At 46.6% G+C, this 264372-nt stretch overlaps 1 protein-coding gene across 1 annotated transcript; it reads left to right on the top strand.

The window, feature by feature from the left end:
- Positions 1–36305: 36305 nt before the first annotated feature.
- On the top strand, positions 36306–161542 carry ttll9 (tubulin tyrosine ligase-like family, member 9; the record flags this gene model as incomplete). The annotated part of the gene is made up of 12 exons (XM_067977906.1): positions 36306–36398; positions 42606–42717; positions 47584–47769; positions 49019–49087; positions 53322–53412; positions 53656–53696; positions 75609–75696; positions 83315–83373; positions 91656–91852; positions 93530–93643; positions 153129–153247; positions 161394–161542. Coding segments are annotated over 12 exons (1237 nt in total), but the record flags the coding sequence as incomplete, so codon positions are not given.
- Positions 161543–264372: the final 102830 nt, after the last annotated feature.

Below are 264372 nucleotides of genomic sequence, written 5' to 3'. Positions count from 1 at the left end.
TAGTTACTGGGGGGTTAACTGTACATTCCAGTTACTGGGGGATTAACTGTACATTCCTGTTACTGGGGGATTAACTGTACTTTCCAGTTACTGGGGGATTAACTGTACATTCCAGTTACTGGGGGATTAACTGTACATTCCAGTTACTGGGGGATTAACTGTACATTCCTCTTACTGGGGGATTAACTGTACATTCCAGTTACTGGGGGATTAACTGTACATTCCAGTTACTGGGGGTTAACTGTACATTCCAGTTACTGGGGGGTTAACTGTACATTCCAGTTACTGGGGGATTAACTGTACTTTCCAGTAACTGGGGGGTTAACTGTACATTCCAGTTACTGGGGGATTAACTGTACTTTCCAGTTACTGGGGATTAACTGTACATTCCTGTTACCGGGGGATTAACTGTACATTGCAGTTACTGGGGGATTAACTGTACATTCCAGTTACTGGGGGATTAACTGTACATTCTAGTTACCGGGGGATTAACTGTACATTCCAGTTACTGGGGATGAACTGTACATTCCAGTTACTGGGGGATTAACTGTACTTTCCAGTTACTGGGGGATTAACTGTACATTCCAGTTACTGGGGGATTAACTGTACATTCCAGTTACTGGGGGATTAACTGTACATTCCTCTTACTGGGGATTAACTGTACATTCCTGTTACTGGGGGATTAACTGTACATTCCTCTTACTGGGGGATTATCTGTACTTTCCAGTTACTGGGGGATTAACTGTACATTCCAGTTACTGGGGGATTAACTGTACATTCCTCTTACTGGGGGATTATCTGTACTTTCCAGTTACTGGGGGATTAACTGTACATTCCAGTTACTGGGGGATTAACTGTACATTCCTCTTACTGGGGGATTATCTGTACTTTCCAGTTACTGGGGGATTAACTGCACATTCCAGTTACTGGGGGATTAACTGTACATTCCTGTTACCGGGGGATTAACTGTACATTCCAGTTACTGGGGGATGAACTGTACATTCCAGTTACTGGGGGATTAACAGTACATTCCAGTTACTGGGGGATTAACAGTACATTCTTGTTACTGGGGGATTAACTGTACATTCCAGTTACTGGGGGATGAACTGTACATTCCAGTTACTGGGGGATTAACTGTACATTCCAGTTACTGGGGGATTAACTGTACATTCCAGTTACTGGGGGATTAACAGTACATTCTTGTTACTGGGGGATTAACTGTACATTCCAGTTACTGGGGGATGAACTGTACATTCCAGTTACTGGGGGATTAACTGTACATTCCAGTTACTGGGGGATTAACTGTACATTCCAGTTACTGGGGGATGAACTGTACATTCCAGTTACTGGGGGATTAACTGTACATTCCTGTTACCGGGGGATTAACTGTACATTCCAGTTACTGGGGGATTAACTGTACATTCCAGTTACTGGGGGATTAACTGTACATTCCAGTTACTGGGGGATTAACTGTACATTCCAGTTACTGGGGGATTAACTGTACATTCCAGTTACTGGCGGATTAACTGTACATTCCTCTTACTGGGGCATTAACAGTACATTCTTGTTACTGGGGCATTAACTGTACATTCTTGTTACTGGGGAATTAACTCGACATTCCAGTTACTGGGGGATTAACTCTACATTCTTGTTACTGGGGGATTAACTCTGCATTCCAGTTACTGGGGGATTAACTGTACATTCTTGTTACTGGGGAATTAACTGTACATTCTTGTTACTGGGGGATTAACTGTACATTCTTGTTAGGGGGGATTAACTGTACATTCTTGTTACTGGGGGATTAACTGTACATTCTTGTTACTGTGGGATTAACTGTACATTCTTGTTACTGGGGAAATAACTCTACATTCCAGTTACTGTGGGATTAACTGTACATTCTTGTTACTGCGGAATTAACTCTACATTCCAGTTACTGGGGGATTAACTCTACATTCTTGTTACTGGGGGATTAACTGTACATTCTTGTTACTGGGGGATTAACTGTACATTCCTGTTTCTGAGGGATTAACTGTACATTCCAGTTACTGGGGGATTATCTGTACATTCTTGTTACTGGGGGATTAACTCTACATTCCAGTTACTGGGGGATTAACTGCACATTCCAGTTACTGGGGGATTAACTGTACATTCCTGTTACCGGGGGATTAACTGTACATTCCAGTTACTGGGGGATGAACTGTACTTTCCAGTTACTGGGGGATTAACTGTACTTTCCAGTTACTGGGGGATTAACTGTACATTCCAGTTACTGGGGGATTAACTGTACATTCCAGTTACTGGGGGATTAACTGTACATTCCTCTTACTGGGGGATTAACTGTACATTCCTGTTACTGGGGCATTAACTGTACTTTCCAGTAACTGGGGGATTAACTGTACATTCCAGTTACTGGGGGATTAACTGTACATTCCAGTTACTGGGGGATTAACTGTACATTCCTGTTACCGGGGGATTAACTGTACATTCCAGTTACTGGGGGATGAACTGTACATTCCAGTTACTGGGGGATTAACTGCACTTTCCAGTTACTGGGGGATTAACTGTACATTCCAGTTACTGGGGGATTAACTGTACATTCCAGTTACTGGGGGATTAACTGTACATTCCTCTTACTGGGGGATTAACTGTACATTCCAGTTACTGGGGGGTTAACTGTACATTCCAGTTACTGGGGGATTAACTGTACATTCCAGTTACTGGGGGATTAACTCTACATTCCAGTTACTGGGGGATTAACTGTACATTCCAGTGACTGGGGGATTAACTGTACATTCCTGTTACTGGGGGATTAACTGTACATTCCAGTTACTGGGGGATTAACTGTTCATTCCAGTTACTGGGGGATTAACTGTACATTCCTCTTACTGGGGGATTAACTGTACATTCCTGTTACTGGGGGATTAACTTTACTTTCCAGTAACTGGGGGATTAACTGTACATTCCAGTTACTGGGGGAGTAACTGTACATTCCAGTTACTGGGGGATTAACTGTACATTCCTGTTACCGGGGGATTAACTGTACATTGCAGTTACTGGGGGATTAACTGTGCATTCCAGTTACTGGGGGATTAACTGTACATTCCAGTTACTGGGGGATTAACTCTACATTCCAGTTACTGGGGGATTAACTATACATTCCAGTTACTGGGGGATTAACTGTACATTCCAGTTACCGGGGGATTAACTGTACATTCCAGTTACCGGGGGATTAACTGTACATTCCAGTTACTGGGGGATTAACTGTACTTTCCAGTTACTGGGGGATTAACTGTACATTCCAGTTACTGGGGGATTAACTGTACATTCCAGTTACTGGGGATTAACTGTACATTCCTCTTACTGGGGGATTAACTGTACATTCCTGTTACTGGGGGATTAACTGTACTTTCCAGTAACTGGGGGATTAACTGTACATTCCAGTTACTGGGGGATTAACTGTACATTCCTGTTACCGGGGGATTAACTGTACATTCCAGTTACTGGGGGATGAACTGTACATTCCAGTTACTGGGGGATTAACTGTACTTTCCAGTTACTGGGGGATTAACTGTACATTCCAGTTACTGGGGGATTAACTGTACATTCCAGTTACTGGGGGATTAACTGTACATTCCAGTTACTGGGGGATTAACTGTACATTCCTGTTACCGGGGGATTAACTGTACATTCCAGTTACTGGGGGATGAACTGTACATTCCAGTTACTGGGGGATTAACTGTACTTTCCAGTGACTGGGGGATTAACTGTACATTCCAGTTACTGGGGGATTAACTGTACATTCCAGTTACTGGGGGATTAACAGTACATTCTTCTTACTGGGGGATTAACTGTCCATTCCAGTTACTGGGGGATTAACTGTACATTCCAGTTACTGGGGGATTAACTGTACATTCCTGTTACCGGGGGATTAACTGTACATTCCAGTTACTGGGGGATTAACTGTACATTCCAGTTACTGGGGGATTAACTGTACATTCCAGTTACTGGGGGATTAACTGTACATTCCAGTTACTGGGGGATTAACTGTACATTCCAGTTACTGGGGGATTAACTGTACATTCCAGTTACTGGCGGATTAACTGTACATTCCTCTTACTGGGGCATTAACAGTACATTCTTGTTACTGGGGCATTAACTGTACATTCTTGTTACTGGGGAATTAACTCGACATTCCAGTTACTGGGGGATTAACTCTACATTCTTGTTACTGGGGGATTAACTCTGCATTCCAGTTACTGGGGGATTAACTGTACATTCTTGTTACTGGGGAATTAACTGTACATTCTTGTTACTGGGGGATTAACTGTACATTCTTGTTACGGGGGATTAACTGTACATTCTTGTTACTGGGGGATTAACTGTACATTCTTGTTACTGTGGGATTAACTGTACATTGTTGTTACTGGGGAATTAACTCTACATTCCAGTTACTGTGGGAATAACTGTACATTCTTGTTACTGCGGAATTAACTCTACATTCCAGTTACTGGGGGATAAACTCTACATTCTTGTTACTGGGGGATTAACTGTACATTCTTGTTACTGGGGGATTAACTGTACATTCTTGTTACTGGGGGATAACTGTACATTCTTGTTACTTTGGGATTAACTGTACATTCTTGTTACTGCGGAATTAAATCTACATTCTTGTTGCTGGGGGATTAACTCTACATTCTTGTTACTGGGGGATTAACTGTACATTCTTGTTACTGGGGGATTAACTGTACATTCCTGTTACTGGGGGATTAACTGTACATTCCAGGAACTGGGGGATTAACTGTACATTCCAGTTACTGGGGGATTAACTGTACATTCCAGTTACTGGGGGATTAACTGTACATTCCTGTTACCGGGGGATTAACTGTACATTCCAGTTACTGGGGGATGAACTGTACATTCCAGTTACTGGGGGATTAACTGTACTTTCCAGTTACTGGGGGATTAACTGTACATTCCAGTTACTGGGAGTTTAACTGTACATTCCAGTTACTGGGGGATTAACAGTACATTCTTGTTACTGGGGGATTAACTGTACATTCCAGTTACTGGGGGATTAACTGTACATTCCAGTTACTGGGGGATTAACTGTACATTCCTGTGACCGGGGGATTAACTGTACATTCCAGTTACTGGGGGATTAACTGTACATTCCAGTTACTGGGGGATTAACTGTACATTCCAGTTACTGGGGGATTAACTGTACATTCCAGTTACTGGCGGATTAACTGTACATTCCTGTTACTGGGGGATTAACTGTTCATTCCAGTTACTGGGGCATTAACAGTACATTCTTGTTACTGGGGCATTAACTGTACATTCTTGTTACTGGGGAATTAACTCGACATTCCAGTTCCTGGGGGATTAACTCTGCATTCCAGTTACTGGGGGATTAACTGTACATTCTTGTTACTGGGGAATTAACTGTACATTCTTGTTACTGGGGGATTAACTGTACATTCTTGTTACGGGGGATTAACTGTACATTCTTGTTACTGGGGGATTAACTGTACATTCTTGTTACTGTGGGATTAACTGTACATTCTTGTCACTGGGGAAATAACTCTACATTCCAGTTACTCTGGGATTAACTGTACATTCTTGTTACTGCGGAATTAACTCTACATTCCAGTTACTGGGGGATTAACTCTACATTCTTGTTACTGGGGGATTAACTGTACATTCTTGTTACTGGGGGATTAACTGTACATTCCTGTTTCTGAGGGATTAACTGTACATTCTTGTTACTGGGGGATTAACTGTACATTCTTTTTCCTGGGGGATTAACTGTACATTCCTGTTACTGGGGGATTAACTGTACATTCCAGTTACTGGGGGATTAACTGTACATTCCAGTTACTGGGGGATTAACTGTACATTACTGTTACTGGGGGATTAACTGTACATTCTTGTTACTGAGGGATTAACTGTACATTCTTGTTACTGGGGGATTAACTGTACATTCCAGTTACTGGGGGATTAACTGTACATTCTTGTTACTGAGGGATTAACTGTACATTCTTGTTACTGGGGAATTAACTCTCCATTCCAGTTACTGGGGGATTAACTGTACATTCTTGTTACTGGGGGATTAACTCTACATTCTTGTTACTGGGGGATTAACTGTACATTCTTGTTACTGGGGGATTAACTGTACATTCTTGTTACTGGGGGATTAACTGTACATTCTTGTTACTGTGGGATTAACTGTACATTCTTGTTACTGCGGAATTAACTCTACATTCCAGTTACTGGGGGATTAACTCTACATTCTTGTTACTGGGGGATTAACTGTACATTCTTGTTACTGGGGGATTAACTGTACATTCCTGTCACTGGGGGATGAACTGTACATTCCAGTTACTGGGGGATTAACTGTACATTCCAGTTACTGGGGGATTAACTGTACATTCTTGTTACTGAGGGATTAACTGTACATTCTTGTTACTGAGGGATTAACTGTACATTCCAGTTACTAGGGGATTAACTGTACATTCCAGTTACTGGGGGATTAACTGTACATTCTTGTTACTGAGGGATTAACTGTACATTCTTGTTACTGGGGAATTAACTCTCCATTCCAGTTACTGGGGGATTAACTGTACATTCTTGTTACTGGAGGATTAACTGTACATTCTTGTTACTGGGGGATGAACTGTACATTCCAGTTACTGGGGAATTAACTCTACATTCCAGTTACTGGGGAATTAACTCTACATTCCAGTTACTGGGGGATTAACTGTACATTCTTGTTACTGAGGGATTAACTGTACATTCTTGTTACTGAGGGATTAACTGTACATTCCAGTTACTAGGGGATTAACTGTACATTCCAGTTACTGGGGGATTAACTGTACATTCTTGTTACTGAGGGATTAACTGTACATTCTTGTTACTGGGGAATTAACTCTCCATTCCAGTTACTGGGGGATTAACTGTACATTCTTGTTACTGGAGGATTAACTGTACATTCTTGTTACTGGGGGATGAACTGTACATTCCAGTTACTGGGGAATTAACTCTACATTCCAGTTACTGGGGGATTAACTGTACATTCTTGTTACTGGGGGATTAACTGTACATTCTTGTTACTGGGGGATTAACTGTACATTCTTGTTACTGGGGGATTAACTGTACATTCTTGTTACTGGGGGATTAACTATACATTCTTGTTACTGGGGGATTAACTGTACATTCTTACTGGGGAATTAACTCTACATTCCAGTTACTGGGGGATTAACTGTACATTCTTGTTACTGGGGGATTAACTGTACATTCTTGTTACTGGGGGATTAACTGTACATTCTTGTTACTGGGGAATTAACTCTCCATTCCAGTTACTGGGGGATTAACTGTACATTCTTGTTACTGGGGGATTAACTGTACATTCTTGTTACTGGGGGATTAACCGTACATTCTTGTTACTGGGGGTTTAACTGTACATTCTTGTTACTGGGGGATTAACTGTACATTCTTGTTACTGGGGGATTAACTGTACATTCTTACTGGGGAATTAACTCTACATTCCAGTTACTGGGGGATTAACTGTACATTCTTGTTCCTGGGGGATTAACTGTACATTCTTGTTACTGCGGAATTAACTGTACATTCTTGTTCCTGGGGAATTAACTCTGCATTCCAGTTACTGGGGGATTAACTCTACATTCTTGATACTGGGGGATTAACTGTACATTCTTGTTACTGGGGGATTAACTGTACATTCTTGTTATTGGGGGATGAACTGACCATTCTTTTTACTGGGGGATTAACTGTACATTCCTGTTACTGGGGGATTAACTCAACATTCTTGTTGCTGGGGGATTAACTGTACATTCTTGTTCCTGGGGAATTAACTCTACATTCCAGTTACTGGGGGATTAACTCTACATTGTTGTTACTGTGGGATTAACTGTGCATTCTTGTTACTGGGGAATTAACTGTACATTCTTGTTACTGGAGAATTAACTCTACATTCCAGTTATTGGGGGATTAACCATACATTCTTGTCACTGGGGGATTAACTCTACATTCCTGTTACTGGGGAATTAACTCTACATTCTTGTTACTGGGCGATTAACTGTACATTCCAGTTACTGGGGGATTAACTGTACATTCTTGTTACTGAGGGATTAACTGTACATTCTTGTTACTGGGGAATTAACTGTACATTCCAGTTACTGGGGGATTAACTGTACATTCTTGTTACTGAGGGATTAACTGTACATTCTTGTTACTGGGGAATTAACTCTCCATTCCAGTTACTGGGGGATTAACTGTACATTCTAGTTACTGGGGGATTAACTCTACATTCTTGTTGCTGGGGGATTAACTGTACATTCTTGTTGCTGGGGGATTAACTCTACATTCTTGTTACTGGGGGATTAACTGTACATTCTTGTTACTGGGGGATTAACTGTACATTCCTGTTACTGGGGGATTAACTGTACATTCCAGTTACTGGGGGATTCACTGTACATTCCAGTTACTGGGGGATTAACTGTACATTCCAGTTACTGGGGGATTAACTGTACATTGTTGTTACTGAGGGATTAACTGTACATTCTTGTTACTGGGGAATTAACTCTCCATTCCAGTTACTGGGGGATTAACTGTACATTCTTGTTAGTGAGGGATTAACTGTACATTCCAGTTACTAGGGGATTAACTGTACATTCCAGTTACTGGGGGATTAACTGTACATTGTTGTTACTGAGGGATTAACTGTACATTCTTGTTACTGGGGAATTAACTCTCCATTCCAGTTACTGGGGGATTAACTGTACATTCTTGTTACTGGGGGATGAACTGTACATTCCAGTTACTGGGGAATTAACTCTACATTCCAGTTACTGGGGAATTAACTCTACATTCCAGTTACTGGGGGATTAACTGTACATTCTTGTTACTGAGGGATTAACTGTACATTCTTGTTACTGAGGGATTAACTGTACATTCCAGTTACTAGGGGATTAACTGTACATTCCAGTTACTGGGGGATTCACTGTACATTCCAGTTACTGGGGGATTAACTGTACATTCCAGTTACTGGGGGATTAACTGTACATTGTTGTTACTGAGGGATTAACTGTACATTCTTGTTACTGGGGAATTAACTCTCCATTCCAGTTACTGGGGGATTAACTGTACATTCTTGTTAGTGAGGGATTAACTGTACATTCCAGTTACTAGGGGATTAACTGTACATTCCAGTTACTGGGGGATTAACTGTACATTGTTGTTACTGAGGGATTAACTGTACATTCTTGTTACTGGGGAATTAACTCTCCATTCCAGTTACTGGGGGATTAACTGTACATTCTTGTTACTGGAGGATTAACTGTACATTCTTGTTACTGGGGGATGAACTGTACATTCCAGTTACTGGGGAATTAACTCTACATTCCAGTTACTGGGGAATTAACTCTACATTCCAGTTACTGGGGGATTAACTGTACATTCTTGTTACTGAGGGATTAACTGTACATTCTTGTTACTGAGGGATTAACTGTACATTCCAGTTACTAGGGGATTAACTGTACATTCCAGTTACTGGGGGATTAACTGTACATTCTTGTTACTGAGGGATTAACTGTACATTCTTGTTACTGGGGAATTAACTCTCCATTCCAGTTACTGGGGGATTAACTGTACATTCTTGTTACTGGAGGATTAACTGTACATTCTTGTTACTGGGGGATGAACTGTACATTCCAGTTACTGGGGAATTAACTCTACATTCCAGTTACTGGGGGATTAACTGTACATTCTTGTTACTGGGGGATTAACTGTACATTCTTGTTACTGGGGGATTAACTGTACATTCTTGTTACTGGGGGATTAACTGTACATTCTTGTTACTGGGGGATTAACTATACATTCTTGTTACTGGGGGATTAACTGTACATTCTTACTGGGGAATTAACTCTACATTCCAGTTACTGGGGGATTAACTGTACATTCTTGTTACTGGGGGATTAACTGTACATTCTTGTTACTGGGGGATTAACTGTACATTCTTGTTACTGGGGAATTAACTCTCCATTCCAGTTACTGGGGGATTAACTGTACATTCTTGTTACTGGGGGATTAACTGTACATTCTTGTTACTGGGGGATTAACCGTACATTCTTGTTACTGGGGGATTAACTGTACATTCTTGTTACTGGGGGATTAACTGTACATTCTTGTTACTGGGGGATTAACAGTACATTCTTACTGGGGAATTAACTCTACATTCCAGTTACTGGGGGATTAACTGTACATTCTTGTTCCTGGGGGATTAACTGTACATTCTTGTTACTGCGGAATTAACTGTACATTCTTGTTCCTGGGGAATTAACTCTGCATTCCAGTTACTGGGGGATTAACTCTACATTCTTGATACTGGGGGATTAACTGTACATTCTTGTTACTGGGGGATTAACTGTACATTCTTGTTACTGGGGGATTAACTGACCATTCTTTTTACTGGGGGATTAACTGTACATTCCTGTTACTGGGGGATTAACTCAACATTCTTGTTGCTGGGGGATTAACTGTACATTCTTGTTCCTGGGGAATTAACTCTACATTCCAGTTACTGGGGGATTAACTCTACATTGTTGTTACTGTGGGATTAACTGTGCATTCTTGTTACTGGGGAATTAACTGTACATTCTTGTTACTGGAGAATTAACTCTACATTCCAGTTACTGGGGGATTAACCATACATTCTTGTCACTGGGGGATTAACTCTACATTCCTGTTACTGGGGAATTAACTCTACATTCTTGTTACTGGGCGATTAACTGTACATTCCAGTTACTGGGGGATTAACTGTACATTCTTGTTACTGAGGGATTAACTGTACATTCTTGTTACTGGGGAATTAACTGTACATTCCAGTTACTGGGGGATTAACTGTACATTCTTGTCACTGAGGGATTAACTGTACATTCTTGTTACTGGGGAATTAACTCACCATTCCAGTTACTGGGGGATTAACTGTACATTCTAGTTACTGGGGGATTAACTCTACATTCTTGTTGCTGGGGGATTAACTGTACATTCTTGTTACTGGGGGATTAACTCTACATTCTTGTTACTGGGGGATTAACTGTACATTCTTGTTACTGGGGGATTAACTGTACATTCCTGTTACTGGGGGATTAACTGTACATTCCAGTTACTGGGGGATTCACTGTACATTCCAGTTACTGGGGGATTAACTGTACATTCTTGTTAGTGAGGGATTAACTGTACATTCCAGTTACTAGGGGATTAACTGTACATTCCAGTTACTGGGGGATTAACTGTACATTCTTGTTACTGAGGGATTAACTGTACATTCTTGTTACTGGGGAATTAACTCTCCATTCCAGTTACTGGGGGATTAACTGTACATTCTTGTTACTGGGGGATTAACTGTACATTCTTGTTACTGGGGGATTAACTGTACATTCTTGTTACTGGGGAATTAACTCTCCATTCCAGTTACTGGGGGATTAACTGTACATTCTTGTTACTGGGGGATTAACTGTACATTCTTGTTACTGGGGGATTAACTGTACATTCTTGTTACTGGGGGATTAACTGTACATTCTTGTTACTGGGGGATTAACTGTACATTCGTGTTACTGGGGGATTAACTCTACATTCCAGTTACTGGGGGATTAACTGTACATTCTTGTTACTGGGGGATTAACTGTACATTCTTGTTACTGCGGAATTAACTGTACATTCTTGTTCCTGGGGAATTAACTCTACATTCCAGTTACTGGGGGATTAACTCTACATTCTTGTTACTGGGGGATTAACTGTACATTTTTGTTACTGGGGGATAAACTGTACATTCTTGTTACTGGGGGATTAACTGACCATTCTTTTTACTGGGGGATGAACTGTACATTCTTGTTACTGGGGGATTAACTCTACATTCTTGTTGCTGGGGGATTAACTGTACATTCTTGTTCCTGGGGAATTAACTCTACATTCCAGTTACTGGGGGATTAACTCTACATTCTTGTTACTGTGGGATTAACTGTACATTCTTGTTGCTGGGGAATTAACTGTACATTCTTGTTACTGGAGAATTAACTCCACATTCCAGTTACTGGGGGATTAACCATACATTCTTGTCACTGGGGGATTAACTCTACATTCCTGTTACTGGGGAATTAACTCTACATTCTTGTTACTGGGGGATTAACCGTACATTCCAGTTACTGGGGGATTAACTCTACATTCTTGTTACTGGGGCATTAACAGTACATTCTTGTTACTGGGGCATTAACTGTACATTCTTGTTACTGGGCAATTAACTCTACATTCCAGTTACTGGGGGATCAACTCTACATTCTTGTTACTGGGGGATTAATTCTACATTCCAGTTACTGGGGAATTAACTCTACATTCCAGTTACTGGGGGATTAACTCTACATTCCAGTTACTGGGGCATTAACTGACCATTCATGTTACTGGGGCATTAACAGTACATTCTTGTTACTGGGGCATTAACTGTACATTCTTGTTACTGGGGAATTAACTCTACATTCCAGTTACTGGGGGATTAACTGTACATTCCAGTTACTGGGGGATTAACTCTACATTCCAGTTACGGGGGGATTAACTGTACATTCCAGTTACTGGGGGATTAACTGTACATTCCTGTTACCGGGGGATTAACTGTACATTCCAGTTACTGGGGGATGAACTGTACATTCCAGTTACTGGGGGATTAACTGTACTTTCCAGTTACTGGGGGATTAACTGTACATTCCAGTTCCTGGGGGATTAACTGTACATTCCAGTTACTGGGGGATTAACTGTACATTCCTCTTACTGGGGGATTAACTGTACATTCCTGTTACTGGGGGATTAACTGTACTTTCCAGTAACTGGGGGATTAACTGTACATTCCAGTTACTGGGGGATTAACTGTACATTCCAGTTACTGGGGGATTAACTGTACATTCCATTTACCGGGGGATTAACTGTACATTCCAGTTACTGGGGGATTAACTGTACATTCCAGTTACTGGGGGATGAACTGTACATTCCAGTTACTGGGGGATTAACTGTACATTCCAGTTACTGGGGGATTAACTGTACATTCCAGTTACTGGGGGATTAACTGTACATTCCAGTTACTGGGGGATTAACTGTACATTCCTCTTACTGGGGGATTAACTGTACATTCCAGTTACTGGGGGATTAACTGTACATTCCAGTTACTGGGGGATTAACTGTCCATTCCTGTTACCGGGGGATTAACTGTACATTCCAGTTACTGGGGGATTAACTGTACATTCCAGTTACTGGGGGATTAACTGTACATTCCTGTTACTGGGGGATTAACTGTACATTCCAGTTACTGGGGGATTAACTGTACATTCCAGTTACTGGGGGATTAACTGTACATTCCTGTTACTGGGGGATTAACTGTACATTCCAGTTACTGGGGGATTAACTGTACATTCCAGTTACTGGGGGATTAACTGTCCATTCCAGTTACTGGGGGATTAACTGTACATTCCTCTTACTGGGGCATTAACAGTACATTATTGTTACTGGGGCATTAACTGTACATTCTTGTTACTGGGGAATTGACTCGACATTCCAGTTACTGGGGGATGAACTCTACATTCTTGTTACTGGGGGATTAACTCTGCATTCCAGTTACTGGGGGATTAACTGTACATTCTTGTTACTGGGGAATTAACTGTACATTCTTGTTCCTGGGGGATTAACTGTACATTCTTGTTACGGGGGATTAACTGTACATTCTTGTTACTGGGGGATTAACTGTACATTCTTGTTAATGTGGGATTAACTGTACATTCTTGTTACTGCGGAATTAACTCTACATTCCAGTTACTGGGGGATTAACTGTACATTCTTGTTACTGCGGAATTAACTCTACATTCCAGTTACTGGGGGATTAACTCTACATTCTTGTTACTGGGGGATTAACTGTACATTCTTGTTACTGGGGGATTAACTGTACATTCCTGTTACTGAGGGATTAACTGTACATTCCAGTTACTGGGGGATTAACTGTACATTCCAGTTACTGGGGGATTAACTGTACATTCCAGTTACTGGGGGATTAACTGTACATTCTTGTTACTGAGGGATTAACTGTACATTCTTGTTACTGGGGGATTAACTGTACATTCCAGTTACTGGGGGATTAACTGTACATTCTTGTTACTGAGGGATTAACTGTACATTCTTGTTACTGTTGAATTAACTCTCCATTCCAGTTACTGGGGGATTAACTGTACATTCTTGTTACTGGGGGGTTAACTGTACATTCTTGTTACTGGGGGATTAACTGTACATTCTTGTTACTGTGGGATTAACTGTACATTCTTGTTACTGCGGAATTAACTCTACATTCCAGTTACTGGGGGATTAACTCTACATTCTTGTTACTGGGGGATTAACTGTACATTCTTGTTACTGGGGGATTAACTGTACATTCTTGTTACTGGGGAATTAACTCTCCATTCCAGTTACTGGGGGATTAACTGTACATTCTTGTTACTGGGGGATTAACTGTACATTCTTGTTACTGGGGGATTAACTGTACATTCTTGTTACTGGGGGATTAACTGTACATTCTTGTTACTGGGGGATTAACTGTACATTCGTGTTACTGGGGGATTAACTGTACATTCTTGTTACTGGGGGATTAACTGTACATTCGTGTTACTGGGGGATTAACTCTACATTCCAGTTACTGGGGGATTAACTGTACATTCTTGTTACTGGGGGATTAACTGTACATTCTTGTTACTGCGGAATTAACTGTACATTCTTGTTCCTGGGGAATTAACTCTACATTCCAGTTACTGGGGGATTAACTCTACATTCTTGTTACTGGGGGATTAACTGTACATTTTTGTTACTGGGGGATAAACTGTACATTCTTGTTACTGGGGGATTAACTGACCATTCTTTTTACTGGGGGATTAACTGTACATTCTTGTTACTGGGGGATTAACTCTACATTCTTGTTGCTGGGGGATTAACTGTACATTCTTGTTCCTGGGGAATTAACTCTACATTCCAGTTACTGGGGGATTAACTCTACATTCTTGTTACTGTGGGATTAACTGTACATTCTTGTTGCTGGGGAATTAACTGTACATTCTTGTTACTGGAGAATTAACTCCACATTCCAGTTACTGGGGGATTAACCATACATTCTTGTCACTGGGGGATTAACTCTACATTCCTGTTACTGGGGAATTAACTCTACATTCTTGTTACTGGGGGATTAACTGTACATTCCAGTTACTGGGGGATTAACTCTACATTCTTGTTACTGGGGCATTAACAGTACATTCTTGTTACTGGGGCATTAACTGTACATTCTTGTTACTGGGCAATTAACTCTACATTCCAGTTCCTGGGGGATTAACTGTACATTCCAGTTACTGGGGGATTAACTCTACATTCCAGTTACGGGGGGATTAACTGTACATTCCAGTTACTGGGGGATTAACTGTACATTCCTGTTACCGGGGGATTAACTGTACATTCCAGTTACTGGGGGATGAACTGTACATTCCAGTTACTGGGGGATTAACTGTACATTCCAGTTCCTGGGGGATTAACTGTACATTCCAGTTACTGGGGGATTAACTGTACATTCCTCTTACTGGGGGATTAACTGTACATTCCTGTTACTGGGGGATTAACTGTACTTTCCAGTAACTGGGGGATTAACTGTACATTCCAGTTACTGGGGGATTAACTGTACATTCCAGTTACTGGGGGATTAACTGTACATTCCTGTTACCGGGGGATTAACTGTACATTCCAGTTACTGGGGGATGAACTGTACATTCCAGTTACTGGGGGATTAACTGTACTTTCCAGTTACTGGGGGATTAACTGTACATTCCAGTTACTGGGGGATTAACTGTACATTCCTCTTACTGGGGGATTAACTGTACATTCCAGTTACTGGGGGATTAACTGTACATTCCAGTTACTGGGGGATTAACTGTCCATTCCTGTTACCGGGGGATTAACTGTACATTCCAGTTACTGGGGGATTAACTGTACATTCCAGTTACTGGGGGATTAACTGTACATTCCTGTTACTGGGGGATTAACTGTACATTCCAGTTACTGGGGGATTAACTGTACATTCCAGTTACTGGGGGATTATCTGTACATTCCTGTTACTGGGGGATTAACTGTACATTCCAGTTACTGGGGGATTAACTGTACATTCCAGTTACTGGGGGATTAACTGTACATTCCAGTTACTGGGGGATTAACTGTACATTCCTCTTACTGGGGCATTAACAGTACATTATTGTTACTGGGGCATTAACTGTACATTCTTGTTACTGGGGAATTGACTCGACATTCCAGTTACTGGGGGATGAACTCTACATTCTTGTTACTGGGGGATTAACTCTGCATTCCAGTTACTGGGGGATTAACTGTACATTCTTGTTACTGGGGAATTAACTGTACATTCTTGTTACTGGGGGATTAACTGTACATTCTTGTTACGGGGGATTAACTGTACATTCTTGTTACTGGGGGATTAACTGTACATTCTTGTTAATGTGGGATTAACTGTACATTCTTGTTACTGGGGAAATAACTCTACATTCCAGTTACTGTGGGATTAACTGTACATTCTTGTTACTGCGGAATTAACTCTACATTCCAGTTACTGGGGGATTAACTCTACATTCTTGTTACTGGGGGATTAACTGTACATTCTTGTTACTGGGGGATTAACTGTACATTCCTGTTACTGAGGGATTAACTGTACATTCCAGTTACTGGGGGATTAACTGTACATTCCAGTTACTGGGGGATTAACTGTACATTCCAGTTACTGGGGGATTAACTGTACATTCCAGTTACTGGGGGATTAACTGTACATTCTTGTTACTGAGGGATTAACTGTACATTCTTGTTACTGGGGGATTAACTGTACATTCCAGTTACTGGGGGATTAACTGTACATTCTTGTTACTGAGGGATTAACTGTACATTCTTGTTACTGTTGAATTAACTCTCCATTCCAGTTACTGGGGGATTAACTGTACACTCTTGTTACTGGGGGGTTAACTGTACATTCTTGTTACTGGGGGATTAACTGTACATTCTTGTTACTGTGGGATTAACTGTACATTCTTGTTACTGCGGAATTAACTCTACATTCCAGTTACTGGGGGATTAACTCTACATTCTTGTTACTGGGGGATTAACTGTACATTCTTGTTACTGGGGGATTAACTGTACATTCCTGTTACTGGGGGATTAACTGTACATTCCAGTTACTGGGGGATTAACTGTACATTCCAGTTCCTGGGGGATTAACTGTACATTCTTGTTACTGAGGGATTAACTGTACATTCCAGTTACTGGGGGATTAACTGTACATTCTTGTTACTGGGGGATTAACTGTACATTCCAGTTACTGGGGGATTAACTGTACATTCTTGTTACTGAGGGATTAACTGTACATTCTTGTTACTGGGGAATTAACTCTCCATTCCAGTTACTGGGGGATCAACTGTACATTCTTGTTACTGGGGAATTAACTCTCCATTCCAGTTACTGGGGGATCAACTGTCCATTCTTGTTACTGGCGGATTATCTGTACATTCTTGTTACTGGGGGATTAACTGTACCTTCTTGTTACTGGGGAATTATCTCTCCATTCCAGTTACTGGGGGATTAACTGTACATTCTTGTTACTGGGGGATTAACTGTACATTCTTGTTACTGGGGGATTAACTGTACATTCTTGTTACTGGGGGATTAACTGTACATCCTTGTTACTGGGCGATTAACTGTACATTTCTACTGGGGAATTAACTCTACATTCCAGTTACTGGGGGATTAACTGTACATTCTTGTTACTGGGGGATTAACTGTACATTCTTGTTACTGCGGAATTAACTGTACATTCTTGTTCCTGGGGAATTAACTCTACATTCCAGTTACTGGGGGATTAACTCTACATTCTTGTTACTGTGGGATTAACTGTACATTCTTGTTACTGGGGGATTAACTGTACATTCTTGTTACTGGGGGATTAACTGACCATTCTTTTTACTGGGGGATTAACTGTACATTCTTGTTACTGGGGGATGAACTCTACATTCTTGTTGCTGGGGGATTAACTGTACATTCTTGTTCCTGGGGAATTAACTCTACATTCCAGTTACTGGGGGATTAACTCTACATTCTTGTTACTGTGGGATTAACTGTCCATTCTTGTTAATGGGGAATTAACTGTACATTCTTGTTACTGGAGAATTAACTCTACATTCCAGTTACTGGGGGATTAACCATACATTCTTGTCACTGGGGGATTAACTCTACATTCCTGTTACTGGGGAATTAACTCTACATTCTTGTTACTGGGGGATTAACTGTGCATTCCAGTTACTGGGGGATTAACTGTACATTCTTGTTACTGGGGCATTAACAGTACATTCTTGTTACTGGGGCATTAACTGTACATTCTTGTTACTGGGGAATTAACTCTACATTCCAGTTACTGGGGGATCAACTCTACATTCTTGTTACTGGGGGATTAACTCTACATTCCAGTTACTGGGGGATTAACTCTACATTCCAGTTACTGGGGCATTAACTGACCATTCTTGTTCCTGGGGCATTAACAGTACATTCTTGTTCCTGGGGCATTAACTGTACATTCTTCTTACTGGGGAATTAACTCTCCATTCCAGTTACTGGGGGATTAACTCTACATTCTTGTTACTGGGGGATTAACTCTACATTCCAGTTACTGGGGGATTAACTGTACATTCTTGTTACTGGGGGATTAACTGTACATTCTTGTTACTGGGGGATCAACTGTACATTCTTGTGACTGGTGGATTAACTGTACATTCCAGTTACTGGGGAATTAACTCTACATTCTTGTTACTGGGGGATTAACTGTACATTCCTGTTACTGGGGAATTAACTCTACATTCTTGTTACTGGGGGATTAACGGTACATTCTTGTTACTGGGGAATTAACTCTACATTCTTGTTACTGGGGGATTAACTGTACATTCTTGTTACTGGGGGATTAACTGTACATTCTTGTTCCTGGGGGATTAACTGTACATTCTTGTTACTGAGGGATTAACTGTACATTCCAGTTACTGTGGGATTAACTGTACATTCTTGTTACTGGGGAAATAACTCTACATTCCAGTTACTGGGGGATTAACTGTACATTCCAGTTACTGGGGGATTAACTGTACATTCTTGTTACTGGGGGATTAACTGTACATTCTTACTGGGGAATTAACTCTACATTCCAGTTACTGGGGGATTAACTGTACATTCTTGTCACTGGGGGATTAACTGTACATTCTTGTTACTGGGGAACTAACTGTACATTCTTGTTACTGGGGGATTAACTGTACATTCCTGTTTCTGGGGAATTAACTCTACATTCTTGTTACTGGGGGATTAACTCTACATTCTTGTTACTGGGGGATTAACTGTACATTCTTGTTACTGGGGGATTAACTGTACATTCTTGTTACTGGGGGATTAACTGACCATTCTTTTTACTGGGGGATTAACTGTACATTCTTGTTACTGGGGGATTAACTCTACATTCTTGTTACTGGGGGATTAACTGTACATTCTTGTTACTGGGGAATTAACTCTACATTCCAGTTACTGGTGGATTAACTCTACATTCTTGTCACTGGGGGATTAACTCTACATTCCTGTTACTGGGGAATTAAGTCTACATTCTTGTTACTGGGGGATTAACTGTACATTCTTGTTACTGGGGAATTAACTGTACATTCTTGTTACTGGGGAATTAACTCTACATTCCTGTTACTGGGGGATTAACTCTACATTCTTGTCACTGGGGGATTAACTCTACATTCCTGTTACTGGGGAATTAACTGTACATTCCAGTTACTGGGGGATTAACTGTACATTCCAGTTACTGGGCGATTAACTGTACATTCTTGTTACTGGGGGATTAACTGTACATTCTTGTTACTGGGGGATTAACTGTGCATTCTTGTTACTGGGGCATTAACAGTACATTCTTGTTACTGGGGCATTAACTGTACATTCTTGTTACTGGGGAATTAACTCTACATTCCAGTTACTCGGGATTAACTCTACATTCTTGTTACTGGGGGATTAACTCTACATTCCAGTTACTGGGGCATTAACTGACCATTCTTGTGACTGGGGAATTAACTGTACATTCTTGTTACTGGGGGATTAACTGTACATTCTTGTTACGGGGGATTAACTGTACATTCTTGTTACTGGGGTTTAACTGTCTATTCTTGTTACTGGGGGATTAACTGTACATTCTTGTTCCTGGGGGATTAACTGTACACTCTTGTTACTGGGGAATTAACTGTACATTCTTGTTACTGGGTAATTAACTCTACATTCTTGTTACTGGGGGATTAACTGTACATTCTTGTTACTGGGGGATCAACTGTACATTCTTGTTACTGGGGGATTAACTGTACATTCCAGTTACTGGGGAATTAACTCTACATTCTTGTTACTGGGGGATTAACTGTACATTCCTGTTACTGGGGAATTAACTCCACATTCTTGTTACTGGGGGATTAACTGTACATTCTTGTTCCTGGGGAATTAACTCTCCATTCCAGTTACTGGGGGATTAACTCTACATTCTTGTTACTGCGGGATTAACTGTACATTCTTGTTACTGGGGGATTAACTCTACATTCTTGTTACTGGGGGATTAACTGACCATTCTTTTTACTGGGGGATTAACTGTACATTCTTGTTACTGGGGGATTAACTGTACATTCCAGTAACTGGGGGATTAACTGTACATTCTTGTTCCTGGGGAATTAACTCTACATTCCAGTTACTGGGGGATTAACTCTACATTCTTGTTACTGGGGGATTAACTGTACATTCTTGTTCCTGGGGAATTAACTCTACATTCCAGTTACTGGGGGATTAACTCTACATTCTTGTTACTGGGGGATTAACTGTACATTCTTGTTCCTGGGGAATTAACTCGACATTCCAGTTACTGGGGGATTAACTCTACATTCTTGTTACTGGGGGATTAACTGTACATTTTTGTTACTGGGGGATAAACTGTACATTCTTGTTACTGGGGGATTAACTGACCATTCTTTTTACTGGGGGATGAACTGTACATTCTTGTTACTGGGGGATTAACTCTACATTCTTGTTGCTGGGGGATTAACTGTACATTCTTGTTCCTGGGGAATTAACTCTACATTCCAGTTACTGGGGGATTAACTCTACATTCTTGTTACTGTGGGATTAACTGTACATTCTTGTTGCTGGGGAATTAACTGTACATTCTTGTTACTGGAGAATTAACTCCACATTCCAGTTACTGGGGGATTAACCATACATTCTTGTCACTGGGGGATTAACTCTACATTCCTGTTACTGGGGAATTAACTCTACATTCTTGTTACTGGGGGATTAACTGTACATTCCAGTTACTGGGGGATTAACTCTACATTCTTGTTACTGGGGCATTAACAGTACATTCTTGTTACTGGGGCATTAACTGTACATTCTTGTTACTGGGCAATTAACTCTACATTCCAGTTACTGGGGGATCAACTCTACATTCTTGTTACTGGGGGATTAATTCTACATTCCAGTTACTGGGGAATTAACTCTACATTCCAGTTACTGGGGGATTAACTCTACATTCCAGTTACTGGGGCATTAACTGACCATTCATGTTACTGGGGCATTAACAGTACATTCTTGTTACTGGGGCATTAACTGTACATTCTTGTTACTGGGGAATTAACTCTACATTCCAGTTACTGGGGGATTAACTGTACATTCCAGTTACTGGGGGATTAACTCTACATTCCAGTTACGGGGGGATTAACTGTACATTCCAGTTACTGGGGGATTAACTGTACATTCCTGTTACCGGGGGATTAACTGTACATTCCAGTTACTGGGGGATGAACTGTACATTCCAGTTACTGGGGGATTAACTGTACTTTCCAGTTACTGGGGGATTAACTGTACATTCCAGTTCCTGGGGGATTAACTGTACATTCCAGTTACTGGGGGATTAACTGTACATTCCTCTTACTGGGGGATTAACTGTACATTCCTGTTACTGGGGGATTAACTGTACTTTCCAGTAACTGGGGGATTAACTGTACATTCCAGTTACTGGGGGATTAACTGTACATTCCAGTTACTGGGGGATTAACTGTACATTCCATTTACCGGGGGATTAACTGTACATTCCAGTTACTGGGGGATTAACTGTACATTCCAGTTACTGGGGGATGAACTGTACATTCCAGTTACTGGGGGATTAACTGTACATTCCAGTTACTGGGGGATTAACTGTACATTCCAGTTACTGGGGGATTAACTGTACATTCCAGTTACTGGGGGATTAACTGTACATTCCTCTTACTGGGGGATTAACTGTACATTCCAGTTACTGGGGGATTAACTGTACATTCCAGTTACTGGGGGATTAACTGTCCATTCCTGTTACCGGGGGATTAACTGTACATTCCAGTTACTGGGGGATTAACTGTACATTCCAGTTACTGGGGGATTAACTGTACATTCCTGTTACTGGGGGATTAACTGTACATTCCAGTTACTGGGGGATTAACTGTACATTCCAGTTACTGGGGGATTAACTGTACATTCCTGTTACTGGGGGATTAACTGTACATTCCAGTTACTGGGGGATTAACTGTACATTCCAATTACTGGGGGATTAACTGTACATTCCAGTTACTGGGGGATTAACTGTACATTCCAATTACTGGGGGATTAACTGTACATTCCTGTTACTGGGGGATTAACTGTACATTCCAGTTACTGGGGGATTAACTGTACATTCCAATTACTGGGGGATTAACTGTACATTCCAGTTACTGGGGGATTAACTGTACATTCCAGTTACTGGGGGATTAACTGTCCATTCCAGTTACTGGGGGATTAACTGTACATTCCTCTTACTGGGGCATTAACAGTACATTATTGTTACTGGGGCATTAACTGTACATTCTTGTTACTGGGGAATTGACTCGACATTCCAGTTACTGGGGGATGAACTCTACATTCTTGTTACTGGGGGATTAACTCTGCATTCCAGTTACTGGGGGATTAACTGTACATTCTTGTTACTGGGGAATTAACTGTACATTCTTGTTCCTGGGGGATTAACTGTACATTCTTGTTACGGGGGATTAACTGTACATTCTTGTTACTGGGGGATTAACTGTACATTCTTGTTAATGTGGGATTAACTGTACATTCTTGTTACTGCGGAATTAACTCTACATTCCAGTTACTGGGGGATTAACTGTACATTCTTGTTACTGCGGAATTAACTCTACATTCCAGTTACTGGGGGATTAACTCTACATTCTTGTTACTGGGGGATTAACTGTACATTCTTGTTACTGGGGGATTAACTGTACATTCCTGTTACTGAGGGATTAACTGTACATTCCAGTTACTGGGGGATTAACTGTACATTCCAGTTACTGGGGGATTAACTGTACATTCCAGTTACTGGGGGATTAACTGTACATTCTTGTTACTGAGGGATTAACTGTACATTCTTGTTACTGGGGGATTAACTGTACATTCCAGTTACTGGGGGATTAACTGTACATTCTTGTTACTGAGGGATTAACTGTACATTCTTGTTACTGTTGAATTAACTCTCCATTCCAGTTACTGGGGGATTAACTGTACATTCTTGTTACTGGGGGGTTAACTGTACATTCTTGTTACTGGGGGATTAACTGTACATTCTTGTTACTGTGGGATTAACTGTACATTCTTGTTACTGCGGAATTAACTCTACATTCCAGTTACTGGGGGATTAACTCTACATTCTTGTTACTGGGGGATTAACTGTACATTCTTGTTACTGGGGGATTAACTGTACATTCTTGTTACTGGGGAATTAACTCTCCATTCCAGTTACTGGGGGATTAACTGTACATTCTTGTTACTGGGGGATTAACTGTACATTCTTGTTACTGGGGGATTAACTGTACATTCTTGTTACTGGGGGATTAACTGTACATTCTTGTTACTGGGGGATTAACTGTACATTCGTGTTACTGGGGGATTAACTGTACATTCTTGTTACTGGGGGATTAACTGTACATTCGTGTTACTGGGGGATTAACTCTACATTCCAGTTACTGGGGGATTAACTGTACATTCTTGTTACTGGGGGATTAACTGTACATTCTTGTTACTGCGGAATTAACTGTACATTCTTGTTCCTGGGGGATTAACTGTACATTCCAGTTACTGGGGGATTAACTCTACATTCTTGTTACTGGGGCATTAACAGTACATTCTTGTTACTGGGGCATTAACTGTACATTCTTGTTACTGGGCAATTAACTCTACATTCCAGTTCCTGGGGGATTAACTGTACATTCCAGTTACTGGGGGATTAACTCTACATTCCAGTTACGGGGGGATTAACTGTACATTCCAGTTACTGGGGGATTAACTGTACATTCCTGTTACCGGGGGATTAACTGTACATTCCAGTTACTGGGGGATGAACTGTACATTCCAGTTACTGGGGGATTAACTGTACATTCCAGTTCCTGGGGGATTAACTGTACATTCCAGTTACTGGGGGATTAACTGTACATTCCTCTTACTGGGGGATTAACTGTACATTCCTGTTACTGGGGGATTAACTGTACTTTCCAGTAACTGGGGGATTAACTGTACATTCCAGTTACTGGGGGATTAACTGTACATTCCAGTTACTGGGGGATTAACTGTACATTCCTGTTACCGGGGGATTAACTGTACATTCCAGTTACTGGGGGATGAACTGTACATTCCAGTTACTGGGGGATTAACTGTACTTTCCAGTTACTGGGGGATTAACTGTACATTCCAGTTACTGGGGGATTAACTGTACATTCCTCTTACTGGGGGATTAACTGTACATTCCAGTTACTGGGGGATTAACTGTACATTCCAGTTACTGGGGGATTAACTGTCCATTCCTGTTACCGGGGGATTAACTGTACATTCCAGTTACTGGGGGATTAACTGTACATTCCAGTTACTGGGGGATTAACTGTACATTCCTGTTACTGGGGGATTAACTGTACATTCCAGTTACTGGGGGATTAACTGTACATTCCAGTTACTGGGGGATTATCTGTACATTCCTGTTACTGGGGGATTAACTGTACATTCCAGTTACTGGGGGATTAACTGTACATTCCAGTTACTGGGGGATTAACTGTACATTCCAGTTACTGGGGGATTAACTGTACATTCCTCTTACTGGGGCATTAACAGTACATTATTGTTACTGGGGCATTAACTGTACATTCTTGTTACTGGGGAATTGACTCGACATTCCAGATACTGGGGGATGAACTCTACATTCTTGTTACTGGGGGATTAACTCTGCATTCCAGTTACTGGGGGATTAACTGTACATTCTTGTTACTGGGGAATTAACTGTACATTCTTGTTACTGGGGGATTAACTGTACATTCTTGTTACGGGGGATTAACTGTACATTCTTGTTACTGGGGGATTAACTGTACATTCTTGTTAATGTGGGATTAACTGTACATTCTTGTTACTGGGGAAATAACTCTACATTCCAGTTACTGTGGGATTAACTGTACATTCTTGTTACTGCGGAATTAACTCTACATTCCAGTTACTGGGGGATTAACTCTACATTCTTGTTACTGGGGGATTAACTGTACATTCTTGTTACTGGGGGATTAACTGTACATTCCTGTTACTGAGGGATTAACTGTACATTCCAGTTACTGGGGGATTAACTGTACATTCCAGTTACTGGGGGATTAACTGTACATTCCAGTTACTGGGGGATTAACTGTACATTCCAGTTACTGGGGGATTAACTGTACATTCTTGTTACTGAGGGATTAACTGTACATTCTTGTTACTGGGGGATTAACTGTACATTCCAGTTACTGGGGGATTAACTGTACATTCTTGTTACTGAGGGATTAACTGTACATTCTTGTTACTGTTGAATTAACTCTCCATTCCAGTTACTGGGGGATTAACTGTACACTCTTGTTACTGGGGGGTTAACTGTACATTCTTGTTACTGGGGGATTAACTGTACATTCTTGTTACTGTGGGATTAACTGTACATTCTTGTTACTGCGGAATTAACTCTACATTCCAGTTACTGGGGGATTAACTCTACATTCTTGTTACTGGGGGATTAACTGTACATTCTTGTTACTGGGGGATTAACTGTACATTCCTGTTACTGGGGGATTAACTGTACATTCCAGTTACTGGGGGATTAACTGTACATTCCAGTTCCTGGGGGATTAACTGTACATTCTTGTTACTGAGGGATTAACTGTACATTCCAGTTACTGGGGGATTAACTGTACATTCTTGTTACTGGGGGATTAACTGTACATTCCAGTTACTGGGGGATTAACTGTACATTCTTGTTACTGAGGGATTAACTGTACATTCTTGTTACTGGGGAATTAACTCTCCATTCCAGTTACTGGGGGATCAACTGTACATTCTTGTTACTGGGGAATTAACTCTCCATTCCAGTTACTGGGGGATCAACTGTCCATTCTTGTTACTGGCGGATTATCTGTACATTCTTGTTACTGGGGGATTAACTGTACCTTCTTGTTACTGGGGAATTATCTCTCCATTCCAGTTACTGGGGGATTAACTGTACATTCTTGTTACTGGGGGATTAACTGTACATTCTTGTTACTGGGGGATTAACTGTACATTCTTGTTACTGGGGGATTAACTGTACATCCTTGTTACTGGGCGATTAACTGTACATTTCTACTGGGGAATTAACTCTACATTCCAGTTACTGGGGGATTAACTGTACATTCTTGTTACTGGGGGATTAACTGTACATTCTTGTTACTGCGGAATTAACTGTACATTCTTGTTCCTGGGGAATTAACTCTACATTCCAGTTACTGGGGGATTAACTCTACATTCTTGTTACTGTGGGATTAACTGTACATTCTTGTTACTGGGGGATTAACTGTACATTCTTGTTACTGGGGGATTAACTGACCATTCTTTTTACTGGGGGATTAACTGTACATTCTTGTTACTGGGGGATGAACTCTACATTCTTGTTGCTGGGGGATTAACTGTACATTCTTGTTCCTGGGGAATTAACTCTACATTCCAGTTACTGGGGGATTAACTCTACATTCTTGTTACTGTGGGATTAACTGTCCATTCTTGTTAATGGGGAATTAACTGTACATTCTTGTTACTGGAGAATTAACTCTACATTCCAGTTACTGGGGGATTAACCATACATTCTTGTCACTGGGGGATTAACTCTACATTCCTGTTACTGGGGAATTAACTCTACATTCTTGTTACTGGGGGATTAACTGTGCATTCCAGTTACTGGGGGATTAACTGTACATTCTTGTTACTGGGGCATTAACAGTACATTCTTGTTACTGGGGCATTAACTGTACATTCTTGTTACTGGGGAATTAACTCTACATTCCAGTTACTGGGGGATCAACTCTACATTCTTGTTACTGGGGGATTAACTCTACATTCCAGTTACTGGGGAATTAACTCTACATTCCAGTTACTGGGGGATTAACTCTACATTCCAGTTACTGGGGCATTAACTGACCATTCTTGTTCCTGGGGCATTAACAGTACATTCTTGTTCCTGGGGCATTAACTGTACATTCTTCTTACTGGGGAATTAACTCTCCATTCCAGTTACTGGGGGATTAACTCTACATTCTTGTTACTGGGGGATTAACTCTACATTCCAGTTACTGGGGGATTAACTGTACATTCTTGTTACTGGGGGATTAACTGTACATTCTTGTTACTGGGGGATCAACTGTACATTCTTGTGACTGGTGGATTAACTGTACATTCCAGTTACTGGGGAATTAACTCTACATTCTTGTTACTGGGGGATTAACTGTACATTCCTGTTACTGGGGAATTAACTCTACATTCTTGTTACTGGGGGATTAACGGTACATTCTTGTTACTGGGGAATTAACTCTACATTCTTGTTACTGGGGGATTAACTGTACATTCTTGTTACTGGGGGATTAACTGTACATTCTTGTTCCTGGGGGATTAACTGTACATTCTTGTTACTGAGGGATTAACTGTACATTCCAGTTACTGTGGGATTAACTGTACATTCTTGTTACTGGGGAAATAACTCTACATTCCAGTTACTGGGGGATTAACTGTACATTCCAGTTACTGGGGGATTAACTGTACATTCTTGTTACTGGGGGATTAACTGTACATTCTTACTGGGGAATCAACTCTACATTCCAGTTACTGGGGGATTAACTGTACATTCTTGTCACTGGGGGATTAACTGTACATTCTTGTTACTGGGGAACTAACTGTACATTCTTGTTACTGGGGAAATAACTCTACATTCCAGTTACTGGGGGATTAACTGTACATTCTTGTTACTGGGGAAATAACTCTACATTCCAGTTACTGGGGGATTAACTGTACATTCCAGTTACTGGGGGATTAACTGTACATTCTTGTCACTGGGGGATTAACTGTACATTCTTGTTACTGGGGAACTAACTGTACATTCTTGTTACTGGGGGATTAACTGTACATTCCTGTTTCTGGGGAATTAACTCTACATTCTTGTTACTGGGGGATTAACTCTACATTCTTGTTACTGGGGGATTAACTGTACATTCTTGTTACTGGGGGATTAACTGTACATTCTTGTTACTGGGGGATTAACTGACCATTCTTTTTACTGGGGGATTAACTGTACATTCTTGTTACTGGGGGATTAACTCTACATTCTTGTTACTGGGGGATTAACTGTACATTCTTGTTACTGGGGAATTAACTCTACATTCCAGTTACTGGTGGATTAACTCTACATTCTTGTCACTGGGGGATTAACTCTACATTCCTGTTACTGGGGAATTAAGTCTACATTCTTGTTACTGGGGGATTAACTGTACATTCTTGTTACTGGGGAATTAACTGTACATTCTTGTTACTGGGGAATTAACTCTACATTCCTGTTACTGGGGGATTAACTCTACATTCTTGTCACTGGGGGATTAACTCTACATTCCTGTTACTGGGGAATTAACTGTACATTCCAGTTACTGGGGGATTAACTGTACATTCCAGTTACTGGGGGATTAACTGTACATTCTTGTTACTGGGGGATTAACTGTACATTCTTGTTACTGGGGGATTAACTGTACATTCTTGTTACTGGGGCATTAACAGTACATTCTTGTTACTGGGGCATTAACTGTACATTCTTGTTACTGGGGAATTAACTCTACATTCCAGTTACTCGGGATTAACTCTACATTCTTGTTACTGGGGGATTAACTCTACATTCCAGTTACTGGGGCATTAACTGACCATTCTTGTGACTGGGGAATTAACTGTACATTCTTGTTACTGGGGGATTAACTGTACATTCTTGTTACGGGGGATTAACTGTACATTCTTGTTACTGGGGTTTAACTGTCTATTCTTGTTACTGGGGGATTAACTGTACATTCTTGTTCCTGGGGGATTAACTGTACACTCTTGTTACTGGGGAATTAACTGTACATTCTTGTTACTGGGTAATTAACTCTACATTCTTGTTACTGGGGGATTAACTGTACATTCTTGTTACTGGGGGATCAACTGTACATTCTTGTTACTGGGGGATTAACTGTACATTCCAGTTACTGGGGAATTAACTCTACATTCTTGTTACTGGGGGATTAACTGTACATTCCTGTTACTGGGGAATTAACTCCACATTCTTGTTACTGGGGGATTAACTGTACATTCTTGTTCCTGGGGAATTAACTCTCCATTCCAGTTACTGGGGGATTAACTCTACATTCTTGTTACTGCGGGATTAACTGTACATTCTTGTTACTGGGGGATTAACTCTACATTCTTGTTACTGGGGGATTAACTGACCATTCTTTTTACTGGGGGATTAACTGTACATTCTTGTTACTGGGGGATTAACTGTACATTCCAGTAACTGGGGGATTAACTGTACATTCTTGTTCCTGGGGAATTAACTCTACATTCCAGTTACTGGGGGATTAACTCTACATTCTTGTTACTGGGGGATTAACTGTACATTCTTGTTCCTGGGGAATTAACTCTACATTCCAGTTACTGGGGAATTAACTCTACATTCCAGTTACTGGGGGATTAACTCTACATTCCAGTTACTGGGGGATTAACTCTACATTCTTGTTCCTGGGGAATTAACTCGACATTCCAGTTACTGGTGGATTAACTCTACATTTTTGTTACTGGGGGATTAACTGTACATTCCTGTTACTGGGGAATTAACTCTGCATTCCATTTACTGGGGGATTAACCATACATTCTTGTCACTGGGGGATTAACTCGACATTCCTGTTCCTGGGGAATTAACTCTACATTCTTGTTACTGGGGGATTAACTGTACATTCCAGTTACTGGGGGATTAACTGTACATTCTTGTTACTGGGGGATTAACTGTACATTCCAGTTACTGGGGGATTAACTGTACATTCTTCTTACTGGGGCATTAACAGTACATTCTTGTTGCTGGGGCATTAACTGTACATTCTTGTTACTGGGGAATTAACTCTACATTCCAGTTACTGGGGGATTAACTCTACATTCTTGTTACTGGGGGATAAACTCTACATTCCAGTTACTGGGGAATTAACTCTACATTCCAGTTACTGGGGGATTAACTCTACATTCCAGTTACTGGGGCATTAACTGACCATTCTTGTTACTGGGGCATTAACAGTACATTCTTGTTACTGGGGCATTAACTGTACATTCTTGTTACTGGGGAATTAACTCTACATTCCAGTTACTGGGGGATTAACTGTACATTCTTGTTACTGGGGGATTAACTGTACATTCTTGTTACTGGGGGATTAACTGTACATTCCAGTTACTGGGGGATTAACTGTACATTCTTGTTACTGGGGCATTAACAGTACATTCTTGTTACTGGGGCATTAACTGTACATTCTTGTTACTGGGGAATTAACTCTACATTCCAGTTACTGGGGGATTAACTCTGCATTCTTGTTACTGGGGGATTAACTCTACATTCTTGTTACTGGGGGATTAACTCTACATTCCAGTTACTGGGGAATTAACTCTACATTCCAGTTACTGGGGGATTAACTCTACATTCTAGTTACTGGGGCATTAACTGACCATTCTTGTTGCTGGGGCATTAACAGTACATTCTTGTTTCTGTGGCATTAACTGTACATTCTTGTGACTGGGGAATTAACTCTACATTCCAGTTACTGGGGGATTAACTCTACATTCTTGTCACTGGGGGATTAACTCTGCATTCCAGTTACTGGGGGATTAACTGTACATTCTTGTTACTGGGGAATTAACTGTACATTCTTGTTACTGGGGGATTAACTGTACATTCTTGTTACGGGGGATTAACTGTACATTCTTGTTACTGGGGAATTAACTCTACATTCTTGTTACTGGGGGATCAACTGTACATTCTTGTTACTGGGGGATTAACTGTACATTCCAGTTACTGGGGAATTAACTCTACATTCTTGTTACTGGGGGATTAACTGTACATTCCTGTTACTGGGGAATTAACTCTACATTCTTGTTACTGGGGGATTAACTGTACATTCTTGCTACTGGGGGATTAACTGTACATTCTTGTTCCTGGGGAATTAACTCTACATTCCAGTTACTGGGGGATTCACTCTCCATTCTTGTTACTGGTGGATTAACTGCACATTCCTGTTACTGGGGAATTAACTGTACATTCTTGTTACTGGGGAATTAACTCTACATTCCAGTTACTGGGGGATTAACCATACATTCTTGTCACTGGGGGATTAACTCTACATTCCTGTTACTGGGGAATTAACTCTACATTCTTGTTACTGGGGGATCAACTGTACATTCTTGTTACTGGGGGATTAACTGTACATTCCAGTTACTGGGGAATTAACTCTACATTCTTGTTACTGGGGGATTAACTTTACATTCTTGTTCCTGGGGAATTAACTCTACATTCCAGTTACTGGGGGATTAACTCTCCATTCTTGTTACTGGGGGATTAACTGTACATTCTTGTTCCTGGGGAATTAACTCTACATTCCAGTTACTGGGGGATTAACTCTGCATTCTTGTTACTGGTGGATTAACTGCACATTCCTGTTACTGGGGAATTAACTGTACATTCTTGTTACTGGGGAATTAACTCTACATTCCAGTTACTGGGGGATTAACCATACATTCTTGTCACTGGGGGATTAACTCTACATTCCTGTTACTGGGGAATTAACTCTACATTCTTGTTACTGGGGGATTAACTGTACATTCCAGTTATTGGGGGATTAACTGTACATTCTTGTTACTGGAGGATTAACTGTACATTCTTGTTACTGGGGGATTAACTGTACATTCCAGTTACTGTGGGATTAACTGTACATTCTTGTTACTGGGGCATTAACAGTACATTCTTGTTACTGGGGCATTAACTGTACATTCTTGTTACTGGGGAATTAACTCCACATTCCAGTTACTGGGGGATTAACTCTACATTCTTGTCACTGGGGGATTAACTCTACATTCCAGTTACTGGGGGATTAACTCTACATTCCAGTTACTGGGGCATTAACTGACCATTCTTGTTACTGGGGCATTAACAGTACATTCTTGTTACTGGGGCATTAACTGTACATTCTTGTTACTGGGGAATTAACTCTACATTCTTGTCACTGGGGGATTAACTGTACATTCTTGTTACTGGGGGATTAACTGTCCATTCTTGTTCCTGGGGGATTAACTGTCCATTCCAGTTACTGGGGCATTAACTGACCATTCTTGTTACTGGGGCATTAACAGTACATTCTTGTTACTGGGGCATTAACTGTACATTCTTGTTACTGGGGAATTAACTCTACATTCCAGTTGCTGGGTGATTAACTCTACATTCTTGTTACTGGGGGATTAACTCTGCATTCCAGTTACTGGGGGATTAACTGTTCATTCTTGTTACTGGGGAATTAACTGTACATTCTTGTTACTGGGGGATTAACTGTACATTCTTGTTACGGGGGATTAACTGTACATTCTTGTTACTGGGGGATTAACTGTACATTCTTGTTACTGGGGGATTAACTGTACATTCTTGTTACTGGGGAATTAACTCTACATTCCAGTTCCTGGGGCATTAACTGACCATTCTTGTTACTGGGGCATTAACAGTACATTCTTGTTACTGGGGCATTAACTGTACATTCTTGTTACTGGGGAATTAACTCTACATTCCAGTTACTGGGGGATTAACTCTACATTCTTGTTACTGGGGGATTAACTCTGCATTCCAGTTACTGGGGGATTAACTGTACATTCTTGTTACTGGGGAATTAACTGTACATTCTTGTTACTGGGGGATTAACTGTACATTCTTGTTACGGGGGATTAACTGTACATTCTTGTTACTGGGGGATTAACTGTACATTCTTGTTACTGGGGGATTAACTGTACATTCCAGTTACTGTGGGATTAACTGTACATTCTTGTTACTGCGGAATTAACTCTACATTCCAGTTACTGGGGGATTAACTCAACATTCTTGTTACTGGGGGATTAACTGTACATTCTTGTTACTGGGGGATTAACTGTACATTCCTGTTCCTGGGGGATTAACTGTACATTCCAGTTACTGGGGGATTCACTGTACATTCTTGTTCCTGGGGGATTAACTGTACATTCCTGTTACTGGGGGATTAACTGTACATTCCAGTTACTGGGTGATTAACTGTACATTCCAGTTACTGGGGGATTAACTGTACATTCCAGTTACTGGGGTATTAACTGTACATTCTTGTTACTGAGGGATTAACTGTACATTCTTGTTACTGGGGGATTAACTGTACATTCCAGTTACTGGGGGATTATCTGTACATTCTTGTTACTGAGGGATTAACTGTACATTCCAGTTACTGGGGTATTAACTGTACATTCTTGTTACTGAGGGATTAACTGTACATTCTTGTTACTGGGGGATTAACTGTACATTCCAGTTACTGGGGGATTAACTGTACATTCTTGTTACTGGGGAATTAACTCTCCATTCCAGTTACTGGGCGATTAACTGTACATTCTTGTTACTGGGGGATTAACTCTACATTCTTGTTACTGGGGGATTAACTGTACATTCTTGTTACTGGGGGATTAACTGTACATTCTTGTTACTGGGGGATTAACTGTACATTCCTGTTACTGGGGGATTAACTGTACATTCCAGTTACTGGGGGATTAACTGTACATTCCAGTTACTGGGGGATTAACTGTACTTTCCAGTTACTGGGGGATTAACTGTACATTCTTGTTACTGAGGGATTAACTGTACATTCCAGTTACTGGGGGATTAACTGTACATTCCAGTTACTGGGGGATTAACTGTACATTCTTGTTACTGAGGGATTAACTGTACATTCTTGTTACTGGGCAATTAACTCTCCATTCCAGTTACTGGGGGATTAACTGTACATTCTTGTTACTGGGGGATTAACTCTACATTCTTGTTACTGGGGGATTAACTGTACATTCTTGTTACTGGGGGATTAACTGTACATTCTTGTTACTGGGGGATTAACTGTACATTCTTGTTACTGGGGGATTAACTGTACATTCTTGTTACTGGGGGATTAACTGTACATTCTTACTGGGGAATTAACTCTACATTCCAGTTACTGGGGGATTAACTGTACATTCTTGTTACTGGGGGATTAACTGTACATTCTTGTTACTGGGGAATTAACTGTACATTCTTGTTCCTGGGGAATTAACTCTACATTCCAGTTACTGGGGGATTAACTCTACATTCTTGTTACTGGGGGATGAACTGTACATTCCTGTTACTGGGGAATTAACTCTCCATTCTTGTTACTGGGGGATTAACTCTACATTCTTGTTACTGGGGGATTAACTGTACATTCTTGTTACTGGGGGATTAACTGTACATTCTTGTTTCTGGGGGATTAACTGACCATTCTTTTTACTGGGAGATTAACTGTACATTCTTGTTACTGGGGGATTAACTCTACATTCTTGTTACTGGGGGATTAACTGTACATTCTTGTTCCTGGGGAATTAACTCTACATTCCAGTTACTGGGGGATTAACTCTACATTCTTGTTACTGGGGGATTAACTGTACATTCTTGTTACTGGGGAATTAACTGTACATTCTTGTTGCTGGGGAATTAACTCTACATTCCAGTTACTGGGGGATTAACCATACATTCTTGTCACTGGGGCATTAACAGTACATTCTTGTTACTGGGGCATTAACTGTACATTCTTGTTACTGGGGAATTAACTCTACATTCTTGTTACTGGGGGATTAACTCTTCATTCTTGTTACTGGGAGATTAACTCTACATTCTTGTTACTGGGGAATTAACTCTACATTCTTGTTACTGGGGAATTAACTCTACATTCTTGTTCCTGGGGAATTAACTCTACATTCTTGTTACTGGGGAATTAACTCTTCATTCTTATTACTGGGAGATTAACTCTACATTCTTGTTACTGGGGAATTAACTCTACATTCTTGTTACTGGGGAATTAACTCTACATTCTTGTTACTGGGGAATTAACTCTTCATTCTTATTACTGGGAGATTAACTCTACATTCTTGTTACTGGGGAATTAACTCTACATTCTTGTTACTGGGGGATTAACTCTTCATTCTTATTACTGGGAGATTAACTCTACATTCTTGTTACTGGGGGATTAACTCTACATTCTTGTTACTGTGGGATAAACTGCACATTTTTGTCATTGGGGGTTTAACTCTACATTCTTGTTACTGGGGGATTAACTCTTCATTCTTGTTACTGGGAGATTAACTCTCCATTCTTGTTACTGGGAGATTAACTCTACATTCTTGTTACTGGGGAATTAACTCTACATTCTTGTTACTGGGGAATTAACTCTACATTCTTGTTACTGGGGAATTAACTCTACATTCTTGTTACTGGGGAATTAACTCTACATTCTTGTTACTGGGGAATTAACTCTGCATTCTTGTTACTGGGGAATTAACTCTACATTCTTGTTACTGGGGAATTAACTCTTCATTCTTATTACTGGGAGATTAACTCTACATTTTTGTTACTGGGGGATAAACTGCACATTTTTGTCATTGGGGGTTTAACTCTACATTCTTGTTTCTAGGGAGCAACGCAGCTACATCCGCTTCAAATGTGTCTTGACGAACACTATCCTTGATGTTCTTCGGCAGCGTCCTGGATGGGTTGAGGTCAAAGAGTGAGTTCCTCATTATTCACATGTCAGAGTGGGTAGTTGTGTGCAGGAGTGTGCCAACTTTTCGTGCTGCTTAGAAACTTACTAAAGATTACCACTGTGGAACAGACGGGGCCCAGGAACGAAAGTGGAGCATGATATCAGGCTAATTTGAGAGGCTCAGAACGGCTGCCTTGGGAAATAGCAAGAGGGAGACTGGAACATGCTGCTGGGAGAAAGCGGAGGGAGCATTACCTTCTCACAGCAATCTGCAGCCCGAAGGTCATGCAAAGCCCTCAAGCCCTGGAAATCTGGCCCTTGAAGGTTTAGGAACTCAGTAATATTTGTGCCTGCATTTGATATGAATGAAAAGAAAGACACCGATTGACATCGAGCCTTTCCCGACCTCAGGATGTCCCATCGCACTTTACAGCCAGTGAAGTTCTTTTGAAGTGTGATCACTGTTGTAATATTGGATACGCAGCAGCCGATTTGTGCACAGCAAGCTCCCACAACAGTAAACCTGTTTCAGGTGTTGGTTGAGGGATAAATATTGGCCAGGACACTGGGGGGAGCTCCCGTGCTGTTCTTCGAATAGTGCGATGGGATCTTTTATTTCCAGCTGAGAGGGCAGATGGCACCTCTGACAGTGCAGCACTCCCTCAGTACTACCCTGGGGGTGTCAGCCTGGATTATGTGCTCAAGTCTGTGGAGTGGGCTTGAACCCACGACCTTCTGACTCTGAGTTGAGAGTGCTACCCACTGAGTCACGGCTGTCACTTGCTCGCTGCTTGTTTGAATTTTGTGGGCCTGAATTTTGGGAAAGGACTGGTCTCACTGGTGAATAAACCCTAAATCATGAACCCAAAACCCTGTTGAAGAGCGATTTGAGATAGATGCAGATTATTGGGAACTTGGATTTAAAGTTTATAACTGGGCCCAGTCCAGATGCAAAGTGATCCGTGATGTTATTTTATATTCACGGTTCCTGTTTTCAGCCGCTGGTTTTGGCTTGTGTGCTTGTACCCTGCTGGCTGTGTTAATTGTAAACAATTTTACAACACCAAGTTATAGTCCAGCAATTTTATTTTAAATTCACAAGCTTTCGGAGGCTTCCTCCTTCGTCAGGTAAATGTTCAGGAGCTCCTTGAAGCCTACGCATTTATACATCACAGAACAATACATGGTGTTTACAGACTGCCCCTGCAACTGCCCGTTGCCAAGGCAATCACCGTGTTCAGACAGAGAGGTGTCACCTGCAGAACCCCCGAATACACATTCAACAAAAAAACAAACAGGAAAAAAAAACAGAGAGAGGCAGAAACATCCGGAAGGCAGAGAAAGCCAGCAAATGACCCATTATATTAAAAACAGATAACATTTGTTCGCTGGTGGGGTAACGTGTAGCGTGACATGAACCCAAGATCCCGGTTGAGGCCGTCCTCATGGGTGCGGAACTTGGCTATCAATTTCTGCTCGACGATTTTGCGTTGTCGTGTGTCTCGAAGGCCGCCTTGGAGTACGCTTACCCGAAGGTCGGTGGATGAATGTCCATGACTGCTGAAGTGTTCCCCGACTGGGAGGGAACCCTCCTGTTTGGCGATTGTTGCGCGGTGTCCGTTCATCCGTTGTCGCAGCGTCTGCATGGTCTCGCCAATGTACCATGCTCTGGGGCATCCTTTCCTGCAACGTATGAGGTAGACAACGTTGGCCGAGTCACAGGAGTATGAACCATGTACCTGGTGGGTGGTGTCCTCTCGTGTGATGGTGGTATCTGTGTCGATGATCTGGCATGTCTTGCAGAGGTTACCGTGGCAGGGTTGTGTGGTGTCGTGGACGCTGTTCTCTTGAAAGCTAGGTAATTTGCTGCGAACGATGGTCTGTTTGAGGTTGGGTGGCTGTTTAAAGGCGAGTAGTGGAGGTGTGGGGATGGCCATAGCGAGGTGTTTGTCCTCATTGATGACATGTTGAAGGCTGCGGAGAACATGGCGTAGTTTCTCCGCTCCGGGGAAGTACTGGACGACAAAGGGTACTCTGTTGGTTGCGTCCCGTGTTGGTCTCCTGAGGAGGTCTATGCGATTTTTTGCTGTGGCCCGTCGGAACTGTCGATCGATGAGTCGAGCGTCATATCCCGTTCTTACTAGGGCGTCTTTCAGCGTCTGTAGGTGTCCATCGCGGTCCTCCTCGTCTGAGCAGACCCTGTGTATTCGCAGGGCCTGTCCATAGGGGATGGCCTCTTTGACGTGGTTAGGGTGGAAGCTGGAAAAGTGGAGCATCGTGAGGTTGTCCGTGGGCTTGCGGTAGAGTGAGGTGCTGAGGTGCCCGTCTTTGATGGAGATTCGTGTGTCCAAGAAAGAAACTGATTCTGAGGAGTAGTCCATGGTGAGCTTGATGGTGGGATGGAACTTGTTGATGTTATCGTGTAGTCTCTTTAGTGATTCCTTGCCGTGGGTCCATAGAAAGAAAATGTCGTCGATGTATCTGGTGTATCGTGTTGGTTGGAGGTCTTGTGCAGTGAAGAAGTCCCGCTCGAACTTGTGCATGAAAATGTTGGCGTATTGGGGTGCGAATTTGGTCCCCATGGCTGTTCCGTGTGTTTGGGTAAAGAACTGGTTATCGAAGGTGAAGACATTGTGATCCAGGATGAAGCGGATGAGTTGTAGGATGGCTTCCGGAGATTGGCTGTTGTTGGTGTTGAGTATTGATGCTGTCGCAGCGATGCCGTCATCGTGGGGGATACTGGTGTATAGTGCCGAGACGTCCATCGTGGTGAGAAGTGTTCCTGGTTCAACTGGTCCGTGGGTACTGAGTTTTTGTAGGAAGTCTGTAGTGTCGCGACAGAAGCTGGGGGTTCCCTGTACGATGGGTTTCAGGATGCCCTCGATGTATCCAGAGAGGTTCTCACACAGGGTTCCGTTGCCTGATACGATGGGACGTCCGGGTGTGTTGGCTTTGTGTATCTTTGGGAGGCAGTAGAAGTCTCCCACGCGGGGATCACGTGGGATGAGAGTGCATAGGATGCTTTGAAGGTCTGGATCGAAGGTCTTGATCAGTTTGTTGAGCTGGTGGGTGTGTTCTTTGGTCGGATCTGCGGGTAACCGTCTGTAGTGTTCCTGGTTGTCCAGTTGTCGGTATGCTTCTTTGCAATAGTCTGTTCTGTTCTGTATGACTATGGCTCCTCCTTTGTCCGCTGGTTTGATGACTATGTTGCGGTTGGTCTTGAGAGCGTTGATGGCGTTGCGTTGTGCTCGGGTGATATTCTGGACTGTCTTCTGAGTGCGGCTGATGAATCTGGCATTGACGCATTTCCTGACAGCTTGAGCATACATGTCCAGCTGAGGGCAGCGACCCTCCGGAGGAGTCCAGTTTGACTCTTTCCTCTTCGGTTGCTGTACCGCGGATCCCTCTGTCTGCTGTTCCGGATCGTCGATTGTCTCATTGGGTTCGCTGCTGAAATCTTGGGGTTTGTGGTAGAATTCCCGGAGCCTCATTCTCCTGATGAATTCCTCTGTGTCCGCCGCGAGACTAGTGGGATCCATTTTGGTAGTGGGGCAGAAATTGAGCCCTCGGCTGAGAACTTCGATTTCGTCTGCTTGAAGGGTGTGGTCGGATAAATTGACAATAGACTTCCCTGTGGTTGCAACCGTGGTACCAGGGGAAGCTTGGTCGTTGCTGGTGGTGATGCCGAGTTTCTCAAGCTTCCTGCTCTTGGTTTTCATGTAGGCAGCGTAGTTCCGTTGCCTCGTCTGTTTGGCGGTATATCGTAGCTGGTCTGCTGTGTCCTGAGTACAGGTTGAGAGTATGGACTCTATCTTGGTTTCGAGGTTGTGGCGTCTGCTGTAGAGTTGGTGTATGAGATGGTTGCGGAGTGTGCGAGAGGTACGGCGGCAGAGTCTCTCAGCGTAATCCGAGTTGTATGTGGACCTGAGTGGGTTCGTGATCTGGAGTCCTTTCGGGATCTTGTCTGCTTTCTTGCAGCTCTGTAAAAACTTGATGTCTGTGTCTAAATGCGCGATCTTCTTGGATATCCTTTCCACTGTGAGCCGGCAGTTTGTGGTGTCGATGGTAGTCATGATGTGGAGATGCCGGTGATGGACTGGGGTTGACAATTGTAAACAATTTTACAACACCAAGTTATAGTCCAGCAATTTTATTTTAAATTCACAAGCTTTCGGAGGCTTCCTCCTTCGTCCGGGTGTGTTGGCTTTGTGTATCTTCGCCTCCCAAAGATACACAAAGCCAACACACCCGGACGTCCCATCGTATCAGGCAACGGAACCCTGTGTGAGAACCTCTCTGGATACATCGAGGGCATCCTGAAACCCATCGTACAGGGAACCCCCAGCTTCTGTCGCGACACTACAGACTTCCTACAAAAACTCAGTACCCACGGACCAGTTGAACCAGGAACACTTCTCACCACGATGGACGTCTCGGCACTATACACCAGTATCCCCCACGATGACGGCATCGCTGCGACAGCATCAATACTCAACACCAACAACAGCCAATCTCCGGAAGCCATCCTACAACTCATCTGCTTCATCCTGGATCACAATGTCTTCACCTTCGATAACCAGTTCTTTACCCAAACACACGGAACAGCCATGGGGACCAAATTCGCACCCCAATACGCCAACATTTTCATGCACAAGTTCGAGCAGGACTTCTTCACTGCACAAGACCTCCAACCAACACTATACACCAGATACATCGACGACATTTTCTTTCTATGGACCCACGGCAAGGAATCACTAAAGAGACTACACGATAGCATCAACAAGTTCCATCCCACCATCAAGCTCACCATGGACTACTCCTCAGAATCAGTTTCTTTCTTGGACACACGAATCTCCATCAAAGACGGGCACCTCAGCACCTCACTCTACCGCAAGCCCATGGACAACCTCACGATGCTCCACTTTTCCAGCTTCCACCCTAACCACGTCAAAGAGGCCATCCCCTATGGACAGGCCCTGCGAATACACAGGGTCTGCTCAGACGAGGAGGAACGCGATGGACACCTACAGACGCTGAAAGACGCCCTAGTAAGAACGGGATATGACGCTCGACTCATCGATCGACAGTTCCGACGGGCCACAGCAAAAAATCGCATAGACCTCCTCAGGAGACCAACACGGGACGCAACCAACAGAGTACCCTTTGTCGTCCAGTACTTCCCCGGAGCGGAGAAACTACGCCATGTTCTCCGCAGCCTTCAACATGTCATCAATGAGGACAAACACCTCGCTATGGCCATCCCCACACCTCCACTACTCGCCTTTAAACAGCCACCCAACCTCAAACAGACCATCGTTCGCAGCAAATTACCTAGCTTTCAAGAGAACAGCGTCCACGACACCACACAACCCTGCCACGGTAACCTCTGCAAGACATGCCAGATCATCGACACAGATACCACCATCACACGAGAGGACACCACCCACCAGGTGCATGGTTCATACTCCTGTGACTCGGCCAACGTTGTCTACCTCATACGTTGCAGGAAAGGATGCCCCAGAGCATGGTACATTGGCGAGACCATGCAGACGCTGCGACAACGGATGAACGGACACCGCGCAACAATCGCCAAACAGGAGGGTTCCCTCCCAGTCGGGGAACACTTCAGCAGTCATGGACATTCATCCACCGACCTTCGGGTAAGCGTACTCCAAGGCGGCCTTCGAGACACACGACAACGCAAAATCGTCGAGCAGAAATTGATAGCCAAGTTCCGCACCCATGAGGACGGCCTCAACCGGGATCTTGGGTTCATGTCACGCTACACGTTACCCCACCAGCGAACAAATGTTATCTGTTTTTAATATAATGGGTCATTTGCTGGCTTTCTCTGCCTTCCGGATGTTTCTGCCTCTCTCTGTTTTTTTTTCCTGTTTGTTTTTTTGTTGAATGTGTATTCGGGGGTTCTGCAGGTGACACCTCTCTGTCTGAACACGGTGATTGCCTTGGCAACGGGCAGTTGCAGGGGCAGTCTGTAAACACCATGTATTGTTCTGTGATGTATAAATGCGTAGGCTTCAAGGAGCTCCTGAACGTTTACCTGACGAAGGAGGAAGCCTCCGAAAGCTTGTGAATTTAAAATAAAATTGCTGGACTATAACTTGGTGTTGTAAAATTGTTTACAATTGTCAACCCCAGTCCATCACCGGCATCTCCACATCATGGCTGTGTTAATGACCTGCTTCTCACTGCACTCTCCTTTGTTGACAGTGAAGGGGAGTGGGATTTTTACTGGTGTGACATCAGCTGGCTGCGAGAGAACTTCGGCTATACATACATGGATGAGCATGTTCGCATCTCTCACTTTCGCAATCACTACGAGGTATGAAAGTGGAACTCATGGTAAGGTAGAAATGTTCACCGCAAAAAAGAGCTTGTCGGAAGAATCCTGCTTCAAAATAATGGGGTAGAAATTGGTCCGGGCAGCCGGCCCAATATGCGTGCTCACCACGCCCATTGTACAAACTTTACATATAGAAATTACAACAAGGAAATAGGCTGCTTGGTCCATGTTTATCCTCCACAAACAGTCGTCCTAATCCCATCTTCCAACCAGCATCTGGCTCCCATCTGACTGTGGATCCTCCCATTGTGTGTGCCCCACTATTAAAGAAATGTGCCAGGGTGAATTGTTACAGAGCGACAGTCGGCCAATTTGTTAATTGTATGATTTATATCAATGAGTGTTAATTGTATTCACGTGGTGGGTATCAATTGGGAACTCTCTTGCATCCTTTTTATAGGAGAGGGGATCTCGTGTGTGTGTGTAAGGGGAATCTCCGTGAATAAAGGCTTGGAAGCAACTAAAGTCCAGGCTTTAGTAGTCAACCGTCACCACCTGGCTATCCAATTATAACATGGTAGCAGAGAATGGTTGCCTAAAGGTGGAGGTTGGAAACTATGATTTTTTTTTTGGACATAAAAAAACAAAACTTGAAAACCTAGAGGCCATTGTTGAAAATGGCAGAAAACAAGTTTCAATCGTAGCGGTACAATCTCCATCTGATGTTCTCGGAGTTTGAACTGTATGACCAGTGAAAGAATGAGGTTGATATATGGACACGGGTTACTACTCTGCCAAAGAGAAAACAAGGCATGGCCTTGGTGTTGTCGCTTGCTGAACGAAGTAAAATCAGAAGTAAGGTAATTTTCTGAAATGGATGCAGATCTTTTGGATAATGCTGAAGGTTTTACCTTTCTAATAGAATTTCTGGATCAAATCTACAAGAAAGATGACCTGTTAAGTGCCTATGAGGCCTGGTCAGCACTTGATAGATTTTGGAAAAAGGATGGTCATTCATTGGCAGAATATAGCGTGGACTTTGTCAACCTTTGTACAACTTGTTAAAGTTCCATTTGAGAATCCCTGGATCGGCACTAGGGTTTAAATTACTGCCTTGTGCTAAGGTGTCTCATGTGGACAACTGGTCCTAACTGGCGTCCAGTTCTTGGAAAAGGACACTCTCTGTTGGATCAAATGTCTGCTGCCTTAAAGAAATTCCTGGGGAAACAGTCATTCCCTTCAGCCTTCATGGAACAAATGGGGTCTTCCGCTGTGACACAAAGAATAGAAGATTCGATGGTTACCAGGTTTCAAATATTCCAGATACTAAACACAGGCACCAGTCCAGGTTTCAAAATTTTCAAGAGACCTGATGCAGGCGTCAATATGGTAGAAGGATTAAAAACAGCTAGATTCGTGATAAAAGCAGGTACAGCAATTTTTTAAAATATTCGTTCATGGGACGTGGGCGTCGCTGGTAAGGCCAGCATTTATTGCCCATCCCTAATTGCCCTTGAGAAGGTGGTGGTGAGCCGCCTTCTTGAACCGCTGCAGTCCGTGTGGTGAAGCTTCTCCCACAGTGCTGTTAGGTAGGGAGTTCCAGGATTTTGACCCAGCGACAATGAAGGAACGGCAATATATTTCCAAGCCGGGATGGTGTGTGACTTAGAGGGGAACGTGCAGGTGGTGTTGTTCCCATGTGCCTGCTGCTCTTGTCCTTCTAAGTGGTAGAGGTCGTGGGTTTGGGAGGTGCTGTCGAAGAAGCCTTGGCGAGTTGCTGCAGTTATATAAATAGAAGACAAAATTGGGGCAGTAATAATGGGCGAATGAATTCCAGCAATGACCAAGGAAAAATCAGGAGATGCTTTAGATGTGACTCTAAGTATCATTATGAGGTGAATTGCCCAGAGTGAAGATGCAGGGTCTTTGAAATGATGCATAAAGAAAGTCGTTCTGAGGATGAGGATGAAGATAATGATGAAAATATACAGATTATACTGGACACAAGGAGTTTTAATCCTGCGATGAATGCACTCGTCGCGGATTCCTTTAATTGTGCGGTGTTAGATAGTGCATGTACTTCAACTGTATGCGGGATAGATTGGTTAAAATGTTATCTTGATTCACTAACTGTGAGGATCGAATCAAGGTTAAGGAATATAAAAGCTCTACATGTTTTAGGTTTGGAGATGATAACACTTTGAGGTAATTCCATGTAAGATAGCTGGAGTCAGCCATTTTATAAGTATGGAGGCAGTCTGTAGTGAGATACTAGAGTAAACTGCCCATGAAAAACGCAAAAATGAAACTTGACATGGAACACGATGAGGCAATCATTTTTGGGAAATCGATTGATCTGCAGTTTACCTAGTCAGGGCATTATTGTATCCCCTTAATAAAACCTGATGTTTCTCATCAGTATGATAGGCAAGTATTCATGGCATCAGGCGATAAGGATAAGAGAGGAAAAAAACAAATTGTCTTAAAGTTACTTAGACAATTTGCCCATCCTACTTGTCAACATTTAAAAATCCTGCTAAAAGGTGCAGGTGTAGTTGATGAGGAATATACGAGGCTAATAGAAGAGATTAGTGAAAACTGTAAAATCTGTAAGAAATATAGACGGACGCCTCCACATCCTATTGTAAGTGTTCCATTAGCACGTGACTTTAACGAGGTAGTTGCCATGGATCTAAAGGTATGGGACAAAGACAGAAATGTTTTCATCTTACATTTTATTGACCTGGCTACGAGATTTAGTATTTCTACACTAATATATAGTAAGGAGAAGAAGGTTATTATAGGTAAAATTGTGGAAAAATGGATAAGGACTAAACTTTGGACACCAGCAAAGTTTTTGACCGATAATGGAGGTGAATTCGCTAACACGGAGTTCAGAGATATGTGTGAGAATATGAATATAATTGTCATGAATACAGCAGCTGAGAGCCCTTTTAGCAATGGTCTTTGTGAAAGGAATCATGCTGTGATTGATAGCATGGTGCATAGAATTTTGGCTGATTGAACAGAGTGTAAATTGTCAACTGGCCTAGCATGGGCAGTTCATGCAAAGAATTCCCTTCAGATGGTTGGAGGATATAGTCCTTCCCAAATAATCTGTGGGCGCAATCCCAAATTATCTTCTGTTCTTTGCGATAATCCTCCTGCTCTAGAAGGAACTACAATTAGTGCCATTTTTTTCTGAGCATTTAAATGCAGGAAGACAGGCTTTTATCGAGGCTGAGGTATCAGAGAAAATTCGTAGAGCACTGGGGCATCATATTAGTCCATCTGAGACAGAGTTCCATCCAGGAGATTTGGTATATTATAAAAGAGTTAGATAATTGGAAAGAATTTGGAGTTTATTTTGAGGTAACAGATAAGGGTCAACCAGCTTTGTCACATAGATGGGCTTGTACTGAAAAAGTCCCTGCAGATGGGACTATAAGGCTGAAGTGAGGTTGGTAGCAGGGGGTATTGAAGAGAAACTGGGTGATACAGATGTTCGAGTGGATTCTCCCACTGCTGGAAAGGTAATCTTAAAAATCCTTTTGGCTCTTTTGGCAACATATTGATGGGAGTGTAGGTCATTCGACATAAAAGCTGCATTTCTGCAGGGCGATACTTTTCAGAGAGAAGTGTATCTGAAACCGCCTAAAGAGGCAGCAGATGCGAAAGGAAAACTATGGAAACTGAACAAATGCATCTATTGCCTGAATGATGCTTCCAGGGTATGGTATTTTTTGGTGAGATTTGTTTTGCTGAAAATAGGTTGTGTTCAACTAAAAGCAGATCCCGCAGTGTTCTATTGGTACCATAATGGAAAAGTTTCAGGCATCTTCATGATGCATGATGATGATTTCTTATGGGGTGGTAGTACGGAATTTGAGAAATTTGTCATTAATAGATTAGAGTAGAATTTAAAATCGGGACTCAAGCCTGTGGGGCTTCTAAATCTATTGGTTCAGATATTAAGCAGAGTGGGTCTGGTATAATTTTAAATCAACAGTCCTATTTAGAAAGTGTTCCTCCCATCCCGGTTAATCGTACTAGGTCATCACAGAAAGGTGATGTTATAGCTAAAGAGACAGAGCAGTTACGGAGCTTGATTGGTCAGTTGAACTGGTTGTGCACTCAGACTAGACCAGGTGCTAGTTTTGATGTGTTGGAGTTAAGTACTTCAATGAAACACCCCATAGTTGAGAATGTTTTAAGGACAAATAAAAAATTACGAAAATTAAATATAGATGTGTGCTTAATTCCCATCCTTAGGTGACCCAAAGAAAATGAAGCTCGTTATCTTTAGCGATGCTTTATATGCTAATCTTGCTGATGGATATTCTACTGCAGCTGGTTTCATAGTGTATCTTATGGGTGCGAATGGGAAATGTTGTCCTTCAGCTTGGGAAGCTAAGAAAATAAAAAGGGTTCTTAAAAGTACTCTGGCTGCTGAAACACTGGCTCTTGTCAATGCAGTGGATATGGGATTCTATTTGGCAAATATTTTGAGTGACATCCTGTACAATGGGAGTACTGAAGATAATACACCCATTGAATGTTATGTAGGCAATCGTTCACTCTACGAAATAATGTTCACTCGACGAAAAATGTAAGTGAGAAAAGATTGTGGATTGACCTTGCTGGCTTGAAACAAATGCTGGAAAGAACTCTCTTGTATCCATTTATAGGAGAGCTTATCTAGGGTGTGGTGTGTGTGTGAGGGGAATCTCTGTGAATAAAGGCTTGGAAACAACTGAAGACCAGGCTCTAGTATTCTATCCTTCACCACAGGGCTATCCAATTATAACACAATTGGCTCTGGCACTAGACCCTTTTTGTGTATAAATCTACATGTCCAACGCCCAAGGTTTAGATGTTCATACATCTTCTTTCTTTAAATGGAAGCTGACACGGAAAAACTTCATGGTGAAAAACCTGAAGAGGTTTCGCAAGCAGCTGGAGCGTGAGCAGGGGAAGCTGGAGGCGGCCAAATGTGACTTCTTTCCGAGGACCTTCGAGCTGCCCGTTGAGTACCACCTCTTCGTGGAGGAGTTCAAGAGAAACCCGGGAATCACTTGGATTATGAAACCGGTAAGAAAATGCAGACCGCATAGGAGCAAGGGAGGGAGGGCAGTGTACCACACTCACTGCCCGCGTATACCACACTCTGCCCGCCGTGTACCGCACTCACCGCCCGCCGTGTACCGCACTCACCGCCCGCCGTGTACCGCACTCACCGCCCGCCGTGTACCACACTCTGCCCGCCGTGTACCGCACTCACCGCCCGCCGTGTACCGCACTCACCGCCCGCCGTGTACCACACTCTGCCCGCCGTGAACCGCACTCACCGCCCGCCGTGTACCGCACTCACCGCCCGCCGTGAACCGCACTCACCGCCCGCCGTGAACCGCACTCACCGCCTGCCGTGTACCGCACTCACCGCCCGCCGTGTACCGCACTCACCGCCCGCCGTGTGCCATGTACATTGTATGATTTATTTCAATGAGTGTTAATTGTATTCAGGTGGTGGGTACCAATGGGGACTCTCTTGTATCCTTTTTATAGGCGAGCTTATCGAGAGTGTGTGGGTAATGTGGCGCTCTAAGAATAAAGGCTTGGAAGCAACTGAAGTCCAGACTCTGGAATTCTATCTTTCACTACTGGGCTATCCAGCTTATAACATATCGCACTCACCGCCCACTGTGTACCCCACTCACCGCCCACTGTGTACCCCACTCACCACCCACTGTGTACCCCACTCACCGCCCACTGTGTACCCCACTCACCGCCCACTGTGTACCCCACTCACCGCCCACTGTGTACCCCACTCATCGCCCACTGTGTACCCCACTCACCGCCCACTGTGTACCCCACTCACCGCCCACTGTGTACCCCACTCACCGCCCACTGTGTACCCCACTCACCGCCCACTGTGTACCCCACTCACCGCCCACTGTGTACCAGTAGTGTATGACACCTACCGCCCACTGTGATACCAGACTCACTGCCCACAGAATGGAGATTCAATGTTCAACGCTGGGCAGATGTGCAGTGCATTGATGTTGTTTCGTGGTGCAGTAGACAATTGTCCAGCAGAGCGAGTGAAGGTCAGGTCTTGGTGAACAGTGTGACTATCACTGCAGTCCAACGTCACTTCACTGAGTGACCAATCGCACTGTAAGCATCTCAAACTCAAACAACTTTGCGTCAGCCAATGAAGTTTCAGACAGTATAATACGTATTCCATCCTATCTGTGCCCAACCAGGCAAGTGGTAGAGATTTCACATCTCACAGTTCAACGCTGCTTGTTACCTGATAAAGCATTCTTTCTCTTCCTAGGTTGCAAGGTCACAGGGCAAAGGCATTTTTCTTTTCCGAAAACTCAAAGATATCATGGAGTGGAGAAAGGTAACATTCTGCTTCTAATAATAATAGTACTTGCGCATGGAAAGTAGTACTCGCACGAAGAAAATAGTACCCGCGAGTAGAAAGTAGTATCCATGAGTAGAAAGTAATACCCGCCATATAGATAGCAGTACTCACAAGTAGGAAGTAATACTCGCATGTAGCAAGTAATACACACCTGTAGAAAATAGCATTCGCATGTCGAAAGCAGTACTGGCATGTCGAAAGCAGTACTGGCATGTCGAAAGTAATACTGACGTAGAAAGTTTTATTTGCATATCAGAACATAAGAAGTAGGAGGAGGGGTAGGCCATACGGCCCCTCGAGCCTGCTCCGCCATTCGATTGATCATAGCTGATCTTCAACCTCAACTCCACTTTCCCACCCTATCCCCATATCCCTTGATTCCCTTAGTCTCTAAAAATCTATCGATCTCAGCCTTGAATATACTCAACAACTGAGCATCCACAGCCCTCTGGGGTAGAGAATTCCTAAGATTCACAACCCACTGAGTGAAGAAATTTCTCCTCATCTCGGTTCTTAATGGCCGACCACTTGTATTGAGAGTACGACCCCTAGTTCTAGACTTGCCAGTCATGGGAAGCAACCTCTCAGCATCTACCCTGTCATGCCCGCTTAGAATTTTATACATTTCAATGAGATTACCTCTCATTCCTCTAAACTCCAAAGAGTATCGGCCCATTCTACTCAAACATTCCTCATTGGACAACCCTCTCATCCCAGGAATCAATCTAGCAAACCTTCGTTGCACCCTCTCTAAGGCAAGTATATTCTTCCTTAGATGAGGAGACCAAAACTATACACAGTACTCCAGGTGTGGTCTCACTAGATCTCTGTATAATTGCAGCAAGACCTCCTATTCTTATACTCCAACCCCCTTGCAATAAAGGCTAAAATACCATTTGCCTTCCTAATTGCTTGCTGTACCTGCATGTTAACTTTCAATGATTCATCTAATAGGACACCCAGATCCCTCTGAATACCAACATTTCTTAGCCTCTCACCTTTTAAAAAAAATCCTGCTTTTCCATTCTTCCTACCAAAGTGGATAATTTCATATCATCTACCACCTTCTTGCCCACTCACTTAATCTGTCTATATCCCTTTGCAGCCTCTTTGCGTCCCCCTCACAGCTTACTTTCCCACCTACCTTTAGATTGTCAGCAAACTTGGATACATTACACTCTGTCCCTTCATCTAAGTCATTAATGTAGATTGTAAATAGCTGAGGCCCAAGCACTGATCCCTGCGGCACCCCACTAGTTACAGCCTGTCGACCAAAAAATGACCTGTTTATTCCTACTCTCTGTTTTCTGTCTGTTAACTAATCCTCAATCCATGCCCTCAATATTACCCCCAATCCCATGAGCCCTTGTGTAACAACCTCTTGTGTGGCAACTTATCAAAAGCCTTTTGAAAATCCAAATATACTACATCCACTGGTTCCCCCTTATCTCCCCTGCCAGTTAAATCCTCAAAAGACTGTCATCGATTTGTCAAACACGATTTCCCTTTCATAAAACCATTTTGATTCTGCCTAATCATATTATGATTTTCTAAGTGCCCTGTTACTACGTCCTTAATAATAGATTCTAGCATTTTCCCTACTACTGATGTCAGGCTAACTGGCCTGTAGTTCCCTGTTTTTTCTCTCCCTCCTTTCTTGAATAGTGGGGTTAAATTTGTTACCTTCCAATCCGCTGGGACCGTTCTAGAATCTAGGGAATTCTGGAAGATCATAACCAATGCATCCACTATCTCTGCAGCCACCTCTTTTAGAACCCTCGGATGTAGGCCATCAGGTCCGGGAGATTTGGCGGCTTTTAGTCCCATTAATTTCTCCAGTACTTTTTCTCTACTGATATTAATTACTTTAAGTTCCTCACTCTCATTAGCCCCTTGGTTCCCCACTATTTCTGGTATGTTTTTTGTGTCTTCTACTGTGAAGACAGATACAAAATATTTATTTAAGTCTCTGCCATTTCCTTATTCCCCATTATAATTTCTCCTGTCTCAGCCTCTAAGGGACCCACGTTTAATTTTGTTGATCTCTTCCTTTTTACATACTTGTAGAAGCTCTTACAATCTGTTTTTATATTTCTTGCTAATTTACTCTCATATTCAATTTTCTCCCTCTCGATCCCTATTTCTTGGTCATCCTTTGCTGATTTCTAAAACCCTGCCAATCCTCAGGCTTACTACCCTTTTTGGCAACTTTGTAAGCCTCTTCGTTTAATCTGATACTATCCTTAACCTCTCTAGTTAGGCACGGTTGGAACACTTTTCCATGGAGTTTTTATTCTTCAAGGGAATGTATATTCGTTGGGAATTATGAATTATTTCTTTAAATGTTCACCATTGCTTATCTACCATCATATCTTTTCATCTAATTTCCCAATCTACCTTAGCCAACTCGCCTCTCATACCTACATAATTGGCATTGTTTAAATTTATGACCCTAGTTTCGGACTTAACTACGTCACTTTCAGTACTTGCATGTAGAAAGTAGTACTAACATGTAGAAAGCAGCACTCGCCTGTAGAAAGTAATGTTGGCAGGTTAAAAAGTAGCACTTGCATGTAGAAAATAATACTGGCATATAGAAAATAGTATTCATGTGTAGCAGGTAGTACTAAGATGTAGAATGTAGTACTCACCTGTAGCAAGCAGTTTTAAGACATAGAAAGTAATATTCGCACGTAGAAAGTAATACTCGTATATAGAAAGTAGTACTCGCATGTAGAAAGTAATACTCGCATGTGGAATGTAGTACTCACGTAGAAAGTAATACTGCCAAGTAAAATGTAGCACTCGCACGCAGGAAGTAGCACTCGCACGCAGGAAGTGGTACTCACGTAGAAAGTAATACTGCCATGTAAAATGTAGTATTCATATGTAGAAAGTAGTACTCGCAAGTAGACAGCAATACTGGCATGTAGAAAGTAGTACCAGCAGATAGACAGTAGTACTACATATAGAAAATAGTACTCAAGTAGTGCTAAGATGCAGAAAGTAACACTCACAAGTAGAAAGTAGCACTTGCATGTAAAAAGTAATACATTGCTAAATGTAGAAAGTAATACTCGCATGTAGATATAGTACTTATGTGTAGAAAGCAGCACACACATAGAAATAATACTGGAATGTCAAAAGTAGCACTCGTTGTCGAAAGTAATACTGGCATGTAGAAAATAGTACCAGTGTGTAGAAAGTAGCAGTGGCATGTAGAAAGTAATACACCCATATAGATAGCAGTAATCACATATAAAAAATAATACATATGTGTAGAAAATAGGTCACATGTGGAAAGTAATACTGGTCTGGAGAAAATAGCACTGGTGTGTAGAAAGTAGGACTAAAAGTAGAAAGTAGTACACCCCTGGAGAAAGTAGCATTCGTATGTAGAAAGTAATACTGGCATGTAAAAAGTAATACTCGACTATAGAAAGTAGTACTAACGTAGAATGGAGTACTAATGTAAAAAGTAATACGTAGTATTCACATGTAGAAAGTAATACTTGCATGTGGAAATTGATACACGCATGTAGAAAGTAATACTCGTGACTGGGTGCCATAAGGAAATGGGCTTTTTGAGATTTGGCAAGCCACATTTACTGCCAATCCCTAGTTGCCCTGAGAGCATTAAGAAATCAACCATGTAGAGTGGGACTGGAGTTACATGTAGGTCAGATTGGATACAGTGGACAGGTTCTATTACCTGAAGGACATCAATGAACCATTTGGGTTTTTACAACAATCAACAGCTTCATGGTCATTTTATCTGGTGCCAGCTCAAATTCATTCCCAATTTGCTATGGTGGGATTTGAACTCATGACCTCTGGATTGCTCATCCAGCAACAGAAACACTGGGCTACCATACCCTATGTTCCTGCCACCTGGTGCTGCCTGCCCACTCCACGTGGACAGTGGAAGTCACCGGGGAGCACCAGAGGTCGAACTGGTGGGAATTTCTGGCAGTCCCACCTCCTTCAGTGATCTCAGACTCAAAGGGGTAGAGGCAGCAGCTGGTCACCTTGCCCTCCTTGGGTCACCCAGTGCCAATGGATGCCGCCTGAATCCCCAACCCTCATCGTTCCAGTCCCACTGAGCCAGTGACCCTGAGGTAATCCACGATGGGTTTATTCTGAAACACAGTGTATATATTAGGTGACACAGGAGTCTGTATATTCTCGAGTGATTCGCTTTATCTTCTAGGATGGGAATCGTGCAGACGACTCAAAAGATGAAGTTACTGTGGAAAGTTACGTGGTGCAGCGCTACATTGAGAACCCCTGCCTGATCGGAGGTCGTGTACATTTTTGCAAAGAATGGATGAAAGCTTTGTTCTGGCTGGTATAGTGAGAGTGGGTTAGTTGGGCCAGTGCGGGCCCCTGTACACAATGCGGGCCCCTGTACACAATGCGGGCCCCTGTACACAGTCTGTCCCTCTCTCAAACCCCATCTCCTGCTGGAGCAGAAGAACCTTTGAATTTACTAAAGCATAATTTTTTGGACAATTCTTCCTAATGGGATCTGTGGTTATTTACAGGGAGGAAGTTTGATTTGCGAGTCTATGTCCTGGTGATGTCTGTAAGTAAGATTTGTTTCTAAAGTCCCTCTCACCCTGTGTACATCTTAAAGCAGATGCATCACACTTCACTTCAGTGAGTCCGTGTGTCTGTACCTTCAATGTGTCTATGTCTATAACATCGGTGTGCCTGAGTCTGTGTTTATAAGTTTAGTGAGTCTGGGTGTGTCTGTGTCTATAAAATCAGTGAGCCTGGATGAATCTGTGTCTGTAAATTAGTGAGTCTGGGTGTATGTCTGTGTCTGTCACTACAGTGCGCCTACGTGGGTCTGTGTTTAAAGCTTCAGTGAGTCTGGGTGTGTCTATGTCTGTAACTACAGCGAGTCTGGGTGTATGACTGTGTCTGTCTCTACAGTGTGTCTGGGTGTGTCTGTGCCTGTAACTTCAGTGAATCTGGGTGTGTCTGTGTCTCCAACTTCAGAGAGTCTGAGTCTGTCCGTGTTCATAACTTGAGTGAGTCTCGTGTGTCTGTGTCTATAACTTTTGTGTGTCTGTGCCTTTAAGTTCAGTGAATCGGTGTGTGTCTGTCACTACAGTTCGTCTGGGTGTTTCTGTGTCTGTATCTTCTGTGAGGCTGGATGTGTCTGTGTCTAACTTAAGTGAAACCGGGTGTGTCTGTGTCTATAACTTCAGTGCGTCTGGATGTGCCTGTGTCTCTAACTTCACTAAGTTTGGGTGTGTCTGTAACTTCAGTGAGTCTGGGTGTGTCTGTGTCTGTAACTTCACCGAGTCTGGGTGTGTCTGTGTCTGTAACTTCAGTGAGTCTGGGTGTGTCTGTGTCTGTAACTTCACCGAGTCTGGGTGTGTCTGTGTCTGTAACTTCAGTGAGTCTGGGTGTGTCTGTGTTCATAACTTTAGTGAGTCGGGGTGTGTCTGTGTGTGTCACTACGGTTTGCTGGGTGTTTCTGTGTCTGTAGCTTCAATAAGTCTGGGTGTGTCTGTAACTTCAGTTTGTCTGGATGTGCCTGTGTCTGTGCCTTCAGTGAGCCTGGGTGTGTCTGTGCCTTCAGCGAGCCTGGGTGTGTCTGTACCTTCAGTGAGCCTGGGTGTGTCTGTGCCTTCAGCGAGCCTGGGTGTGTCTGTGCCTTCAGCGAGCCTGGGTGTGTCTGTACCTTCAGTGAGCCTGGGTGTGTCTGTGCCTTCAGCGAGCCTGGGTGTGTCTGTACCTTCAGTGAGCCTGGGTGTGTCTGTGCCTTCAGTGAGCCTGGGTGTGTCTGTGCCTTCAGTGAGCCTGGGTGTGTCTGTGCCTTCAGTGAGTCTGGGTGTGTCTGTGCCTTCAGTGAGTCTGGGTGTGTCTGTGCCTTCAGTGAGTCTGGGTGTGTCTGTGCCTTCAGTGAGTCTGGGTGTGTCTGTGCCTTCAGTGAGCCTGGGTGTGTCTGTGTCTGTGCCTTCAGTGAGTCTGGGTGTGTCTGTGCCTTCAGTGAGTCTGGGTGTGTCTGTGTTGATAACTTCACTGAGTCTAGGTTTATGCATGTGTCTGTCGCTACAATTCATCTGGGTGTTTCTGGGTCTGTACCTTCAGTGAGTTTGGGTGTATGTCTATGTCTGTCACTACAGTTCGTCTGGGAGTGTCTGTGTCTATAACTTGAGTGAGTGTGGATGTGTCTGTGTCCAACTTCAGTGAGTCTGTGTGTATGTCTGTGTCTGTCATTACAGTTCGTCTGAGTGTTTTTGTGTCTGTATATTCAGTGAGTCTGGATGCAGCTGTGTCTAACTTCAGTGAGTCTGGGTCTGTCTGTGTCTGTAACTGTGTCTGTAAAACCCAAAAATGTTTTATAAACACATCAAGAGTAAGAGGATAATTAAGGGAAGAGTAGGGTCTATTAGAGACCAAAAAGCTAACTTGTGAGTGGAGGCGGATGATGTGGGTTTGGTTCTTAATGAATGCTTTGCATCTGTCTTCACAAAAGAGAGGAATGATACAGAGATTGTAGTTAAGGAGGAGGAGGAGTGTGAAATATTGGATGGGACAAACATAGTGAGAGGAAGTATTAAGGGGATTAGCATCTTTGAAAGTAGATAAATTACCTGGGCCGGATGAAATGTAACTCAGGCTGTTAAAACAAAGAAACATAGAAACATTGAAAATAGGAGCAGAAGTAGGCCATTCGGCCCTTCGAGTCTTGCTCGGCCATTCAATATGATCATGGCTGATCCTCTATCTCAATACCATATTCCCGCTCTCTCCCCATACCCCTTGATGCCTTTTGTGTCTAGAAATCTATCTAGCTCCTTCTTAAATATATTCAGTGACTTGGCCTCCACAGCCTTCTGTGGTAGAGAATTCCACAGGTTCACCACCCTCTGAGTGAAGAAATTTCTCCTCATCTCAGTCCGAAATGTCCTACCCCGTATCCTGAGACTGTGACCCCTCGTTCTGGACCCCCCAGCCAGGGGAAACATCCTCCCTGCATCCAGTCTGTCTAGCCCTTTCAGAATTTTATATGTTTCAATGAGATCCCCTCTCGTTCTTCTAAACTCGAGTGGATACAGGCCGAGTCGACCCAATCTCTCCTCATATGACAGTCCTGCCATCCCAGGAATCAGTCTGGTGAACCTTCGCTGCACTCCCTCTGTGGCATGTATATCCTTCCTTAGGTAAGGAGACCAAAATTGTACACAATACTCCAGGTGTGGTCTCACCAAGGCCCTGTATAACTACAGTAAGACATCCTTGCTCCTGTACTCAAATCCTCTTGCAATGAAGGCCAACATACCATTTGCCTTCCTAACTGCTTGCTGCACCTGCATGTTTGCTTTCAGTGACTGGTGTACAAGGACACCCAGGTCCCTTTGTACATCAATATTTCCCAATCTATCACCAATTAAATAATACTGTGACTTTCTGTTTTTCCTTCCGAAGTGGATAACTTCACATTTATCCACAATATTCTGCATCTGCCATGTATTTGCCCACTCACTCAACTTGTCTAAATCGCCTTGTAGCCTTTTTGCATCCTCCTCACAACTCACGATCCCACCTAGTTTTGTGTCGTCAGCAAACTTGGAAATATTACATTTGGTTCCCTCATCCAAATCATTGATATATATTGTGAATAGCTGGGGCCCAAGAACTGATCCCTGCGGTACCCCACTAGTCACTGCCTGCCACCCCGAAAAAGACCCATTTATTCCTACTCTCTGTTAACCAATTTTCAATCCATGCCAGTATATTACCACCAATCCCATGTGCTTTAATTTTGCACATTAACCTCTTATGTGGGACTTTATCAAAGGCCTTCTGAAAATCCAAATAAACCACATCCACTGGTTCTCCCTTATCTATTCTACCAGTTACATCCTCAAAAAACTCCAGTAGGTTTGTCAAACATGATTTCCCTTTCATAAATCCATGTTGACTTTGTCTAATCCCATTGATATTTTCTAAGTGTCCTGTTATCACATCCTTTATGATAGACTCTAGCATTTTCCCCACTACTGATGTTAGGCTAACCGGTCTGTAGTTCACTGTTTTCTCTCTCCCTCCTTTTTTAAATAGTGGGGTTACATTTGCCACCCTCCAATCTGCAGGAACTGTTCCATAATCTGTAGAATTTTGGAACATGACAACTAATGCATCCACTATTTCCATGGCTACCTCTTTTAGTACTCTGGGATGCAGATTATCAGGTCCTGGGGATTTATCTGCTTTCCATCCCATTAACTTCTCCAGCACTTTTTTTTTACTAATACTAATTTCCTTTAATTCCTCCTTCTCACTGGTCCCTTGGTTCCCTAGCATTTCTGGGAAGTTATTTGTGTCCTCTTCCGTGAAGACAGAACCAAAGTATTTGTTTAATTTCTCTGCCAGTTCCTTGTTCCCCATTATAAATTCTCCCGTTTCTGACTGTAAGGGACCTACATTTGTCTTCACTAATCTTTTTCTTTTTTCATACTCGTAGAAGCTTTTACAGTCTGCTTTTATGTTCCTTGCAAGTTTACTCTCATACCTATTTTTTCCCTCTTAGTCAATCTCTTGGTCCTTTTTTGCTGAATTCTAAACTGCTCCCAAATCTCAGGCTTGCTACTTTTTCTGGCAACCTTATATGACTCCTCTTTGGATCTAATACTATCCTTAATTTCTTTTGTTAGCCATAGTTGGGCAGCTTTTCCTTTTGTGTTTTTGCGCCAGAAAGGAATGTATAACTATTGCAATTCATGCATTCGTTCCTTAAATGTCAGTCATTGCCTATCTGCCTTCATGCCTTTTAATGAAGCTTCCCATTCTATCATAGCCAACTCACTCCTCATACCTTCATAGTTTCCTTTGTTTAGATTTAGGACCCTAGTTTCAGATTGAACGACTTCACTTTCCATCTTAATAAAGAATTCTATCATGTTATGGTCACTCTTCCCTAAAGGACCCTGCACAACAAGATTATTACTTAACCCCTTCTCATTGCACAATACCCAATCTAGGATAGCCTGTTCCCTGGTTGGCTCCTCAACATACTGGTCGAAAAAAAACATCTCGTACACACTCCAGGAGTTCATCCTCCACAGTATTATTGCTAATTTGGTTTGGCCAGTCTATATGCAGATTAAAGGCACTCATGATTACTGTAGTACCCTTGTTACATGCATCTCTGATTTCCTGTTTGGTGCCATCCCCTACATTACCACGACTGTTTGGAGGCCTATAGACAACTCCCACCAGTGTTTTCTGCCCCTTGGTGCTTCTTAACTCCACCCAGACTGATTCTACATCTTGATTTTCTGAACCAATATCCTCTCTCACTATTGCTCTGATTTCATCCTTTACTAACACCACCCCACCTCCTTTTCCTTTTTGCCTGTCCTTCCGAAACATCGAATACCCTTGGATATTCAGCTCCCAGCCTTGGTCACCCTGCAGCCATGTCTCTGTAATTGCAATTAGATCATATCCGTTTACATCTATTTGCGCTGTTAATTCATCTACCTTATTACGAATGCTTTGTGCATTCAGATACAGTGCCTTTAGATTTGTCTTTTTAACATCTTTAGACGTCTTACCATTTTTTTGTACTGTGGCCCTATTTGTCTTATTACCATTTTTTCTTACCCAGACCCTATTTGTTAGTGCACTCCAAGAAAAGAAGCAAGGGAGGAAATAGCGGAGGCTCTGAGCATTATTTTCCAATCCTCACTGGTTACAGGCATGGTGCCGGAGGATTGGAGGACTGCTAACGTTGTACCATTGTTTAAAAAGGGAGCGAGGGGTAGACCGAGTAATTACAGTCCAGTCAGTCTAACCTCGATGGTGGGCAAATTATTGGATTCAATTCTGAGGGTCAGGATAAACCGTCACTTAGAAAGGCACGGATTAATCAAGGACAGTCAGCATGGATTTGTTAAGGGAAGTTCGCGTCTGACTAACTTGACTGAATTTTTTGAGGAGATAACAAGGAGGGTCAATGAGGGTAGTCTACATCGATTTTAGCAAGGCTTTTGACAAGGTACCATGTGGCAGACTGGTCAAAAAAGTACAAGCCCATGGGATCCAAGGAAGAGTGGCAAATTGGATCCAAAATTGGCTCAGTGGCAGGAAGCAAAGGGTAATGATTGACGTGTGTTTTTGTGACTGGAAGGATGTTTCCAGTGGAGTTCTGCAGGGCTCAGTACTAGGTCTCTTGCTTTTTGTGATATATATTAATGATTTGGACTTAAATGTAGGGGGGGCATGATTAAGAAGTTCGCAGATGATGCAAAAATTGGCCGTGTGGTTGATAGTGAGGAGGAAAGCTGTAGACTGCAGGAAGATATCAATGGACTGGTCAGGTGGGCAGAAAAGTGGCAAATGGAATTCAATCCGGAGAAGTGTGAGGTAATGTATTTGGGGAGGGTAAACAAGGCAAGGGAATACACAATAAATGGGAGGATACTGAGAGGTGTCGAGGAAGTGAGGGACCTTGGAGTGCATGTCCGCAGATCCCTGAAGGTAGCAGGACAGGTAGATAAGGTGGTTAAGAAGGCATATGGAATACTTTCCTTTATTAGCCGAGGCATAGAATGTAAGAGCAGTGAGGCTATGCTAGAACTGTATAAAACACTAGTTAGGCCACAGCTTGAGTACTGTGTGCAGTTCTGGTCACTAAATTACAGGAAAGACGTGATTACACTGGAGAGGGTGCAGAGGAGATTAAGGAGGATGTTGCCAGGACTGGAGAATTTTAGCTATGAGCATAGATTGTTTAGGCAGGGGTTGTTTTTCTTGGAACAGAGGAGGCTGAGGGGAGATTTAATTGAGGTATATAAAATTCTGAGGGGCCCAGATGGAGTGGATAGGAAAGACCTATTTCCCTTCGCAGAGGGGTAATTTTTTTTTATTCGTTCATGGGATGTGGGCATCGCTGGCAAGGCCAGCATTTATTGCCCATCCCTAATTGCCCTTGAGAAGGTGGTGGTGAGCCGTCTTCTTGATACACAATAAATGGGAGGATACTGAGAGGTGCAGTCTGTGTGGTGAAGGTTCTCCCACAGTGCTGTTAGGAAGGGAGTTCCAGGATTTTGACCCAACGACGATGAAGGAACAGGGATATATTTCCAAGTCGGGATGGTGTGTGACTTGGAGGGAAACGTGCAGGTGGTGTTGTTCCTGTGTACCTGCTGCCCTTGTCCTTCGAGGCGGTAGAGATCGTGGGTTTGGGAGGTGCTGTCGAAGAAGCCTTGGCGAGTTGCTGCAGTGCATCCTGTGGATGGTACACACTGCAGCCACAGTGCGCCGGTGGTGAAGGGAGTGAATGTTTAGGGTGGTGGATGGGGTGCCAATCAAGCGGGCTGCTTTGTCCTGGACGGTGTCGAGCTTCTTGAGTGTTGTTGGAGCTGCACTCATCCAGGCAAGTGGAGAGTATTCCCTCACACTCCTGACTTGTGCCTTGTAGATAGTGGAAAGGCTTTGGGGAGTCAGGTGGTGAGTCACTCACCGCAGAATACCCAGCGTCTGACCTGCTGTTGTAGCTACAATATTTATGCGGCTGGTCCAATTTGGTCATTGGTGACCCCCAGGATGTTGATGGTGGGGGATTCGGCGATGGTAATGCCGTTGAATGTCAAGGGGAGGTGGTTAGACTCTCTCTTGTTGGAGATGATCATTGCCTGGCACTTGTCTGGCGCGAATGTTACTTGCCACTTATGAGCCCAAGCCTGGATGTTGTCCAGGTCTTCCTGCATACGGGCTCGGACTGCTTCATTATCTGAGGGGTTGCGAATGGAACTGAACACTGTGCAATCATCAGTGAACATCCCCATTTCTGACCTTATGATGGAGGGAAGGTCATTGATGAAGCAGCTGAAGATGGTTGGGCCGAGGACACTGCCCTGAGGAACTCCTTCAGCAATGTCCTGGGGCGGAGATGATTGGCCCCCAACAGCCACTACCACTAAGTGATCAGGGGGCATAGATTTAAAGTGATTGGTAGAAGGGTTAGAGGGAACTGAGGAAAAATGTTTTCACCCAGAGGGTGGTGGGGGTCTGGAACTCACTGCCTGAAAGGGTGGTAGAGGCAGAAACCCTCAACTCATTTAAAAAGTACTTGGATATGCATCTGAAGTGCTCTGTCCTGTAAGGCTACGGACCAAGTGCTGGAAAGTGGGATTAGGCTGGGTGGCTCATTTTCGGCCGGCGCGGACATGATGGGCCAAATGGCCTCCTTCTGTGCCGTAAATTTTCTATGATTCCAGTGAGTCTGGGTGTGTCTGTGTCTTTAACTTAAATGGGTCTGCGTGTGTCTGTGTTCATAACTTCAGTGAGTCTGGATGTGTGTCTGTGTCTGTCACTACAGTTAATCTGGGTGTGTCTGTGTCTGTCCCTTCAGTGAGTCTGGTTGTGTCTGTGTGCAGACCCTTCCTGAGTCCATGTCTGTAACTTCAGTGAGTCTGGGTGTGTCTCTGTCTAACTTCACTGTATCAGGGTGTGTCTATGTCTAAGTCTTTTATGTGTGGGTGTGTCTTTAATTTCAGAGCGTCTGTGTGTGTCTGTGTCTTTAACTTCAGTGTGTCTGTGTATATAACTTAAATGAGTCTGGGTGGGTCTGTGCCTGTAACCTCTGTGAGTCTGTGTGTGCCCGTGTCTGTACCTTCAGTGAGTCTGGTTGTGTCCGTAACTTCAGTAAGTCTGGGTATGTCTGTGTTTATAACTTGAGTGAGTCTGGACGTGTCTGTTTCTGTAACAACACAAAACTAGGTGGGATCGTGAGTTGTGAGGAGGATGCAAAGTGGCTCCAGGGCAATTTAGACAAGTTGAGTGAGTGGGAAAATACATGGCAGATGCAGAATAATGTGGGTAAATGTGAAGTTCGGAAGGAAAAACAGAAAGGCAGAGCATTATTTAAATGGTGATAGATTGGGGAATGTTGATGTTCAAAGGGACCTGGGTGTCCTTGTACACCAGTCACTGAAAGCAAACATGCAGGTGCAGCAAGCAGTTAGGAAGGCAAATGGTATGTTGGCCTTCATTGCAAGAGGATTTGAGTCCAGGAGCAAGGATGTCTTACTGCAGTTATACAGGGCCTTGGTGAGACCACACCTGGAGTATTGCGTCCAGTTTTGGTCTCCTTACCTAAGAAAGGATATACTTGCCATGGAGGGAGTGCAGCGAAGGTTCACCAGGCTGATCCCTGGGATGGCAGAACTGTCGTATGAGGAGAGATTGGGTCGACTCGGCCTGTATTCACTCGAGTTTAGAAGAATGAGAGGGGATCTCATTGAAACATATAACATTCTGACAGGGCTAGACAGACTGGATGCAGGGAGGATGTATCCCTGGCTGGGGGGTCCAGAACGAGAGGTCACAGTCTCAGGATACGGGGTAGGACATTTAGGACAGAGATGAGGAGAAATTTTTTCACTCAGAGGGTGGTGAACCTGCGGAATTCTCTACCACAGGAGGCTGTGGAGGCCAAGTCACTGAATATATTTAAGAAGGAGCTAGATAGATTTCTTGACACAAAAGGCATCAAGGGGTATGGGGAGAGAGCGGGAATATGGTATTGAGATAGAGGATCAGCCATGATCATATTGAATGGCGGAGCAGGCTCGAAGGGCCGAATGGCCTACTCCTGCTCCTATTTTCTATGTTTCTATGTAAATTCAGTGAGTCTGGGTGTGTGGGTGTCTATCTTAAATGAGTCTGGTTGTGTCTGCAGTTTCAGTGAGTCTGGTTTTGTCTGTAGTTTCAGTGAGTCTGGGTGTGTCTGTGTCTGTCACTACAGTTCGTCTGGGTGTTTCTGTATCTGTACCTTAAGTGAGTCTGGGTGTGTCTGTTCATAACTTCACTGAGTCTGGGTGTATGCCTGTGTCTGTCACTACAGTTTGTCTGGGTGTGTCTGTGTCTGTAACTTCAGTGATTTTGGGTATGTCTATAAGTTTGTGCGTGTGGGTATGTCTGAGTCTGTAACTCCAGTGAGTCTGGGTGTGTCTCGGTCTGTAACTTCAATAAGTCTGGGTGTGTCAATGTCTGTAACTTATGTGCGTCTGGGTATGTCTGCGTTTGTAACTTCACTGAGTCTGGTTGTATGTCTGTGTCTGTCACTACAGTTCGTCTGGGTGTAACTGTGTCTGTACCTTCAGTCAGTCTGGGTGTGTCTGTGTCTATAACATGAGTGACTCTGGGTGTTTCTATGTCTAACTTCAGTGTGTCTGGGTGTGTCTGTACCTTCAGCGGTTCTGGGTGAATGTGAAAGGGAAATCATGTTTGACATTTTATTGGCTTTCTTTGAGGAAGTAACAAGCAACGTGGATAAAGGGGATCCTGTGGATGTGGTGTACTTGGATTTCCGGAAGGCTTTCGACAAGAGGCCACATCAAAGGCTACGACACAAAATAAGAGCTCATGGTGAAGGGGGTAACATATTATCATGGATAAAGGATTGGTTAGCTAACAGGAAACAGAAAGTAGGCATAAATGGGTCATTTTCAGGTTGGCAAGATGTAACGAGTGGAATGCCACAGGGATCAGTGCTGGGGCCTCAACTATTTACAATCTATATCAATGACTTGGATGAAGGGACCGAATGTATGGTTGCTAAATTTGCTGATGACACAAAGGTAGGTAGGAAAGTAAGTTGTGAAGAGGACATAAGGAGTCTGCAAAGGGATATAGATAGGTTAAGTGAGTGGGCAAAAATTTGGCAGATGGAGTCTAATGTGGGAAAATGTGAACTTGTCCACTTTGGCAGGAGGAATAGAAAAGCAGGATATTATTTAAATAGAGAGAGATTGCAGAACTCTGAGGTACAGAGGGATCTGGATGTCCGAGTACATGAATCACAAAAAGTTAGTATGCAGGTACAGCAAGTGATTAGGAAGGCAAATGGAATGATGTCATTTATTGCAAGGGGAATGGAATATAAAAGTAGAGATGTTTTGCTACAGTTGTACAGGGCATTGGTGAGACCACATCTAGAATACTGTGTGCAGTTTTGGTCTCCTTATTTAAGAAAGGATATATTTGCCATAGAGGGAGTTCTTGGTTTAAGGTTCACCAGACTGATTCCTGGGATGGCAGGACTGTCGTATGAAGAGAGATTGGGTCGACTCGGCCTGTATACACTGGAGTTTAGAAGAATGAGAGGGGATCTCATTGAAACATATAAAATTCTGACAGGGCCAGACAGACTGGATGCAGGGAGGATGTTTCCCCTGGCTGGGGGGTCCAGAACGAGGGGTCACAGTCTCAGGATACGGGGTAGGACATTTAGAACTGAGATGAGGAGAATTTTCTTCACTCAGAGAGTGGTGAACCTGTGGAATTCTCTACCACAGAAGGCTGTGGAGGCCAAGTCACTGAATATATTCAAGAAGGAGATCGATAGATTTCTAGACTCAAAAGGCATCAAGGGGTATGGGGAGAGAACGGGAATATGGTATTGAGATAGAGGATCAGCCATGATCATATTGAATGGCGGAGCAGGCTTGAATGATCTACTCCTGCTCCTATTTTTTATCTTTTCTATGTCTGTCACTACAATTTGTCTGGGAGTGAATCTGGATGTGTCTGTGTCTAACTCTAGTGAGTCTTTGTGTTCCTGTGTCTGTACCTTCCCTGAGTCTGTGCTTATAACTTCAGTGAGTCTGGATGTGTCTGTCTATAACCTCAGAGTCTGGGTGAGTCTATAACTTGTTCAACTAACCTGATAGAGTTTTGATGAGGTAACAGAGAGGGTAGATGAGGGCAATGCATTTGATGTGGTGTATATGGACTTTCAAAAGGGATTTGATAAAGTACCGCACAGTAGGCTTATCAAGATTGCGGCCCATGGAATAAAGGGGGCAGTAGCAACTTGGATACAGAATTGGCTAAAGGACAGGAAACAGAGAGTAGTGGTGAACGGTTGTTTTTTGGACTGGAGGGAGGTGTACAGTGGTGTTCCCCAGGGGTCGGTGCTGGAACCACTGCTTTTCTTGATATATATTAATGACTTGGACTTGGGTGTACAGGGAACAATTTCCAAATTTGCAGATGACACAAAACTTGGAAGTGTAGTAAACAGTGAGGAGGATAGTGATAGACTTCAGGAGGATATAGACAGGCTGGTAGAATGGTCTTCAATCATGGCCTTCAAAAGAGAACTGGATAAGTACTTGAAAGGAAAAAAATTGCAGGGCTGCGGGGAAAGTGCGGGGGAGTGGAACTAACTGGATTGCTCTTGCATTGAGCCGGCATGGACTCGATAGGCCGAATGGCCTCCTTCCTTGCTGTAACCTTTCTATGATAACTTCACTGAGTCTGGGGTATGTCTACAGTTCGTCTGGGTGTTTCTCTGTCTGTAACTTCAGTGAGTCTAGGTGTGTCTATTTCTGTAAATGATGTGCATCTGGGTAGGTCTGTGTTCATAACTTCACTGACTCTGCGAATATGTCTGTGTCTGTCACTACAGTTCATCTGGATGTGCCTGTGTCTGTACCTTCAGTGAGTCTGGGTGTATGTCTGAGTCTGTCACTACAGTTCATCTGGGCGTTTCTGTGTCTGGACCTTCAGTGAGTCTTTGTGTGTCGGTCTGTGTCTATAACTTAGAATCATAGAATCATAGAAGTTTACAACATGGAAACAGGCCCTTCGGCCCAACATGTCCATGTCGCCCAGTTTATACCACTAAGTTAGTCCCAATTGCCTGCACTTGGCCCATATCCCTCTATACCCATCTTACCCATGTAACTGTCCAAATGCTTTTTAAAAGACAAAATTGTACCCGCCTCTACTACTGCCTCTTATGTGTGTCTGTGTTTGTAACTTCATTAAGTCTGGGTGTATGTATGTGAATGTCACTACATTCGTCTGGGTGTTTCTGTGTCTGTAACTTCAGTGAGTGTGGAAGTGTCTGTGTCCATAACTTGAGTGATTCTGGATGTGTCTGTGTCTAACTTCAGTGGGTCTAGGTGTGTCTGTGTTCATAACTTCACTGAGACTGGGTGTCTGTCTGTGTCTGTCACTACAGATCGTCTGGGTGTATCTGTGTCTGTAACTTCAGTGAGTCTGGATGTGTCTGATTCTAGAACTAAAGTGAGTCTGGGTGTCTCTGTGTGTGTCTGTCTCTGTGTGTGTGTAACTTCAGTGTGTGTCTGTGTGTAACTTCAGTGTGTGTCTGTGTGTGTGTGTGTGTGTGTGTGTGTGTTACTTCAGTGTGTCTGGGTGTGTCTGTAACTGTAACTTCAATGGGCTTGATTTTCGCACCCGTCATCGGGTGCGCTCGTGGCGGGGGGGCTGCGAAAATTGGGGATTCCCGGGGCGGGTCGGGAGCCCGGCTCCAACCCGCCCACTTCCGGGTTTCCCCACTGATGCGCTGACATGCGCGCGCAGCCCCCGCATGTGGGACTCCCGCCGGCAATTAAAACCGGCGGGGTGCCACTTAAAGTACTTGAACAGGTACTTCAGGTTGTTTACAGACCTGATTGACCTGTCATTTTAGCAGGGATCGGATTTTGCAACTGACTGAGACTGTCTCCTGTACTGGGGGAAACACTCCCAGTTCAAATGGACGTGTTGCAGCCATCAGCCTGTGGCGAGGGTAGTGACAGGTGGGGGGTAGGGTGGGGACCCTCACTCATTGCAGGAGGCCACTCTGTCACTTTGGACAAAGTTTGGCCTCCACCACCCTCCTCCTAACAATAAAATTCACCAACTTGCACACTTACCCCGGTGTCCAGACACATTTACCTACCTTGCGGACCCCCTCAGATGTACATCTTCCGGATGGGGGCCGCCGTAGCTGCAGTCATGACCTCCTCGGAGGGCGAACAACATCACCAGCCTCGCCGGCCACGCCGTCCAACTCTGACACGTGGAGCTCCACAACACAGTGCTGTGACACATCCACCTGCACAGCAGGAGGGAGGGCAACCACAGAGAGAGATGCGTCGCAGAGGGCACTACCCTCGCCACAGGGTCCACAGACCAAGGCTCAGCCTCCTGGACCTCTCTGAGCAGCAGTGCACACGGAGGCTCAGAGTCACTCGACATGTAGTCGTGGACATCTGCAGCCTCCTTCATGCCGAGGTGCTCCCGGCTGGCCCGAGCACCATCTTCTTACCTGTCGCTGTCAAAGTCACCACTGCCCTCAACAACTTCTCCTCCGCATCCTTCCAGGGTGCAACCGGGGACATCGCCGATATCTCTCACTTGTCTGCACAAAAGAGCCCTGCAAATACACCTACACCCACTCTGCAGTGACACAATGGGTGGCATCAGTTGTGGGTCTTCATAGTGATCCTCAGGAGCGGGCATTATTGCACAAACCAGACAAGATTCGCAAAGATGTGGCAGTAGTGGTGACAATATAATATGTAATGTGAGTTGGTCAGAAATTCAATATAAGTAAAAACCATGACAAACCCTCAAACACCCTTGTGCATCCCCTTCATGCTCACGACACATTTGCCTTACGCTTCCTACTCCACATATGTGATGCATGCCCTGTGGCTGCAGCACAGGTGGTGGCAGGTTGAGTGAGGCTGACCGTGAAAGAGATGCACGAGAGGGTGAGTATGAGATAGAGCCATGAGATTGTATGAGGATTGGGTTGAGTGGTAGTGGCGGGATGAGTATTGGCGAGGTGAGTAAGTGCAGGTAAGATGAGGATGAGGTTTGAGTGGGTGTGAGGGGTGATGTGACAGAGTAGTGTTGGCAGTGCAGAAGGAGATGTGGGGTGGGGGCGGTGATGTGGCAGACGGAGTGTAGGGGAATGAGTAAGTGTACTCACTTTAGCTGACCTACTGAGGTCATTGCAGCGCCTCCTGCACTGTATGCAGGTGGGCGATATGTTGGTGGTGCAAGTGACCTCCTCTGCCACCTCGAGCCAGGCCTTCCTGGTAGCAGAGGCAGGCCGCTTCCTCCCGCCCGCCGGGGGGAAGATCTCTGTCCTCCCCCTCCTCCTCACCCCATCCAATGATACCTGGAGTGAGGCATCATTAAACCTGGGAGCAGCCTTCCCCCTGGGCTGCTCCATGCTGTAATTTTTCCTATTTCCTGCAGCATCTGTCAGTGGAGGACTGCCCCTTTAAATAGAGCTCCTCCAGCTGACAGACCTTACTGCACATGTGCAGTCCGCCCGCCGTGCAGCTTAGCAGTGGGGAACCCGGAACAACAGGGAAGTGGATCCAATTAGCCTGCGATTGCACGCGGGGCAGACTGATTTCACCGGGCGCGTTACTCACGCGCCCAATCGACCCCCCACCGCCATGGTAATATCAGGCCCAATGTGTCTGTAACTCCAATGAGACTGGGTGTGTCTATGTCTATAATCTCAGAGAGTCTGGGTATGTCTGTAACTTCAGTGAGTCTTTGTGTGCTGGTGTCTGTACCTTCCCTGAGTCTGTGTTTATAAATTTAGTGAGTCTGCGTACGTCTGTGTCTATAACTTCCGTGAGTCTGGGTGTGTCTGTAGTTGTAACATCAGTGAGTCTGGGTGTGTCTGTGTCTAACTCCAGTGAGTCTGAGTGTGTCTGTGTTTGTACTGTCAGTGAGTCTGGGTGTGTCTATAAGAACATAAGAAATAGGAGCCAGGAGTAGGCCAATCGGCCCCTCGAGCCTGCTCCGCCATTCAATAAGATCATGGCTGATCTGATCCTAACCTCAAATCTAAATTCATGTCCAATTTCCTGCCCGCTCCCCGTAACCCCTAATTCCCTTTACTTCTAGGAAACTGTCGATTTCCGTTTTAAATTTATTTAATGATGTAGCTTCCACAGCTTCCTGGGGCAGCAAATTCCACAGACCTACTACCCTCTGAGTGAAGAAGTTTCTCCTCATCTCAGTTTTGAAAGAGCAGCCCCTCATTCTAAGATTATGCCCCCTAGTTCTAGTTTCACCCATCCTTGGGAACATCCTTACCGCATCCACCCGATCAAGCCCCTTCACAATCTTATATGTTTCAATAAGATCGCCTCTCATTCTTCTGAACTCCAATGAATAGAGTCCCAATCTACTCAACCTCTCCTCATATGTCCGCCCCCTCATCTCCGGGATTAACCGAGTGAACCTTCTTTGTACTGCCTCGAGAGCAAGTATGTCTTTTCTTAAGTATGGAGACCAAAACTGTATGCAGTATTCCAGGTGCGGTCTCACCAATACCTTATATAACTGCAGCAATACCTCCCTGTTTTTATATTCTATCCCCCGAGCAATAAAAGCCAACATTCCGTTGGCCTTCTTGATCACCTGCTGCACCTGCATACCAACTTTTTGATCTTCTTGCACTCGGACCCCCAGATCCCTTTGTACTGCAGTACTTTCCAGTTTCTCGCCTTTAAGATAATAACTTGCTCTCTGATTTTTCCTGCCAAAGTGCATAACCTCACATTTTCCAATATTGTATTGCATCTGCCAAATCTCTGCCCACTCACCCAGCCTGTCTATATCCCCCTGTAGGTTTTTTATGTCCTCCTCACTCTCCACTTTTGTATCATCTGCAAACTTTGATATGTTACACTTGGTCCCCTCCTCCAAATCGTTAATATAGATTGTAAAGAGTTGGGGACCCAGCACCGACCCCTGCGGAACACCACTGGCTACTGGTTGCCAGTCCGAGAATGAACCGTTTATCCCAACTCTCTGCTTCCTGTTAGATAACCAATCCTCTACCCATGCCAGAATATTACCCCCAATCCAGTGATTCTTTATCTTGAGCAATAATCTTTTATGTGGCACCTTGTCGAATGCCTTCTGGAAGTCTAAATACACTACGTCCACTGGTTCCCCTTTATCCACCCTGCATGTTTTGTCCTCAAAGAACTCAAGCAAATTAGTCAGACATGACTTCCCCTTCGTAAAGCCATGCTGACTTTGTCCTATTAAATTATGTTTATCCAAATGTTCCGCTACTGTCTCCTTGATAATAGATTCCAAAATTTTACCCACCACAGATGTTAGGCTAACTGGTCTATAATTTCCAGCCTTCTGCCTACTACCCTTTTTAAATAAGGGTGTTACATTAGCAGTTTTCCAATCTGCCGGGATCTTTGCCGAGTCCAGAGAATTTTGGAAAATTATTACCAAAGCATCCACAATCCCTACTGCCACTTCCCTCAAGACCCTGGGATGTAAGCCATCAGGTCCAGGGGATTTATCCGCCTTGAGTCCCATTATTTTACTGAGTACCAATTTCTTAGTGATTTTAATCGTATTTAGCTCCACCCCCCTCGAGCCCCCTGTTTGTCCAGTGTTGGGGTATTCTTAGTGTCCTCTACCGTAAAGACTGAAACAAAATATTTGTTCAGCATTTTTGCCATTTCCATGTTTCCCACCATTAATTTCCCGGTCTCATCCTCTAAGGGACCTACGTTTGCCTTAGCCACCCTTTCTCTTTTCATATAACTGTGGAAACTCTTGCTATCTGTTTTTATATTTTTTGCTAATTTATTTTCATAATCTATCTTCCCTTTCTTAATCAATTCTTTAGTTACTTTTTGCTGTCTTTTGAAGACTTCCCAATCTTCTATCCTCCCACTATGTTTGGCTACCTTATATGTCCTTGTTTTTAGTCGGATACTGTCCTTAATTTCTTTACTTCGCCACGGATGGCTGTCATTTCTTTCACTCCCTTTTTTCCTCAGTGGAATATATATTTTTTGAAAGTTATAAAATAACTCCTTGAATGAACACCACTGCTCATGTACCGTCTTACCCTTTAATTTATTTTCCCAGTCCACTTTAATCAATTCCGCTCTCATACCATCATAGCCTCCTTTATTCAAGCTCAGTACGCTTGTTTGAGAACCAACCTTCTCACCCTCTAATTGGATATGGAATGTAACCATGTTATGGTCACTCATTCCAAGGGGCTCCTTAACTAGGACATTATTAATTAATCCTGGCTCATTACACAGGACCAGGTCCAAGGTTGCTTGCCCCCTTGTAGGATCAGTTACATACTGCTCAAGAAATCCATCCCTAATACACTCAATAAACTCTTCCTCAAGGCTGCCCTGCCCAATTTGATTTGTCCAGTTAATATGATAGTTAAAATCCCCCATAATTATAGCTGTTCCCTTATTACATGCCCTGACTATTTCCTGATTAATACTTCTTCCAGCAGAGTTGCAACTATTAGGAGGCCTATATACTACGCCCACATGTGTTTTTTCCCGTTATTATTCCTTATCTCTACCCAAACTGTTTCATTATCCTGATCCTTTGTCCCAATATCATTTCTCTGTATTACAGTGATTCCTTCCTTTACTAACATAGCCACCCCACCTCCCCTTCCTTCCTGCCTGTCCTTCCTGCCTGTCCTTCCTGATTGTTAAATAACCTGGCATATTTAATTCCCAGTCGTTGTCACCCTGCAGCCATGTTTCTGTAATGGCCACAAAATCATACCCATACGTAGTTATTTGTGCCATTAACTCGTCCATTTTGTTACGAATGCTACGTGCATTCAGATAAAGAACTCTCAAATATGTTTTGTGACACTTAGTTCCTGCTTTTTCCTTTTTTAACACTTTACCTTTTACTCCATACCTTCTGTCCCTTCCTGGCACGCTTTCCTCTGTCTCCCTGCTCAGGTTCCCAACCCCCTGCCACAGCTTTGATGCTGGGTTAATCGCCTTACGCCTTCTAGTTTTTATTTTTTCTGTTGTGCCTAAAGTACACTTTCTGTGTCTGTGTCTAACTCCAGTGAGCTTCGGTGTGTCTGCGTCTAATTTCAGTGTTCTGGGTTTGTCTGTCTCTATAAATTCAGTAATTCTGGGTGTGTCTGTGTCTCTAACCTCTGAGAGTCTGGGTGTGTCTCTATCTGTACCTTCAGTGAGTCTGGGTTTCCCAGACTCACTGAATTCAGTGTGTAACCAGTGAGGCTACGATCAGAAGCTGCACTACACTCTTAGAATCATAGAATCATAGCAAATTTACGGCATAGAAGGAGGCCATTTGGCCCATCGTGTCCGCGCCGGCCGAAAATGAGCCACCCCGTCTAATCTACTTTCTAGCACTTGGTCCGTAGCCCTGTAGGTTACAGCACTTCAGGTGCACATCCAGGTACTTTTTAAATGAGTTGAGGGTTTCTGCCTCTCCCACCCTTTCAGGCAGTGAGTTTCAGACCGCCACCACCCTCTGGGTGAAAAAAAATGTTCTCATCTCCCCTCTAATCCTTCTACCAATTTCTGAAATCTATGCCCCCTGGTTATTGACCTCTCTGCTAAGGGAAATAGGTCCTTCCTATCCACTCTATCTAGGCCCCTCAGTACACCTCAATCAAATCACCCTTCAGTCTCCTCTGTTCTAAAGAAAACAACCCCAGCCTATCCAATCTTACCACATAGCCAAAATTCTCCAGTCCTGGCATCATCCTCATAATTCTCCTCTGTACCCTCTCTCGTGCAATTACATCCTTCCTGTAATGTGGTGACCAGAATTGTCGGCAGTACTCAAGCTGTGGCCTAACCAATGTTTTATACAGTTCCAGCATAACCTCCCTACTTTTATATTCTAAGCCTCAGCTAATAAAGGAAAGTATTCCATATGCCTTCTTTATCACCTTATCTACCTGTCCTGCTACCTTCAGGATCTGTGGACATGCACTCCAAGGTCCCTCACTTCCTCTACACCTCTCAGTATCCTCCCATTTATTGTGTACTCCCTTGCCTTGTTTGCCCTCCCCAAATGTATTACCTCACACTTCTCCGGATTGAATTCCATTTGACACTTTTCTGCCCACTTGACCAGTCCATTGATATCTTCCTGCAGTCTACAGCTTTCCTCCTCACTATCAATCACACGGCCAATTTTTGCATCATCTGCGAACTTCTTAATCATGCCCCCTACATTTAAGTCCAAATCATTAATATATATCACAAAAAGCAAGGGACCTAGTACTGAGCCCTGTAGAACCCCACTGGAAACAGCCTTCCAGTCACAAAAACACCGTCAACCATGACCCTTTGCTTCCTGCCACTGAGCCAATTTTGGATCTAACTTGCCACTCTCCCTTGGATCCCATGGGCTTGTACTTTTTTGACCAATCTGCCACGTGGGACCTGGTCAAAAGCCTTGCTAAAATCGATGTAGACTGCATCAAACGCGTTACCCTCATCGACCCTCCTTGTTATCTCCTCAAAAAATTCAATCAAGTTAGTCAGACACGACCTTCCCTTAGCAAATCCGTGCTGACTGACCTTGATTAATCCGTGCCTTTCTAAGTGACGGTTTATCCTGTCCCTCAGAATTGATTCCAGTAATTTGCCCACCACCGAGGTTAGATTGACTGGCCTGTAATCACTCAGTCTACCCCTCGCTCCCTTTTTAAACAACGGGTATAACATTAGCAGTCCTCCAATCCTCCGGCACCACACCTGTATCTAGTGAGGATTGGAAAATGATGGTCACAGCCTCCACTATTTCCCCTCTGGCTTCTTTTAACAACCTGGGATACATTTCATCCGGGCCTGGTGATTTATCCACTTTCAAAGATGCTAATCCCCTTAATACTTCCTCTCTCACTATGTTTATCCCATCCAATATTTCACACTCCTCCTCCTTCACTTCAATCTCTGTATCATCCTTCTCTTTTGTGAAGACAGACGCAAAGTGTTCATTAAGAACCAAACCTACATCTTCCGCCTCCACACATAGGTTACCTTTTTGGTCTCTAATCGACCCTACTCTTTCCTTAGTTATCTTCTTGCTCTTTATGTATTTATAAAACATCTTTGGGTTTTCCTTGATTTTACTTGTCAGTATTTTTTCATGCCCTCTCTTTGCTTTCCAAATTTCCTTTTTAATTTTACCCCTGCACTTTCTATACTCCTCTCGGCTTTCTGCAGTATTGAGCTCTCGGTGTCTGACATAAGATTCCCTTTTCTGCCTTATCTTACCCTGTATGCTCCTTGTCATCCAGGGGGCTCTAGATTTGTCAATCCCACCGTTTTTCTTTGTGGGAACATGTTTACTCTGAACCCCTTGAATCTCCCCCTTGAATCCCTCCCACTGCCCTGACACTGATTTACCTTCAAGTAACTGTTTCCAGTCCACTTTTGCTAAATCACTTCTCAGCTTAGTAAAATGGGCCTTTCCCCAATTGAGAACTTTAACTCCTGATCTGTCTTTGTCCTTTTCCATAACTATGCTAAATCTAACTGAACTATGATCACTACCACCAAAATGCTCTCCCACTGATACTCCTTCCACCTGCCCAGCCTCATTTCCTAAAACTAAATCCAGAACTATCCCCTGTTCTTACAACCCTCTGTTCTTACAGCAGTGTGCAATCAGGGACAAATAATTATTTCACTTGCAGTGATCTGATCACTGGATTCACTGTAATCTTGTACTGCACCACCAAACTCCTCAAAATAGTACAAATCACCATACAGACCAGAGGCGGGAAAACAAAACAAGAAATCGATTCATTTATTTACAATTAAGCACATACACATACAGAGTGTGAGTGTCCTGATTGGGCCTATTGCCCTTTGTGGAATGGGCTTGAGATTGGTTTGCTCAGTCTTTCATTCACTGGACTACATTTAGCTGTTTGCACCACTTGCTGCTCGAATCTTTGTGCAGCTTTTCTGAGTACTGCTTGACGATTCAGGCAACTGTTTTTCCAAAGTCCCCCAGAGTCGTTTGAAGCTCTAAAGGTCAGAACCGACAGTTCGATGAATCGTTCTGATGTAGAGATTCCCCGCCAATTTCAGTGATACTCCATACACATTTACAATTGGTAAAAACTGTCACCGGCTCTCACACCTCACAAGCTAAATGGAACAAACCTTCTCCTGCACATCAAAGAACAACTCTGACAATCATATTAAGAAAGCAGCCCCATTTGATCTGTTAATCAAAAGTCACAGTCTGATCTTTAAATGAAATAGGAAAATCAACCAGTCACCCAGGCTTATTATTTGGCTTGGTGTCAAATTGTGTTTGATAACACTCCTGTGAAGCTCTTGTGACAATTTACTACGTTAAAGACGCTATATAAATGCAAGTTGTGTTTGTTGTGTGTGACAGATACCGCCTTTCAACGAACAATGAAAACCATACAAGGTCTCAAATCTATCCTTACCAACCGTGTGACTGATGGGAGTATCTGAGAATTCTTCTTTGAATGATTAATAGTTGGGTCCTTGACCGGAGATCAATGTGGTTTGTCACCCTAACCAGTGGTGGTGTGTGTTTTGCATCCTTGGCGTGGTTTTGTGTGCTAAAGACCACAGTTAGCAACTGGTGTTGGTGTGTAATATTAAATGATCACTGTGTGAAGGTAAAGGTCACTCACGTAAATGATTGATTAAGACACAGACTGAGAAACTCTGCTGTCAGCTCTCTCGGGCCTCATGGCTTTCTCACAATTCTGCCTACGTATTGTACATTTATACATTTAGAGTGCTAACCAACTCACCTGAAGTGCCCTCAGTAAATACAGTCAGCCTGTGGATATTGTTCAGTAATGCGAGCTACATGTTTACTTATTTCCTTTTGCCTGTCTCCCTGTATGCAGTACATCCCTCTGAAAGCCTGGTTATATAGAGATGGCTTTGCTCGATTTTCAAACACCCGTTTTTCCCTGACTAGCATCGATGATCATTGTATCCTTTGTTAAATCTCATTGAAGGGCTCACCTGGGCTTTGAGAAATATTATACAGATTCAAAGTATCATCGCAACCAGTATCTCACAAAGCAACCTCACTGTAACCCAGAGCAACCTCTGTTTAACTCACTGTAACCAAGAGGACCAAGAGATTGATTAAGAGCGGAAAAATAGAGTATGAGAGCAAACTTGCAAGGAACATAAAAGTGGACTGTTAAAGCTTCTACAAGTATGTAAAAAGAAAAAGATCAGTGAAGATAAATGCAGGTCCATTACAGTCTGAAACGGGAGAATTTATAATAGGGATCAAGGAAATGGCAGAGCAATTAAACAAATACTTTGGTTCTGTCTTCACGGAAGAGGACACAAATAACTTCCCAGAAATGCTAGGGAACCAAGGGACCAGTGAGAAGGAGGAATTAAAGGAAATTAGTATTAGTAAAAAAATAGTGCTGGAGAAATTAATGGGACTGAAAGCCGATAAATCCCCAGGGCCTGATAATCTGCATCCCAGAGTACTAAAAGAGGTAGCCATGGAAATAGTGGATGCATTAGTTGTCATCTTCCAAAATTCTGTAGATTATGGAACAGTTCCTGCAGATTGGAGGGTGGCAAATGTAACCTCACTGTAACCCAGAGCAACCTCTGTGTAACTCACTGTAACCAAGAGGACCAAGAGATTGATTAAGAGGGGAAAAAAAAGAAGGGAGAGAGAAAACAGGGAACTACAGACCGGTTAGCCTAACATCAGTAGTGGGGAAAATGCTAGAGTCTATTATAAAGGATGTGATAACAGGACATTTAGAAAATATTAACGGGATTAGACAAAGTCAACATGGATTTATGAAAGGGAAATCATGTTTGACAAACCTACTGGAGTTTTTTGAGGATGTAACTGGTAGAATAGATAAGGGAGAACCAGTGGATGTGGTTTATTTGGATTTTCAGAAGGCCTTTGATAAAGTCCCACATAAGAGGTTAGTGTACAAAATTAAAGCACATGGGATTGGTGGTAATATACTGGCATGGATTGAAAATTGGTTAACAGACAGGAAACAGAGAGTAGGAATAAATGTGTCTTTCTCGGGGTGGCAGGCGGTGACTAGTGGGGTACCACAGGGATCAGTGCTTGGGCCCCAGCTATTCACAATATATATCAATGATTTGGATGAGGGAACCAAATGTAATATTTCCACGTTTGCTGATGACACAAAACTAGGTGGGATCGTGAGTTGTGAGGAGGATGCAAAGAGGCTTCAAGGCGATTTAGACAAGTTGAGTGAGTGGGCAAATACATGGCAGATGCAGAATAATGTGGATAAATGTGAAGTTATCCACTTCGGAAGGAAAAACAGAAAGGAGAGTATTATTTAAATGGTGATAGATTGGGGAATGTTGATGTTCAAAGGGACCTGGGTGTTCTTGTACACCAGTCACTGAAAGCAAACATGCAGGTGCAGCAAGCAGTTAGGAAGGCGAATGGTATGTTGGCCTTCATTGCAAGAGGATTTGAGTACAGGAGCAAGGATGTCTTACTGCAGTTATACAGGACCTTGGTGAGACCACTCCTGGAGTATTGTGTGCAGTTTTGGTCTCCTTACCTAAGAAAGGATATATATGCCACAGAGGGAGTGCAGCGAAGGTTCACCAGACTGATCCCTGGGATGGCAGGACTGTCGTATGAAGAGAGATTGGGTCGACTCGGCCTGTATTCGCTCAAGTTTAGAAGAACGAGAGGGGATCTCATTGAAACATATAAAATTCTGAAAGGGCTAGACAGACTGGAGCAGGGAGGATGTTTCCCCTGGTTGGGGGGTCCAGAACGAGGGGTCACAGTCTCAGAATACAGGGTAGGACATTTAGGACTGAGATGAGGAGAAATTTCTTCACTCAGAGGGTGGTGAACCTGTGGAATTCTCTACCACAGAAGGCTGTAGAGGCCAAGTCACTGAATATATTTAAGAAGGAACTAGATAGATTTCTAGACACAAAAGTCATCAAGGGGATGGGGAGAGAGCAGGAATATGGTATTGAGATAGAGGATCAGCCATGATCATATTGAATGGCGGAGCAGGCTCGAAGGGCCGAATGGCCTACTCCTGCTCCTATTTTCTATGTTTCTATGTAACCCAGAGCAACCTCTGTAACTCACTGTAACCCAGAGCAACCTCTGTAACTCACTGTAACCCTCAGCAACTATGATTCTGAGGGAATGTTGAACTGTCAGAGGTGCCGTCCTTTGGCTGAGACATTAAACGGAACTCCAGTTTGTCTGTTTGGGTTGGTGTTGATAGGAAGGCGATGGGCTGGGTATTCTGGTATTCTGGAAGGATGAGCTGCTGAGCCTATCTTGATCCGTGACTACAGACTGTCTTTCAGCAGGCTACTTAACTGTGAAAGGCATCACAGACAAACTGTACCTAATGTTTACACATGCATGCTTTCCTAGAATTATAGAATTTTACTGCACATAAGGAGGCCATTCAACCCACTGCACCTGTGCTGGCCCTCTGAAAGAGCCTTTTCTTTACTTTTTCAACATTTATCCACTCTCCTTTAAAAGCTATTATCGATTCTCCCTCCCCCACTGTTTCTGGCCGGGCAGTCCGTGGCCTAACAACTGTCTGTAAAAATATTTCTCCTAAACTCTCCCTTGGTTCTTTTGGTGATGCTCTCAATGATACCTTCTAGTTGCTGTTGCACTGACCAGTGGAAATCGTTTCTCCTGATTTGCTTCATCAAAACCTTTTGTAATTTTGAACATTTCTGTTTTCCTGAGTCTCTCCTCATAACTAAAGCCTCTCATCCCTTGGATCATCAGAGTGGACCTCTTCTGTACCCTCTCCATGGCTTTAACATCTGACAGGGAGGAGATAGTGCTTCTGCTATCACATATATATAATAATTCACTAGGAAAGGGAATAGTGCCAGGGGACTGGCGGACAGCTCATTTTATTCCTGTATTTAAAAAGGGAGATAGAACAAGTTCAAGGAACTACAGACAAGTTAGCTTAACGTCGGTGGGAGAAAAGATAATGGAATCTTTAGTCAAAGATGTAATAGAAAAAGATCTAGAAAAAGAAAATATAATAAACAATAGTCAGCATAGATTTCAGAAGGGAAAGTCATGCTTTACCATATAGGGTTTTGGTGAGACCGCACCTGGAGTATTGTGTACAATTTTGGTCTCCTTACCTAAGAGAGGATATACTAGCCATAGAGGGAGTGCAACAAAAGTACACCAGACTGATTTCTGGGATGGCAGGATTGTCGTATGAGGAGAGATTGAGTAGACTAGGCCTGTATTCTCTACAGTTTAGAAGATTGAGAGGGGATCTCATTGAAACAAACAAATTTCTTACAGGGCTCGACAGGGTGGATGTAAGGAGGATGTTTCCCCTGGCTGGGGAGTCTAGAACCCGGGGTCACAGTCTCAGAATAAGGGGTAGGCCATTTAGGACAGAGATGAGGAGAAATTTCTTCACTCAGAGGATGGTGAATCTTTGGAATTCTCTACCCCAGAGGGCTGTGGAGGCTCAGTCATTGAGTACATTCAAAACAGAGAGTGATAGATTTCTAGATATTAAAGGCATCAAGGGATATGGGGATGGTGCAGGAAAATGGCATTGAGGTAGAAGATCAGTCATGATCTCATTGAATGGCGGAGCAGGCTCGAGGGGCCGGATGGCCTACTCCTGCTCCTATTTCTTATGTTCTTATATTCAACCTTATTGAATTCTTTGAAGAAGTAACAGAAAGTGTAGATAAGGTAATGCAGTAAATGTAATATATTTAAATTTTCATTGTAGACTCATGACTAATGTCAGAGCATGTGCAGTCAGGGGACAAGTAGCAGAGTGGAGAGCAAGCTGGCTACAAAACAGAAAATAGAGTGTAAGGGTTAAAGGCGGCTACTCAGGCTGGTAAAAGGATCCACAGGGATCGGTGCTGGGACCACTGTTGTTCACAATTTACATTGACAATTTGGACTCGGGAATTGGAAGTACGATTTCAAAATTTGCGGACGACACCAAATTGGGGAGTATGGTTAATACAAAGGAGGACTGCGACAAAATGAAGGAGGATATTAATAAACTTGCAGAATGAGCATGTAATTGGCAAATTAATTTGAATATAAGAATATAGATAAGTGTGAGGTGGTGCATTTTGGTAGGAAGAATAAGGAGGCTTGGAAAATAAGAGTCTAATTGGGATAGATGAGCAGAGGGATCTAGGGGTACAGGTACAGATACTCAAAACACTAAAAGTAGCAACGCAGCTTAATAAGGCCATAAAAACAGGCAAATCATGCACTAGGATTCATTTCTAGAGGGATAGAATTGAAATGCAAAGATGTTATGTTAAACTTGTATCGAGCATGCTTGGTGCATTGTGTACAGTTCTGGTCTCCATATTATAGAACGTCAACAGTGCTATCAAGCGGCACTAACTCACCAATAACTTGCTCACCGATGCTCAGTTTGGGTTCCACCAGGACCACTCGGCTCCAGACCTCATTATAGCCTTGGTCCAAACATGGACAAAAGAGCTGAATTCCAGAGGTGAGGTGAGAGTGACTGCCCTTGACATCAAGGCAGCATTTGAACGAGTGTGGCACCAAGGAGCCCCAGTAAAATTGAAGTCAATGGGAATCAGGGGGCAAACTCTCCAGTGGCTGGAGTCATACCTAGCACAAAGGAAGATGGTAGTGGTTGTTGGAGGCCAATCATCTCAGACCCAGGACATTGCTGCAGGAGTTCCTCAAGGCAGTGTCCTAGGCCCAACCATCTTCAGCTGCTTCATCAATGACCTTCCCTCCACCATAAGGTCAGAAATGGGGATATTCGCTGATGATTGCACAGTGTTCAGTTCCATTCGCAACCCCTCAAATAATGAAGCAGTCCGAGCCCGCATGCAGCAAGACCTGGACAACATCCAGGCTTGGGCTCATAAGTGGCAAGTAATATTTGCACCAGACAAGTGCCAGGCAATGACCATCTCCCCTTGACATTCAACGGCATTACCATCGCCGAATCCCCCATCAACAACATCCTGGGGGTCACCATTGACCAGAAACTTAACTGGACCAGCCATATAAATACTGTGGCTACAAGAGTAGGTCAGAGACTGGGTATTCTGCGGCAAGTGACTCACCTCCTGACTCCCTGAAGCCTTTCCACCATCTACAAGGCGCAAGTCAGGAGTGTGATGGAATACTCTCCACTTGCCTGGATGAGTGCAGCTCCAACAACACTCAAGAAGCTCGACACCATCCAGGACAAAGCAGCCCGTTTGATTGGCACCCCATCCACCACCCTAAACATTCACTCCCTTCACCACCAGCGCACAGTGGCTGCAGTGTGTACCATCCACAGGATGCACTGCAGCAACTCGCAGAGGCTTCTTCGACAGCACCTCCCAAACCCACGACTTCTACCACCTAGAAGGACAAGAGCAGCAGGCACATGGAAACAACACCACCTGCATGTTCCTCTCCAAGTCACACACCATCCCGACTTGGAAATATATCGCCGTTCCTTCATCGTCGCTGGGTCAAAATCCTGGAACTCCCTTCCTAACAGCACTGTGGGAGAACCGTCACCACACGGACTGCAGCGGTTCAAGAAGGCGGCTCACCACCACCTTCTCAAGGGCAATTAGGGATGGGCAACAAATGCTGGCCTCGCCAGCAACGCCCACATCCCATGAACGAATAAAAAAAATATTATAGAAAAGATGTAGAAGCGTTGGAGAGGGTGCAAAAGAGATTCACAAGGATGATACCACAACTGAGAGGATATCCTTATCAGGAAAGGCTGAACAGGCTCGGGCTCTTTTAAGAGAAGGCTGAGGGATGAACTGGTAGAGGTCTTTAAGATAATTAAAGAGTTTGATAGGAGAGACGCGGAAAAAATGTTCCCACTTGTGGGGGAGGCCAGAACTCGAGGCCATGAATATCAAAAATTCGCTAATAAATCCAATAGGGAATTCAGGAGAAACTTCTTTACCCAAAGAGTGGTTAGAATGTGGAACTCGTTACCACAAGGAGTAGTTGGAGTCAAATAGCATAGATACATTTAAGGGGAAGCTGGATAAACACATGAAGGAGAATGGAATAGAAGGATATGCTGATAGGGTTCGATCAAGTAGGGAGGGAGGAGGCTCATGTGGAACATAAAACGCCGGCATAGACCAGTTGGCTGAATAGCCTGTTTTTGTGCTGTAGTTTCAATGTAACTTGATGTAAGCCATAGCCTTAACATCTGTACTCTCTCCATGGCCTTAACATCTGCACATAAGACTTCATGATTGATCTGTTCTTGGACTCTTTCAAGAACAACTTATTTACAGGTATATTTCATAAACAAGACTTCCTGACAAACTGTTCTCAGAACCTATCGGGAACAGTTTATTGGCAGCTCACCTACTTAACATCCACTCTATACCATGGTTACTTGATCCCTTTACACTAGTCCCTAAAGTTATACCTTAATCACTCATGGTTGATGTCATCTCAAACACTATCTCTTTGAACACATCCCCTGTAGATCGTTATCAGACCTTTGAAGTAGGCCGTATAATCCATCCTTTCTTCTCTCAGTTCCCTTCTGGTTTACTGTTTACCTTAGAAAGCCTGTTGCTTCCATGACCAGTTGTAGTTATACAGGTTAGTTCGATTATTAACCTTTAACTCTCCAACATGTCCAACACACGGTACTGTCCTGATGAGGTGGCTGGCCAATGTGCTGAGGTCCTACCTCCGGCCTCATTAGTTATGTACAGCATGTGCTGCACCAGGATCACTCCCCGATTCAGGTACATTCCAATTTCCAGAGCTCAATATCTTTCCAGGTGAATATTGATCTTACCACACGTTATGGCCTGTAGGTTCTCACATACTGCTGACCTGCTCAACCCTTTCTCCTTTTCCAGCAAGGATCAGTGGTTAGCAATTGCAAGTAGCAGCTTGGGCTGAATTCACCCCTCTCCCCCAGACACTGAGACTAAATGTAGCACCTGACTGTCACCAGCCTGTGATCAGATCACCACACAAAGCGAGGATTGAGGCTGGCACTGCCTTCGAGTGGATCTGGAAACACCACCCAGTGCACTAATCCACCCAACCATCAGCAGTGAGCCGGTTGTGATATTTTCTCAGTTCTGTTGAGAAGACTCTTGGCACGGGCCGAGCACCTCCTGTTCCGGAGTGAGAGGCAGATGGACAGTGTTATCCTGTCCCCTCCATCACACAATACTTAAAAGGGCATTGAGCATGCAGTTCTCCCCACTGGGACTTGGGCTTCCATTCAGTGAAGACAGACCACACCGCGTAGTGAATCAAGCGTTTTATATATCAATGTATTTTTGGTGTAATAAATAATATTCTATATAAGATCTCAAGACAGTTTTGGATAAGGAAGATCATTTGGCCCATCTAGAGAGACCCTAACATCTCCCCGTTGGAGTAGCAGAGTCTTTCTTCAACCATTCTAGGCTCCACAACTCTTTCTGGGAGAGAATTCCACACATTGAGGTCCAGCTAACTGCAGTATTTGATGTACATGAAGCCATTGATATTTGTACAGCTTTCTTCCTTAACTTGTACCTTACATAGTTATACATCTCACAAACGTCGCAGTCCAGAAAACCGCCCCCGACTACGATCCAGAAAAGGTAAGGAGTATTGACCAATGAGATGGGACGTACCAGTGGGAAGGGCATGGGGGGGGTGGTATTTCCTAGGTTCCTTCTGACTGGCCGCTTGACGGGTTGTGTCCATTAGGGTGACTGACTACGCATAACTCATTGATACACAGCGAGTTGTTATGATCTGGAACGCGCTGCCTGAAAGGGCGGTGGAAGCAGATTCAATAATAACTTTCAAAAGGGAATCGGATAAATAATTGAAGGGAAAAATTTACAGGGCTATGGAGAAAGGGCGGGGAATGGGACTAAATGGACAGCTCTTTCAAAGAGCCGGCACAGGCGTGATGGGCTGAAAGGCCTCCTGTGCTGTAACATACTATGATTCCAAGTGATTACACTGTCCTACACTGTGACACACTGTGGTACCCTGTGATACCACTGATACACTGTGACACACTGTCATACACTGACACACTGTGATACCCTGTGATACCACTGATACACTGTGACACACTGTCATACACTGACACACTGTGATACCCTGTGATACCACTGATACACTGTGACACACTGTCATACACTGACACACTGTGATACCCTGTGATACCACTGATACACTGTGACACACTGTCATACACTGACACACTGTGATACCCTGTGATACCACTGATATACTGTGACACACTGTCATACACTGACACACTGTGATACCCTGTGATACCACTGATATACTGTGACACGCTGTCATACACTGATACACTGTGACACGCTGTCATACACTGACACACTGTGATACCCTGTGATACCACTGATATACTGTGACACGCTGTCATACACTGATACACTGTGACACGCTGTCATACACTGATACACTGTGACACGCTGTCATACACTGACACACTGTGGTACCCTGTGATACCACTGATACACTGTGACACGCTGTCATACACTGATACACTGTGACACGCTGTCATACACTGATACACTGTGACACGCTGTCATACACTGACACACTGTGACACGCTGTCATACACTGTGATACACTGTGACACACTGTGATAACCCGTGGTACCCGGTGACACGCTGTGATACCCGGTGACACGCTGTGATACCCGGTGACACGCTGTGATACCCGGTGACACGCTGTGATACCCGGTGACACGCTGTGATACCCGGTGACACGCTGTGATACCCGGTGACACGCTGTGATACCCGGTGACACGCTGTGATACCCCGCGGCACCCCTGTGACACGCCGTGACACGCCGTGACACCCTGTGATGACCCGTGACACCCCGTGACACACTGAAACACCCTGAGAAACACTGTGGAACACTGTAATACCCTGTGACACACTGCGATTTTAATCACTCCACCATTGGCGGCCGTGCCTTCAGCTGCCTTGGCCCTAAGCTCGGAATTCCTTCCCTAAACCTCTCCGCCTCTTTACCTCTCTCTCCTGCTTTAAGAGGCTCCTTAAAACCTACCTCTTTGATCAGGTTTTTGGTCACCTGTCCTAATGTCTCCTTACGTGGCTCGGTGTCAAATTTTATTTGATAATTGCTCCTGTGAAGCGCCTTGGGACGTTTTACTATGTTAAAGGTGCTATATAAATGCAAGTTGTTGTTGTTTTTGTGATACGATGTGGCACCCTGTGAGACACTGGAAGTCTGCTACTGTTGTACCGTTGTTCAAAAAGGGAGAAAGGGATAGACCAAGTAGTTATAGGCCTGTCAGCCTAACCTCAGTGGTGGGCAATTTATTGGAAAAAATTCTGAAGGACAGTATTAATCGTCATTTAGAAAGGCACAGATTACTCAAGGACAGTCAGCATGGATTTGTTAAGGGAAGGTCGTGTCTGACTAACTTGATTGAATTTTTTGAGGAGATTACAAGGAGGGTCGATGGGGGTATTGCGTTTGATGTAGTCTACATGGATTTTAGCAAGGCTTTTGACAAGCTCCCACATGGCAGACTGGTCAAAAAAGTAAAAGCCCATGGGATCCAAGGGAAAGCGGCAAGTTGGATCCAAAATTGGCTCAGTGGCAGGAAGCAAAGGGTAATGGTCGATGGTGTTTTTGTGACTGGAGTTATGTTTCCAGTGGGGTTCTGCAGGGCTCAGTAATCGGTCCCTTGCTTTTTGTGGTATGTATTAATGATTTGGACTTAAATGTAGGGGGCGTGGTTAAGAAGTTTGCAGATGATACAAAAATTGGCCGTGTGGTTGATAGTGAGGAGGAAAGCTGTAGACTGCAGGAAGATATCAATGGACTGGTCAGGTGGGCAGAAAATTGGCAAATGGAGTTCAATCCGGAGAAATGTGAGGTAATGCATTTGGGGAGAACAAACAAGGCAAAGGAATACACAATAAATGGGAGGATACTGAGAGGTGCAGAGGAAGTGAGGGACCTTGGAGTGCATGTCCACACTGTGAGAGACTGACACCCTGCACCCTGTGAGACACTGTGACACCCTGCACCCTGTGAGACACTGTGACACCCTGCACCCTGTGAGACACTGTGACACCCTGCACCCTGTGAGACACTGTGACACCCTGCACCCTGTGAGACACTGACACCCTGCACCCTGTGAGAGACTGTGAGACACTGACACCCTGCACCCTGTGAGACACTGACACCCTGCACCCTGTGAGACACTGACACCCTGCACCCTGTGAGACACTGACACCCTGCACCCTGTGAGACACTGACACCCTGCACCCTGTGAGAGACTGTGAGACACTGACACCCTGCACCCTGTGAGAGACTGTGAGACACTGACACCCTGCACCCTGTGAGACACTGACACCCTGCACCCTGTGAGACACTGACACCCTGCACCCTGTGAGACACTGACACCCTGCACCCTGTGAGACACTGACACCCTGCACCCTGTGAGAGACTGTGAGACACTGACACCCTGCACCCTGTGAGACACTGTGAGACACTGTGACACCCTGCACCCTGTGAGACACTGACACCCTGCACCCTGTGAGAGACTGTGAGACACTGACACCCTGCACCCTGTGAGAGACTGTGAGACACTGACACCCTGTGAGACACTGACACCCTGCACCCTGTGAGACACTGACACCCTGCACCCTGTGAGACACTGACACCCTGCACCCTGTGAGAGACTGTGAGACACTGACACCCTGCACCCTGTGAGACACTGACACCCTGCACCCTGTGAGACACTGTGACACCCTGCACCCTGTGAGACACTGTGACACCCTGCACCCTGTGAGACACTGTGACACCCTGCACCCTGTGAGACACTGTGACACCCTGCACCCTGTGAGACACTGTGACACCCTGCACCCTGTGAGACACTGACACCCTGCACCCTGTGAGAGACTGTGAGACACTGTGACACCCTGCACCCTGTGAGACACTGACACCCTGCACCCTGTGAGAGACTGTGAGACACTGACACCCTGCACCCTGTGAGACACTGACACCCTGCACCCTGTGAGACACTGTGACACCCTGCACCCTGTGAGACACTGTGACACCCTGCACCCTGTGAGACACTGTGACACCCTGCACCCTGTGAGACACTGTGACACCCTGCACCCTGTGAGACACTGTGACACCCTGCACCCTGTGAGACACTGACACCCTGCACCCTGTGAGACACTGTGACACCCTGCACCCTGTGAGACACTGTGACACCCTGCACCCTGTGAGACACTGTGACACCCTGCACCCTGTGAGACACTGTGACACCCTGCACCCTGTGAGACACTGTGACACCCTGCACCCTGTGAGAGACTGTGAGACACTGTGACACCCTGCACCCTGTGAGACACTGACACCCTGCACCCTGTGAGACACTGTGACACCCTGCACCCTGTGAGACACTGACACCCTGCACCCTGTGAGAGACTGTGAGACACTGTGACACCCTGCACCCTGTGAGACACTGTGACACCCTGCACCCTGTGAGATATTGTGACACCGTGAGACACTGTAACACCCTGTGAGACACTGACACCCTGTGAGACACTCTGACACCCTGTGATACAATGTTTCACCCTGCACCGTGACACCCTGTGCTACCCTGTGACACCCTGTGAGACACTGACACCCTGCACCCTGTGAGACAGTGTGACACCCTGTGAGACAGTGTGACACCCTGTGAGACAGTGTGACACCCTGTGAGACAGTGTGACACCCTGTGAGACAGTGTGACACCCTGTGAGACAGTGTGACACCCTGTGAGACAGTGTGACACCCTGTGAGACACTGTGACACCCTGTGAGACACTGTGACACCCTGTGAGAATTTAGAAATCTAATGATAAAACTCAAGGCAACAGAGCAGTGTAGTGATTTGGGTAAAGATAAGCAGAGTGTGGCAGGAAGGTACAGAGAGTTTACCGATAGTAGAGCATCAACAAGCAGGAAAAATGGTAAAAAGTCAAAATTAAAGGTTCTTGTTATGAATGCTCTATGCATTCAGATAAAGATAGATGAATTAGTTGCACAAATAGAGATACATGGGTTGAATCTAATAGTCATTACAGAGACATGGTTGAAAAGTGACCAAGATTGGGAACTAAATATTCCAGGGTACGTGACATTTAGAAAAGACAGGTAGGATGGAAAAGGAGGGGATGTAGCCCTAATAATAGAGGATGACATAAGGACAGTGGTGAGAAAGGATCTTGGCTCGGAAGATCAGGAAATAGAATCAGTATGGGTGGAAATAAGAAATAACAAGGGGCAGAAAACACTGGTGGGAGTAATTTCTAGGGCCCCTAATAGTAGATAGCAGTAGTTGGACAGAGTATTAATCATGAAATAATAGGAGCTTATAACAAAGGTTATAATCATGGGGGACTTTAATCTTCACATAGACTGGGCAAATCAAATTGGCAAAGGTAGTTTGGAGGACAAGTTCATGGACTGTATTCGAGATAGTTTCCTAGAGCAATACGTCATGGAACCAATCAGGGAATGGGCAATTTTAGTTCTTGTATTGTGTAATGAGATATGGTTAACTAGTAATCTCACAGTAAAGGATCCTCTGGGGAAGAGTGATCATAATATGATAGAATTTCACATTGAGTTTGAGAATGATATACTTAAGTCCGAAACCAGAGTCTTAAACTTAAATAAAGCCAATTACAAAGGTATGAGGGGCGAGATGGCTCAGGTAGATTGGGAAATTAAATTAAAGGGTCTGACGGTTGAAAAGCAATGGCAAACATTTAAAGAAATATTTCAATATTCTCAACAAATATACATTCCATTGAGACATAAAAACTCCACTGGAAGAGTGATCCACCTGTGGCTAACTAAAGAAGTTAAGGGGAGTATTAGATTGAAAGAAGAGGCTTATAATGTTGCCAAGAAGAGTAGTAAGCCTGAGGATTGGGAGAGTTTTGGAAACCAGCAAAGGACAATCAAAAAATTGATAAAAAGGGAGAAAATAGAATATGAAGGTAAACTAGCAAGAAATATAAAAACGGATTGAAAGAGCTTCTACAAGTATGTAACAAGGAAGAGATTAGCGAAAGTAAATGTGGGTCCCTTAGAGGCTGAGACAGGAGAAATTATAATGGGGAATAAGGAAATGGCAGAGACATTAATCAAATATTTTATATCTGTCTTCACAATAGAAGACACAAAAAACATATCAGAAATAGTGGGGAACCAAGGGGCTAATGAGAGTGAGGAACTTAAAGTAATTAATATTAGTAAAGAAAAGTACTAGAGAAACTAATGGGACTAAAAGCTGATAAATCCCCTGGACCTGATGGCCGACATCCGAGGGTTCTAAAAGAGGTGGCTGCAGAGATAGTGGATGCATTGGTTATGATCTTCCAGAATTCCCTAGATTCTAGAACGGTCCCAATGGATTGGAAGGTAACAAATGTAACCCCACTATTCAAGAAAGGAGGGAGAGAGAAAACAGGGAACTACAGGCCAGTTAGCCTGACATCAGTCATCGGGAAAATGCTGGAATCCATTATTAAGGAAGTGGTAACAGGGCACTGAGACCATCATAATATGATTGGACAGAGTCAACATGGTTTTATGAAAGGGAAATTGTGTTTGACAAATTTATTCGTGTTTTTTGAGGATGTAACTAGCAGGGTAGATAAAGGGGAACCGGTGGATGTCGTATATTTGGATTTTCAAAAGGCATTCGATAAGGTGCCACATAAAAGGTTGTTACACAAGATAAGGGCTCATGGGGTTGGGGGTAATATATTAGCATGGATAGAGGATTGGTTAACGGACAGAAAACAGACAGTACGGATAAACAGGTCATTTTCAGGTTGGCAGGCTGTAACTAGTGGGGTGCCGCAAGGATCAGTGCTTGGGCCTCAGCTATTTACAATCTATATTAATGACTTAGATGAAGGGACTGAGTGTAATGTATCCAAGGTTGCTGACGATACGAAGCTAGGTGGGAAATTAAGCTGTGAGGAGGATGCAAAGAGTCTGCAAAGGGATATGGATGGGTTAAGTGAGTGGGCAAGAAGGTGGCAGATGGAGTATAATGTGGGGAAATGTGAGGTTATTCACTTTGGTAGGAAGAATTGAAAAAGAGAATATTTTTTAAATGGTGAGAAACTATTACATTTTGGTGTTGAGAGAGACTTGGATGTCCTGGTACAAGAAACACGAAAAGTTAGCATGCAGGTACAGTTAGCAATTATGAAGCCAAATGGAATGTTGGCCTTTATTGCAAGGGGGTTGGAGTACAAGAGTAAGGAAGTCTTACTACAGTTGTACAGGGCTTTGGTGGGACCACACCTGGAGTACAATTTTGGTCTCCTTACCTAAGGAAGGATATACTTGCCTTAGAGGCGGTGCAACGAAGGTTCACTAAATTAATTCCTGGGATGAGAGGGTTGTCCTATGAGGAGAGATTGAGTAGAATGGGCCTATAGTCTCTGGAGTTTAGAAGAATGAGAGGTGATCTCATTGAAGCATAAGATGCTGAGAGTCTAGAACTAGGGGTCATAGTCTCAGGATAAGGGGTCAGCCATTTAAGACTGAGATGAGGAATTTCTAACAGCACTGTGGGAGAACCTTCACCACACGGACTGCAGCGGTTCAAGAAGGCGGCTCACCACCACCTTCTCAAGGGCAATTAGGGATGGGCAATAAATGCTGGCCTCGCCAGCGACGCCCACATCCCATGAACAAATTTTTAAAAACTCAGAGTGTTGTGAATCTTTGGAATTCTCTACCCCAGAGGGCTGTGGATGCTGAGTCGTTGAGTATATTCAAGGCTGAGATATAGATTTTTGGACTCTAGGGAAATCAGCTATATGGGGATTGGGCAGGAAAGTAGATTTGAGGTTGAAGATCAGCCATGAGCTGATCGAATGGTGGAGCAGGCTTGAGGGGCCGAGTGGCCTACTCCTGCTCCTATTTCTTGTGACACCCCGTGAGACCCTGTGACACCCAGTGATACGCTGACACCCTGTGAGACTCTGTGACATCCAGTGAGACTCTGTGCCGCCCTGTGAGAGTCTGTGACACCCAGTGAGACTCTGTGCCGCCCTGTGAGACACTGTGACGCCCTGTGAGACACTGTGACGCCCTGTGAGAGTCTGTGACGCCCTGTGAGAGTCTGTGACGCCCTGTGAGAGTCTGTGATGCCCTGCGAGAGTCTGTGATGCCCTGCGAGACACTGTGCCGCCCTGCGAGACACTGTGCCGCCCTGCGAGACACTGTGCCGCCCTGCGAGACACTGTGCCGCCCTGCGAGACACTGTGCCGCCCTGCGAGACACTGTGCCGCCCTGCGAGACACTGTGCCGCCCTGCGAGACACTGTGCCGCCCTGCGAGACACTGTGCCGCCCTGCGAGACACTGTGCCGCCCTGCGAGACACTGTGCCGCCCTGCGAGACACTGTGCCGCCCTGCGAGACACTGTGCCGCCCTGCGAGACACTGTGCCGCCCTGCGAGACACTGTGCCGCCCTGCGAGACTCTGTGACCCCCTGCGAGACTCTGTGACCCCCTGCGAGACTCTGTGACCCCCTGCGAGACTCTGTGACCCCCTGCGAGACTCTGTGACCCCCTGCGAGACTCTGTGACCCCCTGCGAGACTCTGTGACCCCCTGCGAGACTCTGTGACCCCCTGCGAGACTCTGTGACCCCCTGCGAGACTCTGTGCCGCCTGCGAGACTCTGTGCCGCCCTGCGAGACTCTGTGCCGCCCTGCGAGACACTGTGCCGCCCTGCGAGACACTGTGCCGCCCTGCGAGACTCTGTGCCGCCCTGCGAGACACTGTGCCGCCCTGTGAGACACTGTATTACTCTATGACACACTGTAATCTCCTCCAGGGCTGCAAGTGGTTGATGCAACAGCTGCGACAGTACCTGACGGCGAAACACGGCACTGAGGCTGTAGAAGTGCTCTTCAGAGACATGGACAACATCTTCATTAAAAGTTTGCAGAGTGTCCAAAGTGTGATTATTAACGACAAGCACTGCTTTGAGCTGTATGGATACGACATTCTGATCGACAAGAACCTGAAACCGTAAGGACACTGAGTGACGGGGTGAAGTGGAGCAGAGTGCCTTTGTGATTCAATATGAATCTGTTCGGGTGTGGCTCTGTGTGTGTACCTGTATGTGCTGTGTGACTCTGTGTGTTGTGTGACTCTGTGTGTACATGTATGTGTTGTGTGACTGTGTTGTGTGACTCTGTGTGTATACCTGTATGTGCTGTGTGACTGTGTGTACTTGTATGTGTTGTGTGACTCTGTGTGTGTACATGTATGTGTTGTGTGACTGTGTGTGTACATGTATGTGTTGTGTGACTGTGTGTGTACATGTATGCGTTGTGTGACTGTGTGTACATGTATGTGTTGTGTGACTGTGTGTACCTATATGTGTCATGTGAGTCTGTGTGTGTGTACTTGTATGTGTTGTGACTCTGTGTACCTGTATGTGTTGTGTAACTGTGTGTACATGTATGTGTTGTGTGACTGTGTACATGTATGTGTTGTGTGACTATGTATGTGTACATGTATGTGTTGTGACTCTGTGTACATGTATGTGTTGTGTGGCTCCATGTGTGTACATGCATGCGTTGTGTGACTCCGTGTGTGTACATGTATGTGTTGTGTGATGCTGTGTGTACATGTATGTGTTGTGTGACGCTGTGTGTACATGTATGTGTTGTGTGACTCCGTGTGTGTACATGTATGTGTTGTGTGACTCTGTGTATCTGTATGTGTTTGGTGGATTTTTGTGTCAACTATTAGATTATGGTTTGTTTCGAAGAGAGTGAGGCTGTTTGCACATGTAATTGGGAAGTGGTGTGAGATTACATGAGCTAGAATGTTTCTAAATTAGTGTTTGTGTGGGTGGTGGTGAAAGTACATGAGTGTGTCGGAATGATTAATACTTAGATGAGTGATGGGCTGAATGTCGATGACAATGAGGTGTGTAAGTGTGTTTAGTATATGTAAAATTTATGGTGAATTTGTGTTTGTCAATGAGTGTCAGAATGACTATCCATACCTCAGTGTATGACTGAGCATTAGGGTGAATGACCAATACAAGTCTGAGGGTCTGTGTTGTGGTCAGTGACTGATGCCAGTCTGAGGGTCTGTGTTGTGGTCAGTGACTGATGCCAGTCTGAGGGTCTGTGTTGTGGTCAGTGACTGATGCCAGTCTGAGGGTCTGTGTTGTGGTCAGTGACTGATGCCAGTCTGAGGGTCTGTGTTGTGGTCAGTGACTGATGCCAGTCTGAGGGTCTGTGTTGTGGTCAGTGACTGATGCCAGTCTGAGGGTCTGTGTTGTGGTCAGTGACTGATGCCAGTCTGAGGGTCTGTGTTGTGGTCAGTGACTGATGCCAGTCTGAGGGTCTGTGTTGTCGTCAGTGACTGATGCCAGTCTGAGGGTCTGTCTGTTGTGGTCAGTGACTGATGCCAGTCTGAGGGTCTGTCTGTTGTGGTCAGTGAAATCCCCACCTTATGGCACTGGACAACAATCAGTTGAGTATTATGGGACATTGTGATTTCACATGCTGCCCTGTACTGGGTAGCTCTTACTCTAGTGTTTGACATCGCCCGTTCCCGTCCTCTTCCCTGTTTTGCTTTGCTCTGTCAATATCCTGCCCTCTGTTGTACTGCACAGCTCTTGAAGACGGTGATATGTCAGCCCCATCTCATCCTACAAACATCTTTAGTGTCCTTCTGTTTCCTTAGGTGGCTTTTGGAAGTGAATGCCTCTCCTTCCCTGATAGCCAGCAGCCAGGAAGACTATGATCTGAAGTGTCGCCTGCTGGAGGACACGGTGCATGTTGTGGACATGGAAGGAAGGTGGGGAAAGAAAGACGTTGCATTTACAGAGTGACTGCCAAGGCTTCAGGGTGCCCGGAAATGCTTCGTAGCCAATTAATCACTTTTTTGAAGTGCAATAACTGTTGTTTTGTAGGCAAATGCAGCAGCCATTTGCGCACAGGAAGGTCCCACAAACAGCGACAAGGTGAATGATCATTTAACTGGTTTTTGCTAGTGTTAGTTGAGAGAGAAATGTTGTCCAGCACACCGGGAGATCTCCGTGCTATTCTTCAAAAAAGTGATGCAGATCTTTAACATCCAGTCTGAAAAACGGCACTCCCAACAATTCAGCACTCCCTCAGTACTGCACGGTTTCTTTTAACAGCCTGGGATACATTTCATCCGGCCCTGGTGATTTATCCACTTTCAAAGATGCTAATTCCCTTAATACTTCCTCTCTCACTATGTTTGTCCCATCCAATATTTCACACTCCTCCTCCTTAACTTCAATCTCTGTATCATCCCTCTCCTTTGTGAAGACAGATGCAAAGTATTCATTAAGAACCATACACACATCTTCCCCCTCCACACATAGTTTATCTTTTTGGTCTCTAATAGGCCCTACTCTTTCCTTAATTATCCTCTTGCTCTTAATGTATTTATAAAACATCTTTGGGTTTTCTTTGATTTTACCTGCCCTCTCTTTGTTTTCCTAATTTCCTTTTTAACTTCACCCCTGCACTTTATATACTCCTCTAAGCTTTCCATAGTATTGAGTTCCCGGTGTCTATCATAGGCTTTCTTTTTCTGCCTTATCTAACCCTGAATGTTTCTCGACATCCGGGGGGGGGGGGGCTCTGGATTTGGCAGCCCCTCCCTTTTTCTTTGTGGGAACATGTTTACTCTGAACCCCTTGAATCACCCCTTTGAATGTTTCCCACTGCTCTGACACTGATTTACCTTCAAGTAGTTGTTTCCAGTTTACTTTTGCTAAATCACTTCTCAGTTTAGTAAAATTGGCCTTTCCCCAATTGAAAACTTTAACTCCTGCTCTGCCTTTGTCTTTTCCATAACTATGCTAAAACTAACTGTATTATGATGTGGAGATGCCGGTGATGGACTGGGGTTGACAATTGTAAACAATTTTACAACACCAAGTTATAGTCCAGCAATTTTATTTTAAATTCACAAGCTTTTTCTCTGTTTTTTTTCCCTGTTTGTTTTTTTGTTGAATGTGTATTCGGGGGTTCTGCAGGTGACACCTCTCTGTCTGAACACGGTGATTGCCTTGGCAACGGGCAGTTGCAGGGGCAGTCTGTAAACACCATGTATTGTTCTATATGTATAAATGCGTAGGCTTCAAGGAGCTCCTGAAACATTTACCTGAGGAAGGAGGAAGTCTCCGAAAGCTTGTGAATTTAAAATAAAATTGCTGGACTATAACTTGGTGTTGTAAAATTGTTTATAACTGTATTATGATCACTACCACCAAAATGCTCTCCCACTGCAACTTCTTCCACCTGCCCAGCTTCATTTCCTAGAACTAAATCCAGAACTGCCCCCTCCTCCTCTCGTTGGGCTTGCGAGATACTGGCTAAAAAAAATTTCCTAATGCAATTTAAGAGTTCTGCACCCTCTATACCTTTCACACTGTTTGTATCCCAGTTAATATTCGGGTAGTTGAAATTCCCTACTATTACTGCCCTATTCTCAGAAATTTGCCTACATATTTGCTCCTCTATCTCCCTTTGACTGTTTGGGGGTCTATAGTACACTCCCAGTAGTGTGACTGCCCCTTTTTTTGTTCTTTAGTTCAACCCATGTGGCCTCATTTGATGATCCTTCTAACATATCATCCCTCCTCACAGCTGTAATTGTTTCCTTATCCAAAATTGTCACCCCCCCTTTCTTATCCCCCTCTCTATCGTGTCTGAAAACCCTGTAACCAGGGATGTTGAGCTGCCAGTCCTGCCCCTCTTTAAGCCATGTTTCTGTAATAGTTAAGATATCGTACTGCCACTTGTCTATCTGTGCCCTCAGCTCATCCGCCTTATTTCTCAATTCCTTGCATTGAGGTTAATACATTTAAGGATTGCCAAACGCCTCTGTTGTTTATTTTCTAACCTTTGTTCCCTTTGCCTTCCAGACTCACTCACTAATTTTCTGTCTTCCATTTCCAGTTCCGACTTTATCCCTTCTGAATCTACGCTCAGGTTCCCATCCCCCTGCAAAGCTAGTTTAAACCCTCCCTGACAGCGCGAGCAAACCTTCCCGAGAGGATATTGGTCCCAGCCCTGTTGAGGTGCAACCCGTCCGGCCTGTACAGGTCCCACCTCCCCCAGAACCAGTCCCAATGCCCCAGGAATCTAAAGCCCTCCCTCCTGCACCATCTCTCCAGCCTCGCATTCATCTGCTCTATCCTCCTATTTCTATACTCACTAGCGCGTGGCACTGGGAATAATCCGGAGATTACTACATTTGAGATCCTGCTTGTTAATTTTTTCCTAGCTCCTTGAACTCTGCCTGCCCTCTTTCTACCTATGTCATTGGTCCCGATATGGATCACGACCTCTGGCTGTTCACCTCCGCCCCCCCTCCCCAGAATGTTCTGCAGCCGCTCAGTGACATCCTTGACCCTGGCACCAGGAAGGCAACGGACCATCCTGGAATCACGTCTGTGGACACAGAAACACCTGTCTGCTCCCCTAACTATAGAATCCCCGATCACTATCGCTCTCCTGACCTTTCACCTCCCCCACCCTGTACAGCTGAGCCACCCACGGTGCTCTGGTCTTGGCTCTGGCTGCACTCCCCAGGGGAACCCTCTGGCCCCCCAGTATTCAGAACTGATTACTGGTTAGAGAGTGAGATGCCCTCAGGGGACTCCTGCACCACCTGCCAGGTCCTCCTTGTCTGTCTGGCGGTCACCCAGTCCCTCTCTGCCTGCACTCTCTCAAGCTGCGGGGTGACCACCTCCTGAAAAGTGCTGTCCACGAGACTCTCAGCCTCACGGATACACTGCAGTGACACCGAAACCCGGAGCTCGAGCTCCTCCAGCTGACGACACTTCCTGCACCTGTGGTTGTTCCCGCCCCCCGCCGGGTCCGCTCCCGCCTCCTGCTGCGCTCCGAGTGAGTGTAGGCCCTCGAGCTTCGACCTTTATTTTTGCTCTGATGCCAATTCCTGTGCTCCCGTAGGTCCACTCCCTGCTGCGCTCCGAGTCATCCCCACTCTCGGTCTGCAGCTGCTCAGATCCGCTGCCGCTCTGCAGAAAAAGTTAGGAAAAGCAGAGTAAAGCAAAGGAGCTTCTTCCACTTCACCAAACTCCCCACAGTTAACAAACTCTAAAGTTGCTCACTGTGTGCCCACTGCACTCAGTCGTATAGGGAGAGATTGAGTAGAATTAACCTATACTCTCTGGAGTTTAGAAGAGTGAGAGGTGATCTCATTGATTCATACGAGATTCTGAGAGGGCTTGACATGGTAGATGCTGAGAGGCTGTTTCCCCTAGCTGGAGAACTAGGGGGCATAATGTAGGATAAGGGGTCGACCATTTGGAAGTGAGATGAGGAGAAATTTCTTCACTCAGGGTTGTGAATCTTTGGACTTTTCTGCCCCAGAGAGCTGTGGATGCTCAGTCGTTGAGTATATTCAAGATCGATAAATTTTTGGAAACTAAAGGAACCAAGGGATATGGGAATTGGGCGGGAAAGTGGAGTTGAGGTTGAAGATCAACCATGATCTGATTGAATGGTGGAGCAGGCTCGAGGGGCCGTATGGCCTACTCCTGCTCTTAGAACATAAGAAATAACGTCAGAGGTGGTGGAACTTTTAAACACGATAATCCGGATCAAAATTAATTGCAATTGGAAAAGTCTGGGCAAAAAAATGGAAGTCAGCACAAATTTGTTAAAGGAAAATCGTGATGGACTAACTTGATTGAGTTCTTTGATGAAGCAACGGAGATGGTTGATGAGGATAGTGCGGTTGATGTCGTGTATATGGACTTCCAAAAGACATTTGATAAAGTACCACATAACAGAATTGTTAGAAAAATTAAATCCCATGGGATTAAAAGGATTCTATGAGGAGGAATTTCTTGGAGGGTTGCAAACCTTTGGAATTCTCTACCCTAGAGGGCTGTGGATGCTGAGTCTTTGAGTATATTCAAGGCTGAGATGGATAGATTTTTGAACTCTAGGGGAATCAAGGGATATGGGGATCGGGCAGGAAAGTGGAGTTGAGGTTGAAGATCAGCCATGATCTGATTGAATGGCGGAGCAGGCTCGAGGGGCCGTATGACCTACTCCTGCTCCTATTTCTTATCAGTACAGTATTGGTGGGATCAGACTAAGAGAGAATACAAGAAAGTCTAAGACGTGTTTACAGTGCATGTGTGTAAACGCACGAAGTGTTGGTGAGCTCAGGCGCAAATAGTCACATGGGAATATGATGTTGTGGCGATAATGGAGACTCAAAAAAGGGCAGGATTGGGTACTAAATATTCCTGGATACAAGGTGTTCAGGAAAGATAGGGAAGGAAAGAAAGGAGCTGGTGGAGGGGGGGGGGGTGCAGTATTGATGAAGGAGAATATTGCAATACTGGAGAGAGGATGTCCTGGAGGGGTCAAAGACAGAATCTATTTGATTAGAGTTAAGAAACAATAGAGGTGCCATTACACTACGGGGTGTATTCTATAGGCCACCAACTAGTGGGAAGGATATAGAGGGGCAAATTTGCAGGGAAATTACAGAGAGGTGCAAAAGCCATAGAGTAGTGATAACTGGGGATTTCAACTATCCTAATATAGACTGGGATAGTAATAATATAAGGGGTACAGAGGGGGAGGAATTTCTGAAGTGTGTTCAGGAGAACTTTCTTGACCAGTACGTTTCTGGCCCAATGAGGAAGGAGGCATTGCTGGATCTGGTTCTAGGGAATGAGGCGGGACAAGTCAAGCAAGTGTCAGTGGGGGAACATTTAGAGAACAGCGATCATCATATCATAAGGTTTAGATTAGCTATGGAGAAGGACGTGGACCACTCTAAAGTAAAAATACTCAATTGGAGGAGGGCCAATTTCAGTGGGATGAGAACAGATCTGGCCCGGGTAAATTGGAATCAAAGATTGGCAGGGAAAACTGTAATTGAACAGTGGGCGGACTTTAAAGAGGAGATGGTTCGGGTACAGTCTAGGTACATTCCCACGAGGGGGAAAGGAAGGGCAACTAAAGCCAGAGCTCCCTGGATGACAAAAGAGAAAACAAGATGAAATGGAAAAAAGGGGCATATGACAGATGTCAGATTAATAACACAAGTGAGAACCAGACAGAATATAGAAAGTTCAGAGGGGAAGTGAAAAAGGAAATAAGAGGGGCAAAGAGAGAGTATGAGAATAGACTGGCGGCCAACATAAAAGGGAATCCAAAAGTCTTCTACAGGCATGTAAACAGTAAACGGGTAGTAAGAGGAGGGGTGGGGTCAATTAGGGACCATAAAGGAGATCTACTCATGGAGGCAGAGGGCATGGCCGAGGTACTGAATGAATACTTTGCATCTGTATTTACTAAGGAAGAAGATGCTGCCAGAGACTCAGTAAAGGAAGATATGGTTGAGATACTGGACGGGCTAAAAATTGATAAAGAAAAGGTACTTAAAGTAGATAAGTCACCCAGTCCGGATGGGATGCATCCTAGGTTGTTGAGGGAAGTAAGGGTGGAAATTGCGGAGGTACTGGCCATAATCTTCCAAATGTCCGTAGATATAGGGGTGGAGCCAGAGGACTGGAGAATTGCAAACGTCATACCCTTGTTCAAAAAAGGGTGCAAGGATAAACCCAGCAACTATAGGCCAGTCAGTTTAACGTCAGTGGTGGGGAAACTTTTAGAAATGATAATCCGGGACAGAATTAACAGTCACCTGGACAAGGGTGGATTGATTAGGGAAAGCCAGCACAGATTTGTTAAAGGCAAATCATGTTTAACTAACCTGATAGAGTTTTTTGATGAGGTAACAGAGGGGGTAGATGTGGGCAATGCAGTAGATGTGGTGTATATGGACTTTCAAAAGGCGTTTGATAAAGTGCTGCACGGTAGGCTTATCATCAAGATTGCGGCCCATGGAATAAAGGGGGCAGTAGCAACGTGGATACAGTATTGGCTAAGTGACAGGAAACAGAGAGTAGTGGTGAACGGTTGTTTCTCGGACTGGAGGGAGGTGTACTGTGGTGTTTCCCAGGGGACAGTGCTGGGACCACTGATATATATTAATGACTTGGACCTGGGTGTACTTGTATCACCTTGGTGTATGCTTTTTAAACCGCTTTCTCAACCTGCCCTGCCACCTTCAATGATTTGTGCACATATACCCCCAGATCTCCTCTGTTCCTGTACCCCTTTTAGAATTGTGCCCTCTAGTTTATATTGCCTCTCCTTGTTCTTCCAACCAAAATGTATCACTTCGCATTTTTCTGTGTTAAATTTCATCTGCCACGTGTCCGCCCATGCCACCAGCCTGTCTATACCCTCTTGACGTCTATCACTATCCTCCTCACTGTTCACTACCCTTCCAAGTTTTGGAAATTTGGAAATTGTGTCCTGTACAGCCAAGTCCAAGTCATTAATATATATTAAGAAAAGCAGTAGGGGTTTCCCGGCCTGATTGACAGACTGGTCTCAGTCGGACGGGAGCAGAGCAAAGAGGATGTGAAAAGGTAAGTCTTATATTGTATGGATGGTGGCAGGGTGCATTGGGGTCACAGATGGGCACAGGAGGGCACGGGGGAGGGAGTCAGTCATCCGGGGGAGTCGCGATCATTGAGGGGGGTCTCTGCAGATAGGCTTGTTGAGCCTGGGGGGCGCACTCCCGCTCCTCCTGGCCCACAAGCTGTGATACAAAGGCAGTTTTGGGCCTTCTCATCTCCTCTCACGCGGCGTGAAGGAGAAGGCCTGGGAATCCCAGCCCCCAGAGGTTGAAATCGCAAAACCTTTGAAAATGGAGGCCCACAGTCTCCTTGAAAGTGACCAACCTGCCTCCTGGGGGCGGATTGGTCGCCCGCCCCTCATCCCACCCCGGTGAAAACCGGAAATGGACAGATTGGGGGTGGGTCTGAAATGGTTGCAATTTTCAATGCTCACCCCCAACCCGCCCGTTTTTCACAGTTAATATCCTGCCCTCTCTGCTTCCTGTCACTTAGCCAATTTCGTATCCATGCTGCCACTAACCCTTTTATTCCATGGACTTCAGCTTTGATGATGAGCCTATCATGCAGCACTTTATTAAACGCCTTTTGAAAGTCCATATACACAATATCAACCGCATTGCCCTCATCAACCCTCTTTGTTGCCTCATCAAAAAAGTCAATCAAGTTAGTCTCGAGGGCAATTAGGGATGGGCAATAAATGCCGGCCTCGCCAGCGACGCCCACATCCCGTGAACGAATAAAAAAAAACACGATTTGCCTTTAACAAACGTGCTGGCTTTCCCGAATCAATCCACACTCATCCAAGTGACTGTTAATTCTGTCCAGGATTATTGTTTCCAAAAGCTTCCCCACCACCGAGGTTAAACTGACTGAACTGTAGTTGTTGGGTTTATCCTTACACCCTTTTTTGAACAAAGGAGTAACATTTGCAATTCTCCAGTCCTCTGGCACCACCTCCATATCTAAGGATGTTTGGAAGATTATAGCCAGTACCTCCCCAATTTGCACCCTTCCCTCAGCAACCTAGGATGTAGCCCATCTGGACCGGGTGACTTATCTACTTTAAGTACAGTCAGCCTCTCTAATACCTGCTCTTTTATCAGTTTTTAGCCCATCCAGTATCTCAACTACCTCCTCTTTTACTGTGACTTTGGCAGCATCTTCTTCCTTGGTAAAGACAGATGCAAAGTACTCATTTAGTACCTCGGCCATGCCCTCTGCCTCCATGACTGGGTCTCCTTTTTGGTCCCTAATGGCCGCACCCCTCCTCTTACTACCCGTTTACTGTTTACATGGCTGTAGTAGACTTTTGGATTCCCTTTTATGTTGGCCGCCAGTCTATCTCATACTCTCTCTTTGCCCCTCTTACTTCCTTTTTCACTTCCCCTCTGAACTTTCTATATTCAGCTTAGTTCTCACTTGTGTTATCTACCTGATATCTCTCATATGCCCCTTTTTCTGCTTCATCTTACTCTCTATCGCTTTTGTCATCCAGGGAGCTCTGGCTTTAGTTGCCCTTCCTTTCTCCCTCTAGGGAATGTACCTAGACTGTACCCGAACCATCTCCTCTTTAAAGGCTCCCCATTGTTCGATTACAGTTTTCCCGGCCAATCTTTGATTCCAATTTACCCGGGCCAGATCTGTTCTCATCCCACTGAAATTGGGTCTCCTCCAATTGAGTATTTTTACTCTAGATTGTCCTTTTCCATAGCTAATCTAAACCTTATAATACTATGATTGCTGTTCCCTAAATGTTCCCCCACTGACACTTGGCCCGCCTCATTCCCCAGAACCAGATCCAGCAATGCCTCCTTCCTCATTTGGCTGGAAACATACTGATCAAGGAAGTTCTCCTGAACACACTTCAAAAATTCTTCCCCCTCTCTGCCCTTTACACTATTACTATCCCAGTCTATATTAGGATAGTTGAAATCCCCCGTTATGACTCCTTTATAGCTTTTGCACCTCTCTGTAATTTCCCTACAAATTTGCTCCTCTTTCTCCTTCCCATTAGTTGGTGTCCTATAAAATACACCCCGTAGTGTAATGGCACCTTTATTGTTTCTTAACTCTAATCAAATAGATTCTGTCCTTGACCCCTCCAGGACATCCTCTCTCTCCAGTACTGCAATATTCTCCTTAATCAATACTGCCCACCCCCCTCCTTTCTTTCCTTCCCTATCTTTCCTGAATACCTTGTATCCAGGAATATTTAGTACCCAATCTTGCCCTTTTTGCGTCTCCGTTATCACCTCAACAACATATTCCCATGTGACTATTTGTGCCTGAGCTCACCAACCTTGTTTACCAGGCTTCGTGCATTTACACACATGCACTGTAAACCCGTCTTAGACTTTCTTGTACTCTCTCTTAGTCTGATCCCACCAATACCGTACTATTACTTGCTCTTGTGCTATCTGTCTCTCCCGATCCTTTGTGCACCTTGTTTCTCCTTTCCAAGGCTACATCCTGGTGCCCATCCCCCTGCCAAATTAGTTTAAACCCTCCCCCACAGCACAACTGAACCTCCCCATGAGGACATTGGTCCCAGCTCCATTGAGGTGCAACCCGTCCGGCCTGTACAGGTCCCACCTTCCCCAGAACCAATCCCAATGCCCCAGAAATCTAAAGCCCTCCCTCCTGCACCATCTCTCCAGCCTCGCATTCATCTGTTCTATCCTCCTACTTCTATACTCACTAGCGCGTGGCATCGGGAATAATCCGGAGATTACTACCTTTGAGGTCCTGCTTGTTAATCTCTTTCCCAACTCCTTAAACTCTGCCTGCAGGACCTCATCCCTCTTTTTACCTATATCATTGGCACCGATATGGACCACGACCTCAGGCTGTTCACCCTCCCTCTTCAGAATGTTATGCAGCCACTCAGTGACATCCTTGACCTTGGCACCAGGGAGGCAACGGACCATCCTGGAATTACGTCAGTTTCCCTAACTATAGAATCCCCAATCATTATTGCTTTCCTGACTTTCCTCCGCCTCCTTCTTGTCCAGCTGAGCCACCCATGGTGCCGTGGACTTGGCTCTGGCTGCACTGCCCAGAGGAACCATCCCCCTCTTCAGTACCGAGAGTGAGATGCCCTCAGGGGACTCCTGCACCACCTGCCAGGTCCTCCTTGTCTGTCTGGCGGTCACCCATTCCCTCTCTGCCTGCACTCTCTCAAGCTGCGGGGTGACCACCTCCTGAAAAGTGCTGTCCACGAGACTCTCAGCCTCGCGGATACACTGCAGTGACGCCGAAACCCGGAGCTCGAGCTCCTCCAGCTGACGACACTTCCTGCACCTGTGGTTGTTCAGGATCACGGGAAGCGTCCTGGAGTTCCCACATGGCACAGGCCATGCATTTGACAGGACTGAGGTGCCCTGCCTTACCTCGATTTATTTAATAGCTACTAACTAAACTTATAGATATAAACTTCAGACTAAAAAACACGAACCATAAATTAGTTCCTTCCCTTGTGCTGACATCACTTGTGCTGTTTTTTCCACCTGTTTCCCTGCTCGTGTGCTCCCACTCCTCCTCTTATCACCGATCCTGCGCTCTCTCTCTCTCTCTCCTCTCCCACTCCTCCTCTTATCACCGATCCTGCGCTCTCTCTCTCTCTCTCCTCTCCCACTCCTCCTCTTATCACCGATCCTGCGCTCCGCTCTCTCTCTCTCTCCTCTCCCACTCCTCCTTTTATCACCGATCCTGCGCTCCGCTCTCTCTCTCTCTCTCCTCTCTCATTCCTCCTTTTATCACCGAACCTGCGCTCTCTCTCTCTCTCTCCTCTCTCATTCCTCCTTTTATCACCGATCCTGCGCTCCGCTCTCTCTCTCTCCTCTCTCATTCCTCCTTTTATCACCGATCCTGCGCTCCGCTCTCTCTCTCCTCTCTCATTCCTCCTTTTATCACCGATCCTGCGCTCCGCTCTCTCTCTCCTCTCTCATTCCTCTTTTTATCACCGATCCTGCGCTCTCTCTCTCTCTCTCCTCTCTCATTCCTCCTTTTATCACCGATCCTGCGCTCCGCTCTCTCTCTCCTCTCTCATTCCTCCTTTTATCACCGATCCTGCGCTCTCTCTCTCTCTCCTCTCTCATTCCTCCTTTTATCACCGATCCTGTGCTCCGCTCTCTCTCTCTCCTCTCCCACTCCTCCTTTTATCACCGATCCTGCGCTCTCTCTCTCTCTCTCTCCTCTCTCATTCCTCCTTTTATCACCGATCCTGCGCTCCGCGCTCTCTCTCTCTCCTCTCTCATTCCTCCTTTTATCACTGATCCTGCGCTCTCTCTCTCTCTCTCCTCTCTCATTCCTCCTTCAATCACCGATCCTGCGCTCTCTCTCTCTCTCTCCTCTCCCACTCCTCCTTTTATCACCGATCCTGCGCTCCGCTCTCTCTCTCCTCTCTCATTCCTCCTTTTATCACCGATCCTGCGCTCCGCGCTCTCTCTCTCTCCTCTCTCATTCCTCCTTTTATCACTGATCCTGCGCTCTCTCTCTCTCTCTCCTCTCTCATTCCTCCTTCAATCACCGATCCTGCGCTCTCTCTCTCTCTCTCCTCTCCCACTCCTCCTTTTATCACCGATCCTGCGCTCCGCTCTCTCTCTCTCTCTCTCCTCCCTCATTCCTCCTTTTATCACCGATCCTGCGCTCCGCTCTCTCTCTCTCTCCTCTCTCATTCCTCCTTTTATCACCGATCCTGCGCTCCGCTCTCTCTCTCTCTCCTCTCTCATTCCTCCTTTTATCACCGATCCTGCGCTCTCTCTCTCTCTCCTCTCTCATTCCTCCTTTTATCACCGATCCTGCGCTCCGCTGTCTCTCTCTCTCCTCTCTCATTCCTCCTTTTATCACCGATCCTGCGCTCTCTCTCTCTCTCCTCTCTCATTCCTCCTTTTATCACCGATCCTGCGCTCTCTCTCTCTCTCCTCTCTCATTCCTCCTTTTATCACCGATCCTGCGCTCTCTCTCTCTCTCTCCTCTCTCATTCCTCCTTTTATCACCGATCCTGCGCTCTCTCTCTCTCTCTCTCCTCTCTCATTCCTCCTTTTATCACCGATCCTGCGCTCCGCTCTCTCTCTCTCTCCTCTCTCATTCCTCCTTTTATCACTGATCCTGCGCTCTCTCTCTCTCTCCTCTCTCATTCCTCCTTTTATCACCGATCCTGCGCTCTCTCTCTCTCTCTCCTCTCTCATTCCTCCTTTTATCACCGATCCTGCGCTCCGCTCTCTCTCTCTCTCTCTCTCCTCTCTCATTCCTCCTTTTATCACCGATCCTGCGCTCGGCTCTCTCTCTCTCTCATTCCTCCTTTTATCACCGATCCTGCGCGCTCTCTCTCTCTCTCTCTCCTCTCTCATTCCTCCTTTTATCACCGATCCTGCGCTCCGCTCTCTCTCTCCTCTCTCATTCCTTTTTTTATCACCGATCCTGCGCTCTCTCTCTCTCCTCTCTCATTCCTCCTTTTATCACCGATCCTGTGCTCCGCTCTCTCTCTCTCCTCTCCCACTCCTCCTTTTATCACCGATCCTGCGCTCTCTCTCTCTCTCTCTCCTCTCCCACTCCTCCTTTTATCACCGATCCTGCGCTCCGCTCTCTCTCTCTCTCCTCTCTCATTCCTCCTTTTATCACCGATCCTGCGCTCCGCTCTCCCTCTCTCTCTCCTCTCTCATTCCTCCTTTAATCACCGATCCTGCGCTCTCTCTCTCTCCTCTCCCACTCCTCCTTTTATCACCGATCCTGCGCTCCGCTCTCTCTCTCTCTCGCCTCCCTCATTCCTCCTTTTATCACCGATCCTGCGCTCCGCTCTCTCTCTCTCTCCTCTCTCATTCCTCCTTTTATCACCGATCCTGCGCTCCGCTCTCTCTCTCCTCTCTCATTCCTCCTTTTATCACCGATCCTGCGCTCTCTCTCTCTCTCCTCTCTCATTCCTCCTTTAATCACCGATCCTGCGCTCTCTCTCTCTCCTCTCCCACTCCTCCTTTTATCACCGATCCTGCGCTCCGCTCTCTCTCTCTCTCTCCTCCCTCATTCCTCCTTTTATCACCGATCCTGCGCTCCGCTCTCTCTCTCTCTCCTCTCTCATTCCTCTTTTTATCACCGATCCTGCGCTCTCTCTCTCTCCTCTCCCACTCCTCCTTTTATCACCGATCCTGAGCTCTCTCTCTCTCTCTCTCCTCTCCCACTCCTCCTTTTATCACCGATCCTGTGCTCCGCTCTCTCTCTCTCTCCTCTCTCATTCCTCCTGTTATCACCGATCCTGCGCTCCGCTCTCTCTCTCTCTCCTCTCTCATTCCTCCTTTAATCACCGATCCTGCGCTCTCTCCCTCTCCTCTCCCACTCCTCCTTTTATCACCGATCCTGCGCTCCGCTCTCTCTCTCTCTCTCCTCCCTCATTCCTCCTTTTATCACCGATCCAGCGCTCCGCTCTCTCTCTCTCTCCTCTCTCATTACTCCTTTTATCACCGATCCTGCGCTCCGCTCTCTCTCTCCTCCCTCATTCCTCCTTTTATCACCGATCCTGCGCTCTCTCTCTCTCTCCTCTCTCATTCCTCCTTTTATCACCGATCCTGCGCTCCGCTCTCTCTCTCTCTCTCTCTCCTCTCTCATTCCTCCTTTTATCACCGATCCTGCGCTCCGCTCTCTCTCCTCTCTCATTCCTCCTTTTATCACCGATCCTGCGCTCCGCTCTCTCTCTCTCTCCTCTCTCATTCCTCCTTTTATCACCGATCCTGCGCTCTCTCTCTCTCTCTCCTCTCTCATTCCTCCTTTTATCACCGATCCTGCGCTCCGCTCTCTCTCTCTCTCTCTCTCTCCTCTCTCATTCCTCCTTTTATCACCGATCCTGCGCTCTCTCTCTCTCTCTCCTCTCTCATTCCTCCTTCAATCACCGATCCTGCGCTCTCTCTCTCTCTCTCCTCTCCCACTCCTCCTTTTATCACCGATCCTGCGCTCCGCTCTCTCTCTCTCTCTCTCCTCCCTCATTCCTCCTTTTATCACCGATCCTGCGCTCCGCTCTCTCTCTCTCTCCTCTCTCATTCCTCCTTTTATCACCGATCCTGCGCTCCGCTCTCTCTCTCTCTCCTCTCTCATTCCTCCTTTTATCACCGATCCTGCGCTCTCTCTCTCTCCTCTCTCATTCCTCCTTTTATCACCGATCCTGCGCTCCGCTGTCTCTCTCTCTCCTCTCTCATTCCTCCTTTTATCACCGATCCTGCGCTCTCTCTCTCTCTCCTCCCTCATTCCTCCTTTTATCACCGATCCTGCGCTCCGCTCTCTCTCTCTCTCCTCTCTCATTCCTCTTTTTATCACCGATCCTGCGCTCTCTCTCTCTCCTCTCCCACTCCTCCTTTTATCACCGATCCTGAGCTCTCTCTCTCTCTCTCTCCTCTCCCACTCCTCCTTTTATCACCGATCCTGTGCTCCGCTCTCTCTCTCTCTCCTCTCTCATTCCTCCTGTTATCACCGATCCTGCGCTCCGCTCTCTCTCTCTCTCCTCTCTCATTCCTCCTTTAATCACCGATCCTGCGCTCTCTCCCTCTCCTCTCCCACTCCTCCTTTTATCACCGATCCTGCGCTCCGCTCTCTCTCTCTCTCTCCTCCCTCATTCCTCCTTTTATCACCGATCCAGCGCTCCGCTCTCTCTCTCTCTCCTCTCTCATTACTCCTTTTATCACCGATCCTGCGCTCCGCTCTCTCTCTCCTCCCTCATTCCTCCTTTTATCACCGATCCTGCGCTCTCTCTCTCTCTCCTCTCTCATTCCTCCTTTTATCACCGATCCTGCGCTCCGCTCTCTCTCTCTCTCTCTCTCCTCTCTCATTCCTCCTTTTATCACCGATCCTGCGCTCCGCTCTCTCTCCTCTCTCATTCCTCCTTTTATCACCGATCCTGCGCTCCGCTCTCTCTCTCTCTCCTCTCTCATTCCTCCTTTTATCACCGATCCTGCGCTCTCTCTCTCTCTCTCCTCTCTCATTCCTCCTTTTATCACCGATCCTGCGCTCCGCTCTCTCTCTCTCTCTCTCTCTCCTCTCTCATTCCTCCTTTTATCACCGATCCTGCGCTCTCTCTCTCTCTCTCCTCTCTCATTCCTCCTTCAATCACCGATCCTGCGCTCTCTCTCTCTCTCTCCTCTCCCACTCCTCCTTTTATCACCGATCCTGCGCTCCGCTCTCTCTCTCTCTCTCTCCTCCCTCATTCCTCCTTTTATCACCGATCCTGCGCTCCGCTCTCTCTCTCTCTCCTCTCTCATTCCTCCTTTTATCACCGATCCTGCGCTCCGCTCTCTCTCTCTCTCCTCTCTCATTCCTCCTTTTATCACCGATCCTGCGCTCTCTCTCTCTCTCCTCTCTCATTCCTCCTTTTATCACCGATCCTGCGCTCCGCTGTCTCTCTCTCTCCTCTCTCATTCCTCCTTTTATCACCGATCCTGCGCTCTCTCTCTCTCTCCTCTCTCATTCCTCCTTTTATCACCGATCCTGCGCTCTCTCTCTCTCTCCTCTCTCATTCCTCCTTTTATCACCGATCCTGCGCTCTCTCTCTCTCTCTCCTCTCTCATTCCTCCTTTTATCACCGATCCTGCGCTCTCTCTCTCTCTCTCCTCTCTCATTCCTCCTTTTATCACCGATCCTGCGCTCCGCTCTCTCTCTCTCTCCTCTCTCATTCCTCCTTTTATCACTGATCCTGCGCTCTCTCTCTCTCTCCTCTCTCATTCCTCCTTTTATCACCGATCCTGCGCTCTCTCTCTCTCTCTCCTCTCTCATTCCTCCTTTTATCACCGATCCTGCGCTCCGCTCTCTCTCTCTCTCTCCTCTCTCATTCCTCCTTTTATCACCGATCCTGCGCTCGGCTCTCTCTCTCTCTCATTCCTCCTTTTATCACCGATCCTGCGCGCTCTCTCTCTCTCTCTCTCCTCTCTCATTCCTCCTTTTATCACCGATCCTGCGCTCCGCTCTCTCTCTCCTCTCTCATTCCTCTTTTTATCACCGATCCTGCGCTCTCTCTCTCTCCTCTCTCATTCCTCCTTTTATCACCGATCCTGTGCTCCGCTCTCTCTCTCTCCTCTCCCACTCCTCCTTTTATCACCGATCCTGCGCTCTCTCTCTCTCTCCTCTCCCACTCCTCCTTTTATCACCGATCCTGCGCTCCGCTCTCTCTCTCTCTCCTCTCTCATTCCTCCTTTTATCACCGATCCTGCGCTCCGCTCTCTCTCTCTCTCTCCTCTCTCATTCCTCCTTTAATCACCGATCCTGCGCTCTCTCTCTCTCCTCTCCCACTCCTCCTTTTATCACCGATCCTGCGCTCCGCTCTCTCTCTCTCTCTCCTCCCTCATTCCTCCTTTTATCACCGATCCTGCGCTCCGCTCTCTCTCTCTCTCCTCTCTCATTCCTCCTTTTATCACCGATCCTGCGCTCCGCTCTCTCTCTCCTCTCTCATTCCTCCTTTTATCACCGATCCTGCGCTCTCTCTCTCTCTCCTCTCTCATTCCTCCTTTAATCACCGATCCTGCGCTCTCTCTCTCTCCTCTCCCACTCCTCCTTTTATCACCGATCCTGCGCTCCGCTCTCTCTCTCTCTCTCCTCCCTCATTCCTCCTTTTATCACCGATCCTGCGCTCCGCTCTCTCTCTCTCTCCTCTCTCATTCCTCTTTTTATCACCGATCCTGCGCTCTCTCTCTCTCCTCTCCCACTCCTCCTTTTATCACCGATCCTGCGCTCTCTCTCTCTCTCTCTCCTCTCCCACTCCTCCTTTTATCACCGATCCTGCGCTCCGCTCTCTCTCTCTCTCCTCTCTCATTCCTCCTTTTATCACCGATCCTGCGCTCCGCTCTCTCTCTCTCTCCTCTCTCATTCCTCCTTTAATCACCGATCCTGCGCTCTCTCCCTCTCCTCTCCCACTCCTCCTTTTATCACCGATCCTGCGCTCCGCTCTCTCTCTCTCTCTCCTCCCTCATTCCTCCTTTTATCACCGATCCTGCGCTCCGCTCTCTCTCTCTCTCCTCTCTCATTCCTCCTTTTATCACCGATCCTGCGCTCCGCTCTCTCTCTCCTCCCTCATTCCTCCTTTTATCACCGATCCTGCGCTCTCTCTCTCTCTCCTCTCTCATTCCTCCTTTTATCACCGATCCTGCGCTCCGCTCTCTCTCTCTCTCTCTCCTCTCTCATTCCTCCTTTTATCACCGATCCTGCGCTCCGCTCTCTCTCTCCTCTCTCATTCCTCCTTTTATCACCGATCCTGCGCTCCGCTCTCTCTCTCTCTCCTCTCTCATTCCTCCTTTTATCACCGATCCTGCGCTCTCTCTCTCTCTCTCCTCTCTCATTCCTCCTTTTATCACCGATCCTGCGCTCCGCTCTCTCTCTCTCTCTCTCTCCTCTCTCATTCCTCCTTTTATCACCGATCCTGCGCTCCGCTCTCTCTCTCTCTCTCTCATTCCTCCTTTTATCACCGATCCTGCGCTCTCTCTCTCTCCTCTCTCATTCCTCCTTTTATCACCGATCCTGCGCTCCGCTCTCTCTCTCTCTCTCTCATTCCTCCTTTTATCACCGATCCTGCGCTCCGCTGTCTCTCTCTCTCTCCTCTCCCATTCTTCCTTTTATCACCGATCCTGCGCTCCGCTCTCTCTCTCCTCTCTCATTCCTCCTTTTATCACCGATCCTGCGCTCCGCTCTCTCGCTCCTCTCTCATTCCTCTTTTTATCACCGATCCTGCGCTCTCTCTCTCTCTCCTCTCTCATTCCTCCTTTTATCACCGATCCTGCGCTCTCTCTCTCTCTCCTCTCTCAATCCTCCTTTTATCACCGATCCTGCGCTCTCTCTCTCTCTCTCCTCTCTCATTCCTCCTTTTATCACCGATCCTGCGCTCCGCTCTCTCTCTCCTCTCTCATTCCTCCTTTTATCACCGATCCTGCGCTCCGCTCTCTCTCTCTCTCTCTCTCTCCTCTCTCATTCCTCCTTTTATCACCGATCCTGCGCTCCGCTCTCTCTCTCTCTCTCTCCTCTCTCATTCCTCCTTTTATCACCGATCCTGTGCTCCGCTCTCTCTCTCTCTCTCTCTCTCTCATTCCTCCTTTTATCACCGATCCTGCGCTCTCTCTCTCTCTCTCTCCTCTCCCATTCTTCCTTTTATCTCCGATCCTGCGCTCCGCTCTCTCTCTCTCCTCTCTCATTCCTCCTTTTATCACCGATCCTGCGCTCCGCTCTCTCTCTCCTCTCTCATTCCTCTTTTTATCACCGATCCTGCGCTCTCTCTCTCTCTCCTCTCTCATTCCTCCTTTTATCACCGATCCTGCGCTCCGCTCTCTCTCTCCTCTCTCATTCCTCTTTTTATCACCGATCCTGCGCTCTCTCTCTCTCCTCTCTCATTCCTCCTTTTATCACCGATCCTGCGCTCCGCTCTCTCTCTCCTCTCTCATTGCTCCTTTTATCACCGATCCTGTGCTCCGCTCTCTCTCTCTCCTCTCCCACTCCTACTTTTATCACCGATCCTGCGCTCTCTCTCTCTCTCTCTCTCCTCTCCCACTCCTCCTTTTATCACCGATCCTGCGCTCCGCTCTCTCTCTCTCTCTCTCTCTCCTCTCTCATTCCTCCTATTATCACCGATCCTGCGCTCCGCTCTCTCTCTCTCTCCTCTCTCATTCCTCCTTTAATCACCGATCCTGCGCTCTCTCTCTCTCTCTCTCTCCTCTCCCACTCCTCCTTTTATCACCGATCCTGCGCTCCGCTCTCTCTCTCTCTCTCCTCCCTCATTCCTCCTTTTATCACCGATCCTGCGCTCCGCTCTCTCTCTCTCTCCTCTCTCATTCCTCCTTTTATCACCGATCCTGCGCTCCGCTCTCTCTCTCCTCTCTCATTCCTCCTTTTATCACCGATCCTGCGCTCTCTCTCTCTCTCCTCTCTCATTCCTCCTTTAATCACCGATCCTGCGCTCTCTCTCTCCTCTCCCACTCCTCCTTTTATCACCGATCCTGCGCTCCGCTCTCTCTCTCTCTCTCCTCCCTCATTCCTCCTTTTATCACCGATCCTGCGCTCCGCTCTCTCTCTCTCTCCTCTCTCATTCCTCTTTTTATCACCGATCCTGCGCTCTCTCTCTCTCCTCTCCCACTCCTCCTTTTATCACCGATCCTGCGCTCTCTCTCTCTCTCTCTCCTCTCCCACTCCTCCTTTTATCACCGATCCTGCGCTCCGCTCTCTCTCTCTCTCCTCTCTCATTCCTCCTTTTATCACCGATCCTGCGCTCCGCTCTCTCTCTCTCTCCTCTCTCATTCCTCCTTTAATCAACGATCCTGCGCTCTCTCCCTCTCCTCTCCCACTCCTCCTTTTATCACCGATCCTGCGCTCCGCTCTCTCTCTCTCTCTGCTCCCTCATTCCTCCTTTTATCACCGATCCTGCGCTCCGCTCTCTCTCTCTCTCCTCTCTCATTCCTCCTTTTATCACCGATCCTGCGCTCCGCTCTCTCTCTCCTCCCTCATTCCTCCTTTTATCACCGATCCTGCGCTCTCTCTCTCTCTCCTCTCTCATTCCTCCTTTTATCACCGATCCTGCGCTCCGCTCTCTCTCTCTCTCTCTCCTCTCTCATTCCTCCTTTTATCACCGATCCTGCGCTCCGCTCTCTCTCTCCTCTCTCATTCCTCCTTTTATCACCGATCCTGCGCTCCGCTCTCTCTCTCTCTCTCTCTCCTCTCTCATTCCTCCTTTTATCACCGATCCTGCGCTCCGCTCTCTCTCTCTCTCTCTCTCATTCCTCCTTTTATCACCGATCCTGCGCTCTCTCTCTCTCCTCTCTCATTCCTCCTTTTATCACCGATCCTGCGCTCCGCTCTCTCTCTCTCTCATTCCTCCTTTTATCACCGATCCTGCGCTCCGCTGTCTCTCTCTCTCCTCTCCCATTCTTCCTTTTATCACCGATCCTGCGCTCCGCTCTCTCTCTCCTCTCTCATTCCTCCTTTTATCACCGATCCTGCGCTCCGCTCTCTCTCTCCTCTCTCATTCCTCTTTTTATCACCGATCCTGCGCTCTCTCTCTCTCTCCTCTCTCATTCCTCCTTTTATCACCGATCCTGCGCTCTCTCTCTCTCTCCTCTCTCAATCCTCCTTTTATCACCGATCCTGCGCTCTCTCTCTCTCTCTCCTCTCTCATTCCTCCTTTTATCACCGATCCTGCGCTCCGCTCTCTCTCTCCTCTCTCATTCCTCCTTTTATCACCGATCCTGCGCTCTCTCTCTCTCTCTCTCTCCTCTCTCATTCCTCCTTTTATCACCGATCCTGCGCTCCGCTCTCTCTCTCTCTCTCTCCTCTCTCATTCCTCCTTTTATCACCGATCCTGCGCTCCGCTCTCTCTCTCTCTCTCTCTCATTCCTCCTTTTATCACCGATCCTGCGCTCTCTCTCTCTCTCTCCTCTCCCATTCTTCCTTTTATCTCCGATCCTGCGCTCCGCTCTCTCTCTCTCCTCTCTCATTCCTCCTTTTATCACCGATCCTGCGCTCCGCTCTCTCTCTCCTCTCTCATTCCTCTTTTTATCACCGATCCTGCGCTCTCTCTCTCTCTCCTCTCTCATTCCTCCTTTTATCACCGATCCGGTGCTCCGCTCTCTCTCTCCTCTCTCATTCCTCTTTTTATCACCGATCCTGCGCTCTCTCTCTCTCCTCTCTCATTCCTCCTTTTATCACCGATCCTGCGCTCCGCTCTCTCTCTCCTCTCTCATTCCTCTTTTTATCACCGATCCTGTGCTCTCTCTCTCTCCTCTCTCATTGCTCCTTTTATCACCGATCCTGTGCTCCGCTCTCTCTCTCTCCTCTCCCACTCCTACTTTTATCACCGATCCTGCGCTCTCTCTCTCTCTCTCTCTCTCTCCTCTCCCACTCCTCCTTTTATCACCGATCCTGCGCTCCGCTCTCTCTCTCTCTCTCTCTCTCTCCTCTCTCATTCCTCCTATTATCACCGATCCTGCGCTCCGCTCTCTCACTCTCTCCTCTCTCATTCCTCCTTTAATCACCGATCCTGCGCTCTCTCTCTCTCTCTCCTCTCCCACTCCTCCTTTTATCACCGATCCTGCGCTCCGCTCTCTCTCTCTCTCCTCTCTCATTCCTCCTTTTATCACCGATCCTGCGCTCCGCTCTCTCTCTCTCTCCTCTCTCATTCCTCCTTTTATCACCGATCCTGCGCTCTCTCTCTCTCTCCTCTCTCATTCCTCCTTTTATCACCGATCCTGCGCTCCGCTCTCTCTCTCTCTCCTCTCTCATTCCTCCTTTTATCACCGACCCTGCGCTCCGCTCTCTCTCTCTCTCCTCTCTCATTCCTCCTTTTATCACCGATCCTGCGCTCTCTCTCTCTCTCCTCTCTCATTCCTCCTTTTATCACCGATCCTGCGCTCTCTCTCTCTCTCTCTCCTCTCTCATTCCTCCTTTTATCACCGACCCTGCGCTCCGCTCTCTCCTCTCTCATTCCTCCTTTTATCACCGATCCTGCGCTCCGCTCTCTCTCTCTCTCTCTCCTCTCTCATTCCTCCTTTTATCACCGATCCTGCGCTCCGCTCTCTCTCTCTCTCTCTCCTCTCTCATTCCTCCTTTTATCACCGATCCTGCGCTCCGCTCTCTCTCTCTCTCTCTCTCTCATTCCTCCTTTTATCACCGATCCTGCGCTCTCTCTCTCTCTCTCTCTCCTCTCCCATTCTTCCTTTTATCACCGATCCTGCGCTCTCTCTCTCTCTCTCCTCTCTCATTCCTCCTTTTATCACCGATCCTGTGCTCCTCTCTCTCTCCTCTCCCACTCCTCCTTTTATCACCGATCCTGCGCTCCGCTCTCTCTCTCTCTCCTCTCTTATTCCTCCTTTTATCACCGATCCTGCGCTCCGCTCTCTCTCTCTCTCCCACTCCTCCTTTTATCACCGATCCTGCGCTCTCTCTCTCTCTCCCCCACTCCTCCTTTTATCACCGATCCTGCGCTCTCTCTCTCTCTCCTCTCTCATTCCTCCTTTTATCACCGATCCTGCGCTCCGCTCTGTCTCTCTCCCACTCCTCCTTTTATCACCGATCCTGCGCTCTCTCTCTCTCTCTCCCACTCCTCCTTTTATCACCGATCCTGCGCTCTCTCTCTCTCTCCTCTCTCATTCCTCCTTTTATCACCGATCCTGCGCTCTCTCTCTCTCTCTCCTCTCTCATTCCTCCTTTTATCACCGATCCTGCGCTCCGCTCTCTCTCTCTCTCTTCTCTCATTCCTCCTTTTATCACCGATCCTGCGCTCCGCTCTCTCTCTCTCTCCTCTCTCATTCCTCCTTTTATCACCGATCCTGTGCTCCGCTCTCTCTCTCCTCTCTCATTCCTCCTTTTATCACCGATCCTGCGCTCCGCTCTCTCTCTCTCTCTGCTCTCTCATTCCTCCTTTTATCACCGATCCTGCGCTCCGCTCTCTCTGTCTCTCTCTTCTCTCATTCCTCTTTTTATCACCGATCCTGCGCTCTCTCTCTCTCTCCTCTCTCATTCCTCCTTTTATCACCGATCCTGCGCTCTCTCTCCTCTCTCAATCCTCCTTTTATCACCGATCCTGCGCTCTCTCTCTCTCTCTCTCCTCTCTCATTCCTCCTTTTATCACCGATCCTGCGCTCCGCTCTCTCTCTCCTCTCTCATTCCTCCTTTTATCACCGATCCTGCGCTCCGCTCTCTCTCTCTCTCTCTCTCTCCTCTCTCATTCCTCCTTTTATCACCGATCCTGCGCTCCGCTCTCTCTCTCTCTCTCTCTCCTCTCTCATTCCTCCTTTTATCACCGATCCTGCGCTCCGCTCTCTCTCTCTCTCTCTCTCATTCCTCCTTTTATCACCGATCCTGCGCTCTCTCTCTCTCTCGCTCCTCTCCCATTCTTCGTTTTATCACCGATCCTGCGCTCCGCTCTCTCTCTCTCCTCTCTCATTCCTCCTTTTATCAGCGATCCTGCGCTCCGCTCTCTCTCTCCTCTCTCATTCCTCTTTTTATCACCGATCCTGCGCTCTCTCTCTCTCTCTCTCTCCTCTCTCATTCCTCCTTTTATCACCGATCCTGCGCTCCGCTCTCTCTCTCCTCTCTCATTCCTCTTTTTATCACCGATCCTGCGGTCTCTCTCTCTCCTCTCTCATTCCTCCTTTTATCACCGATCCTGCGCTCCGCTCACTCTCTCCTCTCTCATTCCTCTTTTTATCACCGATCCTGCGCTCTCTCTCTCTCTCTCTCCTCTCTCATTGCTCCTTTTATCACCGATCCTGTGCTCCGCTCTCTCTCTCTCCTCTCCCACTTCTCCTTTTATCACCGATCCTGCGCTCTCTCTCTCTCTCTCCTCTCCCACTCCTCCTTTTATCACCGATCCTGCGCTCCGCTCTCTCTCTCTCTCTCTCCTCTCTCATTCCTCCTATTATCACCGATCCTGCGCTCCGCTCTCTCTCTCTCTCCTCTCTCATTCCTCCTTGAATCACCGATCCTGCGCTCTCTCTCTCTCTCTCCTCTCACACTCCTCCTTTTATCACCGATCCTGCGCTCCGCTCTCTCTCTCTCTCCTCTCTCATTCCTCCTTTTATCACCGATCCTGCGCTCCGCTCTCTCTCTCTCTCCTCTCTCATTCCTCCTTTTATCACCGATCCTGCGCTCTCTCTCTCTCTCCTCTCTCATTCCTCCTTTTATCACCGATCCTGCGCTCCGCTCTCTCTCTCTCTCCTCTCTCATTCCTCCTTTTATCACCGATCCTGCGCTCTCTCTCTCTCCTCTCTCATTCCTCCTTTTATCACCGATCCTGCGCTCTCTCTCTCTCTCCTCTCTCATTCCTCCTTTTATCACCGATCCTGCGCTCTCTCTCTCTCTCTCTCCTCTCTCATTCCTCCTTTTATCACCGACCCTGCGCTCCGCTCTCTCTCTCTCTCCTCTCTCATTCCTCCTTTTATCACCGATCCTGCGCTCCGCTCTCTCTCTCTCTCTCCTCTCTCATTCCTCCTTTTATCACTGATCCTGCGCTCCGCTCTCTCTCTCTCTCTCTCCTCTCTCATTCCTCCTTTTATCACCGATCCTGCGCTCCGCTCTCTCTGTCTCTCTCTCTCTCATTCCTCCTTTTATCACCGATCCTGCGCTCTCTCTCTCTCTCTCTCTCTCTCCTCTCCCATTCTTCCTTTGATCACCGATCCTGCGCTCTCTCTCTCTCTCTCCTCTCTCATTCCTCCTTTTATCACCGATCCTGTGCTCCTCTCTCTCTCCTCTCCCACTCCTCCTTTTATCACCGATCCTGCGCTCCGCTCTCTCTCTCTCTCCTCTCTCATTCCTCCTTTTATCACCGATCCTGCGCTCCGCTCTCTCTCTCTCCCACTCCTCCTTTTATCACCGATCCTGCGCTCTCTCTCTCTCTCTCCCACTCATCCTTTTATCACCGATCCTGCGCTCTCTCTCTCTCTCCTCTCTCATTCCTCCTTTTATCACCGATCCTGCGCTCCGCTCTGTCTCTCTCCCACTCCTCCTTTTATCACCGATCCTGCGCTCTCTCTCTCTCTCTCCCACTCCTCCTTTTATCACCGATCCTGCGCTCTCTCTCTCTCTCTCCTCTCTCATTCCTCCTTTTATCACCGATCCTGCGCTCTCTCTCTCTCTCTCCTCTCTCATTCCTCCTTTTATCACCGATCCTGCGCTCCGCTCTCTCTCTCTCTCTTCTCTCATTCCTCCTTTTATCACCGATCCTGCGCTCCGCTCTCTCTCTCTCTCCTCTCTCATTCCTCCTTTTATCACCGGTCCTGTGCTCCGCTCTCTCTCTCCTCTCTCATTCCTCCTTTTATCACCGATCCTGCGCTCCGCTCTCTCTCTCTCTCTGCTCTCTCATTCCTCCTTTTATCACCGATCCTGCGCTCCGCTCTCTCTCTCTCTCTCCTCTCTCATTCCTCCTTTTATCACCGATCCTGCACTCTCTCTCTCTCTCTCTCCTCTCCCACTCCTCCTTTTATCACCGATCCTGCGCTCCGCTCTCTCTCTCTCTCTCTCTCTCTCCTCTCTCATTCCTCCTATTATCACCGATCCTGCGCTCCGCTCTCTCACTCTCTCCTCTCTCATTCCTCCTTTAATCACCGATCCTGCGCTCTCTCTCTCTCTCTCCTCTCCCACTCCTCCTTTTATCACCGATCCTGCGCTCCGCTCTCTCTCTCTCTCCTCTCTCATTCCTCCTTTTATCACCGATCCTGCGCTCCGCTCTCTCTCTCTCTCCTCTCTCATTCCTCCTTTTATCACCGATCCTGCGCTCTCTCTCTCTCTCCTCTCTCATTCCTCCTTTTATCACCGATCCTGCGCTCCGCTCTCTCTCTCTCTCCTCTCTCATTCCTCCTTTTATCACCGACCCTGCGCTCCGCTCTCTCTCTCTCTCCTCTCTCATTCCTCCTTTTATCACCGATCCTGCGCTCTCTCTCTCTCTCCTCTCTCATTCCTCCTTTTATCACCGATCCTGCGCTCTCTCTCTCTCTCTCTCCTCTCTCATTCCTCCTTTTATCACCGACCCTGCGCTCCGCTCTCTCCTCTCTCATTCCTCCTTTTATCACCGATCCTGCGCTCCGCTCTCTCTCTCTCTCTCTCCTCTCTCATTCCTCCTTTTATCACCGATCCTGCGCTCCGCTCTCTCTCTCTCTCTCTCCTCTCTCATTCCTCCTTTTATCACCGATCCTGCGCTCCGCTCTCTCTCTCTCTCTCTCTCTCATTCCTCCTTTTATCACCGATCCTGCGCTCTCTCTCTCTCTCTCTCTCCTCTCCCATTCTTCCTTTTATCACCGATCCTGCGCTCTCTCTCTCTCTCTCCTCTCTCATTCCTCCTTTTATCACCGATCCTGTGCTCCTCTCTCTCTCCTCTCCCACTCCTCCTTTTATCACCGATCCTGCGCTCCGCTCTCTCTCTCTCTCCTCTCTTATTCCTCCTTTTATCACCGATCCTGCGCTCCGCTCTCTCTCTCTCTCCCACTCCTCCTTTTATCACCGATCCTGCGCTCTCTCTCTCTCTCCCCCACTCCTCCTTTTATCACCGATCCTGCGCTCTCTCTCTCTCTCCTCTCTCATTCCTCCTTTTATCACCGATCCTGCGCTCCGCTCTGTCTCTCTCCCACTCCTCCTTTTATCACCGATCCTGCGCTCTCTCTCTCTCTCTCCCACTCCTCCTTTTATCACCGATCCTGCGCTCTCTCTCTCTCTCCTCTCTCATTCCTCCTTTTATCACCGATCCTGCGCTCTCTCTCTCTCTCTCCTCTCTCATTCCTCCTTTTATCACCGATCCTGCGCTCCGCTCTCTCTCTCTCTCTTCTCTCATTCCTCCTTTTATCACCGATCCTGCGCTCCGCTCTCTCTCTCTCTCCTCTCTCATTCCTCCTTTTATCACCGATCCTGTGCTCCGCTCTCTCTCTCCTCTCTCATTCCTCCTTTTATCACCGATCCTGCGCTCCGCTCTCTCTCTCTCTCTGCTCTCTCATTCCTCCTTTTATCACCGATCCTGCGCTCCGCTCTCTCTGTCTCTCTCTTCTCTCATTCCTCTTTTTATCACCGATCCTGCGCTCTCTCTCTCTCTCCTCTCTCATTCCTCCTTTTATCACCGATCCTGCGCTCTCTCTCCTCTCTCAATCCTCCTTTTATCACCGATCCTGCGCTCTCTCTCTCTCTCTCTCCTCTCTCATTCCTCCTTTTATCACCGATCCTGCGCTCCGCTCTCTCTCTCCTCTCTCATTCCTCCTTTTATCACCGATCCTGCGCTCCGCTCTCTCTCTCTCTCTCTCTCTCCTCTCTCATTCCTCCTTTTATCACCGATCCTGCGCTCCGCTCTCTCTCTCTCTCTCTCTCCTCTCTCATTCCTCCTTTTATCACCGATCCTGCGCTCCGCTCTCTCTCTCTCTCTCTCTCATTCCTCCTTTTATCACCGATCCTGCGCTCTCTCTCTCTCTCGCTCCTCTCCCATTCTTCGTTTTATCACCGATCCTGCGCTCCGCTCTCTCTCTCTCCTCTCTCATTCCTCCTTTTATCAGCGATCCTGCGCTCCGCTCTCTCTCTCCTCTCTCATTCCTCTTTTTATCACCGATCCTGCGCTCTCTCTCTCTCTCTCTCTCCTCTCTCATTCCTCCTTTTATCACCGATCCTGCGCTCCGCTCTCTCTCTCCTCTCTCATTCCTCTTTTTATCACCGATCCTGCGGTCTCTCTCTCTCCTCTCTCATTCCTCCTTTTATCACCGATCCTGCGCTCCGCTCACTCTCTCCTCTCTCATTCCTCTTTTTATCACCGATCCTGCGCTCTCTCTCTCTCTCTCTCCTCTCTCATTGCTCCTTTTATCACCGATCCTGTGCTCCGCTCTCTCTCTCTCCTCTCCCACTTCTCCTTTTATCACCGATCCTGCGCTCTCTCTCTCTCTCTCCTCTCCCACTCCTCCTTTTATCACCGATCCTGCGCTCCGCTCTCTCTCTCTCTCTCTCCTCTCTCATTCCTCCTATTATCACCGATCCTGCGCTCCGCTCTCTCTCTCTCTCCTCTCTCATTCCTCCTTGAATCACCGATCCTGCGCTCTCTCTCTCTCTCTCCTCTCACACTCCTCCTTTTATCACCGATCCTGCGCTCCGCTCTCTCTCTCTCTCCTCTCTCATTCCTCCTTTTATCACCGATCCTGCGCTCCGCTCTCTCTCTCTCTCCTCTCTCATTCCTCCTTTTATCACCGATCCTGCGCTCTCTCTCTCTCTCCTCTCTCATTCCTCCTTTTATCACCGATCCTGCGCTCCGCTCTCTCTCTCTCTCCTCTCTCATTCCTCCTTTTATCACCGATCCTGCGCTCTCTCTCTCTCCTCTCTCATTCCTCCTTTTATCACCGATCCTGCGCTCTCTCTCTCTCTCCTCTCTCATTCCTCCTTTTATCACCGATCCTGCGCTCTCTCTCTCTCTCTCTCCTCTCTCATTCCTCCTTTTATCACCGACCCTGCGCTCCGCTCTCTCTCTCTCTCCTCTCTCATTCCTCCTTTTATCACCGATCCTGCGCTCCGCTCTCTCTCTCTCTCTCCTCTCTCATTCCTCCTTTTATCACTGATCCTGCGCTCCGCTCTCTCTCTCTCTCTCTCCTCTCTCATTCCTCCTTTTATCACCGATCCTGCGCTCCGCTCTCTCTGTCTCTCTCTCTCTCATTCCTCCTTTTATCACCGATCCTGCGCTCTCTCTCTCTCTCTCTCTCTCTCCTCTCCCATTCTTCCTTTGATCACCGATCCTGCGCTCTCTCTCTCTCTCTCCTCTCTCATTCCTCCTTTTATCACCGATCCTGTGCTCCTCTCTCTCTCCTCTCCCACTCCTCCTTTTATCACCGATCCTGCGCTCCGCTCTCTCTCTCTCTCCTCTCTCATTCCTCCTTTTATCACCGATCCTGCGCTCCGCTCTCTCTCTCTCCCACTCCTCCTTTTATCACCGATCCTGCGCTCTCTCTCTCTCTCTCCCACTCATCCTTTTATCACCGATCCTGCGCTCTCTCTCTCTCTCCTCTCTCATTCCTCCTTTTATCACCGATCCTGCGCTCCGCTCTGTCTCTCTCCCACTCCTCCTTTTATCACCGATCCTGCGCTCTCTCTCTCTCTCTCCCACTCCTCCTTTTATCACCGATCCTGCGCTCTCTCTCTCTCTCCTCTCTCATTCCTCCTTTTATCACCGATCCTGCGCTCTCTCTCTCTCTCTCCTCTCTCATTCCTCCTTTTATCACCGATCCTGCGCTCCGCTCTCTCTCTCTCTCTTCTCTCATTCCTCCTTTTATCACCGATCCTGCGCTCCGCTCTCTCTCTCTCTCCTCTCTCATTCCTCCTTTTATCACCGGTCCTGTGCTCCGCTCTCTCTCTCCTCTCTCATTCCTCCTTTTATCACCGATCCTGCGCTCCGCTCTCTCTCTCTCTCTGCTCTCTCATTCCTCCTTTTATCACCGATCCTGCGCTCCGCTCTCTCTCTCTCTCTCCTCTCTCATTCCTCCTTTTATCACCGATCCTGCACTCTCTCTCTCTCTCTCTCCTCTCCCACTCCTCCTTTTATCACCGATCCTGCGCTCTCTCTCTCTCTCTCTCTCTCCCACTCCTCCTTTTATCACCGATCCTGCGCTCTCTCTCTCTCTCTCCTCTCCCACTCCTCCTTTTATCACCGATCCTGTGCTCCGCTCTCTCTCTCTCCTCTCCCACTCCTCCTTTTATCACCGATCCTGCGCTCTGCTCTCTCTCTCTCCTCTCCCACTCCTTTTTCACCGATCCTGTGCTCCGCTCTCTCTCTCTCTCCTCTCCCACTCCTCCTTTTATCACCGATCCTGCGCTCCGCTCTCTCTCTCTCTCTCTCCTCTCCCACTCCTCCTTTTATCACCGATCCTGCGCTCCGCTCTCTCTCTCTCCTCTCTCATTCCTCCTTTTATCACCGATCCTGCGCTCCGCTCTCTCTCTCCTCTCTCATTCCTCCTTTTATCACCGATCCTGCGCTCCGCTCTCTCTCTCCTCTCTCATTCCTCCTTTTATCACCGATCCTGCGCTCTGCTCTCTCTCTCTCCTCTCCCACTCCTTTTTCACCGATCCTGTGCTCCGCTCTCTCTCTCTCTCCTCTCCCACTCCTCCTTTTATCACCGATCCTGCGCTCCGCTCTCTCTCTCTCTCTCTCCTCTCCCACTCCTCCTTTTATCACCGATCCTGCGCTCCGCTCTCTCTCTCTCCTCTCTCATTCCTCCTTTTATCACCGATCCTGCGCTCCGCTCTCTCTCTCTCTCTCTCCCACTCCTCCTTTTATCACCGATCCTGCGCTCCGCTCTCTCTCTCTCCTCTCTCATTCCTCCTTTTATCACCGATCCTGCGCTCTGTCTCTCTCTCCTCTCCCACTCCTCCTTCTATCACCGATCCTGCGCTCCGCTCTCTCTCTCTCTCTCTCTCTCTCCTCTCCCACTCCTCCTTCTATCACCGATCCTGCGCTCCGCTCTCTCTCTCTCTCTCTCTCTCTCCTCTCCCACTCCTCCTTTTATCACCGATCCTGCGCTCCGCTCTCTCTCTCTCTCTCTCTCCCACTCCTCCTCTTATCACCGATCCTGCGCTCCGCTCTATCTCTCCTCTCTCATTCCTCCTTTTATCACCGATCCTGCACTCTCTCTCTCTCTCCTCTCTCATTCCTCCTTTTATCACCGATCCTGCGCTCCGCTCTCTCTCTCTCTCCTCTCTCATTCCTCCTTTTATCACCGATGCTGCGCTCCGCTCTCTCTCTCTCTCTCTCTCTCATTCCTCCTTTTATCACCGATCCTGCGCTCCATATCTCTCTCTCTCTCATTCCTCCTTTTATCACCGATCCTGCGCTCCGCTCTCTCTCTCTCTCTCTCTCATTCCTCCTTTTATCACCGATCCTGCGCTCCGCTCTCTCTCTCTCTCCTCTCCCACTCCTCCTTTTATCACCGATCCTGCGCTCTCTCTCTCTCCTCTCCCACTCCTCCTTTTATCACCGATCCTGCGCTCCGCTCTCTCTCTCTCTCCTCTCTCATTCCTCCTTTTATCACCGATCCTGCGCTCCGCTCTCTCTCTCTCCTCTCTCATTCCTCCTTTTATCACCGATCCTGCGCTCCGCTCTCTCTCTCCTCTCTCATTCCTCCTTTTATCACCGATCCTGCGCTCCGCTCTCTCTCTCTCCTCTCTCATTCCTCCTCTTATCACCGATCCTGCGCTCCGCTCTCTCTCTCTCTCTCTCTCCTCTCCCACTCCTCCTCTTATGACCGATCCTGCGCTCCGCTCTCTCTCTCTCTCTCTCTCTCTCATTCCTCCTTTTATCACCGATCCTGCGCTCTCTCTCTCTCTCTCCTCTCCCACTCCTCCTTTTATCACCGATCCTGCGCTCCGCTCTCTCTCTCTCTCCTCTCTCATTCCTCCTTTTATCACCGATCCTGCGCTCCGCTCTCTCTCTCTCCTCTCTCATTCCTCCTTTTATCACCGATCCTGCGCTCCGCTCTCTCTCTCCTCTCTCATTCCTCCTTTTATCACCGATCCTGCGCTCCGCTCTCTCTCTCTGCTCTCTCATTCCTCCTCTTATCACCGATCCTGCGCTCCGCTCTCTCTCTCTCTCTCTCTCTCCTCTCCCACTCCTCCTCTTATGACCGATCCTGCGCTCCGCTCTCTCTCTCTCTCTCTCTCTCATTCCTCCTTTTATCACCGATCCTGCGCTCCGCTTTCTCTCTCTCTCTCCTCTCACATTCCTCCTTTTATCACCGATTCTGCGCTGCGCTCTCTCTCTCTCTCCTCTCTCATTCCTCCTTTTATCACCGATCCTGCGCTCCGCTCTCTCTCTCCTCTCCCACTCCTCCTTTTATCACCGATCCTGTGCTCCGCTCTCTCTCTCTCCTCTCTCATTCCTCCTTTTATCACCGATCCTGCGCTCCGCTCTCTCTCTCTCCTCTCTCATTCCTCCTTTTATCACCGATCCTGCACTCTCTCTCTCTCTCTCTCCTCTCCCACTCCTCCTTTTATCACCGATCCTGCGCTCTCTCTCTCTCTCTCTCCCACTCCTCCTTTTATCACCGATCCTGCGCTCTCTCTCTCTCTCTCCTCTCCCACTCCTCCTTTTATCACCGATCCTGCGCTCTGCTCTCTCTCTCTCCTCTCCCACTCCTTTTATCACCGATCCTGTGCTCCGCTCTCTCTCTCTCTCCTCTCCCACTCCTCCTTTTATCACCGATCCTGCGCTCCGCTCTCTCTCTCTCTCCTCTCCCACTCCTCCTTTTATCACCGATCCTGCGCTCCGCTCTCTCTCTCCTCTCTCATTCCTCCTTTTATCACCGATCCTGCGCTCCGCTCTCTCTCTCTCTCTCTCTCCTCTCTCATTCCTCCTTTTATCACCGATCCTGCGCTCCGCTCTCTCTCTCTCTCTCTCTCCCACTCCTCCTTTTATCACCGATCCTGCGCTCTGCTCTCTCTCTCTCCTCTCCCACTCCTTTTATCACCGATCCTGTGCTCCGCTCTCTCTCTCTCTCCTCTCCCACTCCTCCTTTTATCACCGATCCTGCGCTCCGCTCTCTCTCTCTCTCTCTCCTCTCCCACTCCTCCTTTTATCACCGATCCTGCGCTCCGCTCTCTCTCTCTCCTCTCTCATTCCTCCTTTTATCACCGATCCTGCGCTCCGCTCTCTCTCTCCTCTCTCATTCCTCCTTTTATCACCGATCCTGCGCTCCGCTCTCTCTCTCTCTCTCTCCCACTCCTCCTTTTATCACCGATCCTGCGCTCTCTCTCTCTCTCCTCTCTCATTCCTCCTTTTATCACCGATCCTGCGCTCTCTCTCTCTCCTCTCCCACTCCTCCTTTTATCACCGATCCTGCGCTACGCTCTCTCTCTCTCTCTCTCTCCTCTCCCACTCCTCCTTTTATCACCGATCCTGCGCACCGCTCTCTCTCTCTCTCTCTCTCCCACTCCTCCTCTTATCACCGATCCTGCGCTCCGCTCTATCTCTCCTCTCTCATTCCTCCTTTTATCACCGATCCTGCGCTCCGCTCTCTCTCTCTCTCCTCTCTCATTTCTCCTTTTATCACCGATGCTGCGCTCCGCTCTCTCTCTCTCTCTCTCTCTCATTCCTCCTTTTATCACCGATCCTGCGCTCCATATCTCTCTCTCGCTCATTCCTCCTTTTATCACCGATCCTGCGCTCCGCTCTCTCTCTCTCTCTCTCTCTCTCTCATTCCTCCTTTTATCACCGATCCTGCGCTCCGCTCTCTCTCTCTCTCCTCTCCCACTCCTCCTTTTATCACCGATCCTGCGCTCTCTCTCTCTCTCTCCTCTCCCACTCCTCCTTTTATCACCGATCCTGCGCTCCGCTCTCTCTCTCTCTCCTCTCTCATTCCTCCTTTTATCACCGATCCTGCGCTCCGCTCTCTCTCTCTCCTCTCTCATTCCTCCTTTTATCACCGATCCTGCGCTCCGCTCTCCCTCTCCTCTCTCATTCCTCCTTTTATCACCGATCCTGCGCTCCGCTCTCTCTCTCTCCTCTCTCATTCCTCCTCTTATCACCGATCCTGCGCTCCGCTCTCTCTCTCTCTCTCTCCTCTCCCACTCCTCCTCTTATGACCGATCCTGCGCTCCGCTCTCTCTCTCTCTCTCTCTCATTCCTCCTTTTATCACCGATCCTGCGCTCTCTCTCTCTCTCTCCTCTCCCACTCCTCCTTTTATCACCGATCCTGCGCTCCGCTCTCTCTCTCTCTCCTCTCTCATTCCTCATTTTTATCACCGATCCTGCGCTCCGCTCTCTCTCTCTCCTCTCTCATTCCTCCTTTTATCACCGATCCTGCGCTCCGCTCTCTCTCTCCTCTCTCATTCCTCCTTTTATCACCGATCCTGCGCTCCGCTCTCTCTCTCTCCTCTCTCATTCCTCATCTTATCACCGATCCTGCGCTCCGCTCTCTCTCTCTCTCTCTCTCTCCTCTCCCACTCCTCCTCTTATGACCGATCCTGCGCTCCGCTCTCTCTCTCTCTCTCTCTCATTCCTCCTTTTATCACCGATCCTGCGCTCCGCTCTCTCTCTCTCTCTCCTCTCTCATTCCTCCTTTTATCACCGATTCTGCGCTGCGCTCTCTCTCTCTCTCCTCTCTCATTCCTCCTTTTATCACCGATCCTGCGCTCCGCTCTCTCTCTCTCTCTCTCCCACTCCTCCTTTTATCACCGATCCTGCGCTCTGCTCTCTCTCTCTCCTCTCCCACTCCTTTTATCACCGATCCTGTGCTCCGCTCTCTCTCTCTCTCTCTCTCCCACTCCTCCTTTTCTCACCGATCCTGCGCTCCGCTCTCTCTCTCTCTCTCTCCTCTCCCACTCCTCCTTTTATCACCGATCCTGCGCTCCGCTCTCTCTCTCTCCTCTCTCATTCCTCCTTTTATCACCGATCCTGCGCTCTCTCTCTCTCTCCTCTCTCATTCCTCCTTTTATCACCGATCCTGCGCTCTCTCTCTCTCTCCTCTCCCACTCCTCCTTTTATCACCGATCCTGCGCTCCGCTCTCTCTCTCTCTCTCTCTCCTCTCCCACTCCTCCTTTTATCACCGATCCTGCGCACCGCTCTCTCTCTCTCTCTCTCTCCCACTCCTCCTCTTATCACCGATCCTGCGCTCCGCTCTATCTCTCCTCTCTCATTCCTCCTTTTATCACCGATCCTGCACTCACTCTCTCTCTCCTCTCTCATTCCTCCTTTTATCACCGATCCTGCGCTCCGCTCTCTCTCTCTCTCCTCTCTCATTCCTCCTTTTAACACCGATGCTGCGCTCCGCTCTCTCTCTCTCTCTCTCTCTCATTCCTCCTTTTATCACCGATCCTGCGCTCCATATCTCTCTCTCTCTCATTCCTCCTTTTATCACCGATCCTGCGCTCCGCTCTCTCTCTCTCTCTCTCTCATTCCTCCTTTTATCACCGATCCTGCGCTCTCTCTCTCTCTCTCTCTCTCCTCTCCCACTCCTCCTTTTATCACCGATCCTGCGCTCCGCTCTCTCTCTCTCTCCTCTCTCATTCCTCCTTTTATCACCGATCCTGCGCTCCGCTCTCTCTCTCTCCTCTCTCATTCCTCCTTTTATCACCGATCCTGCGCTCCGCTCTCTCTCTCCTCTCTCATTCCTCCTTTTATCACCGATCCTGCGCTCCGCTCTCTCTCTCTCCTCTCTCATTCCTCCTCTTATCACCGATCCTGCGCTCCGCTCTCTCTCTCTCTCTCTCTCCTCTCCCACTCCTCCTCTTATGACCGATCCTGCGCTCCGCTCTCTCTCTCTCTCTCTCTCATTCCTCCTTTTATCACCGATCCTGCGCTCTCTCTCTCTCTCTCCTCTCCCACTCCTCCTTTTATCACCGATCCTGCGCTCCGCTCTCTCTCTCTCTCCTCTCTCATTCCTCCTTTTATCACCGATCCTGCGCTCCGCTCTCTCTCTCTCCTCTCTCATTCCTCCTTTTATCACCGATCCTGCGCTCCGCTCTCTCTCTCCTCTCTCATTCCTCCTTTTATCACCGATCCTGCACTCCGCTCTCTCTCTCTCCTCTCTCATTCCTCCTCTTATCACCGATCCTGCGCTCCGCTCTCTCTCTCTCTCTCTCTCTCCTCTCCCACTCCTCCTCTTATGACCGATCCTGCGCTCCGCTCTCTCTCTCTCTCTCTCTCATTCCTCCTTTTATCACCGATCCTGCGCTCCGCTCTCTCTCTCTCTCTCCTCTCTCATTCCTCCTTTTATCACCGATTCTGCGCTGCGCTCTCTCTCTCCTCTCTCCTCTCTCATTCCTCCTTTTCTCACCGATGCTGCGCTCCGCTCTCTCTCTCCTCTCCCACTCCTCCTTTTATCACCGATCCTGTGCTCCGCTCTCTCTCTCTCCTCTCTCATTCCTCCTTTTATCACCGATCCTGCGCTCCGCTCTCTCTCTCTCTCTCCTCTCTCATTCCTCCTTTCATCACCGATCCTGCACTCTCTCTCTCTCTCTCTCCTCTCCCACTCCTTTTATCACCGATCCTGCGCTCTCTCTCTCTCTCTCTCCCACTCCTCCTTTTATCACCGATCCTGCGCTCTCTCTCTCTCTCTCCTCTCCCACTCCACCTTTTATCACCGATCCTGTGCTCCGCTCTCTCTCTCTCTCCTCTCCCACTCCTCCTTTTATCACCGATCCTGCGCTCTGCTCTCTCTCTCTCCTCTCCCACTCCTTTTATCACCGATCCTGTGCTCTGCTCTCTCTCTCTCTCCTCTCCCACTCCTCCTTTTATCACCAATCCTGCGCTCCGCTCTCTCTCTCTCCTCTCTCATTCCTCCTTTTATCACCGATCCTGCGCTCCGCTCTCTCTCTCTCCTCTCTCATTCCTCCTTTTATCACCGATCCTGCGCTCCGCTCTCTCTCTCCTCTCTCATTCCTCCTCTTATCACCGATCCTGCGCTCCGCTCTCTCTCTCTCTCTCTCTCTCTCTCCTCTCCCACTCCTCCTCTTATGACCGATCCTGCGCTCCGCTCTCTCTCTCTCTCTCTCTCATTCCTCCTTTTATCACCGATCCTGCGCTCCGCTCTCTCTCTCTCTCTCCTCTCTCATTCCTCCTTTTATCACCGATTCTGCGCTGCGCTCTCTCTCTCTCTCCTCTCTCATTCCTCCTTTTATCACCGATCCTGCGCTCCGCTCTCTCTCTCTCTCTCTCATTCCTCCTTTTATCACTGATCCTGTGCTCCGCTCTCTCTCTCCTCTCTCATTCCTCCTTTTATCACCGATTCTGCGCTGCGCTCTCTCTCTCCTCTCTCCTCTCTCATTCCTCCTTTTCTCACCGATGCTGCGCTCCGCTCTCTCTCTCCTCTCCCACTCCTCCTTTTATCACCGATTCTGCGCTGCGCTCTCTCTCTCCTCTCTCCTCTCTCATTCCTCCTTTTCTCACCGATGCTGCGCTCCGCTCTCTCTCTCCTCTCCCACTCCTCCTTTTATCACCGATCCTGTGCTCCGCTCTCTCTCTCTCCTCTCTCATTCCTCCTTTTATCACCGATCCTGCGCTCCGCTCTCTCTCTCTCTCTCCTCTCTCATTCCTCCTTTCATCACCGATCCTGCACTCTCTCTCTCTCTCTCTCCTCTCCCACTCCTTTTATCACCGATCCTGCGCTCTCTCTCTCTCTCTCTCCCACTCCTCCTTTTATCACCGATCCTGCGCTCTCTCTCTCTCTCTCCTCTCCCACTCCACCTTTTATCACCGATCCTGTGCTCCGCTCTCTCTCTCTTCTCCCACTCCTCCTTTTATCACCGATCCTGCGCTCTGCTCTCTCTCTCTCCTCTCCCACTCCTTTTATCACCGATCCTGTGCTCTGCTCTCTCTCTCTCTCCTCTCCCACTCCTCCTTTTATCACCAATCCTGCGCTCCGCTCTCTCTCTCTCTCCTCTCTCATTCCTCCTTTTATCACCGATCCTGCGCTCCGCTCTCTCTCTCTCCTCTCTCATTCCTCCTTTTATCACCGATCCTGCGCTCCGCTCTCTCTCTCCTCTCTCATTCCTCCTCTTATCACCGATCCTGCGCTCCGCTCTCTCTCTCTCTCTCTCTCTCTCTCCTCTCTCATTCCTCCTTTTATCACCGATCCTGCGCTCCGCTCTCTCTCTCTCTCTCTCTCATTCCTCCTTTTATCACCGATCCTGCGCTCCGCTCTCTCTCTCTCTCTCCTCTCTCATTCCTCCTTTTATCACCGATTCTGCGCTGCGCTCTCTCTCTCTCTCCTCTCTCATTCCTCCTTTTATCACCGATCCTGCGCTCCGCTCTCTCTCTCTCACTCTCATTCCTCCTTTTATCACTGATCCTGTGCTCCGCTCTCTCTCTCCTCTCTCATTCCTCCTTTTATCACCGATTCTGCGCTGCGCTCTCTCTCTCCTCTCTCCTCTCTCATTCCTCCTTTTCTCACCGATGCTGCGCTCCGCTCTCTCTCTCCTCTCCCACTCCTCCTTTTATCACCGATCCTGTGCTCCGCTCTCTCTCTCTCCTCTCTCATTCCTCCTTTTATCACCGATCCTGCGCTCCGCTCTCTCTCTCTCTCTCCTCTCTCATTCCTCCTTTTATCACCGATCCTGCACTCTCTCTCTCTCTCTCTCCTCTCCCACTCCTCGTTTTATCACCGATCCTGCGCTCTCTCTCTCTCTCTCTCCCACTCCTCCTTTTATCACCGATCCTGCGCTCTCTCTCTGTCTCTCCTCTCCCACTCCACCTTTTATAACCGATCCTGTGCTCCGCTCTCTCTCTCTCTCCTCTCCCACTCCTCCTTTTATCACCGATCCTGCGCTCTGCTCTCTCTCTCTCCTCTCCCACTCCTTTTATCACCGATCCTGTGCTCCGCTCTCTCTCTCTCTCCTCTCCCACTCCTCCTTTTATCACCGATCCTGCGCTCTCTCTCTCTCTCTCTCCTCTCCCACTCCTCCTTTTATCACCGATCCTGCGCTCCGCTCTCTCTCTCTCCTCTCTCATTCCTCCTTTTATCACCGATCCTGCGCTCCGCTCTCTCTCTCTCTCTCTCCTCTCTCATTCCTCCTTTTATCACCGAACCTGCGCTCCGCTCTCTCTCTCTCTCTCTCTCCCACTCCTCCTTTTATCACCGATCCTGCGCACCGCTCTCTCTCTCTCTCTCTCTCCCACTCCTCCTCTTATCACCGATCCTGCGCTCCGCTCTCTCTCTCCTCTCTCATTCCTCCTTTTATCACCGATCCTGCGCTCTCTCTCTCCTCTCTCATTCCTCCTTTTATCACCGATCCTGCGCTCCGCTCTCTCTCTCTCTCTCTCCTCTCCCACTCCTCCTTTTATCACCGATCCTGCGCTCCGCTGTCTCTCTCTCTCCTCTCTCATTCCTCCTTTTATCACCGATCCTGCGCTCTCTCTCTCTCTCCTCTCTCATTCCTCCTTTTATCACCGATCCTGCGCTCTCTCTCTCTCTCTCTCCTCTCTCATTCCTCCTTTTATCACTGATCCTGCGCTCTCTCTCTCTCTCCTCTCTCATTCCTCCTTTTATCACCGATCCTGCGCTCTCTCTCTCTCTCTCCTCTCTCATTCCTCCTTTTATCACCGATCCTGCGCTCCGCTCTCTCTCTCTCTCTCTCTCCTCTCTCATTCCTCCTTTTATCACCGATCCTGCGCTCCGCTCTCACTCTCTCTCATTCCTCCTTTTATCACCGATCCTGCGCGCTCTCTCTCTCTCTCTCTCTCCTCTCTCATTCCTCCTTTTATCACCGATCCTGCGCTCCACTCTCTCTCTCCTCTCTCATTCCTCTTTTTATCACCGATCCTGCGCTCTCTCTCTCTCTCTCCTCTCTCATTCCTCCTTTTATCACCGATCCTGTGCTCCGCTCTCTCTCTCTCCTCTCCCACTCCTCCTTTTATCACCGATCCTGCGCTCTCTCTCTCTCTCTCTCCTCTCCCACTCCTCCTTTTATCACCGATCCTGCGCTCCGCTCTCTCTCTCTCTCCTCTCTCATTCCTCCTTTTATCACCGATCCTGCGCTCCGCTCTCTCTCTCTCTCTCTCCTCTCTCATTCCTCCTTTAATCACCGATCCTGCGCTCTCTCTCTCTCTCTCCTCTCCCACTCCTCCTTTTATCACCGATCCTGCGCTCCGCTCTCTCTCTCTCTCTCTCCTCCCTCATTCCTCCTTTTATCACCGATCCTGCGCTCCGCTCTCTCTCTCTCTCCTCTCTCATTCCTCCTTTTATCACCGATCCTGCGCTCCGCTCTCTCTCTCCTCTCTCATTCCATCTTTTATCACCGATCCTGCGCTCTCTCTCTCTCCTCTCTCATTCCTCCTTTTATCACCGATCCTGCGCTCCGCTCTCTCTCTCTCTCTCTCCTCTCTCATTCCTCCTTTTATCACCGATCCTGCGCTCCGCTCTCTCTCTCCTCTCTCATTCCTCCTTTTATCACCGATCCTGCGCTCCGCTCTCTCTCTCTCTCCTCTCTCATTCCTCCTTTTATCACCGATCCTGCGCTCTCTCTCTCTCTCTCCTCTCTCATTCCTCCTTTTATCACCGATCCTGCGCTCTCTCTCTCTCCTCTCTCATTCCTCCTTTTATCACCGATCCTGCGCTCCGCTCTCTCTCTCTCTCTCTCTCCTCTCTCATTCCTCCTTTTATCACCGATCCTGCGCTCCGCTCTCTCTCTCTCTCTCTCATTCCTCCTTTTATCACCGATCCTGCGCTCTCTCTCTCTCCTCACCCATTCTTCCTTTTATCACCGATCCTGCGCTCCGCTCTCTCTCTCCTCTCTCATTCCTCCTTTTATCACCGATCCTGCGCTCCGCTCTCTCTCTCCTCTCTCATTCATCTTTTTATCACCGATCCTGCGCTCTCTCTCTCTCTCCTCTCTCATTCCTCCTTTTATCACCGATCCTGCGCTCTCTCTCTCCTCTCTCAATCCTCCTTTTATCACCGATCTTGCGCTCTCTCTCTCTCTCTCCTCTCTCATTCCTCCTTATATCACCGATCCTGCGCTCCGCTCTCTCTCTCCTCTCTCATTCCTCCTTTTATCACCGATCCTGCGCTCCGCTCTCTCTCTCTCTCTCTCTCTCCTCTCTCATTCCTCCTTTTATCACCGATCCTGCGCTCCGCTCTCTCTCTCTCTCTCTCCTCTCTCATTCCTCCTTTTATCACCGATCCTGCGCTCCGCTCTCTCTCTCTCTCTCATTCCTCCTTTTATCACCGATCCTGCGCTCTCTCTCTCTCTCTCTCCTCTCCCATTCTTCCTTTTATCACCGATCCTGCGCTCCGCTCTCTCTCTCTCCTCTCTCATTCCTCCTTTTATCACCGATCCTGCGCTCCGCTCTCTCTCTCCTCTCTCATTCCTCTTTTTATCACCGATTCTGCGCTCTCTCTCTCTCTCCTCTCTCATTCCTCCTTTTATCACCGATCCTGCGCTCCGCTCTCTCTCTCCTCTCTCATTCCTCTTTTTATCACCGATCCTGCGCTCTCTCTCCTCTCTCATTCCTCCTTTTATCACCGATCCTGCGCTCCACTCTCTCTCTCCTCTCTCATTCCTCTTTTTATCACCGATCCTGCGCTCTCTCTCTCTCTCTCCTCTCTCATTGCTCCTTTTATCACCGATCCTGTGCTCCGCTCTCTCTCTCTCCTCTCCCACTCCTCCTTTTATCACCGATCCTGCGCTCTCTCTCTCTCTCTCTCTCCTCTCCCATTCCTCCTTTTATCACCGATCCTGCGCTCCGCTCTCTCTCTCTCTCTCTCTCTCCTCTCTCATTCCTCCTATTATCACCGATCCTGCGCTCCGCTCTCTCTCTCTCTCCTCTCTCATTCCTCCTTTAATCACCGATCCTGCGCTCTCTCTCTCTCTTTCCTCTCCCACTCCTCCTTTTATCACCGATCCTGCGCTCCGCTCTCTCTCCCTCTCCTCTCTCATTCCTCCTTTTATCACCGATCCTGCGCTCCGCTCTCTCTCTCTCTCCTCTCTCATTCCTCCTTTTATCACCGATCCTGCGCTCTCTCTCTCTCTCTCCTCTCTCATTCCTCCTTTTATCACCGATCCTGCGCTCCGCTCTCTCTCTCTCTCCTCTCTCATTCCTCCTTTTATCACCGATACTGCGCTCTCTCTCTCTCCTCTCTCATTCCTCCTTTTATCACCGATCCTGCGCTCTCTCTCTCTCTCCTCTCTCATTCCTCCTTTTATCACCGATCCTGCGCTCTCTCTCTCTCTCCTCTCTCATTCCTCCTTTTATCACCGACCCTGCGCTCCGCTCTCTCTCTCTCTCCTCTCATTCCTCCTTTTATCACCGATCCTGCGCTCCGCTCTCTCTCTCTCTCTCTCTCTCCTCTCTCATTCCTCCTTTTATCACCGATCCTGCGCTCCGCTCTCTCTCTCTCTCTCTCCTCTCTCATTCCTCCTTTTATCACCGATCCTGCGCTCCGCTCTCTCTCTCTCTCTCTCTCTCTCATTCCTCCTTTTATCACCGATCCTGCGCTCGCTCTCTCTCTCTCTCTCTCTCTCTCTCTCATTCCTCCTTTTATCACCGATCCTGCGCTCTCTCTCTCTCTCTCTCTCTCTCTCCTCTCCCATTCTTCCTTTTATCACCGATCCTGTGCTCCTCTCTCTCTCCTCTCCCACTCCTCCTTTTATCACCGATCCTGCGCTCCGCTCTCTCTCTCTCTCTCCTCTCTCATTCCTCCTTTTATCACCGATCCTGCGCTCCGCTCTCTCTCTCACTCCCACTCCTCCTTTTATCACCGATCCTGCGCTCTCTCTCTCTCTCTCCCACTCCTCCTTTTATCACCGATCCTGCGCTCTCTCTCTCTCTCTCTCCTCTCCCACTCCTCCTTTTATCACCGATCCTGCGCTCCGCTCTCTCTCTCTCTCCTCTCTCATTCCTCCTTTTATCACCGATCCTGCGCTCCGCTCTCTCTCTCTCTCTCTCCTCTCTCATTCCTCCTTTAATCACCGATCCTGCGCTCTCTCTCTCTCTCTCCTCTCCCACTCCTCCTTTTATCACCGATCCTGCGCTCCGCTCTCTCTCTCTCTCTCCTCCCTCATTCCTCCTTTTATCACCGATCCTGCGCTCCGCTCTCTCTCTCTCTCCTCTCTCATTCCTCCTTTTATCACCGATCCTGCGCTCCGCTCTCTCTCTCCTCTCTCATTCCATCTTTTATCACCGATCCTGCGCTCTCTCTCTCTCCTCTCTCATTCCTCCTTTTATCACCGATCCTGCGCTCCGCTCTCTCTCTCTCTCTCTCCTCTCTCATTCCTCCTTTTATCACCGATCCTGCGCTCCGCTCTCTCTCTCCTCTCTCATTCCTCCTTTTATCACCGATCCTGCGCTCCGCTCTCTCTCTCTCTCCTCTCTCATTCCTCCTTTTATCACCGATCCTGCGCTCTCTCTCTCTCTCTCCTCTCTCATTCCTCCTTTTATCACCGATCCTGCGCTCTCTCTCTCTCCTCTCTCATTCCTCCTTTTATCACCGATCCTGCGCTCCGCTCTCTCTCTCTCTCTCTCTCCTCTCTCATTCCTCCTTTTATCACCGATCCTGCGCTCCGCTCTCTCTCTCTCTCTCTCATTCCTCCTTTTATCACCGATCCTGCGCTCTCTCTCTCCTCACCCATTCTTCCTTTTATCACCGATCCTGCGCTCCGCTCTCTCTCTCCTCTCTCATTCCTCCTTTTATCACCGATCCTGCGCTCCGCTCTCTCTCTCCTCTCTCATTCATCTTTTTATCACCGATCCTGCGCTCTCTCTCTCTCTCCTCTCTCATTCCTCCTTTTATCACCGATCCTGCGCTCTCTCTCTCCTCTCTCAATCCTCCTTTTATCACCGATCCTGCGCTCTCTCTCTCTCTCTCCTCTCTCATTCCTCCTTATATCACCGATCCTGCGCTCCGCTCTCTCTCTCCTCTCTCATTCCTCCTTTTATCACCGATCCTGCGCTCCGCTCTCTCTCTCTCTCTCTCTCTCCTCTCTCATTCCTCCTTTTATCACCGATCCTGCGCTCCGCTCTCTCTCTCTCTCTCTCCTCTCTCATTCCTCCTTTTATCACCGATCCTGCGCTCCGCTCTCTCTCTCTCTCTCATTCCTCCTTTTATCACCGATCCTGCGCTCTCTCTCTCTCTCTCTCCTCTCCCATTCTTCCTTTTATCACCGATCCTGCGCTCCGCTCTCTCTCTCTCCTCTCTCATTCCTCCTTTTATCACCGATCCTGCGCTCCGCTCTCTCTCTCCTCTCTCATTCCTCTTTTTATCACCGATCCTGCGCTCTCTCTCTCTCTCTCTCTCTCATTCCTCCTTTTATCACCGATCCTGCGCTCCGCTCTCTCTCTCCTCTCTCATTCCTCTTTTTATCACCGATCCTGCGCTCTCTCTCTCTCCTCTCTCATTCCTCCTTTTATCACCGATCCTGCGCTCCACTCTCTCTCTCCTCTCTCATTCCTCTTTTTATCACCGATCCTGCGCTCTCTCTCTCTCTCTCCTCTCTCATTGCTCCTTTTATCACCGATCCTGTGCTCCGCTCTCTCTCTCTCCTCTCCCACTCCTCCTTTTATCACCGATCCTGCGCTCTCTCTCTCTCTCTCTCTCCTCTCCCATTCCTCCTTTTATCACCGATCCTGCGCTCCGCTCTCTCTCTCTCTCTCTCTCTCCTCTCCCACTCCTCCTTTTATCACCGATCCTGCGCTCTCTCTCTCTCTCTCTCTCCTCTCCCATTCCTCCTTTTATCACCGATCCTGCGCTCTCTCTCTCTCTCTCTCTCCTCTCCCATTCCTCCTTTTATCACCGATCCTGCGCTCCGCTCTCTCTCTCTCTCCTCTCTCATTCCTCCTTTAATCACCGATCCTGCGCTCTCTCTCTCTCTTTCCTCTCCCACTCCTCCTTTTATCACCGATCCTGCGCTCCGCTCTCTCTCCCTCTCCTCTCTCATTCCTCCTTTTATCACCGATCCTGCGCTCCGCTCTCTCTCTCTCTCCTCTCTCATTCCTCCTTTTATCACCGATCCTGCGCTCTCTCTCTCTCTCTCCTCTCTCATTCCTCCTTTTATCACCGATCCTGCGCTCCGCTCTCTCTCTCTCTCCTCTCTCATTCCTCCTTTTATCACCGATCCTGCGCTCTCTCTCTCTCCTCTCTCATTCCTCCTTTTATCACCGATCCTGCGCTCTCTCTCTCTCTCCTCTCTCATTCCTCCTTTTATCACCGATCCTGCGCTCTCTCTCTCTCTCCTCTCTCATTCCTCCTTTTATCACCGACCCTGCGCTCCCGCTCTCTCTCTCTCTCCTCTCATTCCTCCTTTTATCACCGATCCTGCGCTCCGCTCTCTCTCTCTCTCTCTCTCTCCTCTCTCATTCCTCCTTTTATCACCGATCCTGCGCTCCGCTCTCTCTCTCTCTCTCTCCTCTCTCATTCCTCCTTTTATCACCGATCCTGCGCTCCGCTCTCTCTCTCTCTCTCTCTCTCATTCCTCCTTTTATCACCGATCCTGCGCTCGCTCTCTCTCTCTCTCTCTCTCTCTCTCTCTCTCTCATTCCTCCTTTTATCACCGATCCTGCGCTCTCTCTCTCTCTCTCTCTCTCTCTCCTCTCCCATTCTTCCTTTTATAACCGATCCTGTGCTCCTCTCTCTCTCCTCTCCCACTCCTCCTTTTATCACCGATCCTGCGCTCCGCTCTCTCTCTCTCTCCTCTCTCATTCCTCCTTTTATCACCGATCCTGCGCTCCGCTCTCTCTCTCACTCCCACTCCTCCTTTTATCACCGATCCTGCGCTCTCTCTCTCTCTCTCCCACTCCTCCTTTTATCACCGATCCTGCGCTCTCTCTCTCTCTCCTCTCTCATTCCTCCTTTTATCACCGATCCTGCGCTCTCTCTCTCTCTCTCCTCTCTCATTCCTCCTTTTATCACCGATCCTGCGCTCCGCTCTCTCTCTCTCTCTTCTCTCATTCCTCCTTTTATCACCGATCCTGCGCTCCGCTCTCTCTCTCTCTCCTCTCTCATTCCTCCTTTTATCACCGATCCTGTGCTCCGCTCTCTCTCTCCTCTCTCATTCCTCCTTTTATCACCGATCCTGCGCTCCGCTCTCTCTCTCTCTCTGCTCTCTCATTCCTCCTTTTATCACCGATCCTGCACTCTCTCTCTCTCTCTCTCCTCTCCCACTCCTCCTTTTATCACCGATCCTGCGCTCTCTCTCTCTCTCTCTCTCTCTCTCCCACTCCTCCTTTTATCACCGATCCTGCGCTCTCTCTCTCTCTCTCTCCTCTCCCACTCCTCCTTTTATCACCGATCCTGTGCTCCGCTCTCTCTCTCTCCTCTCCCACTCCTCCTTTTATCACCGATCCTGCGCTCTGCTCTCTCTCTCTCCTCTCCCACTCCTTTTATCACCGATCCTGTGCTCCGCTCTCTCTCTCTCTCCTCTCCCACTCCTCCTTTTATCACCGATCCTGCGCTCCGCTCTCTCTCTCTCCTCTCTCATTCCTCCTTTTATCACCGATCCTGCGCTCCGCTCTCTCTCTCTCTCTCCCACTCCTCCTTTTATCACCGATCCTGCGCTCTCTCTCTCTCCTCTCTCATTCCTCCTTTTATCACCGATCCTGCACTCTCTCTCTCTCCTCTCCCACTCCTCCTTTTATCACCGATCCTGCGCTCCGCTCTCTCTCTCTCTCTCTCTCCTCTCCCACTCCTCCTTTTATCACCGATCCTGCGCACCGCTCTCCCTCTCTCTCTCTCTCCCACTCCTCCACTTATCACCGTTCCTGCGCTCCGCTCTATCTCTCCTCTCTCATTCCTCCTTTTATCACCGATCCTGCACTCTCTCTCTCTCTCCTCTCTCATTCCTCCTTTTATCACCGATCCTGCGCTCCGCTCTCTCTCTCTCTCCTCTCTCATTCCTCCTTTTATCACCGATGCTGCGCTCCGCTCTCTCTCTCTCTCTCTCTCTCTCTCATTCCTCCTTTTATCACCGATCCTGCGCTCCATATCTCTCTCTCTCTCTCTCATTCCTCCTTTTATCACCGATCCTGCGCTCCGCTCTCTCTCTCTCATTCCTCCTTTTATCACCGATCCTGCGCTCCGCTCTCTCTCTCTCCTCTCCCACTCCTCCTTTTATCACCGATCCTGCGCTCTCTCTCTCTCTCCTCTCCCACTCCTCCTTTTATCACCGATCCTGCGCTCCGCTCTCTCTCTCTCTCCTCTCTCATTCCTCCTTTTATCACCGATCCTGCGCTCCGCTCTCTCTCTCCTCTCTCATTCCTCCTTTTATCACCGATCCTGCGCTCCGCTCTCTCTCTCTCCTCTCTCATTCCTCCTCTTATCACCGATCCTGCGCTCCGCTCTCTCTCTCTCTCTCCTCTCCCACTCCTCCTCTTATGACCGATCCTGCGCTCCGCTCTCTCTCTCTCTCTCTCTCTCATTCCTCCTTTTATCACCGATCCTGCGCTCTCTCTCTCTCTCCTCTCCCACTCCTCCTTTTATCACCGATCCTGCGCTCCGCTCTCTCTCTCTCTCCTCTCTCATTCCTCCTTTTATCACCGATCCTGCGCTCCGCTCTCTCTCTCTCCTCTCACATTCCTCCTTTTATCACCGATCCTGCGCTCCGCTCTCTCTCTCCTCTCTCATTCCTCCTTTTATCACCGATCCTGCGCTCCGCTCTCTCTCTCTCCTCTCTCATTCCTCCTCTTATCACCGATCCTGCGCTCCGCTCTCTCTCTCTCTCTCTCTCTCCTCTCCCACTCCTCCTCTTATGACGGATCCTGCGCTCCGCTCTCTCTCTCTCTCTCTCTCTCATTCCTCCTTTTATCACCGATCCTGCGCTCCGCTCTCTCTCTCTCTCTCCTCTCTCATTCCTCCTTTTATCACCGATTCTGCGCTGCGCTCTCTCTCTCTCTCCTCTCTCATTCCTCCTTTTATCACCGATCCTGTGCTCCGCTCTCTCTCTCTCCTCTCTCATTCCTCCTTTTATCACCGATCCTGCGCTCCGCTCTCTCTCTCTCTCTCCTCTCTCATTCCTCCTTTTATCACCGATCCTGCACTCTCTCTCTCTCTCTCTCTCCTCTCCCACTCCTCCTTTTATCACCGATCCTGCGCTCTCTCTCTCCTCTCTCATTCCTCCTATTATCACCGATCCTGCGCTCCGCTCTCTCTCTCTCTCCTCTCTCATTCCTCCTTTAATCACCGATCCTGCGCTCTCTCTCTCTCTTTCCTCTCCCACTCCTCCTTTTATCACCGATCCTGCGCTCCGCTCTCTCTCTCTCTCCTCTCTCATTCCTCCTTTTATCACCGATCCTGCGCTCCGCTCTCTCTCTCTCTCCTCTCTCATTCCTCCTTTTATCACCGATCCTGCGCTCTCTCTCTCTCTCTCCTCTCTCATTCCTCCTTTTATCACCGATCCTGCGCTCCGCTCTCTCTCTCTCCTCTCTCATTCCTCCTTTTATCACCGATCCTGCGCTCTCTCTCTCTCCTCTCTCATTCCTCCTTTTATCACCGACCCTGCGCTCCGCTCTCTCTCTCTCTCCTCTCTCATTCCTCCTTTTATCACCGATCCTGCGCTCCGCTCTCTCTCTCTCTCTCTCTCCTCTCTCATTCCTCCTTTTATCACCGATCCTGCGCTCCGCTCTCTCTCTCTCTCCTCTCTCATTCCTCCTTTTATCACCGATCCTGCGCTCCGCTCTCTCTCTCTCTCTCTCTCTCATTCCTCCTTTTATCACCGATCCTGCGCTCTCTCTCTCTCTCTCTCTCTCTCTCTCTCTCTCATTCCTCCTTTTATCACCGATCCTGCGCTCTCTCTCTCTCTCTCTCTCTCTCTCCTCTCCCATTCTTCCTTTTATCACCGATCCTGTGCTCCTCTCTCTCTCCTCTCCCACTCCTCCTTTTATCACCGATCCTGCGCTCCGCTCTCTCTCTCTCTCCTCTCTCATTCCTCCTTTTATCACCGATCCTGCGCTCCGCTCTCTCTCTCACTCCCACTCCTCCTTTTATCACCGATCCTGCGCTCTCTCTCTCTCTCTCCCACTCCTCCTTTTATCACCGATCCTGCGCTCTCTCTCTCTCTCCTCTCTCATTCCTCCTTTTATCACCGATCCTGCGCTCTCTCTCTCTCTCTCCTCTCTCATTCCTCCTTTTATCACCGATCCTGCGCTCCGCTCTCTCTCTCTCTCTTCTCTCATTCCTCCTTTTATCACCGATCCTGCGCTCCGCTCTCTCTCTCTCCTCTCTCATTCCTCCTTTTATCACCGATCCTGTGCTCCGCTCTCTCTCTCCTCTCTCATTCCTCCTTTTATCACCGATCCTGCGCTCCGCTCTCTCTCTCTCTCTGCTCTCTCATTCCTCCTTTTATCACCGATCCTGCACTCTCTCTCTCTCTCTCTCCTCTCCCACTCCTCCTTTTATCACCGATCCTGCGCTCTCTCTCTCTCTCTCTCTCTCTCCCACTCCTCCTTTTATCACCGATCCTGCGCTCTCTCTCTCTCTCTCTCCTCTCCCACTCCTCCTTTTATCACCGATCCTGTGCTCCGCTCTCTCTCTCTCCTCTCCCACTCCTCCTTTTATCACCGATCCTGCGCTCTGCTCTCTCTCTCTCCTCTCCCACTCCTTTTATCACCGATCCTGTGCTCCGCTCTCTCTCTCTCTCCTCTCCCACTCCTCCTTTTATCACCGATCCTGCGCTCCGCTCTCTCTCTCTCTCCTCTCCCACTCCTCCTTTTATCACCGATCCTGCGCTCCGCTCTCTCTCTCTCCTCTCTCATTCCTCCTTTTATCACCGATCCTGCGCTCCGCTCTCTCTCTCCTCTCTCATTCCTCCTTTTATCACCGATCCTGCGCTCCGCTCTCTCTCTCTCTCTCCCACTCCTCCTTTTATCACCGATCCTGCGCTCTCTCTCTCTCCTCTCTCATTCCTCCTTTTATCACCGATCCTGCACTCTCTCTCTCTCTCTCCTCTCCCACTCCTCCTTTTATCACCGATCCTGCGCTCCGCTCTCTCTCTCTCTCTCTCTCCTCTCCCACTCCTCCTTTTATCACCGATCCTGCGCACCGCTCTCTCTCTCTCTCTCTCTCTCCCACTCCTCCTCTTATCACCGTTCCTGCGCTCCGCTCTATCTCTCCTCTCTCATTCCTCCTTTTATCACCAATCCTGCACTCTCTCTCTCTCTCCTCTCTCATTCCTCCTTTTATCACCGATCCTGCGCTCCGCTCTCTCTCTCTCTCCTCTCTCATTCCTCCTTTTATCACCGATGCTGCGCTCCGCTCTCTCTCTCTCTCTCTCTCTCATTCCTCCTTTTATCACCGATCCTGCGCTCCATATCTCTCTCTCTCTCTCATTCCTCCTTTTATCACCGATCCTGCGCTCCGCTCTCTCTCTCTCATTCCTCCTTTTATCACCGATCCTGCGCTCCGCTCTCTCTCTCTCCTCTCCCACTCCTCCTTTTATCACCGATCCTGCGCTCTCTCTCTCTCTCCTCTCCCACTCCTCCTTTTATCACCGATCCTGCGCTCCGCTCTCTCTCTCTCTCCTCTCTCATTCCTCCTTTTATCACCGATCCTGCGCTCCGCTCTCTCTCTCTCCTCTCTCATTCCTCCTTTTATCACCGATCCTGCGCTCCGCTCTCTCTCTCCTCTCTCATTCCTCCTTTTATCACCGATCCTGCGCTCCGCTCTCTCTCTCTCCTCTCTCATTCCTCCTCTTATCACCGATCCTGCGCTCCGCTCTCTCTCTCTCTCTCCTCTCCCACTCCTCCTCTTATGACCGATCCTGCGCTCCGCTCTCTCTCTCTCTCTCTCTCATTCCTCCTTTTATCACCGATCCTGCGCTCTCTCTCTCTCTCTCCTCTCCCACTCCTCCTTTTATCACCGATCCTGCGCTCCGCTCTCTCTCTCTCTCCTCTCTCATTCCTCCTTTTATCACCGATCCTGCGCTCCGCTCTCTCTCTCTCCTCTCTCATTCCTCCTCTTATCACCGATCCTGCGCTCCGCTCTCTCTCTCTCTCTCTCTCCTCTCCCACTCCTCCTCTTATGACGGATCCTGCGCTCCGCTCTCTCTCTCTCTCTCTCTCTCATTCCTCCTTTTATCACCGATCCTGCGCTCCGCTCTCTCTCTCTCTCTCTCTCTCTCATTCCTCCTTTTATCACTGATCCCGTGCTCCGCTCTCTCTCTCCTCTCTCATTCCTCCTTTTATCACCGATTCTGCGCTGCGCTCTCTCTCTCCTCTCTCCTCTCTCATTCCTCCTTTTCTCACCGATCCTGCGCTCCGCTCTCTCTCTCCTCTCACACTCCTCCTTTTATCACCGATCCTGTGCTCCGCTCTCTCTCTCTCCTCTCTCATTCCTCCTTTTATCACCGATCCTGCGCTCCGCTCTCTCTCTCTCTCTCCTCTCTCATTCCTCCTTTTATCACCGATCCTGCACTCTCTCTCTCTCTCTCTCTCCTCTCCCACTCCTCCTTTTATCACCGATCCTGCGCTCTCTCTCTCTCTCTCCCACTCCTCCTTTTATCACCGATCCTGCGCTCTCTCTCTCTCCTCTCCCACTCCACCTTTTATCACCGATCCTGTGCTCCGCTCTCTCTCTCTCTCCTCTCCCACTCCTCCTTTTATCACCGATCCTGCGCTCCGCTCTCTCTCTCTCTCTCCCCTCTCCCACTCCTCCTTTTATCACCGATCCTGCGCTCCGCTCTCTCTCTCTCCTCTCTCATTCCTCCTTTTATCACCGATCCTGCGCTCCGCTCTCTCTCTCCTCTCTCATTCCTCCTTTTATCACCGATCCTGCGCTCCGCTCTCTCTCTCTCTCTCTCTCCCACTCCTCCTTTTATCACCGATCCTGCGCACCGCTCTCTCTCTCTCTCTCTCTCTCCCACTCCTCCTTTTATCACCGATCCTGCGCTCTCTCTCTCCTCTCTCATTCCTCCTTTTATCACCGACCCTGCGCTCCGCTCTCTCTCTCTCCTCTCTCATTCCTCCTTTTATCACCGATCCTGCGCTCCGCTCTCTCTCTCTCTCTCTCTCCTCTCTCATTCCTCCTTTTATCACCGATCCTGCGCTCCGCTCTCTCTCTCTCTCTCTCTCTCTCTCTCATTCCTCCTTTATCACCGATCCTGCGCTCTCTCTCTCTCTCTCTCTCTCTCCTCTCCCATTCTTCCTTTTATCACCGATCCTGCGCTCTCTCTCTCTCTCCTCTCTCATTGCTCCTTTTATCACCGATCCTGCGCTCCGCTCTCTCTCTCACTCCCACTCCTCCTTTTATCACCGATCCTGCGCTCTCTCTCTCTCTCTCCCACTCCTCCTTTTATCACCGATCCTGCGCTCTCTCTCTCTCTCCTCTCTCATTCCTCCTTTTATCACCGATCCTGCGCTCCGCTCTGTCTCTCTCCCACTCCTCCTTTTATCACCGATCCTGCGCTCTCTCTCTCTCTCTCCCACTCCTCCTTTTATCACCGATCCTGCGCTCTCTCTCTCTCTCCTCTCTCATTCCTCCTTTTATCACCGATCCTGCGCTCTCTCTCTCTCTCTCCTCTCTCATTCCTCCTTTTATCACCGATCCTGCGCTCCGCTCTCTCTCTCTCTCTTCTCTCATTCCTCCTTTTATCACCGATCCTGCACTCTCTCTCTCTCTCTCTCCTCTCCCACTCCTCCTTTTATCACCGATCCTGCGCTCTCTCTCTCTCTCTCTCCCACTCCTCCTTTTATCACCGATCCTGCGCTCTCTCTCTCTCTCTCTCTCCTCTCCCACTCCTCCTTTTATCACCGATCCTGTGCTCCGCTCTCTCTCTCTCCTCTCCCACTCCTCCTTTTATCACCGATCCTGCGCTCTGCTCTCTCTCTCTCTCTCCTCTCCCACTCCTTTTATCACCGATCCTGTGCTCCGCTCTCTCTCTCTCTCCTCTCCCACTCCTCCTTTTATCACCGATCCTGCGCGCCGCTCTCTCTCTCTCTCTCCTCTCCCACTCCTCCTTTTATCACCGATTCTGCGCTCCGCTCTCTCTCTCTCCTCTCTCATTCCTCCTTTTATCACCGATCCTGCGCTCCGCTCTCTCTCTCCTCTCTCATTCCTCCTTTTATCACCGATCCTGCGCTCCGCTCTCTCTCTCTCTCTCTCCCACTCCTCCTTTTATCACCGATCCTGCGCTCTCTCTCTCTCTCCTCTCTCATTCCTCCTTTTATCACCGATCCTGCGCTCTCTCTCTCTCTCCTCTCCCACTCCTCCTTTTATCACCGATCCTGCGCTCCGCTCTCTCTCTCTCTCTCTCTCCTCTCCCACTCCTCCTTTTATCACCGATCCTGCGCACCGCTCTCTCTCTCTCTCTCTCTCCCACTCCTCCTCTTATCACCGATCCTGCGCTCCGCTCTATCTCTCCTCTCTCATTCCTCCTTTTATCACCGATCCTGCACTCTCTCTCTCTCTCCTCTCTCATTCCTCCTTTTATCACCGATCCTGCGCTCCATATCTCTCTCTCTCTCATTCCTCCTTTTATCACCGATCCTGCGCTCCGCTCTCTCTCTCTCATTCCTCCTTTTATCACCGATCCTGCGCTCTCTCTCTCTCTCCTCTCCCACTCCTCCTTTTATCACCGATCCTGCGCTCCACTCTCTCTCTCTCTCCTCTCTCATTCCTCCTTTTATCACCGAACCTGCGCTCCGCTCTCTCTCTCTCCTCTCTCATTCCTCCTTTTATCACCGATCCTGCGCTCCGCTCTCTCTCTCCTCTCTCATTCCTCCTTTTATCACCGATCCTGCGCTCCGCTCTCTCTCTCTCCTCTCTCATTCCTCCTCTTATCACCGATCCTGCGCTCCGCTCTCTCTCTCTCTCTCTCCTCTCCCACTCCTCCTCTTATGACCGATCCTGCGCTCCGCTCTCTCTCTCTCTCTCTCATTCCTCCTTTTATCACCGATCCTGCGCTCTCTCTCTCTCTCTCCTCTCCCACTCCTCCTTTTATCACCGATCCTGCGCTCCGCTCTCTCTCTCTCTCCTCTCTCATTCCTCCTTTTATCACCGATCCTGCGCTCCGCTCTCTCTCTCTCCTCTCTCATTCCTCCTTTTATCACCGATCCTGCGCTCCGCTCTCTCTCTCCTCTCTCATTCCTCCTTTTATCACCGATCCTTCGCTCCGCTCTCTCTCTCTCCTCTCTCATTCCTCCTCTTATCACCGATCCTGCGCTCCGCTCTCTCTCTCTCTCTCTCTCCTCTCCCACTCCTCCTCTTATGACCGATCCTGCGCTCCGCTCTCTCTCTCTCTCTCTCATTCCTCCTTTTATCACCGATCCTGCGCTCCGCTCTCTCTCTCTCTCTCCTCTCTCATTCCTCCTTTTATCACCGATTCTGCGCTGCGCTCTCTCTCTCTCTCCTCTCTCATTCCTCCTTTTATCACCGATCCTGCGCTCCGCTCTCTCTCTCTCTCTCTCTCATTCCTCCTTTTATCACTGATCCTGTGCTCCGCTCTCTCTCTCCTCTCTCATTCCTCCTTTTATCACCGATTCTGCGCTGCGCTCTCTCTCTCCTCTCTCCTCTCTCATTCCTCCTTTTCTCACCGATCCTGCGCTCCGCTCTCTCTCTCCTCTCACACTCCTCCTTTTATCACCGATCCTGTGCTCCGCTCTCTCTCTCTCCTCTCTCATTCCTCCTTTTATCACCGATCCTGCACTCCGCTCTCTCTCTCTCTCTCTCCTCTCTCATTCCTCCTTTTATCACCGATCCTGCACTCTCTCTCTCTCTCTCTCCTCTCCCACTCCTCCTTTTATCAACGATCCTGCGCTCTCTCTCTCTCTCTCTCCCACTCCTCCTTTTATCACCGATCCTGCGCTCTCTCTCTCTCCTCTCCCACTCCACCTTTTATCACCGATCCTGTGCTCCGCTCTCTCTCTCTCTCCTCTCCCACTCCTCCTTTTATCACCGATCCTGCGCTCCGCTCTCTCTCTCTCTCTCTCCTCTCCCACTCCTCCTTTTATCACCGATCCTGCGCTCCGCTCTCTCTCTCTCCTCTCTCATTCCTCCTTTTATCACCGATCCTGCGCTCCGCTCTCTCTCTCTCTCTCTCTCCTCTCTCATTCCTCCTTTTATCACCGATCCTGCGCTCCGCTCTCTCTCTCTCTCTCTCTCCCACTCCTCCTTTTATCACCGATCCTGCGCTCCGCTCTCTCTCTCCTCTCTCATTCCTCCTTTTATCACCGATCCTGCGCTCTCTCTCTCCTCTCTCATTCCTCCTTTTATCACCGATCCTGCGCTCCGCTCTCTCTCTCTCTCTCTCTCCTCTCTCATTCCTCCTTTTATCACCGATCCTGCGCTCCGCTCTCTCTCTCTCTCTCTCATTCCTCCTTTTATATCCGATCCTGCGCTCCATATCTCTCTCTCTGTCTCTCATTCCTCCTTTTATCACCGATCCTGCGCTCCGCTCTCTCTCTCTCCTCTCTCATTCCTCCTCTTATCACCGATCCTGCGCTCCGCTCTCTCTCTCTCTCTCTCTCCTCTCCCACTCCTCCTCTTATGACCGATCCTGCCCTCCGCTCTCTCTCTCTCTCTCTCTCATTCCTCCTTTTATCACCGATCCTGCGCTCTCTCTCTCTCTCTCCTCTCCCACTCCTCCTTTTATCACCGATCCTGCGCTCCGCTCTCTCTCTCTCTCTCCTCTCTCATTCCTCCTTTTATCACCGATCCTGCGCTCCGCTCTCTCTCTCTCCTCTCTCATTCCTCCTTTTATCACCGATCCTGCGCTCCGCTCTCTCTCTCCTCTCTCATTCCTCCTTTTATCACCGATCCTGCGCTCCGCTCTCTCTCTCTCCTCTCTCATTCCTCCTCTTATCACCGATCCTGCGCTCCGCTCTCTCTCTCTCTCTCCTCTCCCACTCCTCCTCTTATGACCGATCCTGCGCTCCGCTCTCTCTCTCTCTCTCTCTCATTCCTCCTTTTATCACCGATCCTGCGCTCCGCTCTCTCTCTCTCTCTCCTCTCTCATTCCTCCTTTTATCACCGATTCTGCGCTGCGCTCTCTCTCTCTCTCCTCTCTCATTCCTCCTTTTATCACCGATCCTGCGCTCCGCTCTCTCTCTCTCTCTCATTCCTCCTTTTATCACTGATCCTGTGCTCCGCTCTCTCTCTCCTCTCTCATTCCTCCTTTTATCACCGATTCTGCGCTGCGCTCTCTCTCTCCTCTCTCCTCTCTCATTCCTCCTTTTCTCACCGATCCTGCGCTCCGCTCTCTCTCTCCTCTCACACTCCTCCTTTTATCACCGATCCTGTGCTCCGCTCTCTCTCTCTCCTCTCTCATTCCTCCTTTTATCACCGATCCTGCGCTCCGCTCTCTCTCTCTCTCTCCTCTCTCATTCCTCCTTTTATCACCAATCCTGCACTCTCTCTCTCTCTCTCTCTCCTCTCCCACTCCTCCTTTTATCACCGATCCTGCGCTCTCTCTCTCTCTCTCTCCCACTCCTCCTTTTATCACCGATCCTGCGCTCTCTCTCTCTCCTCTCCCACTCCACCTTTTATCACCGATCCTGTGCTCCGCTCTCTCTCTCTCTCCTCTCCCACTCCTCCTTTTATCACCGATCCTGCGCTCCGCTCTCTCTCTCTCTCTCTCCTCTCCCACTCCTCCTTTTATCACCGATCCTGCGCTCTCTCTCTCTCCTCTCCCACTCCTCCTTTTATCACCGATCCTGCGCACCGCTCTCTCTCTCTCTCTCTCTCCCACTCCTCCTCTTATCACCGATCCTGCGCTCCGCTCTCTCTCTCCTCTCTCATTCCTCCTTTTATCACCGATCCTGCGCTCTCTCTCTCCTCTCTCATTCCTCCTTTTATCACCGATCCTGCGCTCCGCTCTCTCTCTCTCTCTCTCTCCTCTCTCATTCCTCCTTTCATCACCGATCCTGCGCTCCGCTCTCTCTCTCTCTCTCTCATTCCTCCTTTTATCACCGATCCTGCGCTCCATATCTCTCTCTCTGTCTCTCATTCCTCCTTTTATCACCGATCCTGCGCTCCGCTCTCTCTCGCTCTCTCTCATTCCTCCTTTTATCACCGATCCTGCGCTCCGCTCTCTCTCTCTCTCCTCTCCCACTCCTCCTTTTATCACCGATCCTGCGCTCCGCTCTCTCTCTCTCTCCTCTCTCATTCCTCCTTTTATCACCGATCCTGCACTCCGCTCTCTCTCTCTCTCTTCTCTCATTCCTCCTCTTATCACCGATCCTGCGCTCCGCTCTCTCTCTCTCTCTCTCTCTCTCTCCTCTCCCACTCCTCCTCTTATGACCGATCCTGCGCTCCGCTCTCTCTCTCTCTCTCTCTCATTCCTCCTTTTATCACCGATCCTGCGCTCCGCTCTCTCTCTCTCTCTCCCCTCTCATTCCTCCTTTTATCACCGATTCTGCGCTCCGCTCTCTCTCTCTCTCTCTCATTCCTCCTTTTATCACCGATCCTGTGCTCCGCTCTCTCTCCTCTCTCATTCCTCCTTTTATCACCGATTCTGCGCTGCGCTCTCTCTCTCTCTCCTCTCTCCTCTCTCATTTCTCCTTTTCTCATCGATCCTGCGCTCCGCTCTCTCTCTCTCTCTCTCATTCCTCCTTTTATCACCGATTCTGTGCTTCGCTCTCTCTCTCTCCTCTCTCATTCCTCCTTTTATCAACGATCCTGCGCTCCGCGCTCTCTCACTCTCTCTCTCCTCTCCCACTCCTCCTTTGATCACCGATCCTGTGCTCCGCTCTCTCTCTCTCTCCTCTCTCATTCCTCCTTTTATCACCGATCCTGCGCTCTCTCTCTCCTCTCTCACTCCTTTTATCACCGATCCTGCGCTCCGCTCTCTCTCTCTCTCTCTCCTCTCTCATTCCTCCTTTTATCACCGATCCTGCGCTCCGCTCTCTCTCTCCTCTCTCACTCCTTTTATCACCGATCCTGCGCTCTCTCTCTCTCTCCTCTCTCATTCCTCCTTTTATCACCGATCCTGCACTCCGCTCTCTCTCTCCTCTCTCACTCCTTTTATCACCGATCCTGCGCTCTCTCTCTCTCCTCTCTCATTCCTCCTTTTATCACCGATCCTGCACTCCGCTCTCTCTCTCCTCTCTCACTCCTTTTATCACCGATCCTGCGCTCTCTCTCTCTCTCTCCTCTCTCATTCCTCCTTTTATCACCGATCCTGCACTCCGCTCTCTCTCTCCTCTCTCACTCCTTTTATCACCGATCCTGCGCTCTCTCTCTCTCTCTCCTCTCTCATTCCTCCTTTTATCACCGATCCTGCGCTCTCTCTATCTCTCCTCTCTCATTCCTCCTTTTATCACCGATCCTGCACTCCGCTCTCTCTCTCCTCTCTCATTCCTCCTTTTATCACCGATCCTGCGCTCCGCTCTCTCTCTCCTCTCTCATTCCTCCTTTTATCACCGATCCTGCGCTCCGCTCTCTCTCTCTCTCCTCTCTCATTCCTCCTTTTATCACCGATCCTGCGCTCCGCTCTCTCTCTCTCTCCTCTCTCATTCCTCCTTTTATCACCGATCCTGCGCTCCGCTCTCTCTCTCCTCTCTCATTCCTCCTTTTATCACCGATCCTGCGCTCTCTCTCTCTTTCCTCTCTCATTCCTCCTTTTATCACCGATCCTGCGCTCCGCTCTCTCTCTCTCTCCTCTCTCATTCCTCCTTTTATCACTGATCTTGCGCTCCGCGCTCTCTCTCTCTCTCTCCTCTCTCATTCCTCCTTTTATCACCGATCCTGCGCTCCGCTCTCTCTCTCTCTCCTCTCTCACTCCTTTTATCACCGATCCTGCGCTCTCTCTCTCTCTCTCTCCTCTCTCATTCCTCCTTTTATCACCGATTCTGCGCTCCGCTCTCTCTCTCTCTCCTCTCTCATTCCTCCTTTTATCACCTATCCTGCGCTCTCTCTCTCTCTCTCTCCTCTCTCATTCCTCCTTTTATCACCGATCCTGCGCTCCGCTCTCTCTCTCTCTCTCTCTCTCCTCTCTCATTCCTCCTTTTATCAACGATTCTGCGCTCCGCTCTCTCTCTCTCTCCTCTCTCACTCCTTTTATCACCGATCCTGCACTCCGCTCTCTCTCTCTCTCCTCTCTCACTCCTCCTTTTATCACCGATCCTGCACTCCGCTCTCTCTCTCTCTCCTCTCTCATTCCTCCTTTTATCACCGATCCTGCGCTCCGCTCTCTCTCTCTCTCTCTCTCCTCTCTCATTCCTCCTTTTATCACCGATTCTGCGCTCCGCTCTCTCTCTCTCTCCTCTCTCACTCCTCCTTTTATCACCGATCCTGCACTCCGCTCTCTCTCTCTCTCTCTCCTCTCTCACTCCTCCTTTTATCACCGATCCTGCACTCCGCTCTCTCTCTCTCTCCTCTCTCATTCCTCCTTTTATCACCGATCCTGCGCTCTCTCTCTCTCTCTCTCCTCTCTCACTCCTCCTTTTATCACCGATCCTGCACTCCGCTCTCTCTCTCTCTCCTCTCTCATTCCTCCTTTTATCACTGATCCTGCGCTCCGCTCTCTCTCTCTCTTCTCTCTCACTCCTTTTATCACCGATTCTGCGCTCCGCTCTCTCGCTCTCTCCTCTCTCATTCCTCCTTTTATCACCGATCCTGCGCTCTCTCTCTCTCTCTCTCCTCTCTCACTCCTCCTTTTATCACCGATCCTGCACTCCGCTCTCTCTCTCTCTCCTCTCTCATTCCTCCTTTTATCACTGATCCTGCGCTCCGCTCTCTCTCTCTCTCTTCTCTCTCACTCCTTTTATCACCGACCCTGCGCTCTCTCTCTCTCTCTCTCCTCTCTCACTCCTGCTTTTATCACCGATCCTGCGCTCCGCTCTCTCTCTCTCTCTCCTCTCCCACTCCTCCTTTTATCACCGATCCTGCGCTCCGCTCTCTCTCTCTCCTCTCCCACTCCTCCTTTTATCACCGATTCTGCGCTCCGCTCTCTCTCTCTCTTCTCTCACTCCTTTTATCACCGATCCTGCGCTCCGCTCTCTCTCTCTCTCTCTCTCTCTCTCCTCTCTCATTCCTCCTTTTATCACCGATTCTGCGCTCCGCTCTCTCTCTCTCTCCTCTCTCACTCCTCCTTTTATCACCGATCCTGCACTCCGCTCTCTCTCTCTCTCCTCTCACTCCTCCTTTTATCACCGATCCTGCACTCCGCTCTCTCTCTCTCTCCTCTCTCATTCCTCCTTTTATCACCGATCCTGCGCTCTCTCTCTCTCTCTCTCCTCTCTCACTCCTCCTTTTATCACCGATCCTGCACTCCGCTCTCTCTCTCTCTCCTCATTCCTCCTTTTATCACTGATCCTGCGCTCCGCTCTCTCTCTCTCTTCTCTCTCACTCCTTTTATCACCGATTCTGCGCTCCGCTCTCTCGCTCTCTCCTCTCTCATTCCTCCTTTTATCACCGATCCTGCGCTCTCTCTCTCTCTCTCTCCTCTCTCACTCCTCCTTTTATCACCGATCCTGCACTCCGCTCTCTCTCTCTCTCCTCTCTCATTCCTCCTTTTATCACTGATCCTGCGCTCCGCTCTCTCTCTCTCTCTTCTCTCTCACTCCTTTTATCACCGACCCTGCGCTCTCTCTCTCTCTCTCTCCTCTCTCACTCCTCCTTTTATCACCGATCCTGCGCTCCGCTCTCTCTCTCTCTCTCCTCTCTCACTCCTCCTTTTATCACCGATCCTGCGCTCCGCTCTCTCTCTCTCCTCTCCCACTCCTCCTTTTATCACCGATTCTGCGCTCTCTCTCTCTCTCTCTCCTCTCTCACTCCTCCTTTTATCACCGATCCTGCGCTCCGCTCTCTCTCTCTCTCTCCTCTCCCACTCCTCCTTTTATCGCTGATCCTGTGCTCTGCTCGAGTCCTTGTTGGCTGATTCTCAGTCAGGACTGGTGCAGGGTGAGGGGGATGATGAAAAATCACATGCAGTAAAGACCCCATGGGACAGGATGGAGGTGTTAGTAACCTCGTCCTTTGTTGGCACCCCATGCTTTTCCCATGAGATTCTATGTTTTTCAGACTATCTGGGAAGGAGAAGCAGATCGGAGGATTTGATCTGATGTGGAATGATGGTCCTGTTTATAGTGACGATGGGAACTTCGACGGAGGCATCAGCCTCATTGCTAACACTCACTTGGGTAATAACACAATGGCATTCTCTCGCCCTCTTACTGTTTCTGTTTTATTTTCTATTTGCAGCTGGTATATAAATAGCTTTCCTTTCAGTCACTGAACCTGGGTGTAATACTGTACTGATGCACATGTAGACCAACACAACCCTGAGGGCCCTGGATGGGGCTAGGAATTTCAAATGAACTCACATACAGGCCAGAGACCAGTGCCCCAACATCAATGGAATATTTACTTTATAGAGTGTGGCCCCCTGGGCATGTTAATACAGTAATGGAGATACACGCAAGTTGTGAAAACTTTTCCTCCCATATCTACTTGCACCTGACACAGCATGGATAGGGAAACATTCTGAACCAGGAGATATCAAACCACAATAGTGTACCCCAGGAATACAGGGCATCTCCCATGGGCTTTCACTGGATCACCAGGGGCGATATTACATTACATTTCCCAACAATTTGTAATCTGCGAAGTCCAGGGAATTCTAGACTTCGAGAAGCTTTTTGTAAGTTTTCAGTTGCCTCAGCATGACACAGAAACAAATAGTAACACAGTATTAACAGCATTGAGAATTCAGGGAGATTATTACTGTAGTCATACATAGTACAGCATTAACAGCATTGAGAGGTCAGGAGATTTATTACCTTAGCAATAAATATTACAGTGTTAACAGCATTGAGAGGTCAGGAGATTTATTACCTTAGCAATAAATATTACAGTGTTAACAGCACAGAGTTAATTAGGTTTAATAAATGTGACAGTATTAACAGCATTGCAAGTTCACTGGGTTTAATACTGCAGTAATCAATAGTGCAGTAATAACAGCACTGAGAGGTCAGATGGTCAGGTGGTAAATATTACAATATTAACTGCATTTCGATGTCAGAGGGTTTGTGACTGTAGTAATAAATAATACGGGGTCACGGGGTTAAATATTACAGTAGTAACAGCATTGAGAGGGCAGGGCATTTATTACTGTAGTAATTAAAATTAAAATAGTAACACCATTGAGAGGGCATTGCATTTATTACTGTAGTAATATATTACAGTAGTAACAGCATTGAGAGGGCAGAGCTTTTATTACTGTAGTAATAGTATAGTATTAACAACATTGAGAGGTTAGGGCATTTATTACTGTAGTAACAGTGCAGCATCTACAGCATTGAGAGGTCAGGGTTTTATTACTGTAGTAATAAATATTGCAATATTAACAGCATTGAGGTCATGGATAATTACTCTAGTAATAAATAGTACAGTATTGACAGCATTCAGAGGTCATGGGAAATATTACAGTATTAACAGCATTGAGAGTTTATGGAGTTTATAAATAGTACAATATTATCAGCATTGAGGGCGGGGTTTTATTATAGCATTAACCGCATTGAGAGGGCATGGCATTTATTACTGCAGTAACATAGCACAGTAGTAACCACATTGAGAGGGTAGGGCATTAATTACTGTTGTATGAAATAGTACAGCATTAGTGGCATTGAGACGTTGGGGTGGGTTCATTACTGTAGTAATAAATGTGACAGTATTAACAGCATTGAGAGGTCAGGGTGTTTATTGCTGTAGTAATAAATAGTACACTATTAACTGCATTGAGCTCAGGGGTTTTGTTACTATAGTAATAAATAGTTCAGTATTAACAGCATTGAGAGGTCAGGGGATAAATATTACAGTATTAACAGCATTGAGAAGTCAAGTTTAATACTGCAGTAATCAATAGTACAGTATTAACAGCACTGAGGGTATGGATAATTATGTAATAATAAATAGTACAGTATTGAGAGGTCATGAGATTATTACTGTAGTAATAAATAGTACAGTATTAAGAGCATTGAGAGGCCCTGGACCAGTTGGGCTGAATGGCCTGTTTCTGTGCTGTACTTTCTGAGTAATTCTGTCAATTAGATCCTCGACCCGGGAGGGACTCCATTCATTTCTCTGGGTTCAGTTTGCACAGAATTCTATCTATAAACCAAATAATCGAATCCCCTAATACTACAACCAGTCTGCTCTTTCTTCTCTTTATTCCTCCTTCCCTGTCAGGCTGCTGCATTGCCCCAGTGCATGTCCTGCTCTGGCCTGCAGCTGCTGCATCGCCCCAGTGCATGTCGCACCCTCACCTGCAGCTGCTGCATCGCCCCAGTGCATGTCCCACCCTCACCTGCAGCTGCTGCATTGCCCCAGTGCATGTCCCACCCTCACCTGCAGCTGCTGCATCGCCCCAGTGCATGTCCCGCTCTGCCCTGTCGCAGTCACCTCCTGAGTCTCCACATCATCTCTCTCCAGAGAGAACGTGTTGGCGAGCCCCAGGGATGACTTCTCCTGCCCCAAAACGACTTCCAACAGAGACCCACCCTCCTCCTCTAGGTGCCTGGGTCTTCTCTCCTACTCCCACCCCAGCATGGCCGTCTCTAATCCCTCATCTATTAAAACTTCTGCCTTTATTTAAGGGGAAACTAGATAAACACACGAGGGAGAAAGGAATCGAAGGATATGTTGATCGGATGAGATGAAGAGGGGTGGGAGGAGGCTTGTGTGGAGTGTAAACACCAGCACAGACCAGTTGGGCCGAATGGCCCGTTTCTGTGGTGTAAAATTTAATGTAATTCCCTGCTATTTTGATGTGTGATCAGTCGCTTACTAAAGGTCGCCTACTCCAGCCCTGAGGGCATCGACCAGATGCTGCAGATGAAACCCTGCAGAATCTCGGCCTGAAAGGCAGATATCTCACAATTTCTACAACGCACGGAGTATTCCAACCTCGTGCAACTTTAAAGTGTTAAGCTTCAGCACTGCTTCTCATGCTTCCCTTACACACTGTCTCATGGAACAGTCATATGTTACATTTACCAACTCGGAGTCTAATCCGATTGGGTTTTTTATATTGGGTTGAATGAAGTCTCCCATTAAAAAACTTTCCTGTTCCAACAAACCTCTCAATCTCTTCATAGAGCAAATTATCCTCCTTATACTGACGTGCTGGTCTGTAGAAAACTCCGAGTGTTAGCTTGGATTATTTTGTATTAGAGATATCTAACCAGAGTAGTTTATTGTAACTTTTTACCTCCCAACTCATTAATCAGTGCCTCCTCATTTGCAATCTAAAACTCAATGTGTGGAGAATTCCAACAGTCCTATATAGCACTCTGCAAACAGTATTGCTTCGGGCAGGAAAACAATTAGTCCATCTAGCCTGCTCTTCCAAACAAGTTACAACTAATAACCTTGGATTCCACTTCCGACTGGGAACTCATCCCGTCCCTCTTAAAGCCATCCCATATGTTTCTGATGCAGCATTCCACAGTTATGTCACCTACCATCTCTTTCTGAGCTGTCATTCTCCATACTCATTTACTGTCTTTTCTCTTGAAGGTTTTGACTCTCGCTGGGTCACTGGGTACCCTGCTCATGCCCATTCCTTATGTTGCATCTATTCAGCAACTATTGGCAGGCAATTCGACTGTGGATGACATCACAATCTAGGGTGGTTCTGCCTTAGATACAAGGGATCACTGGAAAGTGATCAGGTTTGGGAACAACCCTGCCTGCAATCGCCCTTGGAAACTGAGGTCAATTGCCCTGGCTCAGATCAGCAGCCTGGGAATTAAGGCTGGGAGTAAAAAGGAATGTGGTAGTGGTAGGGGACTGTATAGTCGGGTGGATAGATACTGTTCACTGCAGTCGCAGCCAAGAGTCCCGAAGACTGTACTGCCTGCCCGGTGCCAGGGTTAAGGACATCTCCTCGCGGCTGGAAAAGAACTTGGAGCATGAGAGGGAGGATCCAGTTGTCATGGTCCACGTACGACCAACGTGGTAGGACTAAGAATGGGGGTTCTGCTGAGACAGTTTGAAGAACTAGGGTCTAAATTAATAAGCAAAATCTCAAAGGTAATAATCTCTGGGTTACTGCCTGAGCCATGTGCAAATTGGCACAGGGTCAAACAGATCAGAGAGTTAAATGCGTGGCTCAAAGAGTGGTGTGGGAGACAGGGGTTTCGATTCATGGGGCACTGGCACCAGTACTGGGGAAAGAGGGAGCTGTTCCGATGGGACGGGCTCCACTTAAACCGGGCTGGGACCAGCGTCCTGGCGAATCGAATAACTAGGGCTGTAGATAGAGCTTTAAATTAAAAGGGTCGGGGAGGAGTCAGGTGAGGGGAAATTTAGAAATCTAATGAGAAAAGTCAAGGCAACAGAGCAGTGTAGTGATTTGGGTAAAGATAAGCAGAGTGTGGCAGGAAGGGACAGAGAGTTTATCAATAATAGTGCATCAATAAGGTCAAAGCAGAAAAAACTGGTAATTAGTCAAAATTATAGGCTCTTTATCTGAATGCACAGAGCATTCATAACTGGATGAATTAGTTGCACAAATAGAGATACATGGGTTTGATCTAATAGTCATTACAGAGACATGGTTGAAAAGTGACCAAGATTGGGAACTAAATATTCCAGGGTACGTGACATTTAGAAAAGACAGGTAGGATGGAAAAGGAGGGGATGTAGCCCTAATAATAGAGGATGACATAAGGACAGTGGTGAGAAAGGATCTTGGCTCGGAAGATCAGGAAATAGAATCAGTATGGGTGGAAATAAGAAATAACAAGGGGCAAAAAACACTGGTGGGAGGAGTTTACAGGCCCCCTAATATACTGCTGGACAGACTATTAATCATGAAATAATAGGAGCTTGTAACGTCATGGAACCAACCAGGGAATGGGCTATTTTAGACCTTGTATTGTGTAATGAGACAGGGTTAACTAGTAATCTCACAGTAAAGGATCCCCTGGGGAAGAGTGATCATAATATGATAGAACTTCACATTGAGTTTGAGAATGATATACTTAAGTCTGAAACTAGAGTCTCAACTTAAATAAAGCCAATTACAAAGGTATGAGGGGCGAGATGGCTCAGGTAGATTGGGAAATTAAATTAAAGGGTCTGACGGTTGAAAAGCAATGGCAAACATTTAAAGAAATATTTCAATATTCTCAACAAATATACATTCCATTGAGAAATAAAAACTCCACTGGAAGAGTGATCCACCCGTGGCTAACTAAAGAAGTTAAGGATAGTATTAGATTAAAAGAAGAGGCTTATAATGTTGCCAAGAAGAGTAGTAAGCCTGAGGATTGGAAGAGTTTTGTAAACCAGCAAAGGACAATCAAAAAATTGATAAAATGGATGAAAATAGAATATGAAAGTAAACTAGCAAGAAATATAAAAACGGATTGAAAGAGCTTCTACAAGTATGTAAAAAGGAAGAGATTAGCGAAAGTAAATGTGGGTCCCTTAGAGGCTGAGACAGGAGAAATTATAATGGGGAATAAGGAAATGGCAGAGACATTAATCAAATATTTTATATCTGTCTTCACAATAGAAGACACAAAAAACATATCAGAAATAGTGGGGAACCAAGGGGCTAATGAGAGTGAGGAACTTAAAGTAATTAATATTAGTAAAGAAAAGTACTAGAGAAACTAATGGGACTAAAAGCTGATAAATCCCCTGGACCTGATGGCCTACATCCGAGGGTTCTAAAAGAGGTGGCTGCAGAGATAGTGGATGCATTGGTTATGATCTTCCAGAATTCCCTAGATCCTAGAACGGTCCCAGCGGATTGGAAGGTAGCAAATGTAACCCCACTATTCAAGAAAGGAGGGAGAGAGAAAACAGGGAACTACAGGCCAGTTAGCCTGACATCAGTCATTGGGAAAATGCTGGAATCCATTATTAAGGAAGTGGTAACAGGGCACTGAGACCATCATAATATGATTGGACAGAGTCAACATGGTTTTATGAAAGGGAAATTGTGTTTGACAAATTTATTAGAGTTTTTTGAAGATGTAACTAGCAGGGTAGATAAAGGGGAACCAGTGGATGTAGTATATTTGGATTTTCAAAAGGCATTTGGTAAAATGCCACATAAAAGGTTGTTACACAAGATAAGGGCTCATGGGGTTGAGGGTAATATATTAGCATGGATAGAGGATTGGTTAATGGACAGAAAACAGAGAGTCGGATAAATGGGTCATTTTCAGGTTGGCAGGCTGTAACTAGTGGGGTGCCACAAGGATCAGTGCTTGGGCCTCAGCTATTTACAATCTATACTAATGACTTGGATGAATGTAATGTATCTAAGTTTGCTGACGATACAAAGCTAGGTGGGAAAGTAAGCTGTGAGGAGGACACAAAGAGTCTGCAAAGGGATATGGACAGGTTAAGTGAGTGGGCAAGAAGGTGGCAAATGGAGTATAATGTGGGGAAATGTGAGGTTATTCACTTTGGTGAGAAACTATTCAATGTTTAATAGTTTATATTTTCTTGATATATATTAATGACTTGGACTTGGGTGTACAGGGCACAATTTCCAAATTTGCAGATGACACAAAACTTGGAAGGGTAGTAAACAGTGAGGAGGATAGTGATAGACTTCAAGAGGATATAGACAGGCTGGTGGAATGGGCGGACACGTGGCAAATGAAATTTTACTCAGAAAAATGCGAAGTGATACATTTTGGTAGGAAGAACGAGGAGAGATAATATAAACCAGAGGGCACAACTCTAAAACGGGTACAGGAACAGATAAATCTGGGGGTATATGTGCATAAATCGCAGGGCAGGTTGAGAAAGCGGTTAAAAAAAGCATACGGGATCCTGGGCTTTATAAATAGAGGCACAGAGTACAAAAGTATAGAAATCATGATTAACCTTTATAAAACACTGGGCGGCCACAACTGGAGTATTGTGTCCAGTTCTGGGCACCGCACTTTAGGAAAGATGTGAAGACCTTAGTGAGGATGCAGAAGAGATTTACTAGAATTATTCCAGGGATGAGGGACTTTAGTTATGTGGATAGATTGGAGAAACCGAGGTTGTTCTCCTTGGAACAGAGACGGTTGCGAGGAGATTTGATAGAGGTATTCAAAATCATGAAGGGTCTCGACAGAGTAGAAGGGTCAAGAACCAGAGGACAGAGATTTGAGGTGATTGGCAAAAGAACCAAAAGGGGACATGAGGGGAAACTTTTTTACACAGCGAGTGGTTAGGATCTGGAATGTACTGCCCGAGGGGGTGGTGGAGGCAGATTCAATCATGGCCTTCAGAAGGGAACTGGATAAGTACTTGAAAGGAAAAAATTTGCAGGGCTGCAGGGATAGGGCGGGGGAGTGGGACTAGCTGGATTGCTCTTGCAGAGAGCCGACACAGACTCCTTCCGTGCTGTAACCTTTCTATGATTCTATGTTGCTGTCCGGAGAGACTTGGGTGTCCTGGTACAACAAACACAAAAAGTTAGCTTGCAGGTCTAGCAGGCAATTAGGAAAGCAAATGGCGTGGTGGGTATTGCAAGGGGGTTGGAGTACAAGAGTAAGGAAGTTTTACAACTAATTTACTACAGTTGTACAGAGAGGTTTGGTGAGACCTCACCTGGAGTTCTGTATGCAGTTTTGGTCTCCTTATCTAAGGAAGGATATTTTTGCCTTAAAGCCGGTGCAACAAAGGTTCACTAGATTCATTCCTGGGATGAGAGGGTTGTCCTATGAGGAAAGATTGAGTAGAATGGGCCTCTACTCTCTGGAGTTTAGAAGAATGAGAGGTGATCTCATTGAAACATATAAGATTCTGAGGGGGCTTGACAGGGTAGATGCTGAGAGGTTGTTTCTCCTGGCTGGAGAGTCTAGAACTAGGGGGCATAGTCGCAGGAGAAGGCATTGGCCATTTAAGACTCAGACGGTTGTGAATTTTTGGAATTCTCTACCCCAGAGGGTTGTGGATGCTGAGTCATTGAGTATATTCAAGGCTGAGATAGACAGACTTTTGGACTCTACGGGAATAAAGGGATATGGGAATAGCGCAAGAAAGTAGAGTTGAGGTTGTAGATCAGCCACGATCTGATTGAATGGGGGAGTAGGCTCGAGAGGCCGTATGGCCTACTCCTGCTCCTATTTCTTATGTTCTCATATGCTCTGTCTGGCTCAGTCGCACAATGCCTTTAACAAAGGAACTATGGGGGAACTCTTTTTCTCCTTTATGTCCATATATTCCGGCAGCTGTACCCTCACTTACACATCCTGTTTCTCCTCAATAGCTCTCCTTTGTTGATGGCTCTAGTCTATTTCTCATTTGGTTGTGTTTTATTTCCAGGCTGCATCAATGACAGGAAGAAGCAGTTGTGGTATCTCTTTAAACCACTGATCACACAGAAGAAGTAGCAGCGATGGGGAACTGATGAAGATTGCATAATACAGTGCTAGTAATCTGTACTTCAACTGTAATACAGGGAAGCCTGTGTACATTTGTATGTGTGTCTTTGTTTATCAGTCTGTATCCTGCCCTGTAACACACTGCAGGAGCATGTATCTACCCGAGAGACTCAGTGTGAAGCACAATTTCCTGTACATATTTTCCGCAACATACTGAGTGTAATTTCACTGCAGTTATTCCAGGTTCTTGCTGCAGCTCGCGGACAATTGTTGATAGATTGGAAACACTCAGCACGGGCTGTCCTCGATTTTAGAAATGGGCGAGGAGTTAACCCTGAACATATTTTAGAGAAACAAAAGTCTTGGGAAAAAATAAAGTGTCAGGAGGGAGAAGTGGAAGATTCAGTAGCAGTATGTACACCAATGTGTAGCTAGTTCCCCCAGGAATGTGTAGCTAGTTCCCCCAGGAATGTGAACCACTTGCTGTTTACTGAAACAAGGCACCCTCTATCCAGGACTATCAGCCTGTATCTGCAGACCTGGGCACCACATCTTAGTCAAGACAGATTTTATGGAACACCTTGGGCTCGATTCTCACTGTCCTCTTTCCCCCCCCGCCCCCCACAGTGACCTTACACCCCCACCACTCCCCTCCATTAACAGTGATGGGGCTGCGTTATTTTGAAAGCGACCTCCTGCCGGGTGTTCAAAGCACCACCTGATTCAGGCAACTGTCCCCTTCTAATATGGGAATCAGGGTCCTGTGACAGAAATCGGACCCCAATCACCATTTTAGGTAAGGAGTGACCAGAGCCTGTGCAGAACTCACTCCGACCTGTCCCACGGGCCATGGAACCGAAGAGATCCACCAAAGGGAAGTGTCCAGTTATTTTTGGGGTACCCAGAGGAGCAGGAGTGGGGCCCACAAATAATCTGGGCCGCTGCCACCCCACCCTCAGCAATCGCAACCCACCCTTCCCCATATTACTTAGCTTCCTGGCGGCAGCTCCAGCCCGACCTCAAGTCGTCGAGATGCCTGTTTGGATCCTGCAGCTTGCCTGGTGAATGTAAACGAGACCAGACCCTCAAACTGGCAGGGGATGGGGAGGAGGCTACATTGCCAATGTGTTAGGGGCGGCCAACCAGTACGCTCTGCCTGTCGGACGCTGAAAGTCAGAGTCTATCCCCATATCCCTAATGTACATTATTTCCAGCTCCCCCAGAGCTTGTACGGTGTGTGAATGCCCCCTCCATTTCCTACTACTCCTCGGGTCGCTAACTCTGAAGCTCCCATCACATGACCTCCAACCCCCCCGCCCCAACCACCGCTGGTCAAACTCCATTTCTCTTCAATCATTCAAAGAAAATAAGAAAAACATAATTTTCCTTTCATGATGCTATTATTTTTCTCCTGTTATTTTACATAGCAGAGTCCAGATGACTCTTTAATGCCTGGAGACTCCAGGACAATCCTGGAGGGTTGGCAACCCCGAATTACTCCTGAAGCCTTTATTACATGGCTCCCTGAATTGTCATTGATTGACTTCTTTCAGAAAACTTGCAGCTCCAGTTACAGGTGCAGTGAACTCCTGTTGATGTTTCTATCTGACAGGAGGTCCATGTTTGAAATCTATTGTGCTGTTACTAACCTGAACACAGACTCAGGTGCCTCCAGGGGCTTTCAGCCTGGTTATTTGGCACAATTCTCAAAGAATAAAACATTAAGACCAATGTTTCTGAATCTTGTTAAACGGGGTCCATTCTGAAAAGCTGAGCAGTGCCCGTTGTGGGTCACTGTAAATCGGGCAGTGCCCAGTGTGGGTCACTGTAAATCAGGCAGTGCACGGTGTGGGTCACTGTATATCGGGACAGTGCCCAGTGTGGGTCACTGTAAATCAGGCAGTGCCCAGTGTGGGTCACTGTAAATCAGGCAGTGCCCAGTGTGGGTCACTGTAAATCAGGCAGTGCCCAGTGTGGGTCACTGTAAATCAGGCAGTGCCCAGTGTGGGTCACTGTAAATCAGGCAGTGCCCAGTGTGGGTCACTGTAAATCAAGCAGTGCCCAGTGTGGGTCACTGTAAATCAGGCAGTGCACGGTGTGGGTCACTGTATATCGGGCAGTGCCCAGTGTGGGTCACTGTAAATCAGGCAGTGCACGGTGTGGGTCACTGTATATCGGGCAGTGCCCAGTGTGGGTCACTGTAAATCAGGCAGTGCACGGTGTGGGTCACTGTATATCGGGACAGTGCCCAGTGTGGGTCACTGTAAATCAGGCAGTGCCCAGTGTGGGTCACTGTAAATCAGGCAGTGCCCAGTGTGGGTCACTGTAAATCAGGCAGTGCCCAGTGTGGGTCACTGTAAATCAGGCAGTGCCCAGTGTGGGTCACTGTAAATCAGGCAGTGCCCAGTGTGGGTCACTGTAAATCAGGCAGTGCCCAGTGTGGGTCACTGTAAATCAGGCAGTGCCCAGTGTGGGTCACTGTAAATCAGGCAGTGCACGGCGTGGGTCACTGTATATCGGGCAGTGCCCAGTGTGGGTCACTGTAAATCAGGCAGTGCACGGTGTGGGTCACTGTATATCGGGCAGTGCCCAGTGTGGGTCACTGTAAATCAGGCAGTGCCCAGTGTGGGTCACTGTAAATCAGGCAGTGCCCAGTGTGGGTCACTGTAAATCAGGCAGTGCCCAGTGTGGGTCACTGTAAATCAGGCAGTGCCCAGTGTGGGTCACTGTAAATCAGGCAGTGCCCAGTGTGGGTCACTGTAAATCAAGCAGTGCCCAGTGTGGGTCACTGTAAATCATGCAGTGCCCAGTGTGGGTCACTGTAAATCAGGCAGTGCACGGTGTGGGTCACTGTATATCGGGCAGTGCCCAGTGTGGGTCACTGTAAATCAGGCAGTGCACGGTGTGGGTCACTGTATATCGGGCAGTGCCCAGTGTGGGTCACTGTAAATCAGGCAGTGCACGGTGTGGGTCACTGTATATCGGGACAGTGCCCAGTGTGGGTCACTGTAAATCAGGCAGTGCCCAGTGTGGGTCACTAAATCGGGCAGTGCACGGTGTGGGTCACTGTAAATAGTGCAGTGCCCGGTGTGACTCACTGTAAATAGTGCAGTGCCCGGTGTGACTCACTGATAATAGTGCAGTGCCCTGTGTGACTCACTGTAAATCGGGCAGTGCACGGTGTGACTCACTGTAAATCGGGCAGTGCCCGGTGTGACTCACTGTAAATCGGGCAGTGCCCGGTGTGACTCACTGTAAATCGGGCAGTGCCCGTTGTGGGTCACTGTAAATAGTGCAGTGCATGGTGTGGGTCACTGTATATCGGGCAGTGCCCAGTGTGGGTCACTGTAAATCAGGCAGTGCACGGTGTGGGTCACTGTATATCGGGCAGTGCCCAGTGTGGGTCACTGTAAATCAGGCAGTGCACGGTGTGGGTCACTGTATATCGGGCAGTGCCCAGTGTGGGTCACTGTAAATCGGGCAGTGCACGGTGTGGGTCACTGTATATCGGGCAGTGCCCAGTGTGGGTCACTGTAAATCAGGCAGTGCACGGTGTGGGTCACTGTATATCGGGACAGTGCCCAGTGTGGGTCACTGTAAATCAGGCAGTGCCCAGTGTGGGTCACTAAATCGGGCAGTGCACGGTGTGGGTCACTGTATATAGTGCAGTGCCCGGTGTGACTCACTGATAATAGTGCAGTGCCCTGTGTGACTCACTGTAAATCGGGCAGTGCACGGTGTGACTCACTGTAAATCGGGCAGTGCCCGGTGTGACTCACTGTAAACCGGGCAGTGCCCGGTGTGACTCACTGTAAATCGGGCAGTGCCCGGTGTGACTCACTGTAAATCAGGCAGTGCCCGGTGTGGGTCACTGTAAATAGTGCAGTGCACGGTGTGGGTCACTGTAAATCGGGCAGTGCCCGGTGTGACTCACTGTAAATTGGGCAGTGCCCGGTGTGACTCACTGTAAATAGTGCAGTGCACGGTGTGGGTCACTGTAAATAGTGCAGTGCCCGGTGTGGGTCACTGTAAATAGTGCAGTGCCCGGTGTGGGTCACTGTAAATCGGGCAGTGCCCGGTGTGGGTCACTGTATATCGGGCAGTGCCCGGTGTGGGTCACTGTAAATAGTGCAGTGCCCGGTGTGGGTCACTGTAAATCGGGCAGTGCCCGGTGTGGGTCACTGTATATCGGGCAGTGCCCGGTGTGGGTCACTGTAAATCGGGCAGTGCCCGGTGTGGGTCACTGTAAATAGTGCAGTGCCCGGTGTGGGTCACTGTAAATCGGGCAGTGCCCGGTGTGGGTCACTGTAAATCAGGCAGTGCCCGGTGTGGGTCACTGTAAATCAGGCAGTGCCCGGTGTGGGTCACTGTAAATCAGGCAGTGCCCGGTGTGGGTCACTGTAAATCGGGCAGTGCCCGGTGTGGGTCACTAAATCTGGCAGTGCCCAGTGTGGGTCACTGTAAATCGGGCAGTGCCCGGTGTGGGTCACTGTAAATCAGGCAGTGCACGGTGTGGGTCACTGTAAATCGGGCAGTGCCCGGTGTGGGTCACTAAATCTGGCAGTGCCCTGTGTGGGTCACTGTAAATCGGGCAGTGCCCGGTGTGGGTCACTGTAAATCGGGCAGTGCCCGGTGTGGGTCACTGTAAATCGGGCAGTGCCCGGTGTGGGTCACTGTAAATCGGGCAGTGACCTGTGTGGGTCACTAAATCTGGCAGTGCCCTGTGTGGGTCACTGTAAATCTGGCAGTGCCCTGTGTGGGTCACTGTAAATAGTGCAGTGCCCTGTGTGGGTCACTGTAAATAGTGCAGTGCCCGGTGTGGGTCACTGTAAATCGGGCAGTGCCCGGTGTGGGTCACTGTAAATCGGGCAGTGACCGGTGTGGGTCACTGTAAATAGTGCAGTGCCCGGTGTGGGTCACTGTAAATCGGGCAGTGCCCGGTGTGGGTCACTGTAAATCGGGCAGTGACCGGTGTGGGTCACTGTAAATCGTGCAGTGACCGGTGTGGGTCACTAAATCTGGCAGTGCCCTGTGTGGGTCACTGTAAATCGGGCAGTGCCCGGTGTGGGTCACTGTAAATCGGGCAGTGCCCGGTGTGGGTCACTGTAAATCTGGCAGTGCCCGGGGCCAATCACAGATCACGAGTATTTAACACACACACTGTTCCCAAACCCAATCACAGATCACGAGTATTTAACACACACATGGTCCCTTAACGTAATCACAGTACAGGTGCAATTAACACAGACACTGCCAGGAAACACAATCACAGTCCACAAGTATTTAACACAAACTGGGGAGAAATTGGATGAGGGCCGTTTTCGGGCGGGGGTAGCATGATGTGCTACCACCCCACGCCCGATGGCCCCTACACAGGCAGCACATGAACTTTGTGCTGCCTGCTACTTACCATGATATCTCCGTGCAGCCAGCACTACCTGTGCTGCTCAGAGGCAATGGGGCGTGCACTGCGCATGTCATCGGCAGCCTGCATCTCTTAAAGGTGCAGGCACATTTCAAATGGCAGGTACAGTTTACTCGGAGGAGGGAAAGATGGCCACAAGAGTACCTGGACCGGCATGAGAGAGGGCTCCACGCTTCTCGGATGATGCACTGGAGGCCCTGGTGGAAGGGGTGGATGAAAGGAGAGCCAACATGTACCCGCAGGGTGGCTGGAGACCCTTCAGACTGCAGCTCCACAGGCATTGGCAGGCTGGTGCAGGAAGTCAATGCTAGGAGCATTGCATCTCGCACGTGAATGCAGTGCCAAAAGAAGTTCAATGATTTGACACGAGTGGTCAAGGTGAGTGAATACAAGTGTCAAGTGGGACATCCAACCAACTCCACCACTGCTCCATGCATCACACCCCGTGTCACCCACCCACCAACAAACACTGACCATCCATAGGCAATGCTGCACTCACCATGCTGCATCTCACCTGCACATAGTACCACACTTGCAGCCACACAACCACCACTCACAGGTCACACAAACTGGCAGCTATTCGACCACAACAGGCACATCACCCAGACACCTTGCAGGATACTCACTGACACACTGTCCTCTGTCTTGCAGGAGAAGGTGGTGCATAACAACCGGCAGCAGGAGGGGCCTGAGGGTGGACGGGGACATATACACGTCCTCACCCCCCAGAGGAGACAATGCTTCAGATCATTGGGCGGGCCGTCGCTGCAGCCGTGACAACGTGCCGTGCTGGAGGTCCTGATGAAGGGGGTCTCTGCATATCTAATGCTCCTTCTCCTTTTCCTCATCTCCCTCCTCCCATAATCTTTTCTGACTCAGATGCTGTCGGCACGCACGTCTTAACTGCTCCTCTCCCCAATCCACAACTCAACATGTTTCCCTCATTGCAGATACCCAAGAACACGTGGCAGCACCGTCTGAGGAGGAGGAGGAGGAGGAGGAGGAGGAGAAGGACACTGAAGCCGCACCATCACTCGGTCTGACACTTGCTTCCACCAGCTCAGAGACTGACACTGCGCGTCCTTTAGAGACTAGGATAGAGGAGGGATCGGCACGTGGTGAGACACTGAGCACAAGTGCACGGGAGTCGGGGCGGGGGGAACAGATATCACAGGTGCCAGCTCGCCGGAGGGTGAGGTCACTCACTAGTTCTGCTGCAGAGGAGTCAGATGAGGACTTCGATGGGCCAGGCTACAGAAGACGGCTGATGGGCGAACACCAACAACTGCTTGGGGCACTGGAAAGCCTGCCAGAAAGCCTGCGCACAATGAGAAGGGGCATGGAGGAGTCCAGCTCCAACTTGGCACAGGGCTTTACGCAGAGCTTGGAGCCCATCCTTTCCAACATGGAACAGGTGGTCACCTCCATCAGTGCACCTGTGGAACCCACCATGATGCAGTGTCTGATGACTGATGTCACAGCTTCCATTGCACACAAACATCTGCCATCCAAGGTCTGACTGCATCATTTGGAGCTCAGACTGCAGCTATCGTGGGTCTGGAGACCACTGTGGAACGGGGCTTCCAGGGTGTCCCAGCACTCCAGCAATCCGTTCTCCAGCTGATCACCAGGATTGCTGAGGCGCCGCCCCGGGAGAGGTCAGTGGCGCCATGGCAGTCGGACCTGCTGTCCTCTCTCAGGACGACAGCATTCCTGCTCCCACCCCTCCCACTCCGCCAGTGCCCCTGTTGTTGCCTCTCGGCCAGCCAGGCCAGACTGCTGCAGCCCAGGCTGAGATGGTGCAGTCTGAAGCCGGGCCCTCCAGGCCTAGAGCTGCTCGAGGTCGTCCTCCAAGGCCCTCTGGATGTTTCTCCATTGAAGGCCAGCAGCCTCCCACCACCCATGCTCCATCCACTGGGGAAGCACCTCGTAGGAGCACTGGGATAGGTAAAGGCACACGGACAACAGGCACTGAGGGAATGCACAGGGGTGAATAGTTCTGTTCTGTTTGCATAATTTCATTTATTCATTGATAAATGAGAGTTTGATTTTGCATTTGGTGGTGGTTTTTATTCATACAATGAGCTGAGGGGGACACCAATGTGTAATCAGAAGGAGGGCGATTTGATTGTCTTGTGGGAGGGGAAAGGTGGAGAATGTTGGACTGTTGGTGAGTTGGGGGATGTGGTTCACCTTGTTAATAGTGGGCACGGATCAGGCGAGCTCGCAGAGCCCTTGCAGACAAGGCGTGTTGTTCCTGTTGCAACCTCGCATCTTCCTCCACCTCCTCTTCCGGCTCCACCCCCTCCTCCTGCTTCTCCGCCTCTTCCTCCTCAGCCTCTTCCTCCTCCCGCTCCTCCTGCTTCTCCGCCTCTTCCTCCTCAGCCTCCTCCTCCACCTCTGGCTCAGGGTCTTCTCCAATCATTGGTGGCAAAGGCTGGTCCCTCATGATGGCGAGGTTGTGCAGCATGCAACAGACCACGAATCTGCCCATCTGCTCAGGGGAGCACTGCAGGGCTCCTCCAGACTGGTCCAGGCAGCGGAAGCACTGTTTGAGGAGGCCTATGGTGTGCTCCATGATGTTGCGTGTGGCAGTATGGCTCTCATTATAGGCCTGCTGTGTATGGGTTCCTGATCGCTGTCTGAAATGCTCCTGAGCTGTAGAAATTCAGCACCACGGTGACCTTCACAGCCCCAGGCAATGCTGTCCTCGCCCTGCTCTGGGGCTGCAGTTGTGGCCGCACCAGTTGACAGGTCTCAGTGACGGCTTCCTTGGTGAACCTCAGGCGTCGGATACAATGGTCCTCGGTTATGTTGAGGTAAATTGGATAGGGCCTCCTGCTCAGTGCCCTGCGCCTCCTCGTCCTCCGTCTCTTCGCAGCTTGACCTCTGGGTGTGGCCTCTCTGCATGCTCCCAGTCATGCTCAATGCCCAGCGGGAGCCCCAGCAGACCACCCATGGTTGCCAGGAATGTTGTTCAACCAGGGTTGTAACTTTCCGACCCGTAAGGCAGTACCTGTCAAACCACTCTCAAATGTGGTCCAAGAACTTCAAAAAACACTTCCCACTCCTCCAGCAGCCAGAAGCAATAATCCAGCAACTAATCTGCAACACCTGCATGGCCCCTTTAAATAGTGCTGGTGGGGGGTCCTCCAGCTGCTGTAAGACAAGTTCAGGTGTGCGTGATTAAGACTGTGAGTTGAGTTGGGCGTCAGGGTCCAAAATGGTGTCACTTTAAATCAGCGTTACACACTAATTGCACACATTTTCTCCCTACTTAACACGCTTCCAGTGTTCGGTATTTGCACCTGCGCCAACTCGATACCAAGATGGCGTCTGGCGCAGGTCATGCTGGAAACGTGCGCCAGATGGCATCTTGGGCACTACACGGCCCAATTTATTGGCCACTGTCCGTAAACCCAGTCACAGTTCACGAGTATGTAACACACACACTGTTCGTAAACCCAGTCACAGTTCACGAGTATTTAACACACACACTGTCCGTAAACCCAGTCACAGTTCACGAGTATGTAACACACACACTGTCCGTAAACCCAGTCACAGTTCACGAGTATTTAACACACACACTATCCGTAAACCCAGTCACAGTTCACGAGTATGTAACACACACACTGTCCGTAAACCCAGTCACAGTTCACGAGTATTTAACACACACACTGTCCGTAAACCCAGTCACAGTTCACGAGTATGTAACACACACACTGTTCGTAAACCCAGTCACAGTTCACGAGTATTTAACACACACACTGTCCGTAAACCCAGTCACAGTTCACGAGTATTTAACACACACACTGTCCGTAAACCCAGTCACAGTTCACGAGTATTTAACACACACACTGTCCGTAAACCCAGTCACAGTTCACGAGTATTTAACACACACACTGTCCGTAAACCCAGTCACAGTTCACGAGAATTTAACACACACTGTCCGTAAACCCAGTCACAGTTCACGAGAATTTAACACACACTGTCCGTCAACCCAGTCACAGTTTACGAGTATTTAACACACACTGTCCGTAAACCCAGTCACAGTTCACGAGTATTTAACACACACTGTCCGTAAACCCAGTCACAGTTCACGAGTATTTAACACACACTGTCCCTAAACCCAGTCACAGTTCACGAGTATTTAACACACACTGTCCGTAAACCCAGTCACAGTTCACGAGTATTTAACACACACTGTCCATAAACCCAGTCACAGTTCACGAGTATTTAACACACACTGTCCGTAAACCCAGTCACAGTTCACGAGTATTCAACACACACTGTCCATAAACCCAGTCACAGTTCACGAGTATTAACACACACTGTCCGTAAACCCAGTCACAGTTCACGAGTATTTAACACACACACTGTCCGTAACCCAGTCATAGTTCACGAGTATGTAACACACACACTGTCCGTAAACCCAGTCACAGTTCACGAGTATGTAACACACACACTGTCCGTAAACCCAGTCACAGTTCACGAGTATTTAACACACACACTGTCCGTAACCCAGTCACAGTTCACGAGTATGTAACACACACACTGTCCGTAAACCCAGTCACAGTTCACGAGTGTTTAACACACACACTGTCCGTACACCCAGTCACAGTTCACTAGTATTTAACACACACACTGTCCGTAAACCCAGTCACAGTTCACGAGTATTTAACACACACACTGTCTGTAAACCCAGTCACAGTTCACGAGTATTTAACACACACACTGTCCGTAAACCCAGTCGCAGTTCACGAGCATGTAACACACACACTGTCCGTAAACCCAGTCACAGTTCACGAATATTTAACACACACACTGTCCGTAAACCCAGTCACAGTTCACGAGTATGTAACACACACACTGTCCGTAAACCCAGTCACAGTTCATGAGTATTTAACACACACACTGTCCGTAAACCCAGTCGCAGTTCACGAGTATTTAACACACACTCTGTCCGTAAACCCAGTCACATTTCATGAGTATTTAACACACACACTGTCCGTAAACCCAGTCGCAGTTCACGAGTATTTAACACACACTCTGTCCGTAAACCCAACCACAGTTCATGAGTATTTAACACACACACTGTCCGTAAACCCAGTCGCAGTTCACGATAATTTAACACACACTCTGTCCGTAAACCCAGTCACAGTTCACGAGTATGTAACACACACACTGTCCGTAAACCCAGTCATAGTTCACGAGTATTTAACACACACACTGTCCGTAACCCAGTCACAGTTCACGAGTATGTAACACACACACTGTCCGTAAACCCAGTCACAGGTCACGAGTGTTTAACACACACACTGTCCGTACACCCAGTCACAGTTCACTTGTATTTAACACACACACTGTCCGTAAACCCAGTCACAGTTCATGAGTATTTAACACACACACTGTCCGTAAACCCAGTCGCAGTTCACGAGTATTTAACACACACTCTGTCCGTAAACCCAGTCACAGTTCATGAGTATTTAACACACACACTGTCCGTAAACCCAGTCGCAGTTCACGAGTATTTAACACACACTCTGTCCGTAAACCCAGTCACAGTTCATGAGTATTTAACACACACACTGTCCGTAAACCCAGTCGCAGTTCACGAGTATTTAACACACTCTGTCCGCAAACCCAGTCACAGTTCACGAGTATTTAACACACACACTGTCCGTAAACCCAGTCACAGTTCACGAGTATTTAACACACACACTGTCCATAAACCCAGTCACAGTTCACGAGTATGTAACACACACACTGTCCGTAAACCCAGTCACAGTTCACGAGCATGTAACACATACACTGTCCGTAAAACCAGTCACAGTTCACGAGTATGTAACACACACACTGTCCGTAAACCCAGTCACAGTTCACGAGTATGTAACACACACACTGTCCTGAAACCCAGTCACAGTTCACGAGTATTTAACACACACTGTCCGTAAACCCAGTCACAGTTCACGAGTATTTAACACACACTGTCCGTAAACCCAGTCACAGTTCACGAGTATTTAACAAACACACCGACCGTAAACCCAGTCACAGTTCACGAGTATGTAACACAAACTGTCCGTAAACCCAGTCACAGTTCACGAGCATGCAACACACACTCTGTCCGTAAACCCAGTCACAGTTCACGAGTATGTAACACACACACTGTCCGTAAACCCAGTCACAATTCACGAGTATTTAACACACACACACTGTCAGTAAACCCAGTCACAGTTCACGAGTATTTAACACACACACTGTCCGTAAACCCAGTCACAGTTCACGAGTATGTAACACACACACTGTCCGTAAACCCAGTCACAGTTCACGAGTATTTCACACACACTGTCCGTAAACCCAGTCACAGTTCATGAGTATTTAACACACACACCGACTGTAAACCCAGTCACAGTTCACGAGTATTTAACAAACACACCGACCGTAATCCCAGTCACAGTTCACGAGTATGTAACACACACACTATCCGTAAACCCAGTCACAGGTCACGAGTATGTAACATACACACCATCCGTAAACCCAGTCACAGGTCACGAGTATGTAACACACACACTGTCCGTAAACCCAGTCACAGGTCACGAGTATGTAACACACACACTGTCCGTAAACCCAGTCACAGTTCACGAGTATTTAACACACACTGTCCGTAAACCCAGTCACAGTTCACGAGCATGCAACACACACTCTGTCCGTAAACCCAGTCACAGTTCAGGAGCATGTAACACACGCACTGTCCGTAAATCCAGTCACAATTCACGAGTATTTAACACACACACACTGTCAGTAAACCCAGTCACAGTTCACGAGTATTTAACACACACTGTCCGTAAACCCAGTCACAGTTCACGAGTATTGAACACACACACTGTCCGTAAACCAAGTCACAGTTCACGAGTATGTAACACACACTGTCCGTAAACCCAGTCACAGTTCACGAGTATTTAACACACACACTGTCCGTAAACCAAGTCACAGTTCACGAGTATGTAACACACACTGTCCGTAAACCCAGTCACAGTTCACGAGTATTTAACACACACACTGTCCATAAACCCAGTCACAGTTCACGAGAATGTAACACACACACTATCCGCAAACCCAGTCACGGTTCACGAGTATGTAACACACACTTTCCGTAAACCCAGTCACAGTTCACGAGTATTTAACACACACACTGTCCATAAACCAAGTCACAGTTCACGAGTATGTAACTCACACTGTCCATAAACCCAGTCACAGTTCACAAGTATTTAACACACACTCTGTCCGTACACCCAGTCACAGTTCACGAGTATTTAACAGACACACTGTCCGTAAACCCAGTCACAGTTCACGAGTATTTAACACACACACCGACCGTAAACCCAGAAACGGGTCACGAGTATGTAACACACACTGTCCGGAAACCCAGTCACAGTTCACGAGTATTTAACACACACACCGACCGTAAACCCAGTCACGGGTCACGAGTATGTAACACACACTGTCCGTAACCCCAGTCACAGTTCACGAGTATTTAACACACACACCGACTGTAAACCCAGTCACAGTTCACGAGTATTGAACAAACACACCGACCGTAAACCCAGTCACAGTTCACGAGTATGTAACACACACACTGTCCGTAAACCCAGTCACAGGTCACGAGTATGTAACACACACACACTGTCCGTAAACCCAGTCACAGTTCACGAGTATTTAACACACACTGTCCGTAAAGCCAGTCACAATTCACGAGCATGCAACACACACACTGTCCGTAAACCCAGTCACAGTTCACGAGTATTGAACACACACACTGTCCGTAAACCAAGTCACAGTTCACGAGTATGTAACACACACTGTCCGTAAACCCAGTCACAGTTCACGAGTATTTAACACACACACTGTCCGTAAACCAAGTCACAGTTCACGAGTATGTAACACACACTGTCCGTAAACCCAGTCACAGTTCACGAGTATTTAACACACACACTGTCCATAAACCCAGTCACAGTTCACGAGTATGTAACACACACACTATCCGCAAACCCAGTCACGGTTCACGAGTATGTAACACACACTTTCCGTAAACCCAGTCACAGTTCACGAGTATTTAACACACACACTGTCCATAAACCAAGTCACAGTTCACGAGTATGTAACTCACACTGTCCATAAACCCAGTCACAGTTCACAAGTATTTAACACACACTCTGTCCGTACACCCAGTCACAGTTCACGAGTATTTAACAGACACACTGTCCGTAAACCCAGTCAAAGTTCACGAGTATTTAACACACACACCGACCGTAAACCCAGTAACGGGTCACGAGTATGTAACACACACTGTCCGGAAACCCAGTCACAGTTCACGAGTATTTAACACACACACCGACCGTAAACCCAGTCACGAGTCACGAGTATGTAACACACACTGTCCGTAAACCCAGTCACAGTTCACGAGTATTTAACACACACACCGTCTGTAAACCCAGTCACAGTTCACGAGTATTTAACAAACACACCGACCGTAAACCCAATCACAGTTCACGAGTATGTAACACACACACTGTCCGTAAACCCAGTCACAGGTCACGAGGATGTAACACACACACACTGTCCGTAAACCCAGTCACAGTTCACGAGTATTTAACACACACTGTCCGTAAACCCAGTCACAGTTCACGAGCATGCAACACACACACTGTCCGTAAACCCAGTCACAGGTCACGAGGATGTAACACACACACACTGTCCGTAAACCCAGTCACAGTTCACGAGTATGTAACACACACTGTCCGTAAACCCAGTCACAGTTCACGAGTATTTAACACACACACCGTCTGTAAACCCAGTCACAGTTCACGAGTATTTAACAAACACACCGACCGTAAACCCAATCACAGTTCACGAGTATGTAACACACACACTGTCCGTAAACCCAGTCACAGGTCACGAGGATGTAACACACACACACTGTCCGTAAACCCAGTCACAGTTCATGAGTATTTAACACACACACTGTCCGTAAACCCAGTCACAGGTCACGAGGATGTAACACACACACACTGTCCGTAAACCCAGTCACAGTTCATGAGTATGTAACACACACACTGTCCGTAAACCCAGTCACAATTCACGAGTATTTAACACACACACACTGTCAGTAAACCCAGTCACAGTTCACGAGTATTTAACACACACACTGTCCGTAAACCCAGTCACAGTTCACGAGTATTTAACACTCACACTGTCCGTAAACCCAGTCACAGTTCACGAGTATGTAACACACACTGTCCGTAAACCCAGTCACAGTTCACGAGTATTTAACACACACACTGTCCGTAAACCCAGTCACAGTTCACGAGGATGTAACACACACACCATCCGTAAACCCAGTCACGGTTCACGAGTATGTAACACACACTCTCCGTAAACCCAGTCACAGTTCACGAGTATTTAACACACACACTGTCTGTAAACCCAGTCATAGTTCACGAGTATGTAACACACAGACCGACCGTAAACCCAGTCACAGTTCACGAGTATTTAACACACACACTGTCCATAAACCAAGTCACAGTTCACGAGTATGTAACACACACACTGTCCGTAAACCCAGTCACGGTTCACGAGTACGTAACACAGACTCTCCGTAAACCCAGTCACAGTTCACGAGTATGTCACACACACTGTCCTTAAACCCAGTCACAGTTCACGAGTATTTAACATACACACTGTCCGTAAACCCATTCACAGTTCACGAGTATGTAACACACACACTATCCGTAAACCCAGTCACGGTTCACGAGTATGTAACACACACTCTCCGTAAACCCAGTCACAGTTCACGAGTATATAACACACACACTGTCCGGAAAACCCAGTCACAGTTCACGAGTATGTAACACACACACTGTCCGTAAACCCAGTCACAGTTCACGAGTATTTAACACACACACTGTCTGCAAACCCAGTCACACTTCACGAGTATTTAACACACACACACTGTCCGTAAACCCAGTCACAGTTCACGAGTATTTAACACACACTTTCCGTAAACCCAGTCACAGTTCACGAGGATGTAACACACACTGTCCGTAAACCCAGTCACAGTTCATGAGTATTTAACACACACACTGTCCGAAAACCCAGTCACAGTTCACGAGTATGTAACACACACTGTCCGTAAACCCAGTCACAGTTCACGAGTATGTAACACACATTGTCCATAAACCCAGTCACAGTTCACGAGTATTTAACACACACACTGTCCGTAAACCCAGTCACAGTTCACGAGTATTTAACACACACAGTTCGTAAACCCAGTCACAGTTCACGAGTATTTAACACACACTGTCCGTAAACCCAGTTACAGTTCACGAGTATGTAACACACACACTGTCCGTAAACCCAGTCGCAGTTCACGAGTATGTAACACACACTGTCCGTGAACCCAGTTACAGTTCACGAGTATGTAACACACACTGTCCGTAAACCCAGTCGCAGTTCACGAGTATGTAACACACACTGTCCGTAAACCCAGTTACAGTTAACGAGTATGTAACACACACTGTCCGTAAACCCAGTCACAGTTCACGAGTATTTAACACACACACTGTCCGCAAACCCAGTCGCAGTTCACGAGCATGTAACACACACTGTCCGTAAACCCAGTCACAGTTCACGAGTATGTAACACACACTGTCCGTAAACCCAGTCGCAGTTCACGAGTATGTAACACACACTGTCCGTAAACCCAGTCACAGTTCACGAGTATTTAACACACACTGTCCATAAACCCAGTCACAGTTCACGAGTATGTAACACACACTGTCCGGAAACCCAGTCACAGTTCACGAGTATTTAACACACACACTGTCCGTAAACCCAGTCGCAGTTCACGAGTATGTAACACACACTGTCCGTAAACCCAGTCACAGTTCACAAGTATTTAACACACACACTGTCCGTAAACGCAGTCACAGTTCACGAGCATGTAACACACACACTGTCCGTAAACCCAGTCACAGTTCACAGAGTATGTAACACACACACTTTCCGTAAACCCAGTCACATTTCACGAGTATTTAACACACACACTGTCCGTAAACCCAGTCACAGTTCACGAGTATTTAACACACACTGTCCGTAAACCCAGTTACAGTTCACGAGTATGTAACACACACTGTCCGTAAACCCAGTCACAGTTCACGAGTATTTAACACACACACTGTCCGTAAACCCAGTCGCAGTTCACGAGTATGTAACACACACTGTCCGTGAACCCAGTTACAGTTCACGAGTATGTAACACACACTGTCCGTAAACCCAGTCGCAGTTCACGAGCATGTAACACACACTGTCCGTAAACCCAGTCACAGTTCACGAGTATTTAACACACACACTGTCCGTAAACGCAGTCACAGTTCACGAGCATGTAACACACACACTGTCTGTAAACCCAGTCACAGTTCACGAGTCTGTAACACACACTGTCCGTAAACCCAGTCACAGTTCACGAGTATTTAACACACACACTGTCCGTAAACCCAGTCACAGTTCATGAGTATGCAACACACACACTGTCAGTAAACCCAGTCACAGTTCACGAGTATTTAGCACACACACTGTCCGTAAACCCAGTCACAGTTCACGAGTATGTAACACACACTGTCCGTAAACCCAGTCACAGTTCACCAGTATTTAACACACACACTGTCCATAAACCCAGTCACAGTTCACGAGTATGTAACACACACAATGTCAGTAAACCCAGTCACAGTTCACGAGTATGTAACACACACACTGTCCGTAAACCCAGTCACAGTTCACGAGTATGTAACACACACACTGTCCGTAAACCCAGTCACAGTTCACGAGTATTTAACATACACTGTCCGTAAACCCAGTCACAGTTCATGAGTATTTAACACACACACTGTCCGTAAACCCAGTCACAGTTCACGAGTATGTAACACACACACTGTCTGTAAACCCAGTCACAGTTCACGAGTATGTAACACACACTGTCCGTAAACCCAGTCACAGTTCACGAGTATGTAACACACACACTGTCCGTAAACCCAGTCACAGTGCACGAGTATGTAACACACACACTGTCCGTAAACCCAGTCACAGTTCACGAGTATTTAACACACACACTGTGCGGAAACCCAGTAACGGTTCTTAAGTATTTAACACACACTGTCCGTAAACCCAGTCACAGTTCACGAGTATTTAAGACACACTGTCCGTAAACCCAATCACAGTTCACAGAGTATGTAACACACACACTGTCCGTAAACCCTGTCACATTTCACGAGTATTTAACACACACACTGTCCGTAAACCCAGTCACAGTTCACGAGTATTTAACACACACTGTCCGCAAACCCAGTCACAGTTCACGAGTATTTAACACACACACTGTCCGTAAACCCTGTCACAGTTCACGAGTATGGAACACACACTGTCCGTAAACCCAGTCACAGTTCACGAGTATGTAACACACACACTGTCCGTAAACCCAGTCACAGTTCACGAGTATGTAACACACACTGTCCGTAAACCCAGTCACAGTTCACGAGTATTTAACACACACTGTCCGTAAACCCAGTCACAGTTCATGAGTGTTTAACACACACACTGTCTGTAAACCCAGTCAGATTTCACGAGTATGTAACACACACACTGTCCGTCAACCCAGTCACAGTTCACGAGTATTTAACACACACACTGTCCGTAAACCCAGTCACAGTTCACAAGTGTTCAACACACACTGTCCGTAAACCCAATCACAGTTCACGAGTATGTAACACACACACTGTCCGTGAACCCAGTCACAGTTCACGAGTATTTAACACACACACTGTCCATAAACCCAGTCACAGTTCACGAGTATGTAACACACACACCATCCGTAAACCCAGTCACGGTTCACGAGTATGTAACACACACTCTCCGTAAACCCAGTCACAGTTCACGAGTATTTAACACACACACTGTCCATAAACCCAGTCATAGTTCACGAGTATGTAACACACAGACCGACCGTAAACCCAGTCACAATTCACGAGTATTTAACACACACACACTGTCAGTAAACCCAGTCACAGTTCACGAGTATTTAACACACACACTGTCTGCAAACCCAGTCACACTTCACGAGTATTTAACACACACACACTGTCCGTAAACCCAGTCACAGTTCACGAGTATTTAACACACACTGTCCGTAAACCCAGTCACAGTTCACGAGTATTTAACACACACTGTCCGTAAACCCAGTCACGTGTTAACGAGTATGTAACACACACTGTCCGTAAACCCAGTCACGGTTCACGAGTACGTAACACAGACTCTCCGTAAACCCAGTCACAGTTCACGAGTATGTCACACACACTGTCCGTAAACCCAGTCACAGTTCACGAGTATTTAACATACACACTGTCCGTAAACCCAGTCACAGTTCACGAGTATGTAACACACACACTATCCGTAAACCCAGTCACGGTTCACGAGTATGTAACACACACTCTCCGTAAACCCAGTCACAGTTCACGAGTATATAACACACACACTGTCCGGAAAACCCAGTCACAGTTCACGAGTATGTAACACACACACTGTCCGTAAACCCAGTCACAGTTCACGAGTATTTAACACACACACTGTCTGCAAACCCATTCACACTTCACGAGTATTTAACACACACACACTGTCCGTAAACCCAGTCACAGTTCACGAGTATTTAACACACACACTTTCCGTAAACCCAGTCACAGTTCACGAGGATGTAACACACACTGTCCGTAAACTCAGTCACAGTTCATGAGTATTTAACACACACACTATCCGAAAACCCAGTCACAGTTCACGAGTATGTAACACACACTGTCCGTAAACCCAGTCACAGTTCACGAGTATGTAACACACACTGTCCATAAACCCAGTCACAGTTCACGAGTATTTAACACACACACTGTCCGTAAACCCAGTCACAGTTCACGAGTATTTAACACACACAGTTCGTAAACCCAGTCACAGTTCACGAGTATTTAACACACACTGTCCGTAAACCCAGTTACAGTTCACGAGTATGTAACACACACTGTCCGTAAACCCAGTCACAGTTCACGAGTATTTAACACACACACTGTCCGTAAACCCAGTCGCAGTTCACGAGTATGTAACACACACTGTCCGTGAACCCAGTTACAGTTCACGAGTATGTAACACACACTGTCCGTAAACCCAGTCGCAGTTCACGAGTATGTAACACACACTGTCCGTAAACCCAGTTACAGTTCACGAGTATGTAACACACACTGTCCGTAAACCCAGTCACAGTTCACGAGTATTTAACACACACACTGTCCGTAAACCCAGTCGCAGTTCACGAGCATGTAACACACACTGTCCGTAAACCCAGTCACAGTTCACGAGTATGTAACACACACTGTCCGGAAACCCAGTCGCAGTTCACGAGTATGCAACACACACTCTCCGTAAACCCAGTCACAGTTCACGAGTATTTAACACACACACTGTCCGTAAACCCAGTCGCAGTTCACGAGTATGTAACACACACTGTCCGTGAACCCAGTTACAGTTCACGAGTATGTAACACACACTGTCCGTAAACCCAGTCGCAGTTCACGAGCATGTAACACACACTGTCCGTAAACCCAGTCACAGTTCACGAGTATTTAACACACACACTGTCCGTAAACGCAGTCACAGTTCACGAGCATGTAACACACACACTGTCTGTAAACCCAGTCACAGTTCACGAGTCTGTAACACACACTGTCCGTAAACCCAGTCACAGTTCACGAGTATTTAACACACACACTTTCCGTAAACCCAGTCACAGTTCACGAGGATGTAACACACACTGTCCGTAAACTCAGTCACAGTTCATGAGTATTTAACACACACACTATCCGAAAACCCAGTCACAGTTCACGAGTATGTAACACACACTGTCCGTAAACCCAGTCACAGTTCACGAGTATGTAACACACACTGTCCATAAACCCAGTCACAGTTCACGAGTATTTAACACACACACTGTCCGTAAACCCAGTCACAGTTCACGAGTATTTAACACACACAGTTCGTAAACCCAGTCACAGTTCACGAGTATTTAACACACACTGTCCGTAAACCCAGTTACAGTTCACGAGTATGTAACACACACTGTCCGTAAACCCAGTCACAGTTCACGAGTATTTAACACACACACTGTCCGTAAACCCAGTCGCAGTTCACGAGTATGTAACACACACTGTCCGTGAACCCAGTTACAGTTCACGAGTATGTAACACACACTGTCCGTAAACCCAGTCGCAGTTCACGAGTATGTAACACACACTGTCCGTAAACCCAGTTACAGTTCACGAGTATGTAACACACACTGTCCGTAAACCCAGTCACAGTTCACGAGTATTTAACACACAAACTGTCCGTAAACCCAGTCGCAGTTCACGAGCATGTAACACACACTGTCCGTAAACCCAGTCACAGTTCACGAGTATGTAACACACACTGTCCGGAAACCCAGTCGCAGTTCACGAGTATGCAACACACACTGTCCGTAAACCCAGTCACAGTTCACGAGTATTTAACACACACACTGTCCGTAAACCCAGTCGCAGTTCACGAGTATGTAACACACACTGTCCGTGAACCCAGTTACAGTTCACGAGTATGTAACACACACTGTCCGTAAACCCAGTCGCAGTTCACGAGCATGTAACACACACTGTCCGTAAACCCAGTCACAGTTCACGAGTATTTAACACACACACTGTCCGTAAACGCAGTCACAGTTCACGAGCATGTAACACACACACTGTCTGTAAACCCAGTCACAGTTCACGAGTCTGTAACACACACTGTCCGTAAACCCAGTCACAGTTCACGAGTATTTAACACACACACTGTCCGTAAACCCAGTCACAGTTCATGAGTATGCAACACACACACTGTCAGTAAACCCAGTCACAGTTCACGAGTATTTAACACACACACTGTCCGTAAACCCAGTCACAGTTCACGAGTATGTAACACACACTGTCCGTAAACCCAGTCACAGTTCACGAGTATTTAACACACACACTGTCCATAAACCCAGTCACAGTTCACGAGTATGTAACACACACAATGTCCGTAAACCCAGTCACAGTTCACGAGTATGTAACACACACACTGTCCGTAAACCCAGTCACAGTTCACGAGCATGTAACACACACACTGTCAGTAAACCCAGTCACAGTTCACGAGTATGTAACACACACACTGTCCGTAAACCCAGTCACAGTTCACGAGTATGTAACACACACACTGTCCGTAAACCCAGTCACAGTTCACGAGTATTTAACATACACTGTCCGTAAACCCAGTCGCAGTTCACGAGCATGTAACACACATTGTCCGTAAACCCAGTCACAGTTCACGAGTATGTAACACACACTGTCCGTAAACCCAGTCACAGTTCACGAGTATGTAACACACACACTGTCTGTGAACCCAGTCACAGTTCACGAGTATGTAACACACACTGTCCGTAAACCCAGTCACAGTTCACGAGTATTTAACACACACACTGTCCGTAAACCCAGTCACAGTGCACGAGTATGTAACACACACACTGTCCGTAAACCCAGTCACAGTTCACGAGTATTTAACACACACACTGTGCGTAAACCCAGTCACGATTCTTAAGTATTTAACACACACTGTCCGTAAACCCAGTCACAGTTCACGAGTATTTAAGACACACTGTCCGTAAACCCAATCACAGTTCACAGAGTATGTAACACACACACTGTCCGTAAACCCAGTCACATTTCACGAGTATTTAACACACACACTGTCCGTAAACCCAGTCACAGGTCACGAGTATTTAACACACACTGTCCGCAAACCCAGTCACAGTTCACGAGTATTTAACACACACACTGTCCGTAAACCCTGTCACAGTTCACGAGTATGGAACACACACTGTCCGTAAACCCAGTCACAGTTCACGAGTATGTAACACACACACTGTCCGTAAACCCAGTCACAGTTCACGAGTATGTAACACACACTGTCCGTAAACCCAGTCACAGTTCACGAGTATTTAACACACACTGTCCGTAAACCCAGTCACAGTTCATGAGTGTTTAACACACACACTGTCTGTAAACCCAGTCAGATTTCACGAGTATTTAACACACACACTGTCCGTAAACCCAGTCACAGTTCACGAGTATTTAACACACACACTGTCCGTAAACCCAGTCACAGTTCACAAGTGTTTAACACACACTGTCCGTAAACCCAATCACAGTTCACGAGTATGTAACACACACACTGTCCGTAAACCCAGTCACAGTTCACGAGTATTTAACACACACACTGTCCATAAACCCAGTCACAGTTCACGAGTATGTAACACACACACCATCCGTAAACCCAGTCACGGTTCACGAGTATGTAACACACACTCTCCGTAAACCCAGTCACAGTTCACGAGTATTTAACACACACACTGTCCATAAACCCCGTCATAGTTCACGAGTATGTAACACACAGACCGACCGTAAACCCAGTCACAGTTCACGAGTATGTAACACACACTGTCCGTAAACCCAGTCGCAGTTCACGAGCATGTAACACACACTGTCCGTAAACCCAGTCACAGTTCACGAGTATGTAACACACACTGTCCGGAAACCCAGTCGCAGTTCACGAGTATGTAACACACACTGTCCGTAAACCCAGTCACAGTTCACGAGTATTTAACACACACACTGTCCGTAAACGCAGTCACAGTTCACGAGCATGTCACACACACTCTGTCCGTAAACCCAGTCACAGTTCACGAGTATGTAACACACACTGTCCGGAAACCCAGTCACAGTTCACGAGTCTGTAACACACACTGTCCGTAAACCCAGTCACAGTTCACGAGTATGTAACACACACACTGTCTGTAAACCCAGTCACAGTTCACGAGTATGTAACACACACTGTCCCTAAACCCAGTCACAGTTCACGAGTATTTAACACACACACTGTCCGTAAACCCAGTCACAGTTCACGAGTATTTAACACACACACTGTCCGTAAACCCAGTCACGGTTCATGAGTATTTATCACACACTGTCCGTAAACCCAGTCACAATTCACGAGTATTTAACACACACACTGTCCATAAACCCAGTCACAGTTCACGAGTATTTAACACACACACTGTCCGTAAACCCAGTCACAATTCACGAGTATTTAACACACACACTGTCCATAAACCCAGTCACAGTTCACGAGTATGTAACACACACACTGTCCGTAAACCCAGTCACAGTTCACGAGTATGTAACACACACACTGTCCGTAAACCCAGTCACAGTTCACGAGCATGTAACACACACACTGTCCGTAAACCCAGTCACAGTTCACGAGCATGTAACACACACACTGTCAGTAAACCCAGTCACAGTTCACGAGTATGTAACACACACACTGTCCGTAAACCCAGTCACAGTTCACGAGTATGTAACACACACACTGTCCGTAAACCCAGTCACAGTTCACGAGTATTTAACATACACTGTCCGTAAACCCAGTCACAGTTCATGAGTATTTAACACACACACTGTCCGTAAACCCAGTCGCAGTTCACGAGCATGTAACACACATTGTCCGTAAACCCAGTCACAGTTCACGAGTATGTAACACACACTGTCCGTAAACCCAGTCACAGTTCACGAGTATGTAACACACACACTGTCTGTAAACCCAGTCACAGTTCACGAGTATGTAACACACACTGTCCGTAAACCCAGTCACAGTTCACGAGTATTTAACACACACACTGTCCGTCAACCCAGTCACAGTGCACGAGTATGTAACACACACACTGTCCGTAAACCCAGTCACAGTTCACGAGTATTTAACACACACTGTGCGTAAACCCAGTCACGGTTCTTAAGTATTTAACACACACTGTCCGTAAACCCAGTCACAGTTCACGAGTATTTAAGACACACTGTCCGTAAACCCAATCACAGTTCACAGAGTATGTAACACACACACTGTCCGTAAACCCAGTCATATTTCACGAGTATTTAACACACACACTGTCCGTAAACCCAGTCACAGTTCACGAGTATTTAACACACACTGTCCGCAAACCCAGTCACAGTTCACGAGTATTTAACACACACACTGTCCGTAAACCCTGTCACAGTTCACGAGTATGGAACACACACTGTCCGTAAACCCAGTCACAGTTCACGAGTATGTAACACACACACTGTCCGTAAACCCAGTCACAGTTCACGAGTATGTAACACACACTGTCCGTAAACCCAGTCACAGTTCATGAGTGTTTAACACACACACTGTCTGTAAACCCAGTCAGATTTCACGAGTATTTAACACACACACTGTCCGTAAACCCAGTCACAGTTCACGAGTATTTAACACACACACTGTCCGTAAACCCAGTCACAGTTCACAAGTGTTTAACACACACTGTCCGTAAACCCAATCACAGTTCACGAGTATGTAACATACACACTGTCCGTAAACCCAGTCACAGTTCACGAGTATTTAACACACACACTGTCCATAAACCCAGTCACAGTTCACGAGTATGTAACACACACACCATCCGTAAACCCAGTCACGGTTCACGAGTATGTAACACACACTCTCCGTAAACCCAGTCACAGTTCACGAGTATTTAACACACACACTGTCCATAAACCCAGTCATAGTTCACGAGTATGTAACACACAGACCGACCGTAAACCCAGTCACAGTTCACGAGTATTTAACACACACTGTCCGTAAACCCAGTCACAGTTCACGAGTATTTAACACACACTGTCCGTAAACCCAGTCACGTGTTAACGAGTATGTAACACACACACTGTCCGTAAACCCAGTCACAGTTCACGAGTATGTAACACACACACTGACCGTAAACCCAGTCACGGTTCACGAGTACGTAACACAGACTCTCCGTAAACCCAGTCACAGTTCACGAGTATCTCACACACACTGTCCGTAAACCCAGTCACAGTTCACGAGTATTTAACATACACACTGTCCGTAAACCCAGTCACAGTTCACGAGTATGTAAAACACACACTATCCGTAAACCCAGTCACGGTTCACGAGTATGTAACACACACTCTCCGTAAACCCAGTCACAGTTCACGAGTATATAACACACACACTGTCCGGAAAACCCAGTCACAGTTCACGAGTATGTAACACACACACTGTCCGTAAACCCAGTCACAGTTCACGAGTATTTAACACACACACTGTCTGCAAACCCATTCACACTTCACGAGTATTTAACACACACACACTGTCCGTAAACCCAGTCACAGTTCACGAGTATTTAACACACACACTTTCCGTAAACCCAGTCACAGTTCACGAGGATGTAACACACATTGTCCGTAAACCCAGTCACAGTTCATGAGTATTTAACACACACACTGTCCGAAAACCCAGTCACAGTTCACGAGTATGTAACACACACTGTCCGTAAACCCAGTCACAGTTCACGAGTATGTAACACACACTGTCCATAAACCCAGTCACAGTTCACGAGTATTTAACACACACACTGTCCGTAAACCCAGTCACAGTTCACGAGTATTTAACACACACAGTTCGTAAACCCAGTCACAGTTCACGAGTATTTAACACACACTGTCCGTAAACCCAGTTACAGTTCACGAGTATGCAACACACACTGTCCGTAAACCCAGTCACAGTTCACGAGTATTTAACACACACACTGTCCGTAAACCCAGTCGCAGTTCACGAGGATGTAACACACACTGTCCGTGAACCCAGTTACAGTTCACGAGTATGTAACACACACTGTCCGTAAACCCAGTCGCAGTTCACGAGTATGTAACACACACTGTCCGTAAACCCAGTTGCAGTTCACGAGTATGTAACACACACTGTCCATAAACCCAGTCACAGTTCACGAGTATTTAACACACACACTGTCCGTAAACCCAGTCGCAGTTCACGAGCATGTAACACACACTGTCCGTAAACCCAGTCACAGTTCACGAGTATGTAACACACACTGTCCGGAAACCCAGTCGCAGTTCACGAGTATGTAACACACACTGTCCGTAAACCCAGTCACAGTTCACGAGTATTTAACACACACACTGTCCGTAAACGCAGTCACAGTTCACGAGCATGTCACACACACACTGTACGTAAACCCAGTCACAGTTCACGAGTATGTAACACACACACTGTCTGTAAACCCAGTCACAGTTCACGAGTATGTAACACACACTGTCCCTAAACCCAGTCACAGTTCACGAGTATTTAACACACACACTGTCCGTAAACCCAGTCACAGTTCACGAGTATTTAACACACACACTGTCCGTAAACCCAGTCACGGTTCATGAGTATTTATCACACACTGTCCGTAAACCCAGTCACAATTCACGAGTATTTAACACACACACTGTCCATAAACCCAGTCACAGTTCACGAGTATGTAACACACACACTGTCCGTAAACCCAGTCACAGTTCACGAGTATGTAACACACACACTGTCCGTAAACCCAGTCACAGTTCACGAGCATGTAACACACACACTGTCCGGAAACCCAGTCACAGTTCACGAGTATGTAACACACACACTGTCCGTAAACCCAGTCACAGTTCACGAGTATGTAACACACACGCTGTCCGTAAACCCAGTCACAGTTCACGAGTATTTAACACACACTGTCCGTAAACCCAGTCACAGTTCACGAGTATGTAACACACACACTGTCCGTAAACCCAGTCACAGTTCACGAGTATTTAACACACACACTGTCCGTTAACCCAGTCGCAGTTCACGAGCATGTAACACACATTGTCCGTAAACCCAGTCACAGTTCACGAGTATGTAACACACACTGTCCGTAAACCCAGTCACAGTTCACGAGTATGTAACACACACACTGTCTGTAAACCCAGTCACAGTTCACGAGTATGTAACACACACTGTCCGTCAACCCAGTCACAGTTCACGAGTATTTAACACACACTGTCCGTAAACCCAGTCACAGTACACGAGTATGTAACACACACACTGTCTGTAAACCCAGTCACGGTTCTTAAGTATTTAACATACACTGTCCGTAAACCCAGTCACAGTTCACGAGGATGTAACACACACACTGTGCGTAAACCCAGTCACGGTTCTTAAGTATTTAACACACACTGTCCGTAAACCCAGTCACAGTTCACGAGTATGTAACACACACACTGTCTGTAAACCCAGTCACAGTTCACGAGTATGTAACACACACTGTCCGTAAACCCAGTCACAGTTCACGAGTATTTAACACACACACTGTCCGTAAACCCAGTCACAGTTCACGAGTATTTAACACACACACTGTGCGTAAACCCAGTCACGGTTCTTAAGTATTTAACACACACTGTCCGTAAACCCAGTCACAGTTCACGAGTATTTAAGACACACACTGTCTGCAAACCCAGTCACACTTCACGAGTATTTAACACACGCACACTGTCCGTAAACCCAGTCACAGTTGACGAGAATTTACACACACACTGTCTGCAAACCCAGTCACACTTCACGAGTATTTAACACACACACACTGTCCGTAAACCCAGTCACAGTTCACGAGTATTTAACACACACACTTTCCGTAAACCGAGTCACAGTTCACGAGGATGTAACACACACTGTCCGTAAACCCAGTCACAGTTCATGAGTATTTAACACACACACTGTCCGAAAACCCAGTCACAGTTCACGAGTATGTAACACACACTGTCCGTAAACCCAGTCACAGTTCACGAGTATTTAACACACACACTGTACGTAAACCCAGTCACAGTTCACGAGTATTTAACACACACAGTTCGTAAACCCAGTCACAGTTCACGAGTATTTAACACACACTGTCCGTAAACCCAGTTACAGTTCACGAGTATGTAACACACACTGTCCGTAAACCCAGTCACAGTTCACGAGTATTTAACACACACACTGTCCGTAAACCCAGTCGCAGTTCACGAGTATGTAACACACACTGTCCGTGAACCCAGTTACAGTTCACGAGTATGTAACACACACTGTCCGTAAACCCAGTCGCAGTTCACGAGTATGTAACACACACTGTCCGTAAACCCAGTTACAGTTCACGAGTATGTAACACACACTGTCTGTAAACCCAGTCACAGTTCACGAGTATTTAACACACACACTGTCCGTAAACCCAGTCGCAGTTCACGAGCATGTAACACACACTGTCCGTAAACCCAGTCGCAGTTCACGAGTATGTACCACACTGTCCGTAAACGCAGTCACAGTTCACGAGTATTTAACACACACACTGTCCGTAAACGCAGTCACAGTTCACGAGCATGTAACACACACTCTGTCCGTAAACCCAGTCACAGTTCACGAGTCTGTAACACACACTGTCCGTAAACCCAGTCACAGTTCACGAGTATGTAACACACACTGTCCGTAAACCCAGTCACAGTTCACGAGTGTTTAACACACACTGTCTGTAAACCCAGTCATAGTTCACGAGTATGTAACACACACTGTCCGTAAACCCAGTCACAGTTCACGAGTATTTAACACACAGACTGTCCGTAAACCCAGTCACGGTTCATGAGTGTGTAACACACACACTGTCAGTAAACCGAGTCACAGTTAACGAGTATTTAACACACACACTGTCCGTAAACCCAGTCACGGTTCATGAGTATGTAACACACACACTGTCAGTAAACCCAGTCACAGTTCAAGAGTATTTAACACACACACTGTCCGTAAACCCAGTCATGGTTCATGAGTATTTATCACACACTGTCCGTAAACCCAGTCACAGTTCACGAGTATTTAACACACACACTGTCCATAAACCCAGTCACAGTTCACGAGTATGTAACACACACACTGTCCGTAAACCCAGTCACAGTTCACGAGTATGTAACACACACACTGTCCGTAAACCCAGTCACAGTTCACGAGCATGTAACACACACACTGTCCGTAAACCCAGTCACAGTTCACGAGTATGTAACACACACACTGTCCGTAAACCCAGTCACAGTTCACTAGTATGTAACACACACACTGTCCGTAAACCCAGTCACAGTTCACGAGTATTTAACACACACTGTCCGTAAACCCAGTCACAGTTCATGAGTATTTAACACACACACTGTCCGTAAACCCAGTCGCAGTTCACGAGCATGTAACACACACACTGTCCGTAAACCCAGTCACAGTTCACGAGTATTTAACACACACACTGTCCGTAAACCCAGTCACAGTACACGAGTATGTAACACACACACTGTCCGTAAACCCAGTCACAGTTCACGAGTATTTAACACACACACTGTGCGTAAACCCAGTCACGGTTCTTTAGTATTTAACACACACTGTCCGTAAACCCAGTCACAGTTCACGAGTATTTAACACACACACTGTCCGTAAACCCAATCACAGTTCACAGAGTATGTAACACACACACTGTCCGTAAACCCAGTCACATTTCACGAGTATTTAACACACACACTGTCCGTAAACCCAGTCACAGTTCACGAGTATTTAACACACACTGTCCGTAAACCCAGTTACAGTTCACGAGTATGTAACACACACTGTCCGTAAACCCAGTCACAGTTCACGAGTATTTAACACACACACTGTCCGTAAACCCAGTCTCTGTTCACGAGTATGTAACACACACTGTCCGTGAACCCAGTTACAGTTCACGAGTATGTCACACACACTGTCCGTAAACCCAGTCGCAGTTCACGAGTATGTAACACACACTGTCCGTAAACCCAGTCACAGTTCACGAGTATTTAACACACACACTGTCCGTAAACCCAGTCGCAGTTCACGAGTATGTAACACACACTGTCCGTAAACCCAGTCGCAGTTCACGAGGATGTAACACACACTGTCCGTAAACCCAGTCACAGTTCACGAGTATGTAACACACACTGTCCGTAAACCCAGTCGCAGTTCACGAGTATGTAACACAAACTGTCCGTAAACCCAGTCACAGTTCACGAGTATTTAACACACACACTGTCCGTAAACGCAGTCACAGTTCACGAGCATGTAACACACACACTGTCTGTAAACCCAGTCACAGTTCACGAGTCTGTAACACACACTGTCCGTAAACCCAGTCACAGTTCACGAGTATGTAACACACACACTGTCCGTAAACCCAGTCACAGTTCACGAGTCTGTAACACACACTGTCCGTAAACCCAGTCACAGTTCACGAGTCTGTAACACACACTGTCCGTAAACCCAGTCGCAGTTCACGAGCATGTAACACACACACTGTCCGTAAACCCAGTCACAGTTCACGAGTCTGTAACACACACACTGTCTGTAAACCCAGTCACAGTTCACGAGTATGTAACACACACTGTCCGGAAACCCAGTCACAGTTCACGAGTATTTAACACACACACTGTCCGTAAACCCAGTCACAGTTCATGAGTATGCAACACACACACTGTCAGTAAACCCAGTCACAGTTCACGAGTATTTAACACACACACTGTCCGGAAACCCAGTCACGGTTCATGAGTATTTAACACACACTGTCCGTAAACCCAGTCACAGTTCACGAGTATTTAACACACACACTGTCCATAAACCCAGTCACAGTTCACGAGTATGTAACACACACACTGTCCGTAAACCCAGTCACAGTTCACGAGTTTGTAACACACACACTGTCCGTAAACCCAGTCACAGTTCACGAGCATGTAACACACACACTGTCCGTAAACCCAGTCACAGTTCACGAGTATGTAACACACACACTGTCCGTCAACCCAGTCACAGTTCACGAGTATGTAACACACACACTGTCCGTAAACCCAGTCACAGTTCACGAGTATTTAACATACACTGTCCGTAAACCCAGTCACAGTTCATGAGTATTTAACACACACACTGTCCGTAAACCCAGTCGTAGTTCTCGAGCATGTAACACAATTTGTCCGTAAACCCAGTCACAGTTCACGAGTATGTAACACACACTGTCCGTAAACCCAGTCACAGTTCACGAGTTTGTAACACACACACTGTCTGTAAACCCAGTCACAGTTCACGAGTATGTAACACACACTGTCCGTAAACCCAGTCACAGTTCACGAGTATGTAACACACACTGTCCGTAAACCCAGTCACAGTTCACGAGTATGTAACACACACACTGTCTGTAAACCCAGTCACAGTTCACGAGTATGTAACACACACTGTCCGTAAACCCAGTCACAGTTCATGAGTATTTAACACACACACTGTCCGTAAACCCAGTCACAGTACACGAGTATGTAACACACACACTGTCCGTAAACCCAGTCACAGTTCACGAGTATTTAACACACACACTGTGCGTAAACCCAGTCACGGTTCTTAAGTATTTAACACACACTGTCCGTAAACCCAGTCACAGTTCACGAGTATTTAAGACACACTGTCCGTAAACCCAATCACAGTTCACAGAGTATGTAACACACACACTGTCCGTAAACCCAGTCACATTTCACGAGTATTTAACACACACACTGTCCGTAAACCCAGTCACAGTTCACGAGTATGTAACACAAACTGTCCGAAAACCCAGTCACAGTTCACGAGTATGTAACACACACACTGTCCGTAAACCCAGTCACAGTTCACGAGTCTGTAACACACACTGTCCGTAAACCCAGTCACAGTTCACGAGTCTGTAACACACACTGTCCGTAAACCCAGTCGCAGTTCACGAGCATGTAACACACACACTGTCCGTAAACCCAGTCACAGTTCACGAGTCTGTAACACACATTGTCCGTAAACCCAGTCACAGTTCACGAGTATGTAACACACACACTGTCTGTAAACCCAGTCACAGTTCACGAGTATGTAACACACACTGTCCGTGAACCCAGTCACAGTTCACGAGTATTTAACACACACACTGTCCGTAAACCCAGTCACAGTTCATGAGTATGCAACACACACACTGTCAGTAAACCCAGTCACAGTTCACGAGTATTTAACACACACACTGTCCGTAAACCCAGTCACGGTTCATGAGTATTTAACACACACTGTCCGTAAACCCAGTCACAGTTCACGAGTATGTAACACATACACTGTCTGTAAACCCAGTCACAGTTCACGAGTATGTAACACACACACTGTCCGTAAACCCAGTCACAGTTCACGAGTATTTAACACACACACTGTCCGTAAACCCAGTCACAGTTCACGAGTATTTAACACACACACTGTGCGTAAACCCAGTCACGGTTCTTAAGTATTTAACACACACTGTCCGTAAACCCAGTCGCAGTTCACGAGTATTGAAGACACACTGTCCGTAAACCCAGTTACAGTTCACGAGTCTGTAACACACACTGTCCGTAAACCCAGTCACATTTCACGAGTATTTAACACACACACTGTCCGTAAACCCAGTCACAGTTCACGAGTATTTAACACACACTGTCCGTAAACCCAGTTACAGTTCACGAGTATGTAACACACACTGTCCGTGAACCCAGTTACAGTTCACGAGTATGTAACACACACTGTCCGTAAGCCCAGTCGCAGTTCACGAGTATGTAACACACACTGTCCGTGAACCCAGTTACAGTTCACGAGTATGTAACACACACTGTCCGTAAACCCAGTCGCAGTTCACGAGTATGTAACACACACTGTCCGTAAACCCAGTCACAGTTCACGAGTATTTAACACACACACTGTCCGTAAACACAGTCGCAGTTCACGAGTATGTAACACACACTGTCCGTAAACCCAGTCGCAGTTTACGAGTATGTAACACACACTGTCCGTAAACCCAGTCACAGTTCACGAGTATTTAACACACACACTGTCCGTAAACGCAGTCACAGTTCACGAGCATGTAACACACACACTGTCCGTTAACCCAGTCACAGTTCACGAGTCTGTAACACACACTGTCCGTAAACCCAGTCACAGTTCACGAGTATTTAACACACACACTGTCCGTAAACCCAGTCGCAGTTCACGAGTATGTAACACACACTGTCCGTGAACCCAGTTACAGTTCACGAGTATGTAACACACACTGTCCGTAAACCCAGTCGCAGTTCACGAGTATGTAACACACACTGTCCGTAAACCCAGTCACAGTTCACGAGTATTTAACACACACACTGTCCGTAAACCCAGTCGCAGTTCACGAGTATGTAACACACACTGTCCGTAAACCCAGTCGCAGTTCACGAGGATGTAACACACACTGTCCGTAAACCCAGTCACAGTTCACGAGTATGTAACACACACTGTCCGTAAACCCAGTCGCAGTTCACGAGTATGTAACACAAACTGTCCGTAAACCCAGTCACAGTTCACGAGTATTTAACACACACACTGTCCGTAAACGCAGTCACAGTTCACGAGCATGTAACACACACACTGTCTGTAAACCCAGTCACAGTTCACGAGTCTGTAACACACACTGTCCGTAAACCCAGTCACAGTTCACGAGTATGTAACACACACACTGTCCGTAAACCCAGTCACAGTTCACGAGTCTGTAACACACACTGTCCGTAAACCCAGTCACAGTTCACGAGTCTGTAACACACACTGTCCGTAAACCCAGTCGCAGTTCACGAGCATGTAACACACACACTGTCCGTAAACCCAGTCACAGTTCACGAGTCTGTAACACACACACTGTCTGTAAACCCAGTCACAGTTCACGAGTATGTAACACACACTGTCCGGAAACCCAGTCACAGTTCACGAGTATTTAACACACACACTGTCCGTAAACCCAGTCACAGTTCATGAGTATGCAACACACACACTGTCAGTAAACCCAGTCACAGTTCACGAGTATTTAACACACACACTGTCCGGAAACCCAGTCACGGTTCATGAGTATTTAACACACACTGTCCGTAAACCCAGTCACAGTTCACGAGTATTTAACACACACACTGTCCATAAACCCAGTCACAGTTCACGAGTATGTAACACACACACTGTCCGTAAACCCAGTCACAGTTCACGAGTTTGTAACACACACACTGTCCGTAAACCCAGTCACAGTTCACGAGCATGTAACACACCACTGTCCGTAAACCCAGTCACAGTTCACGAGTATGTAACACACACACTGTCCGTCAACCCAGTCACAGTTCACGAGTATGTAACACACACACTGTCCGTAAACCCAGTCACAGTTCACGAGTATTTAACATACACTGTCCGTAAACCCAGTCACAGTTCATGAGTATTTAACACACACACTGTCCGTAAACCCAGTCGTAGTTCTCGAGCATGTAACACAATTTGTCCGTAAACCCAGTCACAGTTCACGAGTATGTAACACACACTGTCCGTAAACCCAGTCACAGTTCACGAGTTTGTAACACACACACTGTCTGTAAACCCAGTCACAGTTCACGAGTATGTAACACACACTGTCCGTAAACCCAGTCACAGTTCACGAGTATGTAACACACACTGTCCGTAAACCCAGTCACAGTTCACGAGTATGTAACACACACACTGTCTGTAAACCCAGTCACAGTTCACGAGTATGTAACACACACTGTCCGTAAACCCAGTCACAGTTCATGAGTATTTAACACACACACTGTCCGTAAACCCAGTCACAGTACACGAGTATGTAACACACACACTGTCCGTAAACCCAGTCACAGTTCACGAGTATTTAACACACACACTGTGCGTAAACCCAGTCACGGTTCTTAAGTATTTAACACACACTGTCCGTAAACCCAGTCACAGTTCACGAGTATTTAAGACACACTGTCCGTAAACCCAATCACAGTTCACAGAGTATGTAACACACACACTGTCCGTAAACCCAGTCACATTTCACGAGTATTTAACACACACACTGTCCGTAAACCCAGTCACAGTTCACGAGTATGTAACACAAACTGTCCGAAAACCCAGTCACAGTTCACGAGTATGTAACACACACACTGTCCGTAAACCCAGTCACAGTTCACGAGTCTGTAACACACACTGTCCGTAAACCCAGTCACAGTTCACGAGTCTGTAACACACACTGTCCGTAAACCCAGTCGCAGTTCACGAGCATGTAACACACACACTGTCCGTAAACCCAGTCACAGTTCACGAGTCTGTAACACACATTGTCCGTAAACCCAGTCACAGTTCACGAGTATGTAACACACACACTGTCTGTAAACCCAGTCACAGTTCACGAGTATGTAACACACACTGTCCGTGAACCCAGTCACAGTTCACGAGTATTTAACACACACACTGTCCGTAAACCCAGTCACAGTTCATGAGTATGCAACACACACACTGTCAGTAAACCCAGTCACAGTTCACGAGTATTTAACACACACACTGTCCGTAAACCCAGTCACGGTTCATGAGTATTTAACACACACTGTCCGTAAACCCAGTCACAGTTCACGAGTATGTAACACATACACTGTCTGTAAACCCAGTCACAGTTCACGAGTATGTAACACACACACTGTCCGTAAACCCAGTCACAGTTCACGAGTATTTAACACACACACTGTCCGTAAACCCAGTCACAGTTCACGAGTATTTAACACACACACTGTGCGTAAACCCAGTCACGGTTCTTAAGTATTTAACACACACTGTCCGTAAACCCAGTCGCAGTTCACGAGTATTGAAGACACACTGTCCGTAAACCCAGTTACAGTTCACGAGTCTGTAACACACACTGTCCGTAAACCCAGTCACATTTCACGAGTATTTAACACACACACTGTCCGTAAACCCAGTCACAGTTCACGAGTATTTAACACACACTGTCCGTAAACCCAGTTACAGTTCACGAGTATGTAACACACACTGTCCGTGAACCCAGTTACAGTTCACGAGTATGTAACACACACTGTCCGTAAGCCCAGTCGCAGTTCACGAGTATGTAACACACACTGTCCGTGAACCCAGTTACAGTTCACGAGTATGTAACACACACTGTCCGTAAACCCAGTCGCAGTTCACGAGTATGTAACACACACTGTCCGTAAACCCAGTCACAGTTCACGAGTATTTAACACACACACTGTCCGTAAACACAGTCGCAGTTCACGAGTATGTAACACACACTGTCCGTAAACCCAGTCGCAGTTTACGAGTATGTAACACACACTGTCCGTAAACCCAGTCACAGTTCACGAGTATTTAACACACACACTGTCCGTAAACGCAGTCACAGTTCACGAGCATGTAACACACACACTGTCCGTTAACCCAGTCACAGTTCACGAGTCTGTAACACACACTGTCCGTAAACCCAGTCACAGTTCACGAGTATTTAACACACACACTGTCCGTAAACCCAGTCGCAGTTCACGAGTATGTAACACACACTGTCCGTGAACCCAGTTACAGTTCACGAGTATGTAACACACACTGTCCGTAAACCCAGTCGCAGTTCACGAGTATGTAACACACACTGTCCGTAAACCCAGTCACAGTTCACGAGTATTTAACACACACACTGTCCGTAAACCCAGTCGCAGTTCACGAGTATGTAACACACACTGTCCGTAAACCCAGTCGCAGTTCACGAGGATGTAACACACACTGTCCGTAAACCCAGTCACAGTTCACGAGTATGTAACACACACTGTCCGTAAACCCAGTCGCAGTTCACGAGTATGTAACACAAACTGTCCGTAAACCCAGTCACAGTTCACGAGTATTTAACACACACACTGTCCGTAAACGCAGTCACAGTTCACGAGCATGTAACACACACACTGTCTGTAAACCCAGTCACAGTTCACGAGTCTGTAACACACACTGTCCGTAAACCCAGTCACAGTTCACGAGTATGTAACACACACACTGTCCGTAAACCCAGTCACAGTTCACGAGTCTGTAACACACACTGTCCGTAAACCCAGTCACAGTTCACGAGTCTGTAACACACACTGTCCGTAAACCCAGTCGCAGTTCACGAGCATGTAACACACACACTGTCCGTAAACCCAGTCACAGTTCACGAGTCTGTAACACACACACTGTCTGTAAACCCAGTCACAGTTCACGAGTATGTAACACACACTGTCCGGAAACCCAGTCACAGTTCACGAGTATTTAACACACACACTGTCCGTAAACCCAGTCACAGTTCATGAGTATGCAACACACACACTGTCAGTAAACCCAGTCACAGTTCACGAGTATTTAACACACACACTGTCCGGAAACCCAGTCACGGTTCATGAGTATTTAACACACACTGTCCGTAAACCCAGTCACAGTTCACGAGTATTTAACACACACACTGTCCATAAACCCAGTCACAGTTCACGAGTATGTAACACACACACTGTCCGTAAACCCAGTCACAGTTCACGAGTTTGTAACACACACACTGTCCGTAAACCCAGTCACAGTTCACGAGCATGTAACACACACACTGTCCGTAAACCCAGTCACAGTTCACGAGTATGTAACACACACACTGTCCGTCAACCCAGTCACAGTTCACGAGTATGTAACACACACACTGTCCGTAAACCCAGTCACAGTTCACGAGTATTTAACATACACTGTCCGTAAACCCAGTCACAGTTCATGAGTATTTAACACACACACTGTCCGTAAACCCAGTCGTAGTTCTCGAGCATGTAACACAATTTGTCCGTAAACCCAGTCACAGTTCACGAGTATGTAACACACACTGTCCGTAAACCCAGTCACAGTTCACGAGTTTGTAACACACACACTGTCTGTAAACCCAGTCACAGTTCACGAGTATGTAACACACACTGTCCGTAAACCCAGTCACAGTTCACGAGTATGTAACACACACTGTCCGTAAACCCAGTCACAGTTCACGAGTATGTAACACACACACTGTCTGTAAACCCAGTCACAGTTCACGAGTATGTAACACACACTGTCCGTAAACCCAGTCACAGTTCATGAGTATTTAACACACACACTGTCCGTAAACCCAGTCACAGTACACGAGTATGTAACACACACACTGTCCGTAAACCCAGTCACAGTTCACGAGTATTTAACACACACACTGTGCGTAAACCCAGTCACGGTTCTTAAGTATTTAACACACACTGTCCGTAAACCCAGTCACAGTTCACGAGTATTTAAGACACACTGTCCGTAAACCCAATCACAGTTCACAGAGTATGTAACACACACACTGTCCGTAAACCCAGTCACATTTCACGAGTATTTAACACACACACTGTCCGTAAACCCAGTCACAGTTCACGAGTATGTAACACAAACTGTCCGAAAACCCAGTCACAGTTCACGAGTATGTAACACACACACTGTCCGTAAACCCAGTCACAGTTCACGAGTCTGTAACACACACTGTCCGTAAACCCAGTCACAGTTCACGAGTCTGTAACACACACTGTCCGTAAACCCAGTCGCAGTTCACGAGCATGTAACACACACACTGTCCGTAAACCCAGTCACAGTTCACGAGTCTGTAACACACATTGTCCGTAAACCCAGTCACAGTTCACGAGTATGTAACACACACACTGTCTGTAAACCCAGTCACAGTTCACGAGTATGTAACACACACTGTCCGTGAACCCAGTCACAGTTCACGAGTATTTAACACACACACTGTCCGTAAACCCAGTCACAGTTCATGAGTATGCAACACACACACTGTCAGTAAACCCAGTCACAGTTCACGAGTATTTAACACACACACTGTCCGTAAACCCAGTCACGGTTCATGAGTATTTAACACACACTGTCCGTAAACCCAGTCACAGTTCACGAGTATGTAACACATACACTGTCTGTAAACCCAGTCACAGTTCACGAGTATGTAACACACACACTGTCCGTAAACCCAGTCACAGTTCACGAGTATTTAACACACACACTGTCCGTAAACCCAGTCACAGTTCACGAGTATTTAACACACACACTGTGCGTAAACCCAGTCACGGTTCTTAAGTATTTAACACACACTGTCCGTAAACCCAGTCGCAGTTCACGAGTATTGAAGACACACTGTCCGTAAACCCAGTTACAGTTCACGAGTCTGTAACACACACTGTCCGTAAACCCAGTCACATTTCACGAGTATTTAACACACACACTGTCCGTAAACCCAGTCACAGTTCACGAGTATTTAACACACACTGTCCGTAAACCCAGTTACAGTTCACGAGTATGTAACACACACTGTCCGTGAACCCAGTTACAGTTCACGAGTATGTAACACACACTGTCCGTAAGCCCAGTCGCAGTTCACGAGTATGTAACACACACTGTCCGTGAACCCAGTTACAGTTCACGAGTATGTAACACACACTGTCCGTAAACCCAGTCGCAGTTCACGAGTATGTAACACACACTGTCCGTAAACCCAGTCACAGTTCACGAGTATTTAACACACACACTGTCCGTAAACACAGTCGCAGTTCACGAGTATGTAACACACACTGTCCGTAAACCCAGTCGCAGTTTACGAGTATGTAACACACACTGTCCGTAAACCCAGTCACAGTTCACGAGTATTTAACACACACACTGTCCGTAAACGCAGTCACAGTTCACGAGCATGTAACACACACACTGTCCGTTAACCCAGTCACAGTTCACGAGTCTGTAACACACACTGTCCGTAAACCCAGTCACAGTTCACGAGTCTGTAACACACACTGTCCGTAAACCCAGTCGCAGTTCACGAGCATGTAACACACACACTGTCCGTAAACCCAGTCAAAGTTCACGAGTCTGTAACACCCACTGTCTGTAAACCCAGTCACAGTTCACGAGTATTTAACACACACACTGTCCGTAAACCCAGTCACAGTTCACGAGTATTTAACACACACACTGTCCGTGAACCCAGTCACAGTTCACGAGTATGTAACACACACTGTCCGTGAACCCAGTTACAGTTCACGAGTATGTAACACACACTGTCCGTAAACCCAGTCACAGTTCACGAGTATTTAACACACACACTGTCCGTAAACCCAGTCGCAGTTCACGAGTATTTAACACACACACTGTCCGTAAACCCAGTCGCAGTTCACGAGTATGTAACACACACTGTCCGTAAACCCAGTCACAGTTCACGAGTATTTAACACACACACTGTCCGTAAACGCAGTCACAGTTCACGAGCATGCAACACACACACTGTCTGTAAACCCAGTCACAGTTCACGAGTCTGTAACACACACTGTCCGTAAACCCAGTCACAGTTCACGAGTATGTAACACACACACTGTCCGTAAACCCAGTCACAGTTCACGAGTCTGTAACACACACTGTCCGTAAACCCAGTCACAGTTCACGAGTCTGTAACACACACTGTCCGTAAACCCAGTCGCAGTTCACGAGCATGTAACACACACACTGTCCGTAAACCCAGTCACAGTTCACGAGTCTGTAACACACACTGTCCGTAAACCCAGTCACAGTTCACGAGTATGTAACACACACACTGTCTGTAAACCCAGTCACAGTTCACGAGTATGTAACACACACTGTCCGTAAACCCAGTCACAGTTCACGAGTATTTAACACACACACTGTCCGTAAACCCAGTCACAGTTCATGAGTATGCAACACACACACTGTCAGTAAACCCAGTCACAGTTCACGAGTATTTAACACACACACTGTCCGTAAACCCAGTCACGGTTCATGAGTATTTAACACACACTGTCCGTAAACCCAGTCACAGTTCACGAGTATTTAACACACACACTGTCCATAAACCCAGTCACAGTTCACGAGTATGTAACACACACACTGTCCGTAAACCCAGTTACAGTTCACGAGCATGTAACACACACACTGTCCGTAAACCCAGTCACAGTTCACGAGTATGTAACACACACACTGTCCGTAAACCCAGTCACAGTTCACGAGTATGTAACACACACACTGTCCGTAAACCCAGTCACAGTTCACGAGTATTTAACATACACTGTCCGTAAACCCAGTCACAGTTCATGAGTATTTAACACACACACTGTCCGTAAACCCAGTCGCAGTTCACGAGCATGTAACACACATTGTCCGTAAACCCAGTCACAGTTCACGAGTATGTAACACACACACTGTCTGTAAACCCAGTCACAGTTCACGAGTATGTAACACACACTGTCCGTAAACCCAGTCACAGTTCACGAGTATTTAACACACACACTGTCCGTAAACCCAGTCACAGTACACGAGTATGTAACACACACACTGTCCGGAAACCCAGTCACAGTTCACGAGTATTTAACACACACACTGTGCGTAAACCCAGTCACGGTTCTTAAGTATTTAACACACACTGTCCGTAAACCCAGTCACAGTTCATGAGTATTTAAGACACACTGTCCGTAAACCCAATCACAGTTCACAGAGTATGTAACACACACACTGTCCGTAAACCCAGTCACATTTCACGAGTGTTTAACACACACACTGTCCGTAAACCCAGTCACAGTTCACGAGTATGTAACACACACTGTCCGTAAACCCAGTCACAGTTCACGAGTATTTAACACACACACTGTCCGTAAACCCAGTCACAGTTCACGAGTATGTAACACACACACTGTCTGTAAACCCAGTCACAGTTCACGAGTATGTAACACACACTGTCCGTAAAACCAGTCACAGTTCATGAGTATGCAACACACACACTGTCAGTAAACCCAGTCACAGTTCACGAGTATTTAACACACACACTGTCCGTAAACCCAGTCACGGTTCATGAGTATTTAACACACACACTGTCCATAAACCCAGTCACAGTTCACGAGTATGTAACACACACACTGTCCGTAAACCCAGTCACAGTTCACGAGTATGTAACACACACACTGTCCGTAAACCCAGTCACAGTTCACGAGCATGTAACACACACACTGTCCGTAAACCCAGTCACAGTTCACGAGTATGTAACACACACACTGTCCGTAAACCCAGTCACAGTTCACGAGTATGTAACACACACACTGTCCGTAAACCCAGTCACAGTTCACGAGTATTTAACATACACTGTCCGTAAACTCAGTCACAGTTCATGAGTATTTAACACACACACTGTCCGTAAACCCAGTCGCAGTTCACGAGCATGTAACACACATTGTCCGCAAACCCAGTCACAGTTCACGAGTATGTAACACACACACTGTCTGTAAACCCAGTCACAGTTCACGAGCATGTAACACACACTGTCCGTAAACCCAGTCACAGTTCACGAGTATTTAACACACACACTGTCCGTAAACCCAGTCACAGTACACGAGTATGTAACACACACACTGTCCGTAAACCCAGTCACAGTTCACGAGTATTTAACACACACACTGTGCGTAAACCCAGTCACGGTTCTTAAGTATTTAACACACACTGTCCGTAAACCCAGTCACAGTTCACGAGTATTTAAGACACACTGTCCGGAAACCCAATCACAGTTCACAGAGTATGTAACACACACACTGTCCGTAAACCCAGTCACATTTCACGAGTATTTAACACACACACTGTCCGTAAACCCAGTCACAGTTCACGAGTATTTAACACACATTGTCCGCAAACCCAGTCACAGTTCACGAGTATTTAACACACACACTGTCCGTAAACCCTGTCACAGTTCACGAGTATGTAACACACACTGTCCGTAAACCCAGTCACAGTTCACGAGTATGTAACACACACACTGTCCGTAAATCCAGTCACAGTTCACGAGTAAGTAACACACACTGTCCGTAAACCCAGTCACAGTTCACGAGTATTTAACACACACACTGTCCGTAAACCCAGTCACAGTTCACGAGTATTTAACACACACACTGTCTGTAAACCCAGTCAGATTTCACGAGTATGTAACACACACACTGTCCGTAAACCCAGTCACAGTTCACGAGTATTTAACACACACACTATCCGTAAACCCAGTCACAGTTCACGAGTGTTTAACACACACTGTCCGTAAACCCAGTCACAGTTCACGAGTATGTAACACACACACTGTCCGTAAACCCAGTCACAGTTCACGAGTATTTAACACACACACTGTCCGTAAACCCAGTCACAGTTCACGAGTGTTTAACACACACACTGTCCGTAAACCCAGTCACAGTTCACGAGTATTTAACACACACACTGTCCGTAAACCCAGTCACGGTTCATGAGTATTTAACAGACAGACTGTCCGTAAACCCAGTCACAGTTCACGAGTATTTAACAGACACACTGTCCGTAAACCCAGTCACAGTTCACGAGTATTTAACACACACACTGTCCGGAAACCCAGTCACAGTTCATGAGTATTTCACACACTGTCCGTAAACCCAGTCACAGTTCACGAGTATTTAACACACACACTGTCCGTAAACCCAGTCACAGTTCACGAGTATTTAACACACACACTGTCCGTCAACCCAGTCACAGTTCACGAGTATGTAACACACACACTGTCCGTAAACCCAGTCACAATTCACGAGTATTTAACACACACACTGTCCGTAAACTCAGTCACAGTTCATGAGTATTTAACACACACACTGTCCGTAAACCCAGCCACAGTTCACGAGTATGTAACACACACACTGTCCGTAAACCCAGTCACAATTCACGAGTATTTAACACACACACTGTCCATAAACCCAGTCACAGTTCACGAGTATGTAACACACACACTGTCCGTAAACCCAGTCACAGTTCACGAGTATGTAACACACACACCGACCGTAAACCCAGTCACAGTTCACGAGTATTTAACACACACACTGTCCGTAAACCCAGTCACAGTTCACGAGTGTTTAACACACACTGTCCGTAAACCCAGTCACAGTTCACGAGTATGTAACACACACACTGTCCGTAAACCCAGTCACAGTTCACGAGTATTTAACACACACACTGTCCGTAAACCCAGTCACAGTTCACGAGTGTTTAACACACACACTGTCCGTAAACCCAGTCACAGTTCACGAGTATTTAACACACACACTGTCCGTAAACCCAGTCACGGTTCATGAGTATTTAACACACACACTGTCCGTAAACCCAGTCACAGTTCACGAGTATTTAACAGACACACTGTCCGTAAACCCAGTCACAGTTCACGAGTATTTAACACACACTGTCCGGAAACGCAGTCACAGTTCACGAGCATGTAACACACACACTGTCTGTAAACCCAGTCACAGTTCACGAGTCTGTAACACACACTGTCCGTAAACCCAGTCACAGTTCACGAGTATGTAACACACACACTGTCCGTAAACCCAGTCACAGTTCACGAATCTGTAACACACACTGTCCGTAAACCCAGTCACAGTTCACGAGTATGTAACACACACTGTCCGTAAACGCAGTCACAGTTCACGAGTATGTAACACACACACTGTCCGTAAACCCAGTCACAGTTCACGAGCATGTAACACACACTGTCCGTAAACCCAGTCTCAGTTCACGAGTATGTAACACACACACTGTCCGTGAACCCAGTCACAGTTCACGAGTCTGTAACACACACTGTCCGTAAACCCAGTCACAGTTCACGAGTCTGTAACACACACTGTCCGTAAACCCAGTCGCAGTTCACGAGCATGTAACACACACACTGTCCGTAAACCCAGTCACAGTTCACGAGTCTGTAACACACACTGTCCGTAAACCCAGTCACAGTTCACGAGTATGTAACACACACACTGTCTGTAAACCCAGTCACAGTTCACGAGTATGTAACACACACTGTCCGTAAACCCAGTCACAGTTCATGAGTATGCAACACACACACTGTCAGTAAACCCAGTCACAGTTCACGAGTATTTAACACACACACTGTCCGTAAACCCAGTCACGGTTCATGAGTATTTAACACACACTGTCCGTAAACCCAGTCACAGTTCACGAGTATTTAACACACACACTGTCCATAAACCCAGTCACAGTTCACAAGTATGTGACACACACACTGTCCGTAAACCCAGTCACAGTTCACGAGTATGTAACACACACACTGTCCGTAAACCCAGTCACAGTTCACGAGCATGTAACACACACACTGTCCGTAAACCCAGTCACAGTTCACGAGTATGTAACACACACACTGTCCGTAAACCCAGTCACAGTTCACGAGTATGTAACACACACACTGTCCGTAAACCCAGTCACAGTTCACGAGTATTTAACATACACTGTCCGTAAACCCAGTCACAGTTCATGAGTATTTAACACACACACTGTCCGTAAACCCAGTCGCAGTTCACGAGCATGTAACACACATTGTCCGCAAACCCAGTCACAGTTCACGAGTATGTAACACACACTGTCCGTAAACCCAGTCACAGTTCACGAGTATGTAACACACACACTGTCTGTAAACCCAGTCACAGTTCACAAGCATGTAACACACACTGTCCGTAAACCCAGTCACAGTTCACGAGTATTTAACACACACACTGTCCGTAAACCCAGTCACAGTACACGAGTATGTAACACACACACTGTCCGTAAACCCAGTCACAGTTCACGAGTATTTAACACACACACTGTGCGTAAACCCAGTCACAGTTCACGAGTATTTAAGACACACTGTCCGTAAACCCAATCACAGTTCACAGAGTATGTAACACACACACTGTCCGTAAACCCAGTCACATTTCACGAGTATTTAACACACACACTGTCCGTAAACCCAGTCACAGTTCACGAGTATTTAACACACATTGTCCGCAAACCCAGTCACAGTTCACGAGTATTTAACACACACACTGTCCGTAAACCCTGTCACAGTTCACGAGTATGTAACACACACTGTCCGTAAACCCAGTCACAGTTCACGAGTATGTAACACACACACTGTCCGTAAACCCAGTCACAGTTCACGAGTAAGTAACACACACTGTCCGTAAACCCAGTCACAGTTCACGAGTATTTAACACACACACTGTCCGTAAACCCAGTCACAGTTCACGAGTATTTAACACACACACTGTCTGTAAACCCAGTCAGATTTCACGAGTATGTAACACACACACTGTCCGTAAACCCAGTCACAGTTCACGAGTATTTAACACACACACTCTCCATAAACCCAGTCACAGTTCACGAGTGTTTAACACACACTGTCCGTAAACCCAGTCACAGTTCACGAGTATGTAACACACACACTGTCCGTAAACCCAGTCACAGTTCACGAGTATTTAACACACACACTGTCCGTAAACCCAGTCACAGTTCACGAGTGTTCAACACATACACTGTCCGTAAACCCAGTCACAGTTCACGAGTATTTAACACACACACTGTCCGTAAACCCAGTCACGGTTCATGAGTATTTAACACACACACTGTCCGTAAACCCAGTCACAGTTCACGAGTATTTAACAGACACACTGTCTGTAAACCCAGTCACAGTTCACGAGTATTTAACACACACACTGTCCGGAAACCCAGTCACAGTTCATGAGTATTTCACACACTGTCCGTAAACCCAGTCACAGTTCACGAGTATTTAACACACACACTGTCCGTAAACCCAGTCACAGTTCACGAGTATTTAACACACACACTGTCCGTAAACCCAGTCACAGTTCACGAGTATGTAACACACACACTGTCCGTAAACCCAGTCACAGTTCACGAGTATTTAACACACACACTGTCCGTAAACTCAGTCACAGTTCATGAGTATTTAACACACACACTGTCCGTAAACCCAGCCACAGTTCACGAGTATGTAACACACACACTGTCCGTAAACCCAGTCACAATTCACGAGTATTTAACACACACACTGTCCATAAACCCAGTCACAGTTCACGAGTATTTAACACAAACACTGTCCGTAAACCCAGTCACAGTTCACGAGTATGTAACACACACTGTCCGTAAACCCAGTCACAGTTCACGAGTATTTAACACACACACTGTCCATAAACCCAGTCACAGTTCACGAGTATGTAACACACACACTGTCCGTAAACCCAGTCACAGTTCACGAGTATGTAACACACACACCGACCGTAAACCCAGTCACAGTTCACGAGTATTTAACACACACACTGTCCGTAAACCCAGTCACAGTTCACGAGTGTTTAACACACACTGTCCGTAAACCCAGTCACAGTTCACGAGTATGTAACACACACACTGCCCGTAAACCCAGTCACAGTTAACGAGTATTTAACACACACACTGTCCGTAAACCCAGTCACAGTTCACGAGTGTTTAACACACACACTGTCCGTAAACCCAGTCACAGTTCACGAGTATTTAACACACACACTGTCCGTAAACCCAGTCACGGTTCATGAGTATTTAACACATACACTGTCCGTAAACCCAGTCACAGTTCACGAGTATTTAACAGACACACTGTCCGTAAACCCAGTCACAGTTCACGAGTATTTAACACACACTGTCCGTAAACCCAGTCACAGTTCATGAGTATTTCACACACTGTCCGTAAACCCAGTCACAGTTCACGAGTCTGTAACACACACTGTCCGTAAAACCAGTCACAGTTCACGAGTATGTAACACACACACTGTCCGTAAACCCAGTCACAGTTCACGAGTCTGTAACACACACTGTCCGTAAACCCAGTCACAGTTCATGAGTATGTAACACACACTGTCCGTAAACGCAGTCACAGTTCACGAGCATGTAACACACACACTGTCTGTAAACCCAGTCACAGTTCACGAGTCTGTAACACACTGTCCGTAAACCCAGTCACAGTTCACGAGTATGTAACACACACACTGTCCGTAAACCCAGTCACAGTTCACGAGTCTGTAACACACACTGTCCGTAAACCCAGTCACAGTTCACGATTCTGTAACACACACTGTCCGTAAACCCAGTCGCAGTTCACGAGCATGCAACACACACACTGTCCGTAAACCCAGTCACAGTTCACGAGTCTGTAACACACACTGTCCGTAAACCCAGTCACAGTTCACGAGTATGTAACACACACACTGTCTGTAAACCCAGTCACAGTTCACGAGTATGTAACACACACTGTCCGTAAACCCAGTCACAGTTCACGAGTATTTAACACACACACTGTCCGTAAACCCAGTCACAGTTCATGAGTATGCAACACACACACTGTCAGTAAACCCAGTCACAGTTCACGAGTATTTAACACACACTCTGTCCGTAAACCCAGTCACGGTTCATGAGTATTTAACACACACTGTCCGTAAACCCAGTCACAGTTCACGAGCATGTAACACACACACTGTCCGTAAACCCAGTCACAGTTCACGAGTATGTAACACACACACTGTCCGTAAACCCAGTCACAGTTCACGAGTATGTAACACACACACTGTCCGTAAACCCAGTCACAGTTCACGAGTATTTAACACACACACTGTCCGTAAACCCAGTCACGGTTCATGAGTATTTAACACACACTGTCCGTAAACCCAGTCACAGTTCACGAGTATTTAACACACACACTGTCCATAAACCCAGTCACAGTTCACGAGTATGTAACACACACACTGTCCGTAAACCCAGTCACAGTTCACGAGTATGTAACACACACACTGTCCGTAAACCCAGTCACAGTTCACGAGTATGTAACACACACACTGTCCGTAAACCCAGTCACAGTTCACGAGTATTTAACATACACTGTCCGTAAACCCAGTCACAGTTCATGAGTATTTAACACACACACTGTCCGTAAACCCAGTCGCAGTTCACGAGCATGTAACACACATTGTCCGCAAACCCAGTCACAGTTCACGAGTATGTAACACACACTGTCCGTAAACCCAGTCACAGTTCACGAGTATTTAAGACACACACTGTCCGTAAACCCAGTCACAGTTCACGAGTATGTAACACACACTGTCCGTAAACCCAGTCACATTTCACGAGTATTTCACACACACACTGTCCGTAAACCCAGTCACAGTTCACGAGTATTTAACACACACTGTCCGCAAACCCAGTCACAGTTCACGAGTATTTAACACACACACTGTCCGTAAACCCGGTCACAGTTCACGAGTAAGTAACACACACTGTCCGTAAACCCAGTCACAGTTCACGAGTATTTAACACACACACTGTCCGTAACCCAGTCACAGTTCATGAGTGTTTAACACACACACTGTCTGTAAACCCAGTCAGATTTCACGAGTATGTAACACACACACTGTCCGTAAACCCAGTCACAGTTCACGAGTATTTAACACACACACTGTCCGTAAACCCAGTCACAGTTCACGAGTGTTTAACACACACTGTCCGTAAACCCAGTCACAGTTCACGAGTATGTAACACACACACTGTCCGTAAACCCAGTCACAGTTCACGAGTATTTAACACACACACTGTCCGTAAACCCAGTCACAGTTCACGAGTGTTTAACACACACACTGTCCGTAAACCCAGTCACAGTTCACGAGTATTTAACACACACACTGTCCGTAAACCCAGTCACGGTTCATGAGTATTTAACACACACACTGTCCGTAAACCCAGTCACAGTTCACGAGTATTTAACAGACACACTGTCCGTAAACCCAGTCACAGTTCACGAGTATTTAACACACACTGTCCGTAAACCCAGTCACAGTTCATGAGTATTTCACACACTGTCCGTAAACCCAGTCACAGTTCACGAGTATTTAACACACACACTGTCCGTAAACCCAGTCACAGTTCACGAGTATTTAACACACACACTGTCCGTAAACCCAGTCACAGTTCACGAGTATGTAACACACACACTGTCCGTAAACCCAGTCACAGTTCACGAGTATTTAACACACACACTGTCCGTAAACTCAGTCACAGTTCATGAGTATTTAACACACACACTGTCCGTAAACCCAGCCACAGTTCACGAGTATGTAACACACACACTGTCCGTAAACCCAGTCACAATTCACGAGTATTTAACACACACACTGTCCATAAAGCCAGTCACAGTTCACGAGTATTTAACACACACACTGTCCGTAAACCCAGTCACAGTTCACGAGTATGTAACACACACTGTCCGTAAACCCAGTCACAGTTCACGAGTATTTAACACACACACTGTCCGTAAACCCAGTCACAGTTCACGAGTATGTAACCCACACACTGTCCGTAAACCCAGTCACAGTTCATGAGTATTTAACACACACACTGTCCGTAAACCCAGTCACAGTTCACGAGTATGTAACCCACACACTGTCCGTAAACCCAGTCACAGTTCACGAGTATGTAACACACACACCGACCGTAAACCCAGTCACAGTTCACGAGTATTTAACACACACACTGTCCGTCAACCCAGTCACAGTTCACGAGTGTTTAACACACACTGTCCGTAAACCCAGTCACAGTTCACGAGTATGTGACACACACACTGTCCGTAAACCCAGTCACAGTTCACGTGTATTTAACAGACACACTGTCCGTAAACCCAGTCACAGTTCACGAGTATTTAACACACACTGTCCGTAAACCCAGTCACAGTTCATGAGTATTTCACACACTGTCCGTAAACCCAGTCACAGTTCACGAGTATTTCACACACACTGTCCGTAAACGCAGTCACAGTTCACGAGCATGTAACACACACACTGTCTGTAAACCCAGTCACAGTTCACGAGTCTGTAACACACACTGTCCGTAAACCCAGTCACAGTTCACGAGTATGTAACACACACACTGTCCGTAAACCCAGTCACAGTTCACGAGTCTGTAACACACACTGTCCGTAATCCCAGTCGCAGTTCACGAGCATGTAACACACACACTGTCCGTAAACCCAGTCACAGTTCACGAGTCTGTAACACACACTGTCCGTAAACCCAGTCACAGTTCACGAGTATGTAACACACACACTGTCTGTAAACCCAGTCACAGTGCACGAGTATGTAACACACACTGTCCGTAAACCCAGTCACAGTTCACGAGTATTTAACACACACACTGTCCGTAAACCCAGTCACAGTTCATGAGTATGCAACACACACACTGTCAGTAAACCCAGTCACAGTTCACGAGTATTTAACACACACACTGTCCGTAAACCCAGTCACGGTTCATGAGTATTTAACACACACTGTCCGTAAACCCAGTCACAGTTCACGAGTATTTAACACACACACTGTCCATAAACCCAGTCACAGTTCACGAGTATGTAACACAAACACTGTCCGTAAACCCAGTCACAGTTCACGAGTATTTAACACACACACTGTCCGTAAACCCACTCACAGTTCACGAGCATGTAACACACACACTGTCCGTAAACCCAGTCACAGTTCACGAGTATGTAACACACACACTGTCCGTAAACCCAGTCACAGTTCACGAGTATGTAACACACACACTGTCCGTAAACCCAGTCACAGTTCACGAGTATTTAACATACACTGTCCGTAAACCCGGTCACAGTTCATGAGTATTTAACACACACACTGTCCGTAAACCCAGTCGCAGTTCACGAGCATGTAACACACATTGTCCGTAAACCCAGTCACAGTTCACGAGTATGTAACACACACTGTCCGTAAACCCAGTCACAGTTCACGAGTATGTAACACACACACTGTCTGTAAACCCAGTCACAGTTCACGAGTATGTAACACACACTGTCCGTAAACCCAGTCACAGTTCACGAGTATTTAACACACACACTGTCCGTAAACCCAGTCACATTTCACGAGTATTTAACACACACACTGTCCGTAAACCCAGTCACAGTTCACGAGTATGTAACACACACTGTCCGTAAACCCACTCACAGTTCACGAGTATGTAACACACACACTGTCCGTGAACCCAGTCACAGTTCACGAGTCTGTAACACACACTGTCCGTAAACCCAGTCACAGTTCACGAGTCTGTTACACACACTGTCCGTAAACCCAGTCGCAGTTCACGAGCATGTAACACACACACTGTCCGTAAACCCAGTCACAGTTCACGAGTCTGTAACACACACTGTCCGTAAACCCAGTCACAGTTCACGAGTATGTAACACACACACTGTCTGTAAACCCAGTCACAGTTCACGAGTATGTAACACACACTGTCCGTAAACCCAGTCACAGTTCACGAGTATTTAACACACACACTGTCCGTAAACCCAGTCACAGTTCATGAGTATGCAACACACACACTGTCAGTAAACCCAGTCACAGTTCACGAGTATTTAACAGACACACTGTCCGTAAACCCAGTCACAGTTCACGAGTATTTAACAGACACACTGTCCGTAAACCCAGTCACAGTTCACGAGTATTTAACACACACTGTCCGTAAACCCAGTCACAGTTCATGAGTATTTCACACACTGTCCGTAAACCCAGTCACAGTTCACGAGCATGTAACACACACACTGTCTGTAAACCCAGTCACAGTTCACGAGTATGTAACACACACTGTCCGTAAACCCAGTCACAGTTCACGAGTATGTAACACACACACTGTCCGTAAACCCAGTCACAGTTCACGAGTCTGTAACACACACTGTCCGTAAACCCAGTCGCAGTTCACGAGCATGTAACACACACACTGTCCGTAAACCCAGTCACAGTTCACGAGTCTGTAACACACACTGTCCGTAAACCCAGTCACAGTTCACGAGTATGTAACACACACACTGTCTGTAAACCCAGTCACAGTGCACGAGTATGTAACACACACTGTCCGTAAACCCAGTCACAGTTCACGAGTATTTAACACACACACTGTCCGTAAACCCAGTCACAGTTCATGAGTATGCAACACACACACTGTCAGTAAACCCAGTCACAGTTCACGAGTATTTAACACACACACTGTCCGTAAACCCAGTCACGGTTCATGAGTATTGAACACACACTGTCCGTAAACCCAGTCACAGTTCACGAGTATTTAACACACACACTGTCCATAAACCCAGTCACAGTTCACGAGTATGTAACACAAACACTGTCCGTAAACCCAGTCACAGTTCACGAGTATTTAACACACACATTGTCCGTAAACCCAGTCATGGTTCATGAGTATTTAACACACACACTGTCCGTAAACCCAGTCACAGTTCACGAGTATTTAACAGACACACTGTCCGTAAACCCAGTCACAGTTCACGAGTATTTAACAGACACACTGTCCGTAAACCCAGTCACAGTTCACGAGTATTTAACACACACTGTCCGTAAACCCAGTCACAGTTCATGAGTATTTCACACACTGTCCGTAAACCCAGTCACAGTTCACGAGCATGTAACACACACACTGTCTGTAAACCCAGTCACAGTTCACGAGTCTGTTACACACACTGTCCGTAAACCCAGTCACAGTTCACGAGTATGTAACACACACACTGTCCGTAAACCCAGTCACAGTTCACGAGTCTGGAACACACACTGTCCGTAAACCCAGTCGCAGTTCACGAGCATGTAACACACACACTGTCCGTAAACCCAGTCACAGTTCACGAGTCTGTAACACACACTGTCCGTAAACCCAGTCACAGTTCACGAGTATGTAACACACACACTGTCTGTAAACCCAGTCACAGTGCACGAGTATGTAACACACACTGTCCGTAAACCCAGTCACAGTTCACGAGTATTTAACACACACACTGTCCGTAAACCCAGTCACAGTTCATGAGTATGCAACACACACACTGTCAGTAAACCCAGTCACAGTTCACGAGTATTTAACACACACACTGTCCGTAAACCCAGTCACGGTTCATGAGTATTTAACACACACTGTCCGTAAACCCAGTCACAGTTCACGAGTATTTAACACACACACTGTCCATAAACCCAGTCACAGTTCACGAGTATGTAACACAAACACTGTCCGTAAACCCAGTCACAGTTCACGAGTATTTAACACACACACTGTCCGTAAACCCACTCACAGTTCACGAGCATGTAACACACACACTGTCCGTAAACCCAGTCACAGTTCACGAGTATGTAACACACACACTGTCCGTAAACCCAGTCACAGTTCACGAGTATGTAACACACACACTGTCCGTAAACCCAGTCACAGTTCACGAGTATTTAACATACACTGTCCGTAAACCCAGTCACAGTTCATGAGTATTTAACACACACACTGTCCGTAAACCCAGTTGCAGTTCACGAGCATGTAACACACATTGTCCGTAAACCCAGTCACAGTTCACAAGTATGTAACACACACTGTCCGTAAACCCAGTCACAGTTCACGAGTATGTAACACACACACTGTCTGTAAACCCAGTCACAGTTCACGAGTATGTAACACACACTGTCCGTAAACCCAGTCACAGTTCACGAGTATTTAACACACACACTGTCCGTAAACCCAGTCACAGTACACGAGTATGTAACACACACACTGTCCGTAAACCCAGTCACAGTTCACGAGTATTTAACACACACACTGTGCGTAAACCCAATCACAGTTCACAGAGTATGTAACACACACACTGTCCGTAAACCCAGTCACATTTCACGAGTATTTAACACACACACTGTCCGTAAACCCAGTCACAGTTCACGAGTATTTAACATACACTGTCCGTAAACCCGGTCACAGTTCATGAGTATTTAACACACACACTGTCCGTAAACCCAGTCGCAGTTCACGAGCATGTAACACACATTGTCCGTAAACCCAGTCACAGTTCACGAGTATGTAACACACACTGTCCGTAAACCCAGTCACAGTTCACGAGTATGTAACACACACACTGTCTGTAAACCCAGTCACAGTTCACGAGTATGTAACACACACTGTCCGTAAACCCAGTCACAGTTCACGAGTATTTAACACACACACTGTCCGTAAACCCAGTCACAGTACACGAGTATGTAACACACACACTGTCCGTAAACCCAGTCACAGTTCACGAGTATTTAACACACACACTGTGCGTAAACCCAATCACAGTTCACAGAGCATGTAACACACACACTGTCCGTAAACCCAGTCACATTTCACGAGTATTTAACACACACACTGTCCGTAAACCCAGTCACAGTTCACGAGTATGTAACACACACTGTCCGTTAACCCACTCACAGTTCACGAGTATGTAACACACACACTGTCCGTGAACCCAGTCACAGTTCACGAGTCTGTAACACACACTGTCCGTAAACCCAGTCACAGTTCACGAGTCTGTAACACACACTGTCCGTAAACCCAGTCGCAGTTCACGAGCATGTAACACACACACTGTCCGTAAACCCAGTCACAGTTCACGAGTCTGTAACACACACTGTCCGTAAACCCAGTCACAGTTCACGAGTATGTAACACACACACTGTCTGTAAACCCAGTCACAGTTCACGAGTATGTAACACACACTGTCCGTAAACCCAGTCACAGTTCACGAGTATTTAACACACACACTGTCCGTAAACCCAGTCACATTTCACGAGTATTTCACACACACACTGTCCGTAAACCCAGTCACAGTTCACGAGTATTTCACACACACTGTCCGCAAACCCAGTCACAGTTCACGAGTATTTAACACACACACTGTCCGTAAACCCTGTCACAGTTCACGAGTATGTAACACACACTGTCCGTAAACCCAGTCACAGTTCACGAGTATGTAACACACACACTGTCCGTAAACCCAGTCACAGTTCACGAGTAAGTAACACACACTGTCCGTAAACCCAGTCACAGTTCACGAGTATTTAACACACACATTGTCCGTAACCCAGTCACAGTTCATGAGTGTTTAACACACACACTGTCTGTAAACCCAGTCAGATTTCACGAGTATGTAACACACACACTGTCCGTAAACCCAGTCACAGTTCACGAGTATTTAACACACACACTGTCCGTAAACCCAGTCACAGTTCACGAGTGTTTAACACACACTGTCCGTAAACCCAGTCACAGTTCACGAGTATGTAACACACACACTGTCCGTAAACCCAGTCACAGTTCACGAGTATTTAACACACACACTGTCCGTAAACCCAGTCACAGTTCACGAGTGTTTAACACACACACTGTCCGGAAACCCAGTCACAGTTCACGAGTATTTAACACACACACTGTCCGTAAACCCAGTCACGGTTCATGAGTATTTAACACACACACTGTCCGTAAACCCAGTCACAGTTCACGAGTATTTAACAGACACACTGTCCGTAAACCCAGTCACAGTTCACGAGTATTTAACAGACACACTGTCCGTAAACCCAGTCACAGTTCACGAGTATTTAACACACACTGTCCGTAAACCCAGTCACAGTTCATGAGTATTTCACACACTGTCCGTAAACCCAGTCACAGTTCACGAGTATTTCACACACACTGTCCGTAAACGCAGTCACAGTTCACGAGCATGTAACACACACACTGTCTGTAAACCCAGTCACAGTTCACGAGTCTGTAACACACACTGTCCGTAAACCCAGTCACAGTTCACGAGTATGTAACACACACACTGTCCGTAAACCCAGTCACAGTTCACGAGTCTGTAACACACACTGTCCGTAAACCCAGTCACAGTTCACGAGTATGTAACACACACACTGTCTGTAAACCCAGTCACAGTGCACGAGGATGTAACACACACTGTCCGTAAACCCAGTCACAGTTCACGAGTATTTAACACACACACTGTCCGTAAACCCAGTCACAGTTCATGAGTATGCAACACACACACTGTCAGTAAACCCAGTCACAGTTCACGAGTATTTAACAGACACACTGTCCGTAAACCCAGTCACAGTTCACGAGTATTTAACAGACACACTGTCCGTAAACCCAGTCACAGTTCACGAGTATTTAACACACACTGTCCGTAAACCCAGTCACAGTTCATGAGTATTTCACACACTGTCCGTAAACCCAGTCACAGTTCAGGAGTATTTCACACACACTGTCCGTAAACGCAGTCACAGTTCACGAGCATGTAACACACACACTGTCTGTAAACCCAGTCACAGTTCACGAGTCTGTAACACACACTGTCCGTAAACCCAGTCACAGTTCACGAGTATGTAACACACACACTGTCCGTAAACCCAGTCACAGTTCACGAGTCTGTAACACACACTGTCCGTAAACCCAGTCGCAGTTCACGAGCATGTAACACACAGACTGTCCGTAAACCCAGTCACAGTTCACGAGTCTGTAACACACACTGTCCGTAAACCCAGTCACAGTTCACGAGTATGTAACACACACACTGTCTGTAAACCCAGTCACAGTGCACGAGTATGTAACACACACTGTCCGTAAACCCAGTCACAGTTCACGAGTATTTAACACACACACTGTCCGTAAACCCAGTCACAGTTCATGAGTATGCAACACACACACTGTCAGTAAACCCAGTCACAGTTCACGAGTATTTAACACACACACTGTCCGTAAACCCAGTCACGGTTCATGAGTATTTAACACACACTGTCCGTAAACCTAGTCACAGTTCACGAGTATTTAACACACACACTGTCCATAAACCCAGTCACAGTTCACGAGTATGTAACACAAACACTGTCCGTAAACCCAGTCACAGTTCACGAGTATTTAACACACACACTGTCCGTAAACCCACTCACAGTTCACGAGCATGTCACACACACACTGTCCGTAAACCCAGTCACAGTTCACGAGTATGTAACACACACACTGTCCGTAAACCCAGTCACAGTTCACGAGTATGTAACACACACACTGTCCGTAAACCCAGTCACAGTTCACGAGTATTTAACATACACTGTCCGTAAACCCAGTCACAGTTCATGAGTATTTAACACACACACTGTCCGTAAACCCAGTCGCAGTTCACGAGCATGTAACACACATTGTCCGTAAAACCAGTCACAGTTCACAAGTATGTAACACACACTGTCCGTAAACCCAGTCACAGTTCACGAGTATGTAACACACACACTGTCTGTAAACCCAGTCACAGTTCACGAGTATGTAACACAAACTGTCCGTAAACCCAGTCACAGTTCACGAGTATTTAACACACACACTGTCCGTAAACCCAGTCACAGTACACGAGTATGTAACACACACACTGTCCGTAAACCCAGTCACATTTCACGAGTATTTAACACACACACTGTCCGTAAACCCAGTCACAGTTCACGAGTATTTAACATACACTGTCCGTAAACCCGGTCACAGTTCATGAGTATTTAACACACACACTGTCCGTAAACCCAGTCGCAGTTCACGAGCATGTAACACACATTGTCCGTAAACCCAGTCACAGTTCACGAGTATGTAACACACACTGTCCGTAAACCCAGTCACAGTTCACGAGTATGTAACACACACACTGTCTGTAAACCCAGTCACAGTTCACGAGTATGTAAAACACACTGTCCGTAAACCCAGTCACAGTTCACGAGTATTTAACACACACACTGTCCGTAAACCCAGTCACAGTACACGAGTATGTAACACACACACTGTCCGTAAACCCAGTCACAGTTCACGAGTATTTAACACACACACTGTGCGTAAACCCAATCACAGTTCACAGAGCATGTAACACACACACTGTCCGTAAACCCAGTCACATTTCACGAGTATTTAACACACACACTGTCCGTAAACCCAGTCACAGTTCACGAGTATGTAACACACACTGTCCGTAAACCCACTCACAGTTCACGAGTATGTAACACACAAACTGTCCGTGAACCCAGTCACAGTTCACGAGTCTGTAACACACACTGTCCGTAAACCCAGTCACAGTTCACGAGTCTGTAACACACACTGTCCGTAAACCCAGTCGCAGTTCACGAGCATGTAACACACACACTGTCCGTAAACCCAGTCACAGTTCACGAGTCTGTAACACACACTGTCCGTAAACCCAGTCACAGTTCACGAGTATGTAACACACACACTGTCTGTAAACCCAGTCACAGTTCACGAGTATGTAACACACACTGTCCGTAAACCCAGTCACAGTTCACGAGTATTTAACACACACACTGTCCGTAAACCCAGTCACATTTCACGAGTATTTCACACACACACTGTCCGTAAACCCAGTCACAGTTCACGAGTATTTAACACACACTGTCCGCAAACCCAGTCACAGTTCACGAGTATTTAACACACACACTGTCCGTAAACCCTGTCACAGTTCACGAGTATGTAACACACACTGTCCGTAAACCCAGTCACAGTTCACGAGTATGTAACACACACACTGTCCGTAAACCCAGTCACAGTTCACGAGTAAGTAACACACACTGTCCGTAAACCCAGTCACAGTTCACGAGTATTTAACACACACACTGTCCGTAACCCAGTCACAGTTCATGAGTGTTTAACACACACACTGTCTGTAAACCCAGTCAGATTTCACGAGTATGTAACACACACACTGTCCGTAAACCCAGTCACAGTTCACGAGTATTTAACACACACACTGTCCGTAAACCCAGTCACAGTTCACGAGTGTTTAACACACACTGTCCGTAAACCCAGTCACAGTTCACGAGTATGTAACATACACACTGTCCGTAAACCCAGTCACAGTTCACGAGTATTTAACACACACACTGTCCGTAAACCCAGTCACAGTTCACGAGTGTTTAACACACACACTGTCCGGAAACCCAGTCACAGTTCACGAGTATTTAACACACACACTGTCCGTAAACCCAGTCACGGTTCATGAGTATTTAACACACACACTGTCCGTAAACCCAGTCACAGTTCACGAGTATTTAACAGACACACTGTCCGTAAACCCAGTCACAGTTCACGAGTATTTAACAGACACACTGTCCGTAAACCCAGTCACAGTTCACGAGTATTTAACACACACTGTCCGTAAACCCAGTCACAGTTCATGAGTATTTCACACACTGTCCGTAAACCCAGTCACAGTTCACGAGTATTTCACACACACTGTCCGTAAACGCAGTCACAGTTCACGAGCATGTAACACACACACTGTCTGTAAACCCAGTCACAGTTCACGAGTCTGTAACACACACTGTCCGTAAACCCAGTCACAGTTCACGAGTATGTAACACACACACTGTCCGTAAACCCAGTCACAGTTCACGAGTCTGTAACACACACTGTCCGTAAACCCAGTCGCAGTTCACGAGCATGTAACACACACACTGTCCGTAAACCCAGTCACAGTTCACGAGTCTGTAACACACACTGTCCGTAAACCCAGTCACAGTTCACGAGTATGTAACACACACACTGTCTGTAAACCCAGTCACAGTGCACGAGTATGTAACACACACTGTCCGTAAACCCAGTCACAGTTCACGAGTATTTAACACACACACTGTCCGTAAACCCAGTCACAGTTCATGAGTATGCAACACACACACTGTCAGTAAACCCAGTCACAGTTCACGAGTATTTAACACACACACTGTCCGTAAACCCAGTCACGGTTCATGAGTATTTAACACACACTGTCCGTAAACCCAGTCACAGTTCACGAGTATTTAACACACACACTGTCCATAAACCCAGTCACAGTTCACGAGTATGTAACACAAACACTGTCCGTAAACCCAGTCACAGTTCACGAGTATTTAACACACACACTGTCCGTAAACCCACTCACAGTTCACGAGCATGTAACACACACACTGTCCGTAAACCCAGTCACAGTTCACGAGTCTGTAACACACACTGTCCGTAAACCCAGTCGCAGTTCACGAGCATGTAACACACACACTGTCCGTAAACCCAGTCACAGTTCACGAGTCTGTAACACACACTGTCCGTAAACCCAGTCACAGTTCACGAGTATGTAACACACACACTGTCTGTAAACCCAGTCACAGTGCACGAGTATGTAACACACACTGTCCGTAAACCCAGTCACAGTTCACGAGTATTTAACACACACACTGTCCGTAAACCCAGTCACAGTTCATGAGTATGCAACACACACACTGTCAGTAAACCCAGTCACAGTTCACGAGTATTTAACACACACACTGTCCGTAAACCCAGTCACGGTTCATGAGTATTTAACACACACTGTCCGTAAACCCAGTCACAGTTCACGAGTATTTAACACACACACTGTCCATAAACCCAGTCACAGTTCACGAGTATGTAACACAAACACTGTCCGTAAACCCAGTCACAGTTCACGAGTATTTAACACACACACTGTCCGTAAACCCACTCACAGTTCACGAGCATGTAACACACACACTGTCCGTAAACCCAGTCACAGTTCACGAGTATGTAACACACACACTGTCCGTAAACCCAGTCACAGTTCACGAGTATGTAACACACACACTGTCCGTAAACCCAGTCACAGTTCACGAGTATTTAACATACACTGTCCGTAAACCCAGTCACAGTTCATGAGTATTTAACACACACACTGTCCGTAAACCCAGTCGCAGTTCACGAGCATGTAACACACATTGTCCGTAAACCCAGTCACAGTTCACGAGTATGTAACACACACTGTCCGTAAACCCAGTCGCAGTTCACGAGCATGTAACACACACACTGTCCGTAAACCCAGTCACAGTTCACGAGTCTGTAACACACACTGTCCGTAAACCCAGTCACAGTTCACGAGTATGTAACACACACACTGTCTGTAAACCCAGTCACAGTTCACGAGTATGTAACACACACTGTCCGTAAACCCAGTCACAGTTCACGAGTATTTAACACACACTGTCCGCAAACCCAGTCACAGTTCACGAGTATTTAACACACACACTGTCCGTAAACCCAGTCACAGTTCACGAGTGTTTAACACACACTGTCCGTAAACCCAGTCACAGTTCACGAGTATGTAACACACACACTGTCCGTAAACCCAGTCACAGTTCACGAGTATTTAACACACACACTGTCCGTAAACCCAGTCACAGTTCACGAGTGTTTAACACACACACTGTCCGGAAACCCAGTCACAGTTCACGAGTATTTAACACACACACTGTCCGTAAACCCAGTCACGGTTCATGAGTATTTAACACACACAATGTCCGTAAACCCAGTCACAGTTCACGAGTATTTAACAGACACACTGTCCGTAAACCCAGTCACAGTTCACGAGTATTTAACACACACTGTCCGTAAACCCAGTCACAGTTCATGAGTATTTCACACACTGTCCGTAAACCCAGTCACAGTTCACGAGTATTTAACACACACACTGTCCGTAAACCCAGTCACAGTTCACGCGTATTTAACACACACACTGTCCGTAAACCCAGTCACAGTTCACGAGTATGTAACACACACACTGTCCGTAAACCCAGTCACAGTTCACGAGTATTTAACACACACACTGTCCGTAAACTCAGTCACAGTTCATGAGTATTTAACACACACACTGTCCGTAAACCCAGCCACAGTTCACGAGTATGTAACACACACACTGTCCGTAAACCCAGTCACAATTCACGAGTATTTAACACACACACTGTCCATAAACCCAGTCACAGTTCACGAGTATTTAACACACACACTGTCCGTAAACCCAGTCACAGTTCACGAGTATGTAACACACACTGTCCGTAAACCCAGTCACAGTTCACGAGTATTTAACACACACACTGTCCGTAAACCCAGTCACAGTTCACGAGTATGTAACCCACACACTGTCCGTAAACCCAGTCACAGTTCACGAGTATGTAACACACACACCGACCGTAAACCCAGTCACAGTTCACGAGTATTTAACACACACACTGTCCGTAAACCCAGTCACAGTTCACGAGTGTTTAACACACACTGTCCGTAAACCCAGTCACAGTTCACGAGTATGTAACACACACACTGTCCGTAAACCCAGTCACAGTTCACGAGTATTTAACACACACAATGTCCGCAAACCCAGTCACAGTTCACGAGTGTTTAACACACACACTGTCCGTCAACCCAGTCACAGTTCACGAGTATTTAACACACACACTGTCCGTAAACCCAGTCACGGTTCATGAGTATTTAACATACACACTGTCCGTAAACCCAGTCACAGTTCACGAGTATTTAACAGACACACTGTCCGTAAACCCAGTCACAGTTCACGAGTATTTAACACACACTGTCCGTAAACCCAGTCACAGTTCATGAGTATTTCACACACTGTCCGTAAACCCAGTCACAGTTCACGAGTATTTCACACACACTGTCCGTAAACGCAGTCACAGTTCACGAGCATGTAACACACACACTGTCTGTAAACCCAGTCACAGTTCACGAGTCTGTAACACACACTGTCCGTAAACCCAGTCACAGTTCACGAGTGTGTAACACACACACTGTCCGCAAACCCAGTCACAGTTCAAGAGTCTGTAACACACACTGTCCGTAAACCCAGTCACAGTTCACGAGTTTGTAACACACACTGACGGTAAACGCAGTCACAGTTCACGAGCATGTAACACACACACTGTCTGTAAACCCAGTCACAGTTCACGAGTCTGTAACACACACTGTCCGTAAACCCAGTCACAGTTCACGAGTATGTAACACACACACTCTCCGTAAACCCAGTCACAGTTCACGAGTCTGTAACACACACTGTCCGTAAACCCAGTCACAGTTCACGAGTCTGTAACACACACTGTCCGTAAACCCAGTCGCAGTTCACGAGCATGTAACACACACACTGTCCGTAAACCCAGTCACAGTTCACGAGTCTGTAACACACACTGTCCGTAAACCCAGTCACAGTTCACGAGTATGTAACACACACACTGTCTGTAAACCCAGTCACAGTTCACGAGTATGTAACACACACTGTCCGTCAACCCAGTCACAGTTCACGAGTATTTAACACACACACTGTCCGTAAACCCAGTCACAGTTCATGAGTATGCAACACACACACTGTCAGTAAACCCAGTCACAGTTCACGAGTATTTAACACACACACTGTCCGTAAACCCAGTCACGGTTCATGAGTATTTAACACACACTGTCTGTAAACCCAGTCACAGTTCACGAGTATTTAACACACACACTGTCCATAAACCCAGTCACAGTTCACGAGGATGTAACACACACACTGTCCGTAAACCCAGTCACAGTTCACGAATATTTAACATACACTGTCCGTAAACTCAGTCACAGTTCATGAGTATTTAACACACACACTGTCCGTAAACCCAGTCGCAGTTCACGAGCATGTAACACACATTGTCCGTGAACCCAGTCACAGTTCACGAGTATGTAACACACACTGTCCGTAAACCCAGTCACAGTTCACGAGTATGTAACACACACACTGTCTGTAAACCCAGTCACAGTTCACGAGTATGTAACACACACTGTCCGTAAACCCAGTCACAGTTCACGAGTATTTAACACACACACTGTCCGTAAACCCAGTCACAGTACACGAGTATGTAACACACACACTGTCCGTAAACCCAGTCACAGTTCACGAGTATTTAACACACACACTGTGCGTAAACCCAGTCACGGTTCTTAAGTATTTAACACACACTGTCCGTAAACCCAGTCACAGTTCACGAGTATTTAAGACACACTGTCCGTAAACCCAATCACAGTTCACAGAGTATGTAACACACACACTGTCCGTAAACCCAGTCACATTTCACGAGTATTTAACACACACACTGTCCGTGAACCCAGTCACAGTTCACGAGTCTGTAACACACACTGTCCGTAAACCCAGTCACAGTTCACGAGTCTGTAACACACACTGTCCGTAAACCCAGTCGCAGTTCACGAGCATGTAACACACACACTGTCCGTAAACCCAGTCACAGTTCACGAGTCTGTAACACACACTGTCCGTAAACCCAGTCACAGTTCACGAGTATGTAACACACACACTGTCTGTAAACCCAGTCACAGTTCACGAGTATGTAACACACACTGTCCGTAAACCCAGTCACAGTTCACGAGTATTTAACACACACACTGTCCGTAAACCCAGTCACAGTTCATGAGTATGCAACACACACACTGTCAGTAAACCCAGTCACAGTTCACGAGTATTTAACACACACACTGTCCGTAAACCCAGTCACGGTTCATGAGTATTTAACACACACTGTCCGTAAACCCAGTCACAGTTCACGAGTATGTAACACACACACTGTCCGTAAACCCAGTCACAGTTCACGAGTATGTAACACACACACTGTCCGTAAACCCAGTCACAGTTCACGGGCATGTAACACACACACTGTCCGTAAACCCAGTCACAGTTCACGAGTATGTAACACACACACTGTCCGTAAATCCAGTCACAGTTCACGAGTATGTCACACACACACTGTCTGTAAACCCAGTCACAGTTCACGAGTATGTAACACACACTGTCCGTAAACCCAGTCACAGTTCACGAGTATTTAACACACACACTGTCCGTAAACCCAGTCACAGTACACGAGTATGTAACACACACACTGTCCGTAAACCCAGTCACAGTTCACGAGTATTTAACACACACACTGTGCGTAAACCCAGTCACGGTTCTTAAGTATTTAACACACACTGTCCGTAAACCCAATCACAGTTCACAGAGTATGTAACACACACACTTTCCGTAAACCCAGTCACATTTCACGAGTATTTAACACACACACTGTCCGTAAACCCAGTCACAGTTCACGAGTATTTAACACACACTGTCCGCAAACCCAGTCACAGTTCACGAGTATTTAACACACACACTGTCCGTAAACCCTGTCACAGTTCACGAGTATGTAACACACACTGTCCGTAAACCCAGTCACAGTTCACGAGTGTGTAACACACACACTGTCCGTAAACCCAGTCACAGTTCACGAGTATGTAACACACACTGTCCGTAAACCCAGTCACAGTTCACGAGTATGTAACACACACTGTCCGTAAACCCAGTCACAGTTCACGAGTATTTAACACACACTGTCCGTAAACCCAGTCACAGTTCATGAGTGTTGAACACACACACTGTCTGTAAACCCAGTCAGATTTCACGAGTATGTAACACACACACTGTCCGTAAACCCAGTCACAGTTCACGAGTATTTAACACACACACTGTCCGTAAACCCAGTCACAGTTCACGAGTGTTTAACACACACTGTCCGTAAACCCAGTCACAGTTCACGAGTATGTAACACACACACTGTCCGTAAACCCAGTCACAGTTCACGAGTATTTAACACACACACTGTCCATAAACCCAGTCACAGTCCACGAGTGTGTAACACACACACTGTCCGTAAACCCAGTCACAGTTCACGAGTATTTAACACACACACTGTCCGTAAACCCAGTCACGGTTCATGAGTATTTAACACACACACTGTCCGTAAACCCAGTCACAGTTCACGAGTATTTAACAGACACACTGTCCGTAAACCCAGTCACAGTTCACGAGTATTTAACACACACACTGTCCGTAAACCCAGTCACGGTTCATGAGTATTTAACACACACTGTCCGTAAACCCAGTCACAGTTCACGAGTATTTAACACACACACTGTCCATAAACCCAGTCACAGTTCACGAGTATGTAACACACACACTGTCCGTAAACCCAGTCACAGTTCACGAGTATGTAACACACACACTGTCCGTAAACCCAGTCACAGTTCACGAGCATGCAACACACACACTGTCCGTAAACCCAGTCACAGTTCACGAGTATGTAACACACACACTGTCCGTAAATCCAGTCACAGTTCACGAGTATGTAACACACACACTGTCCGTAAACCCAGTCACAGTTCACGAGTATTTAACATACACTGTCCGTAAACCCAGTCACAGTTCATGAGTATTTAACACACACACTGTCCGTAAACCCAGTCGCAGTTCACGAGCATGTAACACACATTGTCCGTAAAACCAGTCACAGTTCACGAGTATGTAACACACACTGTCCGTAAACCCAGTCACAGTTCACGAGTATGTAACACACACACTGTCTGTAAACCCAGTCACAGTTCACGAGTATGTAACACACACTGTCCGTAAACCCAGTCACAGTTCACGAGTATTTAACACACACACTGTCCGTAAACCCAGTCACAGTACACGAGTATGTAACACACACACTGTCCGTAAACCCAGTCACAGTTCACGAGTATTTAACACACACACTGTGCGTAAACCCAGTCACGGTTCTTAAGTATTTAACACACATTGTCCGTAAACCCAATCACAGTTCACAGAGTATGTAACACACACACTTTCCGTAAACCCAGTCACATTTCACGAGTATTTAACACACACACTGTCCGTAAACCCAGTCACAGTTCACGAGTATTTAACACACACTGTCCGCAAACCCAGTCACAGTTCACGAGTATTTAACACACACACTGTCCGTAAACCCTGTCACAGTTCACGAGTATGTAACACACACTGTCCGTAAACCCAGTCACAGTTCACGAGTATGTAACACACACACTGTCCGTAAACCCAGTCACAGTTCACAAGTATGTAACACACACTGTCCGTAAACCCAGTCACAGTTCACGAGTATGTAACACACACTGTCCGTAAACCCAGTCACAGTTCACGAGTATTTAACACACACTGTCCGTAAACCCAGTCACAGTTCATGAGTGTTTAACACACACACTGTCTGTAAACCCAGTCAGATTTCACGAGTATGTAACACACACACTGTCCGTAAACCCAGTCACAGTTCACGAGTATTTAACACACACACTGTCCGTAAACCCAGTCACAGTTCACGAGTGTTTAACACACACTGTCCGTAAACCCAGTCACAGTTCACGAGTATGTAACACACACACTGTCCGTAAACCCAGTCACAGTTCACGAGTATTTAACACACACACTGTCCATAAACCCAGTCACAGTTCACGAGTGTGTAACACACACACTGTCCGTAAACCCAGTCACAGTTCACGAGTATTTAACACACACACTGTCCGTAAACCCAGTAACGGTTCATGAGTATTTAACACACACACTGTCCGTGAACCCAGTCACAGTTCACGAGTATTTAACAGACACACTGTCCGTAAACCCAGTCACAGTTCACGAGTATTTAACACACACTGTCCGTAAACCCAGTCACAGTTCACGAGTATGTAACACACACACTGTCCGTAAACCCAGTCACAGTTCACGAGTATGTAACACACACTGTCCGTAAACCCAGTCACAGTTCACGAGTATTTAACACACACACTGTCCGTAAACCCAGTCACAGTTCACGAGTATGTAACACACACACTGTCCGTAAACCCAGTCACAGTTCACGAGTATTTAACACACACACTGTCCGTAAACTCAGTCACAGTTCACGAGTATTTAACACACACACTGTCCGTAAACCCAGCCACAGTTCACGAGTATGTAACACACACACTGTCCGTAAACCCAGTCACAATTCACGAGTATTTAACACACACACTGTCCATAAACCCAGTCACATTTCACGAGTATTTAACACACACACTGTCCGTAAACCCAGTCACAGTTCACGAGTGTGTAACACACACACTGTCCGTAAACCCAGTCACAGTTCACGAGTATTTAACACACACACTGTCCGTAAACCCAGTCACGGTTCATGAGTATTTAACACACACACTGTCCGTGAATCCAGTCACAGTTCACGAATATTTAACAGACACACTGTCCGTAAACCCAGTCACAGTTCACGAGTATTTAACACACACTGTCCGTAAACCCAGTCACAGTTCACGAGTATGTAACACACACACTGTCCGTAAACCCAGTCACAGTTCACGAGTATGTAACACACACTGTCCGTAAACCCAGTCACAGTTCACGAGTATTTAACACACACACTGTCCGTAAACCCAGTCACAGTTCACGAGTATGTAACACACACACTGTCCGTAAACCCAGTCACAGTTCACGAGTATTTAACACACACACTGTCCGTAAACTCAGTCACAGTTCACGAGTATTTAACACACACACTGTCCGTAAACCCAGCCACAGTTCACGAGTATGTAACACACACACTGTCCGTAAACCCAGTCACAATTCACGAGTATTTAACACACACACTGTCCATAAACCCAGTCACATTTCACGAGTATTTAACACACACACTGTCCGTAAACCCAGTCACAGTTCACGAGTATGTAACACACACTGTCCGTAAACCCAGTCACAGTTCACGAGTATTTAACACACACACTGTCCGTAAACCCAGTCACAGTTCACGAGTATGTAACACACACACTGTCCGTAAACCCAGTCACAGTTCACGAGTATGTAACACACACACCGACCGTAAACCCAGTCACAGTTCACGAGTATTTAACACACACACTGTCCGTAAACCCAGTCACAGTTCACGAGTGTTTAACACACACTGTCCGTAAACCCAGTCACAGTTCACGAGTATGTAACACACACACTGTCCGTAAACCCAGTCACAGTTCACGAGTATTTAACACACACACTGTCCGTAAACCCAGTCACAGTTCACGAGTGTTTAACACAGACACTGTCCGTAAACCCAGTCACAGTTCACGAGTATTTAACACACACACTGTCCGTTAACCCAGTCACGGTTCATGAGTATTTAACACACACACTGTCCGTAAACCCAGTCACAGTTCACGAGTATTTAACACACACACTGTCCGTAAACCCAGTCACGGTTCATGAGTATTTAACACACACACTGTCCGTAAACCCAGTCACAGTTCACGAGTATTTAACAGACACACTGTCCGTAAACCCAGTCACAGTTCACGAGTATTTAACACACACTGTCCGTAAACCCAGTCACAGTTCATGAGTATTTCACACACTGTCCGTAAACCCAGTCACAGTTCACGAGTATTTAACACACACACTGTCCGTAAACCCAGTCACAGTTCACGAGTATTTAACACACACACTGTCCGTAAACCCAGTCACAGTTCACGAGTATGTAACACACACACTGTCCGTAAACCCAGTCACAGTTCACGAGTATTTAACATACACTGTCCGTAAACCCAGTCAAAGTTCATGAGTATTTAACACACACACTGTCCGTAAACCCAGTCGCAGTTCACGAGCATGTAACACACATTGTCCGTGAACCCAGTCACAGTTCACGAGTATGTAACACACACTGTCCGTAAACCCAGTCACAATTCACGAGTATGTAACACACACACTGTCTGTAAACCCAGTCACAGTTCACGAGTATGTAACACACACTGTCCGTAAACCCAGTCACAGTTCACGAGTATTTAACACACACACTGTCCGTAAACCCAGTCACAGTACACGAGTATGTTACACACACACTGTCCGTAAACCCAGTCACAGTTCACGAGTATTTAACACACACACTGTGCGTAAACCCAGTCACGGTTCTTAAGTATATAACACACACTGTCCGTAAACCCAGTCACAGTTCACGAGTATTTAAGACACACTGTCCGTAAACCCAATCACAGTTCACAGAGTATGTAACACACACACTGTCCGGAAACCCAGTCACATTTCACGAGTATTTAACACACACACTGTCCGTAAACCCAGTCACAGTTCACGAGTATGTAACACACACTGTCCGTAAACCCAGTCACAGTTCACGAGTATGTAACACACACACTGTCCGTGAACCCAGTCACAGTTCACGAGTCTGTAACACACACTGTCCGTAAACCCAGTCACAGTTCACGAGTCTGTAACACACACTGTCCGTAAACCCAGTCGCAGTTCACGAGCATGTAACACACACACTGTCCGTAAACCCAGTCACAGTTCACGAGTCTGTAACACACACTGTCCGTAAACCCAGTCACAGTTCACGAGTATGTAACACACACACTGTCTGTAAACCCAGTCACAGTTCACGAGTATGTAACACACACTGTCCGTAAACCCAGTCACAGTTCACGAGTATTTAACACACACACTGTCCGTAAACCCAATCACAGTTCATGAGTATGCAACACACACACTGTCAGTAAACCCAGTCACAGTTCACGAGTATTTAACACACACACTGTCCGTAAACCCAGTCACGGTTCATGAGTATTTAACACACACTGTCCGTAAACCCAGTCACAGTTCACGAGTATGTAACACACACACTGTCCGTAAACCCAGTCACAGTTCACGAGTATGTAACACACACACTGTCCGTAAACCCAGTCACAGTTCACGAGTATGTAACACACACACTGTCCGTAAATCCAGTCACAGTTCACGAGTATGTAACACACACACTGTCCGTAAACCCAGTCACAGTTCACGAGTATTTAACATACACTGTCCGTAAACCCAGTCACAGTTCATGAGTATTTAACACACACACTGTCCGTAAACCCAGTCGCAGTTCACGAGCATGTAACACACATTGTCCGTAAAACCAGTCACAGTTCACGAGTATGTAACACACACTGTCCGTAAACCCAGTCACAGTTCACGAGTATGTAACACACACACTGTCTGTGAACCCAGTCACAGTTCACGAGTATGGAACACACACTCTCCGTAAACCCAGTCACAGTTCACGAGTATTTAACACACACACTGTCCGTAAACCCAGTCACAGTACACGAGTATGTAACACACACACTGTCCGTAAACCCAGTCACAGTTCACGAGTATTTAACACACACACTGTGCGTAAACCCAGTCACGGTTCTTAAGTATTTAACACACACTGTCCGTAAACCCAATCACAGTTCACAGAGTATGTAACACACACTGTCCGTAAACCCAGTCACAGTTCACGAGTATTTAACACACACACTGTCCGTAAACCCAGTCACAGTTCACGAGTATGTAACACACACACTGTCCGTAAACCCAGTCACAGTTCACGAGTATGTAACACACACACCGACCATAAACCCAGTCACAGTTCACGAGTATTTAACACACACACTGTCCGTAAACCCAGTCACAGTTCACGAGTGTTTAACACACACTGTCCGTAAACCCAGTCACAGTTCACGAGTATGTAACACACACACTGTCCGTAAACCCAGTCACAGTTCACGAGTATTTAACACACACACTGTCCGTAAACCCAGTCACAGTTCACGAGTGTTTAACACAGACACTGTCCGTAAACCCAGTCACAGTTCACGAGTATTTAACACACACACTGTCCGTAAACCCAGTCACGGTTCATGAGTATTTAACACACACACTGTCCGTAAACCCAGTCACAGTTCAGGAGTATTTAACACACACACTGTCCGTAAACCCAGTCACGGTTCATGAGTATTTAACACACACACTGTCCGTAAACCCAGTCACAGTTCACGAGTATTTAACAGACACACTGTCCGTAAACCCAGTCACAGTTCACGAGTATTTAACACACACTGTCCGTAAACCCAGTCACAGTTCATGAGTATTTCACACACTGTCCGTAAACCCAGTCACAGTTCACGAGTATTTAACACACACACTGTCCGTAAACCCAGTCACAGTTCACGAGTATTTAACACACACACTGTCCGTAAACCCAGTCACAGTTCACGAGTATGTAACACACACACTGTCCGTAAACCCAGTCACAGTTCACGAGTGTTTAACACACACTGTCCGTAAACCCAGTCACAGTTCACGAGTATGTAACACACACACTGTCCGTAAACCCAGTCACAGTTCACGAGTATTTAACACACACACTGTCCGTAAACCCAGTCACAGTTCACGAGTGTTTAACACAGACACTGTCCGTAAACCCAGTCACAGTTCACGAGTATTTAACACACACACTGTCCGTAAACCCAGTCACGGTTCATGAGTATTTAACACACACACTGTCCGTAAACCCAGTCACAGTTCACGAGTATTTAACACACACACTGTCCGTAAACCCAGTCACGGTTCATGAGTATTTAACACACACACTGTCCGTAAACCCAGTCACAGTTCACGAGTATTTAACAGACACACTGTCCGTAAACCCAGTCACAGTTCACGAGTATTTAACACACACTGTCCGTAAACCCAGTCACAGTTCATGAGTATTTCACACACTGTCCGTAAACCCAGTCACAGTTCACGAGTATTTAACACACACACTGTCCGTAAACCCAGTCACAGTTCACGAGTATTTAACACACACACTGTCCGTAAACCCAGTCACAGTTCACGAGTATGTAACACACACACTGTCCGTAAACCCAGTCACAGTTCACGAGTATTTAACATACACTGTCCGTAAACCCAGTCACAGTTCATGAGTATTTAACACACACACTGTCCGTAAACCCAGTCGCAGTTCACGAGCATGTAACACACATTGTCCGTGAACCCAGTCACAGTTCACGAGTATGTAACACACACTGTCCGTAAACCCAGTCACAATTCACGAGTATGTAACACACACACTGTCTGTAAACCCAGTCACAGTTCACGAGTATGTAACACACACTGTCCGTAAACCCAGTCACAGTTCACGAGTATTTAACACACACACTGTCCGTAAACCCAGTCACAGTACACGAGTATGTAACACACACACTGTCCGTAAACCCAGTCACAGTTCACGAGTATTTAACACACACACTGTGCGTAAACCCAGTCACGGTTCTTAAGTATTTAACACACACTGTCCGTAAACCCAGTCACAGTTCACGAGTATTTAAGACACACTGTCCGTAAACCCAATCACAGTTCACAGAGTATGTAACACACACACTGTCCGTAAACCCAGTCACATTTCACGAGTATTTAACACACACACTGTCCGTAAACCCAGTCACAGTTCACGAGTATGTAACACACACTGTCCGTAAACCCAGTCACAGTTCACGAGTATGTAACACACACACTGTCCGTGAACCCAGTCACAGTTCACGAGTCTGTAACACACACTGTCCGTAAACCCAGTCACAGTTCACGAGTCTGTAACACACACTGTCCGTAAACCCAGTCGCAGTTCACGAGCATGTAACACACACACTGTCCGTAAACCCAGTCACAGTTCACGAGTATTTAACACACACACTGTCCGTAAACCCAATCACAGTTCATGAGTATGCAACACACACACTGTCAGTAAACCCAGTCACAGTTCACGAGTATTTAACACACACACTGTCCGTAAACCCAGTCACGGTTCATGAGTATTTAACACACACTGTCCGTAAACCCAGTCACAGTTCACGAGTATGTAACACACACACTGTCCGTAAACCCAGTCACAGTTCACGAGTATGTAACACACACACTGTCCGTAAACCCAGTCACAGTTCACGAGCATGTAACACACACACTGTCCGTAAACCCAGTCACAGTTCACGAGTATGTAACACACACACTGTCCGTAAATCCAGTCACAGTTCACGAGTATGTAACACACACACTGTCCGTAAACCCAGTCACAGTTCACGAGTATTTAACACACACACTGTCCGTAAACCCAGTCACAGTTCACGAGTATTTAACACACACACTGTCCGTAAACCCAGTCACAGTTCACGAGTATGTAATACACACACTGTCCGTAAACCCAGTCACAGTTCACGAGTGTTTAACACACACTGTCCGTAAACCCAGTCACAGTTCACGAGTATGTAACACACACACTGTCCGTAAACCCAGTCACAGTTCACGAGTATTTAACACACACACTGTCCGTAAACCCAGTCACAGTTCACGAGTGTTTAACACAGACACTGTCCGTAAACCCAGTCACAGTTCACGAGTATTTAACACACACACTGTCCGTAAACCCAGTCACGGTTCATGAGTATTTAACACACACACTGTCCGTAAACCCAGTCACAGTTCACGAGTATTTAACACACACACTGTCCGTAAACCCAGTCACGGTTCATGAGTATTTAACACACACACTGTCCGTAAACCCAGTCACAGTTCACGAGTATTTAACAGACACACTGTCCGTAAACCCAGTCACAGTTCACGAGTATTTAACACACACTGTCCGTAAACCCAGTCACAGTTCATGAGTATTTCACACACTGTCCGTAAACCCAGTCACAGTTCACGAGTATTTAACACACACACTGTCCGTAAACCCAGTCACAGTTCACGAGTATTTAACACACACACTGTCCGTAAACCCAGTCACAGTTCACGAGTATGTAACACACACACTGTCCGTAAACCCAGTCACAGTTCACGAGTATTTAACATGCACTGTCCGTAAACCCAGTCACAGTTCACGAGTATTTAACACACACACTGTCCGTAAACCCAGTCGCAGTTCACGAGCATGTAACACACATTGTCCGTGAACCCAGTCACAGTTCACGAGTATGTAACACACACTGTCCGTAAACCCAGTCACAATTCACGAGTATGTAACACACACACTGTCTGTAAACCCAGTCACAGTTCACGAGTATGTAACACACACTGTCCGTAAACCCAGTCACAGTTCACGAGTATTTAACACACACACTGTCCGTAAACCCAGTCACAGTACACGAGTATGTAACACACACACTGTCCGTAAACCCAGTCACAGTTCACGAGTATTTAACACACACACTGTGCGTAAACCCAGTCACGGTTCTTAAGTATTTAACACACACTGTCCGTAAACCCAGTCACAGTTCACGAGTATTTAAGACACACTGTCCGTAAACCCAATCACAGTTCACAGAGTATGTAACACACACACTGTCCGTAAACCCAGTCACATTTCACGAGTATTTAACACACACACTGTCCGTAAACCCAGTCACAGTTCACGAGTATGTAACACACACTGTCCGTAAACCCAGTCACAGTTCACGAGTATGTAACACACACACTGTCCGTGAACCCAGTCACAGTTCACGAGTCTGTAACACACACTGTCCGTAAACCCAGTCACAGTTCACGAGTCTGTAACACACACTGTCCGTAAACCCAGTCGCAGTTCACGAGCATGTAACACACACACTGTCCGTAAACCCAGTCACAGTTCACGAGTATTTAACACACACACTGTCCGTAAACCCAATCACAGTTCATGAGTATGCAACACACACACTGTCAGTAAACCCAGTCACAGTTCACGAGTATTTAACACACACACTGTCCGTAAACCCAGTCACGGTTCATGAGTATTTAACACACACTGTCCGTAAACCCAGTCACAGTTCACGAGTATGTAACACACACACTGTCCGTAAACCCAGTCACAGTTCACGAGTATGTAACACACACACTGTCCGTAAACCCAGTCACAGTTCACGAGCATGTAACACACACACTGTCCGTAAACCCAGTCACAGTTCACGAGTATGTAACACACACACTGTCCGTAAATCCAGTCACAGTTCACGAGTATGTAACACACACACTGTCCGTAAACCCAGTCACAGTTCACGAGTATTTAACATACACTGTCCGTAAACCCAGTCACAGTTCATGAGTATTTAACACACACACTGTCCGTAAACCCAGTCGCAGTTCACGAGCATGTAACACACATTGTCCGTAAAACCAGTCACAGTTCACGAGTATGTAACACACACTGTCCGTAAACCCAGTCACAGTTCACGAGTATGTAACACACACACTGTCTGTAAACCCAGTCACAGTTCACGAGTATGTAACACACACTGTCCGTAAACGCAGTCACAGTTCACGAGTATTTAACACACACACTGTCCGTAAACCCAGTCACAGTACACGAGTATGTAACACTCACACTGTCCGTAAACCCAGTCACAGTTCACGAGTATTTAACACACACACTGTGCGTAAACCCAGTCACGGTTCTTAAGTATTTAACACACACTGTCCGTAAACCCAATCACAGTTCACAGAGTATGTAACACACACACTTTCCGTAAACCCAGTCACATTTCACGAGTATTTAACACACACACTGTCCGTAAACCCAGTCACAGTTCACGAGTATTTAACACACACTCTCCGCAAACCCAGTCACAGTTCACGAGTATTTAACACACACACTGTCCGTAAACCCTGTCACAGTTCACGAGTATGTAACACACACTGTCCGTAAACACAGTCACAGTTCACGAGTATGTAACACACACACTGTCCGTAAACCCAGTCACAGTTCACGAGTATGTAACACACACTGTCCGTAAACCCAGTCACAGTTCACGAGTATGTAACACACACTGTCCGTAAACCCAGTCACAGTTCACGAGTATTTAACACACACTGTCCGTAAACCCAGTCACAGTTCATGAGTGTTTAACACACACACTGTCTGTAAACCCAGTCAGATTTCACGAGTATGTAACACACACACTGTCCGTAAACCCAGTCACAGTTCACGAGTATTTAACACACACACTGTCCGTAAACCCAGTCACAGTTCACGAGTGTTTAACACACACTGTCCGTAAACCCAGTCACAGTTCACGAGTATGTAACACACACACTGTCCGTAAACCCAGTCACAGTTCACGAGTATTTAACACACACACTGTCCATAAACCCAGTCACAGTTCACGAGTGTGTAACACACACACTGTCCGTAAACCCAGTCACAGTTCACGAGTATTTAACACACACACTGTCCGTAAACCCAGTCACGGTTCATGAGTATTTAACACACACACTGTCCGTAAACCCAGTCACAGTTCACGAGTATTTAACAGACACACTGTCCGTAAACCCAGTCACAGTTCACGAGTATTTAACACACACACTGTCCGTAAACCCAGTCACGGTTCATGAGTATTTAACACACACTGTCCGTAAACCCAGTCACAGTTCACGAGTATTTAACACACACACTGTCCATAAACCCAGTCACAGTTCACGAGTATGTAACACACACACTGTCCGTAAACCCAGTCACAGTTCACGAGTATGTAACACACACACTGTCCGTAAACCCAGTCACAGTTCACGAGCATGTAACACACACACTGTCCGTAAACCCAGTCACAGTTCACGAGTATGTAACACACACACTGTCCGTAAATCCAGTCACAGTTCACGAGTATGTAACACACACACTGTCCGTAAACCCAGTCACAGTTCACGAGTATTTAACATACACTGTCCGTAAACCCAGTCACAGTTCATGAGTATTTAACACACACACTGTTCGTAAACCCAGTCGCAGTTCACGAGCATGTGACACACATTGTCCGTAAAACCAGTCACAGTTCACGAGTATGTAACACACACTGTCCGTAAACCCAGTCACAGTTCACGAGTATGTAACACACACACTGTCTGTAAACCCAGTCACAGTTCACGAGGATGTAACACACACTGTCCGTAAACCCAGTCACAGTTCACGAGTATTTAACACACACACTGTCCGTAAACCCAGTCACAGTACACGAGTATGTAACACACACACTGTCCGTAAACCCAGTCACAGTTCACGAGTATTTAACACACACACTGTGCGTAAACCCAGTCACGGTTCTTAAGTATTTAACACACACTGTCCGTAAACCCAATCACAGTTCACAGAGTATGTAACACACACACTTTCCGTAAACCCAGTCACATTTCACGAGTATTTAACACACACACTGTCCGTAAACCCAGTCACAGTTCACGAGTATTTAACACACACTGTCCGCAAACCAAGTCACAGTTCACGAGTATTTAACACACACACTGTCCGTAAACCCTGTCACAGTTCACGAGTATGTAACACATACTGTCCGGAAACCCAGTCACAGTTCACGAGTATGTAACACACACACTGTCCGTAAACCCAGTCACAGTTCACGAGTATGTAACACACACTGTCCGTAAACCCAGTCACAGTTCACGAGTATGTAACACACACTGTCCGTAAACCCAGTCACAGTTCACGAGTATTTAACACACACTGTCCGTAAACCCAGTCACAGTTCATGAGTGTTTAACACACACACTGTCTGTAAACCCAGTCAGATTTCACGAGTATGTAACACACACACTGTCCGTAAACCCAGTCACAGTTCACGAGTATTTAACACACACACTGTCCGTAAACCCAGTCACAGTTCACGAGTGTTTAACACACACTGTCCGTAAACCCAGTCACAGTTCACGAGTATGTAACACACACACTGTCCGTAAACCCAGTCACAGTTCACGAGTATTTAACACACACACTGTCCACAAACCCAGTCACAGTTCACGAGTGTGTAACACACACACTGTCCGTAAACCCAGTCAAAGTTCACGAGTATTTAACACACACACTGTCCGTAAACCCATTCACGGTTCATGAGTATTTAACACACACACTGTCCGTGAACCCAGTCACAGTTCACGAGTATTTAACAGACACACTGTCCGTAAACCCAGTCACAGTTCACGAGTATTTAACACACACTGTCCGTAAACCCAGTCACAGTTCACGAGTATGTAACACACACACTGTCCGTAAACCCAGTCACAGTTCACGAGTATGTAACACACACTGTCCGTAAATCCAGTCACAGTTCACGAGTATTTAACACACATACTGTCCGTAAACCCAGTCACAGTTCACGAGTATGTAACACACACACTGTCCGTAAACCCAGTCACAGTTCACGAGTATTTAACACACACACTGTCCGTAAACTCAGTCACAGTTCACGAGTATTTAACACACACACTGTCCGTAAACCCAGCCACAGTTCACGAGTATGTAACACACACACTGTCCGTAAACCCAGTCACAATTCACGAGTATTTAACACACACACTGTCCATAAACCCAGTCACAGTTCATGAGTATTTAACACACACACTGTCCGTAAACCCAGTCACAGTTCACGAGTATGTAACACACACTGTCCGTAAACCCAGTCACAGTTCACGAGTATTTAACACACACACTGTCCGTAAACCCAGTCACAGTTCACGAGTATGTAACACACACACTGTCCGTAAACCCAGTCACAGTTCACGAGTATGTAACACACACACCGACCGTAAACCCAGTCACAGTTCACGAGTATTTAACACACACACTGTCCGTAAACCCAGTCACAGTTCACGAGTGTTTAACACACACTGTCCGTAAACCCAGTCACAGTTCACGAGTATGTAACACACACACTGTCCGTAAACCCAGTCACAGTTCACGAGTATTTAACACACACACTGTCCGTAAACCCAGTCACAGTTCACGAGTGTTTAACACAGACACTGTCCGTAAACCCAGTCACAGTTCACGAGTATTTAACACACACACTGTCCGTAAACCCAGTCACGGTTCATGAGTATTTAACACACACACTGTCCGTAAACCCAGTCACAGTTCACGAGTATTTAACAGACACACTGTCCGTAAACCCAGTCACAGTTCACGAGTATTTAACACACACTGTCCGTAAACCCAGTCACAGTTCATGAGTATTTCACACACTGTCCGTAAACCCAGTCACAGTTCACGAGTATTTAACACACACACTGTCCGTAAACCCAGTCACAGTTCACGAGTATTTAACACACACACTGTCCGTAAACCCAGTCACAGTTCACGAGTATGTAACACACACACTGTCCGTAAACCCAGTCACAGTTCACGAGCATTTAACACACACACTGTCCGTAAACTCAGTCACAGTTCACGAGTATTTAACACACACACTGTCCGTAAACCCAGCCACAGTTCACGAGTATGTAACACACACACTGTCCGTAAACCCAGTCACAATTCACGAGTATTTAACACACACACTGTCCATAAACCAAGTCACAGTTCACGAGTATTTAACACACACACTGTCCGTAAACCCAGTCACAGTTCACGAGTATGTAACACACACTGTCCGTAAACCCAGTCACAGTTCACGAGTATTTAACACACACACTGTCCGTAAACCCAGTCACAGTTCACGAGTATGTAACACACACACTGTCCGTGAACCCAGTCACAGTTCACGAGTATGTAACACACACACCGACCGTAAACCCAGTCACAGTTCACGAGTATTTAACACACACACTGTCCGTAAACCCAGTCACGGTTCACGAGTATGTAACACACACTGTCCGTAAACCCAGTCACAGTTCACGAGTATTTAACAGACACACTGTCCGTAAACCCAGTCACAGTTCACGAGTATTTAACGCACACTGTCCGCAAACCCAGTCACAGTTCATGAGTATTTCACACACTGTCCGTAAACCCAGTCACAGTTCACGAGTATTTAACACACACACTGTCCGTAAACCCAGTCACAGTTCACGAGTATTTAACACACACACTGTCCGTAAACCCAGTCACAGTTCACGAGTATGTAACACACACACTGTCCGTAAACCCAGTCACAGTTCACGAGTATTTAACACACACACTGTCCGTAAACTCAGTCACAGTTCACGAGTATTTAACACACACACTGTCCGTAACCCCAGCCACATTTCACGAGTATGTAACACACACACTGTCCGTAAACCCAGTCACAATTCACGAGTATTTAACACACACACTGTCCATAAACCAAGTCACAGTTCACTAGTATTTAACACACGCACTGTCCGTAAACCCAGTCACAGTTCACGAGTATGTAACACACACTGTCCGTAAACCCAGTCACAGTTCACGAGTATTTAACACACACACTGTCCGTAAACCCAGTCACAGTTCACGAGTATGTAACACACACACTGTCCGTGAACCCAGTCACAGTTCACGAGTATGTAACACACACACCGACCGTAAACCCAGTCACAGTTCACGAGTATTTAACACACACACTGTCCGTAAACCCAGTCACGGTTCACGAGTATGTAACACACACTGTCCGTAAACCCAGTCACAGTTCACGAGTATTTAACACACACTGTCCATAAACCCAGTCACAGTTCACGAGAATGTAACACACACTGTCCATTAACCCAGTCGCAGTTCACAAGTATTTAACACACACACTGTCCGTAAACCCAGTCACAGTTCACGAGTATTTAACACACACACTGTCCGTAAACCCAGTCACAATTCACGAGTATTTAACACACACACTGTCCATAAACCAAGTCACAGTTCACGAGTATTTAACACACACACTGTCCGTAAACCCAGTCACAGTTCACGAGTATGTAACACACACTGTCCGTAAACCCAGTCACAGTTCACGAGTATGTAACACACACACTGTCCGTAAACCCAGTCACAGTTCACGAGTATGTAACACACACTGTCCGTAAACTCAGTCACAGTTCACGAGTATGTAACACACACTGTCCGTAAACCCAGTCACAGTTCACGAGTATTTAACACACACTGTCCGTAAACTCAGTCACAGTTCATGAGTGTTTAACACACACACTGTCTGTAAACCCAGTCAGATTTCACGAGCATGTAACACACACACTGTCCGTAAACCCAGTCACAGTTCACGAGTATTTAACACACACACTGTCCGTAAACCCAGTCACAGTTCACGAGTGTTTCACACACACTGTCCGTAAACCCAGTCACAGTTCACGAGTATGTAACACACACACTGTCCGTAAACCCAGTCACAGTTCACGAGTATTTAACACACACACTGTCCATAAACCCAGTCACAGTTCACGAGTGTGCAACACACACACTGTCCGTAAACCCAGTCACAGTTCACGAGTATTTAACACACACACTGTCCGTAAACCCAGTCACGGTTCATGAGTATTTAACACACACACTGTCCGTAAACCCAGTCACAGTTCACGAGTATTTAACAGACACACTGTCCGTAAACCCAGTCACAGTTCACGAGTATTTAACACACACTGTCCATAAACCCAGTCACAGTTCACGAGTATGTAACACACACACTGTCCGTAAACCCAGTCACAGTTCACGAGTATGTAACACACACTGTCCGTAAACCCAGTCACAGTTCACGAGTATTTAACACACACACTGTCCGTAAACCCAGTCACAGTTCACGAGTATGTAACACACACACTGTCCGTAAACCCAGTCACAGTTCACGAGTATTTAACACACACACTGTCCGTAAACCCAGCCACAGTTCACGAGTATGTAACACACACACTGTCCGTAAACCCAGTCACAATTCACGAGTATTTAACACACACACTGTCCGTAAACCCAGTCACAGTTCACGAGTATTTAACACACACACTGTCCGTAAACCCAGTCACAGTTCACGAGTATTTAACACACACACTGTCCGTAAACCCAGTCACAGTTCACGAGTATGTAACACACACACTGTCCGTAAACCCAGTCACAGTTCACGAGCATTTAACACACACACTGTCCGTAAACTCAGTCACAGTTCACGAGTATTTAACACACACACTGTCCGTAAACCCAGCCACAGTTCACGAGTATGTAACACACACACTGTCCGTAAACCCAGTCACAATTCACGAGTATTTAACACACACACTGTCCATAAACCAAGTCACAGTTCACGAGTATTTAACACACACACTGTCCGTAAACCCAGTCACAGTTCACGAGTATGTAACACACACTGTCCGTAAACCCAGTCACAGTTCACGAGTATTTAACACACACACTGTCCGTAAACCCAGTCACAGTTCACGAGTATGTAACACACACACTGTCCGTGAACCCAGTCACAGTTCACGAGTATGTAACACACACACCGACCGTAAACCCAGTCACAGTTCACGAGTATTTAACACACACACTGTCCGTAAACCCAGCCACAGTTCACGAGTATGTAACACACACACTGTCCGTAAACCCAGTCACAATTCACGAGTATTTAACACACACACTGTCCGTAAACCCAGTCACAGTTCACGAGTATTTAACACACACACTGTCCGTAAACCCAGTCACAGTTCACGAGTATTTAACACACACACTGTCCGTAAACCCAGTCACAGTTCACGAGTATGTAACACACACACTGTCCGTAAACCCAGTCACAGTTCACGAGCATTTAACACACACACTGTCCGTAAACTCAGTCACAGTTCACGAGTATTTAACACACACACTGTCCGTAAACCCAGCCACAGTTCACGAGTATGTAACACACACACTGTCCGTAAACCCAGTCACAATTCACGAGTATTTAACACACACACTGTCCATAAACCAAGTCACAGTTCACGAGTATTTAACACACACACTGTCCGTAAACCCAGTCACAGTTCACGAGTATGTAACACACACTGTCCGTAAACCCAGTCACAGTTCACGAGTATTTAACACACACACTGTCCGTAAACCCAGTCACAGTTCACGAGTATGTAACACACACACTGTCCGTGAACCCAGTCACAGTTCACGAGTATGTAACACACACACCGACCGTAAACCCAGTCACAGTTCACGAGTATTTAACACACACACTGTCCGTAAACCCAGTCACGGTTCACGAGTATGTAACACACACTGTCCGCAAACCCAGTCACAGTTCACGAGTATTTAACAGACACACTGTCCGTAAACCCAGTCACAGTTCACGAGTATTTAACACACACTGTCCGCAAACCCAGTCACAGTTCATGAGTATTTCACACACTGTCCGTAAACCCAGTCACAGTTCACGAGTATTTAACACACACACTGTCCGTAAACCCAGTCACAGTTCACGAGTATTTAACACACACACTGTCCGTAAACCCAGTCACAGTTCACGAGTATGTAACACACACACTGTCCGTAAACCCAGTCACAGTTCACGAGTATTTAACACACACACTGTCCGTAAACTCAGTCACAGTTCACGAGTATTTAACACACACACTGTCCGTAACCACAGCCACATTTCACGAGTATGTAACACACACACTGTCCGTAAACCCAGTCACAATTCACGAGTATTTAACACACACACTGTCCATAAACCAAGTCACAGTTCACGAGTATTTAACACACACACTGTCCGTAAACCCAGTCACAGTTCACGAGTATGTAACACACACTGTCCGTAAACCCAGTCACAGTTCACGAGTATTTAACACACACACTGTCCGTAAACCCAGTCACAGTTCACGAGTATGTAACACACACACTGTCCGTGAACCCAGTCACAGTTCACGAGTATGTAACACACACACCGACCGTAAACCCAGTCACAGTTCACGAGTATTTAACACACACACTGTCCGTAAACCCAGTCACGGTTCACGAGTATGTAACACACACTGTCCGTAAACCCAGTCACAGTTCACGAGTATTTAACACACACTGTCCATAAACACAGTCACAGTTCACGAGAATGTAACACACACTGTCCATTAACCCAGTCGCAGTTCACAAGTATTTAACACACACACTGTCCGTAAACCCAGTCACAGTTCACGAGTATTTAACACACACACTGTCCGTAAACCCAGTCACAATTCACGAGTATTTAACACACACACTGTCCATAAACCAAGTCACAGTTCACGAGTATTTAACACACACACTGTCCGTAAACCCAGTCACAGTTCACGAGTATGTAACACACACTGTCCGTAAACCCAGTCACAGTTCACGAGTATGTAACACACACACTGTCCGTAAACCCAGTCACAGTTCACGAGTATGTAACACACACTGTCCGTAAACTCAGTCACAGTTCACGAGTATGTAACACACACTGTCCGTAAACCCAGTCACAGTTCACGAGTATTTAACACACACTGTCCGTAAACTCAGTCACAGTTCATGAGTGTTTAACACACACACTGTCTGTAAACCCAGTCAGATTTCACGAGTATGTAACACACACACTGTCCGTAAACCCAGTCACAGTTCACGAGTGTTTAACACACACTGTCCGAAAACCCAGTCACAGTTCACGAGTATTTAACACACACACTGTCCGTAAACCCAGTCACGGTTCATGAGTATTTAACACACACACTGTCCGTAAACCCAGTCACAGTTCACGAGTATTTAACAGACACACTGTCCGTAAACCCAGTCACAGTTCACGAGTATTTAACACACACTGTCCGTAAACCCAGTCACAGTTCACGAGTATGTAACACACACACTGTCCGTAAACCCAGTCACAGTTCACGAGTATGTAACACACACTGTCCGTAAACCCAGTCACAGTTCACGAGTATTTAACACACACACTGTCCGTAAACCCAGTCACAGTTCACGAGTATGTAACACACACACTGTCCGTAAACCCAGTCACAGTTCACGAGTATTTAACACACACACTGTCCGTAAACTCAGTCACAGTTCACGAGTATTTAACACACACACTTTCCGTAAACCCAGCCACAGTTCACGAGTATGTAACACACACACTGTCCGTAAACCCAGTCACAATTCACGAGTATTTAACACACACACTGTCCATAAACCCAGTCACAGTTCACGAGTATTTAACACACACACTGTCCGTAAACCCAGTCACAGTTCACGAGTATGTAACACACACTGTCCGTAAACCCAGTCACAGTTCACGAGTATTTAACACACACACTGTCCGTAAACCCAGTCACAGTTCACGAGTATGTAACACACACACTGTCCGTAAACCCAGTCACAGTTCACGAGTATGTAACACACACACCGACCGTAAACCCAGTCACAGTTCACGAGTATTTAACACACACACTGTCCGTAAACCCAGTCACAGTTCACGAGTGTTTAACACACACTGTCCGTAAACCCAGTCACAGTTCACGAGTATGTAACACACACACTGTCCGTAAACCCAGTCACAGTTCACGAGTATTTAACACACACACTGTCCGTAAACCCAGTCACAGTTCACGAGTGTTTAACACAGACACTGTCCGGAAACCCAGTCACAGTTCACGAGTATTTAACACACACACTGTCCGTAAACCCAGTCACGGTTCATGAGTATTTAACACACACACTGTCCGTAAACCCAGTCACAGTTCACGAGTATTTAACACACACACTGTCCGTAAACCCAGTCACGGTTCATGAGTATTTAACACACACACTGTCCGTAAACCCAGTCACAGTTCACGAGTATTTAACAGACACACTGTCCGTAAACCCAGTCACAGTTCACGAGTATTTAACACACACTGTCCGTAAACCCAGTCACAGTTCACGAGTATTTAACACACACACTGTCCGTAAACCCAGTCACAGTTCACGAGTATTTAACACACACACTGTCCGTAAACCCAGTCACAGTTCACGAGTATGTAACACACACACTGTCCGTAAACCCAGTCACAGTTCACGAGTATTTAACACACACACTGTCCGTAAACTCAGTCACAGTTCACGAGTATTTAACACACACACTGTCCGTAAACCCAGTCACAGTTCACGAGTATGTAACACACACTGTCCGTAAACCCAGTCACAGTTCACGAGTATTTAACACACACACTGTCCGTAAACCCAGCCACAGTTCACGAGTATGTAACACACACACTGTCCGTAAACCCAGTCACAATTCACGAGTATTTAACACACACACTGTCCATAAACCAAGTCACAGTTCACGAGTATTTAACACACACACTGTCCGTAAACCCAGTCACAGTTCACGAGTATGTAACACACACTGTCCGTAAACCCAGTCACAGTTCACGAGTATTTAACACACACACCGACCGTAAACCCAGTCACAGTTCACGAGTATGTCACACACACACTGTCCGTAAACCCAGTCACGGTTCACGAGTATGTAACACACACTGTCCGTAAACCCAGTCACAGTTCACGAGTATTTAACACACACTGTCCATAAACCCAGTCACAGTTCACGAGAATGTAACACACACTGTCCATTAACCCAGTCGCAGTTCACAAGTATTTAACACACACACTGTCCGTAAACCCAGTCACAGTTCACGAGTATTTAACACACACACTGTCCGTAAACCCAGTCACAGTTCACGAGTATTTAACAGACACACTGTCCGTCAACCCAGTTACAGTTCACGAGTATTTAACACACACACTGTCCTAAACCCAGTCGCAGTTCACGAGTATTCAACACGCACACTGTCCGTAAACCCAGTCACAGATCACATCTATTTAACACGCAAACTGTCCGTAAACCCAGTCACAGTTCACGAGTATGTAACACAAACTGTCCGTAAACCCAGTCACAGTTCACGAGTATTTAACACACACACTGTCCGTAAACCCAGTCACAGTTCACGAGTATTTAACACACACACTGTCCGTAAACCCAGTCACAGTTCACGAGTATTTAACACACACACTGTCTGCAAACCCAGTCACATTTCACGAGTATTTAACACACACACACTGTCCGTAAACCCAATCACAGTTCACGAGTATTTAACACACACACTTTCCGTAAACCCAGTCACAGTTCACGAGTATGTAACACACACTGTCCGTAAACCCAGTCACAGTTCACGAGTATTTAACACACACACTGTCCGAAAACCCAGTCACAGTTCACGAGTATGTAACACACACTGTCCGTAAACCCAGTCACAGTTCACGAGTATGTAACACACACTGTCCATAAACCCAGTCACAGTTCACGAGTATTTAACACACACACTGTCCGTAAACCCAGTCACAGTTCACGAGTATGCAACACAAACTGTCCGTAAACCCAGTCACAGTTCACAAGTATTTAACACACACACTGTTCGTAAACCCAGTCACTTTTCACGAGTATTTAACACACACACTGTCCGTAAACCGAGTCACAGTTCACGAGAATGTAACACACACACTGTCCGTAAACCCAGTCACAGTTCACGAGTATTTAACACACACTGTCCATAAACCCAGTCACAGTTCACGAGTATTTAACACACACACTGTCCGTAAACCCAGTCACAGTTCACGAGTATTCAACACACACACTGTCCGTAAACCCAGTCACAGTTCACGAGTATTTAACACACACACTGTCCGTAAACCCAGTCACAGTTCACGACTATTTAACACACACACTGTCTGCAAACCCAGTCACATTTCACGAGTATTTAACACACACACACTGTCCGTAAACCCAGTCACAGTTCACCAGTATTTAACACACACACTTTCCGTAAACCCAGTCACAGTTCACGTGTATGTAACACACACTGTCCGTAAACCCAGTCACAGATCACGAGTATATAACACACACACTGTCCGAAAACCCAGTCACAGTTCACGAGTATGTAACACACACTGTCCGTAAACCCAGTCACAGTTCACGAGTATTTAACACACACACTGTCCGTAAACCTAGTCACAGTTCACGAGTATTTCACACACACACTGTACGTAAACCCAGTCACAGTTCACGAGAATGTAACACACACTGTCCATTAACCCAGTTGCAGTTCACAAGTATTTAACACACACACTGTCCGTAAACCCAGTCACAGTTCACGAGTATTTAACACACACACTGTCCGTAAACCCAGTCACAGTTCACGAGTATTTAACAGACACACTGTCCGTAAACCCAGTTACAGTTCACGAGAATTTAACACACACACTGTCCGTAAACCCAGTCGCAGTTCACGAGTATTCAACACGCACACTGTCCGTAAACCCAGTCACAGATCACATGTATTTTACACGCAAACTGTCCGTAAACCCAGTCACAGTTCACGAGTATGTAACACAAACTGTCCGTAAACCCAGTCACAGTTCACGAGGATGTAACACAAACTGTTCGTAAACCCAGTCACAGTTCACGAGTATTTAACACACACACTGTCCGTAAACCCAGTGACAGTTCACGAGTATGTAACACAAACTGTCCGTAAACCCAGTCACAGTTCACAAGTATTTAACACACACACTGTCCGTGAACCCAGTCACAGTTCACGAGTATGTAACACACACTGTCCATAAAACCAGTCACAGTTCACGAGTATTTAACACACACACTGTTCATAAACCCAGTCACAGTTCACGAGTATTTAACACACACACTGTCCGTAAACCCAGTCACAGTTCACGATTATTTAACACACACACTGTCCGTAAACCCAGTCACAGTTCACGAGTATTTAACACACACACTGTCCGTAAACCCAGTCACAGTTCACGAGTATTTAACACACACACTGTCTGCAAACCCAGTCACATTTCACGAGTATTTAACACACACACTGTCCGTAAACCCAGTCACAGTTCACGAGAATGTAACACACACTGTCCATTAACCCAGTTGCAGTTCACAAGTATTTAACACACACACTGTCCGTAAACCCAGTCACAGTTCACGAGTATTTAACACACACACTGTCCGTAAACCCAGTCACAGTTCACGAGTATTTAACAGACACACTGTCCGTAAACCCAGTTACAGTTCACGAGAATTTAACACACACACTGTCCGTAAACCCAGTCGCAGTTCACGAGTATTCAACACGCACACTGTCCGTAAACCCAGTCACAGATCACATGTATTTGACACGCAAACTGTCCGTAAACCCAGTCACAGTTCACGAGTATGTAACACAAACTGTCCGTAAACCCAGTCACAGTTCACGAGGATGTAACACAAACTGTTCGTAAACCCAGTCACAGTTCACGAGTATTTAACACACACACTGTCCGTAAACCCAGTCACAGTTCACGAGTATGTAACACAAACTGTCCGTAAACCCAGTCACAGTTCACAAGTATTTAACACACACACTGTCCGTGAACCCAGTCACAGTTCACGAGTATGTAACACACACTGTCCATAAAACCAGTCACAGTTCACGAGTATTTAACACACACACTGTTCATAAACCCAGTCACAGTTCACGAGTATTTAACACACACACTGTCCGTAAACCCAGTCACAGTTCACGAGAATGTAACACACACTGTCCATAAACCCAGTCACAGTTCACGAGTATTAAACACACACTGTCCGTAAACCCAGTCACAGTTCACGAGTATTTAACACACACAGTTTGTAAAACCAGTCACAGTTCACGAGTATTTAACACACACTCTCCGTAAACCCAGTCGCAGTTCACGAGTATGTAACACACACTGTCCGTAAACCCAGTCACAGTTCACGAGTATGTAACACACACTGTCCGTAAACCCAGTCACAGTTCACGAGTATTTAACACACACACTGTCCGTAAACCCAGTCACAGTTCATGAGTATGCAACACACACACTGTCAGTAAACCCAGTCACAGTTCACGAGTATTTAACACACACACTGTCCGTAAACTCAGTCACAGTTCACGAGTATTTAACACACACACTGTCCATAAACCCAGTCACAGTTCACGAGTGTGTAACACACACACTGTCCGTAAACCCAGTCACAGTTCACGAGTATTTAACACACACACTGTCCGTAAACCCAGTCACGGTTCATGAGTATTTAACACACACACTGTCCGTAAACCCAGTCACAGTTCACGAGTATTTAACAGACACACTGTCCGTAAACCCAGTCACAGTTCACGAGTATTTAACACACACTGTCCGTAAACCCAGTCACAGTTCACGAGTATGTAACACACACACTGTCCGTAAACCCAGTCACAGTTCACGAGTATGTAACACACACACTGTCTGTAAACCCAGTCACAGTTCACGAGTATTTAACACACACACTGTCCGTAAACTCAGTCACAGTTCACGAGTATTTAACACACACACTGTCCGTCAACCCAGCCACAGTTCACGAGTATGTAACACACACACTGTCCGTAAACCCAGTCACAATTCACTAGTATTTAACACACACACTGTCCATAAACCCAGTCACGGTTCACGAGTATTTAACACACACACTGTCCGTAAACCCAGTCACAGTTCACGAGTATGTAACACACACTGTCCGTAAACCCAGTCACAGTTCACGAGTATTTAACACACACACTGTCCGTAAACCCAGTCACAGTTCACGAGTATGTAACACACACACTGTCCGTAAACCCAGTCACAGTTCACGAGTATGTAAAACACACACCGACCGTAAACCCAGTCACAGTTCACGAGTATTTAACACACACACTGTCCGTAAACCCAGTCACAGTTCACGAGTGTTTAACACACACTGTCCGTAAACCCAGTCACAGTTCACGAGTATGTAACACACACACTGTCCGTAAACCCAGTCACAGTTCACGAGTATTTAACACACACACTGTCCGTAAACCCAGTCACAGTTCACGAGTGTTTAACACACACACTGTCCGTAAACCCAGTCACAGTTCACGAGTATTGAACACACACACTGTCCGTAAACCCAGTCACGGTTCATGAGTATTTAACACACACACTGTCCGTAAACCCAGTCACAGTTCACGAGTATTTAACACACACACTGTCCGTAAACCCAGTCACGGTTCATGAGTATTTAACACACACACTGTCCGTAAACCCAGTCACAGTTCACGAGTATTTAACAGACACACTGTCCGTAAACCCAGTCACAGTTCACGAGTATTTAACACACACACTGTCCGTAAACCCAGTCACAGTTCACGAGTATTTAACACACACACTGTCTGCAAACCCAGTCACATTTCACGAGTATTTAACACACACACACTGTCCGTAAACCCAGTCACAGTTCACGAGTATTTAACACACACACTGTCCGTAAACCCAGTCACAGTTCACGAGAATGTAACACACACTGTCCATAAACCCAGTCACAGTTCACGAGTATTAAACACACACTGTCCGTAAACCCAGTCACAGTTCACGAGTATTTAACACACACAGTTTGTAAAACCAGTCACAGTTCACGAGTATTTAACACACACTCTCCGTAAACCCAGTCGCAGTTCACGAGTATGTAACACACACTGTCCGTAAACCCAGTCACAGTTCACGAGTATGTAACACACACTGTCCGTAAACCCAGTCACAGTTCACGAGTATTTAACACACACACTGTCCGTAAACCCAGTCACAGTTCATGAGTATGCAACACACACACTGTCAGTAAACCCAGTCACAGTTCACGAGTATTTAACACACACACTGTCCGTAAACTCAGTCACAGTTCACGAGTATTTAACACACACACTGTCCATAAACCCAGTCACAGTTCACGAGTGTGTAACACACACACTGTCCGTAAACCCAGTCACAGTTCACGAGTATTTAACACACACACTGTCCGTAAACCCAGTCACGGTTCATGAGTATTTAACACACACACTGTCCGTAAACCCAGTCACAGTTCACGAGTATTTAACAGACACACTGTCCGTAAACCCAGTCACAGTTCACGAGTATTTAACACACACTGTCCGTAAACCCAGTCACAGTTCACGAGTATGTAACACACACACTGTCCGTAAACCCAGTCACAGTTCACGAGTGTGTAACACACACTGTCCGTAAACCCAGTCACAGTTCACGAGCATTTAACACACACACTGTCCGTAAACCCAGTCACAGTTCACGAGTATGTAACACACACACTGTCTGTAAACCCAGTCACAGTTCACGAGTATTTAACACACACACTGTCCGTAAACTCAGTCACAGTTCACGAGTATTTAACACACACACTGTCCGTCAACCCAGCCACAGTTCACGAGTATGTAACACACACACTGTCCGTAAACCCAGTCACCATTCACTAGTATTTAACACACGCACTGTCCATAAACCCAGTCACAGTTCACGAGTATTTAACACACACACTGTCCGTAAACCCAGTCACAGTTCACGAGTATTTAACAGACACACTGTCCGTAAACCCAGTTACAGTTCACGAGGATGTAACACACACACTGTCCGTAAACCCAGTCACAGTTCACGAGTATGTAACACACACTGTCCGTAAACCCAGTCACAGTTCACGAGTATTTAACACACACACTGTCCGTAAACCCAGTCACAGTTCACGAGTATGTAACACACACACTGTCCGTAAACCCAGTCACAGTTCACGAGTATGTAACACACACACTGACCGTAAACCCAGTCACAGTTCACGAGTATTTAACACACACACTGTCCGTAAACCCAGTCACAGTTCACGAGTGTTTAACACACACTGTCCGTAAACCCAGTCACAGTTCACGAGGATGTAACACACACACTGTCCGTAAACCCAGTCACAGTTCACGAGTATTTAACACACACACTGTCCGTAAACCCAGTCACAGTTCACGAGTGTTTAACACACACACTGTCCGTTAACCCAGTCACAGTTCACGAGTATTGAACACACACACTGTCCGTAAACCCAGTCACGGTTCATGAGTATTTAACACACACACTGTCCGTAAACCCAGTCACAGTACACGAGTATTTAACACACACACTGTCCGTAAACCCAGTCACGGTTCATGAGTATTTAACACACACACTGTCCGTAAACCCAGTCACAGTTCACGAGTATTTAACAGACACACTGTCCGTAAACCCAGTCACAGTTCACGAGTATTTAACACACACTGTCCGTAAACCCAGTCACAGTTCATGAGTATTTCACACACTGTCCGTAAACCCAGTCACAGTTCACGAGTATTTAACACACACACTGTCCGTAAACCCAGTCACAGTTCACGAGTATTTAACACACACACTGTCCGTAAACCCAGTCACAGTTCACGAGTATGTAACACACACACTGTCCGTAAACCCAGTCACAGTTCACGAGTATTTAACACACACACTGTCCGTAAACTCAGTCACAGTTCACGAGTATTTAACACACACACTGTCCGTAAACCCAGCCACAGTTCACGAGTATGTAACACACACACTGTCCGTAAACCCAGTCACAATTCACGAGTATTTAACACACACACTGTCCATAAACCAAGTCACAGTTCACGAGTATTTAACACACACACTGTCCGTAAACCCAGTCACAGTTCACGAGTATGTAACACACACTGTCCGTAAACCCAGTCACAGTTCACGAGTATTTAACACACACACTGTCCGTAAACCCAGTCACAGTTCACGAGTATGTAACACACACACTGTCCGTAAACCCAGTCACAGTTCACGAGTATGTAACACACACACCGACCGTAAACCCAGTCACAGTTCACGAGTATTTAACACACACACTGTCCGTAAACCCAGTCACGGTTCACGAGTATGTAACACACACTGTCCGTAAACCCAGTCACAGTTCACGAGTATTTAACACACACTGTCCATAAACCCAGTCACAGTTCACGAGAATGTAACACACACTGTCTATTAACCCAGTCGCAGTTCACAAGTATTTAACACAAACACTGTCCGTAAACCCAGTCACAGTTCACGAGTATTTAACACACACACTGTCCGTAAACCCAGTCACAGTTCACGAGTATTTAACAGACACACTGTCCGTAAACCCAGTTACAGTTCACGAGTATTTAACACACACACTGTCCTAAACCCAGTCGCAGTTCACGAGTATTCAACACGCACACTGTCCGTAAACCCAGTCACAGATCACATCTATTTAACACGCAAACTGTCCGTAAACCCAGTCACAGTTCACGAGTATGTAACACAAACTGTCCGTAAACCCAGTCACAGTTCACGAGTATTTAACACACACACTGTCCGTAAACCCAGTCACAGTTCACGAGTATTTAACACACACACTGTCCGTAAACCCAGTCACAGTTCACGAGTATTTAACACACACACTGTCTGCAAACCCAGTCACATTTCACGAGTATTTAACACACACACTTTCCGTAAACCCAGTCACAGTTCACGAGTATGTAACACACACTGTCCGTAAACCCAGTCACAGTTCACGAGTATTTAACACACACACTGTCCGAAAACCCAGTCACAGTTCACGAGTATGTAACACACACTGTCCGTAAACCCAGTCACAGTTCACGAGTATGTAACACACACTGTCCATAAACCCAGTCACAGTTCACGAGTATTTAACACACACACTGTCCGTAAACCCAGTCACAGTTCACGAGTATGCAACACAAACTGTCCGTAAACCCATTCACAGTTCACAAGTATTTAACACACACACTGTTCGTAAACCCAGTCACTTTTCACGAGTATTTAACACACACACTGTCCGTAAACCGAGTCACAGTTCACGAGAATGTAACACACACACTGTCCGTAAACCCAGTCACAGTTCACGAGTATTTAACACACACTGTCCATAAACCCAGTCACAGTTCACGACTATTTAACACACACACTGTCCGTAAACCCAGTCACAGTTCACGAGTATTTAACACACACACTGTCCGTAAACCCAGTCACAGTTCACGAGTATTTAACACACACACTGTCCGTAAACCCAGTCACAGTTCACGACTATTTAACACACACACTGTCTGCAAACCCAGTCACATTTCACGAGTATTTAACACACACACACTGTCCGTAAACCCAGTCACAGTTCACGAGTATTTAACACACACACTTTCCGGAAACCCAGTCACAGTTCACGAGTATGTAACACACACTTTCCGTAAACCCAGTCACAGATCACGAGTATTTAACACACACACTGTCCGAAAACCCAGTCACAGTTCACGAGTATGTAACACACACTGTCCGGAAACCCAGTCACAGTTCACGAGTATTTAACACACACACTGTCCGTAAACCCAGTCACAGTTCACGAGTATTTAACACACACACTGTACGGAAACCCAGTCACAGTTCACGAGAATGTAACACACACTGACCATTAACCCAGTTGCAGTTCACAAGTATTTAACACACACACTGTCCGTAAACCCAGTCACAGTTCACGAGTATTTAACACACACACTGTCCGTAAACCCAGTCACAGTTCACGAGTATTTAACAGACACACTGTCCGTAAACCCAGTTACAGTTCACGAGAATTTAACACACACACTGTCCGTAAACCCAGTCGCAGTTCACGAGTATTCAACACGCACACTGTCCGTAAACCCAGTCACAGATCACATGTATTTAACACGCAAACTGTCCGTAAACCCAGTCACAGTTCACGAGTATGTCACACAAACTGTCCGTAAACCCAGTCACAGTTCACGAGGATGTAACACAAACTGTTCGTAAACCCAGTCACAGTTCACGAGTATTTAACACACACACTGTCCGTAAACCCAGTCACAGTTCACGAGTATGTAACACAAACTGTCCGTAAACCCAGTCACAGTTCACAAGTATTTAACACACACACTGTTCGTAAACCCAGTCACTTTTCACGAGTATTTAACACACACACTGTCCGTAAACCCAGTCACAGTTCACGAGAATGTAACACACACACTGTCCGTGAACCCAGTCACAGTTCACGAGTATGTAACACACACTGTCCATAAAACTAGTCACAGTTCACGAGTATTTAACACACACACTGTCCGTAAACCCAGTCACAGTTCACGAGTATTTAACACACACACTGTCCGTAAACCCAGTCACAGTTCACGAGTATTTAACACACACACTGTCCGTAAACCCAGTCACAGTTCACAAGTATTTAACACACACACTGTCTGCAAACCCAGTCACATTTCACGAGTATTTAACACACACACACTGTCCGTAAACCCAGTCACAGTTCACGAGTATTTAACACACACACTTTCCGTCAACCCAGTCACAGTTCACGAGTATGTAACACACACTGTCCGTAAAACCAGTCACAGTTCACGAGTATTTAACACACACACTGTCCGAAAACCCAGTCACAGTTCACGAGTATGTAACACACACTGTCCGTAAACCCAGTCACAGTTCACGAGTATGTAACACACACTGTCCATAAACCCAGTCACAGTTCACGAGTATTTCACACACACACTGTCCGTAAACCCAGTCACAGTTCACGAGAATGTAACACACACTGTCCATAAACCCAGTCACAGTTCACGAGTATTTCACACACACACTGTACGTAAACCCCGTCACAGTTCACGAGTATGTAACACAAACTGTCCGTAAACCCAGTCACAGTTCACAAGTATTTAACACACACACTGTTCATACACCCAGTCACAGTTCACGAGTATTTAACACACACACTGTCCGTAAACCCAGTCACAGTTCACGAGTATTTAACACACACACTGTCCGTAAACCCAGTCACAGTTCACGAGTATGTAACACACACTGTCCGTAAACCCAGTCACAGTTCACGAGTATTTAACACACACACTGTCCGTAAACCCAGTCACGGTTCACGAGTATGTAACACACACTGTCCGTAAACCCAGTCACAGTTCACGAGTATTTAACACACACTGTCTATTAACCCAGTCGCAGTTCACAAGTATGTAACACACACACTGTCTGTAAACCCAGTCACAGTTCACGAGTATGTAACACACACTGTCCGTAAACCCAGTCACAGTTCACGAGTATTTAACACACACACTGTCCGTAAACCCAGTCACAGTTCACGAGTATGTAACACACACACTGTCCGTAAACCCAGTCACAGTTCACGAGTATGTAACACACACACCGACCGTAAACCCAGTCACAGTTCACGAGTATTTAACACACACACTGTCCGTAAACCCAGTCACGGTTCACGAGTATGTAACACACACTGTCCGTAAACCCAGTCACAGTTCACGAGTATTTAACACACACTGTCCATAAACCCAGTCACAGTTCACGAGAATGTAACACACACTGTCTATTAACCCAGTCGCAGTTCACAAGTATTTAACACAAACACTGTCCGTAAACCCAGTCACAGTTCACGAGTATTTAACACACACACTGTCCGTAAACCCAGTCACAGTTCACGAGTATTTAACAGACACACTGTCCGTAAACCCAGTTACAGTTCACGAGTATTTAACACACACACTGTCCTAAACCCAGTCGCAGTTCACGAGTATTCAACACGCACACTGTCCGTAAACCCAGTCACAGATCACATCTATTTAACACGCAAACTGTCCGTAAACCCAGTCACAGTTCACGAGTATGTAACACAAACTGTCCGTAAACCCAGTCACAGTTCACGAGTATTTAACACACACACTGTCCGTAAACCCAGTCACAGTTCACGAGTATTTAACACACACACTGTCCGTAAACCCAGTCACAGTTCACGAGTATTTAACACACACACTGTCTGCAAACCCAGTCACATTTCACGAGTATTTAACACACACACTTTCCGTAAACCCAGTCACAGTTCACGAGTATGCAACACACACTGTCCGTAAACCCAGTCACAGTTCACGAGTATTTAACACACACACTGTCCGAAAACCCAGTCACAGTTCACGAGTATGTAACACACACTGTCCGTAAACCCAGTCACAGTTCACGAGTATGTAACACACACTGTCCATAAACCCAGTCACAGTTCACGAGTATTTAACACACACACTGTCCGTAAACCCAGTCACAGTTCACGAGTATGCAACACAAACTGTCCGTAAACCCATTCACAGTTCACAAGTATTTAACACACACACTGTTCGTAAACCCAGTCACTTTTCACGAGTATTTAACACACACACTGTCCGTAAACCGAGTCACAGTTCACGAGAATGTAACACACACACTGTCCGTAAACCCAGTCACAGTTCACGAGTATTTAACACACACTGTCCATAAACCCAGTCACAGTTCACGAGTATTTAACACACACACTGTCCGTAAACCCAGTCACAGTTCACGAGTATTTAACACACACACTGTCCGTAAACCCAGTCACAGTTCACGAGTATTTAACACACACACTGTCCGTAAACCCAGTCACAGTTCACGACTATTTAACACACACACTGTCTGCAAACCCAGTCACATTTCACGAGTATTTAACACACACACACTGTCCGTAAACCCAGTCACAGTTCACGAGTATTTAACACACACACTTTCCGGAAACCCAGTCACAGTTCACGAGTATGTAACACACACTGTCCGTAAACCCAGTCACAGATCACGAGTATTTAACACACACACTGTCCGAAAACCCAGTCACAGTTCACGAGTATGTAACACACACTGTCCGGAAACCCAGTCACAGTTCACGAGTATTTAACACACACACTGTCCGTAAACCCAGTCACAGTTCACGAGTATTTAACACACACACTGTACGTAAACCCAGTCACAGTTCACGAGAATGTAACACACACTGACCATTAACCCAGTTGCAGTTCACAAGTATTTAACACACACACTGTCCGTAAACCCAGTCACAGTTCACGAGTATTTAACACACACACTGTCCGTAAACCCAGTCACAGTTCACGAGTATTTAACAGACACACTGTCCGTAAACCCAGTTACAGTTCACGAGAATTTAACACACACACTGTCCGTAAACCCAGTCGCAGTTCACGAGTATTCAACACGCACACTGTCCGTAAACCCAGTCACAGATCACATGTATTTAACACGCAAACTGTCCGTAAACCCAGTCACAGTTCACGAGTATGTAACACAAACTGTCCGTAAACCCAGTCACAGTTCACGAGGATGTAACACAAACTGTTCGTAAACCCAGTCACAGTTCACGAGTATTTAACACACACACTGTCCGTAAACCCAGTCACAGTTCACGAGTATGTAACACAAACTGTCCGTAAACCCAGTCACAGTTCACAAGTATTTAACACACACACTGTTCGTAAACCCAGTCACTTTTCACGAGTATTTAACACACACACTGTCCGTAAACCCAGTCACAGTTCACGAGAATGTAACACACACACTGTCCGTGAACCCAGTCACAGTTCACGAGTATGTAACACACACTGTCCATAAAACCAGTCACAGTTCACGAGTATTTAACACACACACTGTCCGTAAACCCAGTCACAGTTCACGAGTATTTAACACACACACTGTCCGTAAACCCAGTCACAGTTCACGAGTATTTAACACACACACTGTCCGTAAACCCAGTCACAGTTCACAAGTATTTAACACACACACTGTCTGCAAACCCAGTCACATTTCACGAGTATTTAACACACACACACTGTCCGTAAACCCAGTCACAGTTCACGAGTATTTAACACACACACTTTCCGTCAACCCAGTCACAGTTCACGAGTATGTAACACACACTGTCCGTAAAACCAGTCACAGTTCACGAGTATTTAACACACACACTGTCCGAAAACCCAGTCACAGTTCACGAGTATGTAACACACACTGTCCGTAAACCCAGTCACAGTTCACGAGTATGTAACACACACTGTCCATAAACCCAGTCACAGTTCACGAGTATTTCACACACACACTGTCCGTAAACCCAGTCACAGTTCACGAGAATGTAACACACACTGTCCATAAACCCAGTCACAGTTCACGAGTATTTCACACACACACTGTACGTAAACCCCGTCACAGTTCACGAGTATGTAACACAAACTGTCCGTAAACCCAGTCACAGTTCACAAGTATTTAACACACACACTGTTCATACACCCAGTCACAGTTCACGAGTATTTAACACACACACTGTCCGTAAACCCAGTCACAGTTCACGAGTATTTAACACACACACTGTCCGTAAACCCAGTCACAGTTCACGAGTATGTAACACACACTGTCCGTAAACCCAGTCACAGTTCACGAGTATTTAACACACACACTGTCCGTAAACCCAGTCACAGTTCACGAGAATGTAACACACACTGTCCATAAACCCAGTCACAGTTCACGAGTATTAAACACACACTGTCCGTAAACCCAGTCACAGTTCACGAGTATTTAACACATACAATTTGTAAAACCAGTCACAGTTCACGAGTATTTAACACACACTCTCCGTAAACCCAGTCGCAGTTCACGAGTATGTAACACACACTGTCCGTAAACCCAGTCACAGTTCACAAGTATGTAACACACACACTGTCTGTAAACCCAGTCACAGTTCACGAGTATGTAACACACACTGTCCGTAAACCCAGTCACAGTTCACGAGTATTTAACACACACACTGTCCGTAAACCCAGTCACAGTTCATGAGTATGCAACACACACACTGTCAGTAAACCCAGTCACAGTTCATGAGTATTTAACACACACACTGTCCGTAAACCCAGTCACGGTTCATGAGTATTTAACACACACTGTCCGTAAACCCAGTCACAGTTCACGATTATTTAACACACACACTGTCCATAAACCCAGTCACAGTTCACGAGTATGTAACACACACACTGTCCGTAAACCCAGTCACAGTTCACGAGCATGTAACACACACACTGTCCGTAAACCCAGTCACAGTTCACGAGTATTTAACACACACACTCTCCATCAACCCATTCACAGTTCACGAGTATGTAACACACACACTGTCCGTAAACCCAGTCACAGTTCACGAGCATGTAACACACACACTGTCCCTAAACCCAGTCACAGTTCACGAGTATGTAACACACACACTGTCCGTAAACCCAGTCACAGTTCACGAGTATTTAACACACACACTGTCCGTAAACCCAGTCGCAGTTCACGAGCATGTAACACACACTGTCCGTAAACCCAGTCACAGTTCACGAGTATGTAACACACACTGTCCGTAAACCCAATCACAGTTCACGAGTATGTAACACACACACTGTCTGTAAACCCAGTCACAGTTCACGAGTATGGAACACACACTGTTCGTAAACCCAGGCACAGTTCACGAGTATTTAACACACACACTGTCCGTAAATCCAGTCACAGTACACGAGTATGTAACACACACACTGTCCGTAAACCCAGTCACAGTTCACGAGTATTTAACACACACACTGTCCGTAAACCCAGTCACGGTTCTTAAGTATTTAACACACACAGTCCGTAAACCCAGTCACAGTTCACGA

The sequence above is a fragment of the Heptranchias perlo genome, unplaced genomic scaffold (genome assembly GCF_035084215.1).
Source record: "Heptranchias perlo isolate sHepPer1 unplaced genomic scaffold, sHepPer1.hap1 HAP1_SCAFFOLD_189, whole genome shotgun sequence".
Classification (NCBI taxonomy): Eukaryota; Metazoa; Chordata; class Chondrichthyes; order Hexanchiformes; family Hexanchidae; genus Heptranchias; species Heptranchias perlo.
The sequence above is the reverse complement of the archived record's forward strand: the minus strand, read 5'-3'. Positions and strand labels throughout refer to the sequence as shown.